General features: G+C 43.7%; 2 protein-coding genes and 1 long non-coding RNA gene across 11 annotated transcripts; 1 reads left to right on the forward strand and 2 right to left on the reverse strand.

The window, feature by feature from the left end:
- Positions 1 to 256: 256 nt before the first annotated feature.
- C3H2orf73 (chromosome 3 C2orf73 homolog) lies at positions 257 to 37,126 on the reverse strand. 3 transcript variants are annotated; one of them, XM_043543807.1, is made up of 6 exons: positions 36,941 to 37,124; positions 33,958 to 34,034; positions 18,808 to 19,039; positions 17,528 to 17,681; positions 1,705 to 1,820; positions 257 to 658 (listed from the first exon to the last, which is right to left on the reverse strand). In XM_043543807.1, exons 3-6 carry the CDS (start codon positions 18,991 to 18,993, stop codon positions 257 to 259), a joined length of 858 nt encoding a protein of 285 aa, XP_043399742.1. In that variant the 5' UTR covers positions 18,994 to 19,039; positions 33,958 to 34,034; positions 36,941 to 37,124. The 3 variants fall into 3 exon arrangements, with proteins under 3 accessions (XP_043399742.1, XP_037749436.2, XP_043399741.1); XM_037893508.2 differs by lacking the exon at positions 33,958 to 34,034 and having other exon boundaries at positions 36,941 to 37,126; XM_043543806.1 differs by lacking the exons at positions 33,958 to 34,034; positions 36,941 to 37,124 and adding an exon at positions 25,787 to 26,052.
- A 5,615-nt stretch (positions 37,127 to 42,741) lies between these two features.
- ACYP2 (acylphosphatase 2) lies at positions 42,742 to 182,121 on the reverse strand. 7 transcript variants are annotated; one of them, XM_037895881.2, is made up of 5 exons: positions 181,551 to 182,106; positions 171,164 to 171,180; positions 167,554 to 167,663; positions 138,825 to 138,885; positions 42,742 to 44,836 (listed from the first exon to the last, which is right to left on the reverse strand). In XM_037895881.2, exons 1-5 carry the CDS (start codon positions 181,618 to 181,620, stop codon positions 44,819 to 44,821), a joined length of 276 nt encoding a protein of 91 aa, XP_037751809.1. In that variant the 5' UTR covers positions 181,621 to 182,106; the 3' UTR covers positions 42,742 to 44,818. The 7 variants fall into 7 exon arrangements, 4 of the variants coding, with proteins under 4 accessions (XP_037751809.1, XP_037751806.1, XP_043399743.1 ...); XR_006289892.1 differs by lacking the exons at positions 42,742 to 44,836; positions 138,825 to 138,885 and adding exons at positions 150,291 to 150,321; positions 167,828 to 169,788 and having other exon boundaries at positions 181,551 to 182,121; XR_005224906.2 differs by lacking the exons at positions 42,742 to 44,836; positions 138,825 to 138,885 and adding exons at positions 164,044 to 164,069; positions 167,828 to 169,788 and having other exon boundaries at positions 181,551 to 182,121.
- Positions 129,642 to 148,418, forward strand: LOC122465218. The gene is made up of 3 exons (XR_006289895.1): positions 129,642 to 129,748; positions 133,682 to 133,797; positions 148,340 to 148,418. It is a non-coding gene; the product is annotated as an uncharacterized LOC122465218 (long non-coding RNA).
- Positions 182,122 to 221,112: the final 38,991 nt, after the last annotated feature.

Raw genomic sequence — 221,112 nt, forward strand, 5'->3', positions numbered from 1 at the left:
CAGCCTAACAAGGAAATCAATTCCACCTTAAAAAAAAAAAAACAAACCCACCCCATAATTCTTATAGGCATATAGTTTTCGACAAACATCAAAGTACAGTGCAGCTGTTGTTTTGTCAAAGGAGTACTGTGTTCTCACTGACACCAGTGAATTGTTAGCTTGTGTTTAGTATTGATATTAGACCAAGCAAATGCATTAGCTTGCACAGTGATTCTAGGCTCTCTTCATTTTAGTGACTGATGGTGATCTCAGTGATTCATATGTTTTTATGTGTGGGAGGTAACCTATCCAGAGATTTATCCAGAGGACCTTTCATTGCTGGACATAAAGACTCTTCCTCAGCAGGACGGATAACATCCACCTCAGTTGCCTGAGAAATGTCTGAACTCTTCTGTCCTCTCACAGGGATTCTGGGATATGCCTTGGCTGCTTCTCTGACGTCTGGTTTTGATAAGTGAGTTTCACAGCCTAATGTCTCCTGGGAATTGTGCAGGCAGAGAGTGGGTGAGGTCATTTGGCTTTCCACTGAGTTTCCTTTCTCTGTTTTTGCCTGTTCCAGTGAGCATGACCCTCTAGCACTCAGGAATACTTCTGTTCCCTGAGGAACTATTGGCCCACTCACTGGTTTTATCTCTGTCCACACAAAAGCTCCATGTCGCTGGAAAGGGAAACAAGGTTGACATTAACCAGGGGAGCATAAGCAGTTAGTAAATGCAGCTGTGATCTGAGTTCATTTATTAGCTCAAGTGCTGGCAAAACATCCACTTGTTTCTTGGTCTCTCTACTGGCCATCAGCCTAGGTCCCCTCCCAATAGCTACAGGCAATGGAATACTGTCTGGCCTGTTAGCCTTTTTTATTCATGAAATGGGGCACAGCAGGAAAACTTGGAGAGAAACAACAAATAAAAGAAAAAATGCATCTTATTTTCTCTGGTTCACAACCATTCTGTCACTCTGAGTGTGTGACTTGCATATGGCTCTCCTGTGTAAGTCTAATCATATCAGATTTTATTTCTTGCTACATGGGTTGCTATGGATACAATTCTAAACTGCTGCTTTTGTAGGCCAGGAGATTTATGATTGCAACCCAAACGACTTTGTCCATTAGGGTCGCGCAGAAAGGTTCTCTTTTTTATAAACAGAAGTGGGAACAAACAATATGTTTCCAAGAATGGAATTCTGTATTTTGGGCCTGATTCAAAGCCTACCGGAGTCAATGGAAGTCTTTCCACTGATTTCAATTGCTTTTGGATCAGGCCCCTACACAGTTAATTATTGATTTGTAAGAAACACACAAAAAACTTGTAGGCAACAAAGACTGACAAAACTTTTGGATATTTACTTATGGAATGGCTTCAAAATACACATTGGGCCTGGTTTCGATCCCACATTATTTTTACTCCACTGACCTCAGATGTAAGTGAGAGCAGACACAGACCTATTGGAAATCCAAACTGTGTCATATATCATTAGGGCATTTATCTATTATTATAGGTGCTGGAAACCACGGTGTTACGATGCACATAAACACAGAATGAAATGTTTAAGTTATATTAAAAAGTGTCATTAATATTAAGTCCTGGCAATTCTAAAGCCTGTAACAGTATTTCTTACTTTTAAAACAGTTAGTCGGAAGTTTGTGAATAAACTTACTCCTCCAGCTTCCTGCACGCTATTAATCATACAGGATGCACATTGTCTTACCTTTCCTCGGATGGGTTCATTAGGAGATTTTCTGGCATTGTACTGATGAATAAAGGAGGTCCGCTCCTGTAAAATTGCTGGAAGACTTGTTGATGTTCTAGGAATTGCAAGTGGAACTGGGGAAAAAAACCCAATATTGTTGTAAAGTCAGGGCAAAGATGTATTGTGTGGCCTCATGTTGTACAGCACAGAATCACTGTTTAACAGCACTCACAAGGGTACTAGATGTTGCACAGAAACACAAAAGAAAAAAAAGACAGATGCCTGTCCTGAATTGCTTAAAAAATAAGCGATGGGCTTGACAGACAAGTGAAGATGTAACATATACCAGGAAAGGGAGGGGCAAAGAGGGACATGGATCAGTTACATGACTGTATGGACACTCAGTTTTACATGCATACATACATCATGTTGATTCAAAGGCTTTTTGGAGTGGAAACGAACTCATTCTTCATAGGCAATGCTGCGTAAGTATTTTGGTTTTTAAATGAGTGATTTGGATGAGGAGACAATGGAAGCCAGACAAATAGAAATTGGAAGGGCATTCTGAGTATAAGAATTATCAAAGTGAGATATAGAAAACGCCTGTTAGATCACCTAGTACATACAGGAGTGTTCCTGACAATACAGTTCCGAGCACTTAACTTCACTTGGGACTTTTTAATATTATATCCTTCTGTATCACAAGAACAATCTTGGGCACATTGCAACTGGCTTGCCTGTGGGTGGGTGTCAGGAGTGAATGCAAAGAAGCCTTCCTCCCCTTGTGAGTGCCCATAAGGGGGTGAAAAAATGGACCTGCCCCTCTTCACGCTGAAACACAGAGTGGGCCTGGCACATCCAGGAAGCAGGCAGCACTTTCTAAAAAAATGGTGCATGGTGTAAACTCGTCCTATGCACCAGAGTAGCAAGACCAGATCTCACACAGATCTCGGGGTAGCTGTTTAGACACTTGCGCATAATTTGATATATTGCCATTTAATTTTACTCTTTATTTAAAATCTTTTAGCCAGTTTTCAATCCAGATGACAGTTTTCTGTCCAAGCTAATTGGAATAAATTTTGCAGTTACTACTTCATGACACAGACTAAAATGCTATACTGAAATATGCTGCATATGTACAGTATAAATACATAATTTTAAAGCGTAATTCAATTAAACACACCCTAAATTTTCAAATAGGACTACTGATTTTGAGTGCCCAACTTGATACAATTTAAAGGGGCCTGATTTTCTGGGAACAAATGCTTCATGCTTTCTGCAAATCAGGCTCCTTAAAGGTATCCCAAACTGGGCACCCAAAATCACTAGTCACCTTTGAAAAATGTAGACCACATGTGCTTTCATTTGCACAGTGTTAACAGATCTAAATTGCTGCAGCAGTTAGGACACACATTTTGAAAATAAACACTGAATATGGGATCAGAACTGAAATCTTATGTTTACAATAAAGACCTTTATCATGTGACTTGAACCATATGGGCAAATATGAACTTCACTACAGTATCAAGGCCTAAATTTGGTGGAAATTCAATTATTCTTAAAGGGTATAAGTTAAAAATGATTTTATTCTTTGTGTTAAGAAAAATTTAAAGACAATTGGTTAATTGGCCCTACCTATCGAAAACTTAGCTCTTCTACAGTACTTTTTGCTTCATGATCTCAAATAGCTTTGCAAAGGAAGGTGTGGATCATTATCAACATTTTACAGATGCGGAAACTGAGGCAGAGTGATGAGCTGGCTAAGATCTTTGTTGCACATCAAGTCAGCGGAGAGCTGGGAACAGAACCCAATATTTTCCCATTGTGCCAAGATGTTTAAAGTTGCTAATGTTCCATCTTCTATTTCATCCAGTTTTTACTTGGATATACTCATAAGAGAGCACAGCACATATGGAGGATATTTTAAAAATATTTTAAATTCATAACTGTATGATAAAACAGAATGATACAGAAGTTTCACAACAATAAGGGGCCTGATCAACTCCTTCTAACACCAATGGAAAGACTCCCATGGACTTTGGAGGGAGCTGGATTGGGCCTTTAATCATTAAAAGGAAAACAGTAAAGAGGGCAGGCAAGGAATAAAGGGGGCAATGGGGGCTGAACGATCCTCTCCGCCCTAGAGATGGTCCCTTCTCATCATTGCTCAAGCACACCAGCAGGGAAGTGTGAACAAGTTTATGCTTATGTTGCCCATGCTGTGTCTGTTCTGGGGATAAACGGAGAAATTGAGTCTCCAATGCTGTCAGCAGGGCACTGGTCATGAGCACTAAAACTCACATAAATACACTGAGGAAATGGTACCAAAAAATGTCAGTACACCAATGAATACATCAATACATTCACCCTAACTCAGAGTACATGAGCACAGTGTACAAACAGTGTTCATGGGCACCATACAGAGACAAAGGGCAAATCAGGCACAAAGATGATAACTTACTGTCTTTTGGTAGAATCATATTTGAGGAAACAAGATAAATCACTGAGTGGACATGGAAATGGAAGTCAATAATGTGTTCTGCAAGATCAGCATAAGGTGGATTTTGAGTCTATGTTTAAGTGCTTTGATGCCAGATATATCAAGTTTAGATGAATATGCAGATCACTTTGTAAAATTAATCTTCCAGTCTTTTTGCAAGTTGCAAACTCTTTCAACTAGTTTTTAGTTACCGGAGGTTTAGGATCCAGCTAGCATTTAGCAGTACATTGTTCTGGCACAAGCTAATAGTATTACATTTTGCTGATATGTTAAAAGTGGCAAATTAGCACTCAAAAGACTCTGAAGAGGCATCATTTGCACTATTTGAGGGAGCAGTTTCCAGGGATTAAAACTCGGGACTGGAAGTCTTGCTTGGTTGCTGCTTTGCTGTGTGACTTTGCGTAGGATAGGTAACCTATTGTGCCTCAGTTTCCCTATCCACAAAGGGGGAGTAATGATCCCTACCTTCCCTACAGAAATGTTGTGAAGCTTTGTGAATTGTCGTGGTTGTAAGGCGCATAGAAGGTTTTGGATGAAAAGAGCTATAGAAATATTACCATTATTTTTCTGATACATTTCACTTAAGAAGCCTGGAAATGTTACCTTAGGAAAATTGCAAAAATATGCATTGAAGTGTCCATAATATATTTGTGGGGCATGTAGTGGTGTTGCAGTCGTCTCTCCCCTTCTGGGTCAGAGAAAGGCCACACTGCCTCACTACACCGTCATGATCGCTGCCTAGTATCAGTGGAAATTGGCAGACCAGGAGTTAGAATCCCAACTGGTCTAGTGGGGCTGAACCCCAAATAGTCTATAGGCTCTGGGCCCTTAGGCAGGGGCAGAGTAAACACCAACAGTCTATAGGCTCTGGGCCCTTAGGCAGGGGCAGAGTAAACACCAACAGTCTATAGGCTCTGGGCCCTTAGGCAGGGGCAGAGCAAACACCAGTCTATGGGCTCCAGCCCTCAAACAGGGTAGAGCTAGCAAGTAGCCTGTCATCCTAGTTCTGGCAGAGGGTAGGCTAACACCAGCCACCTGGCCTACAGTGGGGAAGCTGCCACCCCAAGGGGTTCCTCTGCAAGCAGGGCATCTCTGGGCTCAGCAGCAAAGTCAGCAGCCTGGAGCAAGCAGGATGCATCTATCTCCCTCACTGTTCCAGACCCAACTGAGTTAGAGGCTCCGCCTTTTATACTTCCTGTCCTGCCTATCCACTTCCAGTGGGAGGGATGAGGCAGGTCTGGCTCCACCCACCTGGGCACAGAGGGTGGTTCCTCCCCTTCTGGGTCAGAGGGAGCCCACAATGCCTCACTACAGGCACCACAGATACATTTGTAGCTATCTTCAGATCCCATGATTTTAAAATTGACGGGGGCACACTACAAGCTGTTATGCTATTTTCTGTGCGGTGCACCAGCAATCTGTTCAGGTAAAGAATACAGGTATGAACTGCATATCTAGCTTCCACTTTCAGTGCTTCGTAACTGGATCTGGGAATTCTATGAATGAAGATTTTATGGTAAGACTGAAAAATAAACTTATATAAAGAATTACATTAGTTCATGAGTTTTTTTACTAGAATATAAAATAGCAGAAGCATATTCATACCAAATGTGCTAGAAGCTGTGAATAACAACAACATTTTTAATTCTGTAGATTGTGTTGTTGTTACAAGTGAGGAAGGTTATATAGTTCCCTGTAGAATTTCTTGCAAAATAAAAAAAATATTCTCTCAATGTTTAATTTCTGGTCAATTAAATATGGATGGAATATTTTTCTTGGAACCCTGAAGAGTGGCATTTTCTAGTGATAAGGTAGAATTTGAATTGGCCAAATAATTATAATGAATATCTCCACTGATTTTTTTTCTTGTCAATCCTCAAATAAATTGGTGAACATTTTTCTCAGTATTTGACCACCTCTATAAGTGATCAATAATGTTTGTCAAATATTCACAAATTATTTCTGTAAATTGATGAATTATTCACAAATAATTTGGTTCAGCATAATAAGTAAATAAATTCAAGATAGTAATATTAGTTCATGCGTTTTTTCATGGAATATTAGATAACAGAAGAACACTCATAATAAATTATATAATATTCCAGTAGAAAACTCAATATAATAAAAACAACAAGGAGTCCGGTGGCACCTTAAAGACTAACAGATTTATTTGAGCATAAGCTTTTGTGGGTAAAAACCTCACTTCTTCAGATGCAACTTTTTTTGTGGATACAGACCAGCACGGCTACCCCCGATACGTCAATATAATAATAATAATCCCAATTTTTGTCTTCATGTGACAGAAGAGAAGAGAACCAAACTTAAGACTCGCTTGTAATTTAGCAACATGTGACCTGATCCCACAAACACAGATATGCTTAACTTTAAGCAGGTAAGTAGTTCTTTTGCATGTTTGTAAGCGGGATAAGGGCCACAATGATGACTATAGTATTTCTGTAAGGTGGTCAGATACTGCCCTTGTAAAATGCCTCGACAAAGTTTTAGAATACTAAACCACCTACTTTTCTGGGTTTGTGAGCTATCCTAATATAACATGCCTGACAGCCATTTGATGGAGTCTTTGAGCCAGATCCCCAGCAAGTGTAAATAGGTGTACACAAAACTCACGAATAGGACAAATTGCTCCAAAGTTATAAATTACAGCCAAAATCACTGTCGTCAACTACCTTAGCTGCTGAAACGGCTGTAGGGGGCGGTGTAAGAAGGAGGATCCTTACAAGTCTTGACAGGCAACAGTCAGTGCAATTATGTAGCACATAGGAATACACTAGCTTTTTTATTATTATTCTTTTAGGTGGCAAAACTGAGATACACATAAAAATCCCCCACTATTTTTTATCTCTGTAAAGTCAAACAGAAAGGAACCGTACATCACTTCCCAGAGAATATCTCAGCATTTATAACCTTTTAAGGAATTGAGCCATTTAAGACACCAATTCCAAGGTATAATCTTCCATCACTTACAGAAGCCTGAATGCCAAAAGACAACTGGCTCAACCTCAAAACGGCAAACATGCCAACGCATGGAAACCATCACTTTCCTTATTAATGGAATGGCAGGAAGTGAAATGAGATGATCTGGGTTTGTGAGCAATATCTCCACAATCAATCATCCAAAATAAACTGCTTCATTATTTGTATTTCAGTATACCGGAGGAGTATGCTGAAGGCAGAACTCTAGATCCACCTATGGGGAGAAGCAGAGGTACTGGCACTCCCCAGGAAGGAGAGAGTTTTCTGCCAGCACTGGCTCTTCAGGCCACATTAAATGCCCTACCTCACCTGACCCTCTCTCTAGCAGAAGATTGCATTCCATGCACCAGCTCCGATGGTGCTCTGCTGTTTAATACAACAACCTCAGTAGTGACAGGTTTCAGAGTAGCAGCCGTGTTAGTCTGTATCTGCAAAAAGAAAAGGAGTACTTGTGGCACCTTAGAGACGAACAAATTTATTTGAGCATAAGCTTTCGTAAGCTACAGCTCACTGTATTTTCTACTGCATGCATCCGATGAAGTGAGCTGTAGCTCACGAAAGCTTATGCTTAAATAAATTTGTTCATCTCTAAGGTGCCACAAGTACTTCTTTTCTTTTTTCAGTAGTGACAGTGGCTGAAGTGTTGGCTTCTCACCCTGCTCTTTGAGGGTTACACAGTGAGGCTCTGCCAGCTGCTTTTCAAAGTTGGGACTAAAGGGAGCCCCTACACATCAAGCACCTTGACAAGTGAAGGGGGTAGGAGAGAAAGTTCAATAATAAATATTGGGGCCAAGCCTCCACTCTGTGACACTGGTGCGATGGCAGTGTTACTCCATTGGCTTTAATGAATTTACACTGATATAAAAGCTGTGTAATGGACTAGAGAATCAGCAAACCTTCTATTGTTAAAGCATTGCTAATACAGACATCCTTGTGTTTAGTCTGTATATAAAAGGGAGCAGATGCTGCTAATGCAAGGACAAATCCTTGTGATAAAAAGACAGGGAAATCTGATTTTTTAAAATTGTTTAACTCAAACATGATGCTCAGCACTATAGTACAAGAAACAAAGGCAGCCTTTACCCCAAAAAGTTTACAGTGTAAAAGAGAAGACTTGTAGTGCCTGGTTCTGAACCCATTCACACCAGTAGTAACTCTGTTGCATTCAGTGGAGTTATTCTTGATCGACAGTGGTGTGAGCTCAGAACTGGGCCCAAGCAGGATAAGGGATGAAAGCCTGACTCTACTGAGGTCAAGGAGTGTTTTTCCATTGATTTCAATAGAGCCCCGATTTCACTCAGGAAGTACTGTGAAATCCAATTGTGGGAATGGCTCAGTATTTTGTTTTGTTTCAAATTCTAAATTCATTTCTTGTGAGCCTCACAGAAGTGAGTTTTTCATTTGACTGAAGACAAGGTAGAAGCATAGCCCAGCAGTAATGGCAGACAGAGCAGTATGGCAGACAGCGCAACAAACAGTCATGCAATAAAGGATGACTTTCCATGGGACTTAGGCTACCGAATGCCTAAGCCACTTTTGAAAGTGGGACTTTTGCTCTTCAGTCACTTTTAGGCGCTTCTGAAAAAGTTAATGTTACCCAAAATCTACTACCTCAAGACTTTGTACTATATTCACTCACTAAGGCCTTGTCTACACTAAAGTTTTGTCAACAAAAGGGTGTACACCTTCACTTTTGTCAACAAAAGTGAAGGTGTACACCCTCCAATGTGACTTTGGTCGGCAAAAATAACGTTTTGGTGACAAAATACAACCATCCCAACAAGAGACATAAGTCTTTTTCCTCTAAATTTTTGTCGAGAAAGTGCCAGTGTAGACACCACGCTTGATTTCATCGCTTTAATTAGCTTTCAGGAGGTGTCCCACAATATCCATCGTGACTGCTCTGGTCAGCAATTTGAACTCCGCTGCCCTGCAGCCAAGTAAACAACCATCTGCCCCTCCCCCTTAGAAGCCCTGGGGATTTTTGAAATTCTATTTCCTGTTGGCTCGGCATGGAAAGGTCTTCCCAGGTGACCACGGCAGATTATAGCAGCAAACGCTCTTCTGCTTGGACCACTACAGAGCTGTTGGATCCGCTCAGTATATGGAGAGGAGGCTGGTCAGTCACAGCTGCGCTTGAGCCATAGAATTTAGGATACCTACGGGCACATTTCCCAAGGCTTGTGCGAGGGCTATGATCGGGACACGCTGCAGTACACAGTGAAGATAAAGGAGCTCAGGCAGGCGTACCATAAGGTAAGGGAGGCAAACCGTCACTCTGGTGCTGCAGCTAAGACCGACCAGTTCTATAAGGAGAAATGGCGATGGAGGTGGGGTCGCCACCTTATCCTTTGTGGCAACCCCACCTCCATTGCCAAGAGCCCCGTGGATACTTCGGAAGGCCCGAAGGTGGTGGAAAGAGGATCTAACCCAGAGACGAAGTAACTGATGAAGAAGTGGAGTTAGAGGACGATGTGCAGCTCCCAGCGGGGTCACCTGGTGGGGCAGGCAGCCAGGAACTGTTCTCCACTCCAGAGGTGTCTAGCCAGTCTCAGGAGTTGCTCTTCGACGAGCAAGAAGCAGAAGATGAGACTCCTGGTAAGTGGATGTGGCTTGTGTAGTGCGGAGGTGGGTTCAGGGCATAGAAATGTGGGATGCTGGCTGTGTTTCTGTGAGCTGGATATTTCCCTGTGTAGCTAATTGGTACGGCAGAACAGGGTGTTGATGCACACCGAGATCTCACAGGAATCCTCCAGAGAGATCTCCAGGAAAGTTTCTTGGAGGTACTCGGTAATCCTCTGCCACAGGTTCCATGGCAGAGCAGTTTGTTCCTTCCCCCATTGTAGGAAACTTTCCTGTGCTATTCAGCAATCACTTCTACAGGGACCAAAGAGGCACACAGGAGTGCAGCACAGGGAGCAGAGCGGAAGCCACAAGCATGGAGTAGATGTACTCTGGTTTCCCTGCTTACCCTTAGCAGTGAGATATCTGCTAGAATGACCCCCACGTGGGGAAAAGTGTGGGAGAACTTTAGAATTTTTTCCTTGATCAGCTGTACCACAATCCTTGCAGAGTGCATGTTCTTTTCCCCATGTGGAGCGCCCCCACTCACCTACCAACACTCACCATGCTTTGGGTGTTTGCAGAGATGTGTGCTTGCCAAAGGTCGGTGAGAAAGTGATTATTATGTTGCAAAAGGTGTATTTAACTGAAATGTTTCAAAGCTGTGCGTGAATTTAACAATCCTGCTTCTGTGCATTGTCCCTTGTGCTTTGGCAGATGTGGCCTTCAGGACACTCCCCACACATCAGCCACGCATTTCTGTCAGATAAAAAGGCGCCCACAAAGCAGCAAAGATGACATGTTCCGGGAGGTACTGCACTGCTCCAATGCAGAGAAAAGGGAACACAGGGAGTGCTGGGAAACTGAACAGCAGGACAGAAAAGAGAATCAAGAGTTTGTTAAGGATGCTACGGAGCAGATGATTAAAGTAACAGAGGCGTAAATGCAGATGCTAAAGTCCTCCCCTGAAGCACATTCAGAACTCTTTTCCATGCCACCCTCACCCCCCAAACTCTGTCTGCAAATTCCTTTCTACTTTCTGGGACTTCTTGGTTTCCCCTTCACTCTACTCAGACAACTTTCACAATGATAGCTGGATCTATATACAGCTCTGAAAGTCTGCCCTTCCCGGGTTCCTTCTTTCCCACCAAGCATCTTTGTGCGTGTGTGTGCGCGCACGCGCTGTTTTTTGTGCAATAAAAGCAAAGTTTTTGAATGGTAACTCATCTTTATTTGTTTTGTACAAATTGAGATAGCAGGCACTATCAATATATACTCAGGCAGTTTATTCATGTGCTTGCTGGAATGTAAGGCCCAAATGTCACCATTACTTCCTAGGAAAACTACATGTAATGTAACATTGCAGCACCAATCAGAGAGATATATATTACTGCTTCTCATTTTCAAAGTGTTGCCTCAAAGCCTCCCTGATTTGAATTGTCCCCCTCTGGGCTCCTCTAGCTATCTAGTATCTGGCTGTTCAAAATCAGCAGCCAAGCAGTCTGCCTCAACACTCCACCCCGAGCAAACCTTTCACCCTTCGCTTCACAGAGATTATACAACATACTACACGTGGCTATGACACTGGGAATATTATCCTCATTAAAGTCTAACCTGCCATAAAGGCATCGCCAGCGCGGCTTTAATCTGCCAAAGGAACATTCAGCTGTCATCAGGCACCTACTCAGTCTGTTGCTGAACCGCTCCTTACTGCTGTCCAGATTTCCCGTGTAAGGTTTCATAAACCACGGCTGTAAAGGGTATGCCAGGTCTCCCAGGATTACTATGGGCATTTCAACATCCCCCACTAATCTTCTGGTTTGGAGAAAAAGTCCCCACTTATAGCTTTCTATACAGGCCAGTGTTCCCAAAGATGCATGCATCATGCACCTTCCCGGACCACCCCATGCTGATGTCAGTGAAACACGCATAGTGATCCACAAGTGCCTGCAACTCCATGGAGAAGTACCCCTTCCTATTGATGTATTCCAACGCAAGGTGATCTGGTGCCAAAATTGGAATGTGTTTGCCATCTATCACCCCTCCACAGTTAGGAAAATCCATTTCTGCAAACTCGTTCACTATTTCATGCACATTTCCCAGAGTCACAGTCCTTCGTAGCAGGGTGTAATTTATTGCCCTGCACACTTGCATTAACACAGCCTCAGTCAACTTCCCGACTCCAAATTGATTCTCGACTGATCAGCAGCCATCTGGAGTTGCCAGCTTCCACACAGCGATTGCCACACACTTTTCTACTGATAGGATGGAGCTCTCATTATAACGTCCTTGCGCCACAGTGCTGGGGCAAGCTCTGCACACTGTTCCAGGAAGGTGGCTTTCAGCATCTGAAAGTTCTGTAGCCATTGCTCATCATCCCACACTTGCATGACAATATGATCCCATCATTCAGTGCTCGTTTCCTGAGCCCAAAAGCAATGGTCTACCCTATCCAGCTGTTCTCTGAATACCAAAAGCAATCTAAAGTTCTTCCTATCCATATCACGCAGCATGTCAGGCGACTGGGAGTCTTTTTAAAGTTAGGAACTTTATGATTAACCATCCACAATGTCTTCATGACAGTTAACAGAGCACAGGAGAGCAGTGAGGGATCCATCCCTTCTCACAAAGATGCCGGGGTGCACAGCAAAGAAGGGCAGTTGAAAAATGCCACAAAATGCTGGAAGCCCATGGAGTGCTGGGACAGAAAGCAGTGCATCATGGGACATTGAGTCCTGTCCCAAGATATGCTGTAGGAAGGCGGAGAGGATCGCAACACCTAGCGACAGAAGGTGTCAAGCTGGACTGTGGGATAGGTACCCACAGTGAATTGCACATACTTTCAATGATAGTGCTCCAACTGTGGATGCCCTCTGCCAACAGAAGGAATGAGTGTGAACATGACATTCCGATTTTTGAGTGTCGACATAACCTTTGTTGACAAAACTTGGTAGTGTAGACAAGGTCTAACACACAACTATTGAATTCGTTTTTGCTCTTTCTAAAATTTTGAAAACTAGAACATAATGAGGGGAGGAGGAAGGGGAACACTTAGCACCAATTGAAACAATAGCAAGAACACCAACAAGGGTGGACTGGGATTCAGGAGACCTTGGCTCCATTCCCAGCTCTGCCACAGACTTCCTGTGAGATCATGGGCAAGTCACTTAGGTGCCTAAATCCTTTTGTAAATCTGGTCCTAATGAAACAGATATGCACCTAGTGGAATTTAAAAAAAAGGTATCTGAGCAGGTTAGGTCCCTCATCCTATGTCTTTCAATGGGAGTTAGGCCCTACCCTGCTTAGGTGCTTCTGTAAATCCCACTAGGCATCTATATGGATCTTTATGTGCCTAAATACCATTGTAAATCTGTCCCTTCATCTCTCGTTTCAGTTCCCTATGTGTAAAATAGGGAAAACAGTACTTCCTTGGTCTTATCTATTTAGACTGCAAACTCTTTTAAGGCAGGGGCGGTTTCTGACTATTTGTCCGTACAGCACTTAGCACAATAGAGCCCAAATGTTAGTTGGGGTCTGTAGGCGCTACTGTAATCAAACTACAGAATGAAATTCTGCCCACTGTCACACATCCAACACTTCCATACAAGTAAATCGGAGTTGTGAGAGCACATCTAAGTGCAGGATTAAGCCCTCAGAACAGTAATAGGAAAGAATGTGCTGCATGACCAAAATAGGCAGAGTGCCCTGTCATGTCTGACAAATGCTTTGAATCTATTTTTTGGTAACTCTGTTAACACAGAAAAGTTTTTAATATGTATACTCCCTAAGCTGATGTCCAGCCATGGATGACTGTTTTCACAGTGGCAAAAAGGGGTCTTTACCTCAGTGGGATCCATACGCTAATTTGCCCTATACTTCTTTGAGAATTAACTCCCCTGTGTTTTCCTCTACAGAAGTCACTGCTTAAAATAAACTTGTCAATAAACATTTACAGGCTAGATTCTGCAAACCTTATTCACGTTGGCCAGCACTTCCTCATAAGACTACTACCATTGAAGTGAGCAAGAAATTCCTACCCAATGAGAGCAGGGGTTGCAAAATCAGGCACTTTGTTGGTAAAAACAGAGCATGATTATCTCAGTGTATTCCTTGGTTTGGTTGTAGAGGGCCAGATCCAGAGCCGATGTAAATTACTGCAGATCAATTAAAACCAGGAGCCAGGCCCATTTATACCACATGAGATGTGGTTTGCAGATTTGACTCATCACTACCTCCAACTTTCTGTACTATTTCATTTATGCTATTAAAATACATCATTTTCAATCTTACTAATCTACCTTTTTTAATAGAGAGATTATATTACCAAACAATGAGGAGTCTAGTGGCACTGTAAAGACTAACAGATTTATTTGGGCATAAACTTTAGTGGGTAAAAAACCCCACTTCTTCAGATGCATGGAAGAAGCTTATGCCCAAATAAATCTGTTAGTCTTTACAGTGCCACCAGACTCCTCGTTGTTGTTGTCGTTTTTGTGGATATAGACTAACCCGGCTACCTCTCTGATGTATTACCAAACTACGTTCTAGCAAATGTGATTTCTCTGTGTATATGAAGTGTGTGTCATGAGTCAAATGAAACCTGAAAGAGAGCTGAGAAGCCAACTTGCATTTGATATATCAAATGCTGACTGCACAGGATGAAAAGAATATGGCCTTTAACTCATCTTGGTTTAAAAAAACAGCAGTGAATAATCGTTTTCCAGTAGACACTGCTCTGTTTCATGAGAAATATTTGTTGATTTTACAGGGATAGCAGCCAGACAGTTGTTGGGTGGCGTACTACACAAAGAACACTTTCATTTTTGGCAAGGCATAGCATAGCTGAAATACCAGAGTCCATGGCTAATTAAGTGGGTTGATGAACGAATGATTAGATGAAAAGATTTAATTGGTATGAACATTCTTATAGACTAGTTATTGTATCTGTCTTTCAGGGCCAGACCTTCAGTTGCAGATGAGCAATACTCAGTGCAACTGAAGGGACAGAGGGGCACAATGGTGCCCTTTACACTCCTTTGATCCTGGGACTGTTATGCACCAAACTGGGCCCTTGGCAAAGCTTATTGTAGACTGAGGCTACTCTAACTTGTGCCAGCTACCAATGGCCCCAAGGAGCTGTTACAGCATCTGGGGATCACCAGCACACAGGGGAACCGCAATCACATTCCTGGGCTCCAATTATGCCCCCTCCCCACACTGGCAGCTGGGGATGAGAGAGTTACACAGGAGCTGCTGTAGCAGCTCTGCCCCACCCAATGACCTCAGAGGGGAGATTTTCCAAGGACCAGACCCACCAAGCTTAGGGCCACTTTGGAGAGACAAAAAGCAGATGAAGCAGGGCCCACAATCAAACATTTAATCTAAGCTCTGTTGCCTTTAGTTGTTTTTCTTACACTTAAGAGTTGAGCATCTTCATAATAAAAAAACCCTTCATTTTTCATTTAATATTTGCATTTGGACAATACCACTTGGAACTGAACAAAGTATAAGTTGTTTTAGTGTTTTGCTAATGCAATGGGGCAGATTCTCTGTCCTGATCCGGTCCCTTTGCAGCACCTGGGAGCGGAAAATTCCCACAAGTTCCCGGCCTCGGGCTGGGAAGCTCAAGCAGTCTCCAGCTAGTCATGGGGGATCATAGTTGGGTGGTGCAAATCTGAGCAGCTCCCCAGGCTGCTTCTAACTTGTGCTGGGGAGAGCTCTAAATGGCTCCCTGACAGTCCTCTCAGCTCTTAGAAGAAGCTGTATGCAGCAGAGACTCTGTTCAGATATTCCATCACACAAGCTAAACTATACACAGTAACCTTTATGCTCTAATAAATTTGTTAGTCTCTAAGGTGCCACAAGTACTCCCGTTCTTTTTATAGGGAACTGGGACACCTTCTTCCCTCAGGTGCTGTTGCTACTGCATGGGCTGCCAAAAAGATTGGGAGCACCAGATTCTGCCCAGCCAAATACCATCTCCTACTGCTCTGACTTCAGATTCTCCTGCTGACTGAGTCCCCCTCACCAACCAAAGAGGAGAGCGAGCCCCAAGTGTGCAACACTGCCTCAAGCTAAACCAAAGAGAGGGAGTTTTTCCTCTGCTTTTGAGAGAGAAGGCAAGCTGTGCTTGCCCCTGTTCCCATTTTTAATGCCAGGTGGAGAAGTGATGCCTATGCATATAATATCTACAATGCTTTGGAGTTTTTCAGCACTACATAAACCTAAGATTCTCTGGCCTGTTCTACTCCCTTTGTGCTGCTCAGGCTGCATAGAGAACAGGAACTAGTTAAACTCTCCAACTGGGTAGTCCCCTTGCCACATGTTAAAAATTGTCCATGTCCAGGCTCGCTGTTGGCGTGTGGGAACTCAGTACAGCAGAGCATCTGGGCCATATATTTTTATATTTCACTAACTGTACCAGTGTTGGTAGAAGAAAAATGCTGGGTTGTTAAACAGAAAATGCTTTGTTTCATTCTGTCAGGTTTTCTGACATTTAAATAGTCACTAAAGTGATCAATCATTTTTTGGTGGAGAACCATGCAACTCATCAGTAGTACACGGACACTACTATTCTTCATGACTGCTGCTAAGTTCTTCTCATTGCAGTATTCTTGGATACCATAAAGTGGTACGCAGCAATCCCTTCGATCCTGGCATATCCAACAAGGGTGTTGGTCTGAGGACCAGTTGCCCCCTTTGAAGAAATATGTATGGAATCAGAAAATGCAGCTGCTATTGCGTGAATTAACACAGTAAAAATAAGTGACTTTAATCACAGTAGCATGAAGGCATCTCTGCTTGCTGGTACCCAGTTCTACAGAGCATGTAGAGAGATCCAGGCATGAGAGTATTACTAATGCAGATATCATGGCCAGTTAGCTCGCTCCAGGCCCCTACCACATATATGCGTACTGCTGGTTGCCTTATGCCTCTCTTTGATTTTATGGAGGGTAAGAATCCTGAAGTTCCAGTCACTATTATAACACTGCATGATGGAAGTTCAGCTCCCACTTGGGCAGTTTTAACAAATTTGGTGAAGGCTTCCTTTTATTACTTTGTTCTATAACACAGCTGGAGGAAAGGTAAGGGAGTTACTTTACACCTATTTTGGGGCACAAACAATTTTCAATCTTATTCACTCTTGACTTGACTGAACCTTTTGAACAAAAGAACATTCAATGAGTAGAAAGACCACCACTTAGGTGACCAACCACAAAACAAAGGGAGAATAGTCAGAGCAAACAGCTTCTTTCTGATCAAAGTATTCATCCAAAATATCTGGAGAACAATTATGAATACCAAATACATTTGCAACTGATGGGAATAGTTCAAGGACTGTTTGCAATTCAGTCCCCAGCTATATTTAAAAATTAGACATTTCCATAATTTGTATAATCTGAAAGAATTTGTTTGCAAACTGAAGAAGAGGGGGAGCCAATAGCAAGTATTTGTATGCATTATATACAGTGGTTGTTACTAAATGGACATTTACCAAGTGTTCAGACATCATAATGATAAGTGCAAGAAATATGGATGGATAATTAGATAGAGACTCAGCTCTTAGTTGCATCGTTGTAAATCCAGACTAACTCAACAGACTTTAATGAAGTTACTCCAAATATACACTGGTGCAACCGAGATCAAAACTTGATCCAAAGTCAGACAGCAAAAGATCCCATACAAAAGTACCTGAACTACCTGTATTTGTTTATTCTGAATATAGAGAAAAACTACACCTGACTTGGCGGGGGGCGGGGGGAGAGCTTCCCTACAGGTTCTTACCTATTCCACAGGAAGGCTGTAGTTTACTGCTGTATTTAGTTGGAGAAGACAATGTACAGGTTGGCTTCTGGAAATCATTTCTTTGAGTGCTTTGTCTGTCGTAAGGTGGACTATAATGATATACACATGGTTCCCCACTTGGCCACCAATGATGCTTTAAAGTCAAAGGGAAGAAAAATGTATGTCTATCCAAACACTTAGGTAATAAAGCAAGTACCGATAGAATGCTTCTCCAAGTCTCTTTCAGTCCTCCACAAGTTTTCAACTCCCCCACCTACTTCCACTATTGCTTAGCACATTCTGACTCCTAAATAGGAGAAAGTCAGCTGAGTATAAAGTTTGATTGATATGACCCCATTGACATCCAGCATCTTTCTCCCCCTTCTTCTTCTGTCCTGCACTGAAATTTTTCTCTCTCACCCCCCACTGTGTCAAGGAAAGGCTCCTGCAAGGGGGAGGCAACAGAGAAAGGCTCCAAGCATGGAGTCGCCCCCCGCCCCTGCCTCACCTCCTCCCCTGAGCGTACAGCTCCCCACTCCTCCCCCCTCCCTCCTGGAAAGCGCTAAGCACCACCAAACAGCTGTTTGGTGGCGGGAAGCTCCTGGAGGTAGGCAGAGGAGCGGGGATGCGGCGCGCTGTGGGCGGGGGTGAGGGGATCTTGGCGGCCACAGGAAATAACTCCAGGGGGGTGGGGACGGGAAGCTTGGTGGGCTGCAGCAAATAACTCTGGAGGCCACATGTGGCCCGTGGGCCGCGTGTTTGAGACCCCTGCTCTAAGCCATGTCTCACTGTCTATACTGCTATTTATACCTGCGCTAGCTGGGCATGCAGTGTCTGCACTCTGCATGCCGCCACAAGTGTAGATATAGCCACAGAAATGTGATATACAAACACTCTAAGAATCACTGTTCTCTTTTCATACTAGTACACAAAAAGAATCAAATTAAATTACAAACTACAGTGTGCTAGAGTAAATCCAAGAATATGACTTAAACTTACAAAGCAAGGACAATCAGAGTTTAGCTAACTTGCCTCTTTGTGCCTGGCTAATACAAATATCCTCACACAGTGGATGATTTTACATGGCATATATGCTGCAAAACCTAGGCACAAAAGAGTAAGTTAAGCAGAGATTTTAAGGTGTAATACTCTATTTCCTTACTAGTGAGGGGTTCATTCAGATCCTTAGCATTAGTTAATGGAGTTCTTTTATACAACATACATATACATATTATTTAGAATATGACCTTAATTTGAAAGATAATGCAAAATGGTCCTACCTTTTTAGCCATTGTGCCTTCTGTTTCCATATAGTATATTGGTTCATTTAAGAACCTTACGTTGGTGTTAATTAATTTTGCATAACGTGGTTGGGGATTATTGCGCCACTCTGGTAAATATGAGTGCTGGAAAGACTGTTTATTCTTTTTAGGTATATATTCACCATTGACCTTTTCTATTTTCATGTTTACTTCTGGTATATCAATATTAAATATTCTATAAGTATTTGGGCTGAAAGACATAACATGACAAAGAGATGATTATTTCCATACATATATACCAATATTTGTTGATAGTATAATAGTTATATCACATAGAAGAGGATAATAAAATACCTGCTAAGAACTTAGTTGGCCTGATTCTGATTTCACTCACTACTTTCCAAATCCAGAATAAAACTGATTTCAATGGAGTTACTCTACATTCACATGGTCATAAAGGACAGCAGAGTTTAACCCTACATCCTGATTAGGATCTCTCTCACTACTTTTGCACTAACATATCTACTCTCTTCACTTGTGTTACTCATGATAAATACCTGTGTAGGTGAAATCAGGATGAGGCTGTACAAATAGCTTCTGCTGACTGGGCTGTTACAATGAGTTGGCATCCCAGGACTCTGATCCCCTTTAAATAAACTTATATCAGACTTATGGATGTATCTTCCTTGACAATGAGAGCTCAAGACCATTTCACATTCTAAATTCTTGGGCTGGGCTGCAATGTCTCAAATTCTTCCTCACAATGCCCAGCATTCTATTCCTGATCCTTCAAAATCCAGTTTTTGCCCTGGACATTCTACCAACACAATCCTCCCTAGAATTATTAATGACTTACTTGTAGCTAATTCCCAATATCTCACTTTTCTTCTTATCTTCTTTGACTTATTAGCTCCTTTTGACACTGTGGATCCCTCACATCTCTATCACCTTGGCACACATGTTTTTTCTGACTGGATCTCCAATGCGTTTCTTCCAACTTATCTAATAAATCTTTCACATCATACTAGGATAATAACCTTTTTTTCCTACATCCTTTCTCAGCTGGTGTCCCCAAGGGATCTGTTCTTAGTCTCCTACTCCTGTCTTTATACTCTGCCTTCGGGGACGTTATCTCTGATCACAGCTGACAATATCATTTGCACATTAATGACACTCAATAAAATTTCTCTTGCAATCTCTCATTCAGGCTTGTCTCCATTTCATAAAATGGAATAAGTAGTTAAATATTCAAATTACAAAGAAAACAGCACCCCAATTAAAAAAAAACAGACTATCTCAGAAGTATTTCTATGTGAATAATGAATAAAGTGAATAAATACTTTATTAGAAAAATAAATAAATAGAACTGATAATTAACATAAAAGGTATAGCTAGTGTTTCCACAAAAAGTGCCTTCCTCAGAACAAACTTATCCATAGACCATAGGAAGAAATTTCTTATTTATGCAATAGCTTCAAGTCATTAACAGGAAATAATCCACCACATAATACTACCAATGGATATCAATCACTTATCTCATTCTAATAATTGCTGGATTCAGAGCAATTAACAAGTAAGGAGTCATTGAGGAGCCTTGTCTCTGACAAGATACTTTTGTATACAAACATTAATAATAAAGTTATTAGCATGATGGTAATGCCTAGAGGCCTGATCAGGATAAGGACCCTATTGTGGGGAAGCTGTACAAACACATAGTAGAAAGACACAAATGACAATTTTCCATTGACTTCAGTTCTCTGAAGAGTTTACAATCTCATTTTATGCTCAACGTCATTTCTGTTCACTAATACAATAGTCTTTATTTCAAGATATTTTGTTGGACTGGAAAAGTTACCAAAGAAAAAGTAACTTTTACCTGTAGCAGCACTTGGCAGGATATCCCAGGATATTAGAGAGACAAGGTAGGTGAGGTAATATCTTTTATTGGACCAACTTCTGTTGGTGAGAGAGAGAAGATTTTGAGCTATACAGAGCTCTTCTTCTGGTCTGGGAAATGTGAGCATCATAGCTAATACAAGGTGGAACAGATTGTTTAGCATAGGTAGATAGCATGTATTCTAAGGGACCATTCAAAGTGGAGTGGCCGAATAACTTCATCTTGAATGGTCCCTTGGAATATGTACTAACTACCAATGCTAAACAATCTGTTCCACCTTGTATTTAGCTGTGATGCTCAGGGCAAGTCTACACTACAAAAATAAACCAACCTAATTTACGCCAGCATACAGTTACTGCAGTAATTACATTACTTGTGCATGTCTACACTTTGCTCCTTGTGTTGGCAGTGCGTGTCCTCAGGCGGAGCACTTTCACCGACTGAATTGTCGGTGTAGGGCACTGTGGGACAGCTTCTGAAAGCCAGCAACAGTTGATGTCAGTCTAACTCAGGGGTGGGCAAACTTTTTGGCCTGAGGGCCACATCTGGGTATGGAAATTGTATGGCAGGGCATGAATGCACACAAAATTAGGGGTTGCAGTGCGGGCTCTGGGGTGGGGCCAGAAATGAGGTGTTCAGGGGCTGGGGATTGGGGTGTGGGAGGGGGAGGAGTCCAGCTGGGGATGAGGCGTTGGGGGTGCAGGAGGTTGCTCCAGGCTGGGACAGAGGGGTTCGGAGGGTGGGAGGGGGATCAGGGCTGGGGCAAGGGGTTGGGGTTTGGGAGAGCGTTAGGGGCGCAGGCTCCGGGCAGCGCTTACCTCAAGCAGCAGCATGTCCCCCCTCTGGCTCCTAGGTGGAGGTGCAGCCAGGTGGCTCTGCACACTGCCCTGTCCGCAGGCGCCACCCCTGCAGCTCCCATTGGCTGTGGTTCCTGGCCAATGGGAGCTGTTGGGGCAGCACTTGGGGCAGGGGCAGTTTGCAGAGCCCCCTGGGTGCCCCAATGTGTAGGAGCCGGAGGAGGAACATGCCGCTGTTTCTGGGAGCCACGCGGTGCAGGGCCAACCTCCGATCTCATTCCCCGGCTAGAGCACTGGAGCAGGGCATGCCCTGGACCCCACTCCCCGACGGAAGCTTGAGGGCCGGATTAAAACGTCAGGTGGGCCGGATGCACCATAGTTTCCCACTCCTGGTCTAACTACATCAAAATTGACTGTATACCTCTTGTGGCAGTGACATTATTAAATCAGTGTAGTGGGCAAGTTATGTCGGTGGGAGTGAAATTTTAGTGAAGACACTACACAGTTAAGTCAATGCAAGGCAGTTTACGTTGACCTAAGGGCTTGTCTACACTGGCAATTTACAGCGCTGCAACTTTCTCGCTCAGGGGTGTGAAAAAACACTCCCCTGAACGCAGCAAGTTTCAGCACTGTAAAGTGCCAGTGTAGACAGTGCACGAGCACTGGGAGCTGTGCTCCCAGTGCCGGTAGCTAAGGCCCTCTTGGAGGTGGGTTTTGTAGAGCACGGGGAGAGAGCTGCGCCACAACCACACAAGCCACATTAAAGAGGTGCTGCGGCAGTGCTTTAGCATTGCCAGCGTACACTAGCCCTAATTCTGTAGTGTACACCAGGGCCCAGAATACCTTTTGCAGACCTGAAGAAGATCTCAGTGTAGCTTCAAAGCTTGTCTTGTTCACCAACAGAATTTGGTCCAATAAAAGATATTACCTCACTTACCTTGTCTCTCCAATATCCTGGAACCAACACAGACACAACACTGCATACAACAATGGAAATTAAAAGGAACAGTCAGAAGGGTGAAATGCCTGCAAGCTGCATGGAAACTATTTAAAAATACCATAATTGTGGCTCAAATGAAATGTATACCCCCCCAAATTAAAAAAACATAACACAAAAAAAAGCCACCATGGCTAAGCAGCAGAATAAAAGAGGCGTTTAGAGGCAAAAAGACATCCTTTTAAAATTGTAGTAAAATCCTACTGAGGAAAATAAAAAGAAACATAAACCTTCAGACCATAAGACCTAAGAGAGTGTAAAAGCATAATTAGGTAAGCCAAAAAAGGACGAAGAGCAACTAGCAAAAGATAAAAATGTTTTTGCTGTTAGTTTTTGTAAGGACATCAGAAACAGGCAGCCTGCCAACAATCAGTGGGGCTATGAGACAGTCAAAGAGATAAAGGAGCACTCAAGGAAGACAAGCTGTTGCAGAGAAGCTAAAGGAATTCTTTGCATTCGTCTTCACTGCAGAGGATGTGAAGGAGACTCCCACACCTGAGCCATTGTTTTCAGGTGACTAATCTGAGGAACTGAACCAGACAGAAGCATCAGTAGAAGAGGTTTTGGAACAAACCGATAAATTAAACAGCAGTAAGTCACTATTACCAGATAGCATCGATCCAAGAGTTCTGAAGAAACTGCAGAATTACTAACTGTGGTATGTAACCTACCGCTTAAATCAGTCTCTGTATCAGATGACTAGAGGATAGCTAATGTAACACTGATTTTTAAATAAGGCTCCAGAGGCAATCTTGGCAATTACAGGCTGGTAAGCTTAACTTCAGTACCAGGCAAATTAGTTGAATCTATAGTAAAGAATAGAATTATCAGACATAGATAAACGCAATATGTTTGGGAAGAGTCAACATGAATTTTGTAAAGAGACATCATGCCTCACCAATCTATTAGAATTCTCTGAGGCTGTCAACAAATGTGGACAAGGCGATCCAGTGGATACAGTGTACTTGGACTTTCAGAAAGCCTTTGATAAGATCCCACACCAAAGGCTCTTAAGCAAAGTAAGCCGTCATGAGGTCAGAGGGAAGGTCCTTTCATGGATCAGTCATTGGTTAAAAGATGGGAAACTAAGGGCAAGAATAAATTATCAGTTTTCACAACGGAAAGAGGTAAATAGCAGGGACCTGCAAGGATCTGTAACGGGACCGGTCCTATTCAACACATTCATAAATGATCTGGAAAAGGGGATATAAACAATGAGGTGGTAAAGTTTGCAGATGATACTAAAGTACTCAAAATTCTTACATCCTAAGCCAGAGGTGGGAAAACTACGGCCCGCGGGCCACATCCGGTCCAGCCCCTGAGCTCCTGGCCCAGGAGACTAGCCCCCCGGCCCCTCCCCTGCTGTTCCCCCTCCCCCGCAGCCTCAGCTCACTGCTCCGCCGGCACAATGCTTTGGGTGACGGAGCTGCAAACTCCTGGGGCAGCGCAGCTGCAGAGCCTGACCTGACCCGGTGCTCTGTGCTGCACGGAGCAGCTACCTATCCTGGTGCTGCCGCGCCATCAGCCACCTGTGCTCCAGGCAGCGCGATAAGGGGGCAGGGAGGTTGGATAGAGGACAGAGGAGTTCAGTGGGTTGTCAGGGGCCGGGGGTGTGGATAGGGATCAGGTCGGTCAGAGGGCGGAGAATAGGGGGCAGTCAGGAAGGAGTGGGGGTTGGATAGGGCGGCAGGGGTCAAATAGGGGTGGGGGGGTCTGGAGGCGGTCAGGGGACAGAGAGCAGGGGGGTGGATGGGGCAGGGGTCCCCAGGGGGGCTGTCAGGGAACAGGGGGCATTGGATGGGGCAGGAGATCCGGGGGGGCCGTCCGGGGACAAGAAGCAGGGGGGGTTGGATAGGGGGCAGGGGCTGGGCCATGCCTGGCTGTTTGGGGAGGCATAGCCTCCCCTAACCGGCCCTCCATACAATTTCAGAAACCCGATGCAGCCCTCAGGCCAAAAAGTTTGCCCGCCCCTGTCCTAAGCTGACTGTGAAGAGTTCCAAACAGATTTCACAGAACTGGGAGACTTGGCAACAAAATGGCAGATGAAATTCAATGTTGATAAATGCAAAGTAATGCATGCTAGAAAACTTAATCCCAACTATGTATATAAAATAATGGGTCTAAATTAGTTGTTACTACTCAAGAAAGATCTTGGAGTATCGTGGATTGTTCTCTGAAAACATCCGCTCAATGTGCAGCAGCAGTCAAAAAAGTGAACAGAATGCTAGGGACCATTAGAAGGGGGATAGATAATAAGACAGAAAGTATCGTAATGCCACAATATAAAACTAAACACCTTGAAAACTGTGTGCAGTTCTGGTTGCATCATCTTAAAAAGGATGTATTAGAATTGGAAAAAGTATAGAGGGGGGCAACAACAATGATTAGGGTTATGGAACAACTTCCACATAAGGAGAGATTAAAAAGCCTGGAAGTGTTTGCTTGGAAAATAAATGACTACGGAGAAATATGATAAACAGCTATAAAATCATGAAGGGTGTGGAGAAAGTGAATAGGGAAGTGTTGTTTACTCTTTCACATAACACAAGAACCAGAGGTCACCCAATGAAGTTTTAAAACAAACATAAGAAACTAGTTCTTCACACACAATTAACCAGTGAAATTCATCGCCAGGGGTTGTTGTGAAGGCCAAAAGCATAACTAGGTTCAAAAAAGAACTGGGTAAGTTCCTGAAGGATAGATCCATCAATGGCTGTTAGCCAAGATGGTCAGGGACACAACCCCATGCTATGGGTGTCTCTAAACCTGACTGCCAGAAGCTGGGACTGGATGACATAGGATACATCATGATCTCTTCATTTCCCTAAAGGATACTGGGCTAGATGGACCATTAATCTGATCCAGTGTGGCATTATGTGTCTACAGCCTCCCAAGGTGCACACCATTGTAGGTACATAGCACAGGGTGCAGTGAGATAGAAAGATCAAGCAGTTCAGCTAAAGACTTAGATCCCATTCCTGCAAGTATTTACTTATTGGAGGAATACTTGGCTCCCAATCAGAAGACTGCGGGAATGGTGGCTCCTCAGGTAAGCGAAGGCTGGCAGTCTCAGGCCCTGGGGACAGACGGTTGTTAAGGGCTCAGTCCCCAGGGCCCTGAGCAGAGGGTGCTGAGCCCATGGCAGAACAACACCCAATAGCACAGGACCAGGTGCTAACTCCTCCAGCACCCACCCAGGGCCAGGTTTCTGCAGGGACTGTCCCTCAAGGCTGGCCCCCTGAGGTTGCAAGGGTTAGAGCCTGGGCCTTGCACAGCCAGAGAGCCCGCAGCAAAGGCAGCACTTACAGCGGGTGCGGGGGCGCCTTCTTCCTGCAGTGCATGCTGTCCCCTGGCGTTCGGCGCTGGGTGCCGTGGGGAAAAGGGGGTGCGCGGGGGGGCGGGGGGGATAAAGGGGATGCACGTGGGGAAGGAGCGCGGGGCAGAGAGCAGACAGAGGGTGCGCGTGGGGGAGGGTGGACGCACTAGGGAGCATGAGGCAGAGGGGAAGGGGCGGGAGCACGCAGGGGGCAGCAAGAGGTGTTGGGGGGGCGCAGCAGGCAGGCGCGGGGGCGGACGAGGCGGAGGCGGGGGGGCGGCCCCCAGGGGCAGCGGACGCGCGGGCGACGCTCCGAAGGCGGCAGCAGCGCTGCCCCAGCCCGCCTGTTCTGTTGCTGCGTGGTTGCCAGGAGACGCGGGGGGAGGGCGGCTCTTGAGTCTCCCCCGGGGGAGCCCCCGCCCCGCTGGCTCCTCTGGCAGGGGCCGGCCGAGCCCGTCTGGCCCGGGGTCTGCGGCCAGCCGCGTATCGCATCGGGCCTGCCCGCCTCCCCGCCGCCAGGTGCTGCAGCCGGGTTTGCACGGGGAGTCCCCCCGGCTCCCCGGGGAGTCCCCCCGGCTCCCCAGGGCGTCCGGAGGGGATTGTTTCGCAGATTTCTCCAGTGTAGGCAAAGCCCGGGTCAGATCAGACCTGCCAAAAACAGAAAGCGCTGGGCTGGCCAGAGCATAAGTAGGTCCAGAAACTGAACAGGTTCCCCGAGCTGGTATTGAAAGCTGTTTAAAAAACAGTATAAACAAAACGTTTTCCCCTTCCATCCCCGATAATAATCCCCGGTCAGTTTTATAAAGCCCCGCAAGAGCTGCGGTTGAAAAGGGCTCTCTGAACTAACTTATTTCAACAGCAGTTCAAGGGAACCCAGAGCTGAAAACCATTTTCCAAAGCCCTTCACTTGCCTGTTCCTGGTGGGTGATAACAACACAACACCTACTTTTTGAATTATCTGCCTTTTTTTAAAATGAGGACATTCAAGTTTGTCTGCCTTCCTCTCCGAAAATTAAAAATGTCCATTCTGGATATTGTAAATCTGCACATTGTATGAATTCAGGAACTTGACTAATGGAGAAGAGACATTTATTTCAATTGTGGTTTTTAACCATGAGTTAAAATTAAATTAAGAACTTTTTATGGTTGTTTTATGAAAGGTTTTGGATATTCTGGTTAGGCTGATACAGAGATTACTTCCTAAGGAGAAAGGATGATAGCAATGAGGTGGGACACCTGGTTTTCCAATTGTTTACTATAAATCCTTTCAAGAACAATTGGATTTTAGGAGTTATCTAGAGAAGGATTTTTCATTCTTTTAAATTGAGAGATCTCCCTGAAACTAAAATTAGGTAACAGGTAACACTGCATTTAGTTACCACAAAGTGGGTTAAGAAAGGGATAACATTGATTTAAATTTAATCCAAGAAAAGTAGACTACAGATCTCCTAAATCAACCTGCCTATGTCCTTAAACCAGTTTAAACTGATTGGTCAATTCAAAAGCTTCATTTTTCCTTTCCATGTGTGTATAGGATTTTTTAAAAAAATGTTTATGTTGAATGTTTGTTTATAGTGAGAGGAACTATTTGATTGATTAAATCATTATCTTCCTCTAGAAAAAAATCAAACAAACTTTTACACAAAGACTTCCGTACAGAAGTGAACTAGCTCTAGTCAGTAAACATTAGCTTCACTAGTTTCAAATAGCTGGAAAGGCTGACTCCTCCTTGTGTGCCATTGCAAACAGTGCTCACTCAGCTCATCACTTGCAGACTTATTACCCAGAACTACTCCTTATATTTACATAATTAGAGTTGTGGCACATGTGCTGCTGTAGCAATGGCCATGTCATCACTTTCCCTGTACACTTGGTGTTTACCGGATTTATAATTTGTCCCTTACAATTTTCCCCTGGATGAAACTTGCTCCACAAGGTCTCAGCCTGGGAGAAGGAGAATGTGCTCCGTGCCACTGAATGTGGGAAGGAGCAGCACTGGTACAACTAGGGCTGTTATATCCCAGCATTTTCCTGGAGCCACCAGCTAAAGCTACAAAGACCGGTGTGGAAATAAAGACTGTTTTAAATATTCCTATGCAGGAAAGGACTTTAACGTGAAGGGAGAGCAACACTTTAAGATCAGTGAAGTTAACCCTATCTCCACCTCCAACTTGCATTTTACAACACTTTCTCTTTTCTGCATGACTGGTTAAGAGAATCCCCTATGGCCTTACACTGTCAGAGAACATACTTCACCTCCATGCCAAATACCCTCTGGATCAGTGGCAGTGGCCCATTGGGGGCCCTAAGCAAGAATATTTCTCCCCCCCCCAACACATAATAAGTGAATAGGGGCCCCCTTTGAGCTGCTAGGGACCCTAAGCAATTGCTTAGTCTGCTTAAGCCCAGCACTGGCTTTGCACTAGATTGTAGCAATAAAAGCAGGAACTCCATAGAGAAGCCCTGACTACATTACAGTGAGATGCCAAAGCCACCTACTGTTGCTGCCAGCTACAGCTGAGCAGCTAGAAGAGAGGAAGGAAGGGAAAAAAGCCAAAACAACCAACCAACCCACCCCCCCACCCCCGAAGCTGTGCCTGGAGCAGCATTATAAAAGAAGCTGCATCCTGATCAGCTGTGATGCTTGAAATAAAATTCAGAGGCAAGTCCCAGAAGGAAAGGAGAGAGCTGCAAGGGCTTCTGGGAGTTTGCAGACTGTAACATTCTGGCTGACCTCAGACTCAAGGGACTTGAGAGAAAGTTGGTGGGAAGAGAAGTGCCTTGGCACAGGCAGTTGGGTTGTTAAACTTTAAGTGGGGAGGGGGAAGAAGTGCCAAAGAGCTGAAAGAAGCCTGAGAGTGCTGAACGTTCTGTCTTTTGGAATGATATGTTGTAGTTATCCACATTTCCATCATGTGTAATAAGCTACCAGGGTCTGAGAACTCCCATCTGATTTCAGGGCTTTCTAATCCCCCACACCCAAACTCTATCTGTCACACTCTGTGGTGCGGCTTACAGCCATGAGTGCCAACCTCAGGGTAGAAAGTCAAAAAGCAGGGCAGAAACTCCAAACTGGTTGTGTGGTCTACACTTAGATTTCACCAACCCAGTAACAGGTGTAAACTCCGAAAGCACTCTAAAAGTTTTATCAGGGAGTCACAGACAGTCCCCTTGATCACACCAGTCTATCTTGCCAACCAGGCAAGCTGGTCTATATGATAGATCGGCACTTTAAACCAAAAATCAGAGAACAATATTCAGGTTACTCCCAGTCCCAAAGGGCCAGTCATTTTTTGGAATGTTGAGTCAGACATATGTAAATTATACCAGTAGAAAGAAAAGTGGGTGTTGCAGAAGTACAACCTACCCCTCTATATAAGATGTGGTGTGGCCAGGTAAAATCCTGTCTCTGAGTCTGAATCCAAATCAAGTTTCTGGGTGGCAAGCTGTCATTTGCCTCTCTGTATGGTTTAGGTATTACTGGTCTTGGGCTCTGGGAGGGAGTTTGGGTGGAGGAGGGGGCTCAGGGCTGGGGCAGGGGGGTTGGGGTGTGGGAGGGGGCTCAAAGCTGGGGAAGGGGGTAGGATGTGGGGTTTGGCATGCAGTAGGGGGGTTTCGGGTGCTGGCTCCGGGAGGGGGGCTCAGGGCTGGGGGTTGGGGTGTGGGAGGCAGTTCAGGGTGCAGTAGGGGGTTTGGGGTGGTGGCTCCAGGGGGGAGCTCAGGGGTGGGGCTGGGGGTTGGGAGGGGGTGAGAGGTGTGGGCTCCAACCAGGTGGCGCTTACCTTGGGCGCCTCCCAGGTGGTGGGGCAGCAGGGCTAAGGCAGGCTCCCTGCCTGGCCTGGCCCCACGCCACTCCCAGAAGCAGCTGAAATGTCCCTGCGGCCTCTGGGAGAGAGCTGGGGGCTCCACGCACTGTCCCTGCCTGCAGGCACTGCCCCCACAGCTCCCACTGGCCACAGTTCCTGGCCAATGGGAGCTGCAGAGTCGGCACTCGGGACGGGGGCAGCATGTGGAGCCCCTCTTGCCCCCCCTTCCAGAGGCTGCAGGGATGTGCCTGCTGCCTCTGGAAGCGGTGCAGAGCCAGGGCAGGTAGGAAGCCTGCCTTGGCTCCTCTGCGCTGCCGGACTTCTAGTGGCCTAAAATCTCCCAAGTTTGGCTTCTGTAGCCTCCGGGAGATAGAGCCTAATTCTGGGAGACTCCTGGTGAAACTGGGAGGGTTGGCAACCCTAACAACAGCCACTAGTTAAGGCCAACCAGAGACAGAGAGAAAGAGTGACTGGCTGACTTTCCTTTGATGTCTCAATCTCACTGAGGAGGATGGGGATCCCAGAAGGAGAGAGAAGAGAAAGGAGTGAGATGGAGGGGCATCTACCTCAGTTCTCACCAACACACTTTTCATTGAGTTGCAGCAGAGGAAGGAGAAAGGGGGAGACCTCAGCAATCATATCTATCCATAGATAGACTACCAGCTGGGGGAAAGGATGAGAAGAAGAGGTGTGTGTGAGGAGGTGGGCAGGTGTCTAGTGTAATATGGAAACATAGGGACTGCAGTTCACATTAGATTTGTTTACCTATTTTTTCACTAGGCAGCGGTAAGATTGTTTCTGTCTTTGTTAATATTTGTTTGAGTTCTTGTAATTGGTTACTTCAGGCTATTTATTAGCAGGACTTTATCCCAAGTAACTTATCAGATAGCTGTAGGCCCTGGATCTGTCGTTATTTTCTTTATGTTTGCTGCCTTAATTAAGTCTTATGCATTTTGACTGTCACTTATGCATTCTTTTTTGCTGAAATTCTCTGAGGCTATTTGCCCTTATAGCTATCTAGCTGGATGTATCAGAGCTTTCAGAGTCTAAATATGCATACAATTAATTTTTTTTTTTTTGCTGTTTCAGTAATTTACTCTCAATTTACTTCCTAGTTTCCTGAAGTTATTTCGTCCTGCATCACAATTTATCATTTATATCTCTTATCAGCTTCACTGCCAGATCTTGCAATTTTTTTTTATTGAATTGATCAGAAATCCAGCTTTCTAGTTCATGTTTTCATGAAATTTTGCATTTCGGTATTGTCTCCATTCAGGGATCTCAATGAAATTTACAAACAAATTACGCCTCGGAGTACATGTATGATGTAAATAAAAAGTATCAACCCCTTTGGGCAGATAGTGAAACTGAAGCACAGAGATTAAGAATGGGATTTTCAGACGCACATAAGTGATTTAGGTATACAAGTTCCATTGAGAGTTTGCGGGGGTTAAATGAGCCTAAGAGAGTTAGGCACCCAAATGTCATTAAGTTTCAATGATATGTAGGCACCTAACTCCCTTAGGCTCATTTAAAATTCCTCGTTTGTGCTGCTAATTCACATTTGGAAAAGCCCACGCGATGTTACTTCCCCCCAAATTCCATGGGCCCTTTCATGATATTGTTCTACTGCTCGCTTGGGACCAATTTATTGGAACTCTTTTCTTATTACTATGAGAAAAAAAACCCATGCTATGTGCTTTAAATATCAATAAGACATGTCCTGTAGGACATCTGTACAACTGATTCTTCCAGTTCTTTTGAATCTAGGCCTAAAATTTCTATTTTAATTACATTTAGACAGCATTGTTTTGTCTGATGGTTATTTTTCTGCTATGCTACTAATTTCTTTGATGGCATTTATTTGTTACTAGAACTGTTTTGTGTTCCACCCTGATTTGTTACTTCGATGCCTGTGCCAGAAAACAATTAAACCCCAACCTCTTTTCTTGCTGTGCAAGCAAGTTTTCAGTCAGACTAAAAAGTATGTTGTTGGTTTTCTGATGCTGGTTCTTCAGGGCAGCTCTGGCAAGCAGTGAGGGAGTTTACACTCTGCCACAGGTATGTCTATACATACCGTGGAGCAGCTGTACTGATACAGCTGCATCGCTGCAGCACATCTGGTGAAGACGATCTAGGCCAAAGGGAGAGAGCTTGCCTGTCAGCATAAAAAAACACCTCCGAAAGTGGCATATGCTACATCGGCAGGAGACGCTCTCCCACCAACATAGCGGTGTGCACATGAACACTTATGCTGGTGTAACTTGTGTCACTCAGGGGGGTGGATTATTCACACCCCCTGAGTGACATCAGTTTTGCCAACATAGGCTGTAGTATAGACATAGCTTTAGTCTGTCTAATTAAAGTTCTTGAGGGAGACTTGCTCCCTGAGAACCAGATGTTGGTGTTTTGGCTGAGATTGCCAAAAGAGGGGATTGCCTGCAGGCTGCATCTAACCATCTCTGTTCAAGGACTGGTGTATGTAATGTAAACCAAACAAGCTGTGCTAAGAATATATTCAAAATCCATGTAAAAGATTTCTCCTCCAAGGGGAAGCTGACCTGCAAGGCCCTGACCTCTGTTACCGCTAAGCAGAGAGGCTGCAATAGAAATGCAGAAGAGTCCCTGCCCTGAAGGCAATTCCTATGTTCCATTGAATTTAATTGGAGTTTTGCCATTTACTTCAGAGGGAAAAAGCACGTTCAGGGGCAGGGACTGTTCTGCATTTGTATTGCCTCAAGAACTGAGATGACTCCACAAAGCCGCGGCAGCGTTTTAACGTGGCTTGTGTAGTCATGGCACAGTGCTGGGAGGGAGCTCCACGAGGTGCGTAGCTACCACCTCCATGAGGGGCGTAGCTACCAGCGCTGGGAGCATGGCTTCCAGAGCTGGTGCACTGTATATACTGGCATGTTACAGCGCTGAAAACTTGCAGCACTCAGGAGGGTGTTTTTTCACACCCCTGAGCGAGAAAGTTGTAGCGCTGTAAAGTGCCAGTGTAGACAAGCCCTAACATTTGTCATAGCACCAAGTTAACCACCAAAGCCCACCTGGCCTATCGTGCAACCCATTGTAAACAAACTGGTGGACAGGCGCTATCTTCTATCTTAAAGTGTGCTCATCAACAAGTAGGTGCAGGTTATGGGGTTGTTTAGTTAAGCAGTGGGAACAGAGATCTGGGATTGTGTACCTAGAAAGTAGGCACTCCTAGGAAGGGTTCAGGGGGAGGAGGCAAAACAAAATGTTAGGTGAGGCACAGGTGGGGTGGATAGAGCAATAAGACAGGTAGGGCAGGATTTTCAGAAGAACTGAACACCCACAATTCTACCTGACAGCAATGGGAGCTGCAGGTGATCAACACCATTCAAAATTAGGCCCTGGGTTGAAAGGGTGCGCAGCAGGAACAAAATATGGTAAGAGGGCTAGCTTGAGAAGAGGGTCTTAGTAAGACTGTCTTCAAGGCATTCTTGAGCTGGAGAAGATATTCCCAGGAGCAAAGCCACTGGAGATGAGGTTGCAGTAGGCAGGGAGGGATCAATATAGCATATACAATTAAAGAAAGAGAAACTAATAAGAGATACAGTCCTCTCAGTGTTCTGGGCATATCACACTCAGTGAACACTTAGGGCTTATTATAAGGTCCTTGTAATGTGCTATCATTTATCACTGATATTTTGTAATGGTTTTTTCCTCCAATTCAGACACAACTAGAGTCATAACATTCCCAGGGTTAAAACGGTGCTTAACTGTATAACTTATGCATGAATGGACAGTTTAACTATGTCAGTTATTCAGGAGGAAAATACAATATGTTGATTATATGGCACATCTCTAGATTAAGAAGGTATTATAACTGTAGCATCTTGCTTTTACCTATCAGAAATATCTCTATGTGCATTAGCTAGGAAATACGCAGATGAAAAATTCTGCAGATGCAGTTAAAACCCAATGATGAGCCAAAACCTGTGCAGTTATCTAAGTTTGCTGACGCTTTCAAAACAAAATGATGACTAAATGGCAATGTGTACTCAAAACAATGAGTGACATAGACGATGAATAGGACTTTAGGCACTATTTAACACAGTAAAGCCATAGCCTGAATACCATAATGCTGATTACTTAAATGCATTATGCAGGCAGTATAATCTAGCAGTCAGTAATATGTCTGTGAGGAGGAAGACATTTATTCTATCATTTTAAACTGAGTTTCAGGCAGAGTGATTTACAAGATCACACTTTTTCTAATTCCCCAGATAGAATACCTACATTTGTTTGTAATTATATATTATTCATCTTGACTGAGGTTCATTAAACTGATTTTATTTGCCACTTGGTTAAAATGATAAAAGGCTCACCTTTTGGCCCAATTTCAACCTCCCCTCCTTCAACAGAGTAATGGCAATGTCATGATGTTGAATGAAATTCTCATGACCTGGAAATAAGTGTAGATTTCAGATACACAGATATCCTTCTGAGCATCCACTGCTTTCAGTTACAAATGTCACACCAAATCTGCCTTTCCTAGTGCCATGATGCTAATAATTAAGTGCTTTACACTTACATAGTGTCTTTCATCTTAGAATCACAAAGTGGTGTCTGAGGGTGGATAAGCATTGTTATCCCTACTTTATACATGTGGAAGCCAAGGCAGAGAGGTAAAATACCTCACCCGCAGTCACAGACTAGCCCTGCAAAGGGATCTATAAAACCATGCTGAGTTCTGCTGAAGTAGATGGGACTGTGCTCAGGCATAAGTGTCTACATGGTGGCTCCCTCTGCAGAATGTGGGCATAAGTCAGAGAGAGGACTGGAACAGAACCCAGGTGTCCCCATTCTTGTCCCTTGATTGAACCACTGTATGTTTGGAAATAGTAGAAACAAGAAAGTCACCATGGAAATGTAAGGCATGAATAAATATAAGTCCAGTCTCCACAGCCTAGGTATGTGCAAGGCACACACTGTTTGCTTCCTTTCTAGCAACCCCAGCCTGGTCCTGGAGAGAGGTTTTTTCTGTGGAGGTAGTAATAGTTCCATTTCCATGGTATTTATAATGCTTAGGCCTAAGACTCTCTTCATGTACACATGATGGTTTTATGTAGAAGACATTTGATAGATAACTTTAGCGTAAACTTGCATGGCATCATGACAGGGGAAGAGGGGACTGCACCAGCAAGCTCCTTTGCTCTTTTCTTTTTACAAATTACAGTTGTTTTAGGAAAATGATGATTTTAGGAAAAGGAAGTCAGCCAGGCAAGAAAATAATTTAAAAAAAAGAAATCAGAGCTTGCAAGTTTCTTAGCTAAGAGAACAAAGACACCTTTAAAAGACACATCTTCTGATTAAAGGCATGTAAAGGGGAAGCCAAAACAAAACAATGTCCCCTTTAAGCAGGTCTCAGAGAAGGAGCAATCTTAGCATTCATAAGGCCCTGACCTCAGAGCCCTGGTTCATAGCTCCTAAACTGAGAGTCAGCAAGCAAAAATCTCTGGGCTCACTCAGGCTAGTCCCATTGGAGAACACAAGCAGACCAGGCAACCTACATAGCCATTAACACCCTCTCTTAATCCACTTCCTTTTCCTGTTTAGATGGACACAGCTTAGGGTGGGAGAGGGGCTTCCTTGATTACACCCAGGCTGTTTTGGTAGTAGGCTCCAGCATGTCCCTTAAAGGGGTACTACACTTCTTCACAAGGCCAACCTTAATTCTTTAAATAATTTCTCTGAAATAATTTCAAGAGGTCCACAGGTATAGAGCAACTTGTAGCATTGGAGCCTGAAAAGGGTTTGATCTGTGGTTCTTAACCTATTTAGCATTGTGGGCCTCATATGCAGCTCTCTGTGGGTTATGTGGGCTGCATCCACACAATATATATCATTAGGATTGCCAACTTTCTAATTACACAAAACTGAACACCCCTGCCAGACCCCTTCCCTGAGGCCCCTCTCCCGCCCTGCCCCTTCTCCAAGGCCCCACCCCTACTCACTCCATCCCCCCTCCCTCTGTTGCTTGCTCTCCCCCACCCTCACTCACTTTCATTGGGCTGGAGCAGGGGGTTGGGGTACGGTAGGAGGTGAGGACTGTGGCTAGGGGTGTGGACTCTGGGGTGGGGCCAGGGATGCGGGGTTTGGGGTGCAGGAAGGGGCTTTGGGCTGAGGCAGGAAGTTGGGGTGCAGGAGGAGGTGTGGTGTACAGGAGGGGGCTCAGGGCTGGGAGTTGTGGTATGGGAGGGGATGGGGTGTAGGAGGGAGGGAGGGGTGTGGGCTTTGGGAGGGAGTTAGGGTATAGGAGGGTGTTCAGGGTGCAGGCTCCGGCCAGGTGGCATGTCCCTGAAGTCCCTAGGCACAGGGGTGGCCAGTGGGCTCTGCACACTGCCCATGCCTGCAGCTCCTATTGGCCATGATTCCTGGCCAATGGGAGCTGCGGAGCCGGCACTTGGGGCGAAGGCAGCACGCAGAGCCCCCATGGTCACCCTTGTGCCTCCGAGTCGGACATGCTGGCTGCTCCCAGGAACCGTGCAGAGTCAGGGCAGGCAGGGAGCCTGCCTTAGCCCCGCTGCACCGCTGACCGGACTTTTAGCAGCCCGATCAGCAGTGCTGACTAAAGCCACCAGGGTCCCTTTTCGACCCTGCATTCCAGTTGAAAACCGGACGCCTGGCAACCCTATATATACTATCTGTACATCTGCCAAAAAAAAAAGGCTTTGTTCAATGACAGCACTGCCATTCAAATCGAGATAGTACCTTTCATTTCAACACTGGCAAATGTCTACCGAAAGCTGAGCGCCCGGAAGCGCGGCTACAGAACCTGCCTGCAAAGACGGGGAGCCCTGCCTGGTGCAGGGTAAACCCCCAGCCAAAGGCTGCCCCCCTCCAGCCAGGGACTGTCCCCAGTCACCCCATGCACCTAGGCCCCTAGCCAAGGGCTGCCCCCCATGCACCCAGCCCCTCCCCAGACTGCCCCTGGCCAGGGAATACCCCCATCACACAACCCCCCTGGGACTGTCTTCCCAGTATTCAGACTCCCCAACACTGGGCTGGCACATGTGTCTGCCCTACATAGACAGGATGCCCTCTCCAGGACAGAACAGTCCCTGCAAGGAACTGCCCTCTCCAGCACCCAGCCCCCTACCTAGGGACTGCCCCCCAGTTCAGCACCCAACCCCTGTAAAGACTTCCCTCATCCAGGGATTGTGCCGCAGTATGGAGCCCCCCCTCATGCAGGGACTGCCTCCAGCCACCAGTACCCCACCTAGAGTCTGTCTCCCATGCACCAGCTGCATCCTCATCCGCATGCCCCAGCCCCCTGCACCCTCCTCCCAGTGCCTGCTGGTCTCCTACCTTGGCTGCAGGTACTCAGCCATGCACTCTGCCCTGCTGGGGGTGCCTGCTGGGGAGCCTGCTTCAGCCAAGGTCACCGCAAACCTGTTGGGGGTGGGGCGCTGAGCACCCTGGGAAGCTGACACTGATGGTCCTGATCCTGCTGGGGGGCTGATGCTGGGCTTGATCCTGCACCACCCCATTTCCCCTCCCCCCCAGCTCTGTGCCTGGGACAGGTGCCCCTCCTGCTCTGCCCTATTTATGGCCCTGAGGATATTACATGGGCCACAGCTGTGTGCTGATGGAGCTGCAGGTTGAGAACACTGACTTGGATTCTGTATTCTTTGTTGAGGCAAAACTCCCAGTGATTTTGCTCAACTAGGGACTGCAGGACAAGTCTGGTTCTGCTTTCTAATACTCTACTAGATGAACTAGACCAGTAAAGTGTTTAGTTTCACTGCGCTTTCTTTTGGCCAAGAAACTTAAAGTCATCAGAGCTCTATGAAGGTGCAGGGACTGCTTGCAAGACGGGCCACCCTGTGTAAAGGGAGGCCAGGAGCTTTGAACCTTTCAGATTGTTCTAAAATATGAACTATTTCCATGCTTGACATAAAGGCCAATTTATTCTTGTTGTTTTACAGCTGCACAAACAGCATTAGGTTAAATACAGTGGGGAAAATTCTGCTGTCATTTATATCTGTGCAACCCCATTGCCCTCAGGGCAGTAGGGCAGAATGTAGACTTCTGCCTTCAGTTTCTAGTCGGTGGTGTGCTCTATTCCCTAAACCATTTACTCCTGTTGATTAGTAACACACATTTTATCCTCTTCACCGGGGTGACTGGAAAGAAAAGTTAGAAAGGGCAAACAGAAAGGTTAGTCAAGCCCTGTAGTAAGTCTGCTGCTTCCAGCCTTTCTAGCAGCTCCACTGCTCCGCAACTGTTATAGCAGTGCTCTTCACTTATTGGTTGCCTTTATGTTCTATTTGTATGACATTTGTACAGTTGGCAGTGCAGTCAGGTTAAGTGTGCACTACGTGTGTGCACAGCTGGTCAGTAAAGCAAAGGAAAGCTCACAGGAGAAAAGACAAGTTTTAAATGCTTAGTTGCCTTTTTTTAACCCTAGTGTTTCTATGTATTTATTTTCATTTTAAAAATACTGCCTTGAGCATGTGCAGAGACTAATAGTCATAGTAATTGGAAATCGCTCTGATAAGGAATATAGTTTAATGTTGCGTAATACAAATTTGCCCCATAACAAATATTGGAATAAATGTAACTCCCCCTTTCATCCCACAGGTAAAATTCAGAATAAAAAGCTGGGCTTTGCACCATGCCCTGAAGGTTAACACACTCCCGCTCTGTTGGAGCAAAGAAGGAACAGAGTCTAGCATTTGAGAGCCTTCAACTGAAAATGGCCCTGAAGTACTGAATCTTCGCAATGTTAGTAAGAGCAAATCAGCCAATGTCAGTGCCACTGTCACAAGTGTAAAAGCAGTTTCTTAGGGAGCTAACGCTTAATACTGCCAGCTTGAATTACACCTGAAAGCCAATAGGAAAGTCTATTGAGCATTGGTGTAACGTACTCTCAACTCTACTAAGCATTCAGGCCACTACAAGCCAAAGCAGCTATAGCTTCTGAGTACAGCAGGTTGGAACATTTTGACTAAATATATTTTTATCAAAATATGCTGTTCTGGCAAAGCTGAAACTTTTTTTGAGACTTACTGATTGCAGCAGAATCTTCAACGGGAAGGTTTCTAAGGTGTAGGGTGGAATAGCTGATCGCCTCTGACGAGAGACAGAGAGGAATAAAAAAACCTGATAATTTCCATCCAAAAATGGACAAGTTGACACAATTCTATTTCATGAAAATGTTCAAAAAGTTTTTTTTTCATTCCAGTGTGGAACAAAAAACATATGTAAGAAAATAAAAAGTAGTCACACAATGGAATTGTTGTTCTCCAGCCAGTTCTACTTCTGAGCAAGTACAAGAATCCAATCAAGTGTCAAGGAGACATCAGTAATTGTGGCAAGGTACACATCCAAGAGAAATGACTGAATTCTTCTCACCAAACACAGATGGAAATGTCAACAAGGTCTCCATCCTTCAGAGGAAAATGAATCACGTACCATACAGTTTACGCATGGGAGTCTTTCAATTGATACCTGATGGTTTGCATAGTCATGGAAGATCCCATTTTGCTTTTTAAAGAGCAGGTATTAGCCCCAGTGTCCTTAGACAACATTTCCTAATCCCCTTCATAAATGTTGTCTAGTGTGAGGAGAATGGGAAATTGTGGCCAAGGACATTGGGGCAAACACCCACTCTTTAAAAAAGCACCATGGGATTTTCCATGGCCGACATACCAGATGGCTGCTATGCTCCATTCCAGAGGCGGCTGCATTTCAAAGCTGGTTTGTAAGTTTATTGATTTGGAATACAAGGCACTATATATATAAATATAAAATTTGGTAGTAGAAGCAGTCTCCCTAATTGTGGAATCAGACTGTTAACATGTTCTCAAGTACCCAGGAATTCATTCTGACCAGACTTGGATATTTATATAATTTTAAAAACTAGCAAGATCCCATGGTCCAGAAAACCAGCTACTGCATCAGCTATTTGAGAACAGCTATTTTAGCCAAAATAGCTTTCTTCTACCGTGACCTTGCATGGTAAACCTTATTCAGTTATGTTTGCATCTGTGCAATATATTCTAATTCTGAGGTAGGAATAATAGAACCACTTCTGACCCTTACAGTAACTGGTAGGGTTAGGGTGTGGTGAGAATTAATTAGTTAATAATGTTTGTGTAGTGCTTTGAATATGCCCAGTGGTAAAGGAATGCTAATTACAATATTGCTATTCTGTACAGCATGCAATAGTTTTTGAATTATGGCCCCTTTAGATCTGTTTCCGCTTTTCTTCCAGTACATGCCAACGTCCCTCTCAAATCAGTATCCACAGTACTTTTCAGCTTGTAGTGCTGTGCAGCTATGTATTAATCAGTAAGCTGTTTTGACTGATCCGGTTCTCTCTGTCTAGTAAGAAGATTCTACCAGCAAACACGCATACAGTATTCTAAGAATAAAGAATGCTGGGAAAGGCAGCTCCAAAGGACATCAGGAAAATAACAAGTGACAGATTGGTGTCACGTAAGAGAAAGTATGCCAGTGAATACCATCATGCTTTTCTGTGTAACATGGCTGAAGACTGATTAGGTGTAACATAATATTCATATTACCTCTGATAATAGTACACAGTAAGGACTGACAATAAGCAGCATAATAGAAGATTAATCCATCTTCCATCTGCTAAAATGCTTTCTCATTTTGAGTGCACAGCTTAATGGTGTTTGTTATTCCCTAATCCTGTATATCAATATTATCTCTGTATTGGAAGTATTAATAGTGCCATATGCACATCTATGGCTAACATGACTGGTCAGCATTTCCATTTGCACCCTCTCTTTTCAAGTGTTTATACTTTAGTAATGAGAATACTCCCTGAGCTACATTGTGCATACAAAAATCTCTCTGCATATACATATGTTTGTGTCTGTGTGTTGGCTATTTAGCAGGATGCTCCCATTTTCATTAACACAGGGCTCATAATTTATTTTTTACTTTAGTCCTTGGAGTTTCATGGTGCATACATTAACCCATTGTGAAAGAACACAAATAGAACTAGAGACAGAATTATGTGAAGAAAATTAACACTTTGAAGAGAACTTTGCTGTAACTTATAAGTAGGGAGGACAGACTTTAAAACAGTTCTAACACCATTTAAATAGTACCAGTTTTCAGGGTATGGAGATTTTTTTAAGTTATATGTACTCAGCCAATATCTACTTTCTGGATTTTCAGAGCTGCTGAGAACCCATGGCCCAGTGATGGAGTTTTTGGGTGCTCCGAAGCTCTAAAAATCAAGCCTTATAATTTTTTTATACGAGTGAATGGAATAGCGAGGAAAACTGGGGTAGGCTCTTGAACTCTATGTATCCAATCTAACCTAATCTAATCTAAAAAGAAAAGGAGGACTTGTGGCACCTTAGAGACTAACAAATTTATTTGAGCGTAAGCTTTCGTGAGCTACAGCTTACTTCATCGGATGCATTCAGTGGAAAATACAGTGGGGAGCTTTATATACACAGAGAACATGAAACAATGGGTGTTACCATACACACTGTAAGAAGAGTGATCAGGTAAGGTGAGCTATTACCAGCAGAAGAGCGGGGGGAGGGGGGGGAAACCTTTTGTAGTAACAATCAAGGTGGGCCATTTCCCGCAGTTGACAAGAACGTCTGAGAAACAGCGGGGGGTTGGGGGGGGGCGGGGCGGGAATAAACATGGGGCAATACCGCTATGCCTACCTACATGCCTCCAGCTTTCATCCAGACCACACCACATGATCCATTGTCTACAGCCAAGCTCTAAGATACAACCACATTTGCTCCAACCCCTCAGACAGAGACAAACACCTACAAGATTTCTATCAAGCACGCTTACAACTACAATACCCACCGGCTGAAGTGAAGAAACAGATTGACAGAGCCAGAAGAGTACCCAGAAGTCACCTACTACAGGACAGGCCCAACAAAGAAAATAACAGAACGTCACTAGCCATCACCTTCAGCCCCCAACTAAAACTTCTCCAACGCATCATCAAGGATCTACAACCTATCCTGAAGGATGACCCATCGCTCTCACAGATCTTGGGAGACAGGCCAGTCCTTGCCTACAGACAGCCCCCCAACCTGAAGCAAATACTCACCAGAAACCACACAACAGAACCACTAACCCAGGAACCTATCCTTGCAACAAAGCCTGTTGCTAACTGTGTCCACATATCTATTCAGGGGACACCATCGTAGGACCTAATCACATCAGCCACGCTATCAGAGGCTCGTTCACCTGCACATCTACCAATGTGATATATGCCATCATGTGCCAGCAATGCCCCTCTGCCATGTACATTGGCCAAACTGAACAGTCTCTATGTAAAAGAATAAATGGACACAAATCAGACGTCAAGAATTATAACATTCAAAAACCAGTCGGAGAACACTTCAATCTGTTTGGTCACTCGATAAAGTATTTTTATACTTTAGTAAGACCTAAAAGTTGCAATTCTTCAAAAAAAAAAAACTTCAAAAACAGACTCCAACGAGAGACTGCTGAATTGGAATTAATTTGCAAACTGGATACAATTAACTTAGGCTTGAATAAAGACTGGGAGTGGATGGGTCATTACACAAAGTAAAACTATTTCCCCATGTTTATTCCCCCACCCCTCACTGTTCCTCAGACGTTCTTGTCAACTGCTGGAAATGGCCCACCTTGATTATCACTACAAGAGGTTTCCCCCCCGCTCCTGCTGGTAATAGCTCACCTTAAGTGATCACTCTCATTACAGTGTATGGTAACACCCATTGTTTCATGTTCTCTATGTATATAAATCTCCTCACTGTATTTTCCACTGAATGCATCCGATGAAGTGAGCTGTAGCTCATGAAAGCTTATGCTCAAATAAATTTTTCCCAGATATGTAAGTAGATCAGGAAATGTCTAGGAAGGTGCGATCAGGTTTATCCCCTTTTATTTTTTTATGGCTTGTGGACTTCTGTGTGCTAACCCCAGGTTCTTTTGTTTTGCTTGTTACCTTTAATCTGGACCTCAAGAAACTATTCTTAATGCTTAATTCTTGTATTTGCTTTTTTTAAATCTAGCAATAGCCTAAGTTCCCCTATTTTCTTTCTTTTGTTTTTTTAATAAAATTTACCTTTTTTAAGAACAGAATTGGATTTTTGTGTCCTAAGAGGTTTATATACATGTTGTTTAATTAGCTGGTGGCAACAGCTTATTTCCTTTGTTTTTCTTCTCAGCTCTTCCCCAGAGGTGGGGGTGTGAAAGGACTTGAGGGTACCCCACAGGAAGGAATTCCTAAGTGTGCCCTCCTGGACTGTCAAAGGGGTTTTGTACTCGGGTGGTGTCAGCATCTACCAAGCCAAGGTCAGAGAAAAGCTGTAACCTTGGAAATTTAATACAAGCCTGGAGTGGCCAGAATTAATTTTTAGAGTCCTTGCGGGCCCCCAACTTCTGCACTTGAAGTGCCAGAGCGGGGAATCAGCCTTGACAGATGCAATTGCAGGATCAGGACCTTAATTTCAACTATAGCTCATTTCCATGTGTATCTACTGTCCTTTCTGCTCTCTGCCTTTCTCTCCATAACTTTACTTAACACAATAATAAAGCAATCCAGCTGAAAATGCTTTGGCCTGTGTGGTGTATCAGTGTAATAGGTATTGTCATAGAAGTTGTAAATCTTTTAGGCCTTGGAAATGCAAGATATACTCATCAGACAGAGGATGTTTCAGCTGTTGAACTGATATTACACTTGGTCTTTGCCATTTACAGTTTGAATTGAACAAGGATTATTCATTATGACTTCAACAAAGAGTGCTTGTGGATAATTACAAAAGCCGTGTGTAGTTTGAACAATAATAATCTATAAATAACTCTTGTAATACGAGAATGAAATCTTCAGAGACTTATGTACAAAAGACCCAGTGAAAATAAATCTGGTTGTCAGCAGAAATACAAAGTTCTATATACATCTTGTGGTTCACGTGATAGCCAATCTCAAATATGCTGTGTTATGAAATTTAAAAAATGAATTTAATGCTTGAGGATGGTGGTGTATCAATGCCATCAGGACTAGTCAGTCCTATCTGTATCTATATATCTCTAGAACATGTATGGATCAGCCAGTGGAGATGGCAGTGTAAGTTTCCACACAAAGCCTGCCAGTATGCTTTACTCCTGATTTGGCAGGACCATATCTAGGATTGAGGAAGTTCAGCCTCTGTAATGATGTATTTCTTGGCCTCTTTGCCTTAAATATCAAAAAAGACTTATCCAAGTGCTTAACTTTAAGCATTCACTTCAGTGGGACTACCGGTGCTCAATATGACATACTTGGTTAAGTCTGTGCAGGATCAGGTCTTAAGTGATAACCCTAGTTAGTGGTGATTTTTGTGATGCAAATGCCTGGCCATTAGCTATGAGACTAAAGCCATCAACTCATATCATATAGGTCACCATGAAGAAATCAGATGGAAGTAACTTAGTCAACATTGATCCTGGCTGGGATTGGACAAAAGATCTATGAAAGACTATATATCTCTAAATCCCTTATCTTGAGCTACCCAGACATCATTATGGAAAGTTTTTAATCAGACTTGGCTGGGTACATTTTATAAGGCAAAATACATTTATTTTAGAACACTTGCTACAGCATTAACTAATTATTACAAATAATACAAGAGAAGTTTACAATTCATAGCATATAGGATATACTACTGAATGTTGCTGTGATCCTGTTTAAAGATTACTTAAAGTAGTTAAACATTTTTAATTATGTCACAGTGAAATGTAAGTTGTTTTTTAATTGTTTGTTTTTTAATCTATATAAATCAAATATTGGGCAAAGACTAGGTTCTTTATGATCATGTCTTACAAATTTCACTGTGCACTAGAATTTTCTGATTTTGTATATTTTTATTGATTTTTTTATACTTCCTTCTAAGTAAATTCTATACAGATTGGCAATGTTGGTAAAGATTCACATTGTGAAATTTCTGATACAGTAACTGACAGCCCTACATTATGTAAAAGGGGTATTTTTATACTTTAGTAAGAAGCAGACATAAAAAAAGTGCTGTCATGCTATTTCACGGAGGCACAGAAATTACTATGCAGCTGAAGCATTATAATTTTGTGCTTAAAGATTTCTTCCTCCATTAGTATCTCGTGCTAAATCCTGAGAAATCAAGCCTGGAGATCTCCTTCTCATTAAAAAAGTTGGTTCGGTCTATGCGAGAACTGGGACTTCCAACTTTACTCAGCCAGGCCTTCCTGAAAAACAAAATAAAAATAAAAGTATGTTAGAATAAAATGAACTGCACGAGTGGCATTTGCTCTTCTGTTGTGCTTTCTATTTAAAAGGCTTATGAAGTTCAGCTTTTCAATGCGGAAATTAGTCCTGATAAATGGTTTCCAAATATGTTGTTATCTCCCTCAGCTGTTTTTCCCCTTTTCTCTTTACAAGTAAGATAAAACTATTTAAATAGTAAATAAAATTGTCAGTGTTTCAAAACACATTGTAGAATATTACATACAATTAAATCTAGACTCTGAACAAAATTTCAGCTGAAGTAGGCTCCTTAAGGGTGTATTATTAAAATGACAGGTTTCAGAGTAGCAGCCGTGTTAGTCTGTATCCGGAAAAAGAAAACGAGGACTTGTGGCACCTTAGAGACTAACAAATTTATTTGAGCATAAGCTGAAGTGAGCTGTAGCTCACAAAAGCTTATGCTCAAATAAATTTGTTAGTCTCTAAGGTGCCACAAGTACTCCTTTTCTTATTAAAATGAGTACTCAGTTTTACCTATTTTAATTATGTCATTCATTATAATAGTATGTGTTTACAAAGTTAATAGAGTACTCATTGCAAGCACCCGAGGACTATATACAATTAAAAAAAACAGTAACAAGAAAGGATTATAATACCCTGGAATGTTTGAGTGGGTCAGAGAAACCTTAAATCAAACAGCATACAAACTACATTAAGAGAACATTATTGAGTTGCAAAGTCAAGTATTAAAAAGTTAGGAAATGCCAGAATTTAGGCTGTCTGTGCAACATTAATTCTGCCCTTGCATGCATGTGCGTAATGAACAGTCTTTAATTACATAAACACATTGTTTTCCCTCCAAATGACACTGAAATTAATAGGACTACTCCTGGAGTAAGGTACTACTCAGCGTGAGTAAGAGTGGCAGAATCTGGCCTTTAGTTAATTCTTTGTTCCAGATAAGAATGAGCAAACCTTTCCAAATTTCTGTTTTCACAATACACTGTACAAATATGGTGCAGAAAAGTTTTTCTAAATTATCATCCTTCTCAGCATCACTCACAGTAAATGGATCTGAAATGATTTGTCAACACTTAAACTTCCTAAGGGTTTAATTTATCTTATTTATTTGAGAGAATAAAATTTGTTAAAGTATTTTTATTTGTTTGGTTGGTTGGTTTTTTTTACCTTGCCATGAGGTACTTTGACACTGCATGCCATATTCTTCATAATGATATTCTTATAATATGATTATAGCATAATTATGATGCACTTTATGCAAAATCGATCACATGAGATGTCATTGGAAAAGTTATTATTCACTGAATATTTTTATCCTATTTGAATGCATGTATCATTTTTCTATCTGAAGTTATGAATATTGACTATGTATCTGTATTTCAAATGTAGTTACAGTTGGGTAATGCTCACTAGGCAAGATGTTTTCAGTCTAGCTAGCTGGTTGGGAAAGGCCTATTCAGGGTAATGAGCCATTAGGGAAAACAATAGGCCTTAGGAGAAGCTTATGCCCCACCTGGTAAGCCTTCCTGAGAGTACTCCAGACAGCCTGTAAGTAATGGCTGCTATGACTCCACAAGGGCATGTGACCAGGCCACATGACTCCGGACATTTTGGGGTGTCAGTGTTTTTCTATAAACTGAGTTTGGGACAAAAGGTTCCTGCCATATGCTAAAGCTATATGAGGCAGGGAGTGACATCATCTTTTGCTCTTCACTCCCCCACAAGAAGACTCCTGGAAATACCTGAGGAATAAAGACTGAACTGGGGAAGTGCTGGACCCCGGCTGAAGGGATCTCTAGCTTGCATATGAAAAACCTGAGGATTCCAAGCTGTAAAGCAAGTACAGCTTGTTCCTTAAGAATCTGCAAGCCTGCTTGTACCCCAGCAGTCAGGGTGAGAAACTGCTAATTCATATCCAATCTATCTAGTATGTTAAGTTTAGTCTGCATTTTTTGTTTATTTGCTAGGTAATCTGCTTTGATCTGTTTGATATCACTTATAATCAATTAAAATCTATCTTTTTGGAATTAATAAATTTATTTTATGCTTTAATCTAAGCCAGTAAATTTGGAGTGAAGTGCTTGGGAGTCTTAGCTCAGGGGCCTGTTGCATTTCTTCTCCACATTGAGGGAGGGATGAACTCTATGAGCTCATGCTGTGCAGTTCCCTGTGCAGTGCAAGATGGTATAATTTTGGGGTTTATACTCCAGTGGGGGGCTGCGTACCTGGGTTATCTTGGCTGTAGCCTCTCTATTGTTGGTTCATGCAGTGTCTGGTCAGAGAGCCTGCATGTAACTGCAGCTGGGTGTGTCCCTGCCTGTGTGAATGCTGGTGGAAGTGTAGGACCGGGAGTGGGTCTGCAGCTTGTCACAGCAGCACAGTGTGAGAGGGAGCCCAGGCTGGTGGGTCACAGGGCTCAGTGGTACCCCAGTTCCAGGTGGCACCCATCCAGGGGGGAACCCGTCACAGTACCAGTTACAGCAAACTCTTGTAAAGTATAAGCTGGCTTTAGCCAAAGCTTCAGGCTACACATTGTATAGTATTGTGCTTTTTGTCTAAAAATGAATACCTCTGCTCCACAAAATACAGTACATCCTGTGTGTGCACTAACAGGATATAAAGATAGGTGATTGACTATTTTTTAGGAACTTACAGATATGAAAATAATGCAAATAACTGATGTGAGATTTAATAATCGTGTTGGGTTTTACTACTAGAATGGCTCTACAAAGATCAAATAATTTCTCAAGATTCTAGATCATACTACAATCTACTAAAGCAAATGCAATAACAAAGTAGAATTCATTTTCTGTGTACTGCATCTAAAGAGGAATGCATTTTACATACATTTTTATTCATGACTAAGACTGTCTTAATTAAGTAATTGTTCACTTAACAAAGCAGTTAAAATATAAGATTTTATTCAATTCAATATGAATTTGAAGAGCTAAAGCAATTAAATTGTTGATTAGTTTTACTGAAAGTTACACTCAGCATTACACAAATAAAATATTCTTGCACTGAGACCAGGGCCAGCTCCAGCCTTTTTGCCGCCCCAAGCAGCGAAGGAAAAAAACAAAACAAAACAAAAAGACTCATTGAGCTGCTGCCGAAGTGCCACCGAAGAGGAAGAGAGGGACTGCAGGGCCCACCGCCGAATTGCCACTGAAGACGCGGACGTGCCGCCCCGATGACGGACGGAGTGCCGCCCCTTTCTATGGGCCTCCCTAGGCACCTGCTTCCTTCGCTGGTGCCTGGAGCCGGCCCTGACTGAGACTTATCTTGATATCTCCACCACGAGAACCACAAATCCATGGAGGCTTTAGACCTTGAACCAACGCATGAAATACACCTGGGACATAGGCCACGTTTTATTATAGCCCTATCAAGAACCTGGGAAAAGTGCTGATAGGAGATCTTTTTATGTTGAATTTCTGACAATTCAATGTAATATCTGAAAGTGCCTCAGAGACCTTTGCTGGCTGTATGGAACAAGAAAGGAGTTTTCTATTGCTTGTATTACAGCTGCAGAAACAATTCAGTGTTGCCACTAAAATGGTTAAATAAAAGCTTGTATTAATGGCCTGGCCCTGGACAACTAAACGTTATCCTTGCGGGCTAGTGTACAGATTCCTGGTTAGTTAGGAATCTCTAGTTCTAAAGGTTAGTTATGAAAGCAAATATGTGCCTAGAGCTCAAGTGTTTTGAGATATAACTTTAGGAGCTGTAAGAATGCACTTGGTGGGTTAGTGAAGCATGCATCCAAGATAGAAACACCCTTATAGGAAGGCTCAAGTGAGGCTAAGTGGAAAGGGAAAGGTCCCTTACAAAATACCACACAGAACTAGGGAGGAGTATGTGTGTTCAGAAGGAACTGTCTGTGAGGACACAAGCTTTGATTTGGTCTATAACTGTTTATTGTAGATCAAATTAATATCCAATCTCTACTAAATGTTTACACAGATTTAGACCCAAAAGAGATTGTTCCCAAGGAGCTATGTGGGTTGTTAGTTGTGTGACTCCAGTGTGGTCACAACTTCTTCACACTGCCACCCTGCATAAACCTTGAAAAATTTACTTTGAACCAGTGCTTATAATGCATAGGTTTTGGTGTCCAGAGGAGGACTCTGTAGGACCTTCCTATCTGCTATGCTTCATTTAAAAATCCAGTGGTATTGTTAGTTATTTTTTTAAAAATAACCATTTGTTCTTTCAGCTCTTTGCCATGCCACCTAGCTTTAATTAATATTCACAAAAATCTAGGGAACAGACCCTGGGAATCCCTACAATTGTCAGACATATGAAGTATACAGAATCTTTGATTTTATTTTTTTAAGACCTCCTTCAAACCCTTTATATGTAACTATAATACATAGTATAATATCATGTATTCATCTGTAAAACAGTTTTGACTAGTATCAAAGTGCTTTGTAGAAAGACACACAATAATGCAAATGTGTAGCAAGAATAATAGAATAAGGTGTGGGGGGGGGGAATATTTTCAAAGGGACTTTAAAAATGGAAAGAGAATTGATAACATGTATATTGTATAGTTTGGTGAATTGCTGGAGCTCATGGCCAGTCTGATTGGGCAAGAAGCAGCGCACATGGATCTGGTTATTAATGCAGATAAAACTAAGTCCCTGGTTATTACTATCACAGTCTCCAACTCCAGATTACAACCAGCTCAGTATTAACCTATCCAGATGGAATAGTGAGCAGATGGCAACTGTCAAATACTAGGGCAGCATCAAAGATGAGTGCTGGAGGATACCTGAAAGACGTGGACACTTGTGTAGCAGCAGCTGCTGCCATGCTTTAGCCCTTTCAGTGGCCTCTGTGGCAATTATAACATCAAACTTGCTATGAAGCTGCAGATCTATAGAGCCATGGTTACACCACCTTTATTGTATGGCAGTGAAACAGGAAGGCTAAGGAGTGGCCACTTGGTGTTTACAATTCTCATAGTCTTTGTCAGCTGCTCCATATTAAGTGACAGGACAAGATTCACAATGAGGTTGTTCATAGCTAAAGCCACCAACCATCTCCATCAACACTGCTTTGGTTTTAGCAACTTTCTTGATATGGTCATGTCACATTTAATAGGATGGAAGACCAATGAATTAAAATGTGTTTACCAAGGAATACTGCTACATAGCCAGTGATCACGTGGTCACCAAAAGCTTCAGTGGATTCCAGTAAGATCACCAATTATGAACATTATGACCCCAAAACCTCTTAATGACCATTGCCAAGGGGGTTACAGGAAAATCCAGATTGTGTTATGTACTCTCTGGTTCACCAAAGAACGTCATATGAGTCCTCAAATGAAAGCTAGTGTCACACTGGTTATTAGTATCTTTGTGAAATTTATGTACAAATACCATGTATTATGTCCCAAATTGATGGCAATAGAAGAGGTTTTAGAACAAATTGATAAACTGAGCCGTAATAAGTCACAAGGACCTGATGGTATTCACCCAAGACTTCTGAAGGAACTCAAATATAAAATTGCAGAATTACTATTGGTAATATGTTTCAGAGTGGTAGCCGTGTTAGTCTGTATCAGCAAAAAGAACGAGGAGTACTTGTGGCACCTTAGAGACTAACAAATTTATATGGGCATAATCTTTCGTGGGCTAAAACCCACTTCATCGGATGCATGCAGTGGAAAATACAGTAGAAAGATATATATATATACACACACAGAGAACATGAAAAAATGGGTGTTGTCATACCAACTATAATGAGATTAATCAATTAAGGTGGTATGATAATAGCCCACCTTAATTGATTAGTCTTGTTATTATTGGTATGGCAACACCCATTTTTTCATGTTCTGTGTGTGTGTATGTATATATATCTTCCTACTGTATTTTCCACTGCATGCATCCGATGAAGTGGGTTTTAGCCCACGAAAGATTATGCCCATATAAATTTGTTAGTCTCTAAGGTGCCACAAGTACTCCTCATTCTTATTGGTAATATGTAATCTATCACTGAAATCAGCATCTGTACCAGATGACTTTAGAAGGTAGTTAATGTAATGCCAATTTTTCAAAATGGCTCCAGAAGAGATCCTGGCAGTTACAAGCCAGTGAGCCTAACTTCAGTACTGGAGACATTGGTTGAAATTATAGTAAAGAACAGAAATACAGATAATCATGATTTGATGGGGGAAGACTCAACACAGTTTTTATAATGAGAAGTCATACCTCATTAATTTATTCAAATTTTTTGAGGGAGTCAGCAAGCATGTGGATAAGGGTGATCACTGTATTGACTGGTACTTGGATTTTCAGAAAGCCTTTGACAAGGTCCATCATCACAGACTCTTAAACAAACTAAGTAGCCATGGGATAACAGGGAAGGTCCTCTCATGGATCAGTAAGTGGTTGAAACATAGGAAACAAAGATTAGCAATAAATGATCAGCTTTCACAATGGAGATAGGAGAACGCTGGGGTTCTGTACTGGGGCCTGTGCTATCCAACGTATTCATTAATGAACTGGAAAAGAGGATGGCAGTTAAATCCTAGTGAGGAAAATAGAAAGGAGCATAAACTCTGGCAAGTGAAGTGCAAAAATATGAGGAAGGCCAAAAAAGAATTTGAAGAACAGCTAGCCAAAGACCAAAAATAATAGCAAATTTCTGTTTAAGTACACCAGAAGCAGGAAGCCTGCAAAACAACCAGTGGGGCCTCTGGCTAATTGAGATGCTAAAGGAGCACTTATGGGCGGTGCGTGAATCGCCGGCTGGGGGAGGCTAGCCCTCAGCCCCACCCCTTCTGCCCTAGACTCTGCCCCTTCTGCGCCCCTGCCGGGCACAGCCTTCCCCAGCCTCTGATACCCACCGCCCATGGGAACACTAAGGATAATAAGGTCATTGCGGAGAAACTAAATGAATTTTTTGTATCAGTCTTCATGGCTAAGGATGTGAGGGAGATTCCCAAACTGGAGCCATTCTTTTTAGGTGACAAATCTGAGGAACTGTCCCAGATTGAGGTGTCATTAGAGGAGATTTTGGAACAAATTGATAAACTAAACAGTAATAAGTCACCGGGACCCAGATACTATTCATCAAGAGTTCTGAAGGAACTCAAATGTGAAATTGCAGAACTAATAACTGTAATTTGTAACCTATCATTTAAATCCGCTTCTGTAGCAAATGACTGGAGGATAGCTAATGTGATGCCTATTTTTAAAAAGGGCTCCAGAGGTGACCCTGGCAATTACAGGCCGGTAAGCCTGACTTCAGTACCGGGCAAACAGGTTGAAACTATAGTAAGGAACAAAATTGTCAGACCCATAGATGAACGTAATTTGTTGAGGAAGAGTCAACACGATTTTTGTAAAGGGAAATCGTGCCTCACCAATCTACTAGAATTCTTTGAGGGCGTCAACAAGCATGTGGACAAGGGGGATCCATTGGATATAGTGTATTTAAGATTTTCAGAAAGTCTTTGAAAGGTCCCTCACCAAAGGCTCTTAAGGAAAGTAAGCTGTCCTGGGATAAGAGGGAAGGTCCTCTCATGGATTGGTAACTGGTTAAAAGATAGGAAATGAATGGTAGAAATAAATGGTCAGTTTTCAGAATGGAGAGAGGTAAATAGTAGTGTTTCACAAGGGTCTGTTCTGGGACCAGTCCTATTCAACATATTCATAAATGATCTGGAAAAAGGGGTAAACGGTGAGGTGGCAAAATTAGCATATGATACAAAGTTACTCAAGATAGTTAAGTCCATGATAGACTGCGAAGAGCTACAAAGGGATCTCACAAAACTGGGTGACTAGGCAACAAAATAGCAGATGAAATTCAATGTTGATAAATGCAAAGTAATGCACATTGGAAAACATAATCCCAACTATACATATAAAATGGTGGTGGGTTTTTTTTTTTCTAAATTAGCTGTTACCACTCAAGAAAGAGATCTTGGAGTCATTGTTGATCGTAATCTGAAAACATCCACTCAATGTGCAGCGGCAGTCAAAAAGCTAACAATGTTGGGAATCATTAAGAAAGAGATAGATAATAAGGTAGAAAATATCATATTGCCTCTATATAAATCAGTGGTACACCCACATCTTGAATACTGCATGCAAATGTGGTCGCCTCTTCTCAAAAAAGATATATTGGAATTGGAAAAGGTTCAGAAAAGGGCAACACAAATTATTAGGGGTATGGAAGAGCTTTCGTACATTTTCATAGATACTGAGGTCAGAAGGGACCATTATGATCATCTAGTCTGACCTCCTGCACAACGCAGGCCACAGAATCTCACCCACCCACTCCTGCGAAAAACCTCTCACCTATGTCTGAGCCATTGAAGACCTCAAATTGTAGTTTAAAGACTTCAAGGAGTACAAGGAGAGATTAATAAGATTGGGAATTTTCAGCTTGGAAAAGAGATGACTAAGGGGGGATATGATGGAGGTCTATAAAATCATGACGGGTTTGGAGAAAATAAATAAGGAAGTGTTATTTACTCTTTCTCAGAACACAAGAACTAGGGCATCACCAAATGAAATGAATAGGCAGCAGTTTAAAACAAACAAAAGGAAGTATCTCTTCACACAACGCACCGTCACTCTTTGTCAGAGGATGTTGTGAAGGCCAAGACTATAACGGGGTTCAAAAAAGAACTAGATAAATTCATGGAGGATAGGTCCATCAATGGCTATTAGCCAGGATGGACAGGGATAGTGCCCCTAGTCTCTGTTTACCAGAAGCTGGGAATGGGCAACAAGGGATGGATCACCTGATGATTACCTGTTCTGTTCATTCCCTCTGGGGCACCTGATATTGGCCACTGTTGGAAAACAGGATACGGGGCTAGATGGACCTTTGGTCTGATACAGTATGGCCGTTCTTATATTGTTACGATGAACAGTGAAGGCGCAAAGTTTGCAGACAATAGACAAATTTTCAAGATAGCGGTGGAGTGAAACTTTAGACATCTGTCCCTGGCATGTGGTTAATGCACAAAATCATGATTTGCAATAAGATAATGGAATTGATGTATGTTATTAGTGTGTTGTTAGAACTCAGTTTGTACTAGAACACTGATCCAAAGGCAATATCTCCAAGGTATGGCAATGGGTTATGTAGCCTTTTATATCTAAGTCTCTGGTTCAAGTCCAGGCTAGACCAGTAAGGGCTCATGGCTGATCCATGGCCCATGTGAGAGGAGTTGGTAGTGTCCACATAACAAAAAAGAACACTACTGGCGGACTCAGAGGCATACAGTATGGAGGTCAAACTTCCCTCTTATGCCTTTAGGTGGTCTTCTGGAAATGGTTTGAAACATGCTTATGGAGTGGTAGGAGTTGTGATATTGGGGACTGCCTGCAAGGGCTGTGTATCCCAGACACAGAGTCTGGGCAGCATGCTATGCATAGGCACTGACTCCGTGGGGACAAATTAGCGGGTGCTCCGCACCTACCAGTAGCCAAGCTCCTCTCTCCTCACCTCCTTCCCCCAACAGCGCGCCACGTCCCTGCTCCTCTCCCTCCCTCCCAGCGCTTCCTGCCCCCACACCACCTAACAGCTGTTTGGAGGAGCTTAGGACTTTCCAGGAGGGAGGGGGAGGAGTGGGAACACAGCACGCTCAGGGGAGGAGATGGAGAAGAGGCAGGGCAGGGGCAGGGACTTGGAGGAAAGGCATTGGAATGGGGGCAGGAAGGGGGCGGGGCTGGGGTGAGAAAAGGCAGGGTGGGGTGGGGACTTTGGGGAAGGGGTGGAATGGGGGTGGGGCGAGGATGGTGCCGGGGTGGGGCCAGAGGCCGGGTAGGGGCGGGACCAGGGGGTGGGGTCAAGCACCCACAGGGCAGAGAGGAAGTCAGCGCCCATGATGCTATGAACCTCTTAGTGTCATGCACAGCCAGTTGGAACCAGACATAGAATAAAGCAAAGCTCTTGCAAGCACTTTAAACACTGAGTGATCAATGAACACCGCAGGAGGGGGGAACATTTACATTTCAGCTGCATGTTTTGTACTTGCTCCAGGGACAAAGGGCTTCTCCAGGGCTTGCAGCCTAGCATCTTTCAGGAATCCTATGGTCACTTACAATTAAAAAGAAAATGAATCTATCAAATGCGGGAGAGGTTGTGGGCAGGTAAAATTTCAGCTATATACATAGTGCATCTGTCCCATGATGAAACAAGCATGAAGGCATTTCCATATCCAGACTGATTTTTACAATATTTACAGTATTTAACCATATTTGTCTCTCCCCCTCCCCCACCATCAGTACTGGCGGTTCCTGTTGCTGGCTGGATCACGGCTCGCCAGGCACCCACCCACCAGCGGCGAGTGGGGGGCGGTCCAGTGGCCGATGATGGGGGTGGGTGTGCAAGGCTGATGGTGGGGTGAAGTTGCAGCACGCAGGGCTGGCAGCTCCCCCTGCTGGTCCATGAGTGCAGCCCCTGCTGCATGCCAGCTCTCGGCCACCAGGGCCCCACCCCCCGTCCCATTTCCGGCTGGCACCAGCTGCACAGTGCAAGCTGCGGTGGCTGGTGAGTGCGGGCAGGCGCCAGGTGGCGGCTGGCTACATGTCGCCTCTGCTGCCCTTTATGTGCTCCTCCTCTTGCTGTCCTCTCCCTGCTTTGCCCCTTCACCCCCCAGCCCCGCTGCTCCTCCATATCCCCCCTGGCAGGATGCATCCCATTCCCAGCACTGTGCAGAGAACCAGCTCCTGATTGGAGCGCTGAGCTCACCAGCAGCCTGGCTGGCAGGCTCCTCCCTTCCCCCACTGCCTCAGGCTGGGCCGGTGCCCCAGAAAGCCCAAGACACTCTGGCTCGGGGCGCTGGCCAGGAGGAGCCGAGCCCTGCATATGCCAAAGCCCCCCACAGCACTGGCACGGGGAAGCCTCTCCACCCCTCAGCTAAGCTCTGGAGTGGTGGTGGGGAAGCAATTTCCAGCCTGTTTGCGCCCTTCACTGCAGCCCCCGAGGGAGGGACTTAGCACCCTCTTCACCTCATGCCCCACCCTGGGTCCTGCCCCCAGGAAGCGTGGGGTTGCTCTGTCCTGTCCTCTAGGCACCCTCCCCTGCTGAGCCACCTCTCTGGCCGGGTTCACTGAAGCCCCTGCAGTCAGGTTCCCTGGGCCCTAGTGCACAATGCATCCTTAGGGCTTAACCCCTTCCTGCCTGCACTGTAGTTGGGGGACAGGAGGCGGCTGGGTTATGTTGGTGGCCAGCAGCAGCCTGGAGGTGTTAGCTGCCTTTCAACACTGTGCGGGCAGGAAGGAAAAAGCTGCTTCCAGCCATGGGGGTGGGGGGAGAAGAGATGAGCTCTGCAAAGACATGGGCCAGGTCATTCCCCCGCCCCTCCGCCCCTTTGGCTGGAAGCAGCTCCCATCCCTTCCCTCCCACACAGTGCCGAAAGGCTGCTGCTGGCCACATTCTGGTGTGAACCCTGAAGGAAATCTGGGGAGGGAGGGCATGTGACCCTGCATGGCCCCCCCTCGCCACGTGTTGCCTCGGAAAGATGCGGTGCTAGGTACCAGGAGAGGCAAGTCTGGACCGGTGGCCCAGCCAGGCATGAAGGGCTGAGAGCACCCGGCAGGGAGGGTCGGGTCAGTCGATCACCACTCCCCATGTGAGAGAGGTGTATGGGAGTATGTGTGTGTGACCTCTCTCCATGTGAACCTTAAAGATAAGAAGGTAAATAAAAAGAATCCACCTACTCAGTATTTCTTTCTCAGTCAACCTGATGTTAATTTGAACGAACGTTTTTTGAACGTTAATTTGAACGTTTTTACTGCATAGTTCTGATGGATTGCCATTGAATTCACTTGAATATGAGTAATTTTACTAGGTGTCCCATATTCAGAATGAAAATATGGTCACCCCAGTTAAATGAAATGGAACCAGGTTTTGAAGGTGATCTAAGCACAAAGGGTTGGGGACTCCAGGCTTTAGAAAGGGCTACCTAGGTATGATTGCCTCTTTCATGTTAACATGGGTGGCGGGTGAACCCCCACCTTGGGTAGGCTAGCTAGCTCACCACGTCCCTTTTGCCTGAGGCCCTGCCCCCCGCATACCATAGCCCCAAACCGTGCCCCCCCCCCATAACAGGAAGACCCCTGAAGACCCTCCGGCGACTGGAGGAGCCCCGACCTCCCTACTCCAGCCACGACAGGTGCCCCTCCCCTTGCCCCCAAGCACCAGTCCGGTCCCAGCCACACCGAGCCAAGCCACCACCACCACCACCACCACCCTGAGCAGCCGGCTCCCCTGAGACTGGCTGAACCGAGCCACCTCACTCCCCTGCCAGACTCTCCCATCCACCGCTGGCTCACCGCGTTCCCTCCTCACTCCCCCACCCCCCGGGGAGGAGGGACCCAGCGAGCAATGGTGGGCAGGCAACAGCAGCAGGCAGTTGGGGCCTCGGGAAAGGGGCAGGGCCACAGCAGCCCAGGTGTCTGGCGGTGGGTCCACGGCTTAGCCTTCCTTGGTCTATTGTACCTGCTGCCCATGCATGTTAACTACAGTGTTGTTTACTAGCACAACAGTGTAACAAGAGGTAGATATGCACTTTATATAGAATGAGAAATAGAATCTGAAAAAGGGAACATTGAGCTGTTAAACTTTATTGTTTTCAATTAGCAAGGATAGAATATTTGAGATTGCATTTTGAAGATTGTATTTTTAAGTGAGTGAGAGAGTAAACCAACGTTTCAAACATTTAAGTATTCCTATAGTGTTGTCTTAATAGAAAACACTATTGTCAACCTCAAGCTTTCAAAATTCATGACTCAGACCCCCACGTCATGAGATTGGTTTTAAATAATGAGACTTTACAAATAATAAATGTGGGGTTCTTTTTCTTTGCTTTCTGGTTTCCGAGTCTTTAGGATGCACTTGGTTCATGTTTGCAGGCTTTTCTCCACACTCATGAGGGCTAGAAACTTACTTTTATTTTAAATGAGAGTGGACATTCTCCTTTCATCAATAGTCTCCAGGAACTTGGGTTTAAAAGAAAAAATTTGGGGGACTCTCACAATAAAACAGGGACAGTTAGCAACACTATGATAAGCTTGCTTTTTTTTTAATATGAACATTATGTGTGCATGTGCGCGCACACACACAGAGAATAAGGCAGGACCAGAAGGTGTTATGAGACCATCACATAAATTGAGTATTAACATTTACAAAAATATCTGCAGAACAGCTTTTGGTAAAATTAACATGCTAGAGATGTTGACCCCATCTATAGTACAATTCAAACTAGGTCAGAGAGGACCAGGTTTTTAAACACAATTCTTGCCTGCAAGCATGGGCAGTGGGTATAATAGGCCAGGAGAGGTTCTGCCTCCCCTGGCCCTTGCCGCCGGACACCCGGTTGCAGGTTTGGTGGGGGATGTTTTTGTTTTATTATGCTTCATGCAGGTTCTGGGGCAGCTGAGGAGGCAGTATGTGCTATTCAGCTTCCTGAGTTCATCAGTAATCAACCTGGACTCCAGAGAGACGGCTGATGAACCCAGGAAGCTGAGTAACACATACTGCCTGCTCAGCTGCCCCGGAACCTGCATGGGGCATATCAAAAGCTCAGGTTCTTCTTCGGGGAGAGAGGCTGTCATGCTGCAGCTTTTCCTGAGCAGCTTGAGTTCTAGGGAGGGGTGGAGAAGGGAGGCGCAGCGTGGCTGCGTCTGGCCAAGGGCTCCTTCAGTCAGGTGGAGGGGGCGGGGGCACTCGGGTCTCCTCTTGCTGGGGGGGAGTGCTCGGGGCTCTGGCCCGGGTAGGTGCAGGCAGAAGGGGCAGATCTGGGGACTCCACCTGCCTGAAGGGGGACTCCACCTGCCACCCATGCCTGTGTAACCCTTCTGCCCGTCAGAGCTGGCAGCAACAAGGGCCGGGTTCAATATCTAAAGGATCCATTCCAATAACACAATGCAAACCGGCTCGAGCCCCCACCCAGTGACCTGGGACAAATATATACCACCCCCGCTGGGCGCCTCCAAGAGGCAATACTTCCCCTCTCGCAAGCACATAGTCTGAGTGTAGCAAAAAGCCTTTTAATAACAGAGAGAAACAATGTGGCATTATGTTGGGGAAACACCACCAAGAGGATTCATAACACAACCCATGAGCAAAAATTGGGGCATGTCCTTTCCCTTTGGTTCTTGAGTCCAGCAACCCCAAATCAGCCAAAGTCCCAGAAGTCCAGTGGCCCAAAAGTCTCTGTCCCTGGTCAGGGCAGCCCCAGAGTTCGAAAGTTTATCTGCAGAGCTTTACCTCTCATCCTGGGTGGAGATGGGCGGGGGGGGGGAGAGGTAAGGGGCACCTTACATGATCTGAAGCTGACCGCCCCACAGCTCCATAGGCCTTTGCTTCGCTCCGCCCCACTCCACCCCGCCAGCCGCCCCACGGACTGCTTCACTCGGCTCGGCTCTGTGACCCACAAGCAGTTCCCGCCGTCCCACGAACTGCTCCGCTCCACATCCCACAAGCAGCTCCCGCCGTCCTATGAACTGCTCCACCAGCCTGTCCACAAGGCACTCCAGCACTCCTTGCAAACTGCTCCACAATATACAGGCTCCCCCACTACTTAACACAATGCTCAGTGATTTCAGCTCTCAGGTGAATTCAGCTTGTAGTAGGGGAGCCTCAGTGCTGGTGCACCATTAGCCCAAAGTGAACTCAGCAGCCTGTAACTAGACTCCTAATAGAATCAAAATTAGCTCTGATATTCCACAGTGGAGAGAGGAGAAAGTACAATTACCATGTAAGACCCTTACCAAGAGGCCCATGCCACCAAGTATTAATACTTGTCCCCAGCCTCTCTCTATTCACAGAATTTTGGAACCCATGTCCCTTGCCTAGCAAGTGCTGCTTAGTTGATGGCGAGTCCCTCCATCATAACAAAAGGCCCAGTACAGTTCCAAGCACAGTTCCCATAGTCAGGGTAATAACAATTTATTCTTCCTGCCCCAATAACAGAGACACTGGGGATCCCACAGCAGCCAAAGTGACCTTTTGGGCAGCTATGGGCTCATCCTAGGCGGGGTGGGTGTGCCTATGCAAATGAGATCAGCCCCTGAAGTTCTTTTCCACAACTTGCCACACCTCACCACCAGATGTCAGGGTGGAGCTCATCCTGACTCTGCTTACACCTGCAAGGCACTAATTTAGATTTCCTGGCCAGAAGGGCAGTGCTTTTCATGGGCCTAGACATCTTCACATTTGAGTCAACACCTACACTGAATGCAGCAAGACTGCTGGAGTCTGAGCTGTTACTAGACCAAAGACACTGCTAAGCCAGCTGCCATGCATTATTTCCTCTGCCTCCTCCACAGATTCTTTAGGTTTTATATAAAGTAGAGCAGAGGAGGCAGGCGCAGTGCAAATCACACATACCAGCTGGGTCAGCAGTAGTGGTGGGTTAAGGATGGGAAATAACTTATAGGCCCCACATAAACTGCCCCAAAAGCTATGCCTCAGAGCAATCCTCCGTCTCTCCCTTCCTCTGGCTCAGGGGCATAGGATATTGAGTCTGCTAACAAAAGAGGAATCTGGGGGCAAAGCTGAGAGGATCCAGTGTTGGTGTGAAGAAAGTAGCAGGAGGGAGCGAAGCAGTCAGGGACATCTCATGGGAAGTAAACTGGGGAACACAGGCTCTCAAATGCAAAGCATTAGAGAAATCTGGAATGGTTGAGAGGTCCCAAGAGAGAAGCTTGGGGAGAATTATTAATTGCTTAGAGGAGAAGGAGAGCATGCAGAACAGCGTTCAAGGATCTCCAAAATACACTGAGCCTAGCAACTTTATAAAGTGATTTACAAAACTGTGCTCTAAACTGTGTGGACCTGAAGCCTGTTGAAGGAGAATGCATTTGTCTACAGAGCCTTTGAAACTAAAGTTCCCTCTACTGCTGCTGCCATGGAAACTGATGCATCCGATCAGTGAAAGTGGGTCAGGGTAATTTTAAATTACCATGCCTACTGTACTGTATTAAAAAAAAAATTGTTAGCAACAGAAAATGCTAGGTTGGGATCAAAGGGCATTATGTAAGTGTGTATGTGTATATGGCTATCCAAACATATAGCACATTATACTGTATATATGGAGAAGGGAAGGGGAAGTGGCAGAGAGAGAGAAAGTGCATTACTCCCTGGAGGTGAAATACAATTTTGACACATTTTATCAGGATGACCACACCACTACAAAGCAGAGTCACAAGTCTGGGACTAGGTCACCTTAGTGAGTGAAAGGAAAACAAAAAATACAATCACAACTTGGACCAATTGACAGTCCAAGGAGAGAGGCCAAGAACTGGGTGGGCATGGAAACTGAAGTATGCTCTCATCGGGAAATGGGGTGGGGGGTTCAGTCAGATCTTGCTGCAGTTATGGTTGGCACTTCTCTATAGACTATCCAGTGAGGATTTTTTTGAGGTACAATTTGAAAGTAATGTCAACAACAAGGGCAAATGAGCAGAGTCTTTGATATGGAAGGGATATAAATTAGGTGTGACATCCTGAGAGTACTGAATAAACAGCAAGATTATACATACCTATTTAGATGTCACATATCTATTTATAATGTTATGAGAAATACGACTTCTATGTGCTCATCACATACTGTATATGTTACGAATACTGAACCAAATTTTCTACTGGTGTCAATTAGCATAGCTTTGTTGGTTTCAATGGAGCTGCATCCATTCACATCAGGAGAGAATGTAGTCCATTACATACACATTCCTTAGAAACCTGCTTCATTAGGCACATTTGACCCATATTGAAAGACCATATCTATTAATTCACAATCAAAAGGGAGCAATTTCTCAGCTAGAAGGAACTTTAAACCTGAGAACAACTTGCTCTGTTCTGATACCCACTGCAGAGCCTAAATGTTATTTTTGTAAAGTTTGAACAAAATTGGTTGACCTATTCTTGATATGTGAGCAGAAAAAAAGCATTTTCCCCATATGTTCTCGTCAGAGATTTTGTTCCGTTTAAACAGCTTCAGCAACAAACTTCAAATTTGGCTTGTTTCACAGATCTCACTGAGATCTTAAAAAGCAAACTACGTTTGCAGAAAATTAGGTAGTGTTAAAGTGATGTTTTTACACAACGCATAGTCAATCTGTGAAATTCATTACCACAAGAGTTCACTGAGAATGGTAGTGTTTTACACCCACATTGCACTAGTCTAAATGACTACATGAGGCATCGGGCAACCGAGAATCAGGCCCTAGGAGTGCTTCATGCGCTCCTGCTGCAAAAGTACACTGTTGGGACTACCAGGAGAAAGAAGCTTCCTGTTAGGGTTGTCAACTTTCTAGTCACACAAAACCCAACACCCTAGCCCCACCCCTTCCCCGTGCCCCCCCCCCCCCCCACTCATTACATTCTTCCTCCTTCAGTGGCTCGCTCTCCCCCACCCTCACTCATTTTCACTGGACTGGGGCAGGGGGTTGGGGTGCAGGAGGGGATGAGGGCTCCAGATGGGAGTGTGGGCTCTGGGGTGGGGCTGGGGATGAAAGGTTTGGGGTTCAGGAGGGGGCTCCAGGCTGGGGCCGAGGGATTCGCAGTGCAGGAGGGGGCTGTGGGTTGAGGCAGGAGGTTGGGGTATGGGAGGGGTTGAGGGCTCTGGGCTGGGGGTACTGGCTCTGGGCTGTGGCCAGGGATGAGGGGTTTGGGATGCAGGAGTGGGCTCCAGGCTGAGGGGTGGGGACAAGGGATTTTGAGTGTGGGAGGGGCTGTGATTTGAGACAGGGGGTTGGGGTGCAGGAGGGGCTGAGGGCTTTGGCTGGGGCCGGGGATGAGGGGTTCAGGATGTGGGAGGGAGCTCTGGGCTGGAGCAGGGGGATGGGTGCAATGGGGGTGAGGGCTCTGGGCTGGGGCCAGGGATGAGGGGTTTGGGCTTCAGGAGACGGCTCTGGGTTTGTGGGGGGGGTTCAGGACCGGGACAGGGGGTTGGGGCACAGGGTTGGGGCATGGGCTTACCTCAGGCAGCTCCTGGTCAGTGGCGCAGCAGGGGGGCTAAGGCAGGCTCCCTGCCTGTCCTGGCAACGCGCTGCAGGCGCCCCGAAAACAACCAGCAGGTCTGGATCCTAGGCGGGGGGGTCAGGAGGTTCCACGTGCCACTCTCGCCCGCAGGCACCGCCCCCACACCTTCAGTTGGCCAGTTTTCGGAGCAGGTGGCCCCCCTCCTAGGACACAGACCTGCTGGCCTCTTCCAGGGCACAGCGCGGTGCCAGCTAGGACAGATAAGGACTAGCCTGCCTTAGCACCGCAGCACCACCGACCGGACTTTTAATAGCCCAGTCGACGGTGCTCACCGGAGCCGCCAGGGTCCCTTTTTGACCAGGTGTTCTGGTCAAAACTGGACACCTGGTCACCCTACTTCCTGTGCTCCTTCCCTTTCTAGCACATTTGCTAACTTAGGGTAAGACTTAGACTCATACTGCAGACTGAAAAAGGGTTTTGGCTTTCCCCCTCTGGTGCTGGGGGCCTTGGATAAGTCAGCCCCACTCTGGATGGTGTTTATTCTCCCACTTGGGGGTTTATTTCCCAACAGTTTTGGGGCAGGCCCAAGGAGTGCCCCTCCACCAAACAGAAGAAGAAACTAGTTCCAACACAAAACAAAGAGGAATATCTTTTTCTCTCCTCCTCCCCGCTCACACTCTGAGGGTGTTTGACTTTGTTATTGGCCCTGAGGTGTCAGTCCTTACCCTACTCAGGCAGTCAGTTTACGTAGCTTTCCCTGTAGGGAGGAGAGCAGCCATTCACCCTAGGGCAGCCTTTCTCCCTGTTACCACTAGCCCTGCAGCAGCTTGTCTCGACTCCCTCTCACTGGAGGAAGAGTTTTGAAAGATCTCAGGCAGCCCTTAATTGGACTCAAGTGTCCCTAGCTGACCCGAGGTAGCCCCTTCTTAGCTTCTAGGAAAAAGGGATTTTATCATTCTCGGTCTAATAAGGGGCTTGCCACCCACTGTCTTACAGCTGTCCAGCCAGATTTTGTCACAGGCTATACTGTCATTTCATGAAGTCTGATTAAAAATTATTTTTCACATTGAGCCTATTAAATCACAAAAGACAGAAAGACGTTTGAAATGAGGAGTTTTTATGCCATTAGTTACTGTACCAATCCAAACTGTAGGAAAAGAAAAGACAGCTCTGACATCTGGATGCTGGCTGATTAGCACATGTCAAAGAACATTAAAAAGTGGGTGTGTTTAAATCACATAACTAAGATCCCTATGACTAATTTAGTCAAGGAAAACTAAGTTGCCTTACCAAGTGAGGGGTCACCTTGATTGAATTGGCCTCATTAGCACTGACCCCCCACTTGCTAAGGCAACTCCCATCTTTTCATACGCTGTAATATATATACCGCTTACTGTATTTTTCACTCCATGCATCTGATGAAGTGGGTTTTAGCCCATGAAAACTTATGCCCAAATAAATTTGTTAGTCTCTAAGGTACCACAAGGACTCCTCGTTGTTTCACCTTGAATGGTTCCTTGAAATATGTGTTAACTACTTATGCTAAACAATTTGCTCCACCTTGTATTTAGCTGTGACACTCTCGACTCCATTTCCTAGACCCGAAGAGCTCTGTGTAAACTCAAAAGCTTGTCTCTCTCACACAAACAGAAGTTGGTCCAATAAAAGATATTACCTCACCCATCCTGTCTCTCTAATAATAAAAACAAGCATTTAACTCCAGTGATCCCACAGTTACATACTGACTGTGAGCAGAAGGGACCCAGATCTAGCAGATGTGGGTGCCAGCTCTGCAGCATGCTCTCCCTATTGTCTGAGCCTATGGAAGTACAGAAATTGGACTGAGCCTGCTGGCAGGGGAAAGAAATTTTCTGTGTAAGAGACAATCTAGGTCCATGTTCTTTTTACACCTTAAAGAGTTAATATTTTATATGTTCACCACAATTTAGTATTTATTTCATATGGATATTATTTATTGCTCCATGTATGTAAGAGTGAGCATTCTTAAAAGACCTAATATCAAGGCTGCTTAACTCTGATGGTCTTACAGCTTCCACAAGGATATCAGTTCAATTGTCACAAGCAATTTTTGAATCTGAGCAAGTAAGAGATCACACACTATCTAGATAGGTGCTTAGTATTTGTAATATTTAAAGGCGTCTTTCAAGTCATGACTGCAAACTACTCTGCTGGAGGATGTCTTAGTCATTTCAACTGAGAGCTCTAATAAAGAGCCATAGAGGTTTGATTCAGAACTATTCAGGTTGCTCACTAGCTTCCCCACTGACACACATCACTGAAATCTGATTTTTATCATCTCAAATGGTCCTGTTTCTCTAATTTCTATTATTAGTAGGCACACAGGTAAAATGACGCATTTGTGTGAGAAGCAATATTCCTGTGAGTTTCCCTATGGCAAAGTCTGCCATTGTTGCCTGTGAACCATCATTATGAAAAGAATTAAATGTAAGTTGAACTTCAAACCTACAAGCTGTTTAAAGAGGTTATCAGAGCATAACAATGTATTTTAAGAATAATTTTGGCTGTCATATTCTGATTTAATAGCTGCTGTGTATTTTTAAGGCTCTTTATGTTTGTTGAAATAAAGTCCAATACATTTCACTTGAGAGTCAATCTCTGTTTCCTTCAGTCTTTAAAAATGAAATGGCAAAGCATTAACAGCAGGTGGGTGCTGTAATATAAATGTTTTTTTATTACTCTGAGTCTGTCTCCTAGACCACTTGTCTACAGAAGAAGCTTTCTTCTTAGTCTGCAGCTGTGATATAAAAGGAATCAAAACTGGAAAAGAGCCAAGACTGAAAAGCCTGAGCTATCCTGTACTCAGACATATGTGGGATCGCTATATATTACCTGAAATTAATAGGTGCAAAAACACAGGTTTACTAATTTTTTATAAGAATTTTATTGCTACTACATTGTGCTCATATCCCGCCCTAATTCCACCCCTGCCTTTGTGCAGTTTCATAGCTTCTCATTAGCTTTTGTCCTTCAGCAGTATGTTCTGTACTGAGAGGGAAATACCCCTTAAATAGTTTCAAAAACTACAGTCAAAACCAATTTAACTCCAGGTCAGATCCTGCTTCCACTGAAGTCAATAGCAAAACCTCCACTGAGAACAATGAGAGAGGATTGGGTCCCTATTTCCAGGTTCAAAGAAGATATAAAACTATTTTAACCATTTACTGTAAGATATGGAAAGAAACACACCACAATGAACAACATAAAGTAAGTCAACAGCTGCTAGAAAGTCCTCAGTGGCCCACTACTGTTTTTTACATGATTTATATCTCATGCTTATAGTATCACATATTTGTATTATTGACTCTATCATGTCTTGTACCAGTAGCATTTTAATCTCTTGCCTTCACACTTCATCTGACATAGCTCATCAGTGAGCCATGGTGGTCTGTGAGGTGATGTGGAGGAAGGGTGTTTAGGAGCCCGCACATTAATGTTTGCAGATGACAAGTGGTTGTAGTATTGAACCAATCCAATAACATGCTGGTCCCAGAACTCGGCACCATTCTCCTCTAGGCTATTCTGCAGGAGGTTTAGGGATGGACTAAAATGGCTGGTCCACTTTCCAAACAGGAAGCAACAAAAGCTCTGATTTCTGCTTGATACAGGCAGGCTTTACAGGTATTTTGAGTTTGGGTTTTGCTCAGAGAAGCTAGACTGTGTTTGTTGGGACTGATGGGGTTAATATCCAGAAGTCATTGCTATATGAAATAAACTCTTTAAGTCAATGGAGAGACATGTGGGGATCAGAGATCTCTGTATATGAGCAAGTAGTGATTCCCAAGGCAAACTGAAAAAAAGGCCCCAACCATTCTGTATTCTCCAACTCCAGAGCAGGAAATCTCCCCCTTAATTCCCAGAAATTATAAATTTTTCAAGTTATGATTTATTTCTACAGCAGCCTCTGGGACTTTCATGATGGTAACTGTTCTTTTAAGAGTAGGGAAAACGCCTACTCTTGTACTTATACCAATACCCACACATTTTACACAAATGTTGGCCTTTACTATTCCTCTTCCCTGAAGCGTCACTTGGCTGCCAAAAATCTCATTTGTTTTTCATAACTTATGCCATTTGTTTCCTTTTCCAGATTTCACTCATCGTGGTCAGTAAAATCAGTTTCTAACCAGCTTCACACTGCTGCCGTGATTAAGTAGTTAATATTTGTACTGACTTTGAACTGAAAATGTAAAGCACTACGTAAGTGCCACGGACTTACAAACAATGCTAGGAATCATTTCATTTTTTTAAAAGCTGTTTTCAATGATTTTTTAAAAAAAGTTATGAATAAACATTTGTAATAAAATGTTTTATAAAACCTACATTTTGGACCTAATCTAGCAGTGCCACATTAATAACTACAAACATGGACCAGTTTTGTTGCTCACTGTGTTAGTTCATGAACTCCTGAGGATTACAAGTTGTGGAGCAGAGCTCTTGGTTGGCTTGGTATTTTGAGATAAATTGTGGATCCTTTCAGAAAACTTGAGTAAATGGGCCTTCACAAAGGCGTAAGTCGGGGGGAGCTGGAATCATTCCCCATCTCCCCAGGAGCACCAACAGAACCACTCTGCTGCAAGAGCTGGGTCTCCTTCATTCTGTTTGGGTTTTTTTGGGGGGGGGAGAGGGGGGTTGTTGGCTAGCAAATTTGCAGAGCCACAGAGCAACTGGTCAGGTCCCCAGAGCTGCACTCCACCACTTTTGTGCTGACATGAAGTAACAGCTCTGGCCTGTGAATGCCCCTTGTGCTGCGTGCCCTTCCTGCAGAGCTGAATCGCAGCAGCTATGCTGTATTTAGAGCCTTCCATGCATGCAATGTTGTTTTTATGGGGGGTTGGGGAAGGAGGAATGTGGCTGTGTGCAGGATTTGGCTCTTTGTGGCTCGTGTTTGCTATAACATTCCTGATTTTCAACTCTGCTGGCATTTATCTTGAGATGAAATTTGAGACAAATCCACAAAGTTACCAGTTTCTCAAGGAAGTAAAGGAATAAAACCATTTGGAATAGCTAATTTCAAAATAAGTTGTCAGTTACATAGTGCTGCCATCACCAAGAGTTCCACTGTTATTATTCTAAAAAGCATGTATTTAAGATTGACGGGATTTTATGAAATAAAGCCTCTCAGGAGATGCACTTTAATACATCCTGGTAGAAATATTTTGCTTGGCTGTTTTCTAGAGCATAAATACACAGAGAATACAAAATGTTTTTTTCTTTTTTGCAAAAAATAAAAATCAGGAGAATAACATAAAACCAATCATTTTGGGGAAAAATTATGACATCTCATAACCATCAGAGGAAATTGTTTTGGATGACAACAGTTCTTGACCAACTTGAAACACTAAGGCGTTAAAGTTAGGTCGAATTTATAGAAGTCGATTTTTAGGAAGCAATTTTATACAGTGGATTGTGTGTGTGTGTCCCCACTAAGAGCATTAAGTCGGCGGAGTGCGTCCACAGTACCATGGCTAGTGTTGACTTTCGGAGCGTTGCACTGTGGGTAGCTATCCCACAGTTCCCGCAGTCTCCGCTGCCCATTGGAATTCTGGGTTAAGCTCCCAATGCCTGATGGGGCAAAAACATTGTTGCGGGTGGTTTGGTGTACATGTCGTCTGTCGCCCCTCCCTCCGTGAAAGCAACGGCAGACAATCATTTTGCGCCTTATTTCCGTGCAGACGCCATACTGCTGTCAGCAGACGGTGCAGTAGGACTGCTTCTGCTGAAACTCTGCTCTCCTGGTGCCATGAATCCACCTCGCAGGTCTTCTCGTCATTCTGTATAAATATCTACTCTCGTGGCATCCATCATCATCCACTGCTTCCGCTGCAACTCTGCTCTCCTGCAGATGATATACCACGGCAAGCATGGAGCCCGCTCAGCTCACCGCTGCTGTTGTGAGCATTGTAAACACCTTCTGCATTATCCTGCAGTATGCGCAGAACCTGCAAAAGCAGGTGAGGAGGCGACAACAATGCGATCACGCTAGTGATGAGAACATAGACACAGACTGCTCTCAAAGTACGGGCCCTGGCAATGTGGGCATCATGGTGCTAATGGGGCTGGTTCCTGCAATGGAACGCCAATTCTGGGCCTGGGAAACAAGCACAGACTGGTGGGACCGCATAGTGTTGCAGGTCTGGGATGATTCCCAGTGGCTGCAAAACTTTCGCATGCGTAAGGGAACTTTAATGGAACTTTGTGACTTGCTTTCCCCTGCCCTGAAGTGCAGGAATACCAAGATGAGAGCAGCCCTCACAGCTGAGAAGCAAGTGGCGATAGCCCTCTGGAAGCTTGCAACAACAGACAGCTACCGGTCAGTCAGGAATCAATTTGGAGTGGGCAAATCTACTGTGGGGGCTGCTGTGATGCAAGTAGCCAGCGCAATCACTGAGCTGCTGCTATCAAGGGTAGTGACTCTGGGAAATGTGCAGATCATAGTGGATGGCTTTGCTGCAATGGAGTTCCCTAACTGGTGAGGCGATAGATGGAACGCATATCCCTATCTTGGGACCGGACCACCTTGGCAGCCAGTACTTAAACCACAAGGGGTACTTTTCAATGGTGCTGCAAGCACTGGTGGATCACAAGGGACGTTTCACCGACACGTGGATGGCCGGGAAAGGTGCATGATGCTCGCGTCTTCAGGAACTCTGCTCTGTTTGAACAGCTGCAGGAAAGAACTTACTTCCCAGACCAGAAAATTACCGTTGGAGATGTTGAAATGCCTACAGTTATCGTTGGGGACCCAGCCTACCCCTTAATGCCATGGCTCATGGAGCTGTACACAGGCACCCTGGACAGTAGTAAGGAACTGTTCAACTATAGGCTGAGCAAGTGCAGAATGGTGGTAGAATGTGCATTTGGATGTTTAAAAGATGCTGGCACAATTTATTGACTTGGTTAGACCTCAGTGCAACCTATATTCCCATTGTTATTTCTGCTTGCTGTGTGCTCCACAATATCTGTGAGAGTAAGGGGGAGACGTTTATGGCGGGGTGGGAGGTTGAGGCAAATCACCTGGCAGACGATTACATGCAGCCAGACACCAGGGCGATTAGAAGAGCAGAGCTGGACGCCCTGCGCATCAGAGAGGCTTTGAAAACCAGTTTCATGACTGGCCAGACTACGTTGTGACAGTTCTGTTTGTTTCTCCTTGATGAAAACCCACCCTCTGGGTTGACTCTACTTCCCTGTAAGCCAACTGACCTCCCCACTTCGATCACCACTTTCAGATGCAATAAGTCATTATTGTTTCAAAATCATGTATTCTTTATTAATTCATCACACAAATAGGGGGAAAACTCACAAGGTAGCCCAGGAGGGGTGGGTGAGGAGGGAAGCACCGGGTGGGGTGGTGGATGAGGAGAGGCGGGAAGGACAAGGCCACACTACAGTTCAAAACTTATTGAATGTTAGCCTTCTGTTGCTTGGGCAATCCTCTGGGGTGGAGTGGCTGGGTGCCCGTAGCCTCCCTCCCTTCCCCCGCCCCCGCATTGTTGGGCATCTGGGTGAGGAGGATATGGAACTTGGGGAGGAGGGCAGGCGATTATACAGGGGCTGCAGCGGTGGTCTGTGCTCCTGCTACTTTTCCTGCAGCTCCACCAGATGCCCAAGCGTGTGACGAAGTGGGACTGTTCTTAATGTTTCCTCTGAATAGTGTGGGGGTGACTCAGTTCCCCTATGAAGTTCTTAAGTATCTAGGGGGTGGGGTAAGGGTGTATGATCATTGCAGAGCCCTAGAGGGCAGGTGTGTGCAGGAGTCTGGACACACAGAATGGCCAACACCCTGTTTCCTGGCAACTGATGGCCTGAGCTCTTCCGCCCTGCAAGGTGAGAGCTAAAGGGTTGGAGAACAAAGGAATCAGGTGACCTCCTGGCCCGGGAAAGGAACAAAGCCCAGAGGAGGAGGGGCTGGAGGGAGTTTCAGTTTGGGGCTGGCTGGGACATGGAGTGAAGGGCAGACGTGGTTGTCTGGCTCACTGCCCCCCAAAATGGACCCAGCTGAGGGGTCCTGTTCTCTGCACCTGCAAGCTCTGTTTTAGACCATGTTCCTGTCATCTAATAAACCTCTGTTTTACTGGCCGACTGAGAGTCAAGTCTGACTGCGAAGTTGGGGTGCAGGAACCTCTGGCTTCCCCAGGAGCCCTGCCTGAGCGGACTCGCTGTGGGAAGCACACGGAGGGGCAGAGGATGCTGAATGCTCCGAGGTCAGACCCAGGAAGGTGGAAGCCGTGTGAGCTGTGTGTCCTGCAGACAGGCTGCTGACCGGAAGGCGACCGCCCCAGAGTCCTGACTGGCTTCATGGGGAGCAGTTCCAGAGCATCGCCCGGGGACTCCGTGACAACTGGTGGCAGCGGTGGGATGTCCTGCACCCCGTGGATGGCGCTTCCTGCAGTAAGTGACTGGGGAGCAGTAAAACGAAGGGGGATTGACGAGGACCAGGCGTGCTGAAGGCTCAGAGAGGAGCGGTTTCAGGGGGCGGTAAACCCCTGGGAGTGTGTGACCAGCGAGAAGGACTGTGCAGTAATGGGGTCCCCCTGGGGACTGCAGTGAGCAGGCTCAGGGGTGGAGGAGCCTGCGGCTTGGCCCTGGGAGAGAGAAGGACTTTTGCAGTAACAGGGTTCCCCTGGGGATTGCAGCGAGCAGTCCAAGGGGCGGAGGAGTCTGCGGCTCGACCCTGGCAAAGAGGTGGTGACCTCGAAAAAGCTGGCATACTTGGGGTTCTTCCTGGAAACCGTGGGGAGCTGAGAGCACACAGGCTTGTGAGTCCACAACAACGTGGGAAGAGCGGAGTGACGGCCTGTCACTGTTTCCTTAAGAAGGACATTGTAACCCTGTGCAGAAAGCGAGGGTTGAGCATTGGAAAGTTCACCAAGGCACAGTTAATCGTGCAGCTGGAGGAGGAGGACCGCTCTAGGAACAGATTCCTGACCCAAATGGGGCTATCGCAGGATCTGGGAGCAGCTGGAGTGGTAGCCAGGCATCGCCAAGACTCCTGTCCCCGACCAGACGAGGGTCTTCACGATCGGGTTCCCCATCCGGGGATCGGAGATGCATGGGTTGGAGCTGAGTCCGAGAGAGCAAGAGGACTGTGAGAGACAGCGAGAGCCCGAGAAAGAGCTGCAGAAGCAGCAGCAGCATGAACTGGCGGTGGGGGAGCGGAGAGGCCTAGGGGACCTCCCAGGGGTGAGTGGGGATAGACCCCGGGGGGCCAGTTCCGCAGGGAACCTCGAGACTAAATTGCTGCCCCTGGTTAAGGAGTGGGGGGATGTGGATGCCCACCTCACTGCCTTTGAGCAGGCTGGAGATCTGAACCAGGGGGACCCTGCGGAAAAGCCCCGGTGTCTAGCTCCCTCGCTGGGTCCCAAGGCCGTAGACTCCGTCAGCCAGATGGATGGGGAGGTGGACAGGCTCCCACTCCTGGTCCCAACCTATATGTCTGTGTGGAGTTTCCTGGGGTCGGGCCCCTCGGACCCCCCAGGGGGAGCGGAAGGTGATGGTCAATGGGGAGACATTCCTGGGGTGGCGAGATCCTGGGACAGAGAGAACTGTTGTCAGGCCCTGGGTGGTGCAGCCTCAGATGCTGAGGGGCTGTGTGAGCAGGGTAAGGGTCCCAGGGATGAAGCCCCTCGCCCTGCCTACTGCCCAGATCCCTGTGCAGACCCAGGAGGGGTCAGGCTGGCTGGTTGTTGGGGTTCTCCGGGATATCGGCTGCGAGACCCTGTTGTGGGGTGACTGTGTCTCTTTGGGACAGGATCCAGACCCTGCTCCTGTAACTGCCAAGGGTTTGAATTTGAATCCAGGGAACCAATCGGTGGAGAGGGAAATGGTCAGTGAAAATGCAGATGACCTGGCTGGCAGGTGGGGGAGCCGCTAGGCTCAGGCTACCTGCCTGCCTGTAACCAGACCCCTGGGGCTGGGTGGGACAGAGAGATGCTCCCTGCGCCCTTGCACACTGGAGAAGGGGCTCACGCGGGCTCTGATGCTGTGAGGAAAGCAGCGAGCTCGCTGCCTACCCTCACTGGGACAGCAAGGGCAGTGCTGAGCAAGGGGGAAGATAAGACCCCAGCTGAGTGGGGGGAGACACAGGCAGGGCAGGGGATCTGTGGGGAGTGGCAAGGTGTTGGTAAGGAAAGTCTGGATGAGCCTAGGCAGCCTTGTGAGCCGATGGCTGTGTCTAGTCAGCAGGGTGGGAAGGCGAGGAGAGTGGAAGATGAGTGTCCCTGGACCTTACCTGTTAGCTGGGTGGAGAATTGTGACAGTGAAGGAAACGTGCCTGTGTCTGTCAGGGGTATTGACTTGCCTATGGAGGGAGCTACCCTGATCTCCAAGCAGTTGTCTGTGACCAGCCTTGTGTGCTGGGACAAGGGGAATGAGATCCCAAGCTGTGTGTCTAGGAAAGGAGAAAGTGTGTCCGGCTCTTCTTTGTCTGTGGAGCAGACAGAAGGGGCCTTTCAGCCTGTGATGGTTGAGGATAGTGCAGTTGTCTCAGAGTTGGTTCTGGATTCAGCTAAAGCCCAGGAAGGGAAGGGTCCTAAGTTTGGGTCTGCTCAGGAGAATGGCCCTGTAACTAGGTCGCATCCAGTTAGTGTCTATGTAAAATCCCAGAGCCCAGACAATTCTGGTGCTTGTATTTTGCCTGTTGCTAGTGTTTTGTTGAGAAAGAGTCTGTTGTTGCTCAGGAAAGCGTTCCTCTAGAGCAAGCCCTAGGTAAAGAGGGTAAGGGCAGAATTTCTGTGAGGGGTGAATTGTTGCATAGAAAAGCCCTAGGGAAAGGAATCCTCATGGAGTCTTTGCAAGCAGTTTACTGCCACTGAAGGGTGTGAAAGTGATTTAATCAAGACAGTTTCAGTTCCTAACAGCCAGAAATTTTCTGTTGTGAATGGATCCACGGACTGTCCTGTTGAAAGATCCAGTGTGGAGAGCCTTGAGAAGGTCTCAGATGAAGTGAAAGCTGTTAAGAAAGTTAAACCGTCCTATAACCAAGTGGCTGTGTTTGGCCAGCTTGATGGGGAGAGGACCCAATCCCAGTTTGACCCCCTGGGGTTTTGGGGTGGCCAAAGGGCACGGGCCGCATAAACCTTCCCACATGCGGCCTGTGAGTGCTATCGACCACCCCCGACCTAAGGGAGGGCGTGAAACTGGAAGGGCCTGGTGTAACTCCTACCAAGGAATGGGAGAGATGCTGGGGCATCCATGGGAACGTTGGTGGCTTCGAACTTCCCCAGGTCACTGGCTAAAGTGACCCCGCTCAGTTCGATCTCGAAGGGGGGAGAGATGTGACGAAGTGGGACTGTTCTTAATGTTTCCTCTGAATAGTGTGGGGGTGACTCAGTTCCCCTATGAAGTTCTTAAGTATCTAGGGGGTGGGGTAAGGGTGTATGATCATTGCAGAGCCCTAGAGGGCAGGTGTGTGCAGGAGTCTGGACACACAGAATGGCCAACACCCTGTTTCCTGGCAACTGATGGCCTGAGCTCTTCCGCCCTGCAAGGTGAGAGCTAAAGGGTTGGAGAACAAAGGAATCAGGTGACCTCCTGGCCCGGGAAAGGAACAAAGCCCAGAGGAGGAGGGGCTGGAGGGAGTTTCAGTTTGGGGCTGGCTGGGACATGGAGTGAAGGGCAGACGTGGTTGTCTGGCTCACTGCCCCCCAAAATGGACCCAGCTGAGGGGTCCTGTTCTCTGCACCTGCAAGCTCTGTTTTAGACCATGTTCCTGTCATCTAATAAACCTCTGTTTTACTGGCCGACTGAGAGTCAAGTCTGACTGCGAAGTTGGGGTGCAGGAACCTCTGGCTTCCCCAGGAGCCCTGCCTGAGCGGACTCGCTGTGGGAAGCACACGGAGGGGCAGAGGATGCTGAATGCTCCGAGGTCAGACCCAGGAAGGTGGAAGCCGTGTGAGCTGTGTGTCCTGCAGACAGGCTGCTGACCGGAAGGCGACCGCCCCAGAGTCCTGACTGGCTTCATGGGGAGCAGTTCCAGAGCATCGCCCGGGGACTCCGTGACAGCCCAAGCATGTCACTTTGCTCTCCCATTAGCCTCAGCATTGCATCCTCCTTCCTCTCATCGCGCTCCTCCCTCCTCTCATCAATTTAATGCTTTCCTGGACTCTGCCATTGTTTGCCTCCATGCATTCTGCTGAGCTCTTTCAGTGCGGGAGGACTGCATGAGCTCTGAGAACATTTAATCACAAGTGCAAAAAGAAAAGGAGTACTTGTGGCACCTTAGAGACTAACCAATTTATTTGAGCATAAGCTTTCGTGAGCTACAGCTCACTTCATCGGATGCATATTGTGGAAAGTGTAGAAGATCTTTTTATATACACACAAAGCATGAAAAAATACCTCCTCCAACCCCACTCTGCTGCTGGTAATAGCTTATCTAAAGTGATCACTCTCCTTACAATGTGTATGATAATCAAGTTGGGCCATTTCCAGCACAAATCCAGGTTTTCTCACCCCCCCCCCCCCCCAAACCTACTCTCCTGCTGGTAATAGCTTATCTAAAGTGACCACTCTCCTTACAATGTGTATGATAATCAAGGTGGGCCATTTCCAGCACAAATCCAGGGTTTAACGCGAACGTCTGAGGGGGGGAGGGGGTAGGAAAAAACAAGGGGAAACAGGTTACCTTGCATAATGACTTAGCCACTCCAAGTCTCTATTACGCCACTAGCCGTCACCTTCAGCCCCCAACTAAAACCCCTCCAACGCATTATTAGGGATCTACAACCTATCCTGAAGGATGACCCAACACTCTCACAAATCTTGGGAGACAGGCCAGTCCTTGCCTACAGACAGCCCCCCAACCTGAAGCAAATACTCACCAGCAACCACATACCACACAACAGAACCACTAACCCAGGAACCTATCCTTGCAACAAAGCTCGTTGCCAACTATGCCCACATATCTATTCAGGGGACACCATCACAGGGCCTAATAACATCAGCCACACTATCAGAGGCTCGTTCACCTGCACATCCACCAATGTGATATATGCCATCATGTGCCAGCAATGCCCCTCTGCCATGTACATTGGTCAAACTGGACAGTCTCTATGTAAAAGAATAAATGGACACAAATCAGATGTCAAGAATTATAACAGTCATAAACCAGTCGGAGAACACTTCAATCTCTCTGGTCACTCGATCTCAGACCTAAAGGTTGCAATATTAAAACAAAAAAACTTCAAATCCAGACTCCAGCGAGAAACTGTTGAATTGGAATTCATTTGCAAATTGCATACAATTAACTTAGGCTTGAATAGAGACTTGGAGTGGCTAAGTCATTATGCAAGGTAACCTATTTCCCCTTGTTTTTTCCCAGCCCCCCCCCCCCCCCAGACGTTCGTGTTAAACCCTGGATTTGTGCTGGAAATGGCCCACCTTGATTATCATACACATTGTAAGGAGAGTGGTCACTTTAGATAAGCTATTACCAGCAGGAGAGTGGGTTTGTGTGGGGGTGGGGGGGGTGAGAAAACCTGGATTTGTGCTGGAAATGGCCCAAATTGATTATCATACACATTGTAAGGAGAGTGATCACTTTAGATAAGCTATTACCAGCAGCAGAGTGGGGTGGGAGGAGGTATTTTTTCATGCTTTGTGTGTATATAAAAAGATCTTCTACACTTTCCACAGTATGCATCCGATGAAGTGAGCTGTAGCTCATGAAAGCTTATGCTCAAATAAATTGGTTAGTCTCTAAGGTGCCACAAGTACTCCTTTTCTTTTTGCGAATACAGACTAACACGGCTGTTACTCTGAAACCAATCACAAGTGCATTTTTTTTTGCCTTCTAATCTGCGCTAGCCTCTGAGACGGAGATGATGGGGGAGTGTAGAAACATTTGCACCTGCAAGGGGATAAAAAGGGAGAGTAGTATTTAAAAAGATACATTTTAGAGAACAAAGGAAAGACTATTTAACACTGAATCAAGCGATTCACATTACATAGCACATGTGCTTTTGGTACAAGGTTGCATTTTGCCTCTTAAATTGAGTGCCTGCTGGTTTGGTGTGAGACATCACACACGCTCGGCTGGGCAACAGAATTTGGCTTGCAGGCAGCCATGGTAAGGCAAAGGGTTTCAGCTTCTTCAGCCTTCATAACATGTGGGCCTTTTAAAAGGAGGGGCTTCGGTTTTAGGGTGAATGTGCAGCACAAGCCAACCCCCCCCCGCCCAATTCTCTGAGATGATCGCTTCACCCCTCCCCCTCCACCATGTGATTAGTATCAGGGAAGATCCCTGTCAGCCAAAGGCAAACAGCCCAGCAGGAACGGGCACCTTTGAATGTCCCCTTAAACAAATTTCCCGTATTTCAACCAGGTGACCATGAATGATATCACTCCCCTGAGGCTAACACAGAGAGTACCTCCAGGAGAGCTTCATGGAGATGTCCCTGGAGGATTTCCGTTCCATACCCAGACACGTTAACAGACTTTTCCAATAGCTATACGGGCTGCGAATGCATCCCAAGTCTTCAGGGCAAATGAATCATTAAACACAGTTGACACTTGCTTTTAAACCCTGTATTATATTTACAAAGGTACACTCACCAGAGGTGCCTTCTCCAGCTTCATGGTCCGGGAGCCCGCCTTGGGAGGGTTGGGAGGATATTGGCTCCAGGGTGATGAACAGTTCCTGGCTGCCAGGGAGAAGGAATTCTCCTCTTGCCTGCTTGTGCTATCCTCAACCTCTCCTCATCTTCCTCATCCACAAAATCCTCATCCTTGTTGCGTGAGACTCCCCCCTTGCAGGTGTCCACGGACAGTGGTGGGGAATTGGTAGGGGCTCCCCCTAGAATTGCATGCAGCTTATCATAGAAGCGGCATGTATGGGGCTCTGACCCGGAGTGACTGTTTGCATCCTTTGTTTTTTGGTAGGCTTGCCTCAGCTCCTTAACTTTCACATGGCACTGCTGTGTGTCCCTGTTGTAGCCTCTGTCCATCATGCCCTTGGAGATTTTGGCAAATATATTGGCATTTCATCTTTTGGAATGAGTTCTGCCTGCACGGATTCTTCTCCCCAAACAGCGATCAGTTCCAGTACCTCCCGTTCAGTCCATGCTGGAGTTCTTTTGTGATTCCGGGACTCCATTGTCACCTGTGCTGATCAGCTCGCCACGCTGGCCAAGCAGGAAATGAAATTCAGAAGTTCCTGGGGCTTTTCCTGTCTACCTGGCTGTGCATCTGAGTTGAGAGTGCTGTCCAGAGCGGTCACAATGGAGCACGCTGGGATAGCTCCCAGAGGCCAATAATGTCGAATTGAGTCCACGCTACCCCAAATTTGACCCAGCGAGGTTGATTTTAGCTCTGCTCCCCTCGCCAGGGAGGAGTACAGAAATAAATTTTAAGAGCCCTTTAAGTCAACAAAACAGACTTGGTCGTGTAGACGGGTGCAGGGTTAAATCGACCTAACATTGCTAAATTCGACCTAAACTCATAGTGTAGACCAGGGCTTAGTCAAAGCGATTCTGTGCTATCACACATTGTATATGACTTAAAGTATGCTACAGCCTACGCATTTTCAATAAGTAAAAAATAAAATGTATGTATCCAGAAACAACATTTACATCAGCTCTATCAGTTAAATGTGAATTTTAAATTACAACAGCTGCAATGAAATTCAGGATCATACAGTATAATTTACAGCAAATAAAGAGTGTTCACCTCTCAGAAAAAAAGAGGAGTTAGGGAAAAAAGCAAACAGTATCAGAGCTCCATTGTTTTCTGTGACACCATCATGACTTCTAAGTTTTTAAGCAAAATATGATTTTGACCTTTTACTCCAAAAGAAGTCAAAGTCATAGTCAAGAGATTACACTGAAAGGAATATGAAATAATGATAAACACAACTCTTGAGTTAAAACAGGCCAGGAGCCAAATCCTGTACTTTTTTTTAACAAACTGCTCCCAGCATAATCCCTTCTGCTGGCTGAGAAACAGTTTAACATAGGCACCGTCTCAATTTATATGTTCGTATTACACACAGAAAACTATGTTAAAAGAACATTATTAAGGTTGTAAAGTCAAGTGTTCAAAAGTTAGGAAATATAAGAATTAAGGTTGCCTAAACTTTGAATGCATGACTTTTCAACACTAAGAATATTCTTTTAATATACTTTTTTGTGCATAATTTCCTAGGTTTTTAAAAAAGAAAACAAAATTCCATCATGTGTCATCATATTGACACCACATGGTTCATCAGCAGGTTTGGAACCTTTAGATGCATCTTATAGACCTCTGCCACTTGAGCTAATGGAGTAATAGATAGCAGTAGTCAGTTGTCATCCTTTTATATGGACCAGCACTAGAGGGGGATGACACACATACTTTGCTAGTGAGTTTGTGATAAATGAAGGGGGGTGGGGGTAGCTCCCTTTTATGGACACCCAGCCAGCCAGTTAGCTGTAAAATCCTGTTAGTAGCTGTTCTCTACTTGCTTTACTTGTAAAGGGTTAAAAAGTCCATAGGTAAAAGAAAGGGAGTGGGCACCTGACCAAAAGAGCCAATGGGAAGGCTAGAACTTTTTAAAATTGGGAAAAAAATTTCCCTTTGTCTGTCGGTGGTGTTCTCCCAGAAAGCAGGGACAGAGCTGGAACTATGCTGTAAAAGCTTGTGCCAGGTATGAAAATCATCAGATCATACCGAGAAACTACTCATTTGAAACCCCAGATATGTAAGTAGATCAGGAAATGTCTAGGAAGACGTGATTAGGGTTATTTCTTTTATTTCTTATTCGCTTGTGGACTCCTCTGTACTAACCCCAGGTGCTTTTGTTTTGCTTGTAACCTTTAAGCTGGACCCCAAGAAGCCATTCTTGATGCTCAATCCCTGTAATTGTTTTTTTCTAAACCTAGCAAAAAGCCTAAGTTCCAGATGTATTTTCTTTCTTTTTGTTTTTAATAAAATGTACCCTTTTTAAAGAACAGGATTGGATTTTTGTGTCCCTAAGAGGTTTGTGCATTTGTTGTTTAATTAGCTGGTGGCAACAGCTGATTTCCTTTGTTTTCTTTCTCAGCTCTTCCCCCGGGGGGGGGGGGGGGGGCTGAAAGAGCTTGAGGGTACCCCACAGGAAGGAATTCCCAAGTGCACCTTCCTGGGTTCTAAAAGGGATTTTTTGCACTTGAGTGGAGGCAGCATCTACCCATCCAAGGTCAGAGAAAAGCAGTAAACTTGGGAGTTTAATACAAGCCTGGAGTGGCCAGTATTAATTTTTAAAATCCTTGCAGGCCCCCACCTTCTGCACTCAAAGTGCCAGAGTGGGGAATCTGCCTTGACATGGTTTCACATATATTTGCTGATAGCAGTGGAATGGTGAGACTCAAGGATCTTAGGTTCCATTCCAGGCTTTGGAGGGGCATGTATTCTAGTGGACACAGACTCCTGTGGTTTATCCCCAAATTGACCCCTTCTGCCCCGTCCCCTCCAACTTGTCCAAGTCCCATTCTCATTCTCCTTGCCTATCCAATCCCAGCCTCCTAATCTCATCCTAATCCCAGACTCTTTGGCCAGCCAGTCCTAGTCTTGCCCTCTGGGCTCACTGTCCGAGTCCTAGTCTCTTCTCATCCCAGTCTATCCCCCTCCCTACACCCAGTCCCACTCTCCTTGCCTAGCCAGTTCCACTTTCCCCCTTCTGGCTACTAGTCCGATCTCTCTCTCCCCTCCCTGCCAGCAGCACCCAGTCTCCCTCTCTATAGTCCACAACCAGTCTCAGTCTCCCATCTCATAATCCCCCTCTCCCCCACCTCCTTGGGTCTTTGTCCCAGTCTCTTTGCCCAGCCAGTCCCAGTTCTCCACCCACACTCCAATTCATTGTCATATCTGTCTTATCTTCCCACCACCACTGTTATCTCCCCACTGGTTTCTAGTTCTAGTCTCCTAGTCCAGCTAGTCCCACCCCCACCAACCTCCTCATCTGTTTTCAGTCCTACCCTCAGTCAACTGGCTCCTAGTCCTTCTGCCCCTTCCCACTATCTCCCTTGTCCTAGTTTACTCTCTCCCATCTCCCAGTCCCAGTCTTCTTACCTGACCAGTTCCAGCTGCCCCTCCCCACCCTCTCCTTGCCCAAACAGCATGCTCAGACATTCGGTGGGGTTGGCACATGTGCGGAGTAGTCAGCACTAGGAGCTAGGAGAGGCTCAGGGATGCTCAGTGAGGATGGAATCTTCAAAGATTTTAGCTGCTAAAATCAAAGAAGCCTCTCCTGAAATGCAAAATGTGTTTTTGTTTTTTCCAAAGGTTTACAACTTGGCCAAATTTCAACAGATTTTCACTGGAATAGCAAAAGGCAAATCCCTGACACAATACTCACCCTACTGCAAAATTTCAAATCCTTGCTTCAAAGAGTGGGGCACTGGAGCATTTTGAAAAAAGGTTACCAGATTTATTTTAACAGGGGCAAAACAATGAATTTTTCCCTAGAATTGTTGAACCATTTTTGCTGAAATTTTCTAAAATAATTCAGCATGAGATAGGCAACTGACATGGAAAATTTCAACCCAAACCATTTACATTTGCAAAATTATAAGCAATTGAACATAAGGTTTTATAAAGGGAAGTGTTGGGCAACCTTGCTGTGCTACCATCCTTGCCTATAATAAGTTTTTTCTAATGCAGTTATGTACCAGGCCAACTGATTTTCTTATATGTTACCAGCAGAGCAGATGATATAATGAACGCTGAAGTAAAAACCAGACCCCTCAAGTGGGAGCACGTCAGGTAGTTGAATAGATATTTCTGAATAACTTTATGGTTAGGCATAAATGGGTTAGATTTTTATCAGTAAATGTCAGTAAACATCGGTTTGACCATACGCAGACAAACTGATGAAAAAATATTTCCATCGATAATAATCAAAATTCACAGATAGACAAAGTAAGAAAAATGCTGCTTGAGAACTACAGTTTGATTGAAGGCTATTTACATTGTCTATTTTAAAACGTGATATTAACCATTTGTATTTTAAGTTTTAAAACTTTAACTTTTTGAATCGCTACATCTACTGTCATTAAATAATTGTCTGACCCTCCCATGGTCTGCAACTGTGAAAATTTAAATTTCTTGCAACTGTGAAAATTTAAATCAATAAAAATAAAAAAAGTTTAAAACCCATTATTTTGCACAACTGTGAAAATTTAAATAGATTGAAAAATCTTAAAAATAAACCAATATTATCCACAGAAGTTATACAAAAATTCTAATTCTGCCAAACCTATGTTAGGATAGATGATATCTGTTCACCACAGTCTTTAGAAAGGATGATTACAGTAGATTTTCTACCTGATAATTCAATCTCAGTGATGGAACCAATCGGGGGGGAGGTAGACTTCCCCCCCATCAGACTTTAGGTGTACACGTGGGGCCTTTTCAAGCCAATAGATATAACTGATGGTGGCACCATCAATGACACATCACCCCTCACCACCACTGCTCAAAACCTGCTCTGCTACGGCTTTCATCCACACAACCAGTGGTGTAGTCCTGAATTTGCAGGTACTGGAACGGTGTGACCCTGCCCCTGCCAGTGTGACCTCACGCCACATGGAGGATGCCATTTTGTAGAGCAAAATGGCATCCTCTGCACAGCATGACCTCGCAAAAGTGCAGAACAGTGTTCTGGCATGTTCTAGATCCACTACACCACTGCACACAACTGTATCTCTGTCTCTGAAATCTGTCTATATATGTTAGGGACAAAGTTGGTTTCACTGAGGTGAGACAGTGGGTTTGTCTGTGCAGTTTGGCAAAATGTGTTAGAGGGGCGTGATCATGGGTGCAGCTAGAATTTTCCTATGGAGGAGGCCTAAGCTCCACATACACCTTTTGTAGTGACCTCTGTTACTTGGCAGGTAACTCGAGCTACACTACAAAAGATGTAGGGGGAGGTGAGGAGCCCTGGGGCAGCTGAGTACCAGCAGGGTCGGGGGAAAGCGGGAGCTGGGGTGTAATGGGGAGATTTGGGAGAAGGGTGACAGCCCACAGAGCCTGTCCCATGCCCACCTCCTCTACCTGTTCTCACCAGGCAGGGGGTCCATACTGTCCAGCTGGTCTCACCCAGCTTTTAATATCATCCATCTCTGGCTCTTTCCTGGGCTCCTGACAGCAATGGCCCCTGTGCTACCCTGCCTGGTCTTAGCTGCAGTGTCCCCAGCTCCCTCCACACAGACCTGCCATCTAGAGCCCCCAGCACAGGCTCGACACCGACCAACTCAGAGGACGCTCTGCATCTGGGAGGGAAAGGGCCACCTGGCCTGAAACTGGCTCCCCCCACCAAGCACAGGCACCCTGCAGCTGGGGCCTGTGGACAGAGACCTGTTGCTGGTAGGGCAGGTTACCCTGGCCCTATCCCTCTACGGTCTAGTTTGCCCCACTCTGGGCTCTTGCCCCAGAAGTTGGGGTCGGGGGAAGAGGATACAACCCCAGCAGCAGGGAGAAGGGCACACACTCCACAGGGATATTCAGCATCTCTAGCCCGCCATTGCAACCCTGGGTATGATTAGGGAGAAAGTTGGTTTCATTGAGGTGGGATTGTAATAAGTAAGACACCCATCCCCTTGTTACCAGATGTGCCCCTTACTTTGGGGTATGCTCATTTATTAGGGTTACTCTTCTGGGTTCTGTAATTCTATTTATGTACTGTTTGTGTCACTTATGGTCTCATACGGAGCTCTACTTCTCCCTGCTGCAAGTTCCCTCCCAGTGGAGCTCTCCTGCAGGACCTAGATTCCCCAGGGCTGGGTTCCTCCAGCCCCAGAATCAGATGAACACACACACAGAGACATTAACAGAGCATGTCTGAGAGGACCAGGTTAATCAGCACTCCCAAGCTGACACCTTATATGTCCCTGGAGTCAGTGGGCTGGGTCGAGCAGCACCTCCAAGCTGTCTCCCTCACATGCCATGGGCACCGGGCTGGGCTGAGCAGCACTTTCAATCTGCCACCCTTATATGCCCTTGGACTCGGCAGGCTGGGTCGAACGGCACTTCTAAGCTGCCATGCTCATATGCCACAGGTTCAGCATGTCTTTAACCCCATGTTCACGTTACAATTGTTCTGGTAGTAACCCACTTGATGAGCAAACCCCACAGGATTTTTGAGCACTGCAGGGATCTTTAGCTTAGGTACGAGGAGTGTTGCTGCAGAGCAAATGGGGAAGCCAAAAAACACCCATGGTAGGGAGGAGAGAGAGAGAGAGAGAAGCAACCAGCTTAACCATGAAAGTTATTTATTGCCAGGTAATAACCATACAAGAGGAGCCAAACAAACCAGTTATAATATTAAATCTAACTTCAACTTGATTATAAAAGTCAGGTTTAGAAAACTATAACTGAGCACACAAGTCAGGGTCAGAAGGCTATACCTAGAGAGAGAGAGAGAGCTGGGTTCTCACCACTCCAAGAAGCTTGAATCAATTGGGGTTCCCAGAGGGTCCGGAGTGCTGGAGACAGGCAGAGCCCCCAGCACAATCGGTCAGGAGAAGATGAAGTCCCACTGGAACTGATGCAGAGTTCCGTGTGGTTCTTGCCTTGGAGTCTCTGTTCTCCATTCTCTATGCCAATGGAGATGACTCCCTGTCCCATCTTCGATACAAATGAGGCTAGGGGAGTTTTTTTAATCCTTTTACCCTTGTCCAGAGGGGTTTAGGTGTGTCTTCCACTGCCTTTTCATTGCTTTTTATAAGTCTTTCTTCTGGTTGGCTTTGGTTCAAGCAGAGGCTGGGTCGGGGAGGTCTTTTGTGAGTCAGACAGGCTGGGTACTGCGCCCTGGTTCCCCAAGAATGCAGAGCTGATAAGTAACACCTTCCTCTCACTAAGTTCACAGAAACTCTCTGTGGTGCATTTTACCAATCTGTACAGAGGACTATGCTCCCTGGAGGAGGGCCCATTAAATGACTGCTGGGACAAAGAGTGTAGCAGAGAGACTTAATAATAGGGATCAGGGCCTCATTGACTTGACAGTGGTTTTGGATCCTGCAGGGAGAATATGCTAGCTGGTTTGGAAATAAAATTTTAATTTGGCATGGCAAGGACTAAATAGCTATACCATTACTAATAACAAACTTGTTAAAATAAATAAAGTTGCAGGTCACACAATATTTTGTGTGTCATAAAATATCCTGTCTCAGTTCCTCATTCATGACAGAGAAGCAATTTTGTACGCTGAACTGAAGAACTAAAGAATAGATTTTTAATGACAATGAACAAAAGAATAAAGATTTTGTTTGTCAAAGAATTTCAAGTCCTTGTGTCATTCTGGTGCCTCCTGGCTGTACTTTTGCTTAAAAAAAGATACAATTGATATGGCAAATAACCAGAACTATGCATAGTATTTTAAATGTGGGATTAGTCCCCACTAGAGCACAAGATTAAGTCCCTCTGATTTATAGTATATTCTGTATATTCCAGATTTTTGATTGCTTGTTTGAAACTGCCCTTAATTACCTTGTGTGTGTATATAAGCAACTTTCCAGATACTAGATCAAACAGCGTTTTGGATAAATGGGTCAACAGTCAGCATCAGTCTAGTTGTGTATGAATGAATAAATGAAAATAAAACTACTTTCTCCCAGGCATATGTAGGAAATTAATCTTTTAAATGTTCACTGTTTTGCTTTCCCTTTCATAAGTGTCCTCACTTTGTCCCTCTAGTCACATAAACAGATAATGAGAGCAAACTCCTAAAGGGATACAGTTGCTAAAATTATGTTTGAGGTCAGTTGGTCAATAATACTGTGCTCTGCAAAAGGCAACACTAATATGCCTCACTAAAAGTCTAGAGAATATTGTAAAAGAGTAATATTCTCATTTTGATGCATGGGGAATTACACAAGCAAATATTTGAATGCTTAAAGGAAAATATACCCCAAAGATTTTATTTAAATGATTTTCTGTGGAAGGTGTAGAAATCCTGCATTAAAAATATTTTCCAATGTTTTTGAGTCAATCATACTTTTTTATTTAAGACAGAAATATTCTTAACAAAAGTAAGAACCAAAAGACAACACCAAGGAATTCCCTTTTAGTAGATATGTTCTTCTTGTCTCTGAATTACGTATTAAGAATCACCAAGTCAGAAAAAAAGCCATGCTGCTGCCGGCACTAGGCCCCCTCCTAGCCCCCCAGGCTGCCCTGGACCCCACATCCTCCTGAAGTGTGGGGCCCCCCAAAGCGCAGGGCCTGGGGCGGATGTCCTGGTCCTTCCTATGGACAGGATGGCTCTGATTAAATATACGTCCAAACATTGGTGGAGCCGGGCCCAAGTTCCTGAATATTGGTGGAGCACGGGCGCCATGGGCCCATATATCTCGCCACCTATGCATCCAAGTGCTTCAAAATGGATTCCTTGAGGATCTGCTCCATGATTTTTCCAGGGACAGAGGTGAGGCTGTAGTTCCCCAGATTCTCCTTCTTCCCTTTTTTAAAGATGAGCACTATATTTGCCTTTTTCCAATCGTCCTGATCTCCACGAGTTTTCAAAGATAATGGCCAATGGCTCTGCAACCACATCAGCCAACTCCCTTAGCACCCTTGGATGCATTGCATCCAGCCCCATGGACTTGTACATGTCCAGCTTTTCTAAATAGTCCTTAACCTCTTCTTTCACCACTGAGGGCTGCTCACCTCCTCCCCGTACTGTGTTGCCTAGTGCAACAGTCTGGGAGCTGACCTTGTCTGTGAAGACCAAGGCAAAAAAAGCATTGAGTACTTCAGCTTTTTCCACGTCATCTGTCACTAGTTTACCTCCTGCCTCCCATTCAGTAAGGGTCCCATACTTTCCTGACCTTCTTCTTGTTGCTAACATACCTGTAGAAACCCTTCTTGTTACCCTTCACTTCCCTTGCTAGCTGCAACTCCAATTGTGCTTTGGCCTTCCTGATTACACCCCTGCATGCTTGAGCAATATTTGTTTACTCCTCCCGAGTCAGCTGTCCAAGTTCCAAGTTGTAGCTAGCTGGTGCAACTTAGAACTGCCCTGTGGTATTGGCAGCCCCAGAGCAGAGGAAGTGTGAAAGTGGCTTAAAGCATCCTTTGCACCTTCCCCTCCTGAGCAGCAGAAGGGTCAGACATGAAGACTGTGATCTATTATTTGTATTGCAGTAGCATCTAGAAGCCCCAACTGAGATTAGACTTCATTGTGCAAAGCAATACATATGCATATAAGAAAACAGTCACTGCCCTGAAAATCTTACAAGACAAGACAGACACAGCATGGGAGAAAGCAAGGATTACTAAACCCAATTTACAGATGGGAAAATGAGGCACAGACATTAAGATACTTGCCTAAGGTCACAGAGAAGGTCTGTGACAGAGCCAACAAATGAACCCAGAGCTGGAGTCTCAGTCCATTACCTTAATCACGTGACCATCCTTTTTTTCTGACCCACAGAGTACATACCCAAATATCTGAACTGTGTGGACCCCACCACATGTAGCAGGAAAATTGGAAGCCCTGATAATCGTAAGTCAATAGGCAAGAGGAACCAGTCAAGAGGAACTTGTGCTGGCAGTTCATTAGATAATGGGGTTGAATAATGCTGATTCTGTTAATAGGCGTTATTCTATACCTACATAATGCTATAAACTATTTAGTGTATAACTGTACTCTATTCATAGATGTATATTTTCATAGAAATTCAGGGGATTTAGCTACACATCTTCCATTAAAATTAAAGTAAAATATATGACTAACTGCCCTGCACTACTGTAAAAAAATCTCAATCATGTATACTGTACAACAATCTTAAAATAATAAAGCTGAATTACAAATAAAAGCAATGACATTCTAAACTGGTTGCCATGACATTCTTAATTCAGCCCTATTGTTCCCTTCTTTTGCAGAACAAACATAACATCTAAAGTAAGAGAATAATCTATACTATGCACAAGTTGCCTGAAAAATATAACTTTAAAAATTTCCATCCATTTTTGTTGTATGGGATCATAACATTCCCCTCTATAATTCAAAATGGCAAAAAGAATTCTCATTTATTTTGAAAAGGAAATCTTTTCTGTCTTAAAACCTAGTACAGGAAGTTATAATCCAGCAAAAATATTTTGTGGCTCAGTTACAAACCTCTAAAAGTAAGTTTATAATGCAAGTGCTTTATTATTGTGGTAAAAGTGTTCTGCTCTGATTACATCATTTTCCTTTGTATTCCTACTGGAAGAACAGCCTTTATTTATTTATGTAATGTTGCCTCTTCATGCAGATACTGTGTCATAAAAGAAATATAACCTGACTCTGTCCTGAGTCCATTACTGCTTAAATGCTCTTATTTTTTTTCTTTTTGCGAAGCAGAGCAGGAATGGTTTTTAGACATTTCCATTCTATCTTGAAGGTGTTTATTCCCATAATTTTTCTTTTGTTTTCATGGTTGTGACATAGAGGTCCATTTGTGGTTCACTACTCTGAGTCATTAAGCCTGACATACTCACTATACCTAGCACACTGTTGTCATAATCTGTATCTAAAAAGGGGCATGCAAGATGATATTGGAAAACTAATAACTCACTGATCATTAATATTCTTGTATGATGTATGAACAGGGTGTTATGAATATGTAGCTAGCTGATGCAATTTACAGCTGCCCTGTTATGAATATGTGCTAGAATCATATTCTTAACATGTGCTTGGCAAGCAATGCATAAGCACAGTCTAAGGCAAACAAAGGAATGTGTATTTGCTTTTCTGACCACCTTGGTCTTCAGGCAGAAACAATGAAAGTCCATTTACATAGAAGGTAAACAAAGCTATCAAGCTAATAAGTGGGGGAGGACAAACCATGGTGTCTACATCCCAGGAGAAAGAGAAACTTTATCTGGGTTGTAAAGACAGGGGGTCTGAACCTCAAATGATAAGCAATAGAATCAACTGATTGTATACAATATTACTGTATTATAAAAGTGTATCAAATAAGGTCTTTTATGAAAGCTAATGACACACTGGTGATTCATATCACTGTGAAATGTATGTATTAACACTACATGAGGAAATATAGATATTTAATGATATTATGTTTTAAAGTCTGTGACCAAACACAGGGAGAAAGAGGTTCCCTCCCAGACCGGAGGGAAGAGGCTATCTACCTGTCTCTAATGAAATTAAGCAAGGTGTGACCAGAAACAATAAGAGCCCCAATTATATTCAAATCAGCAGAGGGATGAGAAGATCACAGGAAGGGAGGAACAGCACGAGACCATCCTGCCTCTTGAAACAAGGTAATTGAAGTTTGGAAGATGCTGTATAAGCAAGGAAAGAGAACTTGTAAGTTATCCATCACTAGACTGGCACAAGGGGCCAGAGCTCTTGCACGCTGAGAAAAATGAGTCCTTCAACAAAGTGACTGAAGTCTTTGGTAATGGAAGATTCATAAGGGAACTACCCTAAGCAAAGACTGTAGCTTGTTAAATTGGGCCTTAGCCATTAGAAAGCATATTTTTACTTTTGTTTGTTTGTAACCCTTTCTAACTTTATTCCTTCTACTTGCAAAAAGAAAAGGAGTACTTGTGGCACCTTAGAGACTAACCAATTTATTTGAGCATAAGCTTTCTGTAGCTCACGAAAGCTTATGCTCAAATAAATTGGTTAGTCTCTAAGGTGCCACAAGTACTCCTTTTCTTTTTGCGAATACAGACTAACACGGCTGTTACTCTGAATCCTTCTACTTGGTATCACTTAGCATATGTCCTTTTGTTAATAAACTTGTTTTATTTTTACAATAAACCAATTCAGTGCTGTGCTTGAAGGGAAGGGTATATTTACTCCTGTTAAGTCAATAAACTGTAATTTGCTTTTGTCTCTTTAAAGTATCTGAGTGTTCCAGGAGAGAGCTGGACTCTTCAGGGCACACAGTTTCGGGAAAATTCAGGACTGGGAGTGTATTGGGGTCAATCTGAAAGTAGTAACCAAGCAGGTGGAAGCCAGGGTGGGGCTGGTATGCTGAAGGCAGACTGCTGGAGTTAGTGTTGCTAATCCAGGGATGTACTGTGCACATGTACTGCAGGCTCGTAGGCTGGCTGCTGGTGTCCAGGTTGTGAGCCACAGAAGCAGTGCATTCAAGGCATTCAGGATTACAGGGCAGGCGGACACAACCCCTCACTAGTCTAGACTGCACCCAGAATGTGACAATAGTATTATAATTTTATGCTTTTATTCATGATGTAAAATTCTTAAGCTTACAAGACAAAGCCAGAAATTAATAAATACTGCACCCATTTCCATTCCAGTGATTACTGTTAACAGTGCATCATCTGTGAAATCTTTTAAGGATGAGTTCAAGTAACAGATACAGAACATAGTTATGAAGGGTTAGAATCCACTTAACTAATGTCCTCTTCAGGTGTTAATTTACAGGACTTTATAATTCTAGAGCCTGATTCATTACAAAAGTATCTATGCTGCTGGTAGGATATTTATGGCATACTTGATTGACATAGTAAGTGCCTTAAGTAAGTAGATGTGCAAGGTTTGGATTTAGCTACTTAGACAAAGAAACCAAACATGGACATGAAGAGGAAATACCCTTTTTAATCTAGACAAGGCAAATTACATGATCACAGCTAGGACTTGGCAGGGCCTAATTCAATTAAATATTAATAGCTACTACTTTGCATCAGCAGCAGTAAAACAATTTTTTTAATGACCAAAATGCAGCAGGAAGCCGAGGGGAATCTAAAGATTCCCCCACTTATACACAAATTGTAAAACAGCCAATTTAGTCTTCAGTTTATCATGTTGCTAATCCTTAGATCTGCTCTGTACAGGTTATGTTTGAGGAACGGGAGGACAGCCCAAAATGCTAAGGCTGGTTCTGTCTGACTCCAATAGTAGCAAATATGTCCTATATGTACCAAAAGGTCAATTGTATTTGATAACTGAATATGGGAACCACAGGTTTTCTCTCCTCTCACAGAATTCAAAAGCACATACTTTTATCAGAAAAGGCATGTTGTGCATTTCTACCAAATAAAGTCGAATTATTGATGGCAGTGGTAGTGCATGTATGTACCAAATAGAAAACATATAGACAAAGCCAGGCAGCAGCAGGGTGCTTGGTGGAAGATAGCCAACTTAATTCTGTTTCTGAAACACATGCAGAAATTCTTTAGGGTTTCAGAAACAAGCATGGTGGAGAGATATAATTCAGGGGACAAGGGGAGTAGACCTCATACATACTAATATATAACTTGCCAACCCTAGCACTGGACGCTATGCACCATCTCAGCAAAAATTACTTCTGCTGTGAGCAAGAGAGATCTAAGAGGTGTGAATCGTTATGTTGCCTTACTATAAGCCATATACAGTGCACAAAGCCACTAGGTTTAAAGTGAAGAACCATGACTGTTCTCATAGGAGCTTGGTTGGATAAACAGACGCACATACTGACCTATATCCTGAGCTGCACCCAAGAAGCATTTGGCACAGGTCAGAAGTAGGTGTACAAAAGTGGCCTCTCACTGATCTTAGAGCTGTCTTGGCCCTAGTCTGTACCATAACACAATTTAGAGCTGCATGAAGGCTGATCTAGTTTACGCTGACTGCCAGTGGAACCAAGGGGCAATTTTGGCAGTCAGGAATCACTGTGTTAAAAAGATGCACCAGGCATACCTCTCTTTTTCCCAAGCTTGTCCACAGTTCTAGAGGCCAGAAGAGGGAGTAGATCCTGGGCAGCGAGAAGGAAGGGAACACAAGAGGAAGTGTTTTTAAACAGAATCAAATGTGGCAAAGAGCTGCCAAGGGTCAGAGAAATGAGAGTGAATAAGAAAGGACAAATAGGACTGATGAGCCTAGTAAGAGCAAAACTGAAGAAAGAGGGAACAAACTTACAGGGGCTCCCTGACAGTCATCAGCATCTTCCCTCATCATCTCTTCCCTCTTCACTGTCTCTTAGAGAGATCATAATCTATATGAGCAATGGTGGATATGAATCCCTTCAAAAGAGGACCTCTCCCTCAAACATTTGAGGTGGAGATCTAGGTGGCTTTACAGATAATCTTGCAACTGGGTGGTCCCTACATGGTTAAACATAAGATAACCATGTATAAAACCCATAAGGATAACAGACTTGCAGTGGAACCCCATAATGGCGGAACGGTAAGACAAAACATCCCCAGGGTAATCTGGAGAATCTATAGCTGAAGTGTCAGGTGATGATGAATGAGCCCTTCTTTGGGAGTCGGACATAGGCTCAAGAGTGAACTCATGAATCTGAGAGCCTCCAGGATGAGACTCAGACCCAATCATAGATGGAACTGAGACCAGCAATGAAGGTCTGCGGTAGAGAATGGCACATAGATTGCTGATTCTCCAAGCTCAAAGTCACAACAGAGAACACTTAGATCAGCACTGTGAGAGAGAAACAAACACTGTCTATAATGAATTATGTGGCATCTGCTGGGTCTGCTTGGGTCTGAGTAGAGTCATTCATGTGTTGGATCATATTAAAGAAGTTCTGTATTAAAATCACAAATGAGTTTGATTCCCCATAGTTTAAATTCCAGGGTATTACTAATTAAGAGGTCTCTTGGTTTTTGGTACTGTTTCTCTCCCTCTATGTGTGAAACTTGCAAGCTGCTAATTGTGTTAGTACATTCTAAGACAGAGTCTGTTCTCAAAGCAATTCACAGAGAGAGAGACTCAAAGCAATACTCTAACAACAGAAACAGCACTCAGAGACTCCCCGCCCTTTTGTTGTATTAACAATTGTGATTAAAATAGAGATAGAGGATGTATGTGGATGGATGCTTGGTGTGGATAATAACTGAATGATCAGGGAGGTGCCAGCCTAAGAATCCAGTGTCCATCGGCTGAAGAAGGCGTCAAGTGGAAATAACCAGAGGACCCCCAGAGGGCAGACTGGAATCCACCCAACAGCCTCAAGAATGGGAGAACCAAACAACAAGATAACATCTAGCAGCAGGGAGCCGTCAGGAATGTGCTACCTGCTGATTGATTCAGCAACAGCATGATGAAGCAATTCCCATAGACTGGCATAGGAAGAAATTCCTATAAAAATAGACTCTAAAAAGTGAGAACTTTGGGGTCTGATTCTGCAAACCAACTTCCAGGAGCATCAGATGAGCATCTGACAAGGCCCTGCTCCCTCCTCATGTCCAGGCCACCTGGCCAGTGGCTTGGCATGAGCAACTCTAAGGCTGGTAACTATGATAACAACCTTGCAGAACCTGTGTGTGTGTGTTTGTATGAATGAATGTGTGAATCAATATGAGATTGAATGGAATGTTATGGCTATAACTAACTGCTTACTATGATTCTTTCTGTATTCACAATAAATGTGGTATTTTGCCTTTTTCCCTTTAATAAGATCCTGCTGGTTTTTATTTTATTGGTATAACACATGTAGCTGCAATAGTAATTGATTTCTAGATGGTTCCAAGTTCATGGCACCAAGTGAAATGCTCCAAAGGGTGCAGATCCACAGATTCAATTCTTGATGAAGAAATATCTGGCAGCACTGTGCTGGTTAAAGAGATATAAACACCTGGAGAAGTTCAAAAAGTATATTAAACATTTTAAGCAACTAGTAAATTGAAGGATTCCAAGTGCAAAGAAATTACATGTTATTAACAGACATATCAGTGAATTTCAAAAGCACCGCTGTTTGCTTGTGAACACAAAACTCTTAACTCCTGACAGAAATCTTTTCAAGTAATGATGAAACTGCACTGTGCTGTCTGCTATAGGTTAAAACAATTTCAGTTTTTGAAAGTGGAAATGTAATTTGCATGAATAGCTTTATGAATATCTGCTACTTGGATTTTCTAATATTTGGTCTTTTTTGACAAATTTATTTTAGATGAATCATGTGTTCAAAAGAGATTTTTGTGGTAGGCATCCATGGAATGTGGCCAACATGATTTTTACACTCGCCCTCTAGGCTAAAAGGAGCTGACAGAACAGCAGAGGCAGCACCACAGATCATTCAATAGTGTTCCCCTGTGGTTAGATGTTGATAGATGTCTGGCTGCATGTGCATGTTCCCTTTGTGTGCCGCCCCAGCCCTGCGCAGATAGTTGGCATGGCAGACCTCGAGGAAACCTCCCAATGACCACAAGATCCGTTAAGGATGAAGGCACCCAGCCAGGTTTATTGTTGACGAAGCATGGTACTAGTATCCCACAGACTCTACCAGGCCACTAATACATGTAAGCCTGTAACAATGGACCAGCTCAGTGAATGGCAGGACTTTCCATTCCTCCCTAGGCCAGACAAAAATACTCCCTTTGAGATACATCTTTATACCCCGATATAAACAAGACAGTACTGCCCCTCTGACATAGTTAGTTACTGCCCTCTGACATGGCTAGTTATTATCCATCACCTTGTACATGTTGGTTTAATTAAAACATCTCTATTATGCACTGTTATCCTGACCTTATCTTTTAGGAGGGGTTAGTGTGTTCCTGTTATCCTTGGGGAATGTTTTTGTACCATCCTTGATATCGTAATGTTCTGGTACCGCTTAATATCGGGATATGTTTGCAAGAGTACTTTGTGAGTAGCACTTCTTAGAAATGTGTATTTTTGCAATTTCAGCCCTATTCTTGCCAAATTCTGTGAGCAGGTCCTGCCTCACACCAGGCCTCTGATACAAGGGCTTATGTCTCAGGCTTTCTTCCTACTACATTCCCTTTGGTCAACCAAAAAGAAACTCTGGTGAGCCTGTAGATTTCTTACCTGGAGGGGTGATCTGAAGGGGTCTGAAGTGCCTCAGAGAGTAACATTAATAACGAATGAGGCAGAGCTATGCAGCAGCAACTTCTACAGAACCAGCCATTGTAGGGGTGGCTATAGTCAAATAGTTACAGAAGTGGAATTTCTTTATAAAAAATGAAGAATTTCTACTTTGAGAGAACATTACAGGTACCATTCAGCACTCAAAAGTTAGAAAATGCCCAACAGTGCATATGCAACCTTATGTTTCCCCCCGTTGCATCTGCATTATGATGCAGTCTTTAGACCAGATTCAAAGCCTACTGAAGTCAATGGAAAAACTCCCAAAAGATTTGGATCAAGCCCTTTAAGGATAACGTCACATATTATTTGTCACATAATACAATACATTATACAATACATTATCACTTCTTTTCTGAAACCTTACCAGGCATATCTTTGTAAGGCAGGCAGTGAATGAGAAAGGGCTCTGGAGGAGACTTTGCAGCATTCAGTGCATATCTAGTGTCTAAATCAATGGGATTACTGACATACCTGAAGTTAGGCAAATGCTTCAGCACCTTGATGAATCGGGGCCTATGGGCCCAGTACTCCAAATACTCATGCATGAGTTACTCATTGAGCTCAATAGGTCTAGTAACATTAATAAAGTGTTACTCACATATCTAAGTGTTTGTAGCATTGGGCCCAAACTTGCTAAAGTTTTTTAATGTATTTATTATATCACTTGAAAATGTTTGCATACAGTTTTTTTAGGAATCTCACAAACAAGGATCAAATGGTAAATGTTTGATATGGAAACTATTTTAACTTTCACTGTCTCCTCCCCACACTTATTAATCAAATGGGTGAAACTCCGGGCACACTGAAGTCAATGGGAATTTTTGCCAGTGAATTCAACAGTGGCAGGATTTTCTCCCCATTTCTTTATTTAAATATTTTAACATAGAGATCTCTGCTCCAAGTCAAACCTTCTTATAACAGAAGAATACATAAACCCTCAACATACCATGAGCAGTAAGTACACGGGAGGGTTTGTGCGAGGAGGTGAATAGAAGCATTTCTGAAATGTTCAGGTACCTCTGGAAATGTGGTAGTAATTCCAGAAACACTGATGAGTTGGCATTATGAGCGACTGAGTTCCTAAAAGACTCTCTTTCTCAAAAGGATATCTCAGTGCAATGGTTTCAATCTGCTGGTATTCTGATTAGTATTCATGGGTACCAGGGATTACTGCTAAAACAAAACAAAAATCCACAACTACTGTGTTATTTAGCCTTAAACTGTCAAGAGGAAAGTTTCATTTCTCTTTCCAGACATTTTCTATTCACAACTGGTTTCTTTTATATCTCTGTGAGGTTAGTTCAGGGCACCTATAACACTGCCAGAATGGTGCCTCAGGAGTATGTTAAGTATTCAGCTTTGTAGTTCAAACCTGTTAAGTAATCAGAAGGCATCACTTTGACAGAGTTATTGGTCCCTGAACTAGTCACACCAAGATATTATATAAAGATATTCCAAGAGACAGCTAGTGTAAGATAATAAATGCTACAGAGATAACATAGGTAGAAATTTAAACTCCACAGATAAAATAAAACACAACAAGAAATATGATTTAAATAAAAAAACTGCACAGCTTTGATATTCATCCAGCAATGCGGCATATTATATCTTAGAACTCTTTTTGTTGGTGTAATTTAGGGCACAATTCTGCAAAACTTACTACTGAGCATAATGGTTACTATTATGAGTATGAGGTCGTGAAAGTCATGAAGTTATGGAACTTCTGCCAGGAAATGAACTTGTTAAAATTGTATATATATACACATATATATATAAATTAGACACCAAGGAGCATATATAAACCAACCAAGTCACTGCATGATTTTATTTATATAGCTCTGTCCTTCCTCATTCCCCCACATTTTTACTTGTTTTTTCCCTCTTTTCTTGTGCGATATGCGTATAGTCTAGGTTCTGTGCTCTTTGGAACAAGGATAATGTCTGACTTTTTGGCTTGTGAGGCACCTTCCAAAATTTTGGACGCTGTTCACATAATGAATAATAATAATACTCAAGGCACCAGTTGAAGCTCTATAGTTGAGTTCCACTTTACATTTAAAGTGGGAATTAAACCTCTGTTATGTATGAAAAATATAATATATCCTTTCCAAATTTACAGCACTTTCTCTCTGAGCATAGAATGAATTTTCTGAGAGTTTACAAGCAAATCCATTAATAAATTGATGAGTTAAAGTTATTTAAAATTAAATTCTTTAATAAATTTAGTATCCATGTTGGTCTTTCTTTAATCTCAAATTATTTTAATAACTGAGTAACACAGACTCTTCAAGCTTTCTGTAGAGTTATAATTCTTTGAAATCTTGTGCATGGGTTATAGTTAAAGAATGTGGGTTATAATCAAGGTAAGTTATTACTGTTGTTGTATCTAAGTGTTATGATTATATAGGCTACACACAGAGTCAGATCAGCAGCTCAAGTAATTAGGGACACTGGTCCTAATCTCTAAGGTTACAATCACCAACTTTCTTCTACAGCTTATTTGCATCCAACTATCCCATTCACTGTAATGAACTAATGTTATGAGAGAGACTGGACACATTTGTCAAAAGTTCTTACCTGTAGAATATTTGGTCTATGTCATTGCACTTTAAATATTCTGTGTGCACATTAACTTGGGTGTCAGTGGCTGGAAGGACTCCAATGTCACTCTGCCTTTGCTCTGCTGTGCACTGAGATAGTATTATCAGGGGAGCTGAGATGGGAGCATAGTTAAGAGGAAGCCCTTAAAGTGCAGAAACATAAGCCTTTACATAGTGCCAATTTCTATTACACAACCCCCTAAACCAATAAGTAAATTTGAAATTAAGAGTCATATTCACCAGTACACTCTGCTTGCTTTGAACTGCCCTGGTGTACTCGTAAATTTGCTTGTAAACAAATCTGTTTACCTGATTTAAGGTTTATACAACATATCTTCAAATCATTAGACATACATGACATTTTTAATAACTATTAAAAAGCCACGGAAATTCTTAGACAAAAAGCTATATTAAGATACAGATAAGGCTAAAGGTAAATACCAGCAATTTAAGAATAAGTATATTACAGGGATGTTGTAATTAACCCAAACCAATCATTATAAACCCAGGAAATTCAGAGTCAGGATTACATTTAAAAGAAATTCAAATATATTGAGGTATGGAAAGGCATAAAAAAAAGAACAAACTCTATTGCGTCTTCAAAATTAGTTTTGTCTATCGTGGAACAACAGCACTAAAATACCTTAATCATTATATGGTTATATTATGGCCTCACTACAGGGCAGAGTTAAGGTTGTTTGCGTACCTTAAGTGTACATAATTACAGCATAATTATAAGGTACTGAATTTTCATAGTGGGATTTGATGGAACTTTTATTGCTAATTTCATGATAAATACTATTTACAGGTGCGAGTAGAGACTGAATTTTAGATGAAAGCTGGAATAATGAACAGTTTTTAAAGTCCTGACACTGAAATGCAATTCTAAAATTTTTATTGTGAAGACACAGAAATAAGCAAACCTCGAAAGGCTTGGTGGTTCAAGTCAGACAGACAAGTAAATATTGTTATTTAGATTCTACCTGAATCTCCAAACTTGCACAAGAAATCTCATGGCAAGTGGCTTTTTTTTATTTTTTGGAGATTTCTTGTCTATCTGCTTCCAGTTGGGTGGAGACACTCCAGGGAAAGCATTTCTTGCACTATGGCCCTCTCCACACTAGGAACATTTTCTAAAAATGTCCTACTATTACTAATGCCGGGTTGCTGATGTTAGGAGCCCAAGGATATATCTATACTTCAAGCTGAGGGTGTCATTTCCAGCTTGAGTAGATATACTTGTGCTAGCTCTGATTGAGCTAGCGCACTAAAAATAGCAATGCAGCTGCAGCAGCATAGGTGGCAGGAGGCCCTAGCTATCCAATTACATACCTAGCATTTCAGATGGGCTTGTACGTGGCGTGGCTAGCCCCGCCTGTCCCTCATGACATCGCGGCTATACTTCTACACTGCAGCTTGATCAGAGCTAATGTAAGTTTGTCTCCTTGAGCTGGAAATTACAGGTCAAAGTATAATGCTTGGTCTCCTGGAATTGATAACACCAGTAGAGTATTCCAGGTGCAGAGACTGGCATTTTTAACACTGTGTCATGCAAGTCCCTTGAAAACAGGTCTAACCGCCCTGCTGTTAAAAATGCCAGCAGTTAATGAAAAGCTTGGACAAAGTCAGTTATGTATATCACTAATGTTCTAAACCAAATGGGAGGAGGAAGATAGGAAGAGGAAGTTTGGAGGTATCTGACTGATGGTCCTAGAGAGATTTGCCTTCACAAAGGGTGTCCATAAACTGTCAACTTACTGCCTCATTTAAACAAAATACACTGAAAAATGCAATGTTTTTACTGAAACCTTGACACAAACACCTTGTTACCTCCCAAAGATCTTCTCAGATGCCACACTCCTTAACCTTTTAACGAAAGCTAACCTATTACAATCAGCATTTCAAAAAAAGAAAGGTTTAAAAATTCTTGGTGAGAAAATGAACTTTGTAGGCAGGATTTTGAGTAATATTGTCTTTCTTTAATGAATTCTGACTCTTGCTTCTCTTCTCTAATACATGCACGCACATACTCTCTGCTGGAGGTAGTGGATGAAAAGCTCTGAGAATAGTTCAATCCATTTTAGGATGTGCAGTGTACCATCCTGTTAAGATACTAAATGGTGCATTTGCTAGGAAGGACTAATCTGTCACTCTCAGACAAGAGAGAAAAGTGATAATGCTTAAATGACCTTTACATTCTTCTTTTTTTCCCCCTTCCAAAAATTAGAGTCTACATATCTCTGTGAGAGGCCTGTAGATTACTCCATTTTACTCTGCTATATACCCTCTGTACTAGATTTAACTTGCAGTGCAGCCACCATCATTCTGGCAGTGAGCGTTGGCTCACAACAGAGATTGGCTCAAAGTGCAAAGTCTGAATAAGTTCCTGTATCCAAACTTTCACAGTCTTCAGGTGTATCTGATCTTAGTCTCTGAAGCAAAGATAGGCCTGAACCAAAACTAACACCACTCCTTAGCAGCTAGAAGGGTTTCCATTGAGCAATGCAAGATTTCTCTTTCTCCCCAGAGGCTGAGAAAACCATCTCCACAGCACACCTGAGATTGAGATTAAGGCTCAATGGGATTGAGTTTTAGGTATCACTGTGATCCACAAAACTCCTGCTGGGCTGCCACCTAAACCTGTAGGCACCTAAACTCACTCGGTGACTAAGCTTTTGCTGTAAAAGTTCCATAGGCACCTACATTTCTGCCTCTGGGCATGCCTACTGCTGCCTCAGGCAGGTGTCCTGATGCCTATCTCACACCTCAGCCCCAGCACAATCTTCAAACCAGGCGAAGATAGGCATTTCTCCACCTATCTTCCCTGTGAGGCTCAATCCAGTAGGCATGTTCAGAGCGTAACTCCACATAAGACAGCTGTGGGGAGGGAAGAAAAGCAAGAGTGAGAGAAGACAGCTGTTAGCCCAGTGGTTACAGTATGCACCTGGAATGTGGGAGACCGCCCCCTGTACCACTCTGCCTCATATGAAGACAGGATTTGCAAATGGGTTTCCCATCTCTCAGGCAAGTGCCCTAACTACTGAGTAATGGATATTCTGATACAGGTCTCTCTTGTTGAAGTCATTCCAGTTTAATTAAATAACAATTGGATCAGAGACTGAGAATGTTTAGGGCCCTCAGCGTTGCAATGTGTACAGTAAGTCCTTTTGTGGGACCAGGCCATTAAACCAGTAACACAGTGCCAGATTTTCACGTGCTCAGCAGGCACACAGGTGGAGCAAAATTTTCAAAAGCGCTCAGCTCCCATTTTAGCACCTAAATAAGGACCAGGGGTACTCTCACCCCTACATTGGCCTCTTTGCACTGGGTAAGAGGGCCAGGGTGTCATAAAGGGGCCCTAAAGTCCCCAATTACAGCAAGGGTAGAGTTCCCCGACACAGGCACTAGTGAAGACCGTTTTTCCTACACTGTGAGTTCTGTTGTGTATCTTAGTGACACAGCACAGAATCTCACCCCAGTTCTTGTGAAAAATCTCACTACAGTAAAAGCTATGTTATCCAGCACTTTATCAACCAGAAATCTCTATTAAGCGGCATTTCTGATATCTCTCAATACAAATCTTCAGTCTAGTAACCAGGACTAGTATTCTGCCCAGGAGGTTATGCATTGCACATTCTTCGCTCTACTTTTATGCAAAAGAAGCAGAAGACAAGTAAGCAAGCTGATATCAGGGATTTATTCAAAAAAGCACCTTTTAGGGTGTGTCATAGGGTCATTACAGATTCAGCCCAATCTCCTACACCTAGGGTTGCCAACTTTCTATCTGTACAAAACTGAACACCCCTGCCCCTTCCCTCCTTTGAGGCCCCGCCCCTTCTCCAAGGCTCTGCCACCTGCTCAGTCCATCTCCCCTCCCTCTGTCACTCTCTCTCCCCACCCTCACTCACTTGCTCATTTTCACCAGGCTGGCTCAAGGGGCTGGGGTGTGAGAGGGGGTGAGGGCTGGGGGTGCGGGCTCCGGGGTGGGGCCAGAAATGAGGAGTTCAGGGTGCGGGAGGGGACTCTGGGCTGAGGCAGTAGGTTGGGATGCAGGAGGGGGTGAGGGATCTGGCTGGGGGTGCAGGCTCTGGGGTGGGGCCATGGATGAGGGGTTTGGAGTTGTCATAAAAATAAAGGGAAGGGTAACCACCTTTCTGTATACAGTGCTATAAAATCCCTCCTGGCCAGAGGCAAAACCCTTTCACCTGTAAAGGGTTAAGAAGCTAGGATAACCTCGCTGGCACCTGACCCAAAATGACCAATGAGGAGACAAGATACTTTCATATCAGGAGGGGGGGGAAACAAAGGGTTTGGTCTGTCTGTGTGATGCTTTTGCTGGGAACAGATCAGGAATGCAGTCTCAGAACTTCTGTTAGTTAGTAAGTAATCTAGCTAGAAATGTGTTAGATTTTCTTTTGTTTAATGGCTGGTAAAATAAACTGTGCTGGATGGAATACATATTTCTGTTTTTGTGTCTTTTTATAACTTAAGGTTTTGCGTAGAGGGATTCTCTATGTTTTGAATCTGATTACCCTTTAAGGTGTTTACCATCCTGATTTTACAGAGGTGATTCTTTTACCTTTAATTAAAATTCTTCTTTTAAGAACTTGATTGATTTTTCATTGTTCTTAAGATCCAAGGGTTTGGGTCTGTGTTCACCTGTACAAATTGGTGAGGATTGTTATCAAGCCTTCCCTAGGAAAGGCGGTGTAGGGCTTGGGGGGGGGGAATATTTTGGGGGAAGATGTCTCCAAGTGGGCTCTTTCCCTGTTCTTTGTTTAACATGCTTAGTGGTGGCAGCATAGGGTTCAAGGACAAGGCAAAGTTTGTACCTTGGGGAAGTTTTTAACCTAAGCTGGTGAAAATAAGCTTAGGGGGTCTTTCATGCAGGTCCCCACATCTGTACCCTAGAGTTCAGAGTGGGGAAGGAACCTTGACAGGAGTGTAGGAGGGTGCTCCAGGCTGGGACCCAGCAGTTCAGAGGGAAGGAGGGGATCAGGGCTGAGGTAGGAGGTTGGGGCATTGGGCTGTGAGGGCTCCAGCTAGGGGTTCTCTGGGGTGGGGCTGGGGATGAGGCGTTTGGGGTACAGGAGGGTGCTCTGGGCTGGGATCCAGGGGTTCAGAGGGCAGGAGGGGGCTCAGGGTTGGGGCAGGGGATTGGGGCACCGGAGGGGGTCGGGGTGCAGGCTCCTGGTGGCGCTTACCTCTGGCAGCTCCTGAAAGCAGCAGCATGTCCCCACTTTGGCTCCTATGTGGAGGTGCATCCAGGTGGCTCTGCATGCTACCCTGTCCGCAGGTGCCACCCCCGCAGCTCCCATTGGCCGAGAAAAGTGGCCAATGGGAGTTGCGGAGCTGGTGCTTGCGGAGCTGGTGCGGAGCTGGCTGCCTGTATGCCTAGGATCCAGAGGCGGGACATGCCACCACTTCTGGGAGCCGAACAAAGCCACGGCAGGCAGGGATCTTGCCTTAGTCCTGCTGCGCCACCGACTGGACTTTTAATGGCCACGCTCCACACAATTGGCACAACAGAGACTGCTTGGGGTATATTTATATCTACCTTTTATCTATATATGGCCCAATTAAACTAAAGTGACTTTGTACACTGACTCTGTGAAGAGGCCTTAAAGTGATTGCAAATGTAATTTGCAGTCAGTTTAAGGCCCCTTTGCACTGCCAGAGATCGGTAAAGGGGCCTTAGTGTAAATAAGAATCAGGCCCACAATCTTTGTGATGCTTAATCACTTTGAAGTGCCTAACTGAGAATTTTGTTGCAAATCACAATTTAATAATATTTACATTGAAAACTATGAAGCAGACATTGTGTCTGCATGTTTTAAATACTGTAAACTTCTTGGGAGAGGATCATTGCATAAGTTTGTACAGTGCCTAGCATAAGCGGCCCGGGTCCTCATTGGAGCTTCTGGATGTTATTGCACTATAAATATTAAATAATGACAACTTCCTTTTCCTTTATGTGTTGAGATCCTTTACAGTCTTTTGAAAGTTACTCTATTCATTCGCTTTGGTCACCCAAGCTGATTGGCTATTGTGACATTTTGGGGGTCATCCAGAACAGTAAAGGGTTCTGTCACTGCCTGCCCTGCAGCCTTAGGGTACCTTAATGCTGTGTTGCTCTGGCTCAGATCCCTGACACCGGTAACCTGCCCACAAGCACATGCTCTCACCTTGGCTTATACCAGCTTACTTACTCCATGCAGGGTGGCACCAATAGCCCTTCCTCAGTCTCACCAAATCCATCCTCCCTGAGTTCTTAAATACCAGACACTCAGACCATTCCCCTCTGGTTCGTCATCCTCATAGGCATGAAACCAGCCCCCCGGTTACCAACTCACTTTGGAACCCACGCTCCAAACAATTTGCACAACAGAGACTGCTTGGGGTAAAAATAAACAACAGGTTTATATAATAGAAAAACCACAGGTTCAAACATGAATTAGCAGGGAAAGCAAATATACACAAGTTAGACAGAAAATAAAGACACGGCCTTTACTCTTCTACATTAGATAAAATCTGTTTTCTAATACAAGTTACCTATTGCCTTTGCACAGTTTCCCAGCATACCCCTAGCCATAGCAAGGATCCAGCACTCACCAAGTAACTGTCCCTCAGTTTCTGAATACAAATTTCAGTTTCAAGCCTCATTTTTAAAAGGGCTTTTTCCTTTTCTTCTTCATCCCGCCCCCCCTCACTCCCCCCAACTGCTCCTGGCATGGTGACTCATTGTTATTCAGGGTGGGAAAATTCATGCTAGCATGTCTCAGTGTCTTCCCATTAACTCTAATGGCTCATAATTTGTCTTTTCCTGGGTTGTACATCGCTAGGTGCTTGGAGCTAGGCTCATCTCTTTGGGGAGGCAACCCCACCTGGCCTGACTGTACCACAAATTATAAGCATTCTATATACATGAATACATAAATTCATAACCACAGTCTGTGTATGTATCTCATAAAGACCACTGAGTTCAGAATATTATGAACTTTAATAAAAGACCTTACTCAATATACTTTTATAGTATGATAATACAGTATTCAATCAGTTGCTTTAACGGTTATTTTTTGGGGTTCAAACTGGCTGTTCCCCCCTTGGGGTGTCTGGACGCTTACTGTCACAGCTCTGGTAACAGCAATAAAGGTTTTGCATGCTAATCACTAGACAAACAATGCTGTTTCAAGACTTTAAATCCCTGATGTCCTTTTTGAAATACACAGGTTGGAGCTCATCTTATATTTTTGTTTTGGAGCTGGGGGAAGAAAGGGTGGACTTCAGCTCGCAATGGACCATGGCAATAGAAGATTGTGACATCAGCCAGCAGGTAGGCACTCTGATACACAGTGGAATATGCAAGATCTATTCAAAGAAAAATTTGAAAAATCATGAATTTTAAGGTAATTGAGCAAATGCTCCCACAGAAAATACTTAAAAAGAAAAGGAGTACTTGTGGCACCTTAGAGACTAACAAATTTATTTGAGCATAAGCTTTCGTGAGCTACAGCTCACTTCATCAGATCCGATGAATATAGATCTGCTGCAGTGGTTCTCAACCTGTGGCCTGTGGGCCACTTGTGGCCCAATCAGCACACAGCTGCAGCCCATGTGACATCCTCAGGACTCTAACTAGGGCATGGCAGGAGGGGCATCTGTTCCAGGTGCAGAGCTGGTGGGGGGGTGCAAAAATGGGCGGCGCAGGATTGGGGCCAGCATAAGCCCTGCCTTTCCCTGGCAGGATTGGGCCTAGCAGCATCGGGGGAGGCCAGGATGCTTAGCATCTCCCCCACCCCGCAGGATGGTGGGTCGGTCCAGTGACCCTGGCTGGAGCAGACTCCCCAGCATTGGGATCGCAGTGGCTGGCAGGCAGGGCAGGCTGCATGGCTGACCTACGTACAGTTAAGGTAGAAGACCAGCAGGCGTAGGGAGGGGGGTACAGGGGACTGGGGCATGGAAACAAGGATGCAGCCAGTGCATGGGGAACAGTCCAGGGGGGTTAGGTCATGGGGGAGGCATTCCCTGGCTGGGGAGGCAGTCTGGGGAGGGGCTAGAAGCAGTCTCTGGGTGGGGGGCTGGGTGCAGCAGCGCAGAAGTGAGGGTGGGAATACACCATGCCACGCCATTCTTACAGTAAATTAATTAATGTTAACAGTTAATGTTTTGACTTGTTTTGCTAATTTAAAATGCTCTTGGTAGACATTTGCCAGTGTTGAAATGAAAGGTACTGTATCAGAGGTCCTCAAAGTGTGGGGCTCGACCCTCTAGGGGGGCATGGAGGAACGTCTGGGAGGTGCAATGGGGCTCAGGCCAGCCCCCATGGGGCAGGGAGGGAGCGCCACCTAGCCCCTCCCCACCTCCCAGTGCTGCTCTGGTCCCGCCCCCAGCTGCGTCCCTGGCTCCCAGCCCCATGCCTGTCCCTGTCCCCAGTCTCAGTGCGGCTCCGCTCCCGGCCCCATGCCAGACCCCAGCTGCTGGCCATGGCTTCGTTCCTGGCCTGGGGCCGAGGCTGGGGCAAGGCGAGGAGTAGAGCTGCACCTGGCTGCGAACCTAGTTGTGGCTCCCCTCCCCACGCCCCGCCCCCAGCCTCGATCCCGCTCCCGGCCCCAGTCACACCCTCAGCTGCATCCCAGCCCCAGCTCCCTTAGCCCGTCGAACAGGCCGTTTGCCAATAGGGGCAGAACAGAGAGCTGGGGTAACATGTCTATCATCATAAAGATACCAACTAGCCAGGCTTTCATGCTGTTGAATCATCACCCAACATCTCAAAAAAGATATATTAGAATTGGAAAAAGTACAGAGATGGGTAACAGCAATTATTAGGACTATGGAACAGCTTCCATCTGAGGAGAGATTAAACAGACTGGGGTTGTTCTTCTTAGAAAAGAGATGACTGAGGGGGAGTATGCAAGATGTCTATAAAATCACAAATGGCATGGAGAAAGTGAATAAGGAAGTGCTATTTACCCCTTCACATAACACAAGAACCAGAAGTCACAAATGAAATTAATAGGCAGCAGGTTTAAAATAAACATAAGGAAGTACTTCTTTACACAATGCACAGTCAGACTTTGAACTCATTGCCAGATTATGTTGTGAAAAATCAAAAGTATAACTGGGTTCAAAAAAGAATTAGATAAATTAATGGAGAATAAGTCCATCAATGGCATTAGCCAAGATGGTCAGGGATGCAACCCCATGTTCTGCGTGTCCCTAAACCTCTGACTGCCAGAAGATGGGATTGAAAAACGGGGGATGGATCACTAGATAATTGCCCATTCTGTTCATTCCCTCTGAAGCAGCTGGCACTGGCCACTATTGGAAGATGGATACTGGGTTAGATGGACCATTGGTCTGACCCAGCATGGCCAGTTTTACGTTCTTATGAGAATCCAGAATTTGTTCTTGAAAACCCAAGATTTTCTGAGGCCAACAGGACACTGTTAATAGAGATTTGTCCATTTTGCTCATTTTATCATTCTTTGTGTTCACATAGCAAAAAGAAGTTATCAGGAATAGATTTCAACATGAAATTGAAAATTACAGCTGGTCAGAAAATGGAAAAATAAGTTCACAAAAATTTTCAAAATTTAATTTCCATTTCATGCTGAAATTTAATTTTCAATCAAAATTCTCCAACCAACTTTACTGAAAATACTTTAATTACATTTTGCAATTCTGAATCAACTACTGGTGACAGCTGTCTTGCTAAAAAGTGACATCATATTCAATATTAGCCAGCAAAGATGCATATTCTAAATTCTGATTCAACCCTTGCTCTGCATACTGATCTAAATCCCTTTCCAAATTAGGGGGGAAATAGCAGACAGTCTACTGAGTGAAAGAAAAATCTAGAATGCACACTACCTGCTACCTATGCAAGTAGATTGACATCTAGTGTGAAAACAGAGAACTACACGTTCTATACAGCAAACAAAGTAGGATGATTACATTAGTTTAAAAATTATAGCGCTTTAAAACATAAAGAGAGACATTTCCCCATGTTTCAACTCTATGGTGTTTTTAGAAATGATTACAAGGAAGCCTAAATCTTATGGCCAAGAAGATTCTTATTTAAGTTCCCATGCAGCAGAGTTTCCCATTCAGAGTCTTACATACCACATCATGTTACTTAAGCTGGGCAAATGGCTACCTTGCCTGTACACAGACTATTTAGTGTGATGTTCAGTTGAGATATTGAACAGATATTCAGGGAATCTGCAAGTAGCTGGTGAAAATATTAGTGACTGTATTTAATGACTGTAAAAATCAACATTACTCCAGCTGCACGGACCTGTTCACATGCTCACAGTTCCACCAAATTCATAACTATCCTAGCTGATTAATACATTATCATCAAGTAGTCCTCTCAGAACTTTTACTAGGTTTCTGTCATGTTATGCCTGATTCTGCCATATATAATTACATCATCCGTACATCTCATGTGCTGAAAATGTTTAAAAGAAACCTTTCACATCTGTAAAATTAAGACAAGATTCAGGATACTAGATTTGATAATATGCAGTTTTAAGTCAACTGTATTTGTGTGTTTCCTCCCCTTCCTTTTGGATTTTTTGTTTTTGTTTTTAAGTCTGGTATATTTTGCACAGAATATCCCTCTAACAAAGCGACAATAATGACTTACCACATAGCAACACACACAATATCGCTAGTCTTTTGTAACTCTGCTGGAGAGAACTCACTGTGTGAGACCTTGAAGTTTCTTAATTATGACCACATAGTCGCTTTATCACTTGTCAATGCACATTATATACATCTTGTGAATTTTCTTTACATCTGGTCGCAGTGGGGACCAGGATTTATATTTGGAAATCTCTAAGATTACCAATACCTAGAAAGCACTCTAAGAATTCATTTTAAATATCAGATCTGCTTCTGTGAATTTTGATACAGTTTAGTGAGATTTGCTAATAATAGTCACAGCTGTATATCCATGCTTCTCACAACTAGAGATTTACTTTTGCCAGCTTCCATACTCATAAAACACCCTGAAAATGGTAATGGACATTGAGTGTTTCTTTGTTGTTGATATTCAAGGAAAATACAAAAAACGATGCAATGGGCATGACATTTAAATACAACGATCATTGTTACTTACATCAAGACCAAGGAATGGAAACATACAACTCCATTGCTTAACACTTTTAGCATTTTTTTGGTTTTGTTTTGTTGTTTTTTAAACACAGGAGCCACCTGTAATTTTATACATACAATGTTAGTATGAGCCAAACGATACACTTTCACACTGCCTAATTTGTGTGCACAGGATGAAATCCCGAATCCACTGAAGTCAGCCTGAGTCTTGCAATTAATTTTAATGCAATTAATTTACCCACATCCATTTGCATATAAAATAAGGTATTGTTAGGGAGTGTAGCGAGGAGGTGTGGTCTCCCTCAGAGGCGGATGCGGAGGGAATGCCACGAGGCGCTTGATGGATGGAACTAGGAGGGCCACCCTTCGCATACCAGAAGCAGAGGGGCAAGACAGGAAAGAGGAAGTAAAACGGCCAGTCCAGCAGCTCAGTTGAGAGGGAGCTGCCGAAGGAGACAGACCCTTCTTCCCTGCTGCTGGAGTGGGATGCGAAGGAGAACTGCTGCTGCCCCGAGGACCTGCATGAGCTTCCAGAGAACCCTGCCACTCCCGATGCTGAGGAGCTGCTACTGCTACCTTTAGCAGTGTATCCCAGAGAGACTGAGGATGACTCCCCCTTGGGTGCTAGGGCCCTGGGCTGGGATGCAGTGGAGTTGGGTGGGTCCACATCCCACTACCCCTGCCACCCCACCTCTGGGGTGGCAGTACTCCCCCTCCTTAGGCCAGGAGGCCTGTGCTCCTCAGGCACTCCTGCTGGAGCCCCACATAGGGTTGCCAGGCATCTGGTTTTCAACTGGAATGTCCAGTCAAAAAGGGACCCTGGCGGCTCTGGTCAGCATTGATGACTGAGCCGCTAAAAGTCCAGTTGGTGGCACAGGGGGCTAAGGCAGGCTCCCTGTCTGCCCTGGTTCCATGTGGCTCCCAGAAGTGGCTAGCATGTTTGGCTCCTAGGTGCGCAGGTGACCATGGGGCCTGTGTGCACTGCCCCCACCCTGAGCACTGGCTGTGTAGCTCCCATTGGCTGAGAGCCACGGCCAATGGGAGCTGTGGGGGTGGCACCTGCAGGCACAGGCAGTGCGCACGGCCCTCTGGGCCCTCTGCCTAGGAGCTGGACATGCCAGCTGCTTCTGGGAGCCGCCTAAGGTAAGTGTCACCCAGAGCCCACACCCTCACCCCCTGCCCTAGCCCTGAGCCCCTTCCCACACTCTGAACCCCTTGGCCCCAGCCCAGAGCCCCCTCCTGCACCCTAAATCCCTCATCCCAGCCCCACCCCAGAGCCTGCTCCCTCAGCTGGAGCCCTCAACACCTCCTGCACCCCAACCCCGTCCCAGCCCGGTGAAAGTGAGGGTGGGGGAGAGCGAGCAGCAGAGGAAGGTGGGAGTGAGTGGGAGCAGGGCCTTGGAGAAGGGGCAGGGCAGGGGCAGAGCCTCAGAGCAGGGGAGGGGCAGGGCAAGGGTGTTCGGTTTTCTGCAATTAGAAAGTTGGCAACCCTAGCCCCATAGAGTATGCTTGGTGCTCATCTCTGCTGGGGCCCCATAAACTGTGCTAGGGCTGCATCTTGGCCTGACTGCAGGCCAGAGCCCAGACTGTTTGCTGCCCCACCCTACTGGAAGGATGGGCACATAAACTGCTACAGTTCTGCTGGACTGCAGGCCAGAGCCCAGACTGTTTGCAGCACCACCCTGCTTGAAGGCCGAGGCCTACTGAGTACCCCTAATTCCCTCTTTCTTTGTGTTTGAGAGAACTCTAGCAGACCAGACTGTGAGAAGGCATGGTTGCGAAGGGATGGTCACACACGCTTACAGTTATATTCTCTAACAAAATTCTAAATTGTATATGTGTATAGCATTGTCTCTGTTGTACAGGCCTCCGTTTCAGTTGTGGGTTATAACAATTTAGCATAACAGCAGCACAGCAATAATAATATATTGTATTTGTATTGTTTTATGCTGACAGATGAGACACGGATTTAGACAGAAAACTCCTTTTTGAACTGAGCTCTAAGTTGTGACATTAAGCACAACCCTGTGGTTGGTAAAGAGTGGCTATGCCCCAGTATACGAGTACCATCGGCCCTGCTTTGGAGAGGCACTCTGCATCCAAGAGCTCCAGAAGAAGGTGCAGTGTACACTCCCCTCCACATTCATCCATTTCATAGCCAATGGAGAAGGGAAGAGCCTGGCCATAGCTCTCCTCCTTGCCACCCATTTTACAGAGACAAGTGCTAACCAGAGAGCTAAATCTGCAGAACCCTCATATGTGGCAAAGACTCCCTATGTACCAAGCCAGTGTACAGGGATACAAAGGGAGAAGAGGATACTGTGCCCTCTTTTCCACATATGCACTGTGACATTGCACTCTATATGATTTTCAAAATATGCTAATGAGTGTGAATATAATGTAACTGGGATATGCTTCATGCAAAAGGTCTCTTGTAAGGTATCGTTACAAAGCTTATAATCTACTGAGTGTGGTCCTCCTATTTGTATAAATGTATCACTCTTGTATCTGAAATTAGAAATATGAAATATAACTCTGAGGTCCTACTGTAGTTATGCAAAGTGTGGGCCGTTAATGGTGGTTTGAAATCTTGATGGCTCCCATCAACCAGGACAACTGACTGTGGATGGCTCTGTTTGCTTGCAGGCCTTCCTGTGAGTCAGGCTGGGAGGAATGAGGGCTTGGAGTCTTACAGTGACATGTGACCATGTCACCTGAACTGGAATCCATCTTTAACCTGGTGCTTTTCCATTTAGAAGGAGAGGTGAGAACCCAGAGAGGGACAAAGGATTCCCGCCTCGTGCAAAAGATATATAAGGGAGTGGCACAGAACAAACGGGGCTGCAATCATGAGAAATCCCCTAGCTACCACCTGAGCTGGAATAAGGGCTGTATCAGGGGAAAGGATTGTGCCCAGACTAGGAAGGTGTCCAGTCTGTGATAGAAGCTTATTGAAACATCTGAGGGTGAGATTTTATCTGTATTCAGTTTCTTAAATATATTAGGGCTAGACTTGTATGTTTTATTTTATTTTGCTTGGTAATTCACTTTGTTCTGTCTGTTATTACTTGGAACCACTTAAATCCCACTTTTTGTATTTAATAAAATCACTTTTTATGTATGTATTAATACGGGGGGGGAGGGGAAACAGCTATGCATATCTCTCTATCAGTGTTATAGAGGGCGAACAATTTATGAGTTTACCCTGTATAAGCTTTTTGTTTTCAGTTAACTGTTTTCAGTTAAGCTTGCAACTTTTAGGGGACATGGTTCAGACTTGGGTCTGTGTTTGCAGCAGGCTAGCGTGTCTGGCTCAAACAGGCAAGGTTCTGGAGTCCCAAGCTGGCAGGGAAAACGGGTTAGAAGTAGTCTCAGCACATCAGTTGGCAGTCCCAAAGGGGTTCTCTGTGATCTAACCTGTCACATGCACCCATACAGGAACCAGGCAAAATCTGTGTCAGGGAAGGGATCATGTTTTCTTTTGTGCCTTCTACAGTGCCAAGTATACTGTTGGCACTTCCATTATAATTAATAATTGGTAACCTGTTACTAACAACTTTTCACTATACTGACACTTCTGTGCCACTTGCAGGATTCCTCTCAGAACAGCGAGTCTCTATTGTTCCAAATTCAGCAGTAGCCATTTCTTATCTGAATTATTTACCAATACTAAGAATCTTGAGTTCATTTGGTTTATATGTGGGAAAGGGATCTGAGGAGAGGCTGTAAGAGATCCCTACACACGGCTCATATGTTCCTTAGCACACATAACCCCATGATCGAAGGAGGCAATCTATGCTAGGATAAGTGAACACAAGGTTTTCTTTCACTATCATTTAGTGCATATGTTGTAACTGCTATTTTCCTCTGAGTGTTCCTCTGACTAACCAAGGAGTTTGTATATATTTTGCTAACTTGCCCTTTTAACCGATTCTGGATCACATCTGTATCATTGGGTTTTTTTCCTATTTAAAGGGGGTTTTGTAATTTTGTAATTAGATGTTTACCTGTGGAGACAAGCTAGTCTCTTGGAAGAGTGCTGGATTTTTTTTGGTTGGTGGGATGATTAGAGGTCTCTTATTATAGATCCAAAGCTCCATATAGCTGTCCCTCTGAGTAATTAGTCCTTGATTTTTTTAAATCCAATCCCTGTGATACTACAATCTACACAGCTGTTGTATGTTTTCTCTTTTATATCAGTCTGTAGGTTTTTCCTCCTGCTAGTATCTTGGAAACTTCCATGACAAAATTTTGTCTCTCTCAGTATTTTTCATTGTACAGATTTAATCATTCCTATTTTTTTGCTTTTGTAAACTAACAGTAAAACAGATGTGTAATCTTGACATCATTATTTTATAACTTCAGTTTGACACATGCTTTAAGTTTGAGAAGTTTTATTCCATGACTGCAATGTCCTTCAATAATAAGTTGACAATTTTTCACCCATTATGTCAATACTACTTTCCATTTTTTCCAGCATAGTGTCCAACACCATTGTCAATCTGGCAGAGATTTTCCTGGCCATTTTATTTACTCTTGATTCTGATTTTCCCACCTCAGTATGTGCAAGTTTGTAGAACTGGTTTCCTTTTTTTCCCTCTCTCCCTCCTTGCCTCTGATTTTGTCCTGAATTTTCCATTTGTTTTCAGTCATGTCAGCAAGAAGTATTTTTCCTTGTTAAGCACTGATACATTTGATTTGCATGCATTTTACTACATTTAGGATATAAGTGGTAAAAAGGACAGAGAAGCAGCATGCTCAGCAGGTCTGTTTACTCCTTCAGTGGCATCAGGTAACAAACTCACTTTATAGTCGCAGACAGATAAGGGACAAATGTCCAAAAATGTGCTCAACGGATGTACCCACTAAATCCCACATACGTGCACCCAAAATGAACAACTGTACGTGCAAATGGGCACTTAAACATGAAGCTATTTGTCTTGCAGAAAGGTTTTGACAAGCACAGCAGGAATGATTGTTTGGAACTAGCCATAAAACAATTCTGAGGTATTTTTGACAGTTATGTTCCCCATTAAATCAATGAGCTTATAAACTGAGCTTTTAAAACCTCAACTTTGGATTCAGGAATACTAGATCTGCGGGTTTGGAAAGAAGGAGTATGCCTGTGTGCATAACTCTCTGACCTTCACACAAAAAAATAGCAGTAGTGTTTTTTGCTGAGAGAGGAGGAGAAAATGATCAATGTTTTGGGCCTAAACTGTCAAAACACATGAAGGATGATTTGTGATTAGTGTTGACTACTGTGATCTGAAGAATTACTAACCTTGATTTAAGGCCTAGTAATGAGTTTTTGGTTGTTTTACTCTATTTTGTGATGATGGATTAAAGCAGATGAAACAAAAGAGTAATACGTTAATGACTAACTATTTTTGTTATTTTTAGCAATTTAAAGGTAGCTTAATTATACATATTTTTCCCATTGTTTCTTTTTATTTATAGTAGCATACTATTTAGTAACTATATTTCAGATCTCATGACAGCTCATGACAGCTCTTTGACCACACCTTAGCAACAACCTGGACAAAAGAGTAAAATTCTATGAATGGCCTTTCTTAAAGAGAGATTAAACGGATTTATACACCTTAGAATGAATGAGGCTGTTAACAACATTGTCGAAACAGTATCAAATGTCTGCCAAATAATTTAATAAACCTCGGGGTGAGGAGTTCTCAGTAACTGGCAGAATAAAACTGCAAATATAATCAGAAAACTGGCAAAACCTTCCAGAAATTTTACTCTTAGAACTTTCAATTCCCTCAAGGACTGTGGATTTTCTATTAGTTTCATCTTTGTTTTATCTGTACTAAATATTAAAAACTATGATTTGGAGGGGGTCTTTCAGCATAATTACAGTTTCTTTTAATATACTTGGGATGAAAGATTTTACTATATAAATGCAAAGTTGGCCCAAACCTTGAAAGGTTCTGAACACTTACTACTCCCATTTAGCACTTTATATGTAGTCTGGGACTTTTTAAACTGCAAGCTGAGGAATAATTATATTATAAAGAATTCCTATCTATTTGGAAGTTAACTCAAGCATACTGAGAGGAGATTCAATTAGATGTGAGTAATTTTCACAGGAAATAATTCCCAACGTCTTAGGATTTCTTTTAAAGGCTAACTGACCGAAGTGCAGTCATATTACAACTCTCAACCTGCTTATGATTCATGTGATGTCTTTTTAACTGTTTTAATACTAAGATCTGGCCCTGTAGCCATTGCATTTTCTCCTAAAGCCAGTTTGGATTAAGTATACTGAATTTCTGAAAGGACAGCTGACTACCCCTTTATTTGAGTCCCCACTCATGTTTGAGCGCCTTGTTTGGCTGGTATTTTCTGTAGTGTGACTGAACACTATATAAACACAATTAGAATGTTTAAATACACTATGGCTCAAATTCGGTGTAAAAATCGGAAAGCAGATGCTTTTCACCAAATTAAAGGCTGACAGCATATGCCTAAAAAACCCACAAACAATCCACAAAACCAGTAATGGACACACAGTTAATAAAATGCCTACTTTGTAGCCACAATTTTTTAAAAAAGCATCCTAATAAATAATACAGAAATGGCTTGAATGCCTATAGAAAGCGATGAAAATTATTTTTATTTTTATGCATGAAAAAATATTTTCTGAGTCCAAAAAATCTTAACATAAAAATATAAGACCTGCCATGTTGGGTCAGACTATGGTCCATCCTGCCCATTATCCTGTCTCCAACAGTGGCTCATACCAGAGCTTCAGGCAAAGTGTAGGGAACAAAGCAATTATGGAGGGATACTCTGCTGTCTTCCACTTCAAGCTTCCAGTAGTCAGAGGTTTAGGGTCACTTCAACCATGGGGTTGCATCCCTGACCAACTTGGTTAATGGTCATTGATGGACCCCCCCCCATCCATGAATTTATCCAGGTCTTTCTTTAACCCACTTATACTTTTGGCCATCACGACATCCACTGGAAATGTATTCCACAGGTTAGATGTGCATTGTATTACAAAGGACTTCCTCTTTGTATTAAACTTGCTGCCTATTAATTTCATCGGGTGACCCCTGGTTCTTCTCTATTTGCTCTTTCCACATCATTTATAATTTTATAGCCCTCTATCATATCCCCCTTAGTCATCTCTCTTCTGAGCTGAACTGCCCTAATCTTTTTAGTCTCTCCTCTTATGGAAGCCATTTCATACCCTGGATTATCTTAGTTGACCTTCTCTGAAACTTTTCTCATTCTACTATATCCTTTTTTAGATGGGGTGACCAGAACTGGCCACAGAATAGATTAATATAGTGGAATTATATTTTCTTTCCTATTTTCTATCACTTTTCTAATAGCCCCTTACATACTGTTAGCCTTTTGGACTTCTGCTGCATGTTAGGTGGAAATTTTAGGATTTGACTTCCAAATTTTAAAGGATGCCTTTTTGCCTCTAACAGCCTCCATCACTCTGCTGTTTAGTTATGGTGGCATTCTTTTGGTCCTCTTTGTCTTTTTTGATTTGGGGTATAGAGCCTATATTATGGTGTTTTTAAGAAATCTCCATGCTACTTGTAGACATTTTACCCTTGTGACTGCTCTTTTTAATTTCCATCTAATTAATGTCCTCATTCTTGTGTAGTTCCTTTTTTTAAAAATTAAATGTTATTGTGATCAGGGTTTTTGGTATTTTCCCCTCTACAAGGATGCTAAGGATCTTGTTTCACAACTAGTTGAAAGTTGAAAAGAATGAACATGGTCAAGCAAATTACAAACTATGGACTTGGATTTAAGCTTTATTTTTATTTTTAGTAATGACTGGCAAAAAACTTTAAATTAATATTCTAAGGACCCACATGAGAAATAGTCTGACTTCACTAGTAGTTTTGCTTGGGTAAGGATTACAGGAACTAGTTGTGAAGTTTTAAAAGGCTATTTATTTCTTATGCCACCCACAGAAAGTCCACACTGAAATGAGAAAATGAGTAGTAGTAATGTGAGACAACATGGGTGAGGTAATATCTTTTATGGGTCTTCTTCAGAGCTCTGTGAAGCTTGAAAGTTTGTCCCTCCCACTAACTGAAGCTGGCCCAATAAAATATATTACCTCCCCCACCTTGTCTCTCTGATATGCTGGGACCAACATGGCTACAACACTGCATATAGTAGTTGAAACAGGAGCCCAGTGGGTGGGCTGACATGGAAACCAGGACCCCTGTGAGAAATATTTTATTGGATTTAAATAGATTTAATTTTTACTACAAGTTTGTTTTCTATCTGGCAGACCTTTAGTTGCAAATATTAGTTTACATCTAAAATGAAAACCCTATATGATGCATTATTTTTTGCTTGCCTTACCAGCATATATAAATGCATTCAGATTGATTTAAATGGGTAGGTGAAACAGTACAATCCTGTTAAGTCAAATATACCATGTGCATTATTATTCACTATATCCAGTGATGAGCTGCCAGAAGCTGAAGAACCGGTTCCTTCAGTCGCTCCGGGTCTTTGGTGGCACTTTGGTGACACGTCCTTCAGTCGCTCCGGGTCTTTGGCGGCACTGAAGGACCTGCCGCTGAAGTGCCGCTGAAGGCCCGGAGCGAGTGAGGGACCCGCCGCTGAAGTGCTGCCGAAGGCCCGGAGTGCTGCTGGGTGAGTAAAAATTCTCAGGGGAGCTTCCCCAGCTGAGAGCTCAGGTGGGATGGAAAGGACGGTCCCGCCGGCTGCATGTGGTCTGCAGGCCACAGTTTGCCCGCCCCTCTAACAACCGGTTCTAAACCGGCTTCAAAATTTAACAACTGTGGGGTTCGCGCGAATGGGTGCGAACTGGCTCCAGCTCACCACTGACTATACCCTCATTCACTAAGGGCCAGATTCCAATACACTTACTTGTACTGTGTAGCCCCTTATTCTATCCACTGAGTTAAAAAAAAGTACTATTCAACACAAGTAAAGACATAAGCATCTGGCCTTCTAATCTGAGCTCAATATTTTCTACTTTCATTGTTGTTTTACCTTTCATAGAAATACCTAGTATAAAGACAAGCTCTTTTTAAAAAAATCAAACAAATAAAAATAATATAAAATATTTTATGTTTTGGGTGTTTTTTGGAAAAATATACATGCTGTTATTTTCTGAAATTGCTATTCAATAACGTTCATTCTTTTCTTTTTGGGTAATCCCCTTAAGAGTTAGACTGAGGACTAACCATCAGGAAGCTGGTTCAGCCAACTCAGTTAAGGTTTTTTTTAAAACTTCTAAGAGCAAATTGGCTGTTTAAACAAATATATTAATGGATCATTTCTCTTTTTCTTTGAGGTTTTCAATCAGCTGGTTTTACTGTTGCATGCGCACAGGCACGCACACACACACCCCACACACAAACACAAAAACTACCCCCAACACTTTAAATTATTATCCCTCGACTCTGGAACTCGCTCCTCCTGCTGGTCTGCAAGAAACCAAAATTGTTAGTTCTTTCGTTATTCCCTGATGCCCTAGATATTTAATTATGCTTTTTGCCTGAATGAGTGATGTGTAGGTGGGGGGGTTAGATTTCTTATTTTTAGGGTAAATGATTTTGATGTCTTTGTTTGACATTGACTCAATTTTTCAACCATTAAACTGACAGCTTAATTAATGTGTTTCTAATATTGTATATGCAATCAAATCCTTATGTTTTTACTCAGGAAAACACTTGATGACTCTATAGTATGGGAGTTTTGGTTGATGAGTAAAAAGTGTGTAATGACTACAGTATTTGACCTAGAAATCATAAGCGCATTTAGTAAATCAAATAAACAAATACTTTCAGTGCCATTTTTCAAAGGGTACAGAGCAGAAAACTGAGCCCACATGCTAAAAGATGTAAAACTTTTCTGACATTAACTATATTTACACACTGCAAGTCTACCAGAAAATAGTTTCTTGGCTATTCAATTTAAATACTACAACGTTTTAAAGAAAAATTTAAAAAGAGATTACTCAACAGCAAAAACTTTGCCAACTCCAGATATACCCAATTTTGTTCCCCTAGGAACCTGGGATCCGTGCAAGGGAGCACAAACCGAGAAAAAAACATGACTTTTGTAAACCTTTTCCTCTACTAACGCTACAACAATATGAAACCAACTGGATAAATGTCAGTTAACACAAATCAGATAATAAACCCTTGCTCGCCATCCAGGATAACTACTTTGGAAACAAGAGAAATGGTGAAAAATTACACACGTATACAAACCCAACATTAATCTTGGTTCTTGTAGTAGGAAGAGAGCCTGGGACATAAGCCCTTGTATCAGAGGCCTGGTATGAGGCCTGAGCTACTCACAGAATCTGGCAAGAACAAGGCTGATACTGCAGAAATGCATATTCCTAAGAAGTGCTCGTCACAGAGTACTCATGCAAACACATCCTGATATCAAGTGGTACCAGAACATCCCGATATCAAGGATAGTACAAAAACATTCCTCAAGGATAACAGGAATACACTGACTCCTCCTAAAAGATAAGGTCAGGATGACAGTACATAGTAGAGATGTTTTGATTGAACCAACATGTACAAAATGATGGGTGATAAATAGTGACAGAGGGCAGTAACTAACTATGTCAAAAGGGCAGTCCTAACTTTTTGTATCAGGGTATAAAGATATATCTCAGAGGGCATATCTTTGTCTGGCCTTAGGGAGGAATGGAAAGTCCTGCCGTTCACTGAGCTGGTCCATTGTTATGGGCATACATGTATTAGTGGTCCGGTAGAGTCTTCAGGATACTAGTACCATGTTTTGTCGACAATAAACCTGGCTGGGTGCCTTCGTCCCTTAGCAGATCTTGTGGTCATTGGGTGGTTCACTCACTGGGTCTGCGCAGGGCTGGGGCGGCACACAGAGGGAATACACACACACACACACACACACACAGCCAAACATCTATCAACATCTAACCACTGTTCTCTTGTGTATTTGCCAGATCTTGGGAGCAAATTCTCTATATGTATAGAATGAGAACTGACTCCAACTAAGAAGCCTTGGACACTCAGAAAGCTACATAGAGTTGATGAAGTGACCTAAACAGCTGCAAAAGTAATGTCTTATAAATAGGACTGTCATGTGATTAAAAAAATTGATTGCACATTGCAAGATATTTACATGCCAGATGCCCTAAAGATTCATCTGTCCCTTCGTGATTTAACCACCATTCCAGAGGACATGCGTCCTTACTGATGATGGGTCTTGCTTGATAACAATCCAAAGCAGTGCAAACCAACACATATTCATTTTCATTGTCTGAGTCAGATGCCACGAACAGAAGGTTGATTTTCTTTTTTGGTGGTTTGGGTTCTATAGTTTCCGCATGGGAGTGTTGCTCTTTTAAGACTTCTGAAAGCATGCTCGACACCTCATCCTGATCAGATTTTAGAAAACACTTCATATTCTTAAATCTTGGGTCGAGTGATGTAGCTATTTTTAGAAAACTCACATTGGTACCTTCTTTGAGTTTTGTCAAATCTGTAGTGAAAGTTTTCTTAAAACGAACAACATGCTGGGTCATCATCCAAGACTGCTATAATATGAAATATATGGCAGAATGTGGGTAAAACACAGAGCAGGAGATATACAATTCTCCCCCAAAGAGTTCAGTTCGAAATTTAATTAACGCTTTTTTTTTAATGAGCATCATCAGCATGGAAGCATATCTTCTGGAATGGTGGCTAAAGCATGAAGGGACATACAAATGGTTAGCATATCTGGCACATAAATACCTTGCAATGCCAGCTACAAAAGTGCCATGCTAACATCTGTTTTCACTTTCAGGTGACATTGTAAATAAGAAGCGGGCAGCATTATCTCCCGCAAATGTAAACAAACTTGTTTGTGTGAGTGATTGGCTGAACAAGAAATAGGACTGAGTGGACAGGTAGGCTCTAAAGTTTTACATTGTTTTATTTTTGAATGCAGTTATTTTTTGTACTTAATTCTACATTTGTAAGTTCAACTTTCGTGGTAAAGAGACTGCACTACAGTACTTATATTAAGTGAATTGAAAAATACTATCTTTTATTTTTACAGTGCTAATATTTGTAATAAAAATAATATAGTGAGTACTGTACACTTTGTAGTCTGTGTTGTAATTGAAATCAATATATTTGAAAATGTAGAAAAACATCCAAAATATTTAATAAATTTCAAATGGTATTCTATTGTTTAAGTGTGATTAAAACTGCAATTAATCATGATTAATTTTTTTAAACGCGATTAATTTTGTTGAGTTAATCATGTGAGTTAACTGCGATTAATCAACAGCCCTACTTATAAAGTTAATTTTTTGAACCAGATCAGTATGGCTTTGACTGATTTTCTCTGATTCTCCATGTACAGTAGCTCCCATGCTCACAGATCTCCACTAACATCAGGATGCTGTATATACACAGATAACCATTTATGATTTGCATTCTAAAGAAAGGTCCAGAAATTAAGCGTGGAAAATCAAAGGAGATTTTGTATGTAACAATATAGGCTGAAAACAACCCCGAATGCCATAAATAAAATTATTTCTAGACAGCCTGGGAGAAAGGTGCTGCAGGGTGCCATTTTGATGCCAAAGATTTCTACAGTGCAAAATAATGTTAGTGTGGGGAAGGAAGGAGGATAATATTTTTCCCATTTATTAGAATTAAAAAGAATAAAGGTTATCTGCTTTTAAAGTCCTGGCTTTAGTTTCTATATCTGGCTGGGTCTACATGAGAAAAAAACACATAACCATAATTAACTGTTCAATCAGATGATCACACAATAATTTCAATAATCACAACCTCACCTAATTTAAGGGATATCATTTAACTCTTTTAAAATATTTTTATTTTAAATATATTCAGCTGGATTTTATTAATAAAGGAACAATTTTACCCATAAGCACTTCCTCGGGTAAACAGTAACCAGGAAAGTAAGGTGATCTGAACTCTATTGCAAAGCCATTCCTTTGAGCCCTCTCCCCACCTCCATGATTTTTTGTGCAATCTTCTCCTACCTACAATACTTCAGAACCATGCCAGGTGCTGTGTACATGTGTAAAGGTTGTAGTTAAATCCCACTGGGTAGATGAGGCAAAAATGTGTCCAGAAGTGGTGCATGTATTTTTCCCTCTGAGGACTTAAGTATCTACCTAGAGCTCAAATCATGAATCAGTATATATTCCACACCATACTATACTGGTGCATGAGCAGTAGACATTACACTATCAGTTCATCCTGCCTCCTCCCTGCAGCTTCAGGTTTGGCAGCACTTGCTGAACTGGCCTCATTACATCCCAGAAGAACAATTCAAAATTCAGTCAAAACTACTTTAAAAAAACAACCCTCATAAATCTAAACATTAACTCAAGAATTACACAGGGTCTAATTTAAAACAAAAAAAACCATGAGTCAGGATTGTTATTCCCTAAACATAATTTTAGATGGCTTAATACTGAACACATATTATCTCCTTTACTCACTGTCGACCCTTTTATTTACTAGCCCTAAAAAGGTGTCAAAAGATGTTAGGAACAACAGAGTTCTGATCATCTTGCTATGGCTCTGGACAGAAATGGCACAGAACAAGAAAACATTCTAAGTTGCTGGAACCCATTCACAGTAAGTATACATGTTCCTCTTTCAGTAAATAGTACCGCCAATTCCAAGAGTTCAAATCATGAGTCTAGTGCCAAAAAATCATGAGATTGGCTAAAAAAAAAACAACAACCCATGAGATTTAAACAAAATAAGGTTGGGGTTCTTTTTATTTGCCTTCTGAGGCTTTGGTGTTCATGTTTTCAGCTTTTCTTTGCAATCAGAAACTAAATGAAAGCCAAGATCCTAGTATAACATCATTCCAAGAACTGGGGCTTTTAAGAAAATCATGAGATATTACAAGAGTCATGAAAAAATTGTGAGAGTTGGTAACGCTCTCAAAAAGGGCCTGATCATTGAACACTTACTCAGGCAAAGCTGCCATTGATTTAAATGGTACAAAAATGTCTGAAGAGTGGTCATTGAGGATCCTCATGACACTAGCAGATTTTTTTAATCAATTACGTTCTTATAATTACTCACCTAAAAGTAAATTTCCTTTTGTTGCAGAGTGCAGGGAGTTAACAGGTAAGCCTGCACTCTGATCACTCTTTAGTTCCCCCACAGAAAGCTGACTGAGGTAATTACAGGTAATTAGCTAACCAGGATGGTGGGCTGGATGAGCCAATTAGCCCATCAGCTCGAGGCTGATACAGCAGCTCGGGAAGCAAATACCACAGGATACAGGAACAGGGTTGGCTAAACCCAATCTCTCAGAGCCTACAGGGAATGGAAATCTCTGGACCTCTCAGGTCCTCAGGGGAGGACCAGAAGTACAGAGGATGTTGTAAATAGTTCTATTGCATGGGACTGTAAGGCTGTTAGTGGAAAAAATTCAAATAAATGGCACAATGGATCCACAGACAATGCAGTCTAGGACAGTTTCTGTGGTGCTAGAAGGCAGGATCACACCACATCCTGGTACCATCTTTCTATTTACTTTCTAGCTTTCTCCAGCTATAAAGCTTCATAAAAATGGTTACCTACTTTTTTCATAACTGTTCTACGAAATGTGTTGCTCATACCCATTCCACTCTAGGTGTGTGCACGCCCATGTGCAAAGTTGTCAGAATTTTAGTGGTATCCATAGGGCTGGCTGTGGCACCCTCTGGAGTGCTGCGCTCATGCGCCGGTATATTAGGCGCCGCCGGCCCTACGCCCTCTCAGTTCCTTCTTGCCAGCAACTCCAACAGAGGGGTAGGAAGGTGGGTAATGGAATGGACATGAGCAACACATCTCGAAGAACAACAGTTACGAAAAGGTAGATAGCCGTTTTTGCTTCTTTGTGTGCTTGCTCATGTGGATTCCATTCCAGGTGACTCACAAGTAATATCCCTGGAGGTGGGTTCTCAGTTCACAGTCATGGGGCTTGCAATATTGCTCTGTCTCTTTCTTTTCTCCTAAGAAGCTTTGCCGAGAGGCTTGCCGAGAGGAGCCGGGGGCAGGCAGAACTGTTTCCTCGCTGTTTGCGACATCTGAAGGCTCAGCAAGCAAAGTGTGGCTCGAGAATCCTTGAGTCCATGCAGCCTCGCATCCGTCTGTTCCAAAAAAGAGCCCATTATCCTCGAACAGAAGGTCCTGGATGGAGGACTGCATTTCCTGGAACAGACCCAAGGGCTGGAGCCAGGAACGGGGGCAAAGGTGATGACCCTAGCCACATAATCGGCTGCATCCCAGGCCATCTGGAGAGAGTCCCTGGCTCCAGTGGTGCCCTCCTCCAGGATGGTAGTGAGCTCCTGGCCCATGTCCGGAGGCAAGGAGTCTTTCAACTTTTTAAGACTATGCATCCGATGAAGTGAGCTGTAGCTCACGAAAGCTCATGCTCAAATAAACTGGTTAGTCTCTAAGGTGCCACAAGTACTCCTTTTCTTTTTAACTTTTTAAGGGAGTTCCACAAATTAAAATTATATCTCTCCAACAAGGCTATTTTTTTCAATACTTGAAACTGAAGGCTGGCTGTCGAATAAACTTTACATCCAAAAAGATCCAGCTTCCTAGCATCTTTGTTCTTTGGTGTGGAACTTACTTGCCCTTGCCTGCCCCGCTTATTGGCCATCGATATGACTAGCAACCCTGGGGGTAGATGGGTATACAAATATCCAAACCCCTTAGCTGAGATGAAATATTTGTTTTCTGCCTGTCTGGAGGCAGGAAAAATAGAGGAAGGAGTTTGCCACAGGGCTTTGGCTATTTTTAGTACCCCCTCAGGGACAGGCAGCACCACACGTGATGGGGTTGCCACAGTTAGGACATCGAACTGGTTGTCCAACTGTTCTGCCAGTTCCTCCACCTCCAAGCTCAAGTTAGATGCCACCTTTGTAAGCAGGGCTTGGTGTTCCTTAAAGTCATCAGGCAGGCTGGCATGTGAGGGTACCACTACCGTCTCCTCAGGTGACGAAAATGAGGACTGTACCACGGGGGGGGGGGGCAGGGGGCACTGTCCCCTGTCACAGGGGAGGGCTCCCTTGGAGTGGGTACCCGCACCTCTACCCCAGTGTCAGAGTCCGTGTTGTGCACCGTGTCCAGAGCCGACGGTGTGGGTGGTTGCTTCTCCAAAGCAGCCTGGGAGAAATGGTGTGAGAAGGGCAGTGGCATCATTGGCATGCCCCATGCATTCCAACAGGGTCTTTGGGCTGGCCACTGGCTCTGCTGCCATGCCGCCACCGCAGGAGCTGAGCCAGTCTCCGGTGCCCATGATGGTTGCTGCTGCCGTGACAAGGGGCTAAAGTCCCGCTCCAACCCTGATGAGTCCCTTTCCGGTGACCAAAGTGGAGCCATGGGCCATCTGGAGGATGACCCTACGTGCCGGGGACCAGGTGCCTTGAGTGTGGAGATTGATGCCCCTTCGTAGACTGGTGCCAGGGATGTGGGGATCGGTACTGCGGTGGAGAGCAGTCCTGCACCGGCAGGGGTCTATGTACTGATGGAGACCTGCATCCGGGAATCGGCTGGCAAGAGCAGTATCGGTGCCAAGTGTACAGAGACCGAAGCCTCGCTGCGGGTGACCTGCACCACGTCAGTGGAGACCACGAGCACGGTGCCGGCGACCTGGGCTGTCTAGCCGGAGACCGGGGTTGCTGAGTCAGGGATCTTGGTTGTGGAGTTGGGGAACAATGCCTCTGCTACGGGGACCAATGACATTTCACTGCTATCTGAGGTGGTCCCCTGGCTACCTTGCCTTTGAACTGGGGCGCCTTAGTCGTAACAAGCGCTGTACACGGTGGTGATGGTACTGGAAGGGCTCTTGGGTCCCTAGCTGCCTGCAGGGACATGGGTGTCAAAGGCACAACTAGATGCCGTGGTCCCCTGCCGCTCCCAGGAATCATAGTCGGATCCTTGGGGGAGCTGTGGTGACCAGCCAAAGAGATACCACCTTGAGTCTCCGGGGTAGACGGGTGGCCAGAACTGGGTCTTTTGCCCAACACCCCTTGTCCCTCCTTGCTTGGTGCTGGGCAACCTCGCTTTTTCAGGTGCTTCTTAGGCACTGGTGAAGGGGAACTGTGCCAGGCAGAACTTGGGGCTGGCAGTGTGCTCCTCACTGACACTGAGGTGCTAGGCATAGAATCGCAGTGGGAAGGCTTAAACGAATGTCGTGCTCCTTTTGAGTCCTGGGCCAAAAGTTTTTACAAATTTGACACTTATCTTTTAAGTGTGACTCTTCCAAGCACTTTAGACAGCTGCTATGGGGGGCGCTGACTGGCATAGGCCTGTTGCAAGCTGACCAAGGCTTGAAACCCAGGGACCGGGGCATGCCCTACCCTGGGGCAAAGTCTCTGCTGGGACTCTAGAGTGCTAAACTAACACTAACAACTCAGCAGCTAATTACTAATTAACTACTATCAGCAGCTATGTACAAAGAGAAGGCAAGAGGTGCTGGAAAAACCGCTACCCACTTGTAAGGCAAGGGGAAGGCTCTCTGACCCACCATTAAGGGCAGTAAGGAGGAACTGAGAGGGCATAGGGCTGGCAGCGTCTAATATACCAGCGCATGAGTGCAGCACTCCAGAGAGCGACATAGCCAGTCCTATGGATACAACTAAGGCAAAAAATACTGACAACTGTGCACGTGGACACGCACACACCTAGAATAGAATCAACATTAGCAAGCACTCAAAGAAGAACTAAACAATCTGGCTCCGATATACTCTTACACTTATTATGTCTTCAATTATGCCAGTCTCATTCCAGAGATAAACGTACTTCTCTATTTCCTTCTGATCCCATGCTAACCCTCATTCCCCCTCTCCCACACACACACCCCTTGAGAATAAGAGGGGAAATGGAATAATTGAGGTCATTTGTCTCCTAAAACCATCTCTGTGCTTTTTTCCAGACTCCTCCTAACTCCTGGAACACACTCCCAATGATGGTCTACCAAGCTACTACCCTCTGTTTATCCAAGTCCTTTCTTTGCGTTCACATCTTCTGCAATGGCCCCAAATGAGTCAATAATTATGATATAAATTATACATATATATACTAGAGAGAGAGAGAGAGAGAGAGAGAGTACACAAAGATATGCACATACCTATTGTTACCCATGACATTCTTCTCCCCTCCCTATTGTTATTACCTTCACTCACCAACTCACATCTATAGTGTTAGCTCTTCTGGCCAGAGACCAGTCTTTCTATTTTATCTGTAAGGAGCCCTATGTGCTGCAAAATAATAAATAATAAATGGAACAGTTTACTAATCAAATTACAAATGTTTGTATTTTGCTTCTTATTATGCAGACATTTATTGTAACAATTTTGCTGCATTTATTACTATTAATCGTATTTGATATTTCTTTAGCCGCTTTCAACTCACTGAAACCCAAGGCACTTTAAAATAGTCCTGATATTTAAAATGTCACCAGCACACTTTAGAGTAAACATCCCAGTTAGATTACATGGTGGTAGAGAAGTACATGCCTCTCAGAGTTACTGTTTCATGCTCTCTGCAGACTTATGAAGACAGCACTGCCTTGGTTCATATTTGGATGGTGATTTTTGCAACCATGAAGGCTGGAAACTTGCTTTTTTTAAAAATGAAAGGTTAGATTCTGCTCTTATATGTATCACACACACACTGGCAGGCACTCACAATACTGGAACACAACTTATTCTACAACATTGTGGGGGACACAAAACAAGAACCGATACAAATTGCTTTTTTATGTCCCTCTCTGTCTTTTCTTAAAAGAATAAATACTCTTACTGAGATTATGCTGATTGGAAAACTATTAATTTGATATAATTATTTTAAAAGATACAGTACATGCCTAAATAGTTTGAATTCATACAGCGTGATTTCCTAGTGGCCTCTGGTCACCTGGTCCCATTCTGGTGGCACAAAGCAGCCATAACCCTGGCCTCATTTGTCATGGGAGGATTTCCTCTGCGTAGAAGAATCTTTTGGGTGATGATGAATTGCTGATATTGACACCATTACTTTGCCTCAGATGCCGAGGGCATGGCTGGGGCATCCTTATACTTTGGTGATCATTGTCTGCTGTAATGGCCTCAGGGTGCCATTTGCCAACTAGTGTGAGATACAGCAGCCTGCAGGCTGCTCTACCTAGCACTGAGGAGTAGGCTGAATCAGAGAGCTGCAAAACTGGCATTTTTGTCTCTCACACCCAACTTGCACCTGTGCTGGGCCCAACCTGACTGGTCCAGAGAATCTGGGCAACAATCTCTTCCTTTATGTGCAACATCACCATCAAGTACCAGTCAAATTACATATAATATAAACATGATGAATGTTCATTTAATATTGTTCAAATTGTGGACTCAAATCATTGCTTTAAATTACTCCTGAGGGAATTCTGCGCCACTGTGCACGCACAGAATTTATGTCCCCCACAGATTTCTTTGCTTCCCTGCAGAAAAATGACTTTCTGATGGGGAAGCAAAGAGAAGCCACAAGAGCGGTCATATGACCCTCCCAAGAAGTATGTTTTGGATGCCCAGGGCAGCCAGCAGAGAGGTAACTCACTGTGGGGCAGAGGGTGGGACTGGGAAAGACCTCCCTGGTGCCTCCTACCCCGCGCTAGGCTCAGCTGCTAGTCGCAGCTGGGGTGGGGAGGACGGGACTTCCTCTTCCTCTGCACAGCATCTGGGACTGTGTCAGACTCACCCCCAGATACCTCCCGCTGCTGTAGGAAGCTCTGCAAACTGACCCTCCCCCCGCGCTTCCTGCACCCATCGCTCCGCAGGTGCAGGGGGAGGGATCACTGTACGGGTAGATGCTCCCCCATCCACCCAACCCCCGTGCACCCAGACCCCCTCATAACCAGACCCTACTGCTGAGCCTCACCCCCCCTGCACCCAGAACTGCCCCGATAACCCCACTGCTCCTGCACCACCCCAATGAGCCACCCGCACCCCCATCCTACCAAGCCCCTATCAGCTGTACCTGGATCCCTACCCTACTGAGCCCCACTCCCCCAGCATCTGAACCCCACCCCCACTGAGCTCCCCACACCCAGACCCCCTGCCGAGCTCTATCCCCCCCCACACCGAGACACCCCCTCACTGAGCCCCAACCACATTCTCCTGGACCTCCCTGAAGAGTCCCATTACCATTGCACCCAAAACCCCCCAATAAGCCCTTGTGCATCCAGATCCCCCCCACCCAGATCCCCCACTGAATCACCCCACACCCAGATTGTCCCACACAGAGCCCTCTCAACCTACACCTAGGTCTCCCTACACTAAGCCCCTTCTCACTTGGATCCTGCCTTGCTGAGCCTGCCTGCCCACACCTGGTACAGCTGGCACGGAGGGGCAGGGCCCTGGGGTGTTTCTGGGGCAGGCCCGGTCTTTGCACTGTGTCAAGGTTGGGTGTAGCCTCACCGCTGAATCTATGTCCCAAGGAGGAGGGAGCTGCACAGTGATCTCCCACCTCTGTACAGCCAGTGGCCTGTGCTCCCAAATGCCATGCTGGAGCCTCCACATTTATTTGACAAATAAAATTTACAGAATTTTGCAGAATTTTAAAATACTTTGTGCAGAATTTTTAATTTTTTTGGTGCAGAATGCCCTCAGGAGTATTAAATGTATGCATTTTAAACCCAGGTAAGAGCCCCAGATTACCTTGCCAGGCATATCTCTTGGCTCTCTTTAAATATGTGGCAAGAGCAACACGTTGTTATTGGTCCTACAGCTAAGGGTGTTAAAACTGAAACATTATTCCATAAACTTGAACCATGGAACACAGTGCCTCCCCTGATAGCTGGGAATAGATGGTAGACAGCCCTGCCATTTTGGAGTCCTGCATTTAGATGTGACCTTGAAAGTGGTTCCAAAAGCCACTGATATTTAGTGTTAATTCACTCTGAGAGAAAGGGAATGGTTGAGAGACGGGGTAAGGGGTATTGTCTACTATGCTTTAAATGACCAGCATTAACCTGAACTTGGAAAGGACTGTGTGTTCCACCCCCAGGCTAGGCTCTGTCACCTCTATTCGTGTTTATTTCACTGTTCCTAAGTTTCACTTGAGAATTTGCCTAAACTAATCTTGTGACCTGCTGAACATGACTATTCTGGATTGCATTTTAGGAGCTGCAGATGAGAGAACTTATTACCACCTAAAGGCAGCTGTTTAAAATTAACACTTGCTTCCTTTCAGATATGGCTAAACTATTTTATTGACATCAGTGCATTATTGAAAGCACTATAAATTCTCTGTCCTTCCTGACTCTGTCCTTTGAGCCTATTCTGGGGCCAATAACAACTGGCTGCCTATTAGGGGAAACTGCTGCTGCAAACAAATAATACTCTGTGCAACTGCTCGCAGCGTTTGAAACACTGGCTTACATTAATCACAGTGAGTTGGTATTTCTTGTCTTCTGTGTTCTGAGAATTCTGTTTCATTTTTTTTAATTGGGTCAGATGGTCTATCACACAGAATGACCAGAAAGAATGGGAAAGTTTGTCCTAGGTACAATATCCCACACCGCACATCTCACCATTCCTATGGCACTGGGTTTGAATAGCAAGTATGAACGGATTAAGGCAAATACCTTTAGTTTCTATTTACACAGTTTTGCAATGGTTCATGAAAACAAATGCCCTGATCCTGCAATGGGTATAAACATGGATGGGGTCCTTATGCCTGTGCAGAATCTCACTAAAGTCAACTCGATTTCACACTGGTGTAAGGATCCACCCATGAAGATCCCATTGCAGGATTAGGTTCACAGAATGCAGTATTCATATTAGCCAGGAAACAATATTTAAACCATTGCAGAAAGATCTGTTTTTAAACCCTGCTGTAGCACTGCCCCTCTTCCATGGTTTTCTGCAGGGAGTAGATGCTCTTCATGGAGTGCTCCCCTTGGGACCAGACACATTTCCAAGCAGAACTTCACTCTAAAATCACTAACTCCTCCACACCTTCTACCCCGTATGGAACGGGGGTTTAGAAGCATGGAGAGGCAGAGGAGGACAACCAATAGCAGTATGATTACCATAGGAGGAGTATGCTCTGCTTCATGATGCCAAGCTGGGTCCAGCAGGCATGGTATTCATCCCTGACAGCTGGAAAATTTTTAAGTGATAGATAATGTGTAACTTTATTTACATACACCACAGCACACCCCCAAAGGAAGAGGCAAAGCCTGTGACTTACTTTCAGCTTTTCAAAACTTGTATGATTCATCATTTAGGGCCTGATCCTTCTCTTGGGGTCTACTTGACTTGGGGTCAATAGCTAAACTCCATCTGAAAACGCACTTGAATATTATTTTAACAGACTTTTCATTAACATAAACATGATGAAAAGCTGCCCCTAAATGCAGGCACAAGGATAACTGATAGAGTATTAGGCATCACTCAAAATGCCAGGAAAGGATAAGAATTTTGTTTTTTCAAATGTTGGTAACTTATATAGAGGTTTCCAACGGTGAGAAATCTGCTGTACAGACAACTGCACGGCAGAGATAAATCCTGACTGCTGTTTGGGTTCTACACCAAGGCCCTTTAAAAAGGCTAATTAAGACAGTATCACATTTCATAAGAGATCTCCTGAATGCCTGCTGAGCTGATCCTGTTTACAAGTACTCATTGAAATGATTAACTGCTCATATGTGCCATTCTAAACTGCTGTGGTTCAGAATTTACTCCCAGTACTGTCCACATCACTATCAGACAAATGAAATTCTCTATGCTATTATCAGATTTGTTATTATGACTTGTTAGTGTTTGATAACAAGGAAAATGAAAAATTTGCCATCTGGTATACATAAAAAATAACCCCTTTATACAGTTCATAACTGAATTATATCTGTTACTTACTATACATGTAAGACCATTAAAAAGGCATTCAGTTTCTTCAGGATGGATATTCAAATACAGATAAATGCTTATATTTTCTAATATAATTGAGGATAGGTGCAAAGAAAGGAAGGATGATCCTGTGTTTAAGGAACTAGACTGGGATTCAGGCGATATGGATTGAATTCACATGCATGCAACAGACTTGCTATGTGACCTTGGCCAACTAATTTCATCTCTCTGTGCTTCAGTTCCCCCTCTGTAAAATGAGACTTATACCTCCCACTCCTTGTCCATCTTGTCTATTTAGATTATAATCTCTTTGAGGCAGGGGCTGTTTCTTATGAATTCGTACAGTGCCTAGCACTATGATACCCTGATTTTGGTTGGGCCTTTAAGCACTAAATGCAATACAAATTAATAAGACATATCACGAGGACTATGAGAAACCAATAGTGTTAGGGCATTCTGGTATATTTGAACTAGAGCACACTCTTATGTCTATTTCCCCCACTTTCACATGAAAATAGTATTTTTCTAAACAGTTTTCTTACTTGTACCAAATGTACCAAAACACCAAACTTATCATTACTCAAAACAACCCAGACAATACACTGCTAATATAATAATGCAAAGATAATTTAATTTGATACAGATAAACCAATGTACTACTGAAAGCTTCAGATGAATAAACATGTTGTTACATCGTGTAACTTAAGTCAATATATTTTTAATAGTAGTAATACTATTTAGGATTTCTAGAAAATTTTTTTAATCTTCCAAGTGTTTTACCAACATTAGCTAACTAATCCTCACAACCCTATGAAGTAGCTAAGGAAGGAGTTGTGGTTTAGTGATTAAAGCATGGGATTGGAAGTCGGGAGTTTCTTGTTCTATTCCTAATTCTGCCACAAATCTGCTGTGTGATACTAGCAATTCAAATAATGAACCTCTCTGTGTCTCAGTTTCTCCATCTAGAAAATGGGAATAACACATATTTAGCTACTTCACAGGGTCGTTACGAGCTTTAATTAATGTCTGTAATAGGGATTTAAATATCAGATATTTACAAAAATATTCCTTAGCAATCTGTTTCAAAGAAAATATAAATATACAAAATATTTCTGTGGTTCTAAGAATCAAACCCAGCACCATTAAAATTTTAAATAAAAAAACCAAACATAAATTATATTTGTGCTCTAATAAGTACAGTAAATAAATAGAGTCAAAAATACTTTTTCTGTGTTTACAGATGTGGGCCCGGACATTGATCTTTGCAGGCAGCCACCTAAGCCTGTTGAGAGCCCCACTGGAGTTATATGCCTGGCTAAGAGATCACATGCATGGGTCAGCAAGCAGAACCTGGATCATAAAATATAATTCATCATGTTCTTGTTAATGATTTTCCATTAATACTGCTAGTTTATTTAAGGAAAGTTTGGATACAGCATTTGAATTCTGAAATTATTGGAAAACAGCCCTATCCTGGAAACTCCCACCCACAGAAGAAGGGTTTGCAAGTTTCCAGATTAGATTCCAGTCAGCAATAGTTTAAACCAGCAGTCAGCATACACGAGAGGAGCTATCCTTATAGGGTCACTCACTTGATATAGATACAAGAGCCACTTATACCAGTTAATCAAATTCCTCTAAAGGAATTTGAAAAAAAACATTTTATCACTCAACTTAGAAAGGCATCTCTCTCCTACACTCTTTGAGCAGGGACTTAGATTTAAGCCCACTGTGTTTTTAGTAATAATTTTTAATTTTGTGCTATAATTTTTCCCTTTTAAATTCCCTTCCTCTTTCCTCTACTGATTCCTCTAAAGCATTTATTAATTATGTGACCTAAAGGGCAGGAGACACAGACAATTAATTTAATTATTAATCTGCTAGAGACCATTACGTAATGATGGGACTGCACTCTGTTCTTCCACAAATCCAAAACAGCTACATCAGACAGCTTAATCAAGCTAGAAGAACTACAGACTTACAACTGTACTTCAACCTCTGTTTCCTTCATGTCTCTTGCTATTAAATCCTTCAGAAAAACCATATGGAAGGCAAGTGAACTTTAAAAAAATAAAGGAAAATATTTCAAGAGGCTATTGACAAGGTGGAATTTGAGGCTTTTTTATATTCCCTGGTTCATTTGAGCCTCTATCTTTATAACCAGCCAAGTGAATCTGTGTTTATTATTTAGTAGGAATATGTATTATTCTTTTAAAATATACACTTTTCTAGCCTTAAAGGGAAGGATCCAGACTTCCACTCTGTGACACTCTGCTAATGATCACGAAGGCACTTTAAGCAAGGGAAATGTGCTGGGGTAGTAGGTAGACTAATGTGTAAGTGAATTAGATTCTCTACTTCAGAGGACCTTGATTCATGACCGGTCACTCTTAGCATGCTAACTACTCTGCTCTTAATATTGAGCAGCGAGTTTCCTCATTTCATTCATGCCAATATTCAGTATTTTTCCTAGGTGAGAGGGAGAAACAGTTCATTAAAGCTACTGGAAACAACTACTGGAATAATAATGACTGAGTTAGCAGAGTTCATCACTAGGACTACTCCATTTGATCAGCTTTGCTCCCACTGGTAGGTCTCAGACAACATGTTGTGAGGATTACTACTGAGATTTTCTGAGGGCATTGGGATAATATGACAAGTCATACTATAAGAGAGAGATCTGGAAAAGCAGACAAATGTAATGCAGTTTGTTGCACAAGCTCACTGTAACCCTATTTGCACACAGCTCTTTAAAAAACTGAGCATATCTAGCGTAGACAACGGGTTTTATGATAAACAGACTTTAACACATGAATGCCTGTCTGGGACAAACAACAGGGAACAGTGAGCATGTGTTTTCCTCTCTCTGAAGTTTAACACCATTGCTCAGGAGCAATCCCTCTGGCTGATTAAGGAGTGGCATGGATGGTATGCGTAGGGTGACGGAGAAAGTGGGGATGGATGCTGTTGATAAAGCAGCATAAAGAGTTTAATTTCCAGAGAGAAAGTGAATTTGATGACAACCTTCACAGGCCAAGCAGCTGCCAATTTACCCCAATTTCAGAAAAGTGCTGTCATCCATCACATTCCTTTCAGTAGTGCCTCCTTAAGGCAATCCAGCTTTTGCTCTTGCATATTACAGCTGTTTATACATCCCAGCAAACAACAGTCCTTTCTGTTGGATATGAAAGGAGTATTATGAGCCCCATAAAAATGCAGTTTTCCATCTGGAAGAACTGTATTTCTCTGATGGAAGATAGAATTTAGATAATCAAAGGTTTCTTCAGTTAATATATATGAAAAGACTGGTGTCCTAATATTAAGAGATTAAGGCACCAGGATTTAGAAAGCACTTCCCTCTGAGAAATGCTAACTGGGTGGTAAATGGTTTCAGAGTGGTAGCTGTGTTAGTCTGTATCATCAAAAAAACCGAGGAGTGCTCGTGGCACCTTAGAGACTAACAAATTTATTTCGGCATAAGCTTTCGTGCGCTAAAACCCACTTCATTGGATGCATGCAGTGGAAAATACAGTAGGAAGATATATATATACACAGAGAACATGAAAAAATGGGTGTTGCCATACCAACTATAACAAGACTAATCAATTAAGGTGGTATATTACCAACTCTGTCCACATATCTATTCAAGGGACCCCATTATAGGACCTAATCACATCAGCCACACCATCAGAGGCTCGTTCACCTGCACATCTACCAATGTGACATATGCCATCATGTGCCAGCAATGCCCCTCTTCCATGTACATTGGCCAAACCGGACAATCTCTACACAAAAGAATAAATGGACACAAATCAGATGTCAAGAATTATAACATTCAAAAACCAGTCAGAGAACACTTCAACCTCCCTGGTCACTCAATTTCAGACCTAAAAGTTGCAATTTTCCAACAAAAAAACCTTCAAAACCAGACTCCAATGAGAAACTGCAGAATTGGAATTAATTTGCAAACTGGACACCATTAAATTAGGCTTGAATAGAGACTGGGAGTGGATGGGTCATTACACAAAGTAAAAACTATTTCCCCATGCTAATTTTTCCCCTACTGTTACTCACACCTTCTTGTCAACTGTTTGAAATGGGCCATCCTGATTATCACTACAAAAGTTTTTTTTCTTCTGCTGATAATAGCCCACCTTAATTGATTAGTCTCGTTATAATTGGTATGGCAACACCCATTTTTTCCATGTTCTCTGTGTGTGTATATATACCTTCCTACTGTATTTTCCACTGCATGCATCCAGTGAAGTGGGTTTTAGCCCACGAAAGCTTATGCCCAAAAATTTGTTAGTCTCTAAGGTGCCACAAGTACTCCTCGGTTTTTTTGTGGGTGGTAAATGGTAATCAGGAATGAATCCTAGTAATATGTCACAAGATTAAGTATTAAGGGTCCATCTCTGTGAAGGACCCTTAGCTCCCAATGGCTCAGCTCAGTACCTTGCAGGATTGGGCCCAAACTGAAGAGAATTGAGAAATATGTTAAAGAGAGAAGGAGAAACTTTCACACAAATTTAACTTTTGTATTTAAAAAAAAAAAGCTGTACACAACTAAACATTACATGAAAATGCTTTCTTTCAATGAAAACAATTGTTAAGATTTAGAAAAACAGAAATCGCCATATCAGCTAAGAATAGAGTTTCCTCTAGTCCAGTATCCTCTCTCCGGCAGTGGCCAGGCCTTGATACTAGAGAAAATCACCATAGACCAACCACAGACTTTTCTTCCTAACACCAGACAGACAGTCATTTGCTAATGACCTAAAGCATAAATAGTTGTAATTCTTGTACATTTTTATCCTATCTTATGTAACTGTTATGTTCTTATTATCCACATAAATGTCTAATCCTTGTTTTGAATCCTGTTAAACTCTTGGCTTCAAAAATATCTGGTGGCCCTTATTTCCACACATTAATTAAACATTGTGTGAAAAAGTATTTCCTTCTATCACTTAATTTGTTGCCTTTCAATCCGATTGACTATTCCCACATTCCTGTATTATGAGAAAGAGTAAACTGAGAACACGTGATTTATTTTCCCTGTACCATTCATTATTTTATATACCTCTATCATATCCCTGTTTATTCATTTCCTCTCTAAATTAAACAGTCCTATGTTTTGTTTCTATGTTATGATTAAGATATTCACCTGCAGCACAGTGCTAATGCATGAAAATAAAGTAGAAAGTGAAACCAAGAAAAATAAGTGAAACTGGCTGCCCTGTTTCTATTGTTGAAGTTGAATTAAATATAAAAAGCAAACAAACATCATAAACGTGAACAGCAAGTAAGATTTTTACCATCCTTCAGGTTTAATATTCTTAAGATGGTATTTGTACACAGGTAAGAATATATTTTTAAATAATATATATGATTTCCAGCCTGACAGTGTTAACAATGTAGTAATTGTGCACTGGTGATAGGGTGACCAGATGTCCCGATTTTATAGGGACAGTCCTGATTTTGGGGTCTTTTTCTTATACAGGCTCCTATTACCACCCACCCTCTGTCCCGATTTTTCACACTTGCTGTCTGGTCACCCTAGCTGGTGAAAAAAGGTAAAGAATTCAGATTCCTTGGTCTATTCTGCTCCCTTTGTTTCACTTGGATGTGCACCAGTATAACTGGCTCCTCTGCCACATTTTCCTCTGCTTTCAAACCCAGTTAGGGACTGTATCAGGGACAGACAGAGAGCATGGCAGGAATGTGCCGTGCTCTAGCAATCCCTAGCTGACAGACAGTCCCTTGGAAACTATTATCAGCTGATGGAGGTTTACAGCAGGCCCACAGGGCCCAATCCAAAGCCTCTTGAAAACAACAAGTGTCTTTCCAATGACTTCAGTGGGCTTTGGATTAGACTCAGAGTGCTTTAATTAAAGATAGCTCTTTAGCAGAGAGGAGTTGCAGATATTGGTCCCCGTCTTCATTAAATCCTTGCTGTGAAATGAGATTTCTTTGAGTGAACTGGGGTTTTATTTGTTTGCTTGCTTGTTTTTTAAGGGGTTTTGGGAGGGTGACATTTCCATTATGTCTATGGAAACATATTTCCGGAAGAGTAAAAATCCATAAAGTTGTATAAGGCAAATCTTTCAATAAATATGGGATTGTCTATAGGAGTTTGATTCTCATGCTGCTTACCTTGACCAGCACATGTAGGCAATCGTTGCCTTTTTTGCTTTTCAAATGAAAATTAAATATTGACTACTTAGATATTTTTAACATACTGTAACTCTCTGGAATGGAAACATACTTTATCACTTTATAGTCACGTTGTTTAAAAAGCATCCTATGATTTGGCAACATACAATAAGTTCTATACAAAATATATAACCAAAACCAGCTCTGTGATCCTGGAAAAGATGCCACTAATATAATTTAAAAAAACAAAGCTTGTTTTTGGAGGCAAATTCTCTTAAATTAAGAACCATGATTTTCACTCAGGTAAAAATATCTACAAACACTAAGAATCATTGTACCATATGCTACTCTTCATGAGTGGGTAATGCCAACCAGCAATCCAATAAACATTCTTAAGAGCAGATGAAATATGTTACATCTTGCAGCTATTAGAAAACTACAGATCTTGGTAGAAATCATGAAAGAAATGTTTATAATTTTCTTATATTTCTCCATAAGTATTAATCAATCAAAAGGCTATGTGTATAAAAGGTTAAGGAATCCCATGCTATTCTTCTGGCAAATAATAATGCCCTTGATTTTGTGATTTTGCTTGACTTCTTTACACTAGAAAATACATTTTTACATTTTTAAATATCAAGCTTTATTTATTTTTTAAAAGTAAATGTTGTGGAATATACTGTTCTGAATTATATTTGTTTTATCCTTTAAGCCTTACAAATAATCTTTATCAGCAGGCTTTCCTATGACAACACAGCTGCCAAGACTTTAAAGATTTCAGTTTGTCCTCTGCAACAAAAAGCTGTTTGGAGTCACACACTTTTTTTTTGGCTCCCTCCCACTCTTCCAGACAAATCTTCTAGTCTCATGAGAAATCCACTTCTCAATACAACCAAAATGTGGAAACTTATAAGCCTTGTGCACTGGCACTTCTGTCTGAACAAAAGCTCCACACTGGGATAGTAATTTAATATTTACTTTTTTGCATTTATTGATGTTTTCTCAGACACATAATATAAAATTCTTGCATATGTACCTAAGTCTTGATGGACTGATTCAGAGGATTTTTTTTCCCCTTTACAATGGATTGTGTGTATTAAAGCATTAATATTTCCATCTTTAGTGTTCCAGGATCACTGAACTTTATGCAACTGCCAGTGAGAATTCTTGATCTGACTGGAGTTATGGGGGAAATATAAAAATAACCAAATCTGTCCAGAGTCAGATAATCAAAAATCACCCAGTAAAACTGAATGTCTTAGCATTAAACACAGATTGTATCAGAAAAAAATTGACAGTTGTTAGCCCTAGGAGGTGCTGTAACTCTACCACAGAGAAGGGATATAATGCCCCCTCTGCTGGAGCTAATGCCTCAGATCTGTAAAAAGTCTAAGAGTTAAATGACTAAATACATGCATATAAAGAGGAACAAATATAACAAGGTCTTATGTTAAGTGACATACCTTCCTCCCTCTTGCCCTTTGTCTGTATGTTGCGTATTTAAATTGTAAGATCTCTGTATTTCTATAAAGACAAATGCATATCTATGTCACTATATCCATAATAAATATAACAACAACTTTGAATGATAGGAGTTTCCACCTGGTCTCATACAAGGTGCATGGACTCCAGTACCAATTATACCAATTTAACCTTAACTCTGAATTTCCTGGGTTCATAATGCTTGTTTTTGGAATAATGATAACATTATTGTGATTTTTCCCCTTAAACTCAACTTTAACTCCACCTTAATGTTGCTTTTCTGCTGGGAATTTAAAAATATGTCTCTGGCTGAGGATAATCTCCTCTAATCCTTTAGAATTCAGAAGTGGACATCAGAGGCTTGTTCCCTTCCTATTTAATGACTGGTTCTCAGAAATATAAAACAACAGATACCAAGAAAGGGAACACAAACACCAAAAAAAAAAAAAATCAGGTTTATTATTCATGAGCTATGTGCAAGAAACATGGGAGGATTATAAAACAAGAGCAGAACACAGTCAAACAATAACATAATATAGGTTTCAGAGTAACAGCCGTGTTAGTCTGTATTTGCAAAAAAGAAAAGGAGTACTTGTGGCACCTTAGAGACTAACCAATTTATTTGAGCATAAGCTTTCGTGAGCATCCTATGAAGTGAGCTGTAGCTCACAGGTTCTATAGTGTGTCCCAAGGAGGCAACATACAGTTCTCAGGTCTACTCTTTTTCCAACGGTAGAACTAACCTAACTACCGTCCGAATCCAACTATTGTGGTAGAAATTTGATTAAGAATCGCTCCTTTATAAACAACATTTTAAACTGAACTGTTGCTCTATTTAGGCAAAGGGTGTATTTGTTGCACAAAATATTTCAGAGACAATCTTTGTCCTGCAAGCAGCAGCAGTAAGGGCCTTGAACTGATCTACATCCTACTGTATGAGTGCTAACAAAACATCTTCAAATGGTTCCAGAATGTTTTGAAAACATGACCCAGAAGCATTACATTGGGTCCCAGCAATGTATCAACTGTAAAGAAGATTTTTCAGAGGCACAAATGGCTTTCAGTGGAAGTTAGGAGCCTGACTGACATTTGTGCCTTGTAAATCTGCCACTCGAAAGTTCAGCAAAAGCTTTATATAAATATTTTATATAAATAAATTCTCAAAACTTAAGGGAGTTTTCAACTTTAAACTAGTTAATGGGGTTTAGAGATTTATTAACTGTTGAAATTAGTATCTTAAGATGTTCAGTGTGGGTTTAAAAAAAAACCATTTACCCTTTCTAATTAGTTGAGAAATTTTCTAAATCCAGTTTCCAGATGAACAGCTGCGTTATCCATTGTTTACAGAACAGTCTGATTCAGCCTTATAGTACAAATTGCTTTTAACTCTGAAATAGAAATGGGGTGGTCTAAATGTTATTTGCTCAGCTGGTGACTACTACTAAAAAATAATAGTTCACAATTCTGCAACATTTTTCAGCTGAGGACCACTTTACAAAATTAATTAATTAACTCTTGCAACATCCCTATAAGGTAAGCATTATCTCCATTTTAACTGGGGAAACTGAAGCACAAAGGCTAAATGACTTGCCCAAGACCACAGAACCAAAGCCTTGCAGAGCTTGGAACAGAACCCAGATTTAGACTGTTTGTTGTAAAATGCTTTGTGATCCTCAGCTGAAAAATGCTGGTCCTTATGTGGGGTGTGAAAGCAGAGGCGGATTAAGATTTATTGGTGCCCTGGGCACAAAGAACATTTGGGCCCTCCACACCCTGGGATCCAGGGGGGACCAGAACCACGGGGGGCCAGAGAGGGTCATGCCCACCCACTTTTTTAACATGGGCACAGTAGCCTTGGGCAGCCGCAGAACAGCAGCAGCATGGGTGTAGTTTGGGCATTGCCCCCCAAAACTGCAAGCCTCGAGCCAAAGGCAACAGGAGGAACAGTGCCTCACATGGTTGCTGCCTTGGGGACAAAGCTCAGCCAGCAGGGGGGGCAGCCTGGCAATAGTGAGACCCAGCAGGGCAGCCTGGTAGCGGGAGCCGGACATAGCCACTGAGCGAGCCCAGGTGGAATGAAGCAGCCACTGAGGCCAGGCCAGTAAGCAGCGGGAGCTATGCCTGAGGAGTCCTTCCTTCTTGGCTCCTCGCTGCCTGTAACCTTCCCGGGGCTCCTCAATTCCTCCCAGGCTGGGGCAGGACCTCCTCTCCCTGCAGAGCGTTTCTGTGGGCCCCAGGGAGAAGACAGGATGCCGAACCAGAGCCTTCACCCCTAGGGCCCACTGGCAGTGGCATGCCCTGGGGAATGGGGACACTAACCTCCACCCAGGGCAGGTGGAGGGTCTGGAGTTCCCCACAGCAGCCCAGTCTCCCTGGTCAGCTCTTACCACTGCCCGGCTCTGGCTTTTGGCATGGCCAGGGGGCAGGGCCCCAGGAGAAAGAGGAGGAGCATGGCCACAGTTCTGGTGCCGGTGGACCCCCCACTGCTAACCAGGTTCCAGCACTCATGTGGGGGCCCCCAAATTTCCTGCGTGAAAGGGGTGTGTGGGCCAAAATGAAGAACGCTTAAAGACCATGTATTCAACCTCCACCTTCCTTTTCCTTCAAAAACATCACTTCCTTCATCCCATATAATTTCCAAGTTATTCTGGAACAAGATCTATTGTATGCTATGTAGAATGTTGACTCCTTATCAAGCCATATATAGTTGAAGCGTAATATGAAATAATAGTTCAGTGCACTACAAGCTGGTAAATAAACTATCATAACATTATGGAAAATGTGTGTATAGGAAATATTCATTACCCCGTAAAATCTGTAAAAACTAGATGAGTTTTCAGTATCAATGGTAAATACAATGAACACATTCTCTATGCTTCATGTGATAAACAGCAGGCATGAATATGGAATTATTTTAACTGAAAACCCAGTATAACTTGCAACTTCTCTTTCAAGTCTGTATGCTTCTGCACTCAACTACAGATTGTCTCTTATTTTCATCTCAGTCCATCCCTTTCTGACTTGGGTATAAAATACAGCAAAAAGATGCTCACTTGTTTGCAGGTTCATGGGGTACAGTAAACAGCAAACATGTTCAATAAATCATTTGTGGTGTATTTTTCCAATTTTTAAAGTATAATTTTAATAAACGATACACACACCTGTAAACTCTAAGGCTATTTTAAGACAATTGCATATAGTTTTGCAAAATTATAAGATTGCTTCTCACAATCTGCTTGAAAATGCCCTTTAAAAGTACTTATACAAGACGATATAATCTTTTCCTTGCCAAATGCTCTTTGCTACATTTGACACTGTAGATCATCCTTTCCTTTTTGACATGTTATCCTCACTGAGCTTATAAGATATCTGCTCTTCCGATTCGCCTGTCTCTCCAACTATTCCTTTAACGTCTCTTTTTGTGGCACCTCCTCCTCCTCCACCTATCACCGCCATTCCCCCTTTTTCTATCATCTCTGTTGATGCCATTGATGTCTTCCCTGTCATTCAAGCTCGCAACTGGGAAATTATTTTTACTCCCTCCCTCTCCTTTGCCCACACAGCCAGGCTATCTCCAGACCCTGATTCTCTTCCTCAACATCTTCAAAATCCACCCTTTACTTTCCATCCTCAGAACCAAATCTATCATTCTGTTCCTTTCTATATCACACCTTGACTATTGAAATATCCTCCTTTCTGACCTCCTAGACAAACACATTTGCCCCCCCTTCAGTCCACATAAATTATAGCCACTAAAGTCTTCTTCCTTGCCTGTTGTTTTGATTGTGTCACTCACTCCCCTTTTTGAATCCAGTAGTTTCCCATCCTTTATCACATTACCCTATTTATCCTCCCTGGTCAAGCTCAAATTGCTTTGTCTCCCCTCCCTCCCCACCAACCCCTCTTTCTCCCTTTATTCTATTTACATTCCCACCCTCATTCACTCATTTGTCAGCTTCTCAACAATCACCTCTGAGCCTCCGTCCATGTGCTTCCCTATGTAAAATACAACCTTCCTATACTCATTTCAGCCCCTCCCCTGTCCACACAAATTCCATTTAAAGTCCCATTTCTGCCTTCAGGCCTACAGCAAACTTAACTGATGTGTATAAAATACCTTAGTACTGGTCCTCTTCCCATAATCGTCTATCTGTTCTTAGACTGAGCTCAAGATAAAAATAGCCCTTCTAAAACTAAGAAAAAATGTCTAAATGCCTCAAAATATACATTGGAATTTCCAATCACTTCATTTTACACCTCCAACTAAAACAAATGAGGAATATGAGTCTGAATTAATACCGGAGATGTTGCCTTATTTAGGAAAATTAATATTACGTAAATTTGGAGATTAGATTTAAACTATTTACTCAATATTTTGCACACGGTGATGGAACTCATTCATGGCTTAAGTATGGCACTTCATAAAAACGATAACCAGTGGCTTTCAACCAACACTCAGATCTATTTCAGGTATTACTTCTTAGGAGCATGTCAATTCCTTTAACCTACTTTAACAAGGCGTCATAGAATTTATTAAAAATTAAGTTTAGCCATCCGTATATGCTAATCTTTACTCCTTTTTTGTAAATTAATAATTGCAAATGAGTAATGTTAGAATTCAAACTTGAAAAAATCCACATAGAAAAAGAATAACTATTCTGTCACTGTAAGTTGCTATGGCAACAACTACAATGTCTATAAAGACTTTAGCTTCATTTTAGGAATAAAGGAGAAGGATCACAAGATACTGAAAGGAAAAATATTGTGTTTATACAGTTCTCTTTTATGCAAAGGGAACAAGAGATGTTTTTATTTCGTTTTTTAAAATAACATATTTTGCACTGGTAGGAAATCCTTCAATCTATTTTAAAACTGCATAACATTGTGTCTCAGTTATGCACTGCTATAGGTCTAACTTGGCTTTGAAAGTGACCTTACTATTCTCGATTCACAGGCTCAATGACAGCTGAAAATTCTGTGAAATGAAGCTTTTCGTGACGAAGGGTAATGGTATGCTGTCCACGTGGACATGTAATAACACGGGGGAACAGGACTATAAAATACAGTGGGGGAAAAAGCCCCTAACTAACACAAGAGATCCTATAGAATAGTCTAAAAATACCTTACAGTATTTCAAACGAAGCATGAACAGGTGAAAAGTACAAATATCGACAAAACAAAAAAGCTCCACCTAGAGTTTAAAAAGTAGGCATTATTCAATAAAAGAACCAACGTACAATTAGCAGGGTCTTAGGTACAAGACTTCTATAAACCTGCCAATGCACCTATAACTACAATAAATGCTAGTGTTAAACAAAGATGCCTTTTATATCATACAAAATGCTGTTATCTAATAATAAACATAAATAAAAATATTTATTTTCAAGGATACTTTGCACAAATATTTAACCCAATGATATAACTTTTTGGTATATTACCCTCTAGAAATGGTTCGTAAGGTTTTCCACGTAAATTAAAATATATTTGTAAAATACATACATTTTTAAACACTACCCTGAAAATATAGAAATTACTTAATCCTTTTCTTCTGAGAATTTTTTAAAATGTAATTCTCAGAAAATAAATGCAGATGATCAAACTACAATAATGTATGAAGGGCAAAATCCTGCCCTCATTCACACCCTGCTAATCCCACAGATTTCAGCGAAGATATGCAGGGCAAAATCCTGGGAATTTCACCACTGATTTTAATAAGGCCAGGATTTCACCCACAGGGTGTAAAACAGGGAGGAATTTAGCCCTAAAGCCCTAATCCTGCTAAGATTTGCACACATATTAAACTTTAAGCAAATGAATCATCCAACTGAATACCCTGGGTCTTCTCACATGTTTAAAATTAAGCACATGCACAAGAGTTTGTAGTAATGGGGACCTGAAAAAACAGTTGTTTATTTTCACTTAGTTCTGTTAAATGACCTGATCCTGCAAGCAGTTACACCCATGAGAAGTGCCATTGTGCAGGAGCAACCATTTGTCACATTGGTCTCAAAGTTTGTTTCTTTATATGAACTTTCCTGTTCTGTATGTCATCATTTTAAAATTTAATAAGAAATTAGGGAAAAAAGTAAAGAGAAACTCCTTTACACTGGTACTGCAAAGACTTTTTTCATAACTAATTTTAATGAATTTTCCATATCTGCATCATACAAATGGCAAAAAATGCCATGGAGAAAATCCTGACATTTCAGTGGGAGAATTTAAATTTTAAATGTATAAAAATAAATGTCCTAAGCAACCAGAGAGTGTTTTTCAGAAACACAAAGGGTCAGAGATGTCGTCGTCTCCCTCGAACCCTCACTGGACCTGTCCTTTCAGTTGGAGCAATGTGTACACATCCAAGAGCAGCATTTTTGTGTGCTCATTTTAAAAGTAGGAAAACTCAAAAGTCATTCTAGAGACTTTTGGTAACACACCTTTAGGGAAATGGTATTATCTCCATGCCATTAGGAGCAAATCCAGACCTTAATGCACAGCCCAAAAAGCAATGCCAGGCCCTGGGGAGATGTACAAAGAAGGCAGTATCCTCCTCCCAAGCCAGAGTGGCTGAACAGCCAATACCCACAAAGGTGAGTATGTGCATCCAAACAAGACTGGATCCCCAGCATCAACAGCTCTCCCCACATTCGGACCCCATCCGTTTACACAGTGAAACCAGGTTGGGTTGATTACACAGGGCTCTTTGAAGCTATAGAAAAGATGGCTGTATTTGTCCCACTTTTGTTGTACACATGGGCGGAGGGTGAACCCCCCTGGCCCCACTCCTTCCACCCGAGGCCTCACCCCCTGCCTGCCAGAGCCCCGAGGCCTTCCCACCTCTTCCCCAGCTGCGCCGACTAGCCTGATCCCCCACCATGGGCCACTGGCTAGGCCTGAGCCCGAGCTCCAGGCCACTGGCTGGAGCTGAGCCTCCACCAGCTTCAGGGGAGAGGTGTAGTGAGAGCGGGGCCTCAGGGCAGAGTGTGGGCAGGGTCACAGCTTGGGTTAGGGGCGGCTTAGCATCCCATGGCCTTCAATACCCGCCATCCATGGCTGTACAATAAAAAACCCTATGGGAACATTTTATGGTTGCCATATTTCCATTCAGCTAAAAACAAATCTAGATATGCCCTTGTATCTTCTGCCTACCTATTTATAGCTTTAAAGACAAGCACATTTCTTGCATATACTAGTACACATATCTACTTGGAGCTACCAAAGTTTAGCCTTGAAATTGGACAAAGGTTTCTAACCTTCAGAGAAGTGAAGTTCTGGAACAGCCTTCCAAGTGGGGGTAAAAAACTGGCTTCAAGACTGAGCTTGATAAGTTTATGGAAGGCATGGTATGATGGGACTGCCTACAATGGCATGTAGCTGATCCGCGACTACTAGCAGCAAATATCTCCAGTGGCCGGTGATGGGACACTAGATGGGGATGGCTCTGAGTTGCTATGGAGAATTCTTTCCCAGGTGTCTCGCTGGTGGGTCTTGCCCACATGCTCAGGGTCTAACTGAATGCCATATCTGTAGTTGGGAAGGAATCTTCCCCCACGTCAGACTGCTAGAGACCTTGGGGGGTTTTCACCATGCACTGTATCATGGGGCACAGGATCACTTGTAGGTTTAAACTAGTGTAAATGGCAGATTCTCTGTAACTTTAAGTCTTTAAATCATGATTTGAGGACTTTGGTAACTCAGCCAGAGGTAAAGGGTCTATTACAGTAGCTGGTGGGTGAGGTTCTGTGGCCTGCAATGTGCAGATGGTCAGACTAGATGATCATAATAGTCCGTTGTGACCTCAAAGTCTATGAGTCTAACACGCTTTTTGGTCAGTTTCTTTAATAACTTGTTTTTATACCACCAGCAGCACGTGCTTCATTTCCTCAGGACAGTGTGTCTTCATGAATTCCCCTCATGCTTCTTTCTTTAATGCAGTGTTTCTCAGAGGCAGACCAAATAAAGCTATTGTACCCCTTGTACACCTTCACTTTTAAGCAACTTACTGGATAACATTAAATATGAAATGTATTTATACTCATGTTTACAAACATGGACAAGGAACAAAGACATACAAATAAGAAACAGACTCCAATATCCAATACACATTCAGCCCCTAAATACAAAAGAAAAACTCTCTTCAATACCTACAGATAGGTGTTTTTAGCCACCCAGACCTTCCAGCAATTATTTAGTCCTCAGGTATTCAAACAGATCTTCTCCAAGTTGCTTTCACCCCACTCAGACTCTGAAAGTTAAGGGATATTCAGATCTCCAACTCTCCTTAGTTTAGAACTTCCTTCCCAACACTATACTGGCTCTGGTCAACATCTAGCTAAACTAAGAGTTTATCCTCCTCATGCATTTCCCTATTCTAGAATCTCAGCATCCAACAGTATACAGGAATTCAACCCCAGGGTTACAATGTCACTGCCTCTGCATAGTCTTAGGACTGCAAATATTTGTTTTGTTACACAAACCATATGTCTACCAAGGTGGAATGAAGAACTGTGCTTTGGCACTTAGTTTCAAGTTCTCAGCTTGCCTGGTTGAACTCCCTCACCTCTGCCCCTTTTTGCTTTTTTCCCTCTGTTTATCCTCTCTCACTTGGTCTCTTGTCTGACCTCTCATCCCATTCTCTTATCTTTTCTCTCATTTCATCTTGCTTTCTCTATCTTCTTTCTCTTGTGCCACACTTTCCTCCTGCCTCCCTCCTCTTCTCATTTCTTTCTGCCTTTTGCTGTCTGACCATCAATCATTTCCTCACCACACTGTGTTCCTACTATTCTCCCTTCCTTTTCTGCTTAGTCTTCATCCACATAAACAGATTTCTCTGAGGTGCCTTCCCTTCATTTTCCTTTCTCTCTGTTATCACAATTCCAGCCTCTGCACTATGGGTTAGGAACATTGCTTACACTACTCTCACACTGCAGAATCTACTAGCTTAGTCCCTCTAACTGGTTCTCTTACCTTGCTCATATGCTTCAAAGAGAGCAGAGCACTTAAAGGAAGTGAACTAACACCCCAAAATACAGATTATTGTTTCAGAGATTAGGATTTAGAAGAGATGGATCATAATTTATATAAAAATATTACATAATTTAAATGGATTTGGTAGAAATCTAACCCTTTTACCAAAAAATTGTGTTTCTGATCAGTCTTGCACGACAGCAATTATACTTTGTTTGATTTATTGTACTCCATTTCCCAAAGGAATGTTACTCAGCATTCTGTCTACTTCCTTCGCAGCACCAGACTGGAATAAAGATTCTAACACTTATGACAACTCCCAAACCTCCTTCTTGTGCCATATGCTATCATACCTTTCTACTTGCTGATGTTTGCATTTAAATTTTTTTCTTAGATCTATTCATCTCTGCTGAACTACAATCAACTTTAACTAAGACTGAGAAAGGACGTGCAAAAAGAAAGATTTATTCTTTTTATGACTAGATCCTCTGGGGGCCTCTAGAGTTCTAAAAAACTTAATCATTTTTTCCAGGTTGGGAAGCTGAGTGGAATATTCAGTGACACAACCTAAATTTCACCAGAGAAAGCTAAAGAGAACTGCAAGATGCTCCATCCCCACAAGGACTGAGCACAAGGCCTGCGGAGCATTCCTCTCTCATTCTCCTGAGGAAATCAGAAACCAGAGCTCCTTGTAAAATTTAATAAAGCTTCATCAGTCAATAGCAATTTCCTTCACTTCCTGTCCTAGATCGACATACGAATTCAATGGAAGATAGCATACTAGAGAACAGAGTTCCAAAAATATTAATTTCATATTCAGAGAGGAATCACAAAAAATTCATTCTACTAAGACTCAATAGATGGTACAATCTATTCATTGTAATACACTTGAGTCTCTATGGGAAAGTAGTGAACAGTATAACAAAATAAAATGAGGAAAAAATAAGTCTACTTATATTAGGCAGAATGAAGTATATAGAAGGTCATTATCTATAAAAGTGACTATAAGTAATTATATTCATCCTCCTGTATTACTGTATGGTGGAATTCAAGATTTTGGGCCTGATCCAAAGCCCACTGAAGTCAACTGGAATATTTTCTTTGACCTCCATGGGCTTTGGATCATGATCATAAACTGTATCTAATAAAAAAATTATAGGAGTGATAAAAGACACTTATTTAAAGAGTTAACTCCACTGGATCAATAAGGGTCAATACTGAAGGATAACCATTTGGCTAAAGATCCTTCTTCGAGTGACGTTCCTTTGGGTGCTCCACTTCAGGTGATTGTAGAGCAGTGCCCCAGGTTGGACGGAATGGGCTTCGGAGTTGCTTAAGTGATGATATCACTGTTATACCTAACAGTGCATCCAATCTTGAGCTCTGATCATTTGCATAGTTTCATAAATGTTTGTGCAGAGGCCCAAGTGGCTGCTCTGCATATGTCCATGATCAGTATGTTGTTGAGAAAGGCTACTGAAGTTGAAAGGGATCAGGGAGAGTGAATTCTGATCCCCAGTGGGGGTTTTAGGTTCTTTTGTTGATAGCAGAGGTGAATGCACCCGGAGATCCATTTTGATAGTCTTTGTGTAGAGATAGTGGAGCCTTTAGAATGTTCTGTAGTGGAAATGAAAAGCCTGAGAAAGGTAAAATGCTAGCACGCACCTGATGTCAAGAGTGCGTAGTACTGAATCTTGTATGCTCTTGTATGGTTTGGGGAAGAATGAGGGGAGATGAACTGGCTGATTTATGTGGAAAGAAGAGATATTTAAGGTAGGAATTTTGGATGAAGTCTTAGGTGACCTTGTCCTTGAAAATGTTGGTTTAGGGTATATATGCCCCTAGCTCACCCACATGACAAGCTGATGTGATAGCCACTAAGAATGCTACCTTTATTGATAGGTGTGTCAGAGAACGTCAAGGGTTCAAACAGAGGCCCAGTGAGGCAGCATAATACTAGGTTCAAGTCCCAGGGTGGCATGGGTGTGCGTACTTTGGGGTAAACGTTCTTGGTAATTGGGTGTGCAAAACGTTTGGTAATTGGGTGTGCAAATAGCGATGCCCCATCAATCTTGTGGGAGAAGGCGGCAACAGCCGTGACATGTACTTTGACTGAACTAATGGAAAGCCCAGATTTTTTCAGTTCCAAGATATAATCCAATACCATGGGCAAAGGAGCAGAAACTGCATTACTTTGTTTGTTTTGGCACCATATGTAGAACCTTTTCCATTTCTGAAGGTAAGCATTGCATGTGGTTGGTCTTCTACTGTTTAGTAATACGTGTTTAACCTGTTCAAAACAGGTTAGTTCATTATGATGGAACCATGAAGGAGCCATGCCTTTAGGGGAAGTACCTCCAGGTTCAGATGGTCAGCCCACTTGAAGAAGTATGCATTTCTTTCTTTCCTTTTCTTTTACAATACTTGTCAAAAACCTTAATTTGTAAAACATGTAACGTGTAAAGGCACAGGAGAATGTGACTTTGGGGCCTGAAAAAAAAAGTGCTGAAAATTCTGGAAAAAAAGCCAACAATGCATTACTTTAATGTTTTCTTTTTACATTAATGTGCAGTTATGATCAGAAAAGGGACTATTTAAAAATGGCTGTTCCTTATTTCACAGATCTCTTTCCCATGCACATTCCAAGTCATATCTGATTACTTTCGTGACAAAAGCAAGTTTACTACTTTTTATATTTTTAATACAGCAGAGCCAATGCAGCTATGGGAATAAGGTGAATTCTTTTTTGGTTCATGCATCACTCACAGAATTGATAACAGAGGTCCAATTTAACACTCTTTACCTCAAGTTTTATAGCTCATATTGTATTTTACTACAATACACTTAAGTTATGATGATACACAATCCAGAAAGAACACAGCTTGATTTCCAGATTGGAGTTGTAGGGCTGACGGCTAGAAAACCAACTTTTCACCTGTAAAATGAATATATTTGCTCTGAAAATCACAGACAACACAATAAACATGAAAGCCCACAATGCTTTCTTTTTACTGTCACAGTTCGGATTTATTGTCACTATTCAGAATTGAATGACACCTCAGTGGGTTTCTTTTTCCACTGGAGTCTTCTGTAAATCTGTCAGAGCTTTCAGGACCAGACTCATTTTCCCCACCTTTAAATCTTCCAGGGTTGATGTCCCATACTAAATGCACAATATTTCTGACCTAGGAATGGATGAGGATGCCATCAAATTCTATCAATACTACCCACTTACTAACTAGAAGAAAATCACTATTAGGTGTCATGCTGTATGATTGAAACATGACTGTTCATATCACTGATACAGCCACTGTTAGAAAATTGCAACAAATCTTGAACAAAGCATGTCGTGTAAGGTGTCAATGGAAAAGTTATGATTGGCTGAGTATGATGATCCTGTTTATATGCATGTATTATTTTTGTATCTGAAGTTATGAATATTGGCTATATAGAATCATAGGACTGGAAGAACCTCGAGAAGTCATCTAGTCCAGTCCCCTGAACGCATGGCAGGACTAAGTATTATCTAGACCATCCCTGACAGCTGTTTGTCTAACCTGCTCTTAAAAATCTCCAATGATGGAGATTCCACAACCTCCCTAGGCAATTTATTCCAGTGCTTAACCACCCTGACAGTTAGGAATTTTTTCCTAATGTCCAACCTAAACCTCCCTTGATGCAATTTAAGCCCATTGCTTCTTGTCCAGTCCCCAGAGGTTAAAAAGAACAATCCTTCTCCCTCCTCCTTGTAACAACCTTTTATGTACTTGAAAACTGTTATCATGTCCCCCCTCAGTCTTCTCTTCTCCAGAGTAAACAAAGCCAATTTTTTCAATCTTCCCTCACAGGTCCTGTTTTCTACATCTTTAATCATTTTTGTTGCTCTTCTCTGGACTTTCTGCAATTTGTCCTCATCTTTCCTGAAATGTGGTGCCCAGAACTGGACACTATACTCCAGCTGATGCCTAATCAGCGCAGAGTAGAACGGAAGAATTACTTCTTGTGTCTTGCTTACAACACTCCTGCTAATACATCCCAAAACAATGTATGCTTTCTTTGCAACAGTGTTACACTGTTGACTCATATTTAGCTTGTGGTCCACTATGACCCCCAGATCCCTTTCCACAGTACTCCTTCCTAGGCAGTCATTTCACATTTTGTATGTGTGCAAATGATGTCCTTCCTAAATGGAGTACTTTGCATTTGTCCTTATTGAATTCCAATCTATTTACTTCAGACCATTTCTCCAGTTTCTCCAGATCATCTGAATTTTAATCCTATCCTCCAAGCCACTTGCAACCCCTCCCAGTTTGGTATCATCCGCAAACTTTATAAGTGTACTCTTTAAGCCATTATCTAAATCACTGATGAAGATATTGAACAGAACCAGACCCTGAACTGATCCCTGTGGGACCCCACTTGTTATGCCCTTCCAGCATGACTGTGAACCACAGATAAACACTCTCTGGGAACAGTTTTCCAACTAGTTTTGCACCCACCTTATAGTAGCTCCATTAGGTTGCATTTCCCTAGTTTATGAGAAGGTCATGCGAGATGGTCTCAAAAGCTTTACTAAAGTCAAGATATACCACGTCTACCAGAGACGGGCTCCACTTAACGAAGAGAGGGAAGAGCATCTTCGCGAGCAGGCTGGCTAACCTAGTGAGGAGGGCTTTAAACTAGGTTCATCGGGGGAAGGAGACCAAAGCCCTGAGGTAAGTGGGGAAGCGGGATACCGGGAGGAAGCACGAGCAGGAGCGTGTGAGAGGGGAGGGCTCCTGCCTCATACTGAGAACAAGGGGCGATCAGCGTGTTATCTCAAGTGCCTATATACAAATACACAAAGCCTGGGAAACAAGCAGGGAGAACGGGAGGTCCTGGCAAAGTCAGGGAATTATGATGTGATTGGAATAACGGAGACTTGGTGGGATAACTCGCATGACTGGAGTACTGTCATAGATGGGTATAAACTGTTCAGGAAGGACAGGGAGGCCAGAAAAGGTGAGGGAGTTGCACTGTATGTAAGGGAGCAATATGACTGCTCAGAGCTCAAGTATGAAACTGCAGAAAAACCTGAGAGTCTCTGGATTAAGTTTAGAAGCCTGAGCAACAAGGGTGATGTCGTGGTGGGAGTCTGCTATAGACCACCGGACCAGAGGGATGAGGTGGACGAGGCTTTCTTCCGGCAAGTCGCAGAAGCTACTAGATCGCACGCCCTGGTTCTCATGGGCAACTTCAATCATCCTGATATCTGCTGGGAGAGCAATACAGCGGTGCATAGACAATCCAGGAAGTTTTTGGAAACTGTAGGGGACAATTTCCTGGTGTAAGTGCTGGAGGAACCAACTAGGGGTGGAGCTCTTCTTGACCTGCTGCTCACAACCCGGGAAGAATTAGTAGGGGAAGCAAAAGTGGATGGGAACCTGGGAGGCAGTGACCATGAGATGGTCGAGTTCAGGATCTTGACACAAGGAAGAAAGGAAAGCAGCAGAATGCGGACCCTGGACTTCAGAAAAGCAGACTTTGACTCCCCCAGGGAACTGATGGGCAAGATCCCCTGGGAGAATAACATGAGGGGGAAAGGAGTCCAGGAGAGCTGGCTGTATTTTAAAGAATCCTTATTGAGGTTACAGGGACAAACCATCCCGATGTGTGGAAAGAATAGTAAATATGGCAGGCGACCAGCTTGGCTTAAGAGTGAAATCCTTGCTGATCTTAAACACAAAGAAGAGGCTTACAAGAAGTGGAAGATTGGACAAATGACCAGGGATGAGTATATAAATATTGCTCGGGCATGTAGGAATGGAATCAGGAAGGCTAAATCACACCTGGAGTTGCACTTAGCGAGGGATGTTAAGAGTAACAAAAAGGGTTTCTTCAGGTATGTTGGCAATAAGAAGAAAGCCAAGGGAAGTGTGGGCCCCTTACTAAATGAGGGAGGCAACCTAGTGACAAAGGATGTGGAAAAAGCTAACGTACTCAATGCTTTTTTTGCCTCTGTCTTCACGAACAAGGTCAGCTCCCAGACTACTGCACTGGGCAGCACAGCATGGGGAGGAGGTGGCCAGCCCTCTGTGAAGGAAGAAGTGGTTCAGGACTATTTAGAAAAACTGGACGTGCACAAGTCCATGGGGCTGGATGTGTTGCATCCGAGAGTGCTGAAGTAATTGGCGGATGTGATTGCAGAGCCATTGGCCATTATCTTTGAAAACTCATGGCAATTGGGGGAAGTCCCGGAAGATTGGAAAAAGGCTAATGTAGTGCCCATCTTTTAAAAAGGGAAGAAGGAGGATCCTGGGAACTACAGGCCGGTCAGCCTCACCTCAGTCCCCGGAAAAATCATGGAGCATGTCCTCAAGGAATCAATTCTGAAGCACTTAGACGAGAGGAAAGTGATCAGGAACAGTCAGCATGGATTCACCAAGGGAAAGTCATGCCTGACTAATCTAATTGCCTTCTATGATGAGATAACTGGTTCTGTGGATGAAGGGAAAGCAGTGGACGTGTTATTCCTCGACTTTAGCAAAGCTTTTGACACGGTCTCCCACAGTATTCTTGTCAGCAAGCTAAAGAAGTATGGGCTGGATGGATGCACTATAAGGTGGGTAGAAAGTTGGCTAGATTGTCGGGCTCAACAGGTAGTGATCAATGGCTCCGTGTCTAGTTGGCAGCCGGTATCTAGCGGAGTGCCCCAAGGGTCGGTCCTGGGGCTGGTTTTGTTCAATATCTTCATTAATGATCTGGAGGATGGTGTGGATTGCACCCTCAGCAAGTTTGCGGATGATACTAAACTGGGAGGAGTGGTAGATACGCTGGAGGGGAGGGATAGGATACAGAGGGACCTAGACAAATTGGAGGATTGGGCCAAAAGAAATCTGATGAGGTTCAACAAGGACAAGTGCACAGTCCTGCACTTAGGATGGAAGAGTCCCATGCACCGCTACAGACTAGGGACCGAATGGCGAGGCAGCAGTTCTGCAGAGAAGGACCTAGGGGTTACAGTGGACGAGAAGCTGGATATGAGTCAACAGTGTGCCCTTGTTGCCAAGAAGGCCAATGGCATTTTGGGGTCTATAAGTAGGGGCATTGCCAGCAGATCAAGGCACGTGATCGTTCCCCTCTATTCGACATTGGTGAGGCCTCATCTGGAGTACTGTGTCCAGTTTTGGGCCCCACACTACAAGAAGGGTGTGGAAAAATTGGAAAGAGTCCAGCAGAGGGTAACAAAAATGATTAGGGGACTGGAACACATGAGTTATGAGGAGAGGCTGAGGGAACTGGGATTGTTTAGTCTACGGAAGAGAAGAATGAGGGGGGATTTGATAGCTGCTTTTAACTACCTGAAAGGTGGATCCAAAGAGGATGGATCTAGACTATTCTCAGTGATAGCAGATGATAGGACAAGGAGTAATGGTCTCAAGTTGCAGTGGGGGAGGTTTAGGTTGGATATTAGGAAAAACTTTTTCACTAGGAGGGTGGTGAAACACTGGAATGCGTTACCTAGGGAGGTGGTGGAATCCCCTTCCTTAGAAGTTTTTAAGGTCAGGCTTGACAAAGCCCTGGCTGGGATGATTTAGTTGGGATTGGTCCTGCTCTGGGCAGGGGGTTGGACTAGATGGCCTCCAGAGGTCCCTTCCAACTCTGTTATTCTATGATTCTATGATACCACTTCCCCCCATCCACAAGGCTTGTTACCCTTTCAAAGAAAGCTATCAGGTTGGTTTGACAAGATTTGTTTTTGACAAATCCATTCTGACTGTTACTTATCACCTTATTATCTTCTAGATGTTTGCAAATTGATTGCTTAATTATTTGCTCCGTTATCTTTCCGGCTACAGAAGTTAAGTTGACTGGTCTGTAGTTCCTTGAGTTGTCCTTATTTCCCTTTTTAAAGATTAGCACTATATTTGCCCTTTTCCACTCCTCTCGAATCTCTCCCATCTTCCATGACTTTTCAAATCGCTAATGGCTCAGATATCTCCTCAATCAGCTCCTTGAGTATTCTAGGATGCATTTTATCAGGGTCTGGTGACTTGAAGAAATCTAACTTGCCAAAGTAACTTTTAACTTGTTCTTTCCCTATTTTAGCCTCTGATCCTACCTCATTTTCACTGGCATTCACTATGTTAGACATCCAATCACCACCAACCTTCTTGGTGAAAACTGAAACAAAAGTCATGAAGCACCTCTGCCATTATCACATTTTATGTTATTATTATCCCCCCGTCATTGAGTAATGGACCTACCCTTTCCTTGGTCTTCCTCTTGCTTCTAACGTATTTGTAGAATGTTTTCTTATTACCCTTTATGTCTCTAGCTAGTTTGATCTTGTTTTGTGCCTTGGCTTTTCTAATTTTGTCCCTATATACTTGTATTTGTTTATATTCATCTTTTGTAATTTGACCTAGTTTCCACTTTTTGAAGGAGTCTTTTCTGATCTCCTGGTTAAGCAAAGGTGGTCTCTTGCCATACTTCCTATCTTTCCTATGAAGTGGGATAGTTTGCTCTTGTGCCCTTAATAATGTCTCTTTGAAAAACTGCCAACTGTCTTCAATTGTTTTCCCCCTTAGACTTGCTTCCCATGGGATCTTACCTACCAACTCCCCCAGTTTGCTAAAATCTGCCTTCTTGAAATCCATTGTCTTTATTTTGCTCTTCTTCCTCCTACCATTCCTTAGAATCATGAACTCTACCATTTCATGATCACTTTCACCCAAGCTGCCTTCCACTTTCAAATTCTCAACTAGTTCCTCCCTGTTTGTCAAAATCAAATCTAGAACAGCCTCTCCCCTAGTAGCTTTATCCATCAGAAGCCTGCATCCCAAGAAAGGGGAAAAAACTCATAGGCAGGAGTTGTAGACCAAGCTGGATGAGCAAGCATCTCAGAGAGGTGATTAAGAAAAAGCAGAAAGCCTACAAGGAGTGAAAAATGGGAGGGATTAGCAAGGAAAGCTACCTTATTAAGGTCAGAACATGTAGGGATAAAGTGAGAAAGGCCAAAAGCCATGTAGAGTTGCACCTTGCAAAGGGAATTAAAACTAACAGTAAAAGGTTCTATAGCCATATAAATAAGAAGAAAACAAAGAAAGAAGTGGGACCGCTAAACACTGAGGATGGAGTGGAGGTTAAGGATCATTTAGGCACGGCCCAATATTGAAACAAATACTTTGCCTCAGTCTTTAATGAGGCTAATGAGGAGCTTAGGGATAGGATGATAGGGATAGGATGGTAGGATGACAAATGGGAATGAGGATATGGAGGTAGATATTACCACATCCAAGGTAGAAACCAAACTCGAACAGCTTAATGGGACTAAATCAGGGGGCCCGGATAATCTTCATCCAAGAATATTAAAGGAACTGGCACATGGAATTGCAAGCCCATTAGCAAGAATTTTTAATGAATCTGTAAACTCAGGGGTGTACCGTATGACTGGAGAATTGCTAACATAGTTCCTATTTTTAAGAAAGGAAAAAAAAGTGATCCGGGTAACTACAGGCCTTTTAGTTTAACATCTGTAGTATGCAAGGTCTTGGAAAAAATTTTGAAGGAGAAAGTAGTTAAGGACACTGAGGTCAATTGTAATTGGGACAAAATATAACATGGTTTTACAAAAGGTAGATCGTGCCAAACCAACCTGATCTCCTTGTTTGAGAAGGTAACAGATTTTTTAGACAAAGGAAATGCAGTGGATCTAATTTACCTTGATTTCAGTAAGGCATTTGATACGGTTCCACATAGGGAATTATTAGCTAAATTGGAAAAGATGGAGATCAATATGAAAATTGAAAGGTGGATAAGGAACTGGGTTAAAGGGGAGACTACAACCAGTCATACTGAAAGGTGAACTGTCAGGCTGGAAGGAGGTTACTAGTGGAGTTCCTCAGGGATTGGTTTGGGGACCAATCTTATTTAATCTTTTTATTACTGACCTTGGCACAAAAAGTGGGAATGTGCTAATAAAGTTTGCAGATGTCACAAAGCTGGGAAGTATTGCCAATACAGAGAAGGATTGGGATATCATACAGGAAGATCTGGATGACTTTGTAAACTGGAGTAATAGTAATAGGATGAAATTTAATGGTGAAAAGTGCAAGGTCATGCATTTAGGGATTAATAACAAGAATTTTTGTTATAAACTGGGGGATGCATCACTTGGAAGTAACAGAGGAGGAGAAGGACCTCGGAGTACTGGTCGATCACAGGATGACTATGAGCTACCAATGTGATATGAAAAAAGCTAATGCGGTCCTGGGATGCATCAGTCGAGGTATTTCCAGTAGAGATAAGGAGGTGCTGGTGTTGTTGTACAAGGCACTGGTGAGACCTCATCTGGAATATTGTGTGGAGTTCTGGTCTCCCATATTTAAGAAGGATGAATTCAAACTGGAAGAGGTACAGAGAAGGGCTACTAGGATGATCCGAGAAATGGAAAGCCTGTCATATGAAAGGAGACAAACAGCTTGGCTTGTTTAGCCTAACCAAAAGAAGGCTGAGTGAAGATATGATTTGCTCTCTATAAATATATCAGAGGAATAAATACCAGGGAGGGAGAGGAATTATTTAAGCTCAGTACCAATGTGGACACAAGAACAAATGGATATAAACTGGCCATCAGGAAGTTTAGACTTGAAATTAGATGAAGGTTTTTAACCATCAGAGGAGTGAAGTTCTGGAATAGCCTTCCAAGGGAAGCAGTAGAGGCAAAAGACGTATCTGGCTTCAAGACTAAGCTTGATAAGTTTATGGATGGGATGGTATGATGGGATAGCCTAATTTTGGCAATTAATTGATCTTTGACTATTAGCGGTAAATATGCCCAATGGCCTGTGATGGGACGCTAGATAGGGTGGGATCTGAGTTACAACAAAGAATTCTGTCCTGGGTGTCTGGCTGGTAAGTCTTGCCCACATGCTCAGGGTTTAGCTGATAGCCATATTTGGGGTCGGGAAGGAATTTTCCTCCAGGGCAGATTGGCAGAGGCCCTGGGGGTTTTTCACGTTCCTCTGCAGCATGGGGCACGGGTCACTTGCTGGAGGATTCTCTGCACCTTGAAGTCTTTAAACCACGAGTTTAAAGACATAGGTCAGGGGTTTATTACAGGAGTGGGTGGGTGAGATTCTGTGGCCTGCGTTGTGCAGGAGGTCAGACTAGACGATCATAATGGTCCCTTCTGACCTTAAAGTCTATGAGTCTTATCTTCTGAAATAAAAGATTGTCTCCAATACATTCCAAGAAGTTGTTGGAAAATCTGTGCCCTGCTCTGTTATTTTCCCAACAGATGTCTGCGTAGTTGAAGTCCCCCATCACCACCAAGTCCTGTGCTTTGCATGATTTTGTTAGTTGTTTAAAAAAGCCTCATCCACCTCTTCTTCCTGGTTAGGTGGTCTGTAGTAGACCCCTACCCTGACATCACCCTTGTTTTTTACCTCTATTATCTTTACCCAGAGACTTTCAACAAGTCTGTCTCAACCTCAGTCCAAGTGTATACATTTTTAATATATAAGGCAACACCTCCACCTTTTTTTCCCTGCCTGTCCTTCCTGAGTAAGCTGTACCCTTCTATACCAATATTCCAGTTATGCATATTATCCCACCATGTTCTGTGATGCCAACTATGTCATAGTTCTGTTTATTTACTAGCATTTCTAGCTTTTCCTGTTTATTCCCCATACTTCTCGCATTAGTATACAGACATCTAAGATACTGATTCGATTTCCCCCCTGCCCCAGTTCTGTCTTGTCTTTCTTTTATCCTTGCTATAACAGCCCATGCTCCCCGCAAATTCCGACCCTTCTCCCAGGTCTCCATATTTTTTACTTACCTGTGGGCTTTGGTCACCTGCCCCCTTCAAACCTAGTTTAAATCCCTCCTCACTAAGTTAGCCAGTCTGGATCCAAATATACCCTTCCCCTTCCTCAACAGGTGGACCCCATCTCTGCTTAGCAGTCCTTTTTCCTGGAATAGCATCCCTTGGTCAAGGAAGCTGAAGCCCTCCTGATGACACCATTTTCGCAGCCAGGGATTCAGCTCCAGGAGGCATCTGTCTCTGCCTGGGCCCCGACCCTTGACCAGAAGGATCGAAGAGAACACCACCTCCACTCCCAACTCCTTCACCCTTACTCCCAGAACCTTGTAGTCACTTCTGATCTGCTGAGGGTCATACCTTGCAGTATCAATAATGCCCACATGGATGAGTAGCATGGAGTAGTAGTCAGAGGGCTGGATGATCCTCCACAATCCCTCTGTAATGTCTCAGATACTGGCTCATGGCAGACAGCATACCACCTGGGATGCCATGTCAGGGCAACAGATGGGTGCCTCCGTCCCCCTCAGAAAAGAGTCACCAACCACCACTACCCTACGCTTCCTCCTGGGAGTGGTGGCTGAGATCCTCTCAGTCTTGGGGGTACATGGCTTCTCCTACTCCACCTTTGAAGGTGATTCCTCATCACTTGTTGCCAGGGCAGCATATCGGTTTTCCATCACCATGGTGGGTGAGTTGGGAGTAAGGGTTGAGCACTGCCTGCTGTCAGAAGTAACCAGCGGCCAGTGTCCTCCCTGTGACAGAGCCATATCCTCTTCCGCCGGTGATGTGACAGCAGTCCTCTGTAGCTGGATAGCTTCCTCAGCCTTGGATGCCTCCATATGAATACTCTCAAGGAATTCCTCATGGGCACGGATGCTGCTCAGCCTAGCCACCTTCTCCTGTAGCTTTCCCACCTGCTTCCTGAGAGATTCCACCAGCAGGCACCTTTCACTCTGGAAGGTCCCCCCAGCCTGGCTTTCTGTGAGTAGGAAATGGAGGCAACAGTCTCTGCAAGTCCACACCAGGATCTGGGTAGAGGCATCCAGGGTTGGGTTGTCTGTCTGGATAAAGGTGCAGGTGGAGAAGACAGGAGCAGCGCTGGCGATGCGGCCCTTCCTAATCATAGTGATTATATTACGTCTCCCTCCCACAAACTCCCTCTCAGACTCCCCTGTTTGCAGTCCCCTGTTCACTAGCTCATATAGATTTATGTTTCAAACGTGTTTGCTCTGGGGTAACACCCACCAGGTAATTTACATCTAGTCTGGCAAGCACATTGTGAATGAGCTATTCAAGATGATGGTCCATTAAAAAACACTTAGCTCTCACGAGTCATAGAAGAAGCTTGTCACCACCCAGTGAGACCTTGCTCATTTGACCCTGGACTCCATCTTGTGCCCGTAATTTTCCACAAACTAAGACTGAGAGCAATCCCTCCATATGGGAGAAGGTATAAAGGACCCTGGAACCATCTCCATTTTGCCTCTTTTCTGCTCTGATCTCTGGACTTACACTAAAAAGAGGATACTGACTAAGGACTGAGGAGCTTCCAATTTTTTGGAAGTTACCAGAGACTTTACAAGCCAGCAGTCTTTAACATCAGTCCTACAAACCTGATCCAAGAACTTTGCAATGATTGTATGTACATGACTTCCTTAAAAATTTTAACTCTCTCCTCTTTCTTTTCTCTTATAAATAAACCTTTAGATATTAGATACTAAAGAATTGGCAACAGCGTGATTATTGGGTAAAATCTGAATTATATATTGACCTGGCTATGTGGCTGATATCTTGGGATTAGAGGACCCTATATGTGATGAAATTGGTTTTCAATAACCACTCATCATAGAGTCCAGTGTCTGGGTGATGAAGCAAGGGCGAGGATGACTGCATTTTTAACTTCTTGTTAACCAGTGTGGTGAGACAGAAGTTTACTTTTGTTACTGGCTTCATATATCTGATGGTAGAATAACCACCAGTTCGGGGGTGAGTCTGCCCTATTTCTCAGCAGTTTGTCCTGAATCTGGTATTCTCAGCTGTGACCCACTGAGGCACGGTGACATTAGGTGGCACAGAGCATTCCCTCTCCCAATTGCATTCTGAGGACCACTAGCAGCTGACAGGATAGGAAATAATCAGGGGCCAAATTATGCTTGCAGTTACACTTGTGTGTAAATTTTAGAGTATTTCTACTGACTTCAGTGGAGATACTCCAGATTTACACCAGTTTATGTGAAAAGAGAATCTGCCTCTCTGAATAGAAAATGAAACCGAGGCCTCTTGCATAGTAGTGCCAAGCACTGTGAGTTAGCTACACAATCACCCCTTAGATATGACATTTGAATTATAACAACATTTAACCTAACAAAACTATTCATGAAAATAAGTGCAAAGTTCATCTGTTAAACAAATTGCTAATATAGATGTGGACAATCTCTGCAACCCAAAAAAAAATGTATCTTGCAACCCAAAAAAATCAACTTGACATTAAATCCCCAGGACAAAAACCATAGTTACTGTGCATAATGCAGTCATATTAGTTAATCACACCTAAATCCCTAAAGATGCAACTTTTAAATGGTTTATCAGGAAATGTAACATTCTTTTTCCGTTTTCTTTTACTTTGCAAAAGGTAGATTTAACCTTAACAAAACAATAGTTTTTAAACTATTCATATAAAAGAAAACGTTGTCAGAAGCTGCATCTCAAATTGGCTAGATGTAATGCAATTTGCAAAAGAAAGCTTTCACCGTCCATCTTACATCCTTATTACAATAATGAGGCAATGAAGGAGAAAAAGAAAACACAACACACATACAAAATGTCCCTGAAAGCTGGCCTGGGAACAACACAGATGGACTGCTGTGCTTCCAGGCAGTGCTCCTAATGATGACAGCCCCTGTTGTATTCCAGATTTCCATAACCTTAAGAAAAGCCACACCCATGTTTTTAAACACATTGCAGCATTTGAAGTTTTCATTTCCTGATGGTAGAGACTGCAGGCCTTTTTTGAAATCCAGATTTATATGTTTTGATTTCTTATCATACATATTGTATGAAAACCATTTTAAAAATATATGAGTTCAACAAGCATCCTAGAAAGTTCCTCAGCCTATTTCTTCACAGAACTATTTCACAAGAATTAAAAAATACATTTACAACAGATAACGGTTTGCCAATGTTCCATTTTTTAAAAATCATGATTCTTCAAGGACATATAAAAAATTTAACACATTGCTTTAGGTTAAAAATTAATATAGGCTGAGCCTATATGCTATTTTTTAAAACTTTAGGAAAAGTACAAAGGTTTTACATTATAGGAAGTGAACACACCTCCACAACTACCAGCTTACCAAACGAAAAAAGTGTTTTTATCTTTGTACCTCAAAAATGTCCAAAATAAAACAAGAAATGTAACCTTGTTATTCCATAACATCGACTAGTGATTTGGATATTTAATCAAAGGAAAATAAGGTCAAGATACAGAGGTTTAAAAAGCAACTAAAGGGCAAAGTACCTTTTATACATATGTGAGTTAAATACAAAATCCAATATGGCTATGTAAAATTTTAGTATATATCTCTATAATTTACTTACACTACATACTCCTAATTTAAATAATTTAATTAAAAATATAAGTACCAGATAGAACTACAACTGCATATATACAGTATAGTTACTTTTTTTACAAATTACCTAATAACTAATGTGACAGGGTCAGGCCAGATGGCTACAGGAGAGTGACAGAAGGCACATATATTAGCCCCAGGTTAAGTAGGTCCCTTTTCCCTGGGTAAGGTAACAGGGAAGGTTCCAGAACAATCAGGAACTTTCTGGAAACAATTAAGGGAGACAGGCTGATTAGAATACCTGCAGCCAATCAAGAAGCCGCCAGAATCAATTAAGACAGGCAGGCTAATAGGGCACCTGGGTTTTAAAACGGAGCTCACTTCAGTTTGTGGTGTGCGTGTGATAGGAGCTTGGCGCAAGAGGTACTAGGAGCTGAGAGTGAGAAGGCATACTGCTGGAAGACTGAGAAGTACAAGCATCATCAGACATCAGGAGGAAGGTCCTGTGGTAAGAATAAAGAAGGTGTTGGGAGGAGGCCATGGGGAAGTAGCCCAGGGAGTTGTAGCTGTCACGCAGCTGTTATAGGAGCCACTGTAGACAGCTGCAATCCACAGGTCCCTAAGCTGGAATCTGGAGTAGAGGGCGGGCCCGGGTTCCGCCCATCCCCGCAACTCCCTACTTGATACTGGAGGAGTTGAACTGGACTGTGGGTTCCACCAGAGGGGAAGGTCTCTGGCCTGTTCCCCGATCCACTAGGTGGATCAGCAGGGACTGTGGGGATTGTTCTTCTTCCTTTTCCCCATGCTGGCCAGTGATGAGGCTAACTGAGTGAATGGCAGATTTGAGCCACGAAAGTGGTCAAACTGAGGGCTGCTGTGAACCTCTGAGGCGAGCAAATCCGCCAATAAGCGCTGGACCCACCAAGGCAGAGGAGGAACTTTGTCACAGTAACATTACACTATAATGCACCCAACCCAGAGTACACTTTGTTATACAAATCTTTACACAAATCTTTCCAATGAAACAATGGTTGTTATATGCTACGGTGTCATAAAACCATGCAAAATATTTCCTAAAGTACACAATCAAAATCTACTAAAATGGTTCCACAACAGCCCATGATTTATAGAAGTATCTACTTTTTTGGTTTTGATACTCCTGACATTAAAATACTAATAACAATGAAATGCACATAAAATCAAAATTTGAAATGTCTGTGCTTCTGTAGGATTACGTTTGAAGCTATGACCAAGCCTACACACAGTTTTTCTACCATATAACTATTTTGGTTGGGGGTGTGTGTGATTTTTTTACTGAAATTATACCAGTAAAACCTCTAGTGTGGATGCAGTTTTAACAACATAAAGGTGACTTACCCTGGTATAGCTTATTCTCCCTCTATGTGGTACAACTTTTGTGTGTAGGCAAGCTCTAGGTCTTCAACTTTACCTACTGTGATTTGGTGCTACAGCAAATAAAGTATGAACAATCATATACTGCTTTCGTAATGCCTCATAACTAAAACAAGCTACAGTTACTGTAATAAGCTTTACCTCGGAAACTCATATAAAATACCATCAGAGCTGCATTATATCATTTGTTAAGTGTATTATAGCAGTTTCCACACAAAATTTCAGCTCCACTGGCATGACACTGTCTTGCATAAAGGGACAGATATCAAAATGTAGATGTTGACTATATTTGTTAGGAAAGCCTCTGAAAGTGGAATAAATTAAGTAATAACTATGACAAATAATTTGGCTTAATCTTTAAGAACTTCACATTTCTGGAATGAGCAAAATAGGTAGTTTTCTTTTTAAATGTTTCACAATAGCAAATGTGAGTTAAACCATTGGAAAAGTCTATCCAAAATATGCGATGGATGAGCAATATTTTGTGGCATATTGTCACACACTCTGGAAAATAAGAAGCTTGCCACCCATCCGATTGTTTCCTATGAAACACATCTACAGTAGGTAGTACTCTGCAATAAGCTAGCAAACACTTTTTGGAGTCACTTTGTCCACTTTCCTTATCTTCCAATTTGAGAGTTATCACCTGCTTCTCTTTGGGGACGGTAATCTTGTTTGAGAAGCAAGGGTGTTTCTGAATTAAAGGGCACATATGACAGAAGTGACAGGTTTTTTTGCCACAGAAACTATCTTTCTTTTTAAAAACCTTTTCCTTTAGGTCTTGCCTAAACCAGGGGTTGAGAGCAACAGAGATAGCCATTTCTGTTGAGCTGCAGCAAACAAGTGTTCTCAGTTTAGTTTTAAATGCCAGAACATCCTGAGAAAATTTTGAACATCAATAATGAACAAGTTCCTGAACACTCCCTTCAGACTTTTTTCTCCCATTCATGACTCTGCCTTTTGTTAAATCATTGTCCTTGCCTAATACAACTTCCTTTTTTCTTTATACCAAGCAACTGCCATCTCACACACACACCTGACATCTTTTGGTTTGTCTTCCATCACTAAACTCAACACCAGTATCATCTGTCATGTCTCACACATTTGACAAGTATATAAAAGTAAAAACACTCCAAACAAAACTGTAGCAATGTTAGTGTGGCCCAGGGGATAGGTTGTTGGACTCAGAAAATCTGGATTTTGTCACTTATCTGCTATATGACCTTAGGCAAGTTACGTCATCTCTCTGTCTTACTTTGATTGTAAACTCTTCTGGATATGGAATCTCTCTATGTTTTTGCAGAGTGCCTATCACAATAGGAACCCAATCGCAGTAGAGGGCAGTAAGCACTACTGTAATACCAAAATATAATAGTGTCACTTAACTGTGTAAGGTAAGCAAATTACATTATGTGCAACTGTAACTCATCCACCCCCAATCCATCATCATCAGGGTTTGAACTCTGGACCTTCAGCACAGTCGGCACTCACTACAGTGAAAGGAGTAACTCCAGTAACTGGCAGCAGGAGTAGGCTGTAATCATTTGTGGACCACCTATTAGGAAATGCACAGCATACTGAAACAATGATTACATATGCATGAGTAGCCTCATTTTACCTACAGCATAATCAGATACATAGATTTGGGAGGTTCTTAAAAAGAGGCAGTGTGGCTAATGAAATAAGACTTTTGTCTGCCGTATTCTATTTTCAGCTTCTGTTGCTTCTCAGGGTGGTATGAGGCCTTGCTCAATGACAAGTATTGTGAAAGGAACTGAATTACCAACAGCAGTTAGAAAACATGAGTGTAAGGTCTCCTTGATCCTCGCCTGGTGCAAATGTCCCTAGCCCAATGTGTATTTTGATAGGGCAAGTAGGACAAGGAAAAGGATCTATTTTGTCTGATTCCCATCTGGAGACACAGCTACATGTGCCATGCTAAAAAGAGATACTGGGGAGCATGCCTCGTACATGTGGTATCTTGAAAAGTTTTAGCAGAGAGCCTTCAGCAACCTCTGCTGGGCATAATACAGATTGCAAATGGCAATTTTGACATCTTATAATTCAACCAGATCTGAATGGATTTCCATGTGGACAACAAAAGGCAAGTCTCTGATATGAGGACTACCCTTTGGAAAATTGTGAAGTTCTGCTACAACTTACGGAGGAACTAGAATCCTTGAAAAACAGGTCAGAAAAGTTTGTATACTGAGGTTAGGCAACCTCCATATAATGGTATCTACTACTCTGTTCATAATAATTTATTATTTAAGAATCAGAGGAAAAGTAAGTCTATTTTACTCATCCAAGCAGTATGAAAGCTAACAGGATTAGCACTTGTCACCAAGAACATACAGTTTTAAATTTTTTTAAAAGTTTTAAATTTAAAATAGTATCTCAGAGCTTAGTGCTGGAGGTAGACATCTTGGTAAAAATGGTATCATTTAGGACACTCACTCACAGAAGACCCATGGAAAATACTATTACATTGCAGTGGTTCCAAGTCTTTTTTGTTGTTGTTGGAGGGGAAGGCCCTACTTACAGTGGACAGGTAGGCAGACACATTCCTCCCCATCACCAACACCATTTTCCCTCATCCTATGTCCTGGCACAATTGGTGGTCTTTTCCTGATATTGTCCATTTCCTTCTTTCTGATCCTATTAATTTGTCTATTCTGTTTTCCTCCTTCTAATTTTTTGTTTTTCCCACTTCATAGTCTCTTTTTTGTTTTTCTATTTTTTAATATTCCTCTTTGCTCCTCTTCCCAGTTCTCCCATACACCAGAAGGCTAACTATTGCTCAGAAGTCAAGATGGCATGTTTCTAACAACCGTGATTTGTTATTGTTATAGTAAGTCACTGATACTTAAATCTAATTTTACATTCTCTTCAGAATCATTTTAACAAATTTGACAGGTTAATGAGGCTAACACACATTGACACAGAAGTACTTACATCGCATTTACTTTATCTTCTGGGCCCTGAACTTGGCCAGTAACAGTCCCTTGTCTGGTATTTTTAACCCAGCCAACTACTCCCATTTTCCTAGCTTCATCTTCTGTGTACTGATTTGGAAAATAAAACAAAAAATACACATAGTATATTCAGCACCAGCAGTTATGACACACACACATTGTGCATGAGTAGTCTTAAAGCCCCAGTTTCACTTCCACAACTTTCTTAAAACCAACTCTTCCTAAAAAGTATCTGTAGATATTAATGCACCTACCCAAACATCAGGATTTTCCTGCCGGTTCTGGACTTGCAGCAGAAGCAGACAATTTTTCAACAAGAAAGTGAGACTTATCCCCCTTGTGCTTATCAGTGTTTATCATAACATCATCCCTTGACGCCATTTCCAAGTTACACTGCAGGCAATAACGCAAGTAGCAGTATAGCTTCTTTGGGATAGTTTTCTCATGCTATGTCAGAACCTATTGATGGTTCCATTTGGGGGAGAAGACAAAAAATCTACACTTTCCATTTTAAGAATTTTCAACATATGTTATCATCTTGTGCAGAGGTCAAGGGTCTTCCACATCACCCCATAGCTGCCATTTTGAAGAAATAACATTGGCAACAAAAAACAAAAGCCTGTAAAAACTTCATCTTTTGTTAAAGCACTTCTGAATTTTTAAGACTTCCTTAAGGAGCTATGACATCCCATCTTCAAGCAAACTGTCAAAATAATTAGCAACTTGCCTTGAGAAGTAAATGAAGAACAAAACACTTGAAGAAGAGGGAATTGTGGTAGCAATAAAGATTGAAGTCCAGTTAATTGTTCAGGTTGTTAATATGACTCTTTTTGCAATACATTATTATTGTGAATTTATGCTGATTGTTTGTCACTTATTCACTTCCTGAGCTGGCTTCAGCCACTTCAGTTTATCTCCACTATTTTTTAAGTTTTGCCATTCTGTATTATCTGTCTCTCTCAAACTTAAGTAACATATGTGTATCTTTAAATATACATGTTTTAAAACCACAAAACTGCACAGAATAGGAAGTCCACTTCTCTGAAATCCAGCTAAGAATTACTCTTTCTTCTTTGGGTGGAATAAGTCAATCAATATTCACCAACACATGTTCTTCTACTTCTCAGACACCAGTTGTATAAATATAGATATCACAGGTATTTTAACTATCTACATCTTTTCTAAATCAATCGAGGAGAAACAATTTGTGTGCAAGCATGCATTTCATGTTTACATGCTGCACTGCAGAGTATAGTCAGACTCACCACAATTGTAAACTTTAATGCAGTTTTCAAAGATATAGTTGAAAATTTTCCATTCTGTTTTACATGTGGCTCAATAATACACTAATATACCAGAGTATGCAGAGAGGCTCTCTCTTTATATATCTTTATCCAGTTGCATATACTGCACTCAGATTTGGCTATTAGCCTCTGGGGACTACATTTTAGTGTACTTCATATACACTCAACTGGGCTGGCCTAGGCTGCTATGAATGAACAGTCATTATTGATTAGTTCACTGGAGAACTGTTCCTGTTTAGACACTATCAGCACAATTTCAGTGTTTTACTGTCTTCAGTCGCATCTGTTAAACTGTAACAAAGAGAATTTTTAAATTGTCTATTTGGTTATATTTGGCCTGCAGATAAAGCATCAAAATATAAGAGAGGCATAGACTTGTTGTTTCCTCACACAAAACACTCAATACTCACTTCTCTCCACTTAAATATAAAGCAGGCATGGGAGGATGTCATGACTTTCAATCACACACAGACATAGATTCGCCCTTCCAAGTTAACAGTAACTTAGCACAAAGCAATGGACCATATATCTGATGGAGTGGCAACTCAGCACAGGAGCCCAGAGTACCTGGGATAGACCAGAGCTGACTGGGTAGAATGAATGATGTCACTAAATTCAAGACATATGTTATACTCTAAGTCCTTCAGCCATTTCATCTTTCAGCTGTTTTACAAGTATAACCATATACTGAAAAAGCTTAATGTTTAATATTAAACATAGGTCAATATTTTCAGAAAATACAGTATTCTAGCTATTTCCACTCTGTGAAACGTGTCCTCTTGTTTTCTGAGTTTCTGCCTTTCTTTTGAATTTTAATGCTCCTGCTGCAGGTTCAGAACTGGTGGAGAAGCTTGGGTGGGATCTGAGCTGCAGAGACCAAACTTCCACATCATGTGATTATTAGACATCATCTGTCAGAAAAAAAATCATAAGCACTGTAGATTCATTTCTTTAATTCTCTGAAGAATTAACACTGCACTTTTATTTTCATGAAGAAAAATAAAAAGAGAATACACGTTGCTTCAGTAGCTCAAAACTAACGTTTTCTATTCAACACATTGTCAGGCCTTTATGATGTTTAAATTCAATGACTGAAGCCTCTAGATTGGGGTCTCAAAAATGCAGTCCACAGGGTTATTTTCTGTGGCCTGGCAGCTCCCCATGCCCCCCGCCTCCTCCCAGGGCTTACCTAGAGCGGCTCCGGCCCAGTGTGCACCGGGGCAGGGCTGGCTCCCTGCCTGCCTGCCCTGCCCCCGCGCCGCTCCGGGAAGCGGCCGGAACCTGGGGGAGGGGGGGCATAGGGGTCTGTGTGTTGCCCTTGCTTCCAGGCACCGCCCCCTGCAGCTCCCATTGGCCTGGAACGGGGAACCGCGGCCAATGGGAGCTTCGGGGGAGGTACCTGGAGGAGCGGCCAGGGCAACACACAGAGCCCTCTGCCCCCACTCCCCCAGGTCCCAGCCGCTTCCCGGAGTGGCACCGGGTCAGGGCAGGCAGGCAGGCAGGGAGCTTGCCCTGCTCCCGGTGCGCGCAGGGCTGGAGCCCTCCCCCCCAAACCCCTCCTGCACCCCAACCCCCTGCCCCGAGCCCCCTGCCTCACCCTGCACACCTCCTGCAATCCCTGCTGCACCCTGCACCCTGACCCCCTGCCGCACCCCTCACCCCTCCTGCACCCCACACCCCAACTCCCTGCCCTGAGCCCCCTGCCGCACCCTGCACACCTCCTGCACCTCAACTCCCTGCCCTGAGCCCCTGCCACACCCCGCACCCCTCCTGCACCCCCTGGGGGCAGGGAGGGGGTGGAGTTGGAGTGGGGATTTCAGGGAAGGGGTTGGAATGGGGGCAGGGAAGGGGTGGGAAGAGGCAGGGTAGGGGCGGGGCCTCATGGAAGGGGTGGAGGCCAGGGGCAGCAAGGGTGGGGTGTCAGTGATGCGGCCCTCGGGCCAATGTACTAGTCCTCATGTGGCCCTCGTGGTCATTTGAGTTTGAGAACCCTGCTCTAGATATTACTATGATACAAACAAATTCAATAACATCAATATGAATAAACTTTTCTTAAAAGAATTCTACTTTAATAGTAGGATTATTCTATACCATGTATCTACTATAAAAAGAACCTATGATTTAAAAAAACAACAACAAAACCACACAATACTTAACTGTCCAGCTAAGGACTGAAAATGCCAGCTGGATTCCTTTGTACTCTACTATAGGCCTCCTACGATATTTTTAGCATTGGAAATATTACACTGTTGTAATGTAAAATTGGCACACTGCACGCTGCCTTACCATTCTGAAACAAACACCTAGAAAAAAATGAAAAGAAAAGAGATTAATTTGATCAGAATTAATGCCATTGCTAACAACTTTACCTAATTTGTGTGTCTGTAAACTAAACTGAGTACTAGAGGTTTGTTCTAGTCATTTTCTATGAAACTTTAAAGAATGGTTATACCTATTTATCACACTTCTAAAAAACAGATAGCGACTTAGGAGTTAGGTTTATACATACATACATGTTTTGACCTTATTATTAGGGCCCTACCAAAATCACGGTCCATTTTAGTCAATTTCATGGTCATGGGATTTTAAAAATTGTAAATTTCATGATTTCAGCTATTTAAAGTTGAAACTTCACGGTGTTGTAACTGTAGAGGTCCTGACCCAAAAAGAAGTTGGGGGAAGGAGGGTGTCACAAGGTTATTGTAGAGGCGGGTTGAGGTACTGCTACCCTTACGTCTGCACTGCTGCTGGCGGCGGTGCTGCCTTCAAAGCTGGACTGTTGGAGAGGAGCAGCTGCTGGCTGGGAGACCAGCTCTGAAGGCAGAGCCGCCACCAGCAGCAGCGCAGAAGTAAGGATGGCGTTGTATGGTATTGCCACCATTACTACTGCGCTGCTGCTGGTGGCCGGGCACCGCCTTCAGAGCTGGGCCCTCGGCCAACAGCCACCGCTCAACGGCCACCCAGCTCTGAAGGCAGCACAGAAGAAAGGGTGGCAATACCATGATCCCCCTAAAATAACCCTGCAACCCCCCTGCGACTCCCTTTTGGGTCTGGACCCCCAATTTGAGAAACACTGGTCTCCCCCATGAAATCTGTAGAGTACAGAGTAAAAGCACACAAAAGACCAAATTTCACGGTGGGAGAGCAGATTTCACAGTCTATGACGCGTTTTTCATGGCCATTAATTTGGTACAGCCCTACTTATTATGGTCTTCCTTAGGACAAATAATGACAGAGAAAATGTCTTACTTGTAATCCTGCTTCTCTGAATATATCAATTTGAAGGATTCTCTATCCCTAACCTTAACTTTTTAGCAATATAGCGGAAGAACACTCCTAGAGCTTCAGGTTTTAATCCTTGAGGACAACCGTAGGAACGTAGAAGATAAGCCAGGCCCCCTTGATTCTTTCATCACGTACTTAATTTTTCTGCAGGAAAATCTCATCTCAGGAGCCCCCCCTCCTCTTTTTTTTATTTTTTAAATAAACACCTCATGCTGAACATCCAGAATTGGCATTTTCTTTCTGTGAACTTTGCCTACCATTGAAGAAACTGAGTGGAATGTTCAGAAGGCTCACAAGGACAAGTAGAGTGCAAGCCATATCCCCTATCCCACTACTTCTGCCCTCAAGACTCACAAACTAGAAGAGTTCCATCATCTTCTGCTAAGGAGGTAAGATCTGTAGTCAAAATCCTGCATGGATAGTATCTTTAGAGAACGCAGAATGTCAACAGTCTCCAAGTATGAAATAAATGCTATATTATAAAAACATATTTCCAAGCTTTTAGCTACCCAACTGGTGGCCTACTCCCTCAACAAAATTAAGGTTGCTAAACTTATGTATGAGAACATATATAAGTAGAATATATATAACCTTTTATGCATTTATTTTTAGAAAACTACAGAACACTATCTGAACAGAGTCAGTTTATACCTTCATGGAGAAAGTACTGAGTCCTTAGTTATGCAGGATAGATAAGAGTTATATCATGCATTAAACAAACAAACAAGAATTCTATTTTTATGTGCTTGCATTACAGCAGTGTTTAGTGGCCCCTACCAATATCAGCCCCCATTGAGCTAGACATTGTACAAACCAGTAGCAGTAACATGGATCTCTCTCATTCAGTTTATGATGTTTGTATTTTTATTCCTGTTTACAACTATATAATCCATAGACTTCCTTCACACCATCTACTCAAGCATGATCAAAAAGATATCAGGCGAACTTTATCACTGGTATAGGTAGATACAATTCCAGTAAAGTAAGTGGAATTATATCCATTTTTTCCATGGTAAATTTGATCCATCAGCTGCCAGGTAATATGGTTTGTGATTTTTATAAAAAATTTTAACGCAGAACTAAATAATGTTTTGCTGATCCTCTATTGCTGATTTATCTGTGGTGCATATTCTGACAATCTGAGCAAGTTGTCAATACTTTCAGCTAACAATAATGTATTTTAAATAGAGTTACAATATAACAGAACCAAACAGGAGACCTGCACTTGCCAGATAACTTACAAAGATAGTCATGTTTGCAGTGTTGCTATAGCTATGTTTGTCCCAAGGTATTAGAGAGACAAGGTGGATGAGGTAATATCTTTTATTTGACCAACTGAACTGTGGTACTCTGAGTACCTTTCCCAGACATGAAGAAGAAATCTGTGTAAGCTTGAAAGCTTATCTTGTTCACCAACAGAAGTTGGTCCAGTAAAATATATTACCTCACCCACCTTCTCTGTCTAAAGATATTCATGTAATTTAAGCAATGCCCTTGTAGTTTGTCTTGTACTATTGCCAACATCCCCTCTCTAGTCAAGCTGTCTTAGTTAAATTATGCAGAAAAAACAGTTACCTTTCGTAACTATTGTTCTTCAAGATGTGTTGCTCATGTCCATTCCATTATAGGTATGGGCATGCCCACATGCAGAGTTGTCAGAGACTTTTGCCTTCGCTGTATCTGTAGGGTTGGCTGTGGCACCCCCTTGAGTGCCGCGCTCATGCATCGGTACATTAGGCGCCGCCGACTCTATGCCCTCTCAGTTCCTTCTTGCTTGCAATTCCGACAGAGGGGTAGGAGGGCAGATAATGGAATGGACATGAGCAACATCTCGAAGAACAACAGTTACGAAAGGTAACCGTTCTTTAATTCTTCAAGTGCTTGCTCATGTTGATTCCATTCTAGATGACTCACAAGCAGTATCTACAGAGGTAGGCTCAGAGTTCACTGTTTCGCAGCTTGCAGTACTGCCCTACCAAAGCTAGCATCGTCCCGGGCCTGCTGGGTCAGTGCATAGTGGGACATAAACATATGGATGGATGACCAGGTGGTCACCCTGCAGATGTCCTGGATAGGCACCTGGGCCAGAAAAGCTGCCAAAGAGGCCTGTGCCCTGGTTGAATGGGTGGTGACAATCGCCGGGGGCAGCACCTTCACTTGATGATAGCAGAAGTGAATGCAGGCGATTCTTTGGGAGGATATAGGGTGCCCTTTCATCCCGTCAGCCACTGCGACGAACAATTGCATAGACTTAGGGAATGGCTTGGTCCTATCAATGTAGAAGACTAGAGCCCTTCTAACGTCCAAGGCATGCAGCCTACTCTCCTCCTCTGACTTATGCAACTTCTAAAAGAAGACCGGTAAGTAAATGTCCTGGCTTGAATGAAAGTGAGAGACCACCTTGGGCAGAAAGCCAGGTGTAATCTCAGCTGTACCTTGTCCTTGTAGAAAACTATATAACACGGTTCCGAGGTGAGCGCCTAAATTTCCGAGACCTGACAGGTTGAAGTCACCACGACCAGGAACGCAACCTTCCAGGACAAGAGAAGGAGAGAACAGGAAGCCAAAGGCTCAAAAGGGGGACCCGTGAGCCACGACAGCACCAGCTTCAAGTCCCACAGAGCAACAGTATCCTTGACATGTGGGTAGAGGTGCTAAAGGCCCTTGAGGAATGTCCTGGGCAAAGACCTGCCCTCAGGCGGCAGATGGAATGCTGAGATGGCTGACAGGTGGACCTTGATCAATGAAAGGTACAAATCCTGGAGCTTGAGATGCAGAAGGTATTCTAGAATGAATGCAACGAGGTCTGCTCGGGTTAGACGCCTTTCTCTGAGGTCCAACATGTGAACCACTTCCACTTGGCCAGGTAGCTTGCCCTGGTAGAGGGCTTTCTACTTCCCAACAGGATCTGCTGAACATCTGCCGAGAACTGCTGCTCCTGCTCGTTCAACCATGCAGCAGCCAAGCCATCAGGTGCAGCGCCGTCAGATTTGGGTGCAGAAGACTGCTGTGGTTTTGAGATAGCAAGTCCGGCCTGAGAGGCAGCTGGAATGTAATCGCCACTGAAAGGTCCAGCAGCACACTGTACCAGTGCTGGTGTGGCCAGGCCAGTGCTATGAGGATCACTCTTGCTCTGTCCTGCCTGATCTTTGAGAGGACCCTGGGGAGCAACAGCACTGGAGGAAAGGCGTACATCAGAGCCCCTGACCACAGGAGTAGAAAAGTATCTGACAGGGCCCCCCGCCCCATCCAAGCCTCTCATTGAGCAAAAGACATGGCATTTCCTGTTCTGCCTGGATGCAAACAGGTCCAACCAGGGAGTTCCCCACTTGTGGAAGATGAAACTGACCACCTCTGGATGGAGGGACCACTCGTGGTGAGACAAGAAGGTCCTGCTGAGGCGATCTGCCAAGGCGTTCTTGGCCCCTAAAAAGTGCGCTGCAATGAGATGTATACCATACTGCAGACGGAGGTCCAACAGTACACTATCTGGAATTCTGACCACCCGATCCAGGTTGTGCTGGTTGGGGATATAAGCCATAAGCCTGTAGCAGCCTGAGATGGAGCCGCGCGTGCCGGACCACGTATGTGCAGGCCGCCATGTGTCCCAACAGTTTCAAGCATGTGTGGGTTGTGATGAACGGATGGGCTTGTATACACAAGATGAGATCCACCTTGGCTTGGAACCGAGTCTCGGGGAGGAAGGCCCTGGCCTGAATGGAATTGAGAACCACTTCAATAAATTCTATGCATTGCACTGGGGTTTTAGACTTTTTGCTCATTTATTATCAGCCCCAGGTCGTGACAGGTGGAACAGACCAGCTAGAGATGCCTCCACACCTAGTCTCGGGACCGGTCCCTTATTAGACAGTTGTCGAGGTATGGATAAATTTGGACTCCCTGATGTTGCAGGTAAGCAGCCACCGGCACTATGCACTTTGAGAACACCCTTGGGGCTGACCAGAGACCAAAGGACATCACCATGAATTGGAAATGGCACTGTCCCAGGATGAAATGGAGGAAGCGCCGGTGCCCCCAGAAAAATGGAAATATGGAAGTAAGCATTCTTTAAATCGAGGGTGGCGTACCAGTCTCCCGGATCCGGGGAGGGGATGATAGAGGCCAGGGAGAACATGTGAAACTTCAACTTCTTGAGAGACTTGTTGAGGCAGGTCCAGAATGGGTCTGAGGCCCCCTTTTGCCTTCGGAATTAGGAAGTAACGGGAGTAGAACCCTTTTCCTTCCATGTTCCAAGGGACCTCCTCCACTGCCCCAGACAGAGGAGGCTGTTGACCTCCTGAACGAGGAGCTGCTTGTGAGAAGGGTCCCTGAAGAGTGATGGGGAAGAAGGGTGGGAGGGATGGTTGGTGATAACCTGCAGGGTATAGCCCGACGAAACTGTATTGAGCACCCAACGGTCCAAGGTGATACAGGACCAGGCCGACCAGAAAGGGCGGCGGCAGTTGAGGAAGGGGAGGAATGGATCCATCAGATTGGCTCAGGAGCACCGTTTTTAGCCTCCCTGGTCTCAGGGATGGTCAGGTTGTGCAGCCAAGCAGGAAGATGACAGGTATCGCTTCTTATGCCCCATGTCTTTATCCTTTCTCCTGCAGGAGCCTGCTCTTGGAATTCCCCAGGACCTGGACTGCTGATGGGGAGGAGGCAGAGGACAGAAAGGCTTCCTAGACTGTTGCGGGGTATGAAGGCCCAGGGAATGGAGGGGCTCGGGAGTCTTCAAGGCCGTGGAGCCTTGAGTCCGTGAGCTAGGAGAAGACCCCGGTACCCTCGAAAGGGAGGTCTTGGATCATGGCCTGCATCTCTTGGGACAGCCCAGGGGACTGCTGCATCTCATGGCCACTGCAGATGTGACCACCCTGGCTGTCGAGTCAGTAGTGTCCCAGGCCATTTGGAGGACCTCCCCTCCCCCGGTGACCAACGTGCCTTTGTCCACCAGCGCAGCAAACTCCTGGGCATGATCTTGTGGGAGGGCCTCTTTGAATTTATTCAGGAAGTCCCACAGATTGAAATTATAGCATCCCAGCAGGGCCTGGTGATTAGAGACCCTGAATTGTAGGCTAGCCATCGAATAAACTTTTCTGCCAAACAAATCAAGTCTTTTGGCCTCTTTGTTCTTCGGTGTGCAGCTAACTTGACCCTGTTTGTGCCTTTCGTTCACTGCAGACACAACAAGTGATGCTGCAGGGGGATGTGTATAGAGACATTCAAATCCCCTTGCAAGACATAGTATTTCTTTTTCACTTTATTAGAGGTCGCAGAATAGAAGAGGGGGTTTGCCACAGTGACCTGGCAATTTTAAGGACCCCCCAGTTGGAGGAGCAATGCGATCCGAGCAGGAGTGGTGGCCGAAATGACATTGAAGAGGTTGTCGGCTTCCTCCTTGACCTCCTTGACCTGGAGCTTTAAGTTTTCAGCCATCCATTAAGGAGGGCCTAATGCTCCTTAAAGTCATCCGGGGGACTACTGGAGTGGGAAGGCCCAGCCATTGCCTCATCGGGGATGATGACGAGGACTGTCCTGCTTGAGGAAGAGCATGTTCCCCCTCCTTGTCCGGGGAAGGCTCCTTTGGTGCTGGGGTCTGGTGTGCTGGTGCCGCATCTGGCTCGGTACCGTGTTCTGATTGTGGCGCCAGCGGTGCCATGGCCGGCTTATCCGAGGCAGCCAGGGAGGGCTGGGAATACGAGACCGGCATAACCGGCACTCCCCATGGGTTCCAGTATGGCCACTGGGTAGGCCACTGCCCCTGCCGCGATGGCACTGTGGTCAGTGCTGCAATGGTCTCCCACGTCAAGAAGAATTCCCTTATTGGGGTAAAGGCTAAATTCTTGGTCCGACCCACACCACTGTCCCTCCAGCGATCACGGTGGAGCCGTCGAGGCCTAGGTTTGCCTGCTGACTTCGGACAGTGATCTACGAGGCGAAGGCAAGCAGTGACATCTGCTGGAGGAGCAGTACCAGGGCGACTGGTACCAGCGCTATGATTCTGAGCGGCCATTCCAGGACGGTGACCCACGTCTTGGAGACTGCCTGGGGGAGGGTGACCGGGGCCTAGGCAACCTGTGGCCGGAAGTTCGCTGGTACCTGCGGTACGGGGAACAGCATCGCGGCTCCGGCATCCAGCGCCTAGTAGGCAGGGAGCGCATTAGGGACCTGGGTCGTCTAGCTGGAGAGCCACGTTATGGTGCCAGTGTCCAAGGTTGCAGAGATGGGAATGTGTGCCTGAGGTCCGGTGATCGGGGTGCTCCGCCCTGCTGTGAGGCTGCACTCCCATAGGCTTCCCCTTCGGTGCTGGGGTCATAGCCAAGACAATCACCTGGTGTGGCACCTGCTAAGCCGGCTGGCTTTGCTCTTTGGCCACCGGGACTGCTTCGGGCCCTGATGGCCTTGGCAGAGGCCAGCGACCTTTGCTGCTTCCCGGGGTCAGGGGTGGATCCCTGACCAGGCTGGGGGGTCTGAATTCAGCAGTACCCCCGTGAAACCCCACAGTGGGCGTATGGCCTAACAAAGGTCCTTTGCCCACAGCCCCCTTGCCCTTCGGTGCCAAGGGGCTCCTCTTCTTCTGGGGGTTCTTCGGCACCAGCAAGGGGGAATAGTGCCAGGTGGAGCCTGGTGCCGGCAGTGCGCTTCACACTGAAGCCTCACTCCTTTTCTGTACGAGGACGGAAGCTCTTACAAATGTGACACTTGACCTTTCTAAGGGCTTCCCCCAAACACTTCAGGCAGCTGTTGTGGGGGAGTCACTGATCAACACTGGCCTGCTGCATGACGCACACGGTTTGGAGCCAGGAGAGTGGGGCATGCCCCGCTTGGGGACAAAGTCCCAGCAAGGACTCTAAGTACTCTAACTTAACACTACAAAGACTAACTACTATTAACTATGTACAGATTAGGTAGAACAAAGGACTATGAAGAACCGCTAACACTCTTGCTGAAGGCAAGATGAGGCACTCCAACCAAATGCCACAGGCAGTAAGAAGGAATTAAGAGGGTGTAGGGTCAGCGGCGCCTAATATACCAACGCATGAATGTGGCACTCAAGGGGGCGCCACAGCAACCCTACAGATAATGCTAAGACAAAAGTTTCCAACAACTGTGCACATGGGCACGCACACACCTGGAATGGAATCGACATGAGCACACACTTGAAGAAGAACTGAAACTTCCATTCTAGGTTTATCTGCTTCAAGATATCAACCTGGGGATTGGTCCTGCTTTGAGCAGGGGGTTGGACTAGATGACCTCTTGAGGTCCCTTCCAACCCTGATATTCTATGATTCTATGAACCTCTTATCTAACTTTCACACACACTGAATGAAAATAAAAATAATTTAGACTACACTTGACCATATAGTATTTTAAGTACATTTTGTACTTATTTACATACTTCATTTATTACATCCTTATTTCTTAGAATAAGCTAGGTCTGCCCCACAGAACTATATCACGGGCTTCCTGAAATCACTTCAAAGCAGTGCGCTTCTAATTATCAATTTTTAACATCTTTAAACTTTTCTGTTTATTATGCCGGTTCACCTAATTACTAATGCTGTGGACCTCTTTTAGGATAAAGCCTTTCCCTCCCCGAACAACTTTACTCCATTGGTGGAGCTACAATTTGCAAAAGGTGCTTCGATCAACAGGATGCTTTCAAGGTGCATCACTGCTCATGAAATTTCATTGCCTCCAAGTTCATCGTAAAGGGGCGCTATTGCACATCTCTGGGAAAGCTTCTGTTCTTCATAGACAATCCAGCCTCCTCATTCGGCAGCGTATGGCTGTGAAACTCAAGCACTCAAATTTCAAACTCGGAGAGAGTTTGAAGCTTTTATACAATCATAGAACTGGAAGGGAGCTTGAGAGGTCATCTAGTCCAGTCCCCTGAACGCATGGCAGGACTAAGTATTATCTAGACCATCCCTGACAGCTGTTTGTCTAACCTGCTCTTAAAAATCTCCAATGATGGAGAATCCCTAGGCAATTTATTCCAGTGCTTAACCACTCTGACAACTAGGAAGTTTTTCCTAATGTCCAACCTAAACCTCCCTTGATGCAATTTAAGCCCATTGTTTCTTCTCCTATCCTCAGAGGTTAAGAAAAAAAAATTTTCTCCCTCCTCCTTGTAACAACCTTTTACATACTTGAAAACTATGATCATGTCCCCTCTCAGTCTTCTCTTCTCCAGACTAAACAAACCCATTTTTTTCAATTTTCCCTCAAAGGTCATGTTTTCTAGACCTTTAATTGTTTTTGTTGCTCTTCTCTGGCCTTTCTCCAATATGTCCACATCTTTCCTGAAATGTGGTGCCCAGAACTGGACACAATACTCCAGCTGAGACCTAATCAGTACAGAGCAGAGCGGAAGAATTACTTCTCATGTCTTGCTTACAACACTCCTGCTAATACATCCAGGGCTATCCCTAGCAATTCTGCGGCCCTACGCAGCCATCCACGGGGGTGGGGCAGACCTCCATGGAGGAGGAGCGGGGGGGCTGGCCCCAGGCCTCTATAGGTGGGGAGGCGGGCCCCAGGCCTCCGCAGGGGGAGCACCCCCCAGCACTCACCCGTGGCACGGCTGGGGCTGGGTCACTGCACTCCCACTGCAGGTGAGTGCAGGCCCAGCCCGGCTGCCGACCTCAGGGGAGTGGGGGCAGGGCTGGGTCGGGGAAGGGGTGGGGCGGAGCAGGGCAGGGGCCCTGGGGAAGAGCTGGAGCAGGGGCTGGAGCAGCATGCAGCTGTGCAGGGCATCAGGAAATTTGGTGCCCCATGCAGCTGCGTACTTTGCGTATGGGTAAGGACGGCCCTGACTACACCCCATAATGATGTTTGCTTTTTTTGCAACAGTGTTACACTCTTGACTCATATTTAGCTTGGGATCCACTACGAACCCCCAGATCCCTTTCCACCGTACTCCTTCCCAGAGTCACATCCCATTTATGCAACCTTCTGGAAAAATTATATGGATGGGAGGGGCAAGATTACTGCCTAGATGCACCAAGCGCTAATGCAGGTTTAACGAGCACAAACAGGACCTTTACAAGCCCTGTTTTACACATTGACCTCAGTCAGACCTCAGACGCATGCTGAACTTTAACACGTTTGCCCAGCTGAGGCCACTCCTGCCCGTCACTAGGAAAAGACTAGGGGCCGAACCCCCCGCTCCCTCTCGCTCTCATGGCGGAGGGTGGGAAGAACAGGGCCCCCTACCCAGCCCCTGCTCCCCGGGCTCCCTGCTGCAGGGGCCTGAGGCCCCAGCCAACGAACTGCATTGGCTCAGTGACCGGCCCGGGAGCTTCGCGCATGCGCACCCAGCCGCACCGTGCACTCCGCCCCCCCCGGCCGAGGAGCCGCTCCGCCCGCCCCCCGCACTTACCCTGCACCCGGCCAAACACTTCATAGTCCACCGACTTGAGGGCGCCGGAGGCCTTGGCGAGGGCGGACATGGCGGGGTGCAGGCGAGGGAGCCGGCCTGCTCCGACCCGCTGCGGGAGTGCTCGGGACCTACGGAGCCGGGGCGCGCCGCCCTCACCTCCTGGGCTCGGCTGGCGGGGCCTGGACGGCAGCGCGCGGGGCTCAAGCTTCTTGGAAAAGCGGCCGCGTGCCAGGCTGAGCCTGTGCCGGGCCCGAAGCTCCCTGCCCAGGCCCGGTGGGGGGAGCTGGGAGAACGCGCCCTGCCCCAGCGCTGCCCGAGCACCGGGGCACAGCCCGCGCGGAGAGACCCCCCCAGGGAGGGCGGCTGTTCAGTCCCTGACCGGGGGGGGGGAGGCCCCTAACTCCTGAGACACCCCTCGCCCCCCCCCTTGCCGGCAGGGGAAGGGAGATCTCCCAATATTGAGCCCTACCCCCAAACCAGCCTGGGGGACTCTCCCCCAATCGTTGACCCCAGAGACAACCCCCTAAGGAGCGGGAGAGCCCCGCCCCCCAGGACATCCAGGAGAGGGAGAGACCCACTGGCCCTCCCAGGAAGTCCTCTCCCCCAACACGACTTCGGGTTCACCCTGAAGAACTCTCTCCCCCACCTGGAAAAAGTGAGGAGTGTCAGGGCAGGCCGTGTGCGGAGATTTGGGTTGGGCAGGGATCTCAAACTCAAATCACCACGAGGGCCACATTAGGACTAGTACGTTGGCCCGAGGGCTGCATCACTGACACCTTTTCATGTAAAGACACAAAAGCCCCCACCCCGCTGCCCCCGCTCCCACCCCCACTTCACCCTGGGGGGGTGCATGGGGGGTGCACGGGGAGCTTGGCAGGCCACAGCAAATAACTGTGTGTGAGACCCCTGGGATAGGGCATGCATGGGGGAGTCTCTCCCTTCCCTGGCCTCTCCAGGAAGCAAGGGGGCTTGGGGCAAAGACCCTTTCAACTTCTCTAGTGAATAAGGAGACTCGGGGCAGGCTCTTCAATTGTTTTTCATTGGGTGGACCACACCTTTATAGTCTCATGTCCTTTTCCATTTGTGATCAGGTAACATATCTGTGTCAATTGCTAACATTGACAATAACTTTAGGAAAGTATTTAAGGTACAGCAGAACCTTAGAGAAAGTTATGAACACCAGAGTTACAACTGACCAGTAGGGCTGTCAAGCAATTAAAAGTCATGATTAAAAAAATTAATTGCGATTAATCGCACTGTTGAACAACAATAGAATCCATTTATTTTAAAAATTTTGGATGTTAACTACATTTTCAAATATATTAATTTCAATTGCAACACAGAATACAAAGTGTAAAGTGCTCACTTTATATTTATTTTTTATTACAAATATTTGCACTGTAAAAAACAAAAAAAATTAAATTTTTCAATTCACCTCATTCAAGTACTGTAGTGCAATCTCTTTATAATGAAAGTTGAACTTACAAATACGGAATTATGTACCAAAAAAATTGCATTCAAAAATAAAACAATGTAAAACTTTAGAACCTACAAGTCCACTCAGTCCTACTTCTTGGTCAGCCAATCACTCAGACAAACAAGGTTGGTTACAATTTGCAGGAGATAATGCTGCCTGCTTCTTCCTTACAATGTCACCTAAAAATGAGAAGAGGCATTCGTATGGCACTGTTGTAGCTGGCGTTGCAAGATATTTACATGCCAGATGCTCTAAAGATTCATATGTCCCTTCGTGCTTCAACAACTATTCCAGGTGACATGCTTCCATGCTGATGATGGGCTCTGCTTGATAACAATCCAAAGCAGTGGAGACTGACGCATATTCATTTTCATCATCTGAGTCAGATGCCACCAGTAGAAGGTTGATTTTCTTTTTTGGTGGTTTGGGTTCTGTAGTTTCCACATCAGAGTGTTGCTCTTTTAAGACTTTTAAAAGCATGCTCCACACCTCGTCCCTCTCAGATTTTGGACGGCACTTCAGATTCTTAAACCTTGGGTCAAGTGCTGTAGTATTTTTAGAAATCTTACATTAGTACCTTCTTTGCATTTTGTCAAATCTGCCGTGAAAGTGTTCTTAAAATGAACATGTGCAGGGTCATCATCCAAGACTGTTATAACATGAAATATATGCAGAATGCGGGTGTAACAGAGCAGGAGAGATACCTTTCTCTCCTCTCCCCTCCCCCGCCCCACAAGGAATACAGTCACAAATGGTAATTGACACATTATTATTTTAACGGGCATCATCAGCATGGAAACATATCCTCTGGAATGGTAGCCAAAGCATGGAAGGGGCATATGGGTGTTTAGCATATCTGGCATGTAAATACCTTGCAATGCCGGCTACAAAAGTGCCATGCAAACGCCTGTTCTCACTTTTAGGTGACATTGTAAATAAGAAGCAGACAGCAGTTGTCTCCAGTCAATGTAAACAAACTTGTTTGTCTTAGTGATTGGCAGAATAAGAAGTAGGACTGAGTGGACTTGTAGGCTCTAAAGTTTTACACTGTTTTGTTTTTGAGTGTAGTTATGTAACCAAAAAAAAAAAATCTGCATTTGTAAGTTACACTTTCACAATAAAGAGATTGCAATTCAGTACTTGTATGAGGTGAATTGAAAAATACTATTTCTTTTGTTTATCATTTTTACAGTGCATATATTTGTAATCAAAAATAATAATATAAAGTGAGCTCTTTGCACTTTGTATTCTGTGTTGTAATTGAAATGTAAATGTAGAAAAACATCCAAAAATATTTAATACATTTAAATTGGTATTCTATTGTTATAAGTGCGATTAATCGCGATAAATTTTTTTGAGTTAATCGTGTGAGTTAACTGCGATTAATTGACAGCCCTACTGACCAGTCAACTACACACCTCATTTGGAATGGGAAGTATGCAATCAGGCAGCAGCAGAGACCAAAAAAAGAAAGAGGCAAATGCAGTACAGTACTGTGTGAAACGTACACAACTAAAAAAAGGTTTTAAAAAATTTGACAAGGTAAGGAAACTTTCTGTGTTTGTTTAATTTAAATTAAAATGGTTAAAAGCAGCATTTTTCTTCTGCATAGTAAAGTTTCAAAGCTGTATTAAGTCAATGTTCAGTTGTAAACTTTTGAAAGAACAACCATAACATTTTGTTCAGAATTAGGAACATTTCAGAGTTACGAACAACCTCCATTCTCAAGGTGTTCGTAACTCTGACATTCTATTATATTTATATCTATCTGTAATGCAGTTTGCATGCAATGTTGACGTAGTTGTGTCAGTCCCAGGATATTAGAGAGACAAGGTGGGTGAGGTAATATCTTTTATTGGACCAACTTCTGCCAGTGAGTGAGACAAACTTTTGAGCTTACACAGAAAGCTTGTCTCATTCACCAACAGAAGTTAGTACAATAACAAATGTTACCTCACCCACCTTGTCTCTTTAATGCAATTTAGCAGGTAGAAACAAGAGCTAGCACCTTATGAATAGCCGTCTCTCTACAGAACCCCAGAGATTCACAGGCCACAGTATTGTTGCATCTCTACGAAGCAGCAGTAGACGTCAGGGCCTTGTGGGAGAAGAAATCAGTGATGTGCTGTCTAGGCATATTCTTAGTAAAGCTTGCTTATTTTAAACTATATACAGCAGCCCTTGAACAGAGTTAGTCACGAACTGCTTGCATACACTCCCCTCTTTCATGGAGCTCAGTTCAAACACAACCGGCTGGTTTCTCTCCTTCAAGAAGTGACTCTAGTTAGAGCAGGGTGGGCAACCTGCAGCCCACGGACCGCATGTGGCCCATCAGGGTAATCTGATTGCGGGCCGCAAGACATTTTGCTGACATTGACCGTCCGCAGGCACGTCCCTCCGCAGCTCCCAGTGGCTGCGGTTCGCTGTTCCCAGCCAATGGGAGCTGCAGGAAGTGGTGGGCCGCAGGGATGTGCTGGCTACCACTTTCCACAGCTCCCATTGGCTGGAAACAGTGAACCGCAGCCACTGGGAGCTGCAGCGGGTCATGCTTGCAGACGGTCAACATCAGCAAAATGTCTTGCGGCCCACAATCAGATTATCTTGATGGGCTGCCTGTGGGCCGCAAGTTGCCCACCAGTGAGTTAGAGAGATTAAAGCAGAGAGCAAATTCCCTTGCTATTTGCCATAGCTTCCTCAAAAAGACACTATATCACAAAACTAATAACAATACAAGAACTTCTTTAAAGACTGTATGCTGATTGCATGATAAAAAATATATTCTTAAGACTGCATGTAATAGTACCAGATGGTGAATCCCACCTTAACAGAATGAGGTTTGATTACTTTCTGCCAATCATGCTAATTTAGATACCCAGGCAATCAATTTGCCTACGTTTTTATTTGTGCCTTATATACCATTGTGTTATAGTAAAATTTATTGTTTTCCCTGACTGTGCAACAATTTTTGTAATGTAACATGATTGTGAATGAGACTCAATGTTCAATATGTGAATAACTATACATCCTATAGGTCAGAGTCTCCTATGTTCCAATCATTTAGTATCACTCTGGTAGCAGGAAGTGGTTGGAAAGCAGCCAAATCTGGTCCTCTGAGAATTCCACTAGTGTTGGAGAGTTATCAGCTGATGGAGAGCTGGTGTAGCTGTTCCTAAACCACCAGAATTACCACAAATCCAGCCCTAGTCAAGGGGTTTGTTGGGAAAAGTCAGGAGTGGCTACTTAAACTTCTTGGAGAATAAAACACATTTAAAGAGTTGTATTTCATATTTGAAACCTATCCATTTACAAATTTCAGATCTCTTGCTAATGCAAAGGTAGCACCATTTTGTTTTGAGAACCAAAGATTCTGCAGTCATGTAAAAGGAGAACCGGATATAGCACAGGTTTCAGAGTAGCAGCCGTGTTAGTCTGAATCCGCAAAAAGAAAAGGAGGACTTGTGGCACCTTAGAGACTAACAAATTTATTTGAGCATAAGCTTTTGTGAGCTACAGCTCACTTCATCGGATGCATTCAGTGGAAAATACAGTGGGGAGATTTATGTACACAGAGAACATGAAACAATGGGTGTTACCATACACACTGTAACGAGAGTGATCAGATAAGGTGAGCTATTACCAGCAGGAGAGCGGGGGGTGGGGGGGGAAGAAAAACCTTTTGTAGTGATAATCAAGGTGGGCCATTTCCAGCAGTTGACAAGAACGTCTGAGGAACAGCGAGGCTGGGGGGGGGGGGGGGGGGGCAGGAATAAACATGGGGAAATAGTTTTACTTTGTGGAATGACCCATCCACTCCCAGTCTTTATTCAAGCCTAAATTAATTGTATCCAGTTTGCAAATTAATTCCAATTCAGCAGTCTCTCGTTGGAGTCTGTTTTTGAAGTTTTTTTGTTGAAGAATTGCCACTTTTAGGTCTATAATCGAGTGACCAAAGAGATTGAAGTGTTCTCCGACTGGTTTTTGAATGTTATAATTCTTGACATCTGATTTGTGTTTATTCTTTTACGTAGAGACTGTCCAGTTTGGCCAATGTACATGGGAGAGGGGCATTGCTGGCACATGATGGCATATATCACATTGGTAGATGTGCAGGTGAACGAGCCTCTGATAGTGTGGCTGATGTGATTAGGCCCTATGATGGTGTCCCCTGAATAGATATGTGGACACAGTTGGCAATGGGCTTTGTTCGAAAATCTGTCATTTGCTGCCATCTACCAGCAATTCAGTGCAAGACAGGATAGAGATAGTTTTAGTTTTACTGTATGAATATATTAAATAGAAGCTGAAGTGCTGTGTCCCAGGCTTTGGTACCAAATCACCTCCTGACAAAAGTTAGGCCTCAGAGGCCAAGGACCCTGGTACTAGCTGTGACAGTCTTGTTCTTTTCAGGGATGGATCTTGATGCCTGTGTAGAGTTTTCTTGGTAACCTGACTCAGTAAGGCCGCCTTCTCCTTCTCTTTTAACTAGTTCTTCCCCTGAACCAGCATCTATTCCATTCATGCATTGTCTCTGAGATCCTCCTGATTCATAAAGACTTTATGGACTACTGTCCTCCTACCTACTGTTATCACCTTGGCTTCCCCACTGCTATTGTCTCTATCAGAGAATGTGTGTGATCTGGTTGATTAGCTGGAAACACGTGTTCCATTCTCATCTTCTTCAGATTCAAAATCTTTTAGGCTGATGGCTTTGCTTCTGATTTGCTGGGAACACCAGAGCAAGCATTATGTTGAAGTCAAAGATCTTATTAGAAAGCAGAAAGCCTTCAACCAGATAAATGTTCAATGAAGTGGGAGGTATTTTCCAGGTGGGAAGCTCGAAAGAGAGTAGACGGTCATTCTTCGCTTTTATCTAGAATTATCTCCTACACTTTGGTCAAAATGTCTTTTACTTCTATTAAGGTCCATTGGCCTTATCAGCTTTCCACCATGCGATGCATGGATTGATACTCTTCACTTAGTCTACTGTGGGAAGTTTCCGAAAGGTGTGTTCCATGTGTTTCCTCTGGTGCCTGAACATAGAATCATAGAATCATAGAATATCAGGGTTGGAAGGGACCCCAGAAGGTCATCTAGTCCAACCCCCTGCTCGAAGCAGGACCAAGTCCCAGTTAAATCATCCCAGCCAGGGCTTTGTCAAGCCTGACCTTAAAAACCTCTAAGGAAGGAGATTCTACCACCTCCCTAGGTAACGCATTCCAGTGTTTCACCACCCTCTTAGTGAAAAAGTGTTTCCTAATATCCAATCTAAACCTCCCCCATTGCAACTTGAGACCATTACTCCTCGTTCTGTCATCTGCTACCATTGAGAACAGTCTAGAGCCATCCTCTTTGGAACCCCCTTTCAGGTAGTTGAAAGCAGCTATCAAATCCCCCCTCATTCTTCTCTTCTGCAGACTAAACAATCCCAGCTCCCTCAGCCTCTCCTCATAAGTCATGTGCTCTAGACCCCTAATCATTTTTGTTGCCCTTCGCTGGACTCTCTCCAATTTATCCACATCCTTCTTGTAGTGTGGGGCCCAAAACTGGACACAGTACTCCAGATGAGGCCTCACCAGTGTCGAATAGAGGGGAACGATCACGTCCCTCGATCTGCTCGCTATGCCCCTACTTATACATCCCAAAATGCCATTGGCCTTCTTGGCAACAAGGGCACACTGCTGACTCATATCCAGCTTCTCGTCCACTGTCACCCCTAGGTCCTTTTCCGCAGAACTGCTGCCTAGCCATTCGGTCCCTAGTCTGTAGCGGTGCATTGGATTCTTCCATCCTAAGTGCAGGACCCTGCACTTATCCTTATTGAACCTCATCAGATTTCTTTTGGCCCAATCCTCCAATTTGTCTAGGTCCTTCTGTATCCTATCCCTCCCCTCCAGCGTATCTACCACTCCTCCCAGTTTAGTATCATCCGCAAATTTGCTGAGAGTGCAATCCACACCATCCTCCAGATCATTTATGAAGATATTGAACAAAACCGGCCCCAGGACCGACCCCTGGGGCACTCCACTTGACACCGGCTGCCAACTAGACATGGAGCCATTGATCACTACCCATGAGATGTTAATCTTGTTCTCACAAAAATTTACAGCACCTCTCTTCAAACCATTGTCAGGTCATTCTCTGAACCATCTGTCTTATGAAGACAGCATTCCTTATAGCAGTAACTTTAGGCAATTTGGAGGGTGTTTTGAAATGACAGCATGCTCTTATTTTTTTTTTTTTAAAGCAATGTGTTCCTGATTTTTTACTGTTTCAGCAAGCAAGAGCTGAGGAACAGCTGCCAGGGTATCAGTCTCCTGGTACACCACCTATGTGTCTGATTTATGGAGAATTTAAAGGAGCCCAAGACTAACTTCAGTTTGAGAGAGAAGATTGCCCTATACTAATTTTACAGCTCTGAAGTATCTCAGCATAAGTGAAATTTACAAATCACTTGGTCATGCCCACTTATTCAGGCCATGCCCCTTTTGGTGCAAGACAAGGACAATTGTGCTCCTCCTGTGGTAACTGTTTTGAGCTACCTTTATATTAGGGCCTTACTACAGTAAGGGCATGTCTACACTTACTGGGGATTGACGCTACGGCGATCAATCCACCGGGGGTAAATTTAGTGGGTCTAGTGAAGACCTGCTAAATCAGTGGTTCTCAAACTTTTGTACTGGTGACCCCTTTCACATAGAAAGCCTCTGAGTGCGACCCCCCTCATAAATATACAAAAAGTGTTTTTTTAATTTAACACCATTATAAATGCTGAAGGCAAAGCAGGGTTTGGGATGGAGGCTGACAGCTCGTGACCATTGGCCATTATCTTGGAAAATTCGTAGCGATAGGAAGAGGTCCCGGACAATTGGGAAAAGGCTAATATAGTGCCCATATTTAAAAAAGGGAAGAAAGAGAACCCGGGGATCTACAGCCTCACTTTAGTCCCCGGCAAAACCATGGAGCAGGTCCTTGAGGAATCCATTTTGAAGCACTTGGAGGAGAGGAAGATGATCAGGAACATTCAACATGGATTCACCAAGGGCAAGTCATACCTGACCAACTTGATTGCTTTCTATGATGAGATAACAGGCTTTGTGGATATGGGGAAAGCGGTGGATGTGATACATCTTGACTTTAGCAAAGCTTTTGTTACAGTCTCCCACAGTATTGCCAGCAAGTTAAAGAAGCATGGATTGGATGAATGGACTATAAGGTGGATAGAAGGCTGGCTAGATTGTCGAGCTCAACGGGTAGTGAACAACGGCTCGATGTCTAGTTGGCAGCCGGTATCAAGTGGAGTGCCCCAGAGGTTGGTCCTGGGGCTGGTTTTGTTCAACATCTTCGTTAATGATCTGGATGATCGGATGAATTGCACCCTCAGCAAGTTCACAGATAACACTAAGCTGGGGGAAGAGGTAGATATGCTGGAGGGTAGGGATAGGGTCCAGAGTGACCAAGACAAATTGGAGGATTGGACCAAAAGTAATCTGATGATGTTCAACAAGGACAAGTGCAGAGTCCTGCACTTAGGAAGGAAGAATCCCATGCACCGCTACAGGCTGGAGACTGACTGGCTAAGCAGCAGTTCTGCAGAAAAGGACCTGGGGATTACAGTGGGCGAGAAACTGGATATGAGTCAGCAGTGTGCCCTTGTTGCCAAGAAGGCCAATAGCATATTGAGCTGTATTAGTAGGAGCATTGCCAGAGGATTGAGGAAAGTGATTATTCCCCTCTGTTCAGCACTGGTGAGGCCACACCTGGAGTATTGCATGTAGTTTGGTCCCCCCACTACAGAAGGGATGTGGACAAATTGGAGAGAGTCCAGCGGAGGGCAGTGAAAATGATTAGGGGGCTGGGGCACATGACTTACGAGGAGAGGCTGAGGGAACTGGGGTTATTTAGTCTGCAGAAAGAGAAGAGTTGGGGGGGGGGAGTTTGAGAGCAGCCTTCAACTACCTGAAGGGGGGTTCCAAAAAGGATGGAGCTAGGCTATTCTCAGTGGCAGCAGATGACAGAACAAGAAGCAATGATCTCAAGTTGCAGTGGGGAAGGTCTAGGTTGGATATTAGGAAACACTATTTCACTCAGAGGGTGGTGAAGCACTGGAATGGGTTACTTAGGGAGGTGGTGGAATCTCCTTCCTTAGAGGTTTTTAAGGCTTGACAAAGCCCTGGCTGGGATGATTTAGTTGGTGTTGGTCTTGCTTTGCACAGGGGATTGGACTAGATGACCTCCTGATGTGACCAACCCTAATATTATATGATTCTATGACCCCACATGTAACAACCTTGCGACCCCCTGAGGGGTCCCAACCCCTAGTTTGAGAACCCCTGTGCTAAATTGACCACAGATCATTCTCTCATCGACTCCAGTACTCCACCGGAACGAGAAGCATAAGGTAAGTTGATGGGAGAGTTTCTCCCATCGATCCAGCATGGTGTAGACACCGCAGTAAGTCAGTCTAAGCTACGTGAATAACATAGCTGGAGTTGCGTAACTTAGGTCGACTTAACCCCGTAGTGTAGACCTGCCCTTAGTCTTTTTACACTATTTGTCTAGCACAGAGGGAAGCACTATTATAGAGAAAGCTCAGGTGTTTTTACCACTGTCACCTATTCCTGCTCTGAGCAGTACACAGCTATGGACTTCTCTTAGCTCTCACTCCAAGTGCAGGGCAGAACCTCACCCATTATTTATTTATTAATCTTACTGTCCTGTAAGATCTTTTTTTTTAGGAATTTTAATGCCATCATTGAAATCTTAATGGCTACGTTCTTGTTTTTCTCAAGAAAATGTTGCAATAGATAAGTAACTCAATTAAATACTGTGAAGATAAAAATCAGACATTTATACACAAAAAGAATCTTTTACCTGTGTGACTGTCACCCTATATGATTAAAAGAGGAATTTTTAAAAATGTAATTTGCTTTTCACCATTATGTTGTTGGTCTATTTCCTGCACCTCACACATCAAAGATGTTGAAACATTGGATTCTGTCCTCTCTGTCACTCATGTACCACAAGCCAAAGCTTCTAGCAAGAAAAAGTGTACCCGTGGCATAGATCTCCTCCTGTCACAATGCTGATTCCAACCATTCCCTTTCTCTGTTTCACTCCTTTTTCTTTGAATCCACTCCATCAGACTCCTCTCAGCTTTCTATCTCCATGTTGCTGTCATTTACTACCACCCTCAGCTCTGTCCCCTCCTAGTTATTCTTTAATTTGAACACCTTGCTACCTTTCTTCCTCTCTTCTCAATCCCGCACCCTCAACCTCATTGATTTCAGTTTCACGCTGTTTCCTATCAGACACATTAACCTCCAACTTGTCACCATTACTTTGCCTTTCTACATGCAACTTTGGATTTATTCTCCCACCCACAATCACAGCCACTTCCTTGCATTCATCTTTATTCAACATTGCTTCTTCACAGACCTTTCCATCACTGAATTTCTGCTGTGCCATATCTTTCACTCCATATTGCTCCTCAGCTCTCCTACCATGACCTCTAAACAGGGGTTCTCAAACTGGGGGTTGTGACTCCACAGGGGGTCACAAACTGTCATCCTCCACCCCAAACCCTACTTCACCTCCAGCATTTAAAATAGTGTTTAATATAAAAAAAAGTGTTTTAATTTATAAGGGGGGGTCACATTCAGAGGCTTGCTGTGTGAAAGGGGTCACCAATACAAAGGTTTGAGAACTACTGCTCTAAACTATCAGTATTCCTGACTTCTCTTCCTTTGACTGACCTCTTCTCCCTTCTCTCTCCACCTTTGACTATACCTTTTCCTTAATTCTTAATATCTATGCTTCTCTATTCCATCACACTATGTGCCCAAAACAAAAGCCCCAGTCCGCACCCCATTGAAGTCAATGTGTATGTTCCCACTGACTACCAGAGGCTCTGGATTGGGCCCTTATTGTTTCCACTTCTGCTTCTCCTGTGTTGCTAAACACTTGTGGAGGGAAACCACAGACTTGGCACCTAACTCCCATTGAAGGCACTTTTGAAATTTTTACCCCAAATCTCAAGGAAATATTTTAATTTAAATATTTCTTTTAAAATATCATGAAACCATTAATATAAGCTTTTGTAAAATCTCATAGTAACATATCTTAAATTCTGGCTCTAAACTTCTTGACAGGTCCTCTTTAAAATTCAAGCCACCTTTTCTCGGTAACCTGTCCTTTCAATAACAGGAGGTATGAAGTCAGACTGGTAACTGAGGAAGGATAAGGTCAAGGAAAGATATGAATAGAGAGAGAGAGAAGAGATCAGCAAAGATGGTCCTTCAAATGAAAGCAGTACATTATGTCTGTGGGAAATTAGCAAGACAGCAATGTATTACCTAAGGACTAATCTAAACTTAAAAAGCTGCAGCGCTTCAGTGAAGAAGCTACTTACACTGACGGGATGGGTTCTCCCACTGGTATAGGAAGGTAGTCCACCTCCCGAGAGGCAGTAGCTAGGTCGACAGGAGAATTCTCCCATTGACCAAGCACTCTCTACGCTGGGGTTAGGTCAGTTAAAACAGCATCGCTCAGGTGTGTGGATTTTTCATACCCCTGGGTGACGTAGTTATACCGACCTAATTTCTTAGACCAAGCCTAACTAGCTTTGGAGGAGGAGATGGATGTGGCACTACACTAAACTGGGAGGATTGGCAGATACGCTGGAGGGTAGGGATAGGATACAGAAGGACCTAGACAAATTAGAGGATTGGGCCAAAAGAAATCTGATGAGGTTCAACAAGTACAAGTGCAGAGCCTTGCACTTAGGACAGAAGAATCCCATGCATGGCTACAGACTAAGGACTGAGTGGCGAGGCAGCAGTTCTGCAGAAAAGGACCTAGGGGTTATAGTGGACGAGAAGCTGGATATGAGTCAACAGTGTGCCCTTGTTGCCAAGAAGGCTAACAGTATTTTGGGCTGTATAAGTAGGAACATTGCCAGCAGATCGAGGGACATGATCATTCCCCTCTATTCGGCATTGGTGAGGCTTCATCTGGAGTACTGTTTCCAGTTTTGGGCCCCACACTACAAGAAGGATGTGGAAAAATTGGAAAGAGTCCAGCGGAGGGCAACAAAAATGATTAGGGGGCTGGAGCACATGACTTATGAGGAGAGGCTGAGGGAACTGGGATTATTTAGTCTTCAGAAGAGAAGAATGAGGAGAGATTTGATAGCTGCTTTCAACTACCTGAAAGGGGTTTCCAAAGAGGATGGAGCCTGGCTGTTCTCAGTGGTAGCAGATGATAGAACAAGGAGTAATGGTCTCAAGTTGCAGTGGGGGAGATTTAGGTTGGATATTAGGAAAAACTTTTTCACTAGGAGGGTGGTGAAGCACTGGAATGGGTTACCTAGGGAGGTGGTGGAATCTGCTTCCTGGGAGGCTTTTAAGGTCAAGCTTAACAAAGCCCTGGCTGGGGTGATTTAATTGGGGATTGGTCCTGCTTTGAGCAGGGGGTTGGACTAGATGGCCTCCTGAGGTCCCTTCCAACCCTGAGATTCTATGATACACCCCCATATTTTTCATAGAGATATAGTTATGATATGATTATGGCATAACTAAGATGTATTTTATGCAAGATGGGTCATGTGAGAAATCATTGGAAAGATTATGATTTACTGAATATGATTGTCCTATTTATATGCATGTATCATTTTTGTATCTGAAGTTAGGAATGTTGTTTATGCATCTATTACAAATGTGTTTACACCTGGGGAACGCCCACTAGACAGAATGCAATCAGTTTGGATGGCCGACTCGGAAGGGCCATTAGGGAAAACAATAGGTCTTTGAAGATGCTAATCTCCCATCGGGAAGTCTTTCTGGGGATGCTACAAACAGCCTCTGAGTTATGGCTGCAGTATCATGTGACCAAGTTACCTGTTACTGGACTCCATGATAATACTAGTATTTTTCCATTAACTGGAGGTGGGAATCACACTGGGGGACAAAGGATTCCACCATGTGCAAAAACTATTTAAGGCAGGGGAGTGGCAGAGATTCTCCCCTAGTTCAGTCTTTTAGTTCTCTGAACTAAGGGAGAAAGACTGAGCCCAGCCTAGAAGGTTGTGTAGCCTGTGAATGGAATAACTGAAGTTTCAAGTTGCAAGCGAGGGCAGCTTGCCTTCAAGAATCTCTGCAATCTGCCTAAAACATTTAGGGTGAGAATTTGCTACTTATAACCAGTTTCTTTAGTATATTAAGCTTAGATTGCCTGTTTGTTTTATTTGCTAGATAATTTGCTTTGATCTGTTTGCTATCCCTTATAACTAAGGCTATGTTTTAGTCACGGATATTTTTAGTAGAAAGTCATGGACAAGTCACAGGCAGTAAACAAAAATTCACGGCCTGTGACCTGTCCATAAATTACTATAGACTCCTAACTAAAACTTGGGTGGGGGGCCGTGGGTGCTCTGGGGGTGGTGGTTGGGGGTGCCACAGGTGCTGGGGGAGGTGGCGGTCCAGGCCATGGTGCGAGGCCCGGGACCCCTGCTAGTGCTGGGGAGGGGGAGGGTTGGTGGGCCCGGCAGGGGCTCCCTACCCAGCTCCACATCCCTGCAGCTCCTAGGCAGCGGAGGGGCGAGGGGGCTCATCCATGTGTTGCTTCCATCCCACCTCAAGTGCTGGCTGCACAGCTCCCATTGGCCAGGAACTGCAGCCAATGGGAGTTGTGGTAGCAGGGCCTCCGCCCCTGGCTCCTCTGCGGCCTAGGAGTTGCAAAGCCATGCCAGGGGGAGCTCCCCACCCTGAGGTAAGCACCCCCACACACCCTCCAGTCCGCTGCCCCTAGTCCCCTCCCACACATCCAAACTCCTGCTGCTGGCTCAGGGGCTGCCTGGCTTGGGCAGCTTCTGAGCCAGCACCAGCCACTGCAGAAGTCACAGAGGTCATGGAAAGTCACGGAATCCATGACTTCCATGACAGACTTGCAGCCTTACTTATAATAACTTAAAATATTTCGCAAAAAGAAAAGGAGCATTTGTGGCACCTTAGAGACTAACAAATTTATTTGAGCTGTAGCTCACGAAAGCTTACGCTCAAATAAATTTGTTAGTCTCTAAGGTGCCACAAGTCCTCCTTTTCTTTTTGCGAATACAGACTAACATGGCTGCTACTCTGAAACTTAAAATCTTTCATTTGTAGTTAATAAACTTGTTTTGTTTTGTCTAAAACCAGTCTGTGAGGAAATAACTTGGGGCAGAAAGCTGTATATATGTCTCTCCACATTGAGGAAGATGGCAAATTTCATGCGCTTACGCTGTACAGTTCTCTGTACAGCGCAACACAGTGCAATTTTGGGCTTACTCTCTAGAGGGGGTGTGCACTTGAGTACTGGGCAATTCCTTAGCTGAGTCATCCCATGCAGAGCTGATCTCAGCATGTGTGTGTATAGCTGCAGCTGGGTGTGTCCCTACCTGTATGTGTGCTGGTAAAGTTCAATCTGAAGCCTGAGGGAGGGCTTGGCTGTCAGCAATACAGTGTAAAGGGAGCCCAGGCTGGTACCTCAGGTGGGTTCAGTGGTAGCCCACTTCCAAGTGGCACCCTGAAGGGGGGAGGAGGGCGTGTCACAATGGAATTGACTGCTGGTGTACAGAGGAAGAAAACTTCATTGTGGAGCCACAGTAGCAGCTCCAAGATTAAAACACAGTTCTGTTCTGAAAACAGACTATCAAAATGGCACATTCTTAACAGATGTGATCCTGATTACGGCAGTGACAAAAATAAGTTATTTGAGGTGGCCAGTTGCAGAATGTGACCCCCACAGCCTGCAATTCTGCTGAGCTTTGGAAATGTCTATGGCCATTGCTACCATGTGAATGCCCTCTCACTCTCATTGCACCAAACATTTGGAACTGTAGTTATAAGAGACCATGCAGTCCCCTCAATCCCTTTTGTTCCATGGGTAACTGTAGGTGTGGGATTGTTCACCCCATTCAAAGAGATTGTCTTGTGGGTTTTTTATACCAGATTTCTTGTTTGCTTGTTGTAGTTCTAGTTTTTGATAGTGTGGATAGTTTAAACAGTTCAAGTGATTTTTAGTAGTCTTTGAACACTGCACCAGAAGATGGACCCAGAGAAGAAGACCAGGTTTAATAGTGTATTTTGTGCTCTTTGGTCTTCCCAGGCTCATATAAATATGCTACTCCCGGGCAGATTCTGCACCACTGTGCACGTGCAGAATTAATGTCCTGTGCAGATTTCTTTGCTTCCCTGCAGAAAAATGACTTTTTGATAGGGAAGCAAAGGGAAGCCACAAGAGTGGTCACACGCCCCTCTCCAGCAGTGCAGGCATGTCATTTTGGGTGCCTGGAGCAGCTGGCAGAGAGGTAAATCACTGTGGCAGAGGTGGGGCTAGGGACACCCCAACCAGTGCTGGGTCTGACCCTGCCCACCCCGTCTATCCAACCCCCATGCATTGGATCCCCCCACCGAGCTTCATACCCCAGAATCCACTTCACCAAGCCCCCTGCACCTGAACCCCAACCCTGCTGAGCCTCATCCCCTTCATCTGGAGCACTCCCACCTCAAGACACCCCACCAAGTCCCACTCCCCGCACCCGACCCTCCCCAGTCTCACCCTGGTTGGTGGCTCCTACCCTATGCCAGGCTCAGCAGATAGTCCCAGCTGGGTTAGTGGTGGGGGAAAAGTACACTTCCTCTGCATGGAGCGGCCAGGGTTGGGGCCAGGTCAGACCCACTCCCAGAAACCTCCTCCATCTCCGCACCCTCCCCCCTGCTTCCTGCCCCCATCGCTCCTCAGCCACGGGGGCAGTGGTCACTGTGCAGGGAACTGCTCCCCCATCCAGCCAACCCTGTGCATTTGGACCCTCCATACCCAGACCACTCCCTGCCAAGCCCCATGCCCTGCATCCAGACCCCCACCCCTCCACTCAGATGATTCTCTGCTGAACCCCGCACACTTGAACCCCCATCCTGATGAGCCTCACCACATATGCACCTGGACCACCCCATGAGCCTCCCACTCCCAGTCCTCCACTTCAGTGAGCCCCAAACAGTAGCACCTGGCCCCCCACCCCTCCAAGCCCCACTCTCCCAGCTCCCAGACTCCCTTACCAAACCCCATCCCCCCACACCCAGACCCCCCCACTGAGCCCCAACCACCTTCATCTGGACCCCCCTGCAGTGCCCCATTACCCCTGCACCCAGGCCAGAAACCCCCCCCCCGAGCTCCCTGCACCCAGATTGCCCCCTCCCCCCAGAACCCTCTCACCCCACACCTGGATCCTTCCACATTAAGCCCCTACACACTTGGATCCTGCCATGCTGAGCCTGCCCACCCGCGCCTGGCATGGGGCTACTAACCCTGATGAGTTGCTTCACCTGCTACTCCTGAGGGAATTCTGCACCAAAAAATTAAAAGTTCTGTGCCAAAAAAATAACAATTCTGTGTACAATATTTCAAAATTCTGCAAATTATGTCAATAAATAAATGTGGTAGCTCCAGCATGGCAGTGGGGAGCACAGGCCACTGGCTACATGGAGCTGGGAGATCTCCCTGTATCCCTCTCCGCCCCCCACTCCCCCACCCGGCCCAGGACATGGACCTCTGGGGCAGCCCCAGCTCTTGTGCTGTGTCAGGGTTGGGTGCAGCCTCACCACTGAGTTTGTGTCCGGGAGGGGGGGGCCTGCAGGGTGATCTCTCACCTCCATGCAGCCAGTTGCCCGTGCTCGCACTGCCGTGCTGGAGCCTCCACATTTATTTATTGACAAATAAAATTTGAAGAATTTTGCAGAATTTTAAAATATTATGTGCAGAATTTTTATTTTTTGGGTGCAGAATTCCCTCAGGAGGATACTCGCTCTCTGATGTGTCTCCAACATTTTCCAGATCATTGTTCTGCATGGCAGACCTTCACACCTAAGTTTTCATAAGACTCTGTACAAAACCCTTAAGAGTCAGATCCTTAGATTTGTTCTTGGGAAAGGGCCCTTTTCCCATGCAGTGTAAGGAAGTAGTCTACAGCAATTTTTATTAGTATGCATGGTTGTCTAAAAATTTCCGGTCTATTCTGGAAATAAACGATGCTAACTCTAACCACGAAGGAAAATTGATATAATACAGGCTGTGTCCACTGTAGCAAATTATTGGCAGGGTGAACGGTGGAGTGTATAGTATCTAGTCTATAGTGTTGTGGTAGCAGCGTGAGCACTAAGTAGGGCTAATGATTCTATCACTGCATGGCCTAATTTAGAGCAAAGTTAGATGACACAATTAAGACTGGGTGAAAAATTTCCACCAAAACCATTTTTGACGGAAAATTGAGTTTTTGACTTAAAAGAAAATTTTCATGAATAGCTATAATAGCATCTTCTTTCTGTGGGAAAAAGTTGGGGTTGTGTGGGGGGTTTGTTTGTTTTTGTTTTTTTGTCAAAATGTTCTGGCCAAAATCTTTTGGTTTTCAGCTGAAAACTTTTGATATTTAATTTTTCAATCAAAACTCGAAAATTTCTGCAGAAAAAAAAATTGTAGGAAGCTGTAGACACAATAGTAAAAAATACTTGAGCCCTGTGTACACTAGCAGTTCCACCATTGCTACTGTTTGATTATAGACTAGACAGCACATTCTACTCCAGGTGTCCTCCCAGTAATGTGCTAGGATGAATATATGACCCACTTGCGGCCCAATCAGCACACAGCTGCAGCCCATGTGACATCCTCAGGGCCATACCTGTAGTATATAGATTGTATGGATGCAGCCCACAAAACACATAGAGAGCTGCATATGTGGCCCACAATGGTAAATAGGTTGAGAACCACTGATAGAGCCTGTTTGGTGTCTGTTATCCAATATGGTTCTTGCTAGGTTGGTTTCAGTTACCAGAATGCACAATCACTTTTTCAGACAACCATCTATCCTATGAAATTGCTCTAGAGCAGTGGTTCCCAAACTTGTTCCGCCGCTTGTGCAGGGAAAGCCCCTGGCGGGCCGGGCCGGTTTGTTTACCTGCCGCGTCCACAGGCTCAGCCGATCACGGCTCCAAGTGGCCGCGGTTTGCTGCTCCAGGCCAATGCGAGCTGCTGGAAGCGGTGCGGGCCGAGGGACGTACTGGCCGCCACTTCCAGCAGCTCCCATTGGCCTGGAGCAGCAAACCGCAGCCACCGGGAGCCGCGATCAGCCGAACCTGCGGACGCGGCAGGTAAACAAACTGGCCCAGCCCGCCAGGGGCTTTCCCTGCACAAGCGGTGGAACAAGCTTGGGAACCACTGCTCTAGACCACTCTACTAACACAGCTTGTAATCAAGTTATGTGTGACTGCAGAAAGTATTATTACAACTGTGTTTGTCTGTAACCTGTTTGAAACTGCTTCCAACCTGGTTACAAACCTAGGATCTCTGTCTGCACATAATTTCCCCTGTTTTGTGCTTATCTCAAATCCACAAAGTCCCTGTTTAAATGCTACATGATTTCTTGTATCTATTTCCTTTCTTCGTTCCCTATAGCTGTGATACCAAACCTATGACACATCAGCCTAATGTGTCAGTCAATACTAATTCCACTGGCTCTTGTCCCAGACCTCTTGGAGCCAGGACTGGCTATGAGGGGGCAGCTAATGCACTCAAGTTCATGACATGGCAGGTTTCCATATGCATGTAACATCAGCGAAGGGGAGCAATTGGTAATGTGGCCTGAGTCATCAGGACCAGCATTTCAAAAGAGCTTAGCATGTTGGGCACTGAGCTATTTGAATACTTGGCCATAGGTGTCCATTACAACTGCTGGATGCTGAGCACTTTTGGAAAATCTGATCTTTATTTAGGTGCCTAAATGGGTTCTGTGCTCTTTTGACAATCTGGTCTCAATTTTGATTGCTGAGCACTTGAAGATTTGGCCCTGAGCTCCTTTGGAAACATAGGCCCATATTAGATCATGTAGAATGGAAACCTGGGAAGCCATAGTGGGGTCTATTCTTCCATTTCACCTCCCTCATCCCATCTTTGATGTTCGTGGTAATGGGGGTGAGGGGGGTGAAATGGAAGAATTTTTAAATGGACCAAAAGAAAGGAAAAGTATTGGAAAAGGAGAAGTGAAATGGGCAGAAAGGTATAAAAGCAGGCTGAAAGGGAGGGAAGTGGCCAGAATAGATGAAACAGGAATTAATAGAGGAGACATAGTGAAAGGAAGAGGAGAAAACAAGTATAATTAAAGTTGCCATCTGACAACTAAATTTCATCCTTGTTACTTATAGTAAAAAAAAATTCATTAGCACTTCCCTGTAGGTTGGCCTCTTCTGCAGTTATAGGCCTTTTCCTAAAGGGAAAAGTCGATCTAAGTTACACAATTTGAGTTACGTGAATAGCGTAACTCAAATCAACGTAGCTTAGATCTACTTACTGCAGGGTCCACACTATGCAATGTCAACGGGAGACGCTCTCCCGTCGACTACCCTTACTCTTCTCAATCCGGTGGAGTACAGGAGTCGACGGGAGAGTGATCTGCAGTCAATTTAGTCACCCTAAGTGCAGACAAACTCATATTAATCACAAGCGTCTTGGGGAAAGCCTACTCTCAAGGAAATGGTTAGTAGTTATGTGAGAGGTGTTTGTTGCTGGTGCAGATGTGGCTAGTGACAATTTAGGTTTTAGTGATTGTTTTTAGTCATTATCCTCTAGGCAAGGGGAGAGGGACACCTAACGCAGGAAGCTGCCATTTAAGTGTTATAGTTTCTGACTTTCCGAAAGTTATGTATATCTCACATTTATCTTGTTTATTGCTACCCAGGCCCATTTTAGCTGAGAGTAATAGTTAAATGGAAAGTATCATTTATTCTACTATAGTTTTGGGAAATTACAGTATTTTCACAGCTTCTGAGTGCTGAGGAAAGATTTGTACTGCAGGAATGAGTTATTTCCTTGTTAGAAAAGAATGAACAAAGGCTTTTTTCATAATTTATTTTTATTTACAATATGTCCATAATTTCTGTTACTGGTTTTGAACAAGGATGGATAAAAACAGCAAAAACTTACATAGATGTAGCCCCACTTTCACAATGTCAACCAAACAGCCAGGAATTCCAGATCCCAGTTAGACTAAATTTTTTACATCTCCCCAATAAAGTCCTTTTCTAAAAGCATGTAGATTTTAAATAATTTATAATGATTTTATAAATCATGTCAGTCTACATCTCTACCCCTCCAAGTAGGATGCTATGGGCTGATACATTTGTTCAGCTTGGACAAGCCAATTGTCCATCTTTATCCAGCTATTCTGCAACATAATGGTTGCAAACTAGAACTCAGTGAATTTCCCACTTCAATATAACAATTTATTTTCCTTTGCAGACCAATTTTAAATGGGTTATGCTTTTCTTTCTTCCTACTGTAGGATGTGTAAAGAAGGCCTGAAAGGTTCTCTCTTTCAATGTTCGTTTTTCCTGCTTGCCTTTTATTTTAGAAATGTCAGTAATGTCAAATCTGATCTTCCATTTTTTTCTGGAGAATTTATTGGAGGTCTCAATTCAAAATCCACATCTTCCTGGGGCCTATATTGACACTGCATCGTCCTAACTAAGAACATAAGAATGGCCATACTGGGTCAGACGAAAGGTCCATCCAGCCCAGTATCCTGTATACCGACAGTGGCCAATGCCAGGTGCCCCAGAGGGAGTGAACTTAACAGGTAATGAGCAAATGATCTCTCTTCTGCCATCCATCTCCACCCTCGGACAAACAGAGGCTAGGGACACCATTCCTTACCCATCCTGGCTAATAGCCATTAATGGACTTAACTTCCATGAATTTATCCAGTTCTCTTTTAAACCTATAGTCCTAGCCTTCACAACCTCCTCAGGCAAGAAGTTCCACAGGTTGACTGTGCGCTGAGTGAAGAAGAACTTCCTTTTATTTGTTTTAAACCTGCTACCCATTAATTTCATTTGGTGGCCCTTAGTTCTTATATTATGGGAACAAGGAAATAACTTTTCCTTATTCACTTTCTCCACACCACTCATCGATGGAAGTGCTGTGCCTCTCACAGAGGTGGAGTTATTAGGTTGACATAGTGGGCGCAGAAGCGGATTTACCATTAAACATACTGTGCGGTGGCACTGGGCCCCCCCCAAAATGTGGCAGTGCAGCAGGGCTCAGGCAGGCAGGCTGCCTGCATGCCGTGGCCGGTGGCCCTGCGCCGCTCCCAGAAGCTCCGCAGCACATGGAGACCCGCTCCCCTCCCTCCAAGGGACACGCAGAGACGTGCCAGCAGCAGCACAGCAGGGCTAAGGCAGCTCCCTGCCCACTCTGCCTCCCTCCCTCCGCACTGCACCACTCCCGCCCCGAGTGCTGACTCCACAGCTCCCATTGGCTGGGAACTGCGGCCAATGGGAGCTGTGGTGGTGGCACCTGCGGGCAACGGTGTGCGGAGACCCCTAACCCCCTTGCCTAGGAGCTGCTGCCAGAGGGGTGTGCTGGTCGCTTTGGGAGCCGCGCCACCTGAGGTAAACACCGCCCCCCAACCCCCTCCTGCACCCCAACCCCCTGCCCCAGCCCAAGGCCCACACCCAAACTTCCTCCCAGACCCTGCCCCCCAGACCCCCTCCCACACCCCTACCCCCTGCCCCAACCCAGAGCCCGCACCCAAACTTCCTCCTAGAGCCCGCACCCCTCACCCCCTCCTGCACCCTAACCACCTGTCCCAATCAAGGTACCTCACTTTATTTTTATTTACTTCCTATTACTTAGAATATAGGATGAGGATGACGAAAAAAAGAATGAAAAATGGGGGGGCGAGGGGGGGGATGAGAGAATGTTCTTTTTCTTGTCTGGGTTCCAAGGTGGGGGGGTCCTGAAAATGGAGCTGTGCACAGGGCTACACTAACTCTAAATCTGCCACTGAGTGGGCGACTTATATCGGCGGGAGCACCTTTCTAGTGTCCACACTTACATAGGTATGTTGATGTAAGCTGCCTTATGTTGACCTAACTCTGTAGTTTAGGCCATGCCTGGGTCTCCCACCTGCCAGGTGGGTTCCCTAACCACTGGACTGCAGAGTCAGTCATTCTCCCCCTCTGGAAGAGAGGCGAGAATTGAACCTGTGTCTCCCACTTCTCAGGAAAGTGCTCTAACCACTGGGATAAAAGTTATAAGATGGGGAATAGCCCTCCTACGCTCTCCAGCCAGATTTTGAATGGGACCTGATCCAGGTGGTGACCTCTGAGCATGCCTAGTAAGTTCTCCTAGTTAGTAAAATGTGGTTAAATAATATGTGAGAATGTGAACTGATCTTCCCTGAAAGAAAAAAAGCACATGGAAAAAATTACATTATTTTGCCTTAAACCACAGGAATTAGAAGGTGTGAGTTAGTTTGTGGTGGTGGCAGAAGTTTTGGATTGGTAATTAATCCTAAATATAAACCTTACCAGCCATAGTGACTGAAGGGATTTAAATCACAGTTCAGGACTCCATTACAATGGTGAAAAGACTTGACATTGTAAGCATCTTGTGAATAATAGGACAATTTGTACAAGGATAACATTGTGACACCCTGATACCCCAATATTCAGCACTGTCATGTAATTAGGATACATCTTATACAAAGTATGCCTTGTGAGGTGTCATTCTAAGAATCTTGATCTGCTAGACAATAATATCTCATTGGATTGTATGTGCTATTTCGTATGTGAAGTTAGGCTGTGTATGTGTTACTAAACATGTCGTGAGGTTGAAAACACCCACAAACAGCCTTTCAGGTACGACAGTAAAAAAAGGCCAAACAATGTTAATGGCTTATTGAGGAAATGCATACAAGCACAAGGATTACTCCAGGAACTGAAAACAATAGAAACCTCTCAGAGATAACACTACACAATGGGAACTCTTTGACCCAGGTCACAGCGAAAGAGCTTTCCAGCAAGTGGGGAGAAGATATAAAAGGGGGGAAATGACATCATGGGGGGACCTCACTCTCCCTACAACAACACACTTGGAAACACCTGAGGAACAAAGACTGAACTGTTGGAAGTGATAGTCCCAGGCTAGAAGGATTTTTAGCCTGCATATGAAAACCTGGGAAACTCAAGGCAACTTGAGCCTTAAGAATCTGCTAGCCTGTGTATCACTCATGGTGACAATTTGCTGATTTATATCCTACCTATCTAGTGTGTTAAGATCAGTTTGCGGCTTTTGTTTATTTACTAAGGTAATCTGCTTTGATCTGTTTGCTATCACTTATAATCTATCTTTTGTAGTTAATAAACTTGTTTTGTTTTGTCTCAAAAACCAGTGTGGAAATCATACTTGTGGCGGAAAGCTGTTGCATCTCTCTCTCCACATGGAGGGAGAGGGTGAATTTTATGACCTTACGCTGTATAGTTCTCTGTGCAGCGCAACACTATGCAATTTTGGGTTTCAATCCGGAGGATAGTGTGCACTTGCGTGCTGGGCAATTCCTTAGCTGAGCTCCCCCATTCAGAGCTGATCTCAGTATCTGTGTGAATATAGCTGCAGCTGGGTGTGTCTCTCTACCTGTGTGTGTGCTGGAAGGGGGCTTGAGAGCCTGGCACAGCACCACAGAGTAAGAGGAACCCAGGCTGGCGGGAGAGGCGGGCTCAGTGGTATCTCAGTCCTAAGTGGCACCCCGGGGGGAAACTGTCACAAACATTATTTTATTTTCCAGAATCAAAGCTCAACTAACTTTAGGTCCAAGATACCTATGTCCAGTATCCAGACCACAAAAATGAGCTCTGATACCAATCTAACAGCCTTTACAAGAAACGTTATTCAGGGGAATCTTTTTTTCCCCCTCACCAAACAAAAAAGCCAGAGTTCATCAAGCCAGCACACTGTTCCTTTGGAATCAAGTTGGTGATCTTTTTTATTTTAACTCTTAGCAAACTGGTTAATCATTAGGTATGTAACATCTTAAGGCCCGGCTATTTTCCTGTGATTTTGGAAGAATAGATAAGTGGGAGAATAGAGTATTTCTAGCTGCTGGGAAGTGAGACCAGACAGTGAGATCTGATCAGCCATTGCTCTCACCTGCCAGGATCCTCAGTTCCAGCCTGCCTTTCTGCTGTGCCATGTCTTCTTCCACAGCTGAATCCCTCCCTCAGGCAGGAAATCAGCAAAGGCAAAGTTAGACAGGTTGCAAGATCAGGCCAGGGAAAAAGAAGAAATGAAATGGATCACAGAGTGCGTTCATGCTGGGAGTCTAGGATGATAGTTAAGTTTGGTTGGCAGCTTGAAGCTGGCAATCAGTTGGAGCTGGGATACATCTTTCACATAGAATCATAGAATATTAGGGTTGGAAGAAACCTCAGGAGGTCATCCAGTCCAATCCCTTGCTCAAAGCAGGACCAACACCAACTAAATTATCCCAGCCAGGGCTTTGTCAAGCCAGGCCTTAAAAACCTCTAAGGATAGAGATTGCACCACCGCCCTAGGTAACCCATTCCAGTGCTTCACCACCCTCCTAGTGAAATAGTTTTTCCTAATATCCAACCTAGACCTTTCCCACTGCAACTTGAGACCATTGCTCCTTGTTCTGTTATCTGTCACTGCTGAGAACAGCCGAGCTCCATCCTCTTTGGAGCCCCCCTTCAGGTAGTTGAACGCTGCTATCAAATCCCCCCTCACTCTTCTCTTCTGAAGACTAAATAGCCCTAGTTCCCGCAGCCTCTCCTCGTAAGTCATGTGCCCCAGCCCCCTAATCATTTTCATTGCCCTCTGCTGGACTCTCTCCAATTTGTCCACATCCCTTCTGTAGTGGGGGGAGCAAAACTGGATGCAATACTCCAGGTGTGACCTCACCAGTGCCGAATAGAGGGGAATAATCACTTCCTTCGATCTGCTGGCAATGCTCCTACTAATACAGCTCAATATGCCATTGGCCTTCTTGGCAACGAGGGCACATTGCTGACTCATATCCAGCTTCTCGTCCACTGTAATCCCCAGGTTCTTTTCTGCAGAACTGCTGCTTAGCCAGTTGGTCCCCAGCCTGTAGCTGTGCATGAGATTCTTCCTTCCTAAGTGCAAGACTCTGCACTTGTCCTTGCTGAATCTCATCAGATTTCTTTTGGCCCAATCCTCCAATTTGTCTAGGTCACTCTGGACCCTATCCCTACCCTCCAGTGTATCCACCTCTCCCCCCAGCTTAGTGTCATCTACGAATTTGTCAAGGGTGCAATTCATCCCATCATCCAGATCATTGATAAAGATGTTGAACAAAACCGGCCCCAGGACCGACTCCTGGGGCACTCCGCTTGATACCAGCTGCCAACTAGACATAGAGCTGTTGATCACTTTGCGTTGAGCCCGACAATCTAGCCAGATTTCTATCCACCTTATAGTCCATTCACCCAATCCATACTTCTTTAACTTGCTGGCAAGAATACTGTGGGAGACCGTATCAAAAGCTTTGCTAAAGTCAACATATATCACATCCACGCTTTCCCCATATCCGCAGAGCCAGTTATCTCATCATAGAAGGCAATCAGGTTGGTCAGGCGTGACTTGCTGTCATAAATATAAAGGGAAGGGTAAACACCTTTAAATCCCTCCTGGCCAGAGGAAAAACCCTTTCAACTGTAAAGGGTTAAGAAGCTAGGATAACCTCGTTGGCACCTGACCAAAATGACCAATGAGGAGACAAGATACTTTCAAAGCTGGAGGGAGGGAGAAACAAAGGTTCTCTCTGTTTGTGTGATGCTTTTGCGGGGAACAGAAAGGAATGGAGTCTTAGAACTTAGTAAGTAATCTAGCTAGATATGCGTTAGATTCTGTTTTGTTTAAATGGCTGAGAAAATAAGCTGTGCTGAATGGAATGTATATTCCTGTTTTTGTGTCTTTTTGTAACTTAAGGTTTAGCCTAGAGGGATTCTCTGTGTTTTGAATCTGATTACCCTGTAAGGTATTTACCATCCTGATTTTACAGAGGTGATTCTTTTACCTTTTCTTCTATTAAAATTCTTCTTTTAAGAACCTGATTGCTTTTTTCATTGTTCTTAAGATCCAAGGGTTTGGGTCTGTGTTCACCTATGCAAATTGGTGAGGATTTTTATCAAGCCTTCCCCAGGAAAGGGGGTGTAGGGTTTGGGGAGGATTTTGGGGGGAAAGATGTTTCCAACCGGGCTCTTTCCCGGTTATATATCTGTTAGATGCTTGGTGGTGGCAGCAATAAAGTACAAGGGCAAAAGGTAAAATAGTTTGTACCTTGGGGAAGTTTAACCTAAGCTGGTAAAAATAAGCTTAGGGGGTTTTCATGCAGGTCCCCACATCTGTACCCTAGAGTTCAGAGTGGGGAAGAACCTTGACACTTGCCCTTGGTGAATCCATGTTGACTGTTCCTGATCACCTTCCTCTCCTCCTAGTGCTTCAAAATGGATTCTTTGAGGACCTGCTCCATGATTTTGCGGGGGACTGAAGTGAGACTGACTGGTCTGTAGTTCCCCTGGTTCTCTTTTTTCCCTTTTTAAAAGATGGGCACTATATTTGCCTTTTTCCAATTGTCCGGGACCTCCCCCTATCACCATGAATTTTCAAAGATAATGGCCAATGGCTCTGCAAGCACATCAGCCAACTCCCTCAGCACCCTTGGATGCATTAGATCTGGACTCATGGACTTGTGCACGTCCCACTTTTCTAAATAGTCCTTAACCTGTTCTTTCACCACTGACGGCTGCTCACCTCCCCCCATACTGTACTGTGTTGCCCAGTGCACCTGGGAGCTGAGCTTGTCTGTGAAGACCGAGGCAAAAAAAAAAAAAAAGCATTGAGTACTTCAGCTTTTTCCACATCTGTCACTATGTTGCCTCTCCCTTTCAGTAAGGGTCCCACACTTTCCCTGACCTTCCTCTTGTTGCTAACATACCTATAGAAACCCTTCTTGTTACCCTTCCCATCCCTTGCTAGCTGCAACTCCAGTTGTGTCTTGGTCTTCCGGATTACACCCCTGCATGCTCTAGCAATATTTGTCTACTCCTCTTGAAAGGGGAGGGTTACAGAGGTGTAAGAGACATTGTTTGGCTCAAAGGAAGAAAGAGAAATAGGGGTGGGGTGTTCTTCCTCTCAAAGTAGGAGAGGAGAGGGATAGGAACCAAATCTACTCCTCTTCAGTTTAAAACCATAAGGATGAGAATGTTCATTCTAAGGGTCAGATTGAAAAATAAAGGGAAGTTTGTCTAACATTTGATTTAAATAGACATAGGTCCAGCCACTCAAAACAGTATTAAAATTTGGGAAAACCTTGGCTAGGATTTTGCTAAAGATTGCATTGTCTCCTTACATGCAACACAGTAAGAACAAGAAGGTACGGTCATTTAAAGCAATTAGGGCCTCGATTCTTTATACCCACTAGCTCCTGAAAAATTAGGAGTTTAAATGTTGCCCTTTCCACAGCCACTAGAGCAGTGATGTCAAATTGTGTGTGGGCTCAGGCTACACAAAAGAACTAACAAGCACAAAAGAGCGTGGGCTGCCAAAGGAATGGTTCATAATGGAGGTGGGCTGGCAGCTATTACGTTTTGCAGCATTGTGAAGCTATTCGATTCATTCTCATTAATGACATTAGCCCACCATTTCTGCTTGAAAGCAACAAAGAGAAGCCATCATTAGTGTTTCAGGATCTTGAAATATATTTGAGACATATTTCATCAAGTATTTCAGTCAACTCTTACTGACTTGATTACAGTTTCCATTCTTGATGGAGAATTTAAATAGTTCAAATTACAACTCCTCTCAGATGGAATGTATTAAATCAAGAATCTACTATTATAATGGAGTCATCTGATAGCTGATGGGGACCAGGAGAATATATGGGTTACAGTTTCTTAAATTTAGCACTGAATGTTGGCACCCTGTTAGTTTCTGCTCAGTCATTTATTCTCTGGGAGGGAGAACATTGTCTTCCAAACATTGTTGCCAGCTTTTAGTATTTTATATAGGTAGCTTATGCAGAGTGCCAACAAGTAACCAAAATGTATGAACTGTTTCTTCTCCCAGGAGAGAAGCACTTCACCTGGCTAATAGGTAAACTCGAATATGTTTGCAAAATTTTCTAGTGTAAGAAAAAGATTGATTGATTGGCCATAGACTTAAAGTGATTCTAGGATTGAAGATAGACTGTCATCCAGAAGCTGCAAGACTAGAGCTGCACAAAACATTTGCAGGCAATGTGAAATTGGCAAATGCTTGGCTTTTCACCAGTTTTGCTTTACGTGCAAAACATTTTCTCACTTATTGTGACATTACCCAGGGTACAATCTGGACTGATAAACATCTGTGTCCCCTCAGTTCTTCAACCTGAGGTGCCTTTTACACTGCTTTGCTGTGATAACTGCTACTCCTGGCCTACTCTCACACAGCCTCCAGCATGTAAGTTACTCCTAGTTATATTGTAGGCAGTCACTCATGAATTACACTGCAGAGTAACACCAGAAAATTTCCAGTCCCAGACTTTCCCCAGAAAGGTACATCTTGTACTGTCCAGTCCTTTCCTAGACAATACAAGCTCATATAAAGTCCGTAATTTTATTAACAGAAAATTATGTGCACAAATCCTGTTATCCCAAATGAAGTTTTCCCAAACACTTCAATCTAAACACAGTAGTTTAGATAAATCAGCAAAACAAGTTTATTAACTACAGAAAGGTAGATTTTAAGTGATTACCAGTAATAAGACAGAAAAGTTGGAACTGGTTACAATAAAAAATAAAATGCAACTAATACCTAACTTAGCAAGCTAAGTGAATTCAAAGCCAAGTTTCTCTCACCATGTGTTTCAGCAGTCTTCGTGGCTGAAATTCTTTCAGTCAGGATCCCTCCCTCAGTCCAAAGCGGTTTCCTTTGTTCTCCAGGTGTTATGGATTCTGTGGGTAGAGAGAAAGGGAGAGATAATTTGGGGCATCTGCACCCCCTTCTTACAGTTCTCTCTCTTCTTTGAGAATCATCTCCAGCTGAGGTTCAGGAGATGGAAAATCTGTGTGGACGGGAGCCCCCAGCTGTTTCTTTGTCAAGATGTAGATTTTTGCCCACATCCTCTTTCCTACCAAAGAACGGCCACTTAACCAGATGATGGTCCATTTGATTTTGTTGATACCTGGCTGAGGTGCCAGCTTTTGTCTCAGGGAAACTGGTTTGTGGCTGCTCCACCGGACTTAGAACACGTCTTAGTAATACCATACAGAGGAATCTGATAACTTTACATGCAATGTTGCCATACATATTTTACCAGGACAATAATGATCAGCAAATTATGAGTTTTCAAAGTATACCTCACAAGGTATACTTTGTACAAAATTTATCATAGCACTGTATCAGGGTGTTGGGCTGGGACTCCTGAGCCAGCCCTGTGTCACATGAGCTCCAATCAAAGGGGGTATATTGGAGCTGCCTAGAGAAACCTGTTCCTGATTGGAAAGGGGGAAACAGCTGCCAGCCTGATTAGCCTGAGGCTGCATAAAAGCCTCAGAGGAAGGAAGCCAGACAAAACAGACAGAAAGGGGGAAACTAGAGAGTAGAAGCTCTTCTTTCCTGGTTGCAAAGGCTGGGAAGTCCTTCAGACTGAAACTCCCATGCTGTATATGGTGAGAAGGTGATGGGATTTCACACTGTAAATAAACTGCACTGGTGATTGCTGAACCAGAAAGTCTCTGAGTGGTTTTTGGAGCAGAGCAGAGGCATGAGCAAAGGGGGCCCTGCTATGCCCTGTTACACACACTCATTTTTTCTAAAACATAAGCTTTTTTTTCCTGTTTATGCTCCTATCCCTCACCAAAATGAAAAAAACATGCAAGATATGGCCCTGTGATGTACCTGTCGATCAGTGGTTCCCAAACTTGTTCCGCCGCTTGTGCAGGGAAAGCCCCTGGCGGGCCGGGCCGGTTTGTTTACCTGCCGCGTCCGCAGATTCGGCCGATCGCGGCTCCCAGTGGCCGCGGTTCACTGCTCCAGGCCAATGGGAGCTGCTGGAAGCGGCAGCCAGTATATCCCTCGGCCCGCACCGCTTCCAGCAGCTCCCATTGGCCTGGAGCAGCAAACCGCGGCCACTTGGAGCCGCGATCGGCCGAGCCTGTGGACACGGCAGGTAAACAAACCGGCCCGGCCCGCCAGGGGCTTTCCCTGCACAAGCGGCAGAACAAGTTTGGGAACCACTGCTATAGATATATGTAAAATCCTTCTCTGATGGGCCTTGTACTCTCCAGCCCCATTTGACCTATTCTGTAGACCTCAAACTCCCTGGTGTACAACTGAACACCCCAAAACTTTTTCCTGGTCTGCAGTCATACCACCTCATCCGGTGACCCTATCTGACTTCAGGAACCGAGTACTGTCAACTGGGGCAGTATTTGAATGGAACCCATGTCCCAGCCTGGTGTGTAGGGGCACTGTGCTGCTGGAGGTGCCATCTTTCACATGAGGTGTTAAACAGAAGTCCAGACTACTTGTGAGCATCAGCAATCTTAAAGCACTTTCGAAATGAGGTGGTAATTCTAGTGTTCTAGCCAAGTTCCAGTTCAGGTAATTACATTCTGCCTCCCCACGTTCCCACTGCAATTTTAAGTCAGGGTGGAACTGGAGCTGGTGAGGGAAACAAATATCTTCACTAGTCCATGTACTGTACCTGTGTCTACAAACACAGGTGGGTGAATGAAAAGGAGCAGTGTTGCAGTGCCTGGCCTAACAATTATCTGGGAAAGTCCAGAATGGCTGCTGCAGATTCTACAGTCATCCTTTGTGACATTGTCATGGAAGAAAGTGCACGGTGTATCCTTCACAAGGTTATTTTTATTACCCGTGTGCTACTGAAAGTGTGCTATGTGTCCCTGGGCCTATTTGGAATGATTACCTCTCAGGTTTGCTAGTCAGTTGAATGTCCCCATAACACTGTATGAGAGCAGCCTCTTCTTCCGTAAATTCAGAAAAAGGAACCTCATCTCAGCAGACAAAGACCATGCTCCACTGGGTAATGGGCAACCCATGTCTGATCACCTAAACAAATGGCTTTATTATACAAAGTGACAAGCACTCTGCAACTCCCATGAATTAAATATGGGTTTAGGGGCCTAACTTTAGGAACCCATTTTTAAAAATCATGGCTGGTGTTCTTTGGGTCAGTCTGGAGTATGGATGGAAAATGATAGTTCCCAATGTGATCTTACATGTTTAGAGTATATATTGTATTTTGGGGTGAAAGTTTGCTACAATAGCCCATTATTTGCTGTATATGCCTTTTCTGCAATATTTCCCCTTCACCTAATCTGAGAAGGCATAGTGAGGTGGGGGATTGACCAATCTGAGAATCATTTGTATTTTTGATGTTCTGCACATTTGCTGGGTCTATGTGGACTTTTCTATTACCTATTGGTCACCACATAAACCCTTCTTGGCTTAATAAATGTTTTTGGTCCAGAGTAGAAAAGGGGTATTGTGGCATTTGGCAAAAGTGTTTGGTATCATAGCTTCATTTGAAAAGCTGGTTTATGAAAAGCCCAATGGTTGAGCATGGAGCTAGAGCGACAATGCTCTGGCAGCCTGAGTCCTCAGAGCAGGCCAAGTTTTGAAAACTCCAGCACTGCCCATCTTCACATTTAAAAATTCCCCTGATTTGAAGCAGCCATATTGAGTACTCAGGTTCCCTGCTACATCCCCAAATCAGCTCCTCTGGTAAATCATCTGTGCACAGTTAGGTTGTTAATATGCCCAGGTACAACACAGTCCAGGTGGCCTAGCTACACAAAAACAAACAGGGTAAACATTTTAGCACTAAACGAACTGAGGATTTTAAACATCTTGATAAAGCTTTCTATGCTTCTCCCAGCTGCTTATCATTCATATATGAAACAAAAACCTTCAGACTTATCAAACCCATAACTATTCATTGAGTCACCAAGTCTGTTTTTGCCAACTGGAGTCTGAGTAGATAGCCCATAAAATATAGGATTGCTTATATTACAAATCTTGCAAGACGTAAAATTGAAATTGGTTTGTTTACTGCAAATCATCGTCATCATAGATTCTGGATAGGCTGGGATTTGAAAATAAATATATCAGAGTCTTCTTTAGACACTGATTTCCTTTATAGGTTGTGTGGGGGATAAATCTCACTACAGATGCAAAAATGATTATTAACAAAAATTCTAATTTGCTATTGTAATGTTAGGTTATTACAAACCTTGCCTGTGCCATTACTGAATTTTAAGGGACTCTTATATTTTCATATACAGGATCTTTGGAGATTATTATTATTATGTTTTCATTGCTCATTTAATCATATTAAATGTTCAATTAAGGAAAACTTTTAAGAACTCTGCTTTCTGTCAACCAGTGAAAAGGACGAAACGTGTCAAAGAAGAGGACACTGAAATGCAGCTTTATAACTTCTATTTTGCTTTTAACATTCTATACTATTTTTTCTATACTATGTTTTAGAAGATATATCTAAGTGTTATTAAATATACTACACAAAGCACAATAACTAAGAGCCTTTGATTGCAAATGGTAAATGTATGGCAAATCTAGAAACCCTTTGATCAAAAGGCACATAAACCAACAGAAGTGTTTTATCAAAGAACAGGACACATCCCTCTTCTATAAGATACCAGTTTGGTATAGATATGGTCTTTATCTCAAGAAAAGAGACTTTGTAAGATATTTCTGTTTTAGAAAGAGTTCTTGTTGTGTAAAAGAATGTGAGCCTGTTTTTTTCAGGATACTTTAAAGAGGAGTGATGCTTAAGATATGCTACCAGAGCTATCAACTAATATAAAGTCTTAAAAATGGGATTCTTTTACCCCTCCTCTCTTAGCAAAGAGAAAAACCACTAGTTTAAACCCACACAAAGAATTCTGGAAATATCCTTATTGAAACTGATAAACCCTCTAAAGACTTTATTCTTCAAAGGTTAAGGGGAACATTTTTGGTCAGGGAATGTTTTGTAGACGACACTTCTAATTCATGTTTCCACTTAAAGGTGAAAGCTTTTGTTGTTCCTCAAATGCTTACAATGATATAGCTTCTTTTGAGATGAATATATGCAAATATTTTATATCTAAACGAGAGCCTTCATATAAGAATTGCCTCCTTGTTGTAGGAATAGTAAGATGTTTGATGTCCAAATATAGCAAGATCATTTGATTCTAAACTGGTTACTAATGTAAGAAGACATTTGAGTGTAAAAATATTGAAATTCATTAGTTATCTGGCAATGCCTAAGCAACCCCTCACCAAACTCAGCAAGACAAGAAGAACTTTCCAAAGATTACTAAAAAGAAAAAGACGATAGCTTCTTTGATGATCACTTAAGTGTAAAGACTTTAAAAATCTTTTGAGTTTAAAAAGACTATTTTGAGAGCTGAAGGACCTTCACAGAAAATAGAAGTGTTTGGACTCATTTGAAACAGAATTTCAACTCCTGTTGAACCCTGAGGGAACAAAAGGGATATCTCAGAAAACAGAATGGATTGAAGAAAGAGTTAAACTATACCTTTCAAGATGTCTGAGAGTTTCCCACCACAAGAACAGAAGCAATTACAAATCTGCATGTGCATTAAGCAGATTCCCTATTCATGAACTGAAGGTGCTACCAAGGCCAGCCCACAACAGGGTTGAGCCAATTAAAAATAACAGCAGCTGATATTCAAAGTCAGCCAACCCCCTGAAAGAGACATGTTTTTTTCAGTTCACCTCATACCAGTACTGTAGTACAATCTCTTTATTATGAAAGTGCAACTTACAAATGTAGATTTCTTTTTGTTACATAACTGGACTCAAAAACAAAACAATGTAAAACTTTAGAGTCAACAAGTCCACCCTTGTTCAGCCAATCGCTAAGAAAAACAAGTTTGTTTACATTTACGGGAGATATTCTGCCCGCTTCTTATGTACAGTGTCACCTGAAAATGAGAACAGGAGTTTGCATGGCACTTTTGTAGCCAGCATTGCAAGGTATTTACATGCCAGATATGCTAAACATTTATATGCCCCTTCATGCTTTGGCCACCATTCCAGAGGACATGCTTCCATGCTGATGACACTCATTAGAAAAAAATGTGTTAGATAATTTGTGACTGAACAGCTTGGGGGAGAACTGTATGACTCTATTTTACCCGCATTCTGCCATATATTACATGTTATATCAATCTCGGATGACGACACAGCACATGTTGTTCGTTTCACTGCAAATTTGGCAAAACGGAAAGAAGGTACCAGTGTGAGATTTCTAAAGATAGCTACAGTACTTGACTCAAGGTTTAAGAATTTGAAGTGCCTTCCAAAATGTGAGAGAAATGAGGTGTGAAACATTCTTTCAGAAATCTTAAAAGAGCAATACTCCGATGCGGAAATGACAGAACCCGAACCACCAAAAAAGAAAATCAACCATCTGCTGATGGCATCTGACTCAGATGCTGAAAATGAATGTGTGTCGATCCACTCTGCTTTGGATCGTTATCTAGCAGAACTCGTAATCAGCATGGACGCATGTCCTCTGGAATGGTGATTGAAACATGAAGGGACATATGAATCTTTACCGCATCTGGCATGTAAGTATCTTGCGGCGCCAGATGTAACAGTGCCATGTGAACACCAGTTCTCACTTTCAGGTGACATTGTAAACAAGGAGTAAGCAGCATTATCTCCTGCAAATGTAAACAAATGTATGTGTCTTAGCGAATGGCTGAACAAGAAGTAGGACTGAGTGGACTTGTAGGCTCTAAAGTTTTACATTGTTTTGTTTTTGAGTGCACTTATTTTTTGTACATAATTCTACATGTGTAAGTTCAATTTTCATGACAAAGAGATTGCACTACAGTCCTTGTATTAGGTGATTTGAAAAATACTATTTCTTTTGTTTTGCACTGTGTTAAGTATTTGTAATAAAAATAAATATAAAGTGAGCACTGTACACTTTGTATTCTGTGTTGTAACTGAAATCAAAATATTTGAAAATGTAGAAAACATCAAAAATATTTAAATAAATGGTATTCTATTATTATTTAACAGCATGATTAAACACAACTAATTTTTTTTAATCGCTTGACAGCCCTAATATCAAGGATTTCACAATTTGGCCTCTAACAGTTTCAAGTTAGCTGTGGTCTATAAATAATCCTTCTGGAAGGTAGTTGGAGCTTTGTTTACTGAAGTGCTAAAGGAGTCGTATTGTAGGTAGTTGGAAGATGAACAAATACACAAACTAGGGAAGTGAGAACTGCCTGTAAAGGTCTGGCATACATTGCTTGTGGGGGGTGGAGAGAGAGAGAGAGAGAGATAGAAGAGCTGTAGTTAGACATGCAATTAAGGCTGGACAGGTCCACAACCAGTTCTACTTTATTGGCAAAAAAGAGCAGGTGCATGAAACAGCAAAATATTTAATGATAATTTTTTATGTGAGTGACAGCAGGCTGAGAAGTGACTATATTTCCTGGATTTCCTAGCACAGCAGAATCCCTAGAATTGGCCTTGGCAAGGTCCTTTCCATCACATGCTTTCCAGCAGCTGCTTTCTGTCTGGCAAGTGGATGGGACATAAAGGCAAACAACCTCTCAGTGCTGAAAAGCTAAAAAATGTGACACCTCATTCCCTAAACTTGGAGGGCTTATTTTATATCAGAGGAACATACGTGATTTTTAAAATCAGCCCCTATAATGTCCGTGGTGGCAGCAGTTATTTGGCAAAAATTCAGCTGCAAAACTCACCTAGTGGGGCTCAGCTCTCATATTTTGTCTCTCTAGGCACAAAAATTTCCGAGTGATCTCTGGGAGGTTCATGAATGGAGAGAGCGAGCGAGCACAATATCAGAATCAAGTTCTGATCTATCTTCTGAGAGAATTTCATTTTTTAAAATCACAGCTAATAGTCAGGAAGTCTATTAACCCCCCCCCCCCCCACATTCCCAGAATTTGGAGAGACAAATTCAATCCTGATGTAACAACTGATTTCAGTTGAGTTACACCAGCAATGACTTTGAGCTTGGTTTCTAGGTGTAGTGGATGTAGATGTGTACTTGATATGTCAGTGTCATTTCTCCACTCCCCTGTTAACTCCACTTAGCTGGGAAGAGATTGAAATTTAGGAGAATCTTGTGATCTATTTTATTTAATCACAGCGTTCTTGTCAAATTTAATCTTCAGCAAACTCACATAAACAGAACCAACAAGAGTGTGAAGCTGAGGATGGCAGTGTGACATGCATGCTTCCAGCCTTGTTTACAAAGGAAAGTTCTACCAGTTATTCAGGAATAACCGCATCAGTGGAAATTCTTATTCCAGAATGAGTGGCTTTTTTTGGTTTAGTTTGAGCCTCTTCCCAAATGATATAAGCTAAATTGAAGAAAGGTGCTTCTAATGGAATGTGTGTCCACAGGGATATACTGGTATAACTATGTCTGCTTAAATTTACACCTTGTTATAAATGATTGTTGGAGCTCTTGATTTGTGACATATCTTTTTCTATATTGGTGGAGGGGAAAGGAATGGTGGAGAATCTGGGGGCCAACTATTTTGAGAGCATCAAAAGGCAATATACTCTCTTGTGCCTTGTTGATTTTTATTTATTTATTTATTTATTTATTTTGAAAGGGGGCTTCTGAGGTACAGTAGTCAGATTACCAGTCAGAGAAGGCCTAGTGGTTCATATACAATAAGCCCACATATTTTAGGGTGCTTATCCAAATTGCCAAATATTTAGTAAAAAGAAAAGGAGTACTTGTGGCACCTTAGAGACTAATCAATTTATTTGAGCATAAGCTGTAGCTCACGAAAGCTTATGCTCAAATAAATTGGTTAGTCTCTAAGGTGCCACAAGTACTCCTTTTCTTTTTGTGAATACAGACTAACACGGCTGTTACTCTGAAATATTTAGTAGTTTGCCTATCACCAATTTTCACATTTACCTTATTCTAGAAAGGGAAATTGGACACTGGACAAAAATTCTCTGTGGGGAAACTGGTTGCTTCAGATTGAGATCATAGTCATGTTTTAGATTCAGGGACAAGTTTCCTAAATACAGGGTGTTGACAATGTTAGTGTTAGTTGATCTAAGGCAGCAAGCCATTCAACAAAGGAATGTGTGAACAGTGGGTGATGTGATATAAACCAATGGTAAAATTTGAAATTTCTCATGAATGGAGGGACTGCATTTCCTTCACAGCTAATACACTTAACTTGGATTCATCAGTTGTTCTTAAGATTTGAAGCCAAAGATGACAGGTGGCACCGTATTTAATGTGCTCTCAATTGATATTCCTCCCCCTGAATAAGAGCTGTTGATGCAAGCAGTGCAGATGGATCCTCAGCTCAGACTACTAGTCCATCATATGACTCAGGAACCAAATGTGCTTTTATGTGCCAACTGCAGCCAAGACATACTACAAATCTGAAGCATAGGTTTATTTTTGACTCTGTAAAACATTTCTGTAGAATGTATCATTTTGCTTTTTTAAACAGTTTAGTGTCAGCACACTAGGGAAAAAAGTTTAAAATTATTTCATTTTTGGAAAGGAGGTAAAAACCAAACAATTCTAACAGTTAATTAATCAATGTATTTAAAATGGATAGAATGGACAAAACACAGTGTGTGCTTAATACTATTATTGCAAATGGAATTAGAATTGTTTTCTAAAACTGCTTGTTTACCTATTTCAAGTTTTCTGAAAAATACTGATCACATTTGTGAGTGCCAAGAAGGCAAATTAATTTGTACCAGGATTACTGTTTTGGTGCTAGCAATGTTTTGTATGTTGATGTACAATAGATAAAATAATGTTTAATTCTGGTTTCAAAGACAGCTATGTAGAGTGATATTGTTGATTTGAAGTAACATAATACAATTTTAAAATTAACTTGAAAATACCTGCCAATAGCAAAAATATAATCAAAATTATAGTTCAAATCCAAACACAGAGTAAATCATGTCTAGTTTTCAAATGTCAGTTTCTTAAACACTATCTTACACTGAAAACTGCTGCTTGCATAAACCAGTCACAATCTACCTATATTCCTGATTGTCGTGTTATGTAATTTAATTGGTGTGACACCAAGTCCCTCAGTACCAACTGGCAGAAGGCCCACTATACTGTAACTCATACCAGGCCTAACACACTTGTCAGAATATTTAGCCCAACAGTGTCTTGTAAGGTATCATAAAAACTGGTGACACACTGACCATGAATATAATTGTGTGATGTATGTTCAAAGAGTTATGTATGTATGCTTGAAATATGTTCTTAATATGTTTTGGCGGTAGTGAATAAACCAAGCTTGCCCTAGACAAAGAAATGTGGAATTACCTCTCTGCCTGGTTTAATTACATGCAGAGGACAATGAAAGTACATATACATGAAAGGTAAACAAAGAAATTAAATTAATGAGTGGTGGAGGAAACATCTTGGTGAGCACAGCGATGGGGGGGAGTGGGGGAACGGGCGGCACTAAAGTCTGAACCCCCAGGGGATCTTTCTGACTCTTGAGGCAAAAACAATGAACTCTGGGAAATATAAGGGGAGCAAAGAGACATTTTAGTTACCATCACTTAGGGAACAAATGGGACAGCACCCTCTAATTCTGTGAACATTGGATCCTCTTGCTAGATGGGCTGGAGATGTTGGTAACTTTATATAAGTGAGAAAGCTGTTTAGGCAAAGATTGTAGCTTGCTAAAGTTAAGTTTTGGACACTAGAAAGCATGTTTTATTTTGTTTTGTTTGTAACCATATCTGTCTTTTACTTTTGCTTAGTATCACTTAAATCTAAGTTCTTTATTAATAAACATTCTTAGTTTTATGTAAACCATCTCACTGCTGTTATGCTGAAGTCAAGAGTTCATCCTCAGCTAACTTAACAGGCTGGTGTGTGCACTTCCTCTTTGTAGGAAGCAAACAATTTCTGTGAGTGTCCAGTGAGAGGGACTGCACACGGCAGAGACACATCTCTGAGGAATTCAGGAACTAGGGTTCACTGTATGTTACCTGCAAGGTAAGTTGAAGATGGGTAAAATCTCGAGTTTGCTGATGAGGTGGACAGACTGGTGTGGCAAGAATCTGACAATTTAAGCCCCAGCAAAACTCACTCTTGCTGAAGCAGACAGGTATCAGTGGCTTATGGTTTTGGGTTTCCTAAGGAGA

Source organism: Chelonia mydas, chromosome 3 (genome assembly GCF_015237465.2).
Source record: "Chelonia mydas isolate rCheMyd1 chromosome 3, rCheMyd1.pri.v2, whole genome shotgun sequence".
NCBI classification, from domain to species: Eukaryota; Metazoa; Chordata; order Testudines; family Cheloniidae; genus Chelonia; species Chelonia mydas.

Bases quoted from the DNA above. Each gene is read 5' to 3' on its own strand.
- C3H2orf73 (XM_037893508.2), bottom strand. From the start codon at position 37,122: ATGGGGTGGTGCAGGATCAAGCCCAGCATCAGCCCCCCAGCAGGATCA. The intron at 19,040-36,940 runs GTAGGAGACCAG...TATGTCTTTCAG, and splicing joins GCTGAGTACCTGCAGCCAAG to CCCAAATACTTATAGAATAT. The intron at 1,821-17,527 runs GTAAGAACCTGT...TTTTTTCCCCAG, and splicing joins ACAGCCTTCCTGTGGAATAG to TTCCACTTGCAATTCCTAGA.
- ACYP2 (XM_043543808.1), bottom strand. From the start codon at position 181,620: ATGTCCGCCCTCGCCAAGGCCTCCGGCGCCCTCAAGTCGGTGGACTAT. The intron at 150,322-167,553 runs GTAAGTACTTCT...CTTTTTTTCCAG, and splicing joins GAAGATAAAGTAAATGCGAT to AATTTTCAGCACTTTTTTTT.